The sequence below is a fragment of the Phyllobates terribilis genome, unplaced genomic scaffold, assembly GCF_046119375.1.
Source record: "Phyllobates terribilis strain yellow unplaced genomic scaffold, ASM4611937v1 Scaffold_2__4_contigs__length_985480577, whole genome shotgun sequence".
Taxonomy (NCBI): Eukaryota; Metazoa; Chordata; class Amphibia; order Anura; family Dendrobatidae; genus Phyllobates; species Phyllobates terribilis.
The window spans coordinates 210618308-210906665 of NW_027362762.1; positions in this window are offsets into that span (position 1 = coordinate 210618308).

Consider the following 288358-nt stretch of genomic DNA (forward strand, 5'->3'; position numbering starts at 1 on the left):
TCTCAGGAGACATCAGAGGCGTTCCGGGAGATTAAATCTTACTTTGCTAGAGCTCCCATTCTCCATCGCCCGGATGTGGACAAGCCATTCTTCCTGCAGGTCGATGCCTCCTCTGTCGGAGCAGGAGCAGTTCTCTCCCAAAAGAATGAACAGGGTCGGACAAGACCATGTTTTTTCTTCTCCAAGACCTTCTCTCCAGCAGAGAAGAATTATACGATTGGTGACAAAGAATTGCTTGCTATTAAGATGGCTTTTTCGGAATGGAGGTACCTCTTGGAGGGAGCTAAACATCCTTTCGTGGTATATTCCGATCATAAAAACCTTTCGTACCTACAGACGGCACAGCGTCTTAACCCGAGGCTGGTCAGGTGGTCTCTTTTCTTTTCCCGATTCAATTTTTCCATTCATTTTTTAAAAGGAGAAAAGAACCCTCGGGCGGATGCTTTGTCCCGGTCTATGGATACGGCTGAGGACGAGGACGAGCCAAGGCTTATTGTTCCGCCAGAGTGTATGCGGACACTGGCTCCAGTGTCCCTAAACCAGGTTCCTCCCGGGAGGACGTTCGTTCCTCCAAATTTACAGAATGAGGTACTGTCCTGGGCACATGCCTCTAAGATCGGAGGTCATTTTGGGGTTAAGCGTACCACAGAGCTTCTCCAACGGTTGTATTGGTGGCCTCAGTTATCCCAGGACGTTAAGGAGTATGTCCAAGGGTGTGTCTCCTGTGCGAGAAATAAATCGTCCCGTCAGAGGCCGGCTGGTCTTCTTCATCCGTTACCCGTGGCGGATAGACCTTGGGAGCTGGTTGGGATGGATTTTATTGTTGAGTTGCCTAAGTCCCAGGGAAACACGACTATATGGGTTGTGTCTGACCATTTCTGTAAGATGGTTCACCTGGTCCCTCTGCCCAGGGTCCCTTCCTCCCGGGTTCTGGCATCATTGTTCATTCGTCACGTTTTCCGTCTCCGCGGGATGCCTGATAGAATTGTCTGTGACCGGGGACCACAGTTTTCCTCCCGGTTTTGGAAAGAATTGTGTAATTTGCTCAGCATTGAACTGAATCTTTCCACTGCCTATCACCCAGAGACCAATGGTCTGGTGGAACGCACTAACCAGATGCTGGTGACATACTTGCGCCATTTCATTTCGGCCAACCAGAATGACTGGTCGACATTGCTTCCCTGGGCAGAGTTTGCCTTAAACAACGCAGTGGCGGATTCCACGGGTAAGACTCCGTTTCTCCTTAATAATGACCAACATCTGCGAGTTCCGGTTCCTATGCCGGTTTCCTCTGTGGAACCTGGGGTCAGAGATTGGGCTCTGGAGGCGCGGGAGGTTTTGGATCATACCCAGGAGACTATTTTGGCTTCCAAGAATCAGATGAGAGAGTCGGCTGACGCTCATCAACGTCCAGCTCCCGTATTCTCCCCGGGTGACAGAGTGTGGCTCGCGGCTCGCAACATCAGAGTACGCGGGGAATCCGCTAAGTTTGCTCCCTGTTTTATTGGTCCTTTCAGAATCCTGGCCCAAATAAACCCCGTAGTGTACCGGTTACAATTACCTCGACACATGAGGATTCACGACACCTTTCATGTGTCGCTTCTCAAGCCAGTTCGCCTGACAAAATTTTCGGAACCCCAATCTGCTCCAGGGGTGATGATTTCGAGGTACAGGCGATTGTGGGGTCTAAGATGGTTCGGGGAAATTTTTTTTACCTCATACACTGGAGAGGTCATGGATCTGAGGATCGCTCCTGGGAGCCAGTGTACCACATTCATGCCCCCCTGCTCATTGAGGAATATGAGCATCAAGTGGAGGGGGAGGTTGGAAGGGGGGATAATGCTAGGCACCAGGTGCTTGCTTGATCAGAAATGGGTTCTGAGTCATCAGTGGATTCTGTGATCTCCCATTCTGGTCCAGCCACAGCTGATGCTGCACAGCATCACCATCAGTCCCAACACCTAGCCAATGCACGTGATGTACAAGTGGTATCTCATGTATTTGTGCCTAGCAACGTGAAGCACAGGTTGCGGAGAGAGATTAGGCTACTGCAGCCTAAGTCCGAGAGGCGCCGCACTGAGCATACCCGTGACCTGGCGAACCGTGATTGGTGGTTTGGTACCCACCTGACCCGGTGACCTGGCACCGCCTGATTGGTTCACGGGTGGCGTCACCAATGGCATGCCGGTGGGCAGGGCTTAGTCTTTAAAGGGCCCGCCCACAGACATGGCGGCGCGCTCTGATCAGTTGAGCAAGTGATGCTGTTGTGTGGACGACAGTGTTCCACGTGCTCCCTAGCTTTTCACTCCGTGACCTGCCGATGCCAGAGTTCGCTCGGCTGATTAGCACAGGTCGCTTAGGCAGGCTTAGATGTGCTTAGGCAGGTAGCTTCGTCTTGCGGCCTGGCTCAGCCGAGGGGGTCGCCTGGCACCCCGAGCAGCCAGCAGACGTCCTGTCCACGGCTATCGCCTTTCAGCCACGTGGAGTAGTACCCTTCAGTCTGGTAGCACGCCGGCTGGAGGCACGTATACCCATCGGCGTAGTAACACACGCATCCTAGCGCCGCCAGAGTAGTCCTTGTGAAGTAACAGGGCTACAGATAGTTTTCCGGTCGCTCATCTCCCGTGCTGCTAACGGAGATAGTGCGAACCGCTATACCCATTCCCGTGTGCAGTAACATGGAAGGGCTTATCGTTTAAGTTGGTTGCGTACCTTTTCACCCGGAAAGTGTTCGGCAGCAGCCCACCTGGCTACATCACGGACCCCGGGGTCGGTTGCGTTACATTAAAATAAAGTTGTCTGCAACCGCCCCCCTAACACTTATGACCATGTGATATTTCAGTTTTTCTTTTTTTAATAAATTATCTACATTTCTGTTTTTTTCAGTCAAGACGGGGTGCAGAGTGTACATTAATGAGAAAAAAAATGAACTTTATAGAATTTACCAAATGGCTGCAATGAAACAAAGAGTGAGAAATTTAAAGGGGTCTGAATACTTTCCGTACCCACTGTATACAGTACAGACCAAAAGTTTGGACACACCTTCTCATTTAAAGATTTTTCTGTATTTTCATGACTATGAAAATTGTACATTCACACTGAAGGCATCAAAACTATGAATTAACACATGTGGAATCATACTTAACAAAAAAGTGTGAAACAACTGAAAATATGTCTTATATTCTAAGTTCTTCAAAGTAGCCACCTTTTGCTTTGATGACTGCTTTGTACATTCTTGGCATTCTCTTGATGAGCTTCAAGAGGTAGTCACTGGAAATGGTCTTCCAACAATCTTGAAGGAGTTCCCAGAGATGCTTAGCACTTGTTGGCCCTTTTGCCTCAACTCTGCGGTCCAGCTCACCCCAAACCATCTCGATTGGGTTCAGGTCTGGTGACTGTGGAGGCCAGGTCACCTGGTGTAGCACCCCATCACTCTCCTTCTTGGTCAAATAGCCCTTACATAGCCTGGAGGGGTGTTTGGTGTCATTGTCATTGTCCTGTTGAAAAATAGTTTAAGATCTCCCGGTAACATATAAAACCTCCTAACTATTCTCTCCTGAGTTTTTTCAACCCCTAGGTGTACCCCCAGAAAATGTGAGTGGGCCATGTCTAATACCCGGTATGGCCCTGGAACTAACAGCTGTTCCACTACCTCTTCACCTTTCAGTTTGGTTACCCGGTATAATAGCTCTCCCTGAACTGTAAAGTGTGGGTACCTGGTGTCCGCTCCCGGCTCTTGGGCAACACCATTACAAACCGTAACATTGTCCCACGCCCCTTTCAAGGTCAAGTCCTGAACTTGAGCTGCCCCAAAGTTCTCTCCAGGCACCTCTAATTCAGGGAGGTCAGCCTCCTCAGTCACAGTCTCGTCCTCGTCACCGATAAGGACACACAATGGAAACTCATCGAATTCCGATATCGACCGGGATATTTCTCTAGGGTCCTGGCTTTTGTCCCCATGACTGAGTCCGGATCCCTTCACCCACAAATCCCAGCATAAGGGAAAATCGCGCCCCAATATGTTGGGATGCATCAGATCCTTGACCACCCCAACCTCATGGGATTGGGCGCCACAGTCTGTTCCGACTGTCACTCTGGCCACCAGATAGTTCTTAGCGTCCCCATGTATGCAGCGAACACCCACAGATCTGGCGGGGATCAGCTGATGGGGAACGGTGGCACTTATCAAGGTCACCAAACTTCCTGAGTCCAACAGCCCCAGGGACATCACTTCATTAACGGGCACGGCATATGCCTGAGGCCGCTCGCCGGGTTGACAGTCCACACTGCAAGCTGGTTAAGCATAGTATGAACATCGTCTACCAAGGCTGCAGTCCATCGGCTCAGCAGATGTATGACACTGGGCAGCTACGTTTCCCGGATTGCGACATCACCAACAGCTCACATCCTTCACAACACTCCTTGCAGCCCCGACAGTGAAAGTGGAATGTCCCCAGTTGTGGCTCTCAACCCCTTCCGTGGTGAACCCACCCCCTTTGGGCACTCCAGTAAGGGGAGATGGCTATGTCAGGTTTCCCCAGGGATTTTTCGACCACTTGGTATCTCTCTACCAGACCTACACCGGCCTGGGTAGGGAATGGATGAACCTGTCCATCACCACATGCTCAACCATCTGGGCAGGAGAGGAAGACTCTGGTTGCAGCCATTTCTGTACAAGATGTAACAAGTCAAACATCTGTGAGAGTGGAGGTCTGTCGCCAGCATACGGCCAGTGGTGGACCCTTTGTGGTCTGACAGACATAGTCACTCCTGAGCGTGCCAATATTTCAGTTTTTAATTTGGCGTATTCCTTTGCATCCAGTAAAGTCAGATACTAATAAGCCTTTTGTGGCTCCCCAGTCAAATATGGCGCCATAACCTCCGCCCAATGCTCCAGCAGCAATTTCTCCCGTTCCACCACCCTCTCAAAAACAGTCAAGAACGCCTCAACATCACCCCCCGAGGTCATCTTCTGTAACGTTCTCCTTATCATCTTCCTAACGTATGCATCATCACCTGGACTTGTCGGAGCCATCGCCTTGCCACGGATCGCCTCTGCAAGTAACTCAATCTGCTGTTGCTGTTGGCGATGCTGATGTTGTTGCTGCTGTTTCTGAAGCTGAACCTGTTGTATCAGCAGCTTAGTGGTATCTTGTTGCTGCTGTAGCTGCTCACGGTGCTGCTGCTGCATGCTCTGCTGGTTCTGAAAGTGCTGCAGCTGCATGCTCTGCTGGCTCTGCACCAGGTGCTTAATTAGCTCTTCCATGCTGCCGGACGTCTCCTGATGGCTGGCAGCCTTCACCCAAGACATCCACCCATCTCTGTAGCAGGTACACGTGTTCCTGGAATCTTGCACGCATTCTCCACCAACTGTGGTAAGGCGACTCGCTCGGCCGCTTCCGGAAGTAGACTTAGGAACCCGGGTTTTTTCTACAGGCTTTATTAAACGGCATAAAGCCCTGCGCTTCAGCAAAATAAACACAGTCTTACTGGCAAAACGACAAAACAAAGAATAAACGATAGCAGTCCATATGCGTATCGTATTCGCCCACACAGGATGAGACGTCCTGAGCTGAAGCTCTCCCAGCCTGGAGACCTTGCCTCTTCAAACCACAACAGAGAAAAAAAAAACAGGACTGAACATTTAAACATTGCTCAGCCACACCCTGGGGTGGAGGTATGAGGAATGACTTCCCTCACATCTCTATGTCATTCCCATAAAACCACACCCTTTAAAAGAGTTAACCCCCAGCATATAACATGCTGGCAGAAAGTTTATTGGCTTCTGTTCACACAGGCTAGCAACCTGTGTGACACATACTTCCCCTCATATATCATATATATCATAGATATACAGTACAGACCAAAAGTTTGGACACACCTTCTCATTTAAAGATTTTTCTGTATTTTCATGACTATGAAAATTGTACATTCACACTGAAGGCATCAAAACTATGAATTAACATATGTGGAATTATATACTGAACAAAAAAGTGTGAAACAACTGAAAATATGTCTTATATTCTAGGTTCTTCAAAGTAGCCACCTTTTGCTTTGATGACTGCTTTGCACACTCTTGGCATTCTCTTGATGAACTTCACGAGGTAGTCACCGGAAATGGTCTTCCAACAATCTTGAAGGAGTTCCCAGAGATGCTTAGCACTTGTTGGCCCTTTTGCCTTCACTCTGCTGTCCAGCTCATCCCAAACCATCTCGATTGGGTTCAGGTCTGGTGACTGTGGAGGCCAGGTCATCTGGCGTAGCACCCCATCACTCTCCTTCTTGGTCAAATAGCCCTTACACAGCCTGGAGGTGTGTTTGGGGTCATTGTCCTGTTGAAAAATAAATGATGGTCCAACTAAACGCAAACCGGATGGAATAGCATGCCGCTGCAAGATGTTGTGGTAGCCATGCTGGTTCAGTATGCCTTCAATCTTGAATAAATCCCCAACAGTGTCACCAGCAAAGCACCCCCACACCATCACACCTCCTCCTCCATGCTTCACGGTGGGAACCAGGCATGTAGAGTCCATCCGTTCACCTTTTCTGCGTTGCACAAAGACACGGTGGTTGGAACCAAAGATCTCAAATTTGGACTCATCAGACCAAAGCACAGATTTCCACTGGTGTAATGTCCATTCCTTGTGTTCTTTAGCCCAAACAAGTCTCTTCTGCTTGTTGCCTGTGCTTAGCATTGGTTTCCTAGCAGCTATTTTACCATGAGTGCCTGCTGCACAAAGTCTCCTCTTAACAGTTGTTGTAGAGATGTGTCTGCTGCTAGAACTCTGTGTGGCATTGACCTGGTCTCTAATCTGAGCTGCTGTTAACCTGCGATTTCTGAGGCTGGTGACAAGGATAAACTTAACCTCAGAAGCAGAGGTGACTCTTGGTCTTCCTTTCCTGGGGCGGTCCTCCTGTGAGCCAGTTTCTTTGTAGCGCTTGATGGTTTTTGCAACTGCACTTGGGGACACTTTCTAAGTTTGCCCAATTTTTCGGACTGACTGACCTTCATTTCTTAAAGTAATGATGGCCACTCGTTTTTCTTTACTTAGAATTTGTATTATGGCAAGAAAAAAGCAGCTAACAGTCTATTCAGTAGGACTATCAGCTGTGTATCCACCTGACTTCTGCACACCACAACTGATGGTCCCAACCCCATTTATAAGGCAAAATTAAACCTGACAGGGCACACCTGTGAAGTGAAAACCATTTCCGGTGACTACCTCTTGAAGCTCATCAAGAGAATGCCAAGAGTGTGCAAAGCAGTCATCAAAGCAAAAGGTGGCTACTTTGAAGAACCTAGAATATAAGACATATTTTCTGTTGTTTCACACTTTTTTGTTAAGTATATAATTCCACATGTGTTAATTCATAGTTTTGATGCCTTCAGTGTGAATGTACAATTTTCATAGTCATGAAAATACAGAAAAATCTTTAAATGAGAAGGTGTGTCCAAACTTTTGGTCTGTACTGTATATATATATATATATATATATATATATATATTCCTGATATTCTTGCTCTCTTCTTGATTTTTAAACAGGGAATAAGTGTAGAGAAAATATTTTCCTTTTGCATGTCTAAGGATTACACTATTTGACAGTGAAGCCCTGGAGAAAGATACACATCACTTATTCAACCTCATCAGCTGCATTTTAGCAGAGATCAAAGAAAGGCCATCTTCATTAAACACATTAGCCCTTGACCCACCTTGCATACTGGAAAAAAAAGCTATCAATGAACACTTAATGAGCGGCATGTGAAGTGGAGCTTCAATGTGAGTTATCTGTTATAAATCGAATTGGTAACAGTAAAATACATTCCTTCATACGATACTGTATGCTATTTATCAAATCTTCATTTTTTGTGTTACATAAGCAGGTTTTCATTTACAAATTCATTTTTTTCCTCATAAGTAGGTAAAATACATGGCAGCCTATATACTGTCAAGGTACAGCACATACCATAGATACTGTTGTGATGCAAACTATTCAAAACAATAAAAGTGTATAATCGAATGAAAAGTCAAGGCAAACTATTATATGTCTGTACAGAATTTTAGATATGAAAAAGCCAAGATGAATAAGGAGTCAGATCTGAAGTTTAGCGCATGCTCAACAAGGCAAGGCATATAGCTCTAAAATGTCTGTGCAGGCATCAATTTAGATGCTGACTTGATGGCAACACAAAGGCCTGACTAATAAAGGAGAGAATATGATAGAGAGACATTCAATTAGGTGGGGAAACGTCAGAAGCAATTAATCAATACCTCTCAGTAATGAATAATTGTTTATGAGCTGCATTCATAGGGTTCTCAATTTTTTCTTTGCACATCATAATAATGTGTGGCAATGGGAAAAAATTACTATTAGTTGTATGTGTGAGGTTGGTTGCTAAACTTATAAGGACGTCTGTCCTCAAATTCTCTATCTATCATCGTTAAACTATTACATGCAGTAATAGAGAAGGATCTTAGTTTCCATTAATTGAGTGCATATATTTTAATACCAAATTTCTCTAGTTCAAAACTAGGAAATTAGCAATGCTTTGGTCCCTTGTTCAGATTTATTTCAATATTTGTGTTGTTCTGAAATTGTATGCAAATTACAGTCTGGTTTATCAAGTAAAGAGGTCAGACATTTATCTGCATTCATCACATCATTACAAGGAGGCTTGGAAGCACTGATGCGTTGTAAATGAAGGACTCAGTTTCCCTATGGATAAGCTTCACAAGACATTATCATACTGATATGTGACATGATAGGACTGGAATGAAATTACCAAATCCACTTGTACTGAAAGTACATTTTAGAAACAAATCAAGCATTAGTATGAAATCTGCTTTACCGAAAAGCACTTTTTTTTAACTGACTAATATTCAGCACTCATACAAACCAGAAACATCATCCAATTTCAACTTGCTTACAATGAACCTAACCCTAGAGGGAACATTGCCTGAGCAGTAGGAAGCAAGTGTTTTTCAAGGATAACCTTGTATGCGGCTTGATTCATACGTCCTTCGCAAAGATTAACCTGCCCAATTCCAGCCTTGCTGAAGCATCCCCAGATCATCACCGATCCTCTACTAAATTTCACAGTGGGTGCAAGACACTGTGGCTTGTATGCCTCTCCAGGTCTCCGTCTAAACCATTAGACAACCAGGTGTTGGGCAAAGCTGAAAATTAGGCTCATCAGAGAAGATTGCCTTACTCCAGTCCTCTATGGTCCAATCCTTATGGCAAACTTCAGCCTGGCTCTCCTTTGCTTCTCATTGATGAAAGGCTTTTTTCTAGCTTTACATGACTTGAGGCCTGCCTCTAGCAGCCTGTTATGAATAGTGTTGAGCCACCCCCGTAGTGTTCGGGTTCGGTTCGGTTCGTCGAACACCGGGATGTTCGAGGAACTGTTCGTCGAACACCTTAGAACACCGTCGAACACCGTTAAAACCAATGGCAGGCAAACAAAAACACATAGAAACACATAGAAAACACCTGCAAAGGTGTCCAAAAGCTGACAAACTGCTCAGAAGACACTCTCTTTAAAAAAGCCGGCCGGCAAATTCAGCAGCGGCATACACCGGTACCCGACAATTTAGACAAGAAGGAATAGAGCATCACACATAGATTAGATAGATAGAAACATGTCAGTCACACATATAAGAAGCACAGTGACAGTGTTGGTTACTGCACTTGTCATTTAGTGTAAAGGATTTATTAAAAAAAATATTAGTGTTTTCATGCACCGTCTCTTTAAAAAAGCCGGCCGGCAATTCAGCATCTGTACCCGACAATTTAGAACAGAAAGAATAGAGCTTCACACATAGATTAGATAGATAGAAACATGTCAGTCACATATATAATAAGTACAGTGATAGTGTTGCTTACTGTACTTGTCATTTAGTGTAAAGGATTTATTTAAAAAAATAATAGTGTTTTCATGCACTGTCTCTTTAAAAAAGCCGGCCGGCAATTCAGCAGCGGTACCCGACAATTTAGAACAGAAAGATAGAGCATCACACATAGATTAGATAGATAGAAACATGTCAGTCACATATATATGAAGTACAGTGATAGTGTTGGTTACTGTACTTGTCATTTAGTATTAAAATAAAGGATTTATTATTAAAAAAATTGGCGTGGGGTTCCCCTTAATTTTAGGCTCTAGCGGAGGTTAAGCAGACGGCTGGGGCAGATGTTTGAAGCCTGGGAAGGGGGTAATACCCACGGAGCTTCCCAGGCTACTAATATCAGCCCCCAGCTGAATACATAGCCTTTACTAGCTATTAAAATGGGGGACCCCCCAAAAAAAATGACGTGAGGTCCCCCCTAATTTAATAGCTAGCAAAGGCTAGGCAGACAGCTGGGGGCTGATATTAATAGCCCAGGAAGGGAGCCATGAATATTGGCCCCCTCCCAGGCTAGAAACACCAGCCGTCAGCCGCCCCAGAAATGGCGCATTCATAGGATGCGCCAATTCTGGCACTTAGCCTCGCTCTTCCACGCTGCCCTGGTGCGGTGGCAGGGGGTAATAGGGTTGGGGTTGATGTCAGCTTATAATGCCAGCTGACATCAAGCCCAGGTTAGTAATGGAGAGGCGTCTATAAGACACCCCCATTACTAACCCCATAGTCAAAGTTAAAAAAAACACAAACACCCAGAATAAAGTCCTTTAATTGAAATAAAGACACAATCCTTTATTGTTCTAAATTAAACCATACTTACCATCACGCCCATTCCAGCTGAAGCCAACGATCTCCTGCAATAAAAGAAAAATAATAAAGCAACCTCATCCTTACCTTTCCATGGTTCCCACGACAGCTTCAGCTCTGCTACATCGAGATGACAGGCTGGACCGCAGCAGAACGCTGCCATCCAGCCTGTCATCCCGCAGACACTGAGAAGCGCAGGCTTGCTTGCGCTGCTCAGCGTCTCTCTGTGACGACATCCAGATGAGCCGAGTTCATGTCCAATGAACTCGGCTCACCTCATGCACGTCACTGACAGCGTGGGAAAATTCTCACGCTGAAGCGCTGATTGCAGGAGAATTTTCCCACGCTGTCAGTGACGTGCAGGAGGTGAGCTGAGTTCATTGGACATGAGCTCACCTCATGCACATCACTGACAGCGTGGGAGAATTCTCCTGCACTCAGCACTTCAGCGTGAGAATTTTCCCACGCTGTCAGTGACGTGCATGAGGTGAGCCGAGTTCATTGGACATGACCTCGGCTCATCTGGATGCCGTCACAGCGAGACAGTGAGGAGCGCAAGCATGCCTGCGCTTCTCAGTGTCTGCGGGATGACAGACTGGATGGCAGCGTTCTGCTGCGGTCCAGCCAGTCATCTCGATGTAGCAGAGCTGAAGCTGTCGTGGGAACCATGGAAAGGTAAGGATGAGGTTGGTTTATTATTTTTCTTTTATTGCAGGAGATCGTTGGCTTCAGCTGGAATGGGTGTGATGGTAAGTATGGTTTAATTTAGAACAAAAAAGAATTGTGTCTTTATTTCAATTAAAGGACTTTATTCTGGGTGTTGTGTTTTTTTTAAATACTTTACTAGAAATTCATGGCGGTCATGTCTAATACTGGCGTGACCCCATGAATTTTGGGCTTGGGGCCAGCTGATAATACCAAGCTGGCCCTAACCCCTTTATTACCCAGTGAGCCACCGCATCAGGGCCCTGGATGAGTTGGGTACAGCGCCAGAAGATGGCGCTTCTATGAACGCGCCATTTTCCGGGGTGACTGCGGACTGCAATTTGTAGCGGGGGGGGGCCCAGAAAGCTTGGGCCTCCCTGCGCTGCAGATTCCAGCCCCCAGCTGCCTAGTTGTACCTGGCTGGACACAAAAATAGGGCGAAGCCCCACGTACTTTTTTTTAAATTATTTCATGAAATTCATGAAATAATTAAGAAAAAAAGGGCTTCCCTATATTGTTGTGTCCGGCCAGGTACAAATAGGCAGCTGGTGGTTGGGGGCAGCCCGTTCCTGCCTGCTGTACCTGGCTGGACACAAATATAGTGCGAAGCCCCACTTCAATTTTTTTTAATTATTTCATGAAATTCATGAAATAATTAAGAAAAAAAGGGCTTCCCTATATTGTTGTGTCCGGCCAGGTACAAATAGGCAGCTGGTGGATGGGGGCAGCCCGTTCCTGCCTGCTGTACCTGGCTGGACACAAATATAGTGCGAAGCCCCACTTCAATTTTTTTAAATTATTTCAGGAAATTCATGAAATAATTTAAAAAAAATTGTCGTGGGGCTTCGCACTATATTTGTGTCCAGCCAGGTACAGCAGGCAGGAACGGGCTGCCCCCAACCACCAGCTGCCTATTTGTACCTGGCCGGACACAACAATATAGGGAAGCCCTTTTTTTCTTAATTATTTCATGAAATAATTTAAAGAAAATTGACGTGGGGCTTCGCCCTGTTTTTGTGTCCAGCCAGGTACAACTAGGCAGCTGGGGGCTGGAATCCGCAGCGCAGGGAGGCCCAAGCTTTCTGGGCCACCCCCGCTGCAAATTGCAGTCCGCAGCCACCCCGGAAAATGGCGCGTTCATAGAAGCGCCATCTTCTGGCGCTGTACCCAACTCATCCAGGGCCCTGATGCGGTGGCTCACTGGGTAATAAAGGGGTTAGGGCCAGCTTGGCATTATCAGCTGGCCCTAAGCCCGAAATTCATGGGGTCACGCCAATATTAGACATGACCACCATGAATTTCTAGTAAAGTATTTAAAAAAAACACAACACCCAGAAAAAAGTCCTTTAATTGAAATAAACACACAATTCTTTATTGTTCTAAATTAAACCATACTTATCATCACGCCCATTCCAGCTGAAGCCAACGATCTCCTGAAATAAAAGAAAAATAATAAAGCAACATCATCCTTACCTTTCCATGGTTCCCATGACAGCTTCAGCTCTGCTACATCGAGATGACAGGCTGGACCGCAGCAGAACGCTGCCATCCAGCCTGTCATCCCGCAGACACTGAGAAGCGCAGGCTTGCTTGCGCTCCACAGTGTCTCTCTGTGAGGGCATCCAGATGAGCCGAGTTAATGTCCAATGAACTCGGCTCACCTCATGCACGTCACTGACAGCGTGGGAAAATTCTCCTGCACTCAGCGCTTCAGCGTGGGAGAATTCTCACACTGAAGCGCTGAGTGCAGGAGAATTCTCCCACGCTGTCAGTGACGTGCAGGAGGTGAGCTGAGTTCATTGGACATGAGCTCACCTTATGCACGTCACTGACAGCGTGGGAAAATTCTCCTGCACTCAGCGCTTCAGCGTGGGAGAATTCTCACGCTGAAGCGCTGAGTGCAGGAGAATTCTCCCACGCTGTCAGTGACGTGCAGGAGGTGAGCTGAGTTCATTGGACATGAGCTCACCTTATGCACGTCACTGACAGCGTGGGAGAATTCTCCTGCACTCACCGCTTCAGCGTGAGAATTTTCCCACGCTGTCAGTGACGTGCATGAGGTGAGCCGAGTTCATTGGACATGAACTCGGCTCATCTGGATGTCGTCACAGAGAGACGCTGAGCAGCGCAAGCAAGCCTGCGCTTCTCAGTGTCTGCGGGATGAGAGGCTGGATGGCAGCGTTCTGCTGCGGTCCAGCCTGTCATCTCGATGTAGCAGAGCTGAAGCTGTCGTGGGAACCATGGAAAGGTAAGGATGAGGTTGCTTTATTATTTTTCTTTTATTGCAGGAGATCGTTGGCTTCAGCTGGAATGGGCGTGACGGTAAGTATGGTTTAATTTAGAACAATAAAGGATTGTGTCTTTATTTCAATTAAAGGACTTTATTCTGGGTGTTTGTGTTTTTTTTAACTTTGACTATGGGGTTAGTAATGGGGGTGTCTTATAGACGCCTCTCCATTACTAACCTGGGCTTGATGTCAGCTGGCATTATAAGCTGACATCAACCCCAACCCTATTACCCCCTGCCACCGCACCAGGGCAGCGTGGAAGAGCGAGGCTAAGTGCCAGAATTGGCGCATCCTATGAATGCGCCATTTCTGGGGTGGCTGACGGCTGGTGTTTCTAGCCTGGGAGGGGGCCAATATTCATGGCTCCCTTCCTGGGCTATTAATATCAGCCCCCAGCTGTCTGCCTAGCCTTTGCTAGCTATTAAATTAGGGGGGACCCCACGTCATTTTTTGGGGGGGGTCCCCCATTTTAATAGCTAGTAAAGGCTATGTATTCAGCTGGGGGCTGATATTAGTAGCCTGGGAAGCTCCGTGGGTATTACCCCCTTCCCAGGCTTCAAACATCTGCCCCAGCCGTCTGCTTAACCTCCGCTAGAGCCTAAAATTAAGGGGAACCCCACGCCAATTTTTTTAATAATAAATCCTTTATTTTAATACTAAATGACAAGTACAGTAACCAACACTATCACTGTACTTCATATATATGTGACTGACATGTTTCTATCTATCTAATCTATGTGTGAAGCTCTATTCTGTCTGTTATAAATTGTCGGGTACCGCTGCTGAATTGCCGGCCGGCTTTTTTAAAGAGACAGTGCATGAAAACACTATTATTTTTTTTGATAAATCCTTTACGCTAAATGACAAGTACAGTAAGCAGCACTGTCACTGTACTTCATATATATGTGACTGACATGTTTCTATCTATCTAATCTATGTGTGATTCTCTATTCCTTCTATTCTAAATTGTCGGGTACAGATGCTGAATTGCCGGCCGGCTTTTTTAAAGAGACGGTGCATGAAAACACTATTATTTTTTTTGATAAATCCTTTACGCTAAATGACAAGTACAGTAAGCAGCACTTTCACTGTACTTCGTATATATGTGGCTGACATGTTTATATCTATCTAATCTATGTGTGAAGCTCTATTCTTTCGGTTCTAAATTGTCGGGTACAGGTGTATGCCGCTGCTGAATTGCCGGCTTTTCATGTTTCACTGTTGGCACTGTTCCCATCGATTTGGGCAATCACTGTAATGCCACAACCACCATGGCTGTGGCATTACAGTGAGTGGCAGACAATCCCTGCATGATTGGTGCTCTAAATAGCGCCAGACATGCAGGACACGCTTTTGGTGCACGAACAGTTATCGAACATAACCTCGAACAGCCGAATTTTTTGCAAATCGTTCGGGTTCGTCGAACAACTCGAACACCGCCCAAAACAGCTCGAATTTGAGATTGGCGAACAGTTCTAGTCAAACACCGCTCATCTCTAGTTATGAACTGTTCTTGCTGTGCACTTCACCCCAGATGCCATTTGCCATTCCTTTTGTAGGTCACTTGATGTCATCCTGCGGTTGCTAAGTGAAATTCGAATAAGATGACGGTCATCCTGTTCAGTGGAGAGTCGCTTTCGCCCTCTGCCGGTCTGTTGCTTTGCTGTCCCCAATGTCTGCTGCTTGACCTTGTTGTAATCGACTGCCGTCTTCGAAATTTTAAGGATGGAGGCAACATGACGCTCACTGTATCCCTCGGCTAGTCAAGTCAGAATTGATTCCTTCTTTTCTTCACTCAAGACTTTTCTTTTCAACTCCTTTGGCATGGTTAAAAGTTATTTTTTCATTCAAATTACTTTTGGGCTACTCCTAGCAATTGTTTTGCCATCCAGCTTGTCCTATTGCAAGAGGATTGTGAAGACCACAGCAGTGCTTTTTATACTTTCCCTCGTTATATAAGATTTGGTTAAGGTGATCACCTAATCAGAAGCACATTAAGTAGAATGAGGTATACTTTGGTTGGAATTCAACTCACACTGGAACGGAATGGCTGTCAGACATGTAGAGATGGAAAGGCTCAGCCACAGGTGCACTTGGCATAAGTACTGCTCAGCTAGGCGAGCCCTTGAGGGCCGGGAATACTCTTCAACCAGCTCTCCATAAATGAAAGGGGGACTTTGGCAGAGCCATTCCCAGGCCCACTGTCGCTGGACAGCTTGCGTCTGATGACGCAGCTGGTACCTAGTCAACAACCAGGTGAGTACCTCTGCAAGAACCCCAGGAAGTAAAACCAAAAGAGAAAATGAGAAAACCCCTGAAAAGATAGCAAGACTAATGCTAGCACCACTCACCACCAAGTACATGAGGAACTGCAATAAACAGCAAAGGACTGAGCAGGGAGTAGGATTATATAGCCCGCCTAATGATCAGGTGTTGATTACCTCTCAACCATCCCCAGACAGCCACTACCTGCTAGCTTTAACAACAGATTGGACAAAATTCCACCATTGATTAGTACCAGACAAAACAGCATCCTGTGTTACCTGGCAACCAGGGAAGACAGCATTCCATCTTCCTAGGGCACAAAAATCAGTGAGAGACACAGCGTCCCGCGTCCTCACACATTTCACAACACCAGAACACTTGGGTCAGTTTCTCTGCTTGTGTAGTAACTCTGCCTCCAAGGTCAGGAGTCAGGACAATGGCAGCACTTGCGACCGGAGTAGCGTAGCACCGGACCTGCTCCATTCCCAGGAGGGAGCACAGAACCACAATTTGTAACACAATGATATGGATAGCTGTTATATTATCCAAACAGCAACTTTTTATGATGCTTATGTCTGAGGTAACGACTTCAAAATCCAATGGTAGAAAATTACCGGCACTGTCTTGATTATACAAAATCTTTTTAGCATATTTACAACACATCACAATGTTGTACTTGTGGAACTTTTCTGCTTGGTCCAGACCCCTTTTCAAAACAGTGTGCTGTTTGAGAAAGGTTGGAGAAAAAGCAAAAACACAATACAACCACTATATTGTGATGTATTGTACATAAACTAAGATTTTGCATCATCAAGTGAGTGCCGGTCACTATCCTAATGATTGGTTTTCAATATCACAGTAGTAGACTACCCCTTTAAAATACCTTTATTTTTTCATTTACTAACATACTGCATGGCAGATTTAAGTTAAAGAGTAACTAATCCTATTTGCTATTTTTGATATTTCATTGCCCTTATAATTACAATTAGATCAGTGGTGCTCGGGTCTTGAGACCTCCACCGATCACTTAAAAGCCCCCCTGAGAGATGCACAGTTCAGGAGACAGGTGTGCACATCTAACTGCTAGAGAGCAGTAGAAAGCATAAGTTATGAACGTAGACTAGAAATCATAAGCTTTGAAGCCAATGTTATTAACTCCGTACCTCACTCTGTGTTCACGTTTAACCAAGAGCTGTGTGTTTGTCTCCTGATCTACGTGCCTCTCGGCAAGGAAGGGGGGGTTTGGAACCATTGGTGGAGGTCTGAGGACCCAAAACCCCACTGATCTGCTTGTATTTATAAGAGTAATAAAATATCCAAAACCTTGGAAAAATTTAGTTACCCTTTGGGGATAAAAAATGCCAAAACTAGCAAATAATACCACTTAGAAGCAGCACAAACATCTATAAAATGCATAAATGGACAGATGAATAGTAAATGGTCCCTTTATTCAGACATTTTATTATTAGCATTTTTTTCTAATAAAGAAGATGATAATGCAAATGGATTATCAAACAATTTAAAATTAGAGGGAACTGTTAATATTGTTTTAAACTTCATTGTCAATTACAACATTATTATATGGCTCCTTTGCTACAAAATAGTATCCCTAGGGCTATAATCAAGATGTTCTGCAAGATTTTACTATCCACTCACTCCTCATTCTCCATTTTTACAACCATCATTGGAGTTGCAGATTATAATGTGTGTGTATGTTGCATTACGATCGATAATAGTAAGGGTTTTTATACACTCTCCTAATTCAAGGAGTAATAAAGCTTCTATTATTCTTTTTACTGACAAGCTCAAGGCATTGATTTGTTCATTAGGATCATTAAGAAGCACTTAGTGTTGCAAAGAGCACATTCTAAATGTCTCCTCACTCCTGCCCCAGAAGCACCTACTTTGCAAAGGTGATTCTACACACACAAGATCATTTATAGGATAAGATGTCCAGGATGGGCTCCTGCACTGTACCACTTTCTTTCTTCCAACAATAAATTCAGAGAAACAAAATTTGCACGAGGGTGAACAGTTATGTGCAAAATAATAGCAATATGTTTAAAACAACTGAGAAAAAGCTCAATCCTCACAATAGCATTTATTTCCATAGACACAAAGAGCACTGCACATTCAATTCCAAATGAAAACATGAACAAAATTTACATTTTGAAACTGAAAATGAAGAAAAAGGAATAATAGGCTGTTAAAAAAAATAGCAGTGTCTGCATTTTCATTTACAAACTTGAATATTTACTTGAAATGTCTTTACAGACTTAGCTTTTCTGTTAATCATTGAACTAATATTTAATTGTCTAACTAGTGTTGAGCGATACCTTCCGATATCGGGAAATATCGGATCGGATTGGATCGGACCGATACCGAAAAAGTATCGGATATCGCTGATTCCGATACCGGAAACCAATGCAAGTCAATGGGACAGAAATATCGGAATGAAAATAAACCCTTTCTTTCCTTGTAGGTTAATTCTACATGAAGGAAAACAACTAACAATAATGTAGAATGTATTGGGGGAGGTGGGGGAGACAATAAAGGCATAGAGGTTTAGCCCAATCAAATGGAATAGCAGGAATTAATATTTTTTTTAAGACGTTCTGAGTTACGGAAATATTGACTATGTTAAGTATTTTTATATTTTGTCAGATATTTATGTTTCACTACTTCCATGCTCTTCACCTTCTTTTTTACTTCTCCCACACTTTCTCCTTCATCATCCTCAACATCTTTTTCATCCTCTTCTTCACCTTCTTCATCTTCTTCTTCTTCACCTTCTTCGTATTATTCTTTTTTTTTACATTCTTCATATTCTACTTCTTCATCTTCTTCATATTCTTCTTCTTCATCATATTCTTATTTGTGACAGGCATTCCTGTAGTTGTTATCTATAAAAGGTTGGACATTACACCTTTCGTTCTGCCCGTCACAAAAGATTTACAACAGGATTTGTCCGCGTTCAGTTTGGCCTGCAGCAGCAGGTCTTTTCCAGGGGCACCACGAGGAGGAACGGACTCACCCACATACACTGCTTAGTCATCTTCTGCTTATAATTTAGATATTATCTTTTGCTCTGATTTTTAGTCTTATGCTTTATGTTCTTCCGCTTTTTGTTCTGCAGCTTCTTGTATTTCTACTTCTTGGTTTTCTGTCTCTTGTTCTTCTGTATCTTGGTGCTTGTATTCTCTCCTTTGTCCTCTTGGTCAACTTCTTCAGGGTCATCTTCTTGGTCTTCTTCGGGGTGGTCTTCAGGGTCGTCGTCTTCGGGGGTCCTCGTCTTCGGGGTCCTCGTCTTCTTCGGGGTGGTCTTCTGGGTCCTCGTCTTCGGGGTCCTCGTCTTCTTCGGGGTGGTCTTCAGGGTCCTCGTCTTCTTCGGGGTGGTCTTCAGGGTCCTCGTCTTCTTCGGGGTGGTCTTCAGGGTCCTCGTCTTCTTCGGGGTGGTCTTCAGGGTCCTCGTCTTCAGGGTCGTTGTCTTCGGGGTCCTCGTCTTCTTAGGGTTGATCTTCAGGGTCCTCGTCTTCAGGGTCCTCGTCAGGGAGATCCAGAGTGATTACCAAGAACCATTTCAAAAAGCTTGAACTTGGAAATGTAGCAGAAGGTACAAGAAAGCTGAAGAACTACCGAGAACCAGCTGACGGTACTGGAACCCGGATGGGTAGCAGAAGGTACAAGAGCCAATGGAACTGCCGAAGACCAGCTGACGGTACTGGAACTCGGTTACTAAGCAGGAGGTACCTGTGCCAGAAAGCACTACCAAGGACCAGCAGACGTTGGTGGAACTTGGATACCGAGAAGGAGGCACCTAATCCAAAGGCACTGCTGAGAACCAGCTGACGGTACTGGAACCCGGATGGGTAGCAGAAGGTACCTATGTAAAAAAAAGTTCAAGGCCGCGAGCCGGCCGCAGTTACCAAAACCCACAGTCCTACAGGGGGTGCTTGTCCTATTGGCACTATGGAACCAGCCTTCATTGCCTGATCCCGCAGCCCACATAGGAGTCACCTAAACTGCAGGCACCATAGAGACGGCTAACCCGACCGCAACACGACAGGACAACGCATTGGAGGCAAAGTGACGTTGACACTACCCGGAAACAGCTGGCGTGCTGGAACCAGGCTGGGCAGGAGGGAGTACCCGTGCCAAAGACACTGCCGAGAACCAGCTGACGGTACTGGAACCCGGATGGGTAGTAGAAGGTACAAGAGCCAATGGAACTGCCGAAGACCAGCTGACGGTACTGGAACTCGGTTACTAAGCAGGAGGTACCTGTGCCAGAAAGCACTACCAAGGACCAGCAGACGTTGGTGGAACTTGTATACCGAGAAGGAGGCACCTAATCCAAAGGCACTGCCGAGAACCAGCTGACGGTACTGGAACCCGGATGGGTAGCAGAAGGTACCCATGTAAAAAAATGTTCAAGGCCGCGAGCCGGCCGCAGTTACCAAAACCCACAGTCCTACAGGGGGTGCTTGTCCTATTGGCACTATGGAACCAGCCTTCATTGCCAGATCCCGCAGCCCACATAGGAGTCACCTAAACTGCAGGCACCATAGAGACGGCTAACCCGACCGCAACACGACAGGACAACGCATTGGAGGCAAAGTGACGTTGACACTACCCGGAAACAGCTGGCGTGCTGGAACCAGGCTGGGCAGGAGGGAGTACCCGTGCCAAAGTCACTGCAGAGAACCAGCTGACGGTACTGGAACCCGGATGGGTAGTAGAAGGTACAAGAGCAAATGGAACTACTGAGGACCTGCTGACGGTACTGGAAACCGGATGGGTAGCAGAAGGTACAAGAGCCAATGGAACTGCCGAAGACCAGCTGACGGTACTGGAACTCGGTTACTAAGCAGGAGGTACCTGTGCCAGAAAGCACTACCAAGAACCAGCAGACGTTGGTGAAACTTGAATACCGAGAAGGAGGCACCTAATCCAAAGGCACTGCCGAGAACCAGCTGACGGTACTGGAACCCGGATGGGTAGTAGAAGGTACAAGAGCAAATGGAACTACCGAGAACCAGCTGGCGGTGCTGGAACCCAGGGTAAATACTAAAAACAGAGTGGAGCCAGAGGTGTAATTGGAGAAAGTTTTAAATCAGTAGTACAGTGGATGTGGACAAAGCAGGAGAATTTGCCGGACACACAGCAGGGGAACAGCTGACGTTACTGAACCCCAATAACACTGGAGCAAGCGTTGACTGTGCAGACGGCACTTCTGAGCAGCAACTAGCGGTATTGGAGCCAAGGGTAAATACTAAAAACAGAGGAGCCAGAGGTGTATTTGGAGGAGGTTTTAAATCAGTAGTACAGTGGATGTGGACAAAGCAGGAGAAATTGCCGTCCGCACAGCAGGGGAACAGCTGACGTTACCGAACCCCAATAACACGGCAGCAAGTGTTGACTGTGCAGACGGCACTTCCGAGCGCCAACTGGCGGTGTTGGAGCTCAGGGATAATACTGAAAACAGAGGAGCCAGAGGTGTATTTGGAGGAGGTTTTAAATCAGTAGTACAGTGGATGTGGACAGAGCAGGAGAAATTGCCGTCCGCACAGCAGGGGAACAGCTGACATTACTGAACCCCAATAACACGGCAGCGAGTGTTGACTGTGCAGACGGCACTTCCGAGCGCCAACTGGCGGTGTTGGAGCTCAGGGATAATACTGAAAACAGAGGAGCCAGAGGTGTAATTGGAGCAACTTTAAAATCTGTAGTAGTGAGAATGTGGACAGAGGTGGAGAAATTGCCGTCCGCACAGCAGGGGAACAGCTGACGTTACTTAACCCCAGTGACATGGCAGCAAGTGTTGACTGTGCAGACGGCACTTCCGAGCGCCAACTGGCGGTGTTGGAGCTCAGGGATAATACTGAAAACAGAGGAGCCAGAGGTGTAATTGGAGCAACTTTAAAATCTGTAGTAGTGAGAATGTGGACAGAGCAGGAGAAATTGCCGTCCGCACAGCCGGGGAACAGCTGACGTTACTGAACCCCAATGACACGGCAGCAAGTGTTAACTGTGCAGACGGCACTTCCGAGTGCCAACTGGCGGTGTTGGAGCTCAGGGATTACAGTTCAGGTGGTAGAAACATGAACAGAACAGGAGACCTGGATACTTTTGCCAACAATTATTTATTCTGGAAGAGGACTGGCAAATTCATGAGAGATCCAGGCCTTGTTCATTTTGAGAAAAGTAAGCCGGTCAACGTTATCGGAGGATAGTCGCATGCGACGGTCTGTTAGTACACCACCTGCGGCACTAAGGATGCGTTCCGAAAATACACTAGCAGCAGGGCAAGCTAGCACCTCCAATGCATACTGACTTAGCTCTGGTCATGTATCTAGCTTACAGACCCAAAACTTGAAGAGAGAAGAGCCGTCTGGGAGTACACTAAGAGGGCAAGACATGTAGTCTGTCACCATCTTACGGAAACGTTGCCTCCTGCTGACTGGAGCCGTCTGTGATGGTGTAGATATTTGTGTCGGCGGGGACACAAAACTTTGCCACATTTCGGCCATACTGGTCTTGCCTTGTGCTGAGGCGCTGCTTCTGCTCCCTCTTTGTGCAGAGCTTCCTCCACTGCCTCGACGCACTGAGCTGCTTTGTAAAGCACTAGCAGCACTGCTCTCGGTTGGAATGGAGAACATGATGGAATGCACCAGTGCGTCTTGGTACTCCCGCATTTTATGCTCCCGGTTCAACGGTGTTATGAGGCTTTGTAAGTTGTCCCGGTAGCGAGGATCTAGGAGGGTGGACACCCAATAATCAGCCGTGTTGAGAATGTGGGCGATGCGGCGGTCGTTTCTCAGGCACTGCAGCATGAAATCAACCATGTGCTGCAGACTGCCAACTGGCCAAGAAACGCTGTCCCCTGCTTGAGGCGTGATCTCTGCCTGCTCTGCATCACCCCACCCTCGCTCTAGATACTGACTACTAGAGCATTGTGTACCTCCCTCCTCTGGACAGATGTCTTCCTCATCCATTGACTCCTCCTCATCCTCCTCACAAAGTGTCCCCTGCCTAGGCCTTTGTGAGGAACCACGTTGCGCAGACTGTAGAGAAGCAGATGGCATTTGTGACTCCTCATCCTCCACCTCTTCCAAAACCTCGTCCCTTAGTGCTTGCAGTGTTTTTTCAAGCAGGCTGATAGGGGGGATAGTCATGCTGACTAGTGCATCATCTGCACTCGCCATCCGCGTGGAATAATCGAATGCACGCAAAACGTGGCAAATGTCCTTCATAGAGGCCCACTCAGTGGTGGTGAAGTGTGAACGGCGCGCACTGCGACTTCTTTGCGCCTGCTGCAGCTGGTACTCCATTACTGCTGCCTGCTGCTCACACAACCTCTCCAACATGTGTAACGTTGAATTCCACCTGGTGGGTAGGTCACATATGATGCGATGTTCCGGAAGACGTAATCGGCGCTGCAGAGCTGCAATGCGTTATCTTGCATTGCTGGAACGCCGCAAGTGAGCGCACTCTATGCGGACCTTGTGAAGCAGTGCATCAAGATCCGGATAGTCCCTCAAAAAACTCTGCACGACCAAATTGAGCACATGTGCCAGACATGGAATGTGAGTGAGGTTGCCTAGGCCCAGAGCTGCCACCAGATTTCGGCCATTGTCACACACTACCATGCTGTCACGGGTGTGTTGCCACGAAGATCGTCACGAGTACACAGCCTGACTTCTCGCAGCTGACTTGTTGGTGCTTTGTGTTTCTCGGCAGTGAGGGAGTTAATTCTCTCTCTCTCTCTGGGCTAGATGAGGTCCAGCCTCGCCCAGCTGCAATCAATACTTCTGTAGTGAGACTCCTTCATATACCTGCTGGTCTGTTTGGGAGGTGTCGGTGAAAGCATTTCATTCAGACTGACAGAGCGGATCGTGGTGTTTGGAGTTGCTGAGATAAGTGTATTTGGAAGTGTTTTTTCCCTTTCCTCGCTTTATCATTTACCTCCCCCTCCAGTGGTTGTCAATGGTAACTTGGAGTTCCAGGTATCGAGGGTCATTGATTCACGCTTTAATCGCCGGTCCCTTCAGTACCTGGTTCATTGGAAGGGGTATGGTCCTGAGGAGAGGATGTGGGTTCCTGCGTCGGATATTAACGCAGACCGATTAGTTCGGGCCTTCCACACGACTCACCCGGATAAACCTGGCCCTGAGGGTCCGGAGGCCCCTCGTAGAAGGGGGGGTACTGTCACGGGTGTGTTGCCACGAAGATCGTCACGAGTACACAGCCTGACTTCTCGCAGCTGACTTGTTGGTGCTTTGTGTTTCTCGGCAGTGAGGGAGTTAATTCTCTCTCTCTCTCTGGGCTAGATGAGGTCCAGCCTCGCCCAGCTGCAATCAATACTTCTGTAGTGAGACTCCTTCATATACCTGCTGGTCTGTTTGGGAGGTGTCGGTGAAAGCATTTCATTCAGACTGACAGAGCGGATCGTGGTGTTTGGAGTTGCTGAGATAAGTGTATTTGGAAGTGTTTTTTCCCTTTCCTCGCTTTATCATTTATCTCCTTTCCCGTTGGTTTTCCCTCTGTTGTAGTTGAGTAGTTGTTTGTATGCAAGGTGGTTTTGGTTTTTCCCTTGTACTGTCTCGTTCGTCTAAATACTGTGTTTGGGCATATTATATCTTGTTCCCTTTGGTTGTGATCGGGGTCCTTCTCAGGACTAGATTACTGAGGTGCAGGGAACTTCAGGAGGTAGGGTTTACGCTGGCGGCCTGGACCTCTGTACCTTTAACAGTACCTCCAGGTTGAGGGATTAGTCAGGGCCCCAGCTTAGGGTCAGCTTAGGCCCCCTACCTCCAGTATACAGAGACAGCGTGACACATGCCTGGCTGGAGATTCGCTGGCCCAAACCACACGTCGCTCTGCTGCTTGATGGCATTCCAGAGCTCCTGCGCTGTGTGGCTTCGATTCCCCAAAGAAAATAATTTTAATACGGCCTGTTGACGTTTGGCCACGGCTGTGCTCATATTGGTCACCATAACAGGTAACCGTTCACGGGTCGATGTGGAGGTAGACCGTGACGGCTCCTGCTGCGCTGATTCAGAGGAACTGGAGTATGAGGAGGAGTCAATGTGTACAGACTGGATTCCTGCAATCCTTGGAGTTGGCAGAACACGTACAGCGCCACTCTCCAGATCTGTACCCGGCTCCACAACATTTACCCAATGGGCAGTGAGGGAAAGGTATCGTCCCTGTCCATGCTTACTGGTCCACGCATCGGTGGTCAGGTGGACCTTGCTACTGACGACGTTTTGTAGAGCATGTTTAATTTTTCCCTCCACATGATGTTGCAGGGCAGGGACGGCTTGCCTGCTGAAATAAAATCGGCTGGGCACGTTGTATTGTGGGACTGCCAATGCCATAAAGTTACGGAATGTGTCAGTCTCCACCAGCCTGAATGATAGCATTTCAAGGGCCAGTAGTTTAGCAATGCCAGCATTCAGAGCCTGTGCTCGGGGGTGGTTTGCCGAGTATGGGCGCCTTTTCTCCCATGCCTGTGCTAACGATGGCTGTAGACTGGCCTGGGAGTGTGAGGATGACTGGGAAAGTGGTGCTGTGGGTGAAATTACACTGTGTCTCTGTACAACAGTGCCAGAGATTCTTCCATGTGTGAGCTGGAGGAAGAGGCTACAACACGAGCTGAAGAGGTGGTAGGTGGCGCTGTAGGTTGGCCTAGGTCTTCAGTGTGTTTTTGTAACTCCACCACGTGCTTGGTCCGCACATGTTTCCACATATTTGTGGTATTGAGGTTGCTGACACTTTTCCCTCTTTTCACCTTCTGATTACACAGCTTGCATTTGACAAAGCAAATGTCATCTGCAACTGTGTCAAAAAAGGACCAGGCACTGCAAGTCTTGGGAGCGCCCGCTTTGGATTTTGGAAGAGCCATGCTCCTAATGGGTGCCGAAGTGGAGGCTACAGGCAACCAAGTCTGCCCCCTCCCTCTCCCTCCTTTTTGGGCTGTTCGGGGAATCTCTTCCTCAGAGCTGCTCCCACCACCTTCCTGTCCCTCACGCCATGATGGGTCAAGGACCTTATCATCTACACCACCCTCTTCAAACAACTGCTTCTCCTGGGTAGTCTCGACAGCACAGTACGCACCAGAAAGTGGCACCTGAGTCTCATCATCAGATGCGTACTGAGGTGTGCTGCTGACCATAGGCACTGGCCCACCCGCCTCTTCAGATTCAGAGAGACAAAACGGTTGCGCATCACTGCATACTACCTCTTCTTCAAATTCTCGAATTCTGCTTGGCTGGCCCCCTCTTTCCAAGCCAAGAGATTCAGAGAACAGAAGTAGAGATGTCTCCTGTCCAGGGCTCTCTGACTGCCTGGGCAATTTGGCAGGTGGTGAAGAGACAGATGGGTGCTCTTCAGTGCTCAGGACCTGAGAGGATCTGGAACTAATTGAAGTCGATGCGTTAGCTGCCATCCATCCGACAACGGCTTCAATTTGGTCCTCCCGCAGCAGTGGGGTACGGCTAGCTCCTACAAAGCTGCGCATAAAGGACTGTTCCCTGGTAAAACTGGGGGATGCTGAGTCACTGGTGCCCGCAGCAGGCACAGAATCCCCACGTCCTCTCCCTGCAGGCACAGAATCCTCACGTCCTCTCCCTGCAGAAACTCCACGCCCACGCCCTCGACCACATGCCTTACTCCCTGCCTTCTTCATCTTGGTAGACTGATAAAGATAGGCAGAAAAGTACTAAGGGCTTAGTGTGCTTATTCCTGAACAGCTGCTAACAGGTATAAGAAACACTAATTTTATAAAGTGTGGACTAGACTTTAATATGAGCTAATGTGGCCTACACAACTGTAAAGTGGAGTGTTTGGTGAACTTTATTTAGTTTTTTTTTGTCACAAAAAGACACTGGATGTGCCTAAAGATGTAATAACGATAGTATCACAAACTTTTTGTAGCTATTACAATGTAGGGAGGTAACCTACAATGCAATAGATGAGGCTGCAAAAAATAGGCTAATACTAATCTGGCTGGGGCTGCAGGGCCCAATGCTGCAGAAAGGCTCCTCTAACTACTCCTATATAGTGTGTTTGGAACCAATTTAGCTGAATACGGATGGAACCACCACACTAATAGGAGAAATCAGGAAAAATTATGAATTGGCAAAAAAGGACAATGTATGAGTCAGTGACACACACTGAGTGCACTACAACCAGACGTGGTTGAAGCACACACTACAGGGTGAGCTGCACTCACACACCAGACCTTGCAGACAGCGGTGAACAGTACAGATGCAGAGCACTGTGCACTAGCGCTGCAAGACCAAAAAAATTTCTCTATCTACTCCTATATAGTGTGTTTGGAACTAATTTAGCTGAATACGGATGGAACCACCACACTAATAGGAGATATCAGGAAAAATTATGAATTGGCAAAAAAGGACAATGTATGAGGCAGTGACACACACTGAGTGCACTACATCCAGACGTGGTTGAAGCACACACTACAGCAGGGGTCTCAAACACGCGGCCCGCGGGCCGCATGCGGCCCCTGAGGCTGCTTTATGCGGCCCGCAGGCACAGACCCCTTGACGATCCCGACCTGGTCCAGGAGGAGCCGCCGACAGCAGCGCTGAATTGCCACACAGAGGCTGTTTCCCAGCACTGCATTTCCAATGCCAGCCGCTGGCCAATCAGAGGCCAGCAGCTGATATCTGCGTGTCGGCGCAGCGAGTATGACGTCATTGCCATATGCAGATGTCAGCTGCTGGCCTCTGATTGGCCGGCGGCTGACATTGAAAATGCTGTGCTGGGAGACAGTCTCTGTGCGGCAATGCAGCGCTGCTGTCGGCGGCTCCTCCTGGACCAGGTCGGGATCGTCAAGGGGTCGGACTCTGTGGTGCCTGCGGGCCACATCTGCAGGAAGGCCGCCAAGGGAACGGAGGACAGGTGAGAATCATCTTTTTTTTTTTCTATTTTATGTGTGTGAAGAACAGCACAGGGGGCACAGAGCCACAACATGGGGACCGGGATGGTGCACATAGCCACAAGATGGGGACCTGGATGGGGCACATAGCCACAAGATGGGGACCTGGATGGGACACATAGCCACAAGATGGGGACCTGGATGGGGCACATAGCCACAAGAGGGGACCTGGATGGTGCACAGAGCCACAAGCGGGGACCTGGATGGGGCACATAGCCACAGGATGGGGACCTGGATGGGGCACATAGCCACAGGATGGGGACCTGGATGGGGCACATAGCCACAAGAGGGGACCTGGATGGGGCACATAGCCACAAGATGTGGACCTGGATGGGGCACATAGCCTCAAGATGTGGACCTGGATGGGGCACATAGCCACAAGATGTGGACCTGGATGGGGCACATAGCCTCAAGATGTGGACCTGGATGGGGCACATAGCCACAAGATGGGGACCTGGATGGGGCACAGAGCCACAAGATGGGGCACATAGCCACAAGATGGGGACCTGGATGGGGCACATAGCCACAAGATGGGGACCTGGATGGGGCACATAGCCACAAGATGGGGACCTGGATGGGGCACATAGCCACAAGATGGGGACCTGGATGGGGAACATTGCCACAGGATGGGGACCTGGATGGGGCACATAGCCCCAAGATGGGGACCTGGATGAGGCACATTAGTACAAGATGGGCGCCAGGATGGGGAACGTTGCCACAGGATGGGGACCTGGATGGGGCACATAGCCACAGGATGGGGACCTGGATGGGGCACATTAGTACAAGATGGGGACTTGGATGGGGAACATTACTACAAGATGTTTTCCATTATTACTATATGATGCTAATTGTAAGACAATATTACTGTATGTGGCCAATTGGGGGAAATAAAATTGTAAAAAAATAAAAAATAAAATAAAGCATGAAAAAATATTGGGCACTAAAAATGCTGTTTTATATGTAAACTAAAGTAAACACAAAAAAGTGCACGTTTATTATCGCCACATCCATAACGACCCAAGCCATAAAAAAATAAACACGGCAAAAATGTTCAAAAGGTGTATACAAAAAAAATGGTATCACTAAAAATATCACATTGAACAAAGAATGCGGCCCCCCAAATTCAAATTTTTTCCATGTGCGGCCCATATACCCAGCCGAGTTTGAGACCCCTGCACTACAGGGTGAGCTGCACTCACACACCAGACCTTGCAGACAGCGATGAACAGTACAGATGCAGAGCACTGTGCACTAGCGCTGCAAGACCAAAAAAATTTCTCTATCTACTCCTATATAGTGTGTTTGGAACAAATTTAGCTGAATATGGATGGAACCACCACACTAATAGGAGATATCAGGAAAAATTATGAATTGGAAAAAAAGGACAATGTATGAGGCAGTGACACACACTGAGTGCACTATAACCAGACGTGGCTGATGCACACACTACAGGGTGAGCTGCACTCACACACAGAGACCTTGCAGAAAGCGGTGAACAGCACAGAGAACTGTGCACTAGCACTGCAAGGCACAGCGATTTATAAAGTAGCTTGGGTAAAGCAGAATAGACCAAATAGGTAGCTAAAACTGTCCCTCAGAACAACAGCATCCTATCCCTAACTGAATTCACAGCAGAGTGAGCTCAAAATGGCGGCGGCGGCTTTTATAGTGAATCATGACATCATTTCAGCAGCCAATCACAGCCATGCCATTAGTTAAGATGCCTACATGCCTAACAGGATGTGCCCACACTTCTTAGGATCCTCATTGGCTGAATAAAATGAAAATGGCTCATTGCATTATGGGAACTTCCGATTCTGGTATACGATATTGCAAAAGTATCGGAATTAAGTATCGGAATTCCGATACCGCGAATATCGGCCGATACCCGATATTTCAGTATCGGAATGCTCACCACTATGTCTAACCTTTATTTCTGATAACTGCTTTACATCTGTGTGGCATGGAATCAACTAACATCTGACAGCTGTGAACAGATATTTTAGCCCGAACTGACAGGACTACATTGCACAGATCTTTTGCATTCTTAGGCTATGTGCCCACGATGCAGAAATGAAGCAGAAAATTTCTGCAGCATTTCTGCATCTCCCTGGCAGAAAAAACGCATGCCCTACAGTCCTGCCCGTCAGCAAAGGGAAGGAGACCGGGGGCCGTTGGAAGGTGAATATAAACTTTATTTTTTATTTTATTCTTTTTTTTACAGGTACAATGGTACCCAGGTCTGGATGAGAGTCTCCTCTCCTCCAGAACTGGGTACCATCCGCACATTGAAACGCATATAATCCGTGAGTACAAATGTACTGCGCCTCAATGCAAGTCAATGGCGGCGATTACGCCGCGCTTCCGCAAAATTAATGGACATGCTGCGGATTTTTGAGCGCAGCATAAACGCTGCGGAAAAATCCGCAGCATGGGCATAGAACTTGCGGAATCCCCTTGGGGACCATGGGGGGCGGATTACCTAGCGTTTAACAAGTGTTTATGCTGCGGAAATTCCGCAGCATATATGCTTGAAAAACGCTACGGAAATTCCGCAGCATATACGCTTGAAAAACGCTACGTGGGCACTTAGCCTTAGGTTTTGTATCAAAATTAGCAATTTTTATGTCACTCCACAAATTCTCAAATCGGATTGATGTCTGGGGATTGGGCTGGTCACTACAGGGGCATTTCTTCTTCAGCATAAGGCAATATGACCTCTTCCAGTAGTTTGATATACTGTATTCAAACTGGTCCATTGTGCCTGGTATGCAATAAACAGGCCCAACTCCATAATATGAGAAACACCCACAACCCATCATGCTTGCGTCTCCGTATTTTACAGTCTTCACAGTGTTCTGTAGCTTAAATTCAGTGTTTATGGGATGTCTCACACACTGTCTGCGGCCTTTAGACCCATTAAGAACAATCTTGCTCTCATCTGTCCATAGAATGTTGTGGCACTTCTCTTTAGAACAGTGTTCTTTGGCAATCTGTAACCTTTTCTACATGTCTTTTTTTCAGCAATGGTACTTTACGAGGGTTTCTTGCAAATAGTTTGGCCTCACGTAGGCATCTTCTGAAGGTTGCAGGACTCCTGGGAAACTGGAGATCTTCTTTGATCTCCCTGGAGCTGATCATTGGATGATTCTTTGCCATTCTTGTGATTCTATGATCTAAGCGGATGGTAGTAATTATTTTCCTATTTTCGTGTTTTGGGTTTTGTTTGCCATTTTAAAGCTTTGGAAATCTTTTTAGTTGAGCAGCTAATTATTTTCTGCACTTTTTTATATGTATGCTCTCCAAAATTAACTTCTTGATCAAAGTTCTTTGTCCTTCGGTACAATTTCTAGAGCAACCCATTTTACTCACTGAACAAGGGCCAAAACCAGCAGTTACATTTGCTGCCCTCCTTCTTTAAATAAGAGCTATACTTGACACCTGTTTCTTCACAGAATGAAAAACTTCACTAATTGAACTCTGCACTGCTATTAATTAGAACACCCCACCTTTCATTAAAGGGAATCTGTCACCCCCTGGGAATTATCAGACCTCTAATATGGGAATACAGGTGATAGAAATGTAAATCTATACATACCTGTATGCCTCATCATAGAGGTCTGGTTACTTTGAAATATCTTTTTATTCAGTCCGTTTTCTCATTCTTGTGGGCTGGAGGACGGGAAGAAATCCCCGGCTACTTTGCTAATTACAATGCCCCCCCCTCCCCTGCCCTTTGAGATGTGCAGTCTCATCTTCCAGATCCCGCGCATGCACAAATCACCTCTAACGCAAGGCACACATTTTTTTATCCAGCAGTGATCTTGTGCGCAGGCGCCGGGGAGTCACTGTGACTCCCAAAAGAGTCTGCCTTGTCATGGTGGCAGGCTTAAAAAATCTTTTAGCCAAAGCAAAAGCTGCTGGCTATGTATGTGATATGGTGTTCAATGGGAACTGTTAATATGTGATTGGTGAGGACGTGGTGCAGAAGTGGAGTTTTTCCAAGAGTGGGTGGTGGGACTATGGAGACTTCGAGGGGTGGAGGTGGAGCTGGGGTAGAGCCTGGGTGGAGTCTCAAGGGGGCCCAAAAAATTTGCCAGTATGGGGCCCTAAAAATCCTGGTGGCAGTCCTGATCTCTACTAATGGAGCTCAGCAGCTCTCAGTGCTCATCACTTTATGAACTGAACCATATACATATGGAAGTTGCTGTGTTGAGTATTGCCGGGGATTAGCTGCAGCGCTAGAGAATGGCAAATTTATTTCAGTGGAATTGAATTCTACTTGAATTTTACAAAAACCCATTTTCTTTAAATACAGATTTTTTCTAATTCGTTTCACGCGAATTCAGCAAACTGAGGCTGCCATTTTGTTGAACTATAGAGGATTGTCAAAGGGTTAAAAAAGGAAAAAAATTCCTCACCACTCAGCACAGTTTGTATATACCAAAGAAGAGAAAGTTGCGGATGTGGTAATCTGAATGCTCTTAATATAACAACTAATATACTAAGTTGGTTACATGTAAACAGGGGCGTAACGATCGCGGTTGCAGAGGTTGTGACCAGGCCCATGCGAGAGAGGGCCCACTGACACCAGCACCTATTTCAGCTGGATGTATGTCTGAGGACGCACATTAAGCTAAACCATGTTGCGGCGCAGATACACGCCAGGTCCCAGCACCGCAATACACGCCACCGGCCAATCAGAAGCTTCCTGCTGACACCCATGAAGTCAGCTGTCGGCTCCTGCACTGGCTATAGAAGAGGTCATGCCACATCATGGGAATGGAGGAAGAATTTTTGTTGTTGTTGTTTTTTTAATATCTTAGATAACAGCGACAGAATCGGGAGCATTATCACAGGATGGGCCTAGGACCTGGGACATTATCCAGGAAGGCGTCCAGGATGGGGGACATACATTATTGGAAGGGGCCAGGATGAGGACATTACACCAGGTGGGGGACATTATTACTCAAATGGGTCCAGGATGGGGGGCATATCTTACATTATACCAGAAAGGGGCCAAGATAGGAACATTATGACAAGATGGGGGACATTATAGCTGGAAGGGGGCCAGGCTGGGGGACATTATACTAGGAAGAGAACATCCTCCATAGACTTTATGGCTTCTATCCTTTGCCTCTTCCAGTAAAAATGTCCCCCATTCTGGCGTAATAACCCCTTCCAGTAATATATGTCCCAATTGTTGCAGTTTTAATGTCCAACATTCTGTGCCCTTCTAGTAAGATTGTTCCCCATTCTGGATCCCTTCCAGTTATAGTGTCCAACATCATGGTTCCCTTCCTGGTATAATGTCCCCCATCCTGGCCCCCTTCCTACTATAATGTCCCCCATCTAGTTATAATGTCCCTATCTTGGTCCCTTTCTGGTATAATGTCCCCACTGTGTATTGCACAGTGACAAGAATCTACTGAGCATCCATTGGAATGCATGCTCAGTAGTGCAGGGACTAGCCCAGCCCCTGAAACAGGCATCACTGATGACGCTTCATTTCAGGGAGGAGGCAGAGTCTGTGGCAGTGACCGCATCCTCTTCCCCCTGATGATGTTTCCGTATAGCTGCGAGCACTGGGATTCTCAAACGACGAATCATCAAAACAGAAAGTAGTAAAAAAATAAATAAAGTAGTTCAATAGTGTAGTGAGGGAATGGTAGAGAATTATTAATTAAAGTACACTAGAGAATAGATTAGATTAGATTTCAGCATTACATAGATAGGCACTTAGGATGAAAATTTATTTGTGTTTCGGACCACCCCTTTATGTGACAGCACTTGTTTACTTAAAGTGTAGAACCAGAAAGACAAAGGTAGTGGCACAAATATGGCAGGAATCAACATTCAAATACAATACACCAGTAGAATTAAAAATGCTTAAAAACATATGGTGGCTCAGTGGTTAGCACTGCAGCCTTGCAGTTCAAATCCCACCAAGGACAACATCTGCAAGGAGTTTGTATGTTCTCCCCGTGTTTGGCTTTCCTTCGGTTTCCTCCAGTTTTCTCCCACACTCCAAACACATAACGATAGGGAATGTAGATTGTGAGCCCCAGTGGGGACAGTGCCCATAATGTCTGTAAAGCGCTGTGGAATTATTGGTGCTATATAAGTGAATAAAATTAATACATTAACAGGGGGTCAACTAGTTTTCCCCTAACTATGCAACTAACATAAAAGTCTCTAAGGAGATGACAATGCCTAGAGCGAGTGTTGCCTGAATTGAATCTGAGCCCTGTACTACACACTGCAAAAATACCTAAAAAAAAGCTCTACGTGAATATACCCTGAAATTGACCTAATAGGGCAGTGTCCAGTAGAACAATGTTTCTCAAACTGTGAGGTGCCACCTAGTTATTTGTAAGGCACAGCAAGTGAGGGGGCAAGCAGTTTTCACAGTAGTAATGTCTGTCTTTTCTTTGGGTTTCATTTGTACGGTGATAATTATGCAGTGAAAATGACCTGGCAACTTGATTCTCCAGGTTAGTACAAATATAGTAATAGCAAACATGCATAGGTTTTTAAAAACATTTTTTAGTTTTTTAAAAACATTTTTTACTTTCAGTTTTATTTTATTCCTCATAGGAGACTTGAACCTGTAATCGCTTGATCGCTTGTACTCTATACCATGGTAACCCATTGGCCATGGATTGAGGGGCTTGCTGGGTGCCTGGTACAGTCACCTGGGCAGAATCGCATGATTTCAATGCTGCGATTAATGATTGACAGTGATATTTAACAGGTTAACAGCAGCAACCGGACCTCACTCTGGTCGCTCCTGTTGGAGGCAGAGGCTGGCTGTGTAATACAGCCAGTTTTTGTCTTGTGTGAAGCAGCATCAATTCCTGAGCTCAATTCATATAATCGCATCCACTCTATTAAATCAAAGTATGACATTGGGTGGGAAGAGGTTAAACAGGCAGTTTTGATGACATCACAAAGCACATGAATGATGCGCCCCCTGGGCCGTGGGGTACTCGGCGTCGGGCCGGTCAGTGCTGGGGATGTCACAGTGGCAGTGACTCGGTCCGTGACCCAGGGCGGTCAATAAAAGGGGATTATAGTGAAAGGGGAATAAAGGTTTTTATAGTTTAATGTTTGTGATGCCACCTGTGGTATACGGCTATATGGAGCCGCCGCTGTGGTGCAGATCCCCTGGAGCTGATGGTGATGCAGCAGAGTTGGTTCAGCTCTCCACAGACAGAGCTTAGCTCCAGGGCAGTGTAGATGGTAATGTTATAGATGTTGCTGTGCAGTGTAGTGCAAGAGATGGCGCAGATAATAATTCCAGGACACAGTGGGGTGCAGTCTTCAAGGTTTACTCACAGTTGTTGAACTCCAGGTTACCAGTACCAGAGTAACCTCCCACGTCGTCCTGCGTTCACCAAGGAAGGGGTTCAGCAATATCTCAAGTAACTCAGGAGTACTTAAACGGGACCCCGTTCTATGTGCCTTCCTCGGTCGTCTTCCTGCGCTGGCTCTCACCCTCCTGCCCTGCTCCTCACAATCAATGTCCAAAGACGGTAGCCTCGGATCTTGTCGTGCGACCTGCAGTCCACTGGACCCTCTGTGGCCACCTTTTCGGTGATGTAATTGTGGCGGTTGGCAGCTACACCTTGCAAGTACAGCAACCTCCGGTTTCTAGCTGAGCCTTGTAGTTGTCCACTAGTTTAGGGGCCGGTCCCCTCTGCGGCCTGATCCCTCCACGTTCCTGCAGATTTGGGCGCACGGGTGGCATCCGCACTTCCCGTGCCCCTAGGATCCCCTCTGTTCCTCTTGGAGCCTTCCCTGCTCCCTTCGTTGTCCTGCCAGTCCTCCTGGGTCTCTCTCTCTAGGCCCGCTCCTGCTCCTCTCAGACTTCCTCCTTAGACTGATCTGACCACTCCCAAGATGGCTTTCCCTTTTTATATCCTCCTTCTCAAGTGCTCCCCTGAACTGCTTCCTCCACCCACACCCACTACATGGCTCCCCCTCTCTTGGTTCCCCCCACTCCAGCCAGGGACAGGGCTCAGCAGTGCAGCAGTGCATCTTGCCCCTCCTGCTGGTCTGGAGTAGTGTAGTGTTGGATGCAGGTGTTTGGGTCCCGGGCAGTACTCCCTCCATACCTGAGAGTGGGATACCACACCTCTGGGTGAGATGCAATACCTCTGTGGTGACTGAATCCACAGGGGCGCCACATAAACATCATAGACATCATGTGACATCACAATTGGTATAGAATGTACAAAGTGCATCATCTGAGCCATTGTTTCATTAGAGGATGACAGCTTGAAGGGAACAAGTCGAGGTAGGGAACTCTTCATTTACAACCTTACTCATACATTGTATAGATAGGGGGTTAGTAGTGGGATTCAGAACTGCATCATTCACCTGAAATTCTCAGCAAAAACTGTTGCATCATGTGTACCTTGCTGTGATTTTTATAATGATTCTGTAACATACCTGGCGGTGTCCTTGCAAAGTGGTCCATCTCCCACTGTGCTAGAGCGCGTACTTGATATCCAGTCCAGACTATCACTCTGGCTTTCCTCCATGCTGTCTGCTTGCCTCTGTTTCTTCTGCTTAAGGGCGGCGCCCGATCCCTTCCTGCTTCTTGTAGCTGCTGCGGGCACACCCCTTGTGCGTCCTCAGCCTATTGCTGTCTGTCACCTGGTATTTAACCCAGCTCTTTCCTGGAATCCTTGCCTGAGCATCTTGTTCTGTCAGTTGGCCTTTGGTCGCTGACGTGTCAGGTCCTTCCCTGTTCCCTGCCTTACGGTATCAGTTCCCGTGTCTGAACTGTGTCCTGTCTGTGCACTCTAGCCAGCTACCTGTCTGAACACGCTCTTAGCCTGTTCATCCTGCCTTCTAGGGGCTGCATACCTAGATCTGTTTCTGTGTTTGTTTGCCTGTCTGTCCGCCTTCCTGAGGCTGTATTTCTAGGCCAGTCTGAACACGCTCCTTGCCTGTTCGTCCCGCCTCTCTGGGGGCCGCATACCCAGACTCGCTCCTGTCTCTCGCTACAGTGTCGGTTTCTGTCCGAACACTCAGTTTCTGTCTGAACACTCTCCTATCTTTTACCTGTTTTGTTTATATGTCCGTCCCTTCCCTTTTTCTGCAGAGTCTGAACCTGCTCCTAACTCCTACTCGTAGTCGCTGTACTTTTGTTTGTGAGTTTAGTGTCCACTCGCTACTTCATTGCAAGTATCTAGTGTGTATCTGGTTCTGCCTTTCCCTTCCTGTCTGTTCCGTGTGAACAGAGCCCTGTCCCCTCTGCTCCGCCTTGCTCACCACTTCTGCGGTTTCCGCTCTGCTCCACCTTGCTCACCGCTCCTGCGGTTTCCCCTCTGCTCCGCCTTGCTCACCGCTCCTGCGGTTTCCGCTCTGCTCCGCCTTGCTCACCGCTCCTGCGGTTTCCCCTCTGCTCCGCCTTGCTCACCGCTCCTGCGGTTTCCGCTCTGCTCTGCCTTGCTCACCGCTCCTGCGGTTTCCGCTCTGCTCCGCCTTGCTCAACGCTCCTGCGGTTTCCGCTCTGCTCCGCCTTGCTCACCGCTCCTGCGGTTTCCGCTCTGCTCCGCCTTGCTCACCGCTCCTGCGGTTTCCGCTCTGCTCCGCCTTGCTCACCGCTCCTGCGGTTTCCGCTCTGCTCCGCCTTGCTCACCGCTCCTGCGGTTTCCGCTCTGCTCCGCCTTGCTCACCGCTCCTGCGGTTTCCGCTCTGCTCCGCCTTTCTCACCGCTCCTGCGGTTTCCGCTCTGCTCTGACCCTTTGCTCGCTGCTCCGGCAGTCTTGCTCTGCTCTTGCCCGCCACTCCGGGCGGTCTCACCCTGCTGTGTTTGTCCACCACATCTGCGGTTCTGTTCCGGAAGTCCCAGTCTGTACTGGGTCCTATCCACTCTGTGCTCCAGCCTGTCGTGCCTGCCAGTTCCTCCCTGCCTGCATACCAGTCGTGCTTACCAGCATCCACCTGCTTGCATTCCGGCCGTACCTGCCAGCACCTCTCTGCCTGCATACCAGTCGTGCTTACCAGCGTCCACCCGTCTGCATACCAGCCGTGTCTGCCGATACCCCCCAGTCTGTGTTCCAGCCTTACCTCCCAGTTCCTGTATTCCCCGGTGTGGGCCAACAGCCGTGTCCGGAGTCTCACCTGGAGTAGACCCTGGTCCCTCTGCTCGGTTCCTCCCTGGTGCACTGGCGTCGTATGCCGTCGTGCGACCTTGGTCGGATCGGGCAGATACTTAGTTACGCCCCTCCAGGCACTCTCCGGTTCATGGCCCAGAGGAACTACTAAACACGCACACGCCAGTCAGTCCGGGTGTGTGCATTACAGCATGCTCAGGCCATGGTTCCCGTTGAGCCCCACGGCCTTCGCTCTCTGAGACTTTTTCCAGCGAATACGTGCTTCTAGAAGAAATTTTTTTTTTTGCTACCAGCTGAGTTTCAGGCGAATTACGCACCCGTCCAGATGGATCTATCAGCACTCGTTCCTGCGGAAACGCCACGGTACTATGGGGATCCAAGACTGAGTCGTGCATTTGTGGAGCAATGCATGCTACACTTCAAGTTCTACCGTCTTTGTTTTCCCACCGATCGGGTTAAGGTGGGATTCATGATGTCTTACCTAATGGGTGATGCCTTGGAATGGATCAACCCCCTATGGGAAGCATAGGATCCTATCCTCCTGGACCTTCAGGTCTTCCTGGTGGCCTTTCTAATGGTCTTCGATGACCCTAACCCGGAGACCCCTGCTGAAGCTTCTCTTCGCAATGTCCCAGAGCAGCCCCGATGGGTGATGTGTGTGGGTAGCGCACTAGTCCTCCTGCCCGAAGAGACTACTGCCCACCCAGAATCCACACAGGATGACTACGCTCTCCGGAATACTTCTCCCAACCTCAAGAGGCAGTCCAGACGTGCTAGGCGTAGAGGCAAGCCGTCACGCCAGGGTCTGTCCTCCCAAAGACCTCCTGATCCCAACCTTGAAGTCCCTGCTGAAGCTTCATTTCCCTGTATCCCGGTGCAGCCCCGACGGGTAATGTGCGTGGGTAGCGCACCAGTTCTCCTGCCCGAAGAGACTACTGCCCACCCAGAATCCACACAGGAGGACTTCCTGCACCCGGTATCTGATACCTCACCTACTTTAACCAGTGAGCCTGTCCAAGGGTGCTCCGAAGCAGTGATTACCTCTGAGTCTGTGCATCTCTACTACCTGGCAGAGGACCCCCTGTTGCCTCCTGAATCCTCCGGGATACCACTTGATGACAAATGGAGAGAGACTTCCCTACACCCGGTACCCGATACTTCGTCCGCTCCGTCCTGTGAGCTTGACAATGGGTACCTCAAAGTGGTAGTTACCCCCGAGTCTCTACACCCCTCCGACCAGACGGAGGACCTCTAGTTGTCCCAGAACCCTTCGGGGTGCTACCTGGTAGCGAATGGACAGAGCCTTTTCTACACTCTGTACCTGATACCTCGGCTGCTTCATCCAGTGAGTCCGACCTAGTGTACTCCGAAGCAGAGGTTACCCCCGAGTCTCTACACCCCTCCGACCAGGAGGAGGACCTCCAGTCATCTCCAGAACCCTTCGGGGTGCCACCTGGTAGTGAATGGACAGAGATTTTCCTACACTCTGTACCTGATACCTCGGCTGCTTCATCCAGTGAGTCCGACCTAGTGTACTCCGAAGCAGAAGTTACCCCCGAGTCTCTACACCCCTCCGACCAGGTGGAGGACCTCCAGTTGTCTCCAGAACCCTTCGGGGTACTACCTGGTAGTGAATGGACAGAGACTTTCCTATGCTCGGTACTTGATACCTCGCCCGCTTCGTCCAGTGAGTCCGACCTAGTATGCTCCGAAGCAGAGGTTACCCTCGAGTCTCTGCACTCTTCCGACCCGGCGGAGGACCTCCAGTTGTTTCCTGAATCCTCCGGGGTACCACCAGATAACAAAGGGACAGTGACTTTTCTTCATCTTGTACCTGATACCCCGCCCATTTCTTCCTGTGAGCTTGACAAGATGTACCCCGAAGCAGAGGTTACCCCCGAGTCTTTGCCCCCCTCCAACCCGGCGGAGGACTTCCAGTTGTCTCCTGTACCCTCTGGGGTGCCACCTGAAAATATGTGGAGAGAGACTTCCTTGTGTGCTGTTCCTGGTACTCCACCCGTTTCGTCTGTTGCTGAGGATGGCTGGATAGGAGGTAGCATCCTAGCTACTCAGATGAGACCAGTTTTTCCTGTGGACAGTGGGAGTGATCTCCTTGAAGTGAAGGATTGGCCCTCGAATTCCCTGCGGAAGATTCTGGCAGGCCTGAAGAAGAGGGGGCGTAAGGGGGGGGGGTACTGTAACATACCTGGCGGCGTCCTTGCATAGTGGTCCATCTCCCACTGTGCAAGAGCACGCACTTGATTTCCAGTCCAGACTATCACTCTGGCTTTCCTCCATGCTGTCTGCTTGCCTCTGTTTCTTCTGCTTAAGGGCGGCGCCAGATCACTTCCTGCTTCTTGTAGCTGCTGCGGGCACACCCCTTGTGCGTCCTCAGCCTATTGCTGTCTGTCACCTGGCATTTAACCCAGCTCTTTCCTGGAATCCTTGCCTGAGCATCTTGTTCTGTCAGTTGGCCTTTGGTCGCTGACGTGCCAGGTCCTTCCCTGTTCCCTGCCTTACGGTATCAGTTCCCGTGTCTGAACTGTGTCCTGTCTGTGCACTCTAGCCAGCTACCTGTCTGAACACGCTCTTAGCCTGTTCATCCTGCCTTCTAGGGGCTGCATACCTAGATCTGTTTCTGTGTTTGTTTGCCTGTCTGTCCGCCTTCCTGAGGCTGTATTTCTAGGCCAGTCTGAACACGCTCCTTGCCTGTTCGTCCCGCCTCTCTGGGGGCCGCATACCCAGACTCGCTCCTGTCTCTCGCTGCAGTGTCGGTTTCTGTCCGAACACTCAGTTCCTGTCTGAACACTCTCCTACCTTTTACCTGTTTTGTTTATATGTCCGTCCCTTCCCTTTTTCTGCAGAGTCTGAACCTGCTCCTAACACTTACTTGTAGTCGCTGTACTTTCGTTTGTGAGTTTAGTGTCCGCTCGCTACTTCATTGCAAGTATCTAGTGTGTATCTGGTTCTGCCTTTCCCTTCCTGTCTGTTCCATGTGAACAGAGCCCTGTCCCCTCTGCTCCGCCTTGCTCACCGCTTCTGCGGTTTCCACTCTGCTCCGCCTTGCTCACCGCTTCTGCGGTTTCCTCTCTGCTCCGCCTTGCTCACCGCTCCTGCGGTTTCCGCTCTGCTCCGCCTTGCTCACCGCTCCTGCGGTTTCCGCTCTGCTCCACCTTGCTCACCGCTCCTGCGGTTTCCGCTCTGCTCCGCCTTGCTCCTGCGGTTTCCGCTCTGCTCCGCCTTTCTCACCGCTCCTGCGGTTTCCGCTCTGCTCTGACCCTTTGCTCACTGTTCCGGCAGCCTTGCTCTGCTCTGACCCTTTGCTTGCTGCTCTGGCAGTCTCGCTCTGCTCTGACCCTTTGCTCGCTGCTCTGGCAGCCTCGCTCTGCTCTGGCCCTTTGCTCGCTGCTCCGGCAGTCTCGCTCTGCTCTGACCCTTTGCTCGCTGCTCCGGCAGTCTCGCTCTGCTCTTGCCCGCCGCTCCGGGCGGTCTCACCCTGCTGTGTTTGTCCACCGCATCTGCGGTTCTATTCTGGAAGTCCCAGTCTGTACTGGGTCCTATCCACTCTGTGCTCCAGTCTGTCGTGCCTGTCAGTACCTCCCTGCCGCCACCATTTTGAGTTCACTCTGCTGTGAATTCAGTTAGGGATAGGATGCTGCTGTTCTGAGGGACAGTTTTAGCTACCTATTTGCTCTAGTCTGCTTTACCCAAGCTACTTTATAAACTGCTGTGCCTTGCAGCTCTAGTGCACAGTTCTCTGTGCTGTTCACCGCTGTCTGCAAGGTCTCTGTGTGTGAGTGCAGCTCACGCTGTAGTGTGTGCTTCAGCCACGTCTGGTTGTAGTGCGCTCAGCGTGCATCACTGCCTCATACATTGTCCTTTTTTGATAATTCATCATTTTTCCTGATTTCTCCTATTAGTCTGGTGGTTCCATCCGTATCCAGCTACATTGGTTCCAAACACACTATATAGAAGTAGATAGAGAAGTTTTATTTTATCTTGCAGCGCTAGTGCACAGTGCTCTGCATCTGCACTGTTCACGGCTGTCTGCAAAGTCTCTGTGTGTGAGTGCAGCTCACGCTGTAGTGTGTGCTTCATCCACGTCTGGTTGTAGTGCGCTCAGCGTGCGTCACTGCCTCATACATTGTCCTTTTTTTACTAATTGATCATTTTTCCTGATTTCTCCTATTAGTGTGGTGGTTTCATCCATATCCAGCTACATTGGTTCCAAACACAATATATAGAAGTAGATAGAGAAGTTTTATTTTGTCTTGCAGCGCTAGTGCACAGTGCTCTGCATCTGCACTGTTCACGGTTGTCTGCAAGGTCTCTGTGTGTGAGTGCAGCTCACGCTGTAGTGTGTGCTTCAGCCACGTCTGGTTGTAGTGCGCTCAGCGTGCGTCACTGCCTCATACATTGTCCTTTTTTGCTAATTGATCATTTTTCCTGATTTCTCCTATTAGTGTGGTGGTTCCATCCGTATCCAGCTACATTGGTTCCAAACACACAATATAGGAGTAGATAGAGGAGCCTTTCTGCAGCATTGGGCCCTGCAGCCCCAGCCAGATTAGTATTAGCCTATTTTTTGTAGCCTCATCTATTGCATTGTAGGTTACCTTCCTGCATTGTAATAGCTACAAAAAGTTTGTGATACTATCGATATTACATCTTTGGGCACATCCAGTGTCTTTTTGTGACAAAAAAAACCTAAATAAAGTTCACCAAACACTCCACTTTACAGTTGTGTAGGCCACATTAGCACATATTAAAGTCTAGTCCACACATTATAAAATTAGTGTTTCTTATACCTGTTAGCAGCTGTTCAGGAATAAGCACACTAAGCCCTTAGTACTTTTCTGCCTATCTTTATCAGTCTACCAAGATGAAGAAGGCAGGGAGTAAGGCATGTGGTCGTGGTCATGGGCGTGGAGTTTCTGCAAGGAGAGGACGTGAGGATTCTGTGCCTGCAGGGAGAGGACGTGGGGATTCTGTGCCTGCTGCGGGCACCAGTGACTCAGCATCACCCAGTTTTACCAGGGAACAGTCCTTTATGCGCAGCTTTGTAGGAGCTAGCTGTACCCCACTGCTGCGGGAGGACCAAATTGAAGCCGCTGTCGGATGGATGGCAGCTAATGCATCGACTTCAATTAGTTCCAGATCCTCTCAGGTCCTGAGCACTGAAGAGCACCCATCTGTCTCTTCACCACCTGCCAAATTGCCCAGGCAGTCAGAGAGCCCTGGACAGGAGCCATCTCTACTTCTGTTCTCTGAATCTCTTGGCTTGGAAAGAGGGGGCCAGCCAAGCAGAATTCAAGAATTTGAAGAAGAGGTAGTATGCAGTGATGTGCAACCATTTTGTCTCTCTGAATCTGAAGAGGCGGGTGGGCCAGTGCCTATGGTCAGCAGCACACCTCAGTACGCATCTGATTATGAGACTCAGGTGCCACTTTCTGGTGCGTACTGTGCTGTCGAGACCACCCAGGAGAAGCAGTTGTTTGAAGAGGGTGGTGTAGATGATGATGTCCTTGACACATCATGGCGTGAGGGACAGGAAGGTGGTGGGAGCAGCTCTGAGGAAGAGATTCCCCGAACGGCCCAAAAAGGAGGGAGAGGGAGGGGGCAGACTTGGTTGCCTGTAGCCTCCACTTCGGCACCCAATAGGAGCATGGCTCTTCCAAAACCCAAAGCGGGCGCTCCCAAGACTTGCAGTGCCTGGTCCTTTTTTGACACAGTTGCAGATGACATTTGCTTTGTCAAATGCAAGCTGTGTAATCAGAAGGTGAAAAGAGGGAAAAGTGTCAGCAACCTCAATACCACAAATATGTGGAAACATGTGTGGACCAAGCACGTGGTGGAGTTACAAAGACACACTGAAGACCTAGGCCAACCTACAGCGCCACCTACCACCTCTTCAGCTCATGTTGTAGCCTCTTCCTCCAGCTCACACACAGCTGGTTCGGCTTCCTCACCGGATCACCATGGAAGAACCTCTGGCACTGTTGTACAGAGACACAGTGTCATTCCACCCACAGCACCACGTTCCCTGTCATCCTCACACTCCCAGGCCAGTCTACAGCCATCATTAGCACAGGCATGGGAGAAAAGGCGCCCATACTCGGCAAACCACCCCTGAGCACAGGCTCTGAATGCTGGCATTGCAAAACTACTGGCCCTTGAAATGCTATTGACTCGCCCCCTGGGCCGTGGGGCACTCGGAACCGTGCTTCTGTGTGATGAAAGGGGGTAGTAGTGGCAACCCGATGCCGTGGCTCAGGGTGGTCAGACCAAATGCTGTGGCAGTGTATTTGTGGGGTTTTGAATGTCCGACTACGCCACCCGTGGATTGCGGTCAGGGATGACCGCCGCTGCAAGGCAGACCGCTGAGGCTGATGTTGGTAGGCAGCACTGGGATAGAATAACTCCCCACGGGAAGAGTGTAGCCTCAGGGAAGGTAATAGGATGCTGGGGGTGATGGTGCAGGCACAGCAGAAATCACACAGAGTCCAATAATGCAGTCCAGGGTCTTTTACTGTAGGTGGTACTTATGACCCAACCGGAGTACAGGGTAGGAATGGGCCTGGGTGTCTGAGAACATTCGGGCGAGCCCCACTGGTCAGGGTGAGTGGGTAGGCCGACCGTACTCTCTCTGCCCTTGCTGACTATCTCCCCCTTTAGTGGTGTGATAGCCCACGTCCCTGAGCTGGCCGTGCACTACGCCTGTATGGCTTGCGACTCGGGCCTTAGGTACCTGTTGCTTCTCTGTGCTGTACCGGTCCCTCTGTATGGCGGAGCCTCCAGGCTTCTCAGGCCAAGGGACCTAAAATCCCTCGCAGGTAGGTGATCTGCTGCCGGGCTTGCAACCCTGACAGCCTCGGACCCCAGTGTCCAGTTGTGCAGTTCTCTCTCAGCCAGGACCGGCTCTCGTCGCCTCTGTCCCTGGCTTGCTGTTCCTACTCAGCCTCCTGGACTCCTCAGCTGCCGCTGACCTGTCCCTCTCTTCTGGGAACCCTTCTGGATGCTTCAGAAGTGGGTCCTGGTCTCTCCTAACCCTGCCCTCAGTTCCAGTTTTTATAGGGGCAGCCTACTCCCCCTACTGGCCTGGGACAGGAGGTGCTGAATGCTAATTGTCCCTGACTAGGGAACCTCCCTCCTGCTCTCAGACACAGCCTTTAATACCTGTGGCATCCAGGCCTGGGGTGACACACTATCATTCAGGCTGGTGGAGACTGACACCTTCCGTAACTTGATGGCATTGGCAGTCCCACAATACAACGTGCCCAGCCGCTTTTATTTCAGCAGGCAAGCCGTCCCTGCCCTGCAACAGCATGTGGAGGGAAAAATTAAACATGCGCTACAAAACGCCGTCAGTAGCCAGGTCCACCTGACCACCGATGCATGGACCAGTAAGCATGGACAGGGATGATACCTTTCCCTCACTGCCCATTGGGTAAATGTTGTGGAGCCGGGTACAGATCTTGAGAGTGGCGCTGTACGTATTCTGCCAACTCCAAGGATTGCAGGAATCCAGTCTGTACACATTGACTCCTCCTCATATTCCAGTTTCTCTGAATCAGCGCTGCAGGAGCCGTCTCGGTCTACCTCCACATCGACTCATGAACAGTTACCTGTTACGACCGATATGAGCACAGCCGTGGCCAAACGTCAACAGGCCGTATTAAAAAAAATTTCTTTGGGGAATCGAAGCCACACAACGCAGGAGCTCTGGAATGCCATCAAGCAGCAGAGCAACGTGTGGTTTGTGCCAGCGAATCTCCAGCCAGGCATGGTAGTGTGTGACAATGGCCGAAATTTGGTGTCAGCTCTGGGCCTAGGCAACCTCACTCACATCCCATGTCTGGCACATGTGCTCAACTTGGTTGTGCAGAGTTTTTTGAGGGACTCTCCGGATCTTGATGCACTGCTGCACAAGGTCCGCATAGAGTGCGCTCACTTGCAGCGTTCCAGCAACGCAAGATCGCGCATTGCAGCTCTGCAGCGCCGATTACGTCTTCCGGAACATCGCATCATATGTGACCTACCCACCAGGTGGAATTCAACGTTACATATGTTGGAGAGGTTGTGTGAGCAGCAGGCAGCAGTAATGAAGTACCAGCTGCAGGAGGCGCAAACAAGACGCAGTGCGCGCCGTTCACACTTCACCACCACTGAGTGGGCCTCTATGAAGGACATTTGCCACGTTTTGCGTGCCTTCGATTACTCCACGCGGATGGCGAGTGCAGATGATGCACTAGTCAGCATGACTATCCCCCTTATCTGCTTGCTTGAAAAAACACTGCAAGCACTAAGGGAGGAGGTTTTCGAAGAGGTGGAGGATGAGGAGTCACAAATGCCATCTGCTTCTGTACAGTCTGCGCAACATGGTTCCTCACAAAGGCCTAGGCAGTGAACACTTGTGAGGAGGATGAGTAGGAGTCAATGGAGAAGGAAGACATCTGTCCAGAGGAGGGAGGTACACAATGCTCTAGTAGTCAGTATCTAGAGCGAGGGTGGGGTGATGCAGAGCAGGCAGAGATCACGCCTCAAGCAGGGGACAGCGTTTCTTGGCCAGTTGGCAGTCTGCAGCACACGGTTGATTTCATGCTGCAGTGCCTGAGAAACGACCGCCGCATCGCCCACATTCTTAACACGGCTGATTATTGAGTGTCCACCCTCCTAGATTCTCGCTACCGGGACAACTTACAAAGCCTCATAACACCGTTGAATCGGGAGCGTAAAATGCGGGAGTACCAAGACCCACTGGTGCATTCCATCATGTTCTCCATTCCAACCGAGAGCAGTGCTGCTAGTGCTTTACAAAGCAGCTCAGTGCGTCGAGGCAGTGGAGGAAGCTCTGCACAAAGAGGGAGCAGAAGCATGGCCTCAGCACAAGACAAGACCAGTATGGCCCAAATGTGGCAAAGTCTTGTGTCCCCGCCACAAATGTCTACACCTTCACAGACGGCTCCAGTCAGCAGGAGGCAACATTTCTGTCAGATGGTGACAGACTACATGTCTTGCCCTCTCAGTGTACTCCCAGGCAGCTCTTCCCCTTTCAAGTTTTGGGTCTCTAAGCTGGATACATGGCCAGAGCTTAGCAAGTATGCATTGGAGGTGCTGGCTTGCCCTGCTGCTAGTGTATTATCGGAAGTGCTGCAGGTAGTGTACTAACAGACCATCGCATCCGACTATCCTCCGATAACGTTGACCGGCTTACTTTTCAGAAAATGAATAAGGCCTGGATCTCGCATGAATTTTCTAGTCCTCTTCCAGATTAAATAATTGGCTGGCAACAGTATCCAGGTCTATAGTTGTCTTCATGTTTCTACCACCTGAACTGTAATCCCTGGGCTCCAACACCGCCAGTTGCTGCTCAGAAGTGCCGTCTGCACAGTCAACACTTGCTGCCGTGTTATTGGGGTTCAGTAACGTCAGCTGTTCCCCTGCTGTGCATCCGGCAATTTCTCCTGCTCTGTCCACATTCACACTACTACTGATTTTAAACGTGATCCAATTAGGCCTCTGGCTCCACTCTGTTTTCACTATTTACCCTGGGCTCCAACACGGCCAGTTACTGCTCAGAAGTGCCGTCTGCACACACACTTGCGGCCGTGTTATTGGGTTTCAGTAACGTTAGCTGTTCCCCTGCTGTGTGTCAGGCAATTTCTCCTGCTCTTTCCACATTCACACTACTATTGATTTTAAACCTGCTCCAATTAGGCCTCTGGCTCCTCTCTGTTTTCACTATTTACCCTGGGCTCCAACACCGCCAGTTGCTGCTCAGAAGTACGGTCTGCACAGTCAACACTTGCTGCCGTGTTATTGGGGTTCAGTAACGTCAGCTGTTCCCCTGCTGTGTGTCCGGCAATTTCTCCTGCTCTGTCCACATTCACACTACTACTGATTTTAAACGTGCTCCAATTAGGCCTCTGGCTCCTCTCTGTTTTCACTATTTACCCTGGGCTCCAACACCGCCAGTTGCTGCTCAGAAGTGCCGTCTGCACAGTCAACACTTGCTGCCGTGTTATTGGGGTTCAGTAACATCAGCTGTTCCCCTGCTGTGTGTTCGGCAATTTCTCCTGCTCTTTCCACATTCACATTGCTACTGATTTTAAACGTGCTCCAATTAGGCCTCTGGCTCCTCTCTGTTTTCACTATTTACCCTGGGCTGCAACACCGCCAGTTGATGCTCAGAAGTGCCGTCTGCACAGTCAACACTTGCTGCCATGTTATTGGGGTTCAGTATCGTTAGCTGATCCCCTGCTGTGTGTCCGGCAAATTCTCCTGCTCTGTCCACATCCACTGTACTACAGATTTAAAACTTGCCCCAATTACACCTCTGGCTTCTCTCTGTTTTCAGTATTATCCCTGAGCTCCAACACCGCCAGTTGCCGCTCAGAAGTGCCATCTGCACAGTCAACACTTGATCCAGTTTTATTGGGGTTCAGTAACATCAGCTGATCCCCTGCTGTGTGTCCGGCAAATTCTCCTGTTCTGTGCACATTCACACTGCTACTGATTTTAAACGTGCTCCAATTAGGCCTCTGGCTCCTCTCTGTTTTCAGTATTATCCCTTAGATCCAATAATGCCAGTTGCTGCTCAGAAGTGCTGTCTGCACAGTCAACACTTGGTCCAGTGTTATTGGGGTTCAGTAACGTCAGCTGATCCCCTGCTGTGTGTCCGGCAAATTCTCCTGCTCTGTCCACATCCACTGTACTACAGATTTAAAACTTGCTCCAATTGCACCTCTGGCTCCTCTCTGTTTTCAGTATTATCCCTGAGCTCCAACACCGCCAGTTGCCGCTCAGAAGTGCCGTCTGCACAGTCAACACTTGCTGCCGTGTTATTGGGGTTCAGTAACGTCAGCTGATCCCCTGCTGTGTGTCCGGCAAATTCTCCTGCTCTGTCCACATCCACTGTACTACAGATTTAAAGCTTGCTCCAATTAGGCCTCTGGCTCCTCTCTGTTTTCAGTATTATCCCTGAGCTCCAAGATCGCCAGTTGCCGCTCAGAAGTGCCGTCTGCACAGTAAACACTTGGTCCAGTGTTATTGGGGTTCAGTAACGTCAGCTGATCCCCAGCTGTGTGTCCGGCAAATTCTCCTGCTCTGTCCACATTCACACTACTACTGATTTTAAACGTGCTCCAATTAGGCCTCTGGCTCCTCTCTGTTTTCAGTATTATCCCTGAGCTCCAACACCGCCAGTTGCTGCTCAGAAGTGCTGTCTGCACAGTCAACACTTGCCGTGTTATTGGGGTTCAGTAACGTCAGCTGATCCCCTGCTGTGTGTCCGGCAAATTCTCCTGCTCTGTCCACATCCACTGTACTGCAGATTTAAAACTTGCTCCAATTACACCTCTGGCTCCTCTTTGTTTTCAGTATTATCCATGAGCTCCAACACCGCCAGTTGTCGCTCAGAAGTGCCGTCTGCACAGTCAACACTTGGTCCAGTGTTATTGGGGTTCAGTAACGTCAGCTGATCCCCAGCTGTGTGTCCGGCAAATTCTCCTGCTCTGTCCACATCCACTATACTACAGATTTAAAACTTGCTCAAATTACACCTCTGGCTCCTCTCTGTTTTCAGTATTATCCCTGAGCTCCAACACCGCCAGTTGCTGCTCAGAAGTGCTGTCTGCACAGTCAACACTTGGTCCAGTGTTATTGGGGTTCAGTAACGTCAGCTGATCCCCTGCTGTGTGTCCGGCAAATTCTCCTGTTCTGTCCATATCCACTGTACTACAGATTTAAAACTTGGTCCAATTACACCTCTGGCTCCACTGTTTTTTCAGTATTTACCCTGGGTTACAGCCCCGCCGGCTGTTTCCCGGCAGTGTCTTTGGCACGGGTACTCCCTCCTGCCCAGCCGACTCTATGGTGCCTGCAGTTTAGGTGACTCCTATGTGGGCTGCGGGATCTGGCAATGAAGGCTGGTTCCATAGTGCCAATAGGACAAGCACCTTCTGTAGGACTGTGGGTTTCGGTAACTCAGGCCGGCTCGCGGCCTTGCAACTGCAGATGGATTAGTTAGTCCTCAAAAGGACTGTTTGTTAATATGGATATGTGTAATGTACGTTTTTTCTCCCTACACTACCTAATACACAAGCAAATCTCTCCCTGACGCAGCAGCACCTCTCCCTACACTGTCTGATTCCGGAGTGACTGTGACGAACATGGCGGCGCCAGGTCTGATATAGACCTGATGACGCTGTGCGGCCAGCCAATCACTGTAATGCCACAACCAACATGGCTACGGCATTACAGTGAGTGGCAGGCAATCCCTGCATGTTGATTGGCACTCTAAAGAGTGCCAAACAGCAGGGAGGGGACCAGAGCTCCCGCCGAGCCACCCCGGAAATAATCGGCGAGCGCCGAGCATCTTGAGCAGTGAGATGCTCGGGTGAGCACCGAGCAGAAGCGAGCATGCTCGCTCATCACTATTGTGCAGACTACTTGGTCTACTGAGACTCAGACTTGTGAACAGCTCCATAGATTATAATATATAATATGTATCAGTTCTGTCTGTGAAAAACAGGGATGGAACTCGTATGTGAAAAACTGATGTCGGAATGAGGCCTAAGGCTTTTCTCAGCAATGGCTACTATTTACTATTATCAGATCATGGCCAACATTTACTAAAACTAAAATATCTTATTTCATGCATCTTATGCCAAGCTGGAGTGTTTTGTGCCAAATTTATTAAAAGGCGCATGCCTCTTATTAAACTTGGCCCAATCGGAAAGGTCCAATGGCCACTTGTTTACATTTGCCCAGCACCACTGTCAGTCTTTGTGACCACTACCGGAATTCTTTCCTGACTCTGCACAGCTATGTAGGTACAAACATGCAGGTGAACAACACCTTATGCAACTGGAGGGTAATTTGAGTCCAAGTTTATTTAGACAAGGGAAGAGGTGGGCTAGGGGGCACAGGGGCTTTTGTCCCCCTGTCCGATCCCCTGCTAACAGTTTGCTACCACTTGATGCTTTTGCCACCCAGCATCTTGTCTCCTAGCTGAATTCCACTGCGCATGTGTAGCGTCGGCGTCCCTGCCTCCTGCTAGGCAGGGACGCCGTTCCCCTCACCTCTCTGCTCCGTGCCCGGCGTCTTCCTCCCACTCTGCTGGCAGCGCGTGCTGCTTCCCGGCCACTGTGATTAGGGCGCGTGCGCTCCCCCTCTCTTAAAGGGGCCGTGCGCGCCGTCCTAAGGAGTCCCCGGCCAATGGCCGGAGGATCTCACCATATATAAGGCACCTCCTCCAAAGTGGAGGTGCCCGAGCAATGTTGTTGCAAAGCCTATCAACTCTGCTTCAGCCCTCAGGTCCTGTTACCAGATACCTGCCAGTTACCTGCCAGATTCCTGCTTGATACCTGCCTGATACCTGTCTGTCTGCTTGCATTCCTGCGGTCCGACAGTCTGCCTACCAGCACATGCCAGTCTGTCTATGGATCAGTTTGCCCGCTCACCTGGGAGCGCCCACCTGCTACCTGCCTGCTAGCCTACCTGGAGGCTCTGCCGTCACTTGCCGTGACCACCTGCCAGCCAGCCGTGAGACTCTTACCCGCTCACCTGGGAGCGCTCACCTGCTATCCGCCTGCTAGCCTACCTGGAGGCTTAGCCGTCACTTGCTGTGACCACCTGCCTGTCCAGAGACTCTTGCCCGCTCACCTTGGAGCGCTCACCTGCTACCCGCCTGCTAGCCTACCTGGAGGATTAGCCGTCACTTGCTGTGACCACCTGCCTGTCCAGAGACTCTTGCCCGCTCACCTGGGAGCGCTCACATGCTACCCGCCTGCTAGCCTACCTGGAGGCTTAGCCGTCACTTGTTGTGACCACCTGCCTGTCCAGAGACTCTTGCCCGCTCACCTGGGATCGCCCACCTGCTACCTGCCTGCTAGCCTACCTGGAGGCTTAGCCGTCACTTGCTGTGACCACCTGCCTGTCCACAGACTCTTGCCCGCTTACTTGGGAGCGCTCACCTGTTACCTGCCTGCTAGCCTACCTGGAGGCTCTGCTGTCACTTGCCGTGACCACCCGCCTGTCAAGAGACTGCTCCCGTTACTTGCCGTGTCCGTTCTGTCCTTCTACCCTGAGACTGTTCTTGTCACCTGCCGTGTCTACCTTCCCGCCTTCCCTGGGAGCCACCTGCCTCCTTACAAAGACTGCCCCTTTGTATAATAGCTCAGAGGTTCCACCTCCCAGGCCCGTTACAGTTTGCTCGGGCCATGGAACCCGGTGGCACCCAAGCTCCCTCACTCTCGGACCTATGTCATGAACTCTCCCGTCAGAGGTCCCAACAGGAGTCCATCCTGAGTCACCTGCGTAGTGTTAACTCCCACCTGGACACATTGACTACCTCATCTGGAGCTGCCTCCATTCACACACTTACTACCCTGGCACCGCCGCTGCCCATCAATACCATGGCATCTCTTCCCGGTCCCCGCCTCTCCGCCCTGACTCGTTTTGGCGGAGATCCCGGCCAGGCACGGGGCTTCACTAACCAGTGCACTCTGCACTTGGAACTGTTGGCACACCAGTTTTCCACCGACCGAGCCAAAGTAGCCTTCATCATGTCCCATCTCACGGGGGAGGCGCTGGCTTGGCTAAATCCTCTATGGGAGAGAGGAGACCCCCTGGTGTCCAACCTGCCAGCCTTTCTCACGGCTTTCCGGAAAGTCTTCGACGAACCAGGACGGAAGACCTCATCCGCCTCATCTCTGCTACGCCTCCACCAAGGAAGTCTCACCGTGGACCAATATGCCATACGGTTCCGTACCCTTGCTTCGGAGCTTGCCTGGGATAACGACGCCCTGGTGTCCATCTTCTGGGAGGGTCTGTCCGGCCGTATTAAAGATGAACTCGCCAGTCGGGACATTCCTACTGTTATGCACACGCCCGGACTGACTGGCGTGTGCGGGTGTTGTGGTTCCACTGGACCATGGACCGGAGAGTGCCTGGAGGGGCGTGACTAAGTATCTGGCCGATCCGACCAAGGTGGCACGACGGCATACGACGCCAGTGCACCAGGGAGAAACCGGGCAGAGGGACCAGGTGCTACTCCAGGTCAAACTCCGGACACGGGGGTTGACCCACACTGGGATTACTGGAACAGGCAGGTTAGGCTGGCACAGACTGGTGGATGTAAGCAAACACGGCAGGTATGCAGATGGGTGGATACAGGCGAGTATGCAGGCAGGGAGGTACTGGCCGAAAGGACGGGTGGGAGCACAGAAAGGTTAAGACCCAGTACAGACTGGGTCACAGAACCGCAGATGCGGTAGACAACCACAGCAGAGAGGGAACGCCCGAAGCGGTGGGCAAGAACAGAGCAGGACGGGGCTGCAGGAGCAGCGAGCACAAGCAGGGCAGGACAGGACTGCCGGAGCAGCGGGCAGAAGCAGGGCAGGACAGGACTGCCGGAGCAGCGGGCAGAAGCAGGGCAGGACAGGACTGCCGGAGCAGCGGGCAGAAGCAGGGCAGGACAGGACTGCCGGAGCAGCGGGCAGAAGCAGGGCAGGACAGGACTGCCGGAGCAGCGGGCAGAAGCAGGGCAGGACAGGACTGCCGGAGCAGAGAGCAAAAGGGTCAGAGCGGAGCAAGGCTGCGGAGCAGTGAGCAAGGAGTCAGAGCAGGCTAGAACCGCCGGAGCGGTAAGCAAAGGAGTCAGAGCAGACTAGAACCGCCGGAGCGGTGAGCAAAGGAGTCAGAGCAGGCTAGAACCGCCGGAGCGGTGAGCAAAGGAGTCAGAGCAGGCTATAACCGCCGGAGCGGTAAGCAAAGGAGTCAGAGCAGACTAGAACCGCCGGAGCGGTGAGCAAAGGAGTCAGAGCAGGCTAGAACCGCCGGAGCGGTGAGCAAAGGAGTCAGAGCAGGCTAGAACCGCCGGAGCAGTGAGCAAAGGAGTCAGAGCAGGCAAGGCTGAGTAGGGGGGACAGGGCTCTGTTCACACGGAACAGACAGGAAGGGAAAGGCAGAGCCAGACACCCACAGGGTACTTGCAGAGAAGTAGCGAGTGGACCACAAACTCACAAACGGGAGTACAGAGACAACAAGCAGGAGTTAGGTACGAGTTCAGACTCTGCAGAAAAAGGAAGGGAACGGACATAGAGGCAAAACAGGTAAAGGATAGGAGAGAGTTCAGACTGGAACTGAGTGTACGGAGGAGACCGACACTGCAGCGGAATACAGGAGCGGGTCTGGGAATACGGCCCCCAGAGAGGCAGGACGAACAGGCAAGGAGCGTGTTCAGACAGGACAGACAAGATACAGGAGCGGGTCTAGGTAATCGGCCCCTAGAAGGCGGGAGGAACAGGCTAGGAGCGTGTTCAGACAGGTCAGACAAGATACAGGAACGGGTCTAGGTAATCGGCCCCTAGAAGGCAGGAGGAACAGGCTAGGAGCGTGTTCAGACAGGCCTGGAAATACAGCCTCCAGGATAGGCAGACAAGAGAACACAGAACGGGACCTGGCACCTTCAGAGTGCAAGCACACACTGAATGAAACACTATGCTCAGGCAGGAATAGATGGGAGCAGCTGAGCTATATACCAGGTGACAGACAGCAATAGGCTGAGGACGCACAAGGGGTGTGACCCACAGCAGGTACAAAAAGCAGGAAGTGATCGGGCGCCGCCCTTAAGCAGCAGAAACAGACACAAACAGACAGCATGGAGGGAAGCCAGAGAGACATTCTGGACTGGAGATCAAGTGCGCGCTCTTGCACAGTGGGAGATGGACCACCATGCAAGGACGCCGCCAGGTATGTTACAGTACCCCCCCCCTTACGCCCCCTCTTCTTCAGGCCTGCCAGAATCTTCCGCAGGGAATTCGAGGACCAGTCGTTCACTTCAAGGAGATCACTTCCACTGTCCACAGGAAAAACTGATCTCATCTGGTTAGCTAGGATGCTACCTCCTATCCAGCCATCCTCAGCAACAGACGAAACGGTTGGAGTACCAGGAACAGCACACAAGGAAGTCTCTCTCCACATATTTTCAGGTGGCACCCCAGAGGGTACAGGAGACAACTGGAAGTCCTTCACCGGGTTGGAGGGGGACAGAGACTTGGGGGTAATCTCTGCTTCGAGGTACATCTTGTCAAGCTCACAGGAAGAAATAGACGGGTTATCAGGTACATAATGAGGAAAAGTCACTGTCTCTTTGTTATCTGGTGGTACCCCGGAGGATTCAGGAAACAACTGGAGGTCCTCCGCCGGGTCAGAAGAGTGCAGAGGCTCAGAGAAAACATCTGCTTCAGAGTACACTAGGTCGGACTCACTGGACGAAGCAGGCGAGGTATCGGGTACCGAGTATAGGAAAGTCTCTGTCCATTCACCACCAGGTGGCACCCCGAAGGGTTCTGGAGACAACTGGCGGTCCTCCGCCTGGTCAGAAGGGTGTAGAGACTCACGGGTAACCTCTGCTTCAGAGTACACTAGGTTGGACTCACTGGACGAAGCAAGCGAGGTATCAGGTACAGAGTAAAGGAGAGTCTCTGTCCTTTCGCTACCAGGTAGCACCCCGAAGGGTTCTGGAGACAACTGGAGGTCCTCCGCCTGGTCGGAGGGGTGTAGAGACTCGGGAGTAACCTCTGCTTCGGAGTACACTAGGTTGGACTCACTGGACGAAGCGAGCGAGGTATCAGGTACAGAGTATAGGAGAGTCTCTGTCCTTTCGCTACCAGGTAGCACCCCGAAGGGTTCTGGAGACAACTGGAGGTCCTCCGCCTGGTCGGAGGGGTGTAGAGACTCGGGGGTAACTACCACTTTGGGGTACCGATTGTCAGGCTCACAGGACGAAGCGGACAAAGTATCGAGTACCGAGTGTAGAGAAGTCTCTCTCCATTTGTCATCGAGTGGTATCCCGGAGGATTCAGGAGGCAACAGGGGGTCCTCCGCCAGGTAGTAGAGGTGCACAGACTCAGAGGTAACCACAGCTTTGGAGCATCCTTGGACATGCACACCGGTTAAAGTGGGTGAAGCATCTGATGGCGGGTGCAGGAAGTTCTCCTGTGTGGAGTCTGGATGGGCAGAAGTCTCTTCGGGCAGGAGAACCGGAGCACTACCCACGCACATTACCCGTTGGGGCTTCTCCGGGATACAGGGAGATGAAGCTTCAGTATGGACTTCAAGGTTGGGGTCAGGAGGTCTCAGGGAGGACAGACCCTGGCGTGACGGCTTGCCTCTACGTCTAGCACGTCTGGACTGCCTCTTGAGGTTGGGAGATGTATTCCGGAAAGCGTAGTCACCCTGTGAAGATTCTGGGTGGACAGTAGTCTCATTGGGCTGGAGGACTATTGCGCTACCCACACACATTATCCATCGGGGCTGCTCCGTGATATTGGGAGGTGAAGCTTCAGCAGGAGCCTCCGGGTTAGGATCATCGAAGACCATTAGAAAGGCCACCAGGAAGGCCATTAGGTCCAGGAGGATCGGATCCTGTGTTTCATATAGGGGGTTGATCCATTTCAAGGCATCACCCGCCAGGTAAGACATAATGAATGCCACCTTAACCCGATCGGTGGGAAAACATAGAGGGTAGAACTTGAAGTGTAGCATGCATTGCTCCACAAATGCACGACTTTGTCTTGGATCCCCATAGTAACGTGGCGGATCCGCAGGAACGAGAGCAGATAGATCCATCTGGACGGGTGCGTAATTCGCCTGGAACTCAGCTGAGAAAAAAAATAAATTTTATTTATTTATTTTTAATGCATGTATTCGCTGGAAAACTTCTCAGAGAGCGAAGGCCATGGGGCTCAACGGGAACCATGGCCTGAGCATGCTGTTATGCACACGCCCGGACTGACTGGCGTGTGCGGGTGTTGTGGTTCCACTGGACCATGGACCGGAGAGTGCCTGGAGGGGCGTGACTAAGTATCTGGCCGATCCGACCAAGGTGGCACGACGGCATACGACGCCAGTGCACCAGGGAGAAACAGGGCAGAGGGACCAGGTGCTACTCCAGGTCAAACTCCGGACACGGGGGTTGACCCACACTGGGATTACTGGAACAGGCAGGTTAGGCTGGCACAGACTGGTGGATGTAAGCAAACACGGCAGGTATGCAGATGGGTGGATACAGGCGAGTATGCAGGCAGGGAGGTACTGGCCGAAAGGACGGGCTGGAGCACAGAAAGGTTAAGACCCAGTACAGACTGGGTCACAGAACCGCAGATGCGGTAGACAACCACAGCAGAGAGGGAACGCCCGAAGCGGTGGGCAAGAATAGAGCAGGACGGGGCTGCAGGAGCAGCGAGCACAAGCAGGGCAGGACAGGACTGCCGGAGCAGCGGGCAGAAGCAGGGCAGGACAGGACTGCCGGAGCAGCGGGCAGAAGCAGGGCAGGACAGGACTGCCGGAGCAGCGGGCAGAAGCAGGGCAGGACAGGACTGCCGGAGCAGCGGGCAGAAGCAGGGCAGGACAGGACTGCCGGAGCAGCGGGCAGAAGCAGGGCAGGACAGGACTGCCGGAGCAGAGAGCAAAAGGGTCAGAGCGGAGCAAGGCTGCCGGAGCAGTGAGCAAAAGGGTCAGAGCGGAGCAAGGCTGCGGAGCAGTGAGCAAGGAGTCAGAGCAGGCTAGAACCGCCGGAGCGGTAAGCAAAGGAGTCAGAGCAGACTAGAACCGCCGGAGCGGTGAGCAAAGGAGTCAGAGCAGGCTAGAACCGCCGGAGCGGTGAGCAAAGGAGTCAGAGCAGGCTAGAACCGCCGGAGCGGTAAGCAAAGGAGTCAGAGCAGACTAGAACCGCCGGAGCAGTGAGCAAAGGAGTCAGAGCAGGCAAGGCTGAGTAGGGGGGACAGGGCTCTGTTCACACGGAACAGACAGGAAGGGAAAGGCAGAGCCAGACACCCACAGGGTACTTGCAGAGAAGTAGCGAGTGGACCACAAACTCACAAACGGGAGTACAGAGACAACAAGCAGGAGTTAGGTACGAGTTCAGACTCTGCAGAAAAAGGAAGGGAACGGACATAGAGGCAAAACAGGTAAAGGATAGGAGAGAGTTCAGACTGGAACTGAGTGTACGGAGGAGACCGACACTGCAGCGGAATACAGGAGCGGGTCTGGGAATACGGCCCCCAGAGAGGCAGGACGAACAGGCAAGGAGCGTGTTCAGACAGGACAGACAAGATACAGGAGCGGGTCTAGGTAATCGGCCCCTAGAAGGCGGGAGGAACAGGCTAGGAGCGTGTTCAGACAGGTCAGACAAGATACAGGAACGGGTCTAGGTAATCGGCCCCTAGAAGGCAGGAGGAACAGGCTAGGAGCGTGTTCAGACAGGCCTGGAAATACAGCCTCCAGGATAGGCAGACAAGAGAACACAGAACGGGACCTGGCACCTTCAGAGTGCAAGCACACACTGAATGAAACACTATGCTCAGGCAGGAATAGATGGGAGCAGCTGAGCTATATACCAGGTGACAGACAGCAATAGGCTGAGGACGCACAAGGGGTGTGACCCACAGCAGGTACAAAAAGCAGGAAGTGATCGGGCGCCGCCCTTAAGCAGCAGAAACAGACACAAACAGACAGCATGGAGGGAAGCCAGAGAGACATTCTGGACTGGAGATCAAGTGCGCGCTCTTGCACAGTGGGAGATGGACCACCATGCAAGGACGCCGCCAGGTATGTTACACCTACCACTCTCGACGACTTAATAACACTTGCCACCCGGTTCCAGGAGCGCACCAAAGAGGTCATCCGTGAGAGGAGGTTTCCACGCCTTGCCCCTACCTTCCAGAGACCCGTCACTTCCTCCGTTACTCCCCAGGCACACTCACCCGAGCCTATGCAGGTCGACCAGACTAAGATGGTCAAAACCCGTCAAGAATTACGCCGTGCCGAGGGGAGCTGCTTCTACTGTGGCAGTAAGGAGCACCGGATCCGTTCCTGCCCGGAGAGGTCGGGAAACGCCTGTGTCTAGGATCGCTCAGAGAGGCCGCCCTAGACAAAAGTAAACCCTCTCCATCTCTGATGCTGTCGGTCTCTATCATCTGCGGGGAGAACCGTTATTTTGAACTGGCTCAACGTGACTCTGGAGCTGCCGGAAATCTCATTTCTCAGTCCCTGGTAGAGAAATACCGCATTCCCACCAAACCTCTGGCTGTACCCTTATCTGTCGCCGCCGTAGATGGGGGTCTCTTACCACATCCCATCCAACTCATCACCGAATCCATAACTCTGCAGGTGGGAATGCTGCACTCTGAGAGCATCTTCTTCCATGTTCTGCCTGGACTCTCTTACTCCCTCTTGCTAGGCCTACCTTGGCTCCAGAGACATGCACCCCTGCTTGATTGGCAGACCGGAGAAGTCCTTCGCTTGGGACAGGACTGCCATAAGACTTGTTTAGTTCCCGTTCATCCTGCTCGTCCTTCTCCTACCCCAGCCAATCTACCTGGCCTACCGGTTCCCTATTGGTCTTATGCGGACGTCTTTAATAAAAGAGAAGCAGAGACATTACCCCCTCATAGACCATACGACTGCCCAATCGACCTGATGCCCGGCGCTACTCCTCCCCGTGGGCGTATTTACCCTTTGTCTGCTGCTGAGACCCGGTCCATGTCTGAATATATTGAGGAGAATCTGGCCTGGGGATTTATCCGGAAATCTACCTCCCCGGCTCACTCCGTCCCTGTATAGACTATAGAGGCCTTAACCAGATCACAGTGAAAAATAAATACCCCCTTCCGCTCATTCCTGAATTATTTGACCGTCTGAGGGGGGCTAGAATCTTCACCAAGCTGGACCTCCGTGGGGCGTATAACCTGGTCCGTATCCATCAGGGGGATGAATGGAAGACGGCATTCAACACCCGGGATGGCCACTATGAATACCTTGTAATGCCCTTCGGTCTCTGTAACGCTCCCGCCGCCTTTCAAGAGTTGGTCAATTACATCTTCCGTGACCTTCTCTACTCCTGCGTGGTGGTGTACCTGGACGACATCTTGGTCTTCTCTCCGGATCTTCTCACTCACCGGAGGGACGTTCGTCAGGTCCTGCTCAGACTCAGGCAGAACCACCTCTACGCTAAATATGAGAAGTGCCTCTTTGAGCAGACCTCACTTCCGTTTCTGGGCTACATAATCTCTCAGACCGGCCTACGAATGGATCCTGAGAAACTGTCTGCCATCCAGAAGTGGCCCCGACCAGAGGGGTTGAAGGCTATTCAGCGGTTCCTGGGCTTCGCCAACTACTACCGCCTCTTCATTCCGCACTTCTCTTCCTGGACTGCCCCTATCTCTGCGCTCACCCGTAAGGGCGCTAATCCCAGAGAATGGCCGCCCGAAGCAGAGGAGGCCTTCCTTTCCTTAAAACAAGCTTTCTCCTCCGCTTCTGTGCTGCATCGTCCGGACGGCAACAAACAATTCTTCCTAGAGGTTGACGCTTCCTCCTCCGGAGCCGGAGTGGTACTTACCCAAAAGTCGTCTTCCGGAAGAATGGTAACCTGCGGCTTCTTCTCCAAACTCTTCTCCTCTTCTGAGCGCAATTATTCTATAGGAGACCGAGAATTATTGGCCATTAAGCTGGCACTGGAGGAGTGGCATTACCTGCTCAAGGGGGCTCTTCACCCGGTAATAATTTACACGGACCACAAGAACTTGGCTTACCTCCAGAGCGCCCAGAGACTTAACCCGCGCCAAGCCCAGTGGTCCTTGTTCTTCGCCCGCTTTGATTTCATTCTTCATTTTCGCCCGGCAGACAAAAACATCAAAGCTGATGCCTTGTCCCGATCCTTTTTGGTCTCTGACCTTGAGGAGGAGCCTAAGCACATCATCGACCCCGCCAGAGTAATGCAGGTGGCCCCCATGAATCTAAATCGTCTTCCACCCGGAAAGACGTTCGTAACAGTACCTGATCGTGAGAAGGTCCTACACTGGGAACACTCGTCTAAGCTAGCTGGCCACGCTGGTCAGAAGAAGACCCTCCAGCTTATTGCCAGGCATTACTGGTGGCCTACCCTGCACAAGGACGCAATAGATTTTGTTTCAGCCTGTGTGTCCTGCGCCCGCAACAAGGTTCCGAGACACCTGCCAGCCGGCCGCCTCCTTGCTCTTCCTGTACCTGCTGCCCCGTGGCAGCATATAGCTATGGACTTTATAATGGACCTCCCTGTCTCTGCCGGTTGTACGGTCATTTGGGTGGTCGCTGACCGCTTTTCCAAGATGGCTCACTTCATTCCGCTGCCGGGTCTCCCGTCTGCATCTGAGTTAGCTAAAGACTTTATCCATCATGTTTTCCGTCTTCATGGTCTTCCTCTCCACATTGTATCCGACTGAGGGGTTCAGTTCACCTCTCGCTTTTAGCGAGCCATGTGTAAATTGCTGGGTGTCACCTTGGACTTTTCTTCTGCTAATCACCCACAGTCCAATGGCCAAGTAGAGCGGATCAACTAAATTTTAACCTGTTTCCTCCGGCACTTTGTTAATGCTCACCATTCCGATTGGGTGGATCTTTTACCGTGGGCCGAATTTTCCTACAATAATCACGAGAGCAAATCTTCCACCAAATCCCCGTTTTTTGTAGTCTTCGGTCAGCATCCTCGGATCCCGTTTCCCGTCTCCACCTCGGTGGACAATCCGGCTGCGGAATCTCTCGTTAGCGAATTTTCCTCCATTTGGGAGAGTACCCGATCCGCACTTCTTCGGTCATCCGAGCGGATGAAAAAACAGGCTGACAAAAGACGTTTGGATCCACCACAATTCCGTCCTGGAGATAAAGTCTGGCTCTCGTCCAAATATGTCCGGCTCAAGATTCCTTCCTACAAGTTAGGGCCTCGGTTCATCGGCCCACTGGAAGTTATCAAACAAATCAACCCGGTGGCCTATAAATTGAAACTCCCGGCCAAGAAAATGCCAAGAGTGTGCAAAGAAGTCATCAAAGCAAAAGGTGGCTACTTTTAATAACCTAGAATATAAGACATATTTTCAGTTGTTTCACACTTTTTTGTTAAGTATATAATTCCACATGTGTTAATTCATAGTTTTGATGCAATTTTCATAGTCATGAAAATACAGAAAAATCTTTAAATGAGAAGGTGTGTCCAAACTTTTGGTCTGTACTGTATATACATGCATATGTCCAATGTTCATATCTCCAAACAGGCAAGACGGCAGATTCCATAAATGTACACAAAACAGAATACAATAATCTGCAATCAGAAATTCAGATTATAAAAAGAATATCACAATCTGGTTACAATAGGTTAGAGTAGGGCCCTGCCAAAAGAATCTACCTTGGTGTGGTGGCAGGCTTAAAAAATCTTTTTGCCAAAACAAAAGCTGATGGCTATGTGTCACGCAAGGTGTGAGAAAGAGTGCAACAGGAAGGGATGAGGGGAAGGGAGCCCAGACACTTGGGAAAGAGGGAGTGGAGACCTCCTAGGCTGATCTGATATCACCCTGTCTCCCCTATCATCCCTATATTGGTTCCTCAAAAATCGCCGCACAGGAACATAAAACCCTGTATCTCCCTAGAGCTAGGCCCTGGCTAGGGAAGGGGGGGGTGATCACTAGTCAGTCCCCACTAACAACTAAAGACAGCAAGGGGAGACAAACAAGGGAGGAAATAACTTAGCTTGAGCCGACTTCAGAGAGATTATACCAAAGATCCTCCAAAAACCAGAGAGGATGTGAGCAGACTGCAATAGCTCCAAGCCTTCACAGGGAAACATATGCACCTCCTTATAGCAAATTGAAAGTATTTAAACACCCAGGCCAGGGTGTTAATTAGAGCAGGAGGGAGGTAGCTGCTGAGACAGATTCTAAGAAGGTGTCTGTAATGCCAAACAAAGAGATCTCCTGCAACCAACTGCAGGGCGACTGTCTGTTACATTTGACACAACCGTGACAGTACCCCCTCCTCTACGAGTGGCCTCCAGACATTCAGAACCAGGTTTCTCAGGATACGAGGTGTGAAATGAATGAACCAACCTGGGAATGTTCACCACTGATGCTGAAACCCACATCCTGTCTTCTGGACCATAACCCTTCCAGTGCACCAAGTATTGTAGGGAACAACAATGGAGACGAGAATCTACAATCTACGAAATCTGAAACTCCAGATTACCATCAACCATCATTGGGAGTGGAGGTAGGAGTGAGGGCTCAAGAGGTTCCACATATTTCTTGAGTAAGGACGTGTGGAAAACATTGTGGACCATAAGGGCCTGAGGAAGCTCAAGAGGAAATGCTGGGTTAATGACGGTGGTTATTTTATAGGGACCAATAAACCTAGGTCCCAGCTTCCAAGAAGGGACTTTCAACTTGATATTCCTGGTAAACAACCACACAAAGTCATTCACAATCAGGTCCGGACCTGGCAAGCGTTTTCTGTCAGCCATACGTTTATACCTGTCTCCCATGATCTTAAAATTACTCAGAAACCCCCGCCACGCCGAAGAGAGTGACGAAACAAAATGTTCCTCCTCAGGAACTCCCAAAGCTCCTCCCCCACTAAAGGTACCAAAACTGTGGATGGTAACCATATGCACCAAAGAACGGTGACCTGACAGGGGATTCTTGACAATGATTATAACTATAATGATTATTAATGGCAAATTCTGCCAGTGGTAAGTAGGATGGCCAATCCTTCTGATTTTCAGAGACGAAACACCTGAGGTAGGTCTCCAAATTCTGATTGACACGCTCGGTTTGTCCATTTGACTGAGGATGAAAGGCAGAGGAAAAGGAAAGCTGCACCCCCTGTCGAGAACAGAATGCTTTCCAGAACTTGGAAACAAACTGAGTCCCCCGATCTGACACCACATCAGAGGGAACCCTGCGAAGTTTCACAATCTCATTTATAAACACCTGAGCAAGTGTCTTGGCATTTGAAAGTGCTGGTAATGCGACAAAATGAACCATTTTACTGAACCTATCTACAACCACCAAAACTACCATTTTGCCTGCAGAAACCAGTAGGTCAGTAAAAAAATCCATGGACAAGTGTGTCCATGGCCTACTAGGGATAGGTAGCGGAAGAAGAGTACCAGATGGACGGGTATGCGAAACCTTAGAACGTGCACAAATACTACAAGCAGATATGTGTTCAATCACATTCTGATGCAACCCCGGCCACCAAAAACGATGACAGAGGAGGTCCACAGTTGCCTTACCACCTGGATGACCAGCATGCACAGAGTTATGATGTTCCTTAATTACTTTGCGGTGGAGATTAGATGGTACAAATAACCTTCCTGAATGGCAGGAGGCAGGTGCGTCCCCGTGAGCCTCCAACACCTCACCATCCAGTTCAGGCTATAATGCAGAAATGACTACCCCCTTCTGTAATATCAGGACAGGGTTCTCATGGTCACCACCACCAGGGACAAAGCATCAGCCTTGACATTTTTGACCCTTGGACGAAAAGTGACAACAAAATTGAACCTAGTAAAAACAGGGACCATCTGGCTTGACTAGGGTTGAGATATTTAGCTGACTGGAGATATGACAGGTTCTTATGGTCAGTAATAATAGTAATAGGATGGACAGCCCCCTCCAACCAATGTCGCCATTCTTCAAACGCCAATTTGATCGCCAAAAGTTCCCTATTACCCACATCATAATTTCTCAGTCGAAGCCAACACAGCCCCAACCCCCACATCCAACACATCAACTTCCACAATAAAGGGTTGTGAAACATCGAGTTGACTGAGTATAGATGCAGTGGCAAAATAGTTCTTTAAGGAAGAAAAAGCCTGAAGGGAGGCATCCGACCATTTGGAAAAATCAGACCCCTTCCTAGTCATGTCAGTAAGGGGTTTCAAGATTACTGAGTAATTTTGTATGAATTTCTGGTAAAAATTAGTGTAGCCCAGAAAACATTTTAGGGCCTTCAGGTTCTCGGCACGGTCCTAATCAGGACTGCACGGATCTTCTCCAGATCCATCCAAAAACCCGAAGATGACAACAAGTACACCAAAAACTGTACCTCCTGAACGGCGAAAACACATTTTTCTAGTTTGGCATATAGTTTGTTATCCCTTCATATCTGGAGCACCTGTTTAACATGCCCCGATGTGTCTCAAAATCAGTTGAGTAAACCAAAATATCATCCAGATAGACCACCACAAACCTCCCCACCAAATGATGGAAAATATCATTTATGAAATGCTGGAACACCGCAGGTGCATTGGTTAAACCGAAAGGCATAACCAGACTCTCAAAATGCCCTTCAGGGTTATTAATAATAAATTATAATCTTTATTTTTATATAGCGCTAACATATTCCGCAGCACTTTACATACATTATCGTCGCTGTCCCCATTGGGGCTCACAATCTAGATTCCCTATCAGTATGTCTTTGGAGCGTGGGAGGAAACCAGAGAACCTGGAGGAAACCCACGCAAACATGGGGAGAACATACAAACTCCTTGCAGATGTTGTCCTTGGTGGGATTTGAACCCAGGACCCCAGCACTGCAAGGCTGCAGTGCTAACCACTGCGCCACCATGCTTGAATGCTGTTTTCCAATTCGTCCCCTTCTCTGATTCTAACCAGATTGTAGGCTCCCCTTTGTTACGGTGCTGGGTGGTGGAACCATTGTGCCAAGGTACAAGGAGGGACCAGAGTGGCATAACTAGGAGCCTTACTCGGACCAACCTTGGCTATACGGCGGCTTAGTCGACTCCGTGAACTAAGGAGGGACCTGGAAGGTCGACCAGGTGCTACTCTGGGACCGACCTCGTGTGAGAGCAGGCGACTCCCACGGGACTGACAGCTGACGATGATTGGCATGGCAGATAGGCTGGTAGATGGGCACGGTTGATAAGCAGGCTCGGCCGGTGGGTATGGCTTGATAGACAGGCTGGCGGGCACGGCTGTTAGACAGGCTGGCGGTCACGGCTGATAGACAGGCTGGTGGGAAGGGCTGATAGACAGGCTGGCGGGCACAGCTAAGACCTGAGAACTGACAGGAAGGTTAAGAACCAAACGGACAACATTGCACAGGCACCTCCATGTTGAGGGAGGTGCCTTAAATAATACCTGTCCTCCGGCCATTGTCGGGGACATATTAGGACGTCGTGCACGGCCCCTTTAATAGACAGGGAGCACGCGCGTGTGCACACCCCAAGCACAGTGCCCGGGGATCTGCATGCAGTGCGCGGAACCTGAACACAGCCAGCGTGGGAGACAGCCGGCAGAGCGGGAGACACCGGCCGAGGGCTGCTGCGGTAAGGGGATCAGCATCTCTGCCAGGCTGAAGGTTGAGACGCAGACGCTACTGCACCCCCCTATCTTTACGCCTCCTCTTCTTCAACCCCACAAGAAATTTTTCCAGAAGAAGAGGAGCATGATTGTTCTCCCTGGGCTCTCATGACTTCTCCACAGGACCAAACCCCTTCCAATCCACAAGAAAGAAAGTCTTTCCTCTTACCCTCTTGGTAGCCAGAATGTCTCTACCTTAAAAGAATCCTCAGTTGAGACTGCAGCTGAAGTGGTACCTGGATCGTCAGAGAAAGAATTGAGGACAACAGGCTTGAGAAGAGACACGTGAAAGGAATTGGGGATCCATAATGAGGCAAGGAGTTTCAGCTTGTACGCCACAGAATTGATCTGTCTCAGAATCTCGAAAGGACCAATGAACAGCGGACCCAACTTGTATGAAGGTATTATGAGATGAACATACATGGAGGATAATAATAATAATCATTTTTATTTATATAGTGCCAACATATTCCGCAGCACTTTACAATTAAGCGGGGACATGTATAAACAATAAATTCAAAACAAGGTGAGACAGTTTAAACAGTTACATCAGGAGTGAGGTCCCTGCTCGCAAGCTTACATTCTACAAGGAAATGGGGGGACACAATAGGTGGAAAGTGCTTGTTATTTCAGGTCTGGCAATTATAATAAGTCGGGATTATCATATAAAGCTGTATGATCCGGTCATCAGCCTGTATGTTCAAGGGCAATACTCAATTACCGAGTGCCGTTATCGTGTGCATGGAGGGTGTAGAGACAGATGAACAGTAGGGAGCAGATTCTGAATAGTATTTAGGAGGGAACAGGGGAAAGTTAGTTTACTGGGTATTTGAGGTGGTAGGCTTGTTTAAAGAGATGGGTTTTTAAAGCGCACTTGAAGACATCAGAGCTAGGCATCAATCGGATCGTCTGGGGTAGAGCATTCCAGAGAACTGGCGCAGCACCAGAGAAGTCTTGGAGACGGAGGTGCGAGGTTCGGATTATTGGGGATGTTAGTCTTAGGTCATTTGTGGCACGTGAAGGGCGATAGACTGAGCTGAGAGAGGAGATATAAGGTGGTGCAGAAATGTGGAGAGCTTTGTGGGTGAGAGCAATGAGTTTATATTGGACCCTGTAGCGAATGGGTAACCAGTGTAATGACTGGCACAAGGTGGAGGCATCGGTGAAGCGGCTGGACAGAAATACGACCCTGGCTGTCGCATTCAGGACAGATTGGAGAGGGGAAATTTTGGTAAGAGGGAGACCGATCAGAAGAGAGTTGCAATAGTCCAGACGAGAGTGAATAAGAGCGACAGTAAGAGTTTTAGCAGTTTCAAAAGTGAGAAAAGATCGGATTCTGGAGATGTTTTTAAGATAACCAGGATAACCAGACCTTATCTCCTGGACGGAATAGAGGTGGATCCAGACATCTCTTGTCTGCATGTTTCTTCATCCGCTCAGAGGACTGCAGCAACATGGACTTAGTGTCCTTCCAGATCTCAGAAAAGTGTTTAAAGAGAGACTCCACAGCTGGATTGTCAACAGAAGTAGAAATAGGAACTGGAATATTGGGATGCTGACTGTACACCACAAAAAAACGGAGATTTGGCTGAGGATTCACTCACATGGTTGTAGGGAAATTCGGCCCAAGGCAGGAGTTCCACCCAGTTGCTATGGTGAGTGTCGACGAAGTGCCGGAGGAAGCTAGTAAGGATCTTATTGATACTCTCAGCCATTAGACTGTGGGTGATAAGCTGAAGAAAAATCCAATGCGACGTTCAGAAGCTTGCTCTCCAGAAGCGTGAAGTAAACTGGACCCCTCTATCCGAGACTATATGAAGAGGTAGGTCATGGAAACGGAAGATGTGAAGAATGAACTCTTTAGCCAGCACAGGCGCAGAGGGAAGACCCGGCAAGGGAATAAAGTGAGCCATCTTGGAGAAGCGGTCAGTGACCACCCAAATGACAGTACAACCGGCCGATACAGGAAGATCCGTAATGAAATCCATTGCAATATGTGGCCACGGAGCGGAAGGCACAGGTAGAGGAAGTAGTCGACCAGTCAGAAGTTGCCTAGGAGTCTTACAGGTACAGGAAATGCAGGCAGAAACGAAATCCGCAATGTCCTTGCGCAGGGTCGACCACCAATAATGCCGGGAAATGAGCAGAACTACTTTCTTCTGTCCGGCATGGCCTGCTAGTTTGGACAAATGACCCCAGAGTAGGACCCTCATCCTATCCAGAGTCGCCACAAAAGTCTTACCAGGAGGATGACGAGACAGATCAAACGGGGCAACGGCAATTATTCTGGAGGGCTCAATGATGCGTTGAGGCTCCTCCTCTTGGTCGGATGACAGAAATGCTCTGGAGAGCTCATCTGCCTTGATATTTTTATCTGCCAGCTGGAAGTGGAAAGTGAAATTGAAGTGGGCAAAGAACAGAGACCATCTGGCCTGACGAGGGTTAAGTCATTGAGCTTACTGCAAGTAGGTGAGATCCTTATGGTCCGTGTAGATGACTACCAGATGCAGGGACACCTCTAATAAGAACTGCCATTCCTCCATCGCCAGTTTGATGGCAAGCAGTTCCCGATATCCAATGGAATAATTGCACTCCGAGGAAGAGAAGAGCTTGGAAAAGAAGACGCAGGTTACCATTCGCCCGGATGAGGATTTCTGGATGAGGACTGCTCCAGCCCCTGAGGAAGAGGCATCAACCTCCAGAAAGAACTGCTTGTTACAGTCAGGACGATGTAGCACCGGAGCAGAAGAGAAGGCTTGTTTCAAGGACATGAAGGAACTCTCCGCCTCGGAAGTCCATTCCTTGGGATTAACCACTTTGTGGGTCAGGACAGAGATGGGAGCAGTCCGAGAGGAGAAATGAGGAATGAACAGGCTGTAATAATTAGCAAATCCTAGAAACCGCTGAATAGCTTTCAACCCCTCAGGTCAGGGCCACTTTAGGATGGCAGACACTTTCTCGGGGTCCATCTTAAGACTGGTCTCCGAGATTATGTATCCCAGGAAAGGAAGAGAAGTCTTCTCAAAAATGCATTTCTCGAATTTGGCATACAGATGATCCTTCCTGAGCCTCTGCAGTACCTGTCGAACGTTTCTCCGATGTGAGGGCAGATCAGAAGAGAACACCAAGATATCGTCCAGGTACACTACCACGTAAAAGCATAGAAGATCTCAGAAGATGTCATTCACCAGCTCTTGAAAGACTGCTGGTGCGTTGCAGAGTCCGAAGGGCATAACGCGGTACTCGTATTGGCCATCCCGAGTGTTGAATGCCGTCTTCCACTCATCACCCTGGCAAATCTGGATCAGATAGTATGCGCCACAGAGATCGAGCTTAGTGAAGATTTTTGCGCCTTTGAGGCGATCAAGCAACTCGGAGATGAGAGGCAAAGGATACTTGTTTTTATAGTTATTTAATTTAGACCTCTATAGTCGATACAAGGGCGAAAAGAGCCATTCTTCTTTTTGACAAAGAAGAATCCTGCTCCAGCCGGAGAGGTGGATTTCTGGAAAAATCCCCTAGCAAGATTCTCTTCAATGTATTCAGACATGGCACGGGTCTTGCCCAACGACAGGGGGTAGATTCTACCAAGGGGAGGTGAGGCACCAGGAATGATATCAATGGGACAATCATATGGCCAATGAGGAGGTAGTGTCTCAGCCTCTTTCTTATCAAAGACGTCAGTGTTTAACCAGTAGGGTGCCGGCAAGCCGGGTAGATTAGCTGGAGTGGACGCAGGTCGAGCAGGATGAATGGATACAAAGCAGGCTTTGTGACATTCCTGATCCCAGCCGAGCACCTCTCCCGAACTCCAATTCAAGACCGGCTCTTGCTTCTGTAGCCAAGGCAGTCCAAGCAGCAAGGGATGAGAGAGGCCGGACAGCACATAGAGGGAGATTTTCTCCTAGTGTAGCATTCCTATTTGGAGAACTACGGGCTCGGTGACGAACAAGATGGACTTGGAAAGGGGCCTCCCATCCACCAAGGAAACCGCTAACAGATCCTGAAGACGTTCAATAGGAATCTGATAGTGCTCCGCAATGGCTTGTTGGATGAGATTCCCAGCGGCACAGGAATCCAGATAAGCAGGCTCGTAAAAATATATCTTGCCACAGGATATTGATACAGACAGAATCAGGGATGTAGAGGAAGAATTCTTGCCTAGGACGACCTCTCCCCATCGATCCTAGGCACTGAAGTTTCCCAGTCTCTCTGGGCAGGAGTGGATTACATGCTCCGAATTGCCACAGTAAAAGCATCTTCCTTCAGCGCGGTGGGCCTCCTGGCGAGTCTTTACCATCTTCACCTGATCTACCTGCATAGATTCAGGGGTGAATGCCGAGGCAGAGGCTTGTTGTGAGACCAACCTTTGGAAGGTAGATGCTAGGTTAAGAGATCTTCTCTCACAGATTACCTCCTTAGAATGCTCCTAGAACCTGATGTCGATCCGTGTGGCCAAAGACACCAGGTCATGCAGAGAGGTTGGCATGTCACGACCGGCCAGTTCGTCCTTGATCCACCCAGAAAGGCCCTCCCAAAAGGTAGCCACCAGAGCCTCATTATTCCAGGCGAGTTCAGATGTGAGGGTGCGGAAATGCACAGTGTACTGGCCCACTGTAGGGTTCCCTTGTGTAGACGAAGAAGAGATTAGGCTGACAAGGATGTGCGGCCGGGCTAATCGAAAATCCTCCGGAAAGCCTGCAGGTTGGACACCATCCCATCCCCTCTTTCTCATAGGGGATTGAGCCACAGCAACGCCTCTTCAGTGAAATGAGACATAATGAATGCCACTTTAGTCTGATCAGAAGCGAACTGATGAGCCAGGAGCTCGAAGTGTAGCGTGCACAGATTGATTAAGCACCGACATAGAGCGGGATCACCGCCAAAGTGTAGAGGAGCAGACTGTCAGGGTCCAAAGCTGGGTTCCACACCGCTACTGGGTTGAGGTGCCGCCGGAGCCGACACCGCTTGGTTAGAGGCAGACTCAGCCGGGGTGGACAGTGCATCCAAGCGGGAGGAGTTTAAAGTCCACAGAAAGGACAGGATAGTATCCTGTTGAGGTCTCTGGCGGGAGACCTCTTGGTACAGGTCCAAGACCGAGGGAGCCTGGGAGTCACTGGATTCCATGGCCTGTGCAAACTGTTACGGTGCCGGGTGGTGGAACCACTGTGCCATGGTACAAGGAAGGACCAGAGGGGAGTAACTAGGAGCCTTAATCGGACCAACCTTGGCTATACAGCGGTTTAGTCGACTCCGTGAACCAAGGAGGGACCGGGAAGGTGGAACAAAGTGCTACTCTGGGACCAACCTCGTGTGAGAGCAGGCGACTCCCACAGGACTGACAGCTGACGCTGACTGACATGACAGATAGGCTGGTAAACGGGCACGGTTGGTAAGCAGGCTCAGCTGGCAGGCAGGCTGGCGGGTACGGCTTTGATAGACAGGCTGGTGGGTCTGGCTGGTAGACAGGTTGGTGGGCACGGCTGATAGACAGGCTGGCGGGCACAGCTGATAGAAAGGCTAGCAGTCATGGCTGAGACCTGAGGACTGACAGGAAGGTTAGGAACCAAACGGACAACGTTGCACAGGCACTGCCATGTTAAGGGTGGTGCTTTAAATAATACCTGTCCTCCAGCCATTGGCCAGAAACATTCTTAGGATGGCGCGCGTGGCCCCTTTATGAGTCAAGGAGCCAGCGTGGGAGACAGCCGGCGTAGCGGGAGACACCGGCCAAGGGACGAGGCGGTAAGGGGATTGGCGTCTCTGCCGGGCTGGAGGCAGAGATGCCAATGCTACACCCTTAAATCCAACTTGGAGAATACCTTAGCTCCTACAACCTGGCTGAACAAATCTGGAATCAGAGGAAGAGGGTATGAATCTTTGATGGTAATTTGATTTAATTCCCAGAAATCTAAACAGGGATGTAGACCGCCATCTTTTTTCTTCTTGAAGAAGAACCCTGCTGCCAAAGGCGAAGATGAGGGCCTAAAGTGTCCCTTCTCCAGACTTTCCGCAATGAAATCCTTCATGGCTTGTCTCTCGGGGCCAGAAATATTATACAGTCTGGACTTTGGTAGTTTAGCTCCGGGGTCAGATTAATAGGACAGTCATATGAACGATGAGGAGGCAAATCCTGACACCTCCTCTCAGATAAAACGTCCTCAATACCAGACAGAAAAACAGGTAATATTTCCGTAGAGACAGTAGCAAGGGAAATATCTATACAGTTCTCATGGCAGTAATCTCCCCATTCAATAATCTCCCCAGTTTGCCAATCCACCAATGGATTTTGTTTCACCAACCAGGGAAGACCCCAAACAATTTGGGTGTGAAGACCATCCAGGACATAGCAAGGGATTATTTCACAATGAACCCACCCCACCCTCAGTTTAATCTGAGTAAATGCTTTCTGTGCAAGTGGTGCTGAGTCGATGGCAAAGATGGGAATAGGCTTAGCTAAAGTACAGCATGCAAGACCAGTGGAGGCCATTCTCCTCCAGAGACAGACCGTACAGCCGCTCTACGAGCTCTGAAACTGAACCCATACCAAGGAGAAAAAAAACAAAACACACGCCCGAAAAAAAAACAACACACAAACCCAGGTGCCAGGTTTTTTTTTTTCTCTAAATGTGCACCGCCGGTGATAATATCATGCAAGGTGTGGGAAAGACTAAGTGCAACATGAAGGGATGAGGGGAAGGGAGCCCAGACCCTAGGGAAAGGGGGAGTGGAGACCTCCTAGGATGATCTGATATCACCCTGTCTTCCCTATCTTCCCTATATTGGTTCTGCACCAATCGCCGCACACCATTCTAAAACCCTGTATCTCCCTAGAACTAGGCCTTGGCTAGGGAAGGGGGGAATGAGCACTAGTCAGTCCCCACCAACAACTAACGACAACAAGGGGAGACAAACACAGAGGAAATAATAATAATAATCTTTATTTATATAGCGCCAACATATTTCACAGCACTTTACAATTCAGAGGTTCATATACAACAGTCATAAGTAGTGTTGAGCGATACCTTCCGATATCGGGAAATATCGGATCGGATTGGATCGGACCGATACCAAAAAAGTCATCTTCTGCTTATAATTTAGATATTATCTTTTGCTCTGATTTTTAGTCTTATGCTTAATGTTCTTCCGCTTTTTGTTCTGCAGCTTCTTGTATTTCTGCTTCTTGGTTTTCAGTCTCTTGTTCTTCTGTATCTTGGTGCTTGTCTTCTCTTCTTTGTCCTCTTGGTCAACTTCTTCAGGGTCATCTTCTTGGTCTTCTTCGGGGTGGTCTTCAGGGTCGTCGTCTTCGGGGGTCCTCGTCTTCGGGGTCCTCGTCTTCTTCGGGTTGGTCTTCTGGGTCCTCGTCTTCGGGGTCCTCGTCTTCTTCGGGGTGGTCTTCAGGGTCCTCGTCTTCTTCGGGGTGGTCTTCAGGGTCCTCGTCTTCTTCGGGGTGGTCTTCAGGGTCCTCGTCTTCAGGGTCGTCGTCTTCGGGGTCCTCGTCTTCTTAGGGTTGGTCTTCAGGGTCCTCGTCTTCAGGGCCCTCGTCAGGGAGATCCAGAGTGATTACCAAGAACCATTTCAAAAAGCTTGAACTTGGAAATGTAGCAGAAGGTACAAGAAAGCTGAGGAACTACCGAGGACCAGCTGACGGTACTGGAACCCGGATGGGTAGCAGAAGGTACAAGAGCCAATGGAACTGCCGAAGACCAGGTGACGGTACTGGAACTCGGTTACTAAGCAGGAGGTACCTGTGCCAGAAAGCACTACCAAGGACCAGCAGACGTTGGTGGAACTTGGATACCGAGAAGGAGGCACCTAATCCAAAGGCACTGCCGAGAACCAGCTGACGGTACTGGAACCCGGATGGGTAGCAGAAGGTACCCATGTAAAAAAAAGTTCAAGGCCGCGAGCCGGCCGCAGTTACCAAAACCCTCAGTCCTACAGGGGGTGCTTGTCCTATTGGCACAATGGAACCAGCCTTCATTGCCAGATCCCGCAGCCCACATAGGAGTCACCTAAACTTCAGGCACCATAGAGTCGGCTAACCCGACCGCAACACGACAGGACAACGCATTGGAGGCAAAGTGACGTTGACACTACCCGGAAACAGCTGGCGTGCTGGAACCAGGCTGGGCAGGAGGGAGTACCCGTGCCAAAGTCACTGTCGAGAACCAGCTGACGGTACTGGAACCCGGATGGGTAGTAGAAGGTACAAGAGCAAATGGAACTACCGAGGACCAGCTGACGGTACTGGAACCCGGATGGGTAGCAGAAGGTACAAGGGCCAATGGAACTGCCGAAGGCCAGCTGACGGTACTGGAACTCGGTTACTAAGCAGGAGGTACCTGTGCCAGAAAGCACTACCAAGAACCAGCAGACGTTGGTGGAACTTGGATACCGAGAAGGAGGCACCTAATCCAAAGGCACTGCCGAGAACCAGCTGACGGTACTGGAACCCGGATGGGTAGTAGAAGGTACAAGAGCAAATGGAACTACCGAGAACCAGCTGGCGGTGCTGGAACCCAGGGTAAATGCTAAAAACAGAGTGGAGCCAGAGGTGTAATTGGAGCAAGTTTTAAATCAGTAGTACAGTGGATGTGGACAAAGCAGGAGAATTTGCCGGACACACAGCAGGGGAACAGCTGACGTTACTGAACCCCAATAGCACGGCAGCAAGCGTTGACTGTGCAGACGGCACTTCTGAGCAGCAACTAGCGGTATTGGAGCCCAGGGTAAATACTAAAAACAGAGGAGCCAGAGGTGTATTTGGAGGAGGTTTTAAATCAGTAGTACAGTGGATGTGGACAAAGCAGGAGAAATTGCCATCCGCACAGCAGGGGAACAGCTGACGTTACCGAACCCCAATAACACGGCAGCAAGTGTTGACTGTGCAGACGGCACTTCCGAGCGCCAACTGGCGGTGTTGGAGCTCAGGGATAATACTGAAAACAGAGGAGCCAGAGGTGTATTTGGAGGAGGTTTTAAATCAGTAGTACAGTGGATGTGGACAGAGCAGGAGAAATTGCCGTCCGCACAGCAGGGGAACAGCTGACATTACCGAACCCCAATAACACGGCAGCAAGTGTTGACTGTGCAGACGGCACTTCCGAGCGCCAACTGGCGGTGTTGGAGCTCAGGGATAATACTGAAAACAGAGGATCCAGAGGTGTATTTGGAGAAGGTTTTAAATCAGTAGTACAGTGGATGTGGACAGAGCAGGAGAAATTGCCGTCCGCACAGCAGGGGAACAGCTGACATTACTGAACCCCAATAACACGGCAGCAAGTGTTGACTGTGCAGACGGCACTTCCGAGCGCCAACTGGCGGTGTTGGAGCTCAGGGATAATACTGAAAACAGAGGAGCCAGAGGTGTAATTGGAGCAACTTTAAAATCTGTAGTAGTGAGAATGTGGACAGAGCAGGAGAAATTGCCGTCCGCACAGCCGTGGAACAGCTGACGTTACTGAACCCCAATAACACGGCAGCAAGTGTTGACTGTGCAGATGGCTCTTTCGAGCGCCAATTGGCGGTGTTGGAGCTCAGGGATAATACTGAAAACAGAGGAGCCAGAGGTGTAATTGGAGTAACTTTAAAATCTGTAGTAGTGAGAATGTGGACAGAGCAGGAGAAATTGCCGTCCGCACAGCCGTGGAACAGCTGACGTTACTGAACCCCAATAACACGGCAGCAAGTGTTGACTGTGCAGACGGCACTTCCGAGCGCCAACTGGCGGTGTTGGAGCTCAGGGATTACAGTTCAGGTGGTAGAAACATGAACAGAACAGGAGACCTGGATACTGTTGCCAACCAATTATTTATTCTGGAAGAGGACTGGCAAATTCATGAGAGATCCAGGCCTTGTTCATTTTGAGAAAAGTTAGCCGGTCAACGTTATCGGAGGATAGTCGCATGCGACGGTCTGTTAGTACACCACCTGCGGCACTAAAGACGCGTTCCGATAATACACTAGCAGCAGGGCAAGCTAGCACCTCCAATACATACTGACTAAGCTCTGGCCATGTATCCAGCTTACAGACCCAAAACTTGAAGGGAGAAGAGCCGTCTGGGAGTACACTAAGAGGGCAAGACATGTAGTCTGTCACCATCTGACGGAAACGTTGCCTCCTGCTGACTGGAGCCGTCTGTGATGGTGTAGACATTTGAGGCAGCGGGGACACAAAACTTTGCCACATTTCGGCCATACTGGTCTTGCCTTGTCCTGAGGCGCTGCTTCTGCTCCCTCTTTGTGTAGAGCATCCTCCACTGCTCGACGCACTGAGCTGCTTTGTAAAGCACTAGCAGCACTGCTCTCGGTTGGAATGGAGAACATGATGGAATGCACCAGTGCGTCTTGGTACTCCCGCATTTTACGCTCCCGGTTCAACGGTGTTATGAGGCTTTGTAAGTTGTCCCGGTAGCGAGGATCTAGGAGGGTGGACACCCACTAATCAGCCGTGTTGAGAATGTGGGCGGTGCGGCGGTCGTTTCTCAGGCACTGCAGCATGAAATCAACCATGTGCTGCAGACTGCCAACTGGCCAAGAAACGCTGTCCCCTGCTTGAGGCGTGATCTCTGCCTGCTCTGCATCACCCCACCCTCGCTCTAGATACTGACTACTAGAGCATTGTGTACCTCCCTCCTCTGGACAGATGTCTTCCTCATCCATTGACTCCTCCTCATCCTCCTCACAAAGTGTCCCCTGCCTAGGCCTTTGTGAGGAACCACATTGCGCAGACTGTAGAGAAGCAGATGGCATTTGTGACTCCTCATCCTCCACCTCTTCCAAAACCTCGTCCCTTAGTGCTTGCAGTGTTTTTTCAAGCAGGCAGATAAGGGGGATAGTCATGCTGACTAGTGCATCATCTGCACTCGCCATCCGCGTGGAATAATCGAAGGCACGCAAAACGTGGCAAATGTCCTTCATAGAGGCCCACTCAGTGGTGGTGAAGTGTGAACGGCACGCACTGCGACTTGTTTGCGCCTGCTGCAGCTGGTACTCCATTACTGCTGCCTGCTGCTCACACAACCTCTCCAACATATGTAACGTTGAATTCCACCTGGTGGGTAGGTCACATATGATGCGATGTTCCGGAAGACGTAATCGGCGCTGCAGAGCTGCAATGCATGATCTTGCATTGCTGGAACGCCGCAAGTGAGCGCACTCTATGCGGACCTTGTGAAGCAGTGCATCAAGATCCGGATAGTCCCTCAAAAAACTCTGCACGACCAAGTTGAGCACATGTGCCAGACATGGGATGTGAGTGAGGTTGCCTAGGCCCAGAGCTGCCACCAGATTTCGGCCATTGTCACACACTACCATGCCTGGCTGGAGATTCGCTGGCACAAACCACACGTCGCTCTGCTGCTTGATGGCATTCCAGAGCTCCTGCGCTGTGTGGCTTCGATTCCCCAAAGAAATTAATTTTAATACGGCCTGTTGACGTTTGGCCACGGCTGTGCTCATATTGGTCACCATAACAGGTAACCGTTCACGGGTCGATGTGGAGGTAAGACCGTGACAGCTCCTGCAGCGCTGATTCAGAGGAACTGGAGTATGAGGAGGAGTCAATGTGTACAGACTGGATTCCTGCAATCCTTGGAGTTGGCAGAACACGTACAGCGCCACTCTCAAGATCTGTACCAGGCTCCACAACATTTACCCAATGGGCAGTGAGGGAAAGGTATCGTCCCTGTCCATGCTTACTGGTCCACGCATCGGTGGTCAGGTGGACCTTGCTACTGACGATGTTTTGTAGCGCATGTTTAATTTTTCCCTCCACATGATGTTGCAGGGCAGGGACGGCTTGCCTGCTGAAATAAAAGCGGCTGGGCACGTTGTATTGTAGGACTGCCAATGCCATGAAGTAACGGAATGTGTCAGTCTCCACCAGGCTGAATGATAGAATTTCAAGGGCCAGTAGTTTAGCAATGCCAGCATTCAGAGCCTGTGCTCGGGGGTGGTTTGCAGAGTATGGGCGCCTTTTCTCCCATGCCTGTGCTAAAGATGGCTGTAGACTGGCCTGGGAGTGTGAGGATGACTGGGAAAGTGGTGCTGTGGGTGGAATTACACTGTGTCTCTGTACAACAGTGCCAGAGATTCTTCCATGGCGATTCTGTGAGGAAGCCGAACCAGCTGTGTGTGAGCTGGAGGAAGAGGCTACAACACGAGCTGAAGAGGTGGCAGGTGGCGCTGTAGGTTGGCCTAGGTCTTCAGTGTGTTTTTGTAACTCCACCACGTGCTTGGTCCGCACATGTTTCCACATATTTGTGGTACTGAGGTTGCTGACACTTTTCCCTCTTTTCACCTTCTGATTACACAGCTTGCATTTGACAAAGCAAATGTCATCTGCAACTGTGTCAAAAAAGTACCAGGCACTGCAAGTCTTGGGAGCACCCGCTTTGGATTTAGGAAGAGCCATGCTCCTAATGGGTGCCGAAGTGGAGGCTACAGGCAACCAAGTCTGCCCCCTCCCTCTCCCTCCTTTTTGGGCTGTTCGGGGAATCTCTTCCTCAGAGCTGCTCCCACCACCTTCCTGTCCCTCACGCCATGATGGGTCAAGGACCTCATCATCTACACCACCCTCTTCAAACAACTGCTTCTCCTGGGTAGTCTCGACAGCACAGTACGCACCAGAAAGTGGCACCTGAGTCTCATCATCAGATGCGTACTGAGGTGTGCTGCTGACCATAGGCACTGGCCCACCCGCCTCTTCAGATTCAGAGAGACAAAACGGTTGCGCATCACTGCATACTACCTCTTCTTCAAATTCTCAAATTCTGCTTGGCTGGCCCCCTCTTTCCAAGCCAAGAGATTCAGAGAACAGAATTAGAGATGGCTCCTGTCCAGGGCTCTCTGACTGCCTGGGCAATTTGGCAGGTGGTGAAGAGACAGATGGGTGCTCTTCAGTGCTCAGGACCTGAGAGGATCTGGAACTAATTGAAGTAGATGCGTTAGCTGCCATCCATCCGACAACGGCTTCAATTTGGTCCTCCCGCAGCAGTGGGGTACGGCTAGCTCCTACAAAGCTGCGCATAAAGGACTGTTACCTGGTAAAACTGGGGGATGCTGAGTCACTGGTGCCCACAGCAGGCACAGAATCCCCACGTCCTCTCCCTGCAGGCACAGAATCCTCACGTCCTCTCCCTGCAGAAACTCCACGCCCACGCCCACGACCACATGCCTTACTCCCTGCCTTCTTCATCTTGGTAGACTGATAAAGATAGGCAGAAAAGTACTAAGGGCTTAGTGTGCTTATTCCTGAAAAGCTGCTAACAGGTATAAGAAACACTAATTTTATAAAGTGTGGACTAGACTTTAATGTGAGCTAATGTGGCCTACACAACTGTAAAGTGGAGTGTTTGGTGAACTTTATTTAGGTTTTTTTTGTCACAAAAAGACACTGGATGTGCCTAAAGATGTAATAACGATAGTATCACAAACTTTTTGTAGCTATTACAATGTAGGAAGGTAACCTACAATGCAATAGATGAGGCTGCACAAAATAGGCTAATACTAATCTGGCTGGGGCTGCAGGGCCCAATGCTGCAGAAAGGCTCCTCTAACTACTCCTATATAGTGTGTTTGGAACCAATTTAGCTGAATACGGATGGAACCACCACACTAATAGGAGATATCAGGAAAAATTATGAATTGGCAAAAAAGGACAATGTATGAGGCAGTGACACACACTGAGTGCACTACAACCAGACGTGGTTGAAGCACACACTACAGCGTGAGCTGCACTCACACACCAGACCTTGCAGACAGCGGTGAACAGTACAGATGCAGAGCACTGTGCACTAGCGCTGCAAGACCAAAAAAATTTCTCTATCTACTCCTATTTAGTGTGTTTGGAACCAATTTAGCTGAATACGGATGGAACCACCACACTAATAGGAGATATCAGGAAAAATTATGAATTGGCAAAAAAGGACAATGTATGAGGCAGTGACACACACTGAGTGCACTATAACCAGACGCGGCTGAAGCACACACTACAGGGTGAGCTGCACTCACACACAGAGACCTTGCAGAAAGCGGTGAACAGCACAGAGAACTGTGCACTAGCACTGCAAGGCACAGCGATTTATAAAGTAGCTTGGGTAAAGCAGAATAGACCAAATAGGTAGCTAAAACTGTCCCTCAGAACAACAGCGTCCTATCCCTAACTGAATTCACAGCAGAGTGAGCTCAAAATGGCGGCGGCGGCTTTTATAGTGCATCATGACATCATTTCAGCAGCCAATCACAGCCATGCCATTAGTTAAGATGCCTACATGCCTAACAGGATGTGCCCACACTTCTTAGGATCCTCATTGGCTGAATAAAATGAAAATGGCTCATTGCATTATGGGAACTTCCGATTCCGGTATACGATATTGCAAAAGTATCGGAATTAAGTATCAGAATTCCGATACCGCGAATATCGGCCAATACCCGATATTTCAGTATCGGAATGCTCAACACTAGTCATAAGTAACATAGCTAAAGATAATACAATAATTAAAGCAAAAATAATGACGACCCTGCTCATAAGAGCTTACAATCTACAATGAGGTGTGGGTGACACAAAGTACAGGGGCTTATTTATAATGAAGTTCCAGCCATCTTGAGGGGATGAGGGATAGATAAAGGCTGCATGAGCTCATCACCAGACAGTATTTGTAGTGCTTTTGGGTGCGGTGGAGTTTGGTGGAGACTTATGTTTGGAGAAATAATGAATGGGCTGCAAAAATATAAAAGGACTTTGATTAGGGAATGTGAAGGACCATCCTAAACAGGTGTGTTTTTAGGGAGCGCCAACAACTGTGTAAGTTGTGGTTCGCATAGCCAGAACAATAAACAGAATTTTTAATAAAATTCTAAAGTCAAATTAGAAAACAGCAAAAAGGCAATAGTACTCACCAACCAAGGGTTCAAGAAAAATGCACACCAGGACGCAGCCGGCCCCCTTTTGTAAGAAAGAGGTAACACAGGTGCAGAATGCTGATAATCACTCTCAACCTCTCACTGGAGGAGCGACTGCCTAGCATTAAAACTGCACAAGATGAAACTTGCAATAGGGTGAAATTCACACACTCGCGGCACCGTGCCTGGTCAGCATGCTATTAAACGCCCTTCCTATTCGATTAGGCGGGATGCCCGGCACCCTATCCGTGCATCGCAGAGGTGCAAAGCTCCCATTCACAAGGTCACCATTAAATGGGCCTGGCTGCGCCCTGGGAGATAAAAAAGTGCAAAAATATCATATGAGGTATTAGCTAATATTTTGGCCAAAATATGTAAGCTCGCAACACAAACGTCAAGGGTCCTCACGATTTTGCGAGTGCCTACTCTACCATTAAAAACAAACAGCATAGCCAGAACAATAAACAGATTTTTTTTTAAATTCTAAAGTCAAATTAGAAAACAGCAAAAAGGCAATGGTACTCACCAGTCAAGGGTTCAAGAAAAATGCACACCAGGACGCAGCCGGCCCCCTTTTGTAAGAAGAAGGTAACACAGGTGCAGAATGCTGATAATCACTCTCAACCTCTCACTGGAGGAGCGACTGCCTAGCTTTAAAACCGCACAAGATTAAACTTGCAATAGGGTGCAATTTACATTCTTGCGGCACCGTGCCTGGTCAGCATCCTATTACACGCCCCTCCTATTTGATTAGGCGGGATGCCCGGCACCCTATCCGTGCATCGCAGAGGTGCAAAGCCCCCATTCACAAGGTCACCATTAAATGGGCCTGGCGGCGCCCTGGCAGGTAAAAAAGTTCAAAAATATTATATGAGGTATTAGTTAATATTTTAGCCAAAATACATAAGCTCGCAACCCAAACGTCAAGGGCTGCATCCTGGTGTGCATTTTTCTTGAACCCTTGGCTGGTGAGTACCATTGCCCTTTTGCTGTTTTCTAAGTTGTGGTTCATCCTAATTTCTTGGGGTAGAGCATTACAAAGAATAGGTGCAGCTCGGGAGAAGTCTTGGAGCCGGGAGTGGGAGGTACGGATTAGTGCGGATGTTAGTCGAAAGTCGCTTGCGGAGCGTAGAGAACGGATAGGCCGATAAACAGAAATGAAGGAGGAGATGTAGGAGGGTGCCTCTCTGTGGAGAGCTTTGTGGGTCAACACAAGCAATTTAAATTGGATCCTATAATGTATGGGCAGCCAGTGCAATGACTGGCACAGAGCGGAGCGTCCGAGTAACGATTAGCCAGATATATGACCCTGGCTACTGCATTAAGGATGGACCTGAGAAGGGAAAGTCGAATAAGGGGGAGGCCAATTAATAGAGAGTTACAGTAATCAAGGAGGGAGAGGATCAGGGCAACCGTGAGGGTTTTTGTTGATTCCAAGGTGAGAAAGGGGAGGATTCTAGAGATGTTCTTCAGGTGCAAGCGACAAGAGCAGGCAAGAGATTGTATATGGAAGGTGAAGGAAAGATTGGTGTCAAACACAACGCCCAGACAGTGCGCCTGCTGGCTCGGCGTTATTGTGGTGCCACACATGGAGAGGGAGATGTCGGATTTAGGGAGGTGAGTAGACGGCGGGAGCAGAAGAAGTTCAGTTTTGGAAAGTTGAGTTTCAGATAGAGAGTGGACATGATGTTGAAAACTGCGTCCAGACAGTCACTGATGTTCTGTAGTACAGTGGGGTTAAGGTCAGGGGATGAAGTGTATAGTTGTGTGTCATCAGCATAAAGATGATACTGAAAGCCAAATTTGCTGATGGTCTGTCCAATTGGGGCCGTGTAGAGAGAGAAGAGAAGAGGGCTAAGGATTTAACACTGAGGAACCCCAATAGTGAGAGGAAGGGGGGAAGAAGTGGAGCCAGCGAATGATACACTGAAAGAGTGGTCAGATAGGTAGGAGGAGAACCAGGAGAGAGCAGTGTCCTTTATGCTGAATTAGTGGAGCCTAAAGAGTAGTAGGTGGTGGTCAATGGAGTCGAAAGCTGCAGAGAGGTCAAGAAGAATGAGCAGAGAGTGGTCACCATTACGTTTTGCTGTCAGAAGGTCATTGGTTACTTTGATGAGTGCAGTTTCTGTAGAATGTAGGGGGCGGAAGCCAGACAGTGATGGGTCTAGAAGAGAGTGAATGGAGAGGTAACGGGTAAGGCGGGAGTAGACCAGGTGCTCCAAGAGTTTAGAGATGAAGAGGAGATTGGAGACTGGTCTATAGTTGTTTGTGCAGAAAGGGTCAAGAGAGGGCTTTTTTAATAATGGAGTAATGATGGAGTGTTTGAAGGAGATGGGGAAGATACCAGAAAAGAGAGAGAGGTTGAAGATTTATGTTAGGTGAGTAGTGATGACTGAAAAGAGATACTGGAGTAGGTGTGAGGGAATGGGGTCAGTGGTGCATGTAGTCGGATGAGAAGTAGAGAGGAGCCTGGAGAATTCTTCTTCTGTGATTGGGTCAAATGTGGACATTGATCCAGAGGAGATGTGGGGAGGGATGGGAGTCACGGCACTTGGTGGCTGGGAGCTGATTTACTGACAGCTGTTCTCTATTTTCTCTGTGAAGTAGGAGACCAGGTCCCCAGCACAAATGTCCATGATTGGGGCCTGCTCTTTAGAACTGAGGAGGGACTGAAAGGTGCCGAAGAGTTTTTTTGGGTTGTTGGATAGTGAGGAGATCAGGGTGGTGAAAAGAGACTGTTTAGCGAGGTGAAGGACAGAGTTATAGGTTTTTAAAATAAATTTATAGTGGATAAAGTTTTCTGGTGTGCGAGTTTTCCTCCATAGGCGTTTGGCAATCCTAAAGCATCGCTGGAGAAATCGGGTTTGCGGTGTGAGCCAGGGCTGTTTTACTCTGTGCTTAGAGGTTCTGAGGGTGAGGGGCGCTACTTGGTCCAGGGTGCTTCTGAGAGTGTCATTGTAGTTATTTACAGCCAGATCAGGAGAGGAAATAACTTAGCTTGAGCCAACTTCAGAGAGATTACACCAAAGATCCTCCAAACACCAGAGAGGACATAAGCTGACTGCAATAGCTCCAAGCCTTCACAGGGAAACATGTGAATATCACTGGCGCCTCCCTATAGCAAACTGAAAGTATTTAAACACCCAGGCCAGGGTGTTAATTAGAACAGGAGGGAGGTAGCCGCTGGGTCCTAGAGTGAGACAGATTCTAAGAAGATGTCTGTAATGCCAAACGAAGAGATCTCCTGCAACCAACTGCAGGGTGACTGTCTGTCACATCTGACACACCCGTGACACTATGTATGTGATATAGTGTTTGATAGAAACTTTTATGGTATGTGCCCATGATCAGGAATAGCAGCGTTTTGGACACAGCCCATCTGCTGATTCTCTCTGTGAGGTAAAACATCTCCCTGCTTATTTTTAAACAATGTTTTACTTCAAAGAAAGAATCATCTGCTGTCCCATGCTGTAATGTCTGTATACTCTTTTTCTCCCTCCCGCCCAGGAGCTGTGGTATGATTAGACCATGTTCCTGCACGGTCAGACACAGCCATTACACAGTGCACAGCAGGGGCACATTTATAAGATTATATCAGCACAGGAACATTTTATTTAAATGCATCTAATTGTGGAAGTTATTATTATTCCAAGATGTATTGATTAAAATGAACTTTTGTTCTTAGGACAACTCCTTTAACCTTACTGACGTCACTGCTCGCAGCGTGAGAAATTTCTCATGGTGACATCAGTAAAATTAAAGCAGTTAACAGGCTGGCTCACACAGAGCTTACTGTGAGGACCGCTGCCTATTACCTGCAGTAACTTAATTATGTTACCGCAGTCACGTTCTCACTCTAAGCTCAGTGTGTTAAGGCTTGCGTGGTGAGTCCCATAACTGATGTCAATGCTCACCACACCATCCTGATGTAGCAGAGTTGGGGATTGTCATGAGACCTCATCATTATGGATTAACGGCGGACAGGGGAGGATTACTTTGATTTTTTAGTTTTAATTTTAGGTTAATAAATAGGTAAAAGAGGGTAATTGTTGGGAAGTGATTTGTAAAATTAAAGAACTTTTCTCTGTGTGTGTCTTTATTAATTTTGACTACGGGTTAGTCATGGGGGGTATCTGATAGACGCCTGTCCATTACTAATCCCTGGACTTGATGACAGCGGACATAAAACAGCTGACATCAACCCCAAAACTATTACCCCACTTGTCAAAATACCAGGGCAAGTGGGAAGAGACGAGGAACTGCTAAGCACCAGAATTTGCGCATCTAATGGATGAGCCATTTCTGGGACGGCTGAGGGCTGGTGTTCTTAGTCTGAGAGGGGGCCAATATCCATGGCCCCTTACCAACCTATTAATATCAGCCCACAGCTGTCTTTTTAGCCTTTGCTGGTTAGTAAAAATAGATGGGACCACATGTCATTTTTTGGGGGTCCCCCCTTTAATAACCAGTAAAGACTAAGCAAACAGCTGTGAGCTGTTACTGATAGGCCATTGGCCCCTTCCCAGAATATTAACACCAGCCCCCAGTTGTCTGCTTTCCCTCAACCGGTTAGGAAAAAATAAGGGGGATCCCATGATGTTCTTTTTTATTATTTATTTATTTATTTATTTATTTAATGCACTCTATACACAGACGGTGGGTGCTGACTCCAACTCTCATCAGCATTGCCTGGTCTTGCTGATTGCAGGGAGACCAGGCGAAAATGATGAGAGTTGGATTCAGCACTCGGCGTCTGGGAATAGCTCTAACTGTACTGCTTTTCCCTGACGCCAGTACGTGTTACACTGATAATGCACACTGATGTTACAAACGGACACGGACATATATCAGGACATCAGGCCTTATAGCGACGACCTGCCCTTAACAATCATGGGTGGAGCAGTGGTCCACCCACAAGTGTTAACTTGTTAAATGCCGTTGTCAATCTCTGACAACGGTATTTAACATGCGCCGAGGTGCACGCACGTCATTATCTCTGCCAATCGGCATGCCGTGACATGATTGCGGGTCGCTGATGGGTTGTTATGACAGCCGGGGGTCAGCTGATGACTAGAGATGAGTGGTGTTCGACTCGAACTGTTCGCGAATCTCTAATTCGAGCTGTTTTGGGCGGTGTTCGAGCCGTTCGGCGAACACGAACGATTTGAAAAAAATTCGGCTGTTCGAGGTTATGTTCGATAACTGTTCGTGCACCAAAATCATAACTGGATTTTTTCTCAGTAATGCTGAAAATTAATGTTAATACGCAGTTTGAGTGTACAGCGGGGCGGGGGGAGGGGCAGGGGATGGATCAATGCAGGAATAATGAAGATCTCCATATTTTTTTCTCTTTCCTGCATTTACAGTGGGGAGGTGCAATCTGTCAGCCTATCAGCAGCGCACACACGGAGCGAACTGCTTTTATTCACACAAGCAAGGGCATGTGTCATTGGCAGTGTATGTCACATGTCCTTGCCCTATAAGACCCAGCCATTTTCCCCGTCGCCACCATTTTCTCACTGCTGCAGCTGCGTGTTAGACGGCACCGCTGTTGCTGTGTGCGCTATACCTTGTTAATTTCAAGCCAATTTTCGCACAAATCTACAGATAGCTTGGGAGTAGGGAAGAGTTGTGATTGCAGTCCTTTTAAGGACTAGGTTACATCATTTCCTACGACTTTTATCAGGCAGGTCTGTGCTCTTAAATAGATAGGTTGGGAGTAAAGAATAATTGTAATTGCAGTCCTTTTCAGGACTAAGTTACATCAGTTCCTATCAGTTTTTGCCAGGCAGGTCTGTGCCAGTGCTGTGCAAGTTTTTTTCACAGCATTTGGCTAAATCTAGCAAAGCAAATCCTTTTTGGCCTATTGCAGAGTGTGTTAGTCAGTGGAGTAGCCTATCTGTGTTGCAAGCTACACCACCTGTGTATAGAATACCAATTTTTTTACTGCACCTAGTGAAGTAAGACCTTTTGGGCATAGCATCATTCTATTAGTCCATCTATACTAACCTCCACCAGGTTGCAAATTGAACATAATTTTTTTCTGCATCTAGCTCTGAAAAAATATTTGGGCTTCTAGCAGTGTGTGGGACTTGGTCTATTAGTCCATCTATACTGACCTCCATCAGGTTGCAAATTAAAAATAATTTTTATCTGCATCTAGCTCTGAAAAAATATTTGGGCTTCTAGCAGTGTGTGGGACTTGGTCTATTAGTCCATCTATACTGACATCCATCAGGTTGCAAATTCAATATAATTTTTTTCTGCATTTAGCTCTGAAAAAATATTTGGGCTTCTAGCAGTGTGTGGGACTTGGTCTATTAGTCCATCTATACTGACCTCGATCAGGTTGCAAATTAAAAATAATTTTTATCTGCATCTAGCTCTGAAAAAATATTTGGGATTCTAGCAGTGTGTGGGAACTGTTCTATTAGTCCATCTACACTGACGTCCATCAGGTTGCAAATTCAATATAATTTTTTTCTGCATCTAGCTCTGAAAAAATATTTGGGCTTCTAGCAGTGTGTGGGACTTGGTCTATTAGTCCATCTATACTGACCTCCATCAGGTTGCAAATTAAAAATAATTTTTATCTGCATCTAGCTCTGAAAAAATATTTGGGCTTCTAGCAGTGTGTGGGACTTGTTCTATTAGTCCATCTATACTGACATCCATCTGGTTGCAAATTCAATATAATTTTTTTCTGCATCTAGCTCTGAAAAAATATTTGGGCTTCTAGCAGTGTGTGGGACTTGGTCTATTAGTCCATCTATACTGACCTCGATCAGGTTGCAAATTAAAAATATTTTTTATCTGCATCTAGCTCTGAAAAAATATTTGGGCTTCTAGCAGTGTGTGGGACTTGTTCTATTAGTCCATCTATACTGACCTCCATCAGGTTGCAAATTCAATATAATTTTTTTCTGCATCTAGCTCTGAAAAAATATTTGGGCTTCTAGCAGTGTGTGGGACTTGGTCTATTAGTCCATCTATACTGACCTCCATCAGGATGCAAATTGAATATAATTTTTTTCTGCATCTAGCTCTGAAAAAATATTTGGGCTTCTAGCAGTGTGTGGGACTTGGTCTATTAGTCCATCTATACAGACCTCCATCAGGTTGCAAATTGAATATAATTTTTTTCTGCATCTAGCTCTGAAAAAAATATTTGGGCTTCTAGCAGTATGTGGGACTTGTTCTATTAGTCCATCTATACTGACCTCCATCAGGTTGCAAATTCAATATAATTTTTTTCTGCATCTAGCTCTGAAAAAATATTTGGGCTTCTAGAAGTGTGTGGGACTTGGTCTATTAGTCCATCCATACTGACCTCCATCAGGTTGCAAATTGAATATAATTATTTTCTGCATCTAGCTCTGAAAAAATATTTGGGCTTCTAGCAGTGTGTGGGACTTGGTCTATTAGTCCATCCATACTGACCTCCATCAGGTTGCAAATTAAAAATAATTTTTAATTTGCATCTAGCTCTGAAAAAATATTTGGGCTTCTAGCAGTGTGTAGGACTTGTTCTATTAGTCCATCTAAACTGACCTCCATCAGGTTGCAAATTCAATATAATTTTTTTCTGCATCTAGCTCTGAAAAAATATTTGGGCTTCTAGAAGTGTGTGGGACTTGGTATATTAGTCCATCTATACTGACCTCCATCAGGTTGCAAATTGAATATAATTTTTTTCTGCATCTAGCTCTGAAAAAATATTTGGGCTTCTAGCAGTGTGTGGGACTTGGTCTATTAGTCCATCTATACTGACCTCCATCAGGTTGCAAATTAAAAATAATTTTTAATTTGCATCTAGCTCTGAAAAAATATTTGGGCTTCTAGCAGTGTGTAGGACTTGTTCTATTAGTCCATCTAAACTGACCTCCATCAGGTTGCAAATTCAATATAATTTTTTTCTGCATCTAGCTCTGAAAAAATATTTGGGCTTCTAGCAGTGTGTGGGACTTGGTCTATTAGTCCATCTATACTGACCTCCATCAGGTTGCAAATTGAATATAATTTTTTTCTGCATCTAGCTCTGAAAAAATATTTGGGCTTCTAGCAGTGTGTGGGACATGGTCTATTAGTCCATCTATACTGACCTCCATCAGGTTGCAAACTGAATATAATTTTTTTCTGCATCTAGCTCTGAAAAAATATTTGGGCTTCTAGCAGTGTGTGGGACTTGGTCTATTAGTCCATCTATACTGACCTCCATCAGGTTGCAAATTGAATATAATTTTTTTCTGCATCTAGCTCTGAAAAAATATTTGGGCTTCTAGCAGTGTGTGGGACTTGGTCAATTAGTCCATCTATACTGACCTCCATCAGGTTGCAAATTGAATATAATTTTTTTCTGCATCTAGCTCTCAAAAAATATTTGGGCTTCTAGCAGTATGTGGGACTTGGTCTATTAGTCCATCTATACTGACCTCCATCAGGTTGCAAATTAAAAATAATTTTTATCTGCATCTAGCTCTGAAAAAATATTTGGGCTTCTAGCAGTGTGTGGGACTTGTTCTATTAGTCCATCTATACTGACCTCCATCAGGTTGCAAATTCAATATAATTTTTTCTGCATCTAGCTCTGAAAAAATATTTGGGCTTCTAGCAGTGTGTGGGACTTGGTCTATTAGTCCATCTATACTGACCTCCATCAGGTTGCAAATTGAATATAATTTTTTTCTGCATCTAGCTCTGAAAAAATATGTGGGCTTCTAGCAGTGTGTCGGACTTGGTCTATTAGTCCATCTATACAGACCTCCATCAGGTTGAAAATTGAATATAATTTTTTTCCTGCATCTAGCTCTGAAAAAATATTTGGCCTTCTAGCAGTGTGTGGGACTTGTTCTATTAGTCCATCTATACTGACCTCCATCAGGTTGCAAATTCAATATAATTTTTTTCTGCATCTAGCTCTGAAAAAGTATTTGGGCTTCTAGCAGTGTGTGCGACTTGGTCTATTAGTCCATCTATACTGACCTCCATCAGGTTGCAAATTGAATATAATTTTTTTCTGCATCAAGCTCTGAAAAAATATTTGGGCTTCTAGCAGTGTGTGGGACTTGGTCTATTAGTCCATCTATACTGACCTCCATCAGGCTGCAAATTGAATATAATTTTTTTCTGCATCTAGCTCTGAAAAAATATTTGGGCTTCTAGCAGCGTGCGGGACTGGGTCTATTAGTCCATCTATACTGACCTCCATCAGGTTGCAAATTGAATATAATTATTTTCTGCATCTAGCTCTGAAAAAATATTTGGGCTTCTAGCCGTGTGTGGGACTTGGTCTATTAGTCCATCTATACTGACCTCCATCAGGTTGCAAATTAAAAATAATTTTTAATTTGCATCTAGCTCTGAAAAAATATTTGGGCTTCTAGCAGTGTGTAGGACTTGTTCTATTAGTCCATCTATACTGACCTCCATCAGGTTGCAAATTCAATATAATTTTTTTCTGCATCTAGCTCTGAAAAAATATTTGGGCTTCTAGCAGTGTGCGGGACTTGGTCTATTAGTCCATCTATACTGACCTCCATCAGGTTGCAAATTGAATATAATTTTTTTCTGCATCTAGCTCTGAAAAAATATTTGGTATTCTAGCAGTGTGTGGGACTTGGTCTATTAGTCCATCTATACTGACCTCCATCAGGTTGCAAATTGAATATAATTTTTTTCTGCATCTAGCTCTGAAAAAATATGTGGGCTTCTAGCAGTGTGTCGGACTTGGTCTATTAGTCCATCTATACAGACCTCCATCAGGTTGAAAATTGAATATAATTTTTTTCCTGCATCTGGCTCTGAAAAAATATTTGGCCTTCTAGCAGTGTGTGGGACTTGTTCTATTAGTCCATCTATACTGACCTCCATCAGGTTGCAAATTCAATATAATTTTTTTCTGCATCTAGCTCTGAAAAAATATTTGGGCTTCTAGCAGTGTGTGCGACTTGGTCTATTAGTCCATCTATACTGACCTCCATCAGGTTGCAAATTGAATATAATTTTTTTCTGCATCAAGCTCTGAAAAAATATTTGGGCTTCTAGCAGTGTGTGGGACTTGGTCTATTATTCCATCTATACTGACCTCCATCAGGTTGCAAATTGAATATAATTTTTTTCTGCATCTAGCTCTGAAAAAATATTTGGGCTTCTAGCAGCGTGCGGGACTGGGTCTATTAGTCCATCTATACTGACCTCCATCAGGTTGCAAATTGAATATAATTTTTTTCTGCATCTAGCTCTGAAAAAATATTTGGGCTTCTAGCCGTGTGTGGGACTTGGTCTATTAGTCCATCTATACTGACCTCCATCAGGTTGCAAATTAAAAATAATTTTTAATTTGCATCTAGCTCTGAAAAAATATTTGGGCTTCTAGCAGTGTGTAGGACTTGTTCTATTAGTCCATCTATACTGACCTCCATCAGGTTGCAAATTCAATATAATTTTTTTCTGCATCTAGCTCTGAAAAAATATTTGGGCTTCTAGCAGTGTGTGGGACTTGGTCTATTAGTCCATCTATACTGACCTCCATCAGGTTGCAAATTGAATATAATTTTTTTCTGCATCTAGCTCTGAAAAAATATTTGGGATTCTAGCAGTGTGTGGGACTTGGTCTATTAGTCCATCTATACTGACCTCCATCAGGTTGCAAATTGAATATAATTTTTTTCTGCATCTAGCTCTGAAAAAATATGTGGGCTTCTAGCAGTGTGTGGGACTTGGTCTATTAGTCCATCTATACTGACCTCCATCAGGTTGCAAATGAAAATTAATTTTTATCTACGTCTAGCTCTGAAAAAATATTTGGGCTTCTAGCAGTGTGTGGGACTTGGTCTATTAGTCCATCTATACTGACCTCCATCAGGTTGCAAATTCAATATAATTTTTTTCTGCATCTAGCTCTGAAAAAATATTTGGGCTTCTAGCAGTGTGTGGGAATTGGTCTATTAGTCCATCTATACTGACCTCCATCAGGTTGCAAATTGAATATAATTTTTTTCTGCATCTAGCTCTGAAAAAATATGTGGGCTTCTAGCAGTGTGTGGGACTTGGTCTATTAGTCCATCTATACTGACCTCCATCAGGTTGCAAATTCAATATAATTTTTTTCTGCATCTAGCTCTGAAAAAATATTTGGGCTTCTAGAAGTGTGTGGGACTTGGTCTATTAGTCCATCTATACTGACCTCCATCAGGTTGCAAATTGAATATAATTTTTTTCTGCATCTAGCTCTGAAAAAATATTTGGGCTTCTAGCAGTGTGTGGGACTTGGTCTATTAGTCCATCTATACTGACCTCCATCAGGTTGCAAATTAAAAATAATTTTTAATTTGCATCTAGCTCTGAAAAAATATTTGGGCTTCTAGCAGTGTGTAGGACTTGTTCTATTAGTCCATCTAAACTGACCTCCATCAGGTTGCAAATTCAATATAATTTTTTTCTGCATCTAGCTCTGAAAAATATTTGGGCTTCTAGCAGTGTGTGGGACTTGGTCTATTAGTCCATCTATACTGACCTCCATCAGGTTGCAAATTGAATATAATTTTTTTCTGCATCTAGCTCTGAAAAAATATTTGGGCTTCTAGCAGTGTGTGGGACTTGGTCTATTAGTCCATCTATACTGACCTCCATCAGGTTGCAAATTGAATATAATTTTTTTCTGCATCTAGCTCTGAAAAAATATTTGGGCTTCTAGCAGTGTGTGGGACTTGGTCTATTAGTCCATCTATACTGACCTCCATCAGGTTGCAAATTAAAAATAATTTTTAATTTGCATCTAGCTCTGAAAAAATATTTGGGCTTCTAGCAGTGTGTAGGACTTGTTCTATTAGTCCATCTAAACTGACCTCCATCAGGTTGCAAATTCAATATAATTTTTTTCTGCATCTAGCTCTGAAAAATATTTGGGCTTCTAGCAGTGTGTGGGACTTGGTCTATTAGTCCATCTATACTGACCTCCATCAGGTTGCAAATTGAATATAATTTTTTTCTGCATCTAGCTCTGAAAAAATATTTGGGCTTCTAGCAGTGTGTGGGACTTGGTCTATTAGTCCATCTATACTGACCTCCATCAGGTTGCAAATTGAATATAATTTTTTTCTGCATCTAGCTCTGAAAAAATATTTGGGCTTCTAGCAGTGTGTGGGACTTGGTCTATTAGTCCATCTATACTGACCTCCATCAGGTTGCAAATTGAATATAATTTTTTTCTGCATCTAGCTCTGAAAAAATATTTGGGCTTCTAGCAGTGTGTGGGACTTGGTCAATTAGTCCATCTATACTGACCTCCATCAGGTTGCAAATTGAATATAATTTTTTTCTGCATCTAGCTCTCAAAAAATATTTGGGCTTCTAGCAGTGTGTGGGACTTGGTCTATTAGTCCATCTATACTGACCTCCATCAGGTTGCAAATTAAAAATAATTTTTATCTGCATCTAGCTCTGAAAAAATATTTGGGCTTCTAGCAGTGTGTGGGACTTGTTCGATTAGTCCATCTATACTGACCTCCATCAGGTTGCAAATTCAATATAATTATTTCTGCATCTAGCTCTGAAAAAATATTTGGGCTTCTAGCAGTGTGTGGGACTTGGTCTATTAGTCCATCTATACTGACCTCCATCAGGTTGCAAATTGAATATCATTTTTTTCTGCATCTAGCTCTGAAAAAATATGTGGGCTTCTAGCAGTGTGTAGGACTTGTTCTATTAGTCCAGCTATACTGACCTCCATCAGGTTGCAAATTCAATATAATTTTTTTCTGCATCTAGCTCTGAAAAAATATTTGGGCTTCTAGCAGTGTGTGGGACTTGGTCTATTAGTCCATCTATACTGACCTCCATCAGGTTGCAAATTGAATATAATTTTTTTCTGCATCTAGCTCTGAAAAAATATTTGGGCTTCTAGCAGTGTGTGGGACTTGGTCTATTAGTCCATCTATACAGACCTCCATCAGGTTGCAAATTGAATATAATTTTTTTCTGCATCTAGCTCTGAAAAAAATATTTGGGCTTCTAGCAGTGTGTGGGACTTGTTCTATTAGTCCATCTATACTGACCTCCATCAGGTTGCAAATTCAATATAATTTTTTTCTGCATCTAGCTCTGAAAAAATATTTGGGCTTCTAGAAGTGTGTGGGACTTGGTCTATTAGTCCATCTATACTGACCTCCATCAGGTTGCAAATTGAATATAATTTTTTTCTGCATCTAGCTCTGAAAAAATATTTGGGCTTCTAGCAGTGTGTGGGACTTGGTCTATTAGTCCATCTATACTGACCTCCATCAGGTTGCAAATTAAAAATAATTTTTAATTTGCATCTAGCTCTGAAAAAATATTTGGGCTTCTAGCAGTGTGTAGGACTTGTTCTATTAGTCCATATATACTGACCTCCATCAGGTTGCAAATTCAATATAATTTTTTTCTGCATCTAGCTCTGAAAAAATATTTGGGCTTCTAGCAGTGTGTGGGACTTGGTCTATTAGTCCATCTATACTGACCTCCATCAGGTTGCAAATTAAAAATAATTTTTAATTTGCATCTAGCTCTGAAAAAATATTTGGGCTTCTAGCAGTGTGTAGGACTTGTTCTATTAGTCCATCTAAACTGACCTCCATCAGGTTGCAAATTCGATATAATTTTTTTCTGCATCTAGCTCTGAAAAAATATTTGGGCTTCTAGCAGTGTGTGGGACTTGGTCTATTAGTCCATCTATACTGACCTCCATCAGGTTGCAAATTGAATATAATTTTTTTCTGCATCTAGCTCTGAAAAAATATTTGGGCTTCTAGCAGTGTGTGGGATTTGGTCTATTAGTCCATCTATACTGACCTCCATCAGGTTGCAAATTGAATATAATTTTTTTCTGCATCTAGCTCTGAAAAAATATTTGGGCTTCTAGCAGTGTGTGGGACTTGGTCTATTAGTCCATCTATACTGACCTCCATCAGGTTGCAAATTAAAAATAATTTTTAATTTGCATCTAGCTCTGAAAAAATATTTGGGCTTCTAGCAGTGTGTAGGACTTGTTCTATTAGTCCATCTAAACTGACCTCCATCAGGTTGCAAATTCAATATAATTTTTTTCTGCATCTAGCTCTGAAAAATATTTGGGCTTCTAGCAGTGTGTGGGACATGGTCTATTAGTCCATCTATACTGACCTCCATCAGGTTGCAAATTGAATATAATTTTTTTCTGCATCTAGCTCTGAAAAAATATTTGGGCTTCTAGCAGTGTGTGGGACTTGGTCTATTAGTCCATCTATACTGACCTCCATCAGGTTGCAAATTGAATATAATTTTTTTCTGCATCTAGCTCTGAAAAAATATTTGGCTTCTAGCAGTGTGTGGGACTTGGTCTATTAGTCCATCTATACTGACCTCCATCAGGTTGCAAATTGAATATAATTTTTTTCTGCATCTAGCTCTGAAAAAATATTTGGGATTCTAGCAGTGTGTGGGACTTGGTCTATTAGTCCATCTATACTGACCTCCATCAGGTTGCAAATTGAATATAATTTTTTTCTGCATCTAGCTCTGAAAAAATATTTGGGCTTCTAGCAGTGTGTGGGACTTGGTCTATTATTCCATCTATACTGACCTCCATCAGGTTGCAAATTGAATATAATTTTTTTCTGCATCTAGCTCTGAAAATATATGTGGGCTTCTAGCAGTGTGTGGGACTTGGTCTATTAGTCCATCTATACTGACCTCCATCAGGTTGCAAATGAAAATTAATTTTTATCTGCGTCTAGCTCTGAAAAAATATTTGGGCTTCTAGCAGTGTGTGGGACTTGGTCTATTAGTCCATCTATATTGACCTCCATCAGGTTGCAAATTCAATATAATTATTTCTGCATCTAGCTCTGAAAAAATATTTGGGCTTCTAGCAGTGTGTGGGACTTGGTCTATTAGTCCATCTATACTGACCTCCATCAGGTTGCAAATTGAATATCATTTTTTTCTGCATCTAGCTCTGAAAAAATATGTGGGCTTCTAGCAGTGTGTAGGACTTGTTCTATTAGTCCAGCTATACTGACCTCCATCAGGTTGCAAATTCAATATAATTTTTTTCTGCATCTAGCTCTGAAAAAATATTTGGGCTTCTAGCAGTGTGTGGGACTTGGTCTATTAGTCCATCTATACTGACCTCCATCAGGTTGCAAATTGAATATAATTTTTTTCTGCATCTAGCTCTGAAAAAATATTTGGGCTTCTAGCAGTGTGTGGGACTTGGTCTATTAGTCCATCTATACAGACCTCCATCAGGTTGCAAATTGAATATAATTTTTTTCTGCATCTAGCTCTGAAAAAAATATTTGGGCTTCTAGCAGTGTGTGGGACTTGTTCTATTAGTCCATCTATACTGAACTCCATCAGGTTGCAAATTCAATATAATTTTTTTCTGCATCTAGCTCTGAAAAAATATTTGGGCTTCTAGAAGTGTGTGGGACTTGGTCTATTAGTCCATCTATACTGACCTCCATCAGGTTGCAAATTGAATATAATTTTTTTCTGCATCTAGCTCTGAAAAAATATTTGGGCTTCTAGCAGTGTGTGGGACTTGGTCTATTAGTCCATCTATACTGACCTCCATCAGGTTGCAAATTAAAAATAATTTTTAATTTGCATCTAGCTCTGAAAAAATATTTGGGCTTCTAGCAGTGTGTAGGACTTGTTCTATTAGTCCATATATACTGACCTCCATCAGGTTGCAAATTCAATATAATTTTTTTCTGCATCTAGCTCTGAAAAAATATTTGGGCTTCTAGCAGTGTGTGGGACTTGGTCTATTAGTCCATCTATACTGACCTCCATCAGGTTGCAAATTAAAAATAATTTTTAATTTGCATCTAGCTCTGAAAAAATATTTGGGCTTCTAGCAGTGTGTAGGACTTGTTCTATTAGTCCATCTAAACTGACCTCCATCAGGTTGCAAATTCGATATAATTTTTTTCTGCATCTAGCTCTGAAAAAATATTTGGGCTTCTAGCAGTGTGTGGGACTTGGTCTATTAGTCCATCTATACTGACCTCCATCAGGTTGCAAATTGAATATAATTTTTTTCTGCATCTAGCTCTGAAAAAATATTTGGGCTTCTAGCAGTGTGTGGGATTTGGTCTATTAGTCCATCTATACTGACCTCCATCAGGTTGCAAATTGAATATAATTTTTTTCTGCATCTAGCTCTGAAAAAATATTTGGGCTTCTAGCAGTGTGTGGGACTTGGTCTATTAGTCCATCTATACTGACCTCCATCAGGTTGCAAATTAAAAATAATTTTTAATTTGCATCTAGCTCTGAAAAAATATTTGGGCTTCTAGCAGTGTGTAGGACTTGTTCTATTAGTCCATCTAAACTGACCTCCATCAGGTTGCAAATTCAATATAAGTTTTTTCTGCATCTAGCTCTGAAAAATATTTGGGCTTCTAGCAGTGTGTGGGACATGGTCTATTAGTCCATCTATACTGACCTCCATCAGGTTGCAAATTGAATATAATTTTTTTCTGCATCTAGCTCTGAAAAAATATTTGGGCTTCTAGCAGTGTGTGGGACTTGGTCTATTAGTCCATCTATACTGACCTCCATCAGGTTGCAAATTGAATATAATTTTTTTCTGCATCTAGCTCTGAAAAAATATTTGGCTTCTAGCAGTGTGTGGGACTTGGTCTATTAGTCCATCTATACTGACCTCCATCAGGTTGCAAATTGAATATAATTTTTTTCTGCATCTAGCTCTGAAAAAATATTTGGGATTCTAGCAGTGTGTGGGACTTGGTCTATTAGTCCATCTATACTGACCTCCATCAGGTTGCAAATTGAATATAATTTTTTTCTGCATCTAGCTCTGAAAAAATATTTGGGCTTCTAGCAGTGTGTGGGACTTGGTCTATTATTCCATCTATACTGACCTCCATCAGGTTGCAAATTGAATATAATTTTTTTCTGCATCTAGCTCTGAAAATATATGTGGGCTTCTAGCAGTGTGTGGGACTTGGTCTATTAGTCCATCTATACTGACCTCCATCAGGTTGCAAATGAAAATTAATTTTTATCTGCGTCTAGCTCTGAAAAAATATTTGGGCTTCTAGCAGTGTGTGGGACTTGGTCTATTAGTCCATCTATATTGACCTCCATCAGGTTGCAAATTCAATATAATTTTTTTCTGCATCTAGCTCTGAAAAAATATTTGGGCTTCTAGCAGTGTGTGGGAATTGGTCTATTAGTCCATCTATACTGACCTCCATCAGGTTGCAAATTGAATATAATTTTTTTCTGCATCTAGCTCTGAAAAAATATGTGGGCTTCTAGCAGTGTGTGGGACTTGGTCTATTAGTCCATCTATACTGACCTCCATCAGGTTGCAAATTCAATATAATTTTTTTCTGCATCTAGCTCTGAAAAAATATTTGGGCTTCTAGAAGTGTGTGGGACTTGGTCTCTTAGTCCATCTATACTGACCTCCATCAGGTTGCAAATTGAATATAATTTTTTTCTGCATCTAGCTCTGAAAAAATATTTGGGCTTCTAGCAGTGTGTGGGACTTGGTCTATTAGTCCATCTATACTGACCTCCATCAGGTTGCAAATTAAAAATAATTTTTAATTTGCATCTAGCTCTGAAAAAATATTTGGGCTTCTAGCAGTGTGTAGGACTTGTTCTATTAGTCCATCTAAACTGACCTCCATCAGGTTGCAAATTCAATATAATTTTTTTCTGCATCTAGCTCTGAAAAAATATTTGGGCTTCTAGCAGTGTGTGGGACTTGGTCTATTAATCCATCTATACTGACCTCCATCAGGTTGCAAATTGAATATAATTTTTTTCTGCATCTAGCTCTGAAAAAATATTTGGGCTTCTAGCAGTGTGTGGGACTTGGTCTATTAGTCCATCTATACTGACCTCCATCAGGTTGCAAATTGAATATAATTTTTTTCTGCATCTAGCTCTGAAAAAATATTTGGGCTTCTAGCAGTGTGTGGGACTTGGTCTATTAGTTCATCTATACTGACCTCCATCAGGTTGCAAATTAAAAATAAATTTTAATTTGCATCTAGCTCTGAAAAAATATTTGGGCTTCTAGCAGTGTGTAGGACTTGTTCTATTAGTCCATCTAAACTGACCTCCATCAGGTTGCAAATTCAATATAATTTTTTTCTGCATCTAGCTCTGAAAAATATTTGGGCTTCTAGCAGTGTGTGGGACTTGGTCTATTAGTCCATCTATACTGACCTCCATCAGGTTGCAAATTGAATATAATTTTTTTCTGCATCTAGCTCTGAAAAAATATTTGGGCTTCTAGCAGTGTGTGGGACTTGGTCTATTAGTCCATCTATACTGACCTCCATCAGGTTGCAAATTGAATATAATTTTTTTCTGCATCTAGCTCTGAAAAAATATTTGGGCTTCTAGCAGTGTGTGGGACTTGGTCTGTTAGTCCATCTATACTGACCTCCATCAGGTTGCAAATTGAATATAATTTTTTTCTGCATCTAGCTCTGAAAAAATATTTGGGCTTCTAGCAGTGTGTGGGACTTGGTCAATTAGTCCATCTATACTGACCTCCATCAGGTTGCAAATTGAATATAATTTTTTTCTGCATCTAGCTCTCAAAAAATATTTTGGCTTCTAGCAGTGTGTGGGACTTGGTCTATTAGTCCATCTATACTGACCTCCATAAGGTTGCAAATTAAAAATAATTTTTATCTGCATCTAGCTCTGAAAAAATATTTGGGCTTCTAGCAGTGTGTGGGACTTGTTCTATTAGTCCATCTATACTGACCTCCATCAGGTTGCAAATTCAATATAATTTTTTCTGCATCTAGCTCTGAAAAAATATTTGGGCTTCTAGCAGTGTGTGGGACTTGGTCTATTAGTCCATCTATACTGACCTCCATCAGGTTGCAAATTGAATATAATTTTTTTTCTGCATCTAGCTCTGAAAAAATATGTGGGCTTCTAGCAGTGTGTAGGACTTGTTCTATTAGTCCAGCTATACTGACCTCCATCAGGTTGCAAATTCATTATAATTTTTTTCTGCATCTAGCTCTGAAAAAATATTTGGGCTTCTAGCAGTGTGTGGGACTTGGTCTATTAGTCCATCTATACTGACCTCCATCAGGTTGCAAATTGAATATAATTTTTTTCTGCATCTAGCTCTGAAAAAATATTTGGGCTTCTAGCAGTGTGTGGGACTTGGTCTATTAGTCCATCTATACAGACCTCCATCAGGTTGCAAATTGAATATAATTTTTTTCTGCATCTAGCTCTGAAAAAAATATTTGGGCTTCTAGCAGTGTGTGGGACTTGTTCTATTAGTCCATCTATACTGACCTCCATCAGGTTGCAAATTCAATATAATTTTTTTCTGCATCTAGCTCTGAAAAAATATTTGGGGTTCTAGAAGTTTGTGGGACTTGGTCTATTAGTCCATCTATACTGACCTCCATCAGGTTGCAAATTGAATATAATTTTTTTCTGCATCTAGCTCTGAAAAAATATTTGGGCTTCTAGCAGTGTGTGGGACTTGGTCTATTAGTCCATCTATACTGACCTCCATCAGGTTGCAAATTAAAAATAATTTTTAATTTGCATCTAGCTCTGAAAAAATATTTGGGCTTCTAGCAGTGTGTAGGACTTGTTCTATTAGTCCATATATACTGACCTCCATCACGTTGCAAATTCAATATAATTTTTTTCTGCATCTAGCTCTGAAAAAATATTTGGGCTTCTAGCAGTGTGTGGGACTTGGTCAATTAGTCCATCTATACTGACCTCCATCAGGTTGCAAATTGAATATAATTTTTTTCTGCATCTAGCTCTCAAAAAATATTTGGGCTTCTAGCAGTGTGTGGGACTTGGTCTATTAGTCCATCTATACTGACCTCCATAAGGTTGCAAATTAAAAATAATTTTTATCTGCATCTAGCTCTGAAAAAATATTTGGGCTTCTAGCAGTGTGTGGGACTTGTTCTATTAGTCCATCTATACTGACCTCCATCAGGTTGCAAATTCAATATAATTTTTTCTGCATCTAGCTCTGAAAAAATATTTGGGCTTCTAGCAGTGTGTGGGACTTGGTCTATTAGTCCATCTATACTGACCTCCATCAGGTTGCAAATTGAATATAATTTTTTTCTGCATCTAGCTCTGAAAAAATATGTGGGCTTCTAGCAGTGTGTAGGACTTGTTCTATTAGTCCAGCTATACTGACCTCCATCAGGTTGCAAATTCATTATAATTTTTTTCTGCATCTAGCTCTGAAAAAATATTTGGGCTTCTAGCAGTGTGTGGGACTTGGTCTATTAGTCCATCTATACTGACCTCCATCAGGTTGCAAATTGAATATAATTTTTTTCTGCATCTAGCTCTGAAAAAATATTTGGGCTTCTAGCAGTGTGTGGGACTTGGTCTATTAGTCCATCTATACAGACCTCCATCAGGTTGCAAATTGAATATAATTTTTTTCTGCATCTAGCTCTGAAAAAAATATTTGGGCTTCTAGCAGTGTGTGGGACTTGTTCTATTAGTCCATCTATACTGACCTCCATCAGGTTGCAAATTCAATATAATTTTTTTCTGCATCTAGCTCTGAAAAAATATTTGGGCTTCTAGAAGTGTGTGGGACTTGGTCTATTAGTCCATCTATACTGACCTCCATCAGGTTGCAAATTAAAAATAATTTTTAATTTGCATCTAGCTCTGAAAAAATATTTGGGCTTCTAGCAGTGTGTAGGACTTGTTCTATTAGTCCATATATACTGACCTCCATCACGTTGCAAATTCAATATAATTTTTTTCTGCATCTAGCTCTGAAAAAATATTTGGGCTTCTAGCAGTGTGTGGGACTTGGTCTATTAGTCCATCTATACTGACCTCCATCAGGTTGCAAATTGAATATAATTTTTTTCTGCATCTAGCTCTGAAAAAATATTTGGGCTTCTAGCAGTGTGTGGGACTTGGTCTATTAGTCCATCTATACTGACCTCCATCAGGTTGCAAATTAAAAATAATTTTTAATTTGCATCTAGCTCTGAAAAAATATTTGGGCTTCTAGCAGTGTGTAGGACTTGTTCTATTAGTCCATCTAAACTGACCTCCATCAGGTTGCAAATTCAATATAATTTTTTCTGCATCTAGCTCTGAAAAATATTTGGGCTTCTAGCAGTGTGTGGGACTTGGTCTATTAGTCCATCTATACTGACCTCCATCAGGTTGCAAATTGAATATAATTTTTTTCTGCATCTAGCTCTGAAAAAATATTTGGGCTTCTAGCAGTGTGTGGGACTTGGTCTATTAGTCCATCTATACTGACCTCCATCAGGTTGCAAATTGAATATAATTTTTTTCTGCATCTAGCTCTGAAAAAATATTTGGGCTTCTAGCAGTGTGTGGGACTTGGTCTATTAGTCCATCTATACTGACCTCCATCAGGTTGCAAATTGAATATAATTTTTTTCTGCATCTAGCTCTGAAAAAATATTTGGGCTTCTAGCAGTGTGTGGGACTTAGTCAATTAGTCCATCTATACTGACCTCCATCAGGTTGCAAATTGAATATAATTTTTTTCTGCATCGAGCTCTAAAAAAATATTTGGGCTTCTAGCAGTGTGTGGGACTTGGTCTATTAGTCCATCTATACTGACCTCCATCAGGTTGCAAATTAAAAATAATTTTTATCTGCATCTAGCTCTGAAAAAATATTTGGGCTTCTAGCAGTGTGTAGGACTTGTTCTATTAGTCCATCTATACTGACCTCCATCAGATTGCAAATTCAATATAATTTTTTTCTGCATCTAGCTCTGAAAAAATATGTGGGCTTCTAGCAGTGTGTCGGACTTGGTCTATTAGTCCATCTATACAGACCTCCATCAGGTTGAAAATTGAATATAATTTTTTTCCTGCATCTAGCTCTGAAAAAATATTTGGCCTTCTAGCAGTGTGTGGGACTTGTTCTATTAGTCCATCTATACTGACCTCCATCAGGTTGCAAATTCAATATAATTTTTTTCTGCATCTAGCTCTGAAAAAATATTTGGGCTTCTAGCAGTGTGTGCGACTTGGTCTATTAGTCCATCTATACTGACCTCCATCAGGTTGCAAATTGAATATAATTTTTTTCTGCATCAAGCTCTGAAAAAATATTTGGGCTTCTAGCAGTGTGTGGGACTTGGTCTATTACTCCATCTATACTGACCTCCATCAGGTTGCAAATTGAATATAATTTTTTTCTGCATCTAGCTCTGAAAAAATATTTGGGCTTCTAGCAGCGTGCGGGACTGGGTCTATTGGTCCATCTATACTGACCTCCATCAGGTTGCAAATTGAATATAATTTTTTTCTGCATCTAGTTCTGAAAAAATATTTGGGCTTCTAGCCGTGTGTGGGACTTGGTCTATTAGTCCATCTATACTGACCTCCATCAGGTTGCAAATTAAAAATAATTTTTAATTTGCATCTAGCTCTGAAAAAATATTTGGGCTTCTAGCAGTGTGTAGGACTAGTTCTATTAGTCCATCTATACTGACCTCCATCAGGTTGCAAATTCAATATAATTTTTTTCTGCATCTAGCTCTGAAAAAATATTTGGGCTTCTAGCAGTGTGTGGGACTTGGTCTATTAGTCCATCTATACTGACCTCCATCAGGTTGCAAATTGAATATAATTTTTTTCTGCATCTAGCTCTGAAAAAATATTTGGGATTCTAGCAGTGTGTGGGACTTGGTCTATTAGTCCATCTATACTGACCTCCATCAGGTTGCAAATTGAATATAATTTTTTTCTGCATCTAGCTCTGAAAAAATATTTGGGCTTCTAGCAGTGTGTGGGACTTGGTCTATTAGTCCATCTATACTGACCTCCATCAGGTTGCAAATTGAATATAATTTTTTTCTGCATCTAGCTCTGAAAAAATATGTGGGCTTCTAGCAGTGTGTGGGACTTGGTCTATTAGTCCATCTATACTGACCTCTATCAGGTTGCAAATGAAAATTAATTTATATCTGCGTCTAGCTCTGAAAAAATATTTGGGCTTCTAGCAGTGTGTGGGACTTGGTCTATTAGTCCATCTATACTGACCTCCATCAGGTTGCAAATTCAATATAATTTTTTTCTGCATCTAGCTCTGAAAAAATATTTGGGCTTCTAGCAGTGTGTGGGAATTGGTCTATTAGTCCATCTATACTGACCTCCATCAGGTTGCAAATTGAATATAATTTTTTTCTGCATCTAGCTCTGAAAAAATATGTGGGCTTCTAGCAGTGTGTGGGACTTGGTCTATTAGTCCATCTATACTGACCTCCATCAGGTTGCAAATTCAATATAATTTTTTTCTGCATCTAGCTCTGAAAAAATATTTGGGCTTCTAGAAGTGTGTGGGACTTGGTCTATTAGTCCATCTATACTGACCTCCATCAGGTTGCAAATTGAATATAATTTTTTTCTGCATCTAGCTCTGAAAAAATATTTGGGCTTCTAGCAGTGTGTGGGACTTGGTCTATTAGTCCATCTATACTGACCTCCATCAGGTTGCAAATTAAAAATAATTTTTAATTTGCATCTAGCTCTGAAAAAATATTTGGGCTTCTAGCAGTGTGTAGGACTTGTTCTATTAGTCCATCTAAACTGACCTCCATCAGGTTGCAAATTCAATATAATTTTTTTCTGCATCTACCTCTGAAAAAATATTTGGGCTTCTAGCAGTGTGTGGGACTTGGTCTATTAGTCCATCTATACTGACCTCCATCAGGTTGCAAATTGAATATAATTTTTTTCTGCATCTAGCTCTGAAAAAATATTTGGGCTTCTAGCAGTGTGTGGGACTTGGTCTATTAGTCCATCTATACTGACCTCCATCAGGTTGCAAATTGAATATAATTTTTTTCTGCATCTAGCTCTGAAAAAATATTTGGGCTTCTAGCAGTGTGTGGGACTTGGTCTATTAGTCCATCTATACTGACCTCCATCAGGTTGCAAATTAAAAATAATTTTTAATTTGCATCTAGCTCTGAAAAAATATTTGGGCTTCTAGCAGTGTGTAGGACTTGTTCTATTAGTCCATCTAAACTGACCTCCATCAGGTTGCAAATTCAATATAATTTTTTTCTGCATCTAGCTCTGAAAAATATTTGGGCTTCTAGCAGTGTGTGGGACTTGGTCTATTAGTCCATCTATACTGACCTCCATCAGGTTGCAAATTGAATATAATTTTTTTCTGCATCTAGCTCTGAAAAAATATTTGGGCTTCTAGCAGTGTGTGGGACTTGGTCTATTAGTCCATCTATACTGACCTCCATCAGGTTGCAAATTGAATATAATTTTTTTCTGCATCTAGCTCTGAAAAAATATTTGGGCTTCTAGCAGTGTTTGGGACTTGGTCTATTAGTCCATCTATACTGACCTCCATCAGGTTGCAAATTGAATATAATTTTTTTCTGCATCTAGCTCTGAAAAAATATTTGGGCTTCTAGCAGTGTGTGGGACTTGGTCAATTAGTCCATCTATACTGACCTCCATCAGGTTGCAAATTGAATATAATTTTTTTCTGCATCTAGCTCTCAAAAAATATTTGGGCTTCTAGCAGTGTGTGGTACTTGGTCTATTAGTCCATCTATACTGACCTCCATCAGGTTGCAAATTAAAAATAATTTTTATCTGCATCTAGCTCTGAAAAAATATTTGGGCTTCTAGCAGTGTGTGGGACTTGTTCTATTAGTCCATCTATACTGACCTCCATCAGGTTGCAAATTCAATATAATTTTTTCTGTATCTAGCTCTGAAAAAATATTTGGGCTTCTAGCAGTGTGTGGGACTTGGTCTATTAGTCCATCTATACTGACCTCCATCAGGTTGCAAATTGAATATAATTTTTTTCTGCATCTAGCTCTGAAAAAATATGTGGGCTTCTAGCAGTGTGTAGGACTTGTTCTATTAGTCCAGCTATACTGACCTCCATCAGGTTGCAAATTCAATATAATTTTTTTCTGCATCTAGCTCTGAAAAAATATTTGGGCTTCTAGCAGTGTGTGGGACTTGGTCTATTAGTCCATCTATACTGACCTCCATCAGGTTGCAAATTGCATATAATTTTTTTCTGCATCTAGCTCTGAAAAAATATTTGGGCTTCTAGCAGTGTGTGGGACTTGGTCTATTAGTCCATCTATACAGACCTCCATCAGGTTGCAAATTGAATATAATTTTTTTCTGCATCTAGCTCTGAAAAAAATATTTGGGCTTCTAGCAGTGTGTGGGACTTGTTCTATTAGTCCATCTATACTGATCTCCATCAGGTTGCAAATTCAATATAATTTTTTTCTGCATCTAGCTCTGAAAAAATATTTGGGCTTCTAGAAGTGTGTGGGACTTGGTCTATTAGTCCATCTATACTGACCTCCATCAGGTTGCAAATTGAATATAATTTTTTTCTGCATCTAGCTCTGAAAAAATATTTGGGCTTCTAGCAGTGTGTGGGACTTGGTCTATTAGTCCATCTATACTGACCTCCATCAGGTTGCAAATTAAAAATAATTTTTAATTTGCATCTAGCTCTGAAAAAATATTTGGGCTTCTAGCAGTGTGTAGGACTTGTTCTATTAGTCCATATATACTGACCTCCATCAGGTTGCAAATTCAATATAATTTTTTTCTGCATCTAGCTCTGAAAAAATATTTGGGCTTCTAGCAGTGTGTGGGACTTGGTCTATTAGTCCATCTATACTGACCTCCATCAGGTTGCAAATTAAAAATAATTTTTAATTTGCATCTAGCTCTGAAAAAATATTTGGGCTTCTAGCAGTGTGTAGGACTTGTTCTATTAGTCCATCTAAACTGACCTCCATCAGGTTGCAAATTCAATATAATTTTTTTCTGCATCTAGCTCTGAAAAAATATTTGGGCTTCTAGCAGTGTGTGGGACTTGGTCTATTAGTCCATCTATACTGACCTCCATCAGGTTGCAAATTGAATATAATTTTTTTCTGCATCTAGCTCTGAAAAAATATTTGGGCTTCTAGCAGTGTGTGGGACTTGGTCTATTAGTCCATCTATACTGACCTCCATCAGGTTGCAAATTGAATATAATTTTTTTCTGCATCTAGCTCTGAAAAAATATTTGGGCTTCTAGCAGTGTGTGGGACTTGGTCTATTAGTCCATCTATACTGACCTCCATCAGGTTGCAAATTAAAAATAATTTTTAATTTGCATCTAGCTCTGAAAAAATATTTGGGCTTCTAGCAGTGTGTAGGACTTGTTCTATTAGTCCATCTAAAATGACCTCCATCAGGTTGCAAATTCAATATAATTTTTTTCTGCATCTAGCTCTGAAAAATATTTGGGCTTCTAGCAGTGTGTGGGACTTGGTCTATTAGTCCATCTATACTGACCTCCATCAGGTTGCAAATTGAATATAATTTTTTTCTGCATCTAGCTCTGAAAAAATATTTGGGCTTCTAGCAGTGTGTGGGACTTGGTCTATTAGTCCATCTATACTGACCTCCATCAGGTTGCAAATTGAATATAATTTTTTTCTGCATCTAGCTCTGAAAAAATATTTGGGCTTCTAGCAGTGTGTGGGACTTGGTCTATTAGTCCATCTATACTGACCTCCATCAGGTTGCAAATTAAAAATAATTTTTAATTTGCATCTAGCTCTGAAAAAATATTTGGGCTTCTAGCAGTGTGTAGGACTTGTTCTATTAGTCCATCTAAAATGACCTCCATCAGGTTGCAAATTCAATATAATTTTTTTCTGCATCTAGCTCTGAAAAATATTTGGGCTTCTAGCAGTGTGTGGGACTTGGTCTATTAGTCCATCTATACTGACCTCCATCAGGTTGCAAATTGAATATAATTTTTTTCTGCATCTAGCTCTGCAAAAATATTTGGGCTTCTAGCAGTGTGTGGGACTTGGTCTATTAGTCCATCTATACTGACCTCCATCAGGTTGCAAATTGAATATAATTTTTTTCTGCATCTAGCTCTGAAAAAATATTTGGCTTCTAGCAGTGTGTGGGACTTGGTCTATTAGTCCATCTATACTGACCTCCATCAGGTTGCAAATTGAATATAATTTTTTTCTGCATCTAGCTCTGAAAAAATATTTGGGCTTCTAGCAGTGTGTGGGACTTGGTAAATTAGTCCATCTATACTGACCTCCATCAGGTTGCAAATTGAATATAATTTTTTTCTGCATCTAGCTCTCAAAAAATATTTGGGCTTCTAGCAGTGTGTGGGACTTGGTCTATTAGTCCATCTATACTGACCTCCATCAGGTTGCAAATTAAAAATAATTTTTATCTGCATCTAGCTCTGAAAAAATATTTGGGCTTCTAGCAGTGTGTGGGACTTGTTCTATTAGACCATCTATACTGACCTCCATCAGATTGCAAATTCAATATAATTTTTTCTGCATCTAGCTCTGAAAAAATATTTGGGCTTCTAGCAGTGTGTGGGACTTGGTCTATTAGTCCATCTATACTGACCTCCATCAGGTTGCAAATTGAATATAATTTTTTTCTGCATCTAGCTCTGAAAAAAATATGTGGGCTTCTAGCAGTGTGTGGGACTTGTTCTATTAGTCCAGCTATACTGACCTCCATCAAGTTGCAAATTCAATATAATTTTTTTCTGCATCTAGCTCTGAAAAAATATTTGGGCTTCTAGCAGTGTGTGGGACTTGGTCTATTAGTCCATCTATACTGACCTCCATCAGGTTGCAAATTGAATATAATTTTTTTCTGCATCTAGCTCTGAAAAAATATTTGGGCTTCTAGCAGTGTGTGGGACTTGGTCTATTAGTCCATCTATACAGACCTCCATCAGGTTGCAAATTGAATATAATTTTTTTCTGCATCTAGCTCTGAAAAAAATATTTGGGCTTCTAGCAGTGTGTGGGACTTGTTCTATTAGTCCATCTATACTGACCTCCATCTGCTTGCAAATTAAAAATAATTTTTAATTTGCATCTAGCTCTGAAAAAATATTTGGGCTTCTAGCAGTGTGTAGGACTTGTTCTATTAGTCCATCTATACTGACCTCCATCAGGTTGCAAATTCAATATAATTTTTTTCTGCATCTAGCTCTGAAAAAATATTTGGGCTTCTAGCAGTGTGTGGGACTTGGTCTATTAGTCCATCTATACTGACCTCCATCAGGTTGCAAATTGAATATAATTTTTTTCTGCATCTAGCTCTGAAAAAATATTTGGGCTTCTAGCAGTGTGTGGGACTTGGTCTATTAGTCCAACTATACTGACCTCCATCAGGTTGCAAATTGAATATAATTTTTTTCTGCATCTAGCTCTGAAAAAATATTTGGGCTTCTAGCAGTGTGTGGGACTTGGTCAATTAGTCCATCTATACTGACCTCCATCAGGTTGCAAATTGAATATAATTTTTTTCTGCATCTAGCTCTCAAAAAATATTTGGGCTTCTAGCAGTGTGTGGGACTTGGTCTATTAGTCCATCTATACTGACCTCCATCAGGTTGCAAATTAAAAATAATTTTTATCTGCATCTAGCTCTGAAAAAATATTTGGGCTTCTAGCAGTGTGTGGGACTTGTTCTATTAGTCCATCTATACTGACCTCCATCAGGTTGCAAATTCAATATAATTTTTTCTGCATCTAGCTCTGAAAAAATATTTGGGCTTCTAGCAGTGTGTGGGACTTGGTCTATTAGTCCATCTATACTGACCTCCATCAGGTTGCAAATTGAATATAATTTTTTTCTGCATCTAGCTCTGAAAAAATATATGGGCTTCTAGCAGTGTGTCGGACTTGGTCTATTAGTCCATCTATACAGACCTCCATCAGGTTGCAAATTCAATATAATTTTTTTCCTGCATCTAGCTCTGAAAAAATATTTGGCCTTCTAGCAGTGTGTGGGACTTGTTCTATTAGTCCATCTATACTGACCTCCATCAGGTTGCAAATTCAATATAATTTTTTTCTGCATCTAGCTCTGAAAAAATATTTGGGCTTCTAGCAGTGTGTGGGACTTGGTCTATTAGTCCATCTATACTGACCTCCATCAGGTTGCAAATTGAATATAATTTTTTTCTGCATCAAGCTCTGAAAAAATATTTGGGCTTCTAGCAGTGTGTGGGACTTGGTCTATTAGTCCATCTATACTGACCTCCATCAGGTTGCAAATTGAATATAATTTTTTTCTGCATCTAGCTCTGAAAAAATATTTGGGCTTCTAGCAGTGTGTGGGACTTGGTCTATTAGTCCATCTATACTGACCTCCATCAGGTTGCAAATTAAAAATAATTTTTAATTTGCATCTAGCTCTGAAAAAATATTTGGGCTTCTAGCAGTGTGTAGGACTTGTTCTATTAGTCCATCTATACTGACCTCCATCAGGTTGCAAATTCAATATAATTTTTTTCTGCATCTAGCTCTGAAAAAATATTTGGGCTTCTAGCAGTGTGTGGGACTTGGTCTATTAGTCCATCTATACTGACCTCCATCAGGTTGCAAATTGAATATAATTTTTTTCTGCATCTAGCTCTGAAAAAATATTTGGGATTCTAGCAGTGTGTGGGACTTGGTCTATTAGTCCATCTATACTGACCTCCATCAGGTTGCAAATTGAATATAATTTTTTCTGCATCTAGCTCTGAAAAAATATTTGGGCTTCTAGCAGTGTGTGGGACTTGGTCTATTAGTCCATCTATACTGACCTCCATCAGGTTGCAAATTGAATATAATTTTTTTCTGCATCTAGCTCTGAAAAAATATTTGGGCTTCTAGCAGTGTGTGGGACTTGGTCTATTAGTCCATCTATACTGACCTCCATCAGGTTGCAAATTGAATATAATTTTTTTCTGCATCTAGCTCTGAAAAAATATTTGGGATTCTAGCAGTGTGTGGGACTTGGTCTATTAGTCCATCTATACTGACCTCCATCAGGTTGCAAATTGAATATAATTTTTTTCTGCATCTAGCTCTGAAAAAATATTTGGGCTTCTAGCAGTGTGTGGGACTTGGTCTATTAGTCCATCTATACTGACCTCCATCAGGTTGCAAATTGAATATAATTTTTTTCTGCATCTAGCTCTGAAAAAATATGTGGGCTTCTAGCAGTGTGTGGGACTTGGTCTATTAGTCCATCTATACTGACCTCCATCAGGTTGCAAATGAAAATTAATTTTTATCTGCCTCTAGGTCTGAAAAAATATTTGGGCTTCTAGCAGTGTGTGGGACTTGTTCTATTAGTCCATCTATACTGACCTCCATCAGGTTGCAAATTCAATATAATTTTTTTTCTGCATCTAGCTCTGAAAAAATATTTGGGCTTCTAGAAGTGTGTGGGACTTGGTCTATTAGTCCATCTATACTGACCTCCATCAGGTTGCAAATTGAATATAATTTTTTTCTGCATCTAGCTCTGAAAAAATATTTGGGCTTCTAGCAGTATGTGGGACTTGTTCTATTAGTCCATCTATACTGACCTCCATCAGGTTGCAAATTCAATATAATTTTTTTCTGCATCTAGCTCTGAAAAAATATTTGGGCTTCTAGAAGTGTGTGGGACTTGGTCTATTAGTCCATCTATACTGACCTCCATCAGGTTGCAAATTGAATATAATTTTTTTCTGCATCTAGCTCTGAAAAAATATTTGGGCTTCTAGCAGTGTGTGGGACTTGGTCTATTAGTCCATCTATACTGACCTCCATCAGGTTGCAAATTAAAAATAATTTTTAATTTGCATCTAGCTCTGAAAAAATATTTGGGCTTCTAGCAGTGTGTAGGACTTGTTCTATTAGTCCATCTAAACTGACCTCCATCAGGTTGCAAATTCAATATAATTTTTTTCTGCTTCTAGCTCTGAAAAAATATTTGGGCTTCTAGCAGTGTGTGGGATTTGGTCTATTAGCCCATCTATACTGACCTCCATCAGGTTGCAAATTGAATATAATTTTTTTCTGCATCTAGCTCTGAAAAAATATTTGGGCTTCTAGCAGTGTGTGGGACTTGGTATATTAGTCCATCTATACTGACCTCCATCAGGTTGCAAATTGAATATAATTTTTTTCTGCATCTAGCTCTGAAAAAATATTTGGGCTTCTAGCAGTGTGTGGGACTTGGTCTATTAGTCCATCTATACTGACCTCCATCAGGTTGCAAATTAAAAATAATTTTTAATTTGCATCTAGCTCTGAAAAAATATTTGGGCTTCTAGCAGTGTGTAGGACTTGTTCTATTAGTCCATCTAAACTGACCTCCATCAGGTTGCAAATTCAATATAATTTTTTTCTGCATCCAGCTCTGAAAAATATTTGGGCTTCTAGCAGTGTGTGGGACTTGGTCTATTAGTCCATCTATACTGACCTCCATCAGGTTGCAAATTGGATATAATTTTTTTCTGCATCTAGCTCTGAAAAAATATTTGGGCTTCTAGCAGTGTGTGGGACTTGGTCTATTAGTCCATCTATACTGACCTCCATCAGGTTGCAAATTGAATATAATTTTTTTCTGCATCTAGCTCTGAAAAAATATTTGGGCTTCTAGCAGTGTGTGGGACTTGGTCTATTAGTCCATCTATACTGACCTTCATCAGGTTGCAAATTGAATATAATTTTTTTCTGCATCTAGCTCTGAAAAAATATTTGGGCTTCTAGCAGTGTGTGGGACTTGGTCAATTAGTCCATCTATACTGACCTCCATCAGGTTGCAAATTGAATATAATTTTTTTCTGCATCTAGCTCTCAAAAAATATTTAGGCTTCTAGCAGTGTGTGGGACTTGGTCTATTAGTCCATCTATACTGACCTCCATCAGGTTGCAAATTAAAAATAATTTTTATCTGCATCTAGCTCTGAAAAAATATTTGGGCTTCTAGCAGTGTGTGGGACTTGTTCTATTAGTCCATCTATACTGACCTCCATCAGGTTGCAAATTGAATATAATTTTTTTCTGCATCAAGCTCTGAAAAAATATTTGGGCTTCTAGCAGTGTGTGGGACTTTGTCTATTAGTCCATTTATACTGACCTCCATCAGGTTGCAAATTCAATATAATTTTTTTCTGCATCTAGCTCTGAAAAAATATTTGGGCTTCTAGTAGTGTGTGGTACTTGGTCTATTAGTCCATCTATACTGACCTCCATCAGGTTGCAAATTGAATATAATTTTTTTCTGCATCTAGCTCTGAAAAAATATTTGGGATTCTAGCAGTGTGTGGGACTTGGTCTATTAGTCCATCTATACTGACCTCCATCAGGTTGCAAATTGAATATAATTTTTTTCTGCATCTAGCTCTGAAAAAATATTTGGGCTTCTAGCAGTGTGTGGGACTTGGTCTATTAGTCCATCTATACTGACCTCCATCAGGTTGCAAATTGAATATAATTTTTTTCTGCATCTAGCTCTGAAAAAATATTTGGGCTTCTAGCAGTGTGTGGGACTTGGTCTATTAGTCCATCTATACTGACCTCCATCAGGTTGCAAATGAAAATTAATTTTTATCTGCGTCTAGCTCTGAAAAAATATTTGGGCTTCTAGCAGTGTGTGGGACTTGTTCTATTAGTCCATCTATACTGACCTCCATCAGGTTGCAAATTGAATATAATTTTTTTCTGCATCTAGCTCTGAAAAAATATTTGGGCTTCTAGCAGTGTGTGGGACTTGGTCTATTAGTCCATCTATACTGACCTCCATCAGGTTGCAAATTGAATATAATTTTTTTCTGCATCTAGCTCTGAAAAATATTTGGGCTTCTAGCATTGTGTGGGACTTGGTCTATTAGTCCATCTATACAGACCTCCATCAGGTTGGAAATTAAATATAATTTTTTTCTGCATCTAGCTCTGAAAAAATATGTGGGCTTCTAGCAGTGTGTGGGACTTGGTCTATTAGTCCATCTATACTGACCTCCATCAGGTTGCAAATGAAAATTAATTTTTATCTGCGTCTAGCTCTGAAAAAATATTTGGGCTTCTAGCAGTGTGTGGGACTTGTTCTATTAGTCCATCTATACTGACCTCCATCAGGTTGCAAATTCAATATAATTTTTTTCTGCATCTAGCTCTGAAAAAATATTTGGGCTTCTAGAAGTGTGTGGGACTTGGTCTATTAGTCCATCTATACTGACCTCCATCAGGTTGCAAATTGAATATAATTTTTTTCTGCATCTAGCTCTGAAAAAATATTTGGGCTTCTAGCAGTGTGTGGGACTTGTTCTATTAGTCCATCTATACTGACCTCCATCAGGTTGCAAATTAAAAATAATTTTTAATTTGCATCTAGCTCTGAAAAAATATTTGGGCTTCTAGCAGTGTGTAGGACTTGTTCTATTAGTCCATCTAAACTGACCTCCATCAGGTTGCAAATTCAATATAATTTTTTTCTGTATCTAGCTCTGAAAAAATATTTGGGCTTCTAGCAGTGTGTGGGACTTGGTCTATTAGTCCATCTATACTGACCTCCATCAGGTTGCAAATTGAATATAATTTTTTTCTGCATCTAGCTCTGAAAAAATATTTGGGCTTCTAGCAGTGTGCGGGACTGGGTCTATTAGTCCATCTATACTGACCTCCATCAGGTTGCAAATTGAATATAATTTTTTTCTGCATCTAGCTCTGAAAAAATATTTGGGCTTCTAGCAGTGTGTGGGACTTGGTCTATTAGTCCATCTATACTGACCTCCATCAGGTTGCAAATTAAAAATAATTTTTAATTTGCATCTAGCTCTGAAAAAATATTTGGGCTTCTAGCAGTGTGTAGGACTTGTTCTATTAGTCCATCTAAACTGACCTCCATCAGGTTGCAAATTCAATATAATTTTTTTCTGCATCTAGGTCTGAAAAATATTTGGGCTTCTAGCAGTGTGTGGGACTTGGTCTATTAGTCCATCTATACTGACCTCCATCAGGTTGCAAATTGAATATAATTTTTTTCTGCATCTAGCTCTGAAAAAATATTTGGGCTTCTAGCAGTGTGTGGGACTTGGTCTATTTGTCCATCTATACTGACCTCCATCAGGTTGCAAATTGAATATAATTTTTTTCTGCATCTAGCTCTGAAAAAATATTTGGGCTTCTATCAGTGTGTTGGACTTGGTCTATTAGTCCATCTATACTGACCTCCATCAGGTTGCAAATTGAATATAATTTTTTTCTACATCTAGCTCTGAAAAAATATTTGGGCTTCTAGCAGTGTGTGGGACTTGGTCAATTAGTCCATCTATACTGACCTCCATCAGGTTGCAAATTGAATATAATTTTTTTCTGCATCTAGCTCTCAAAAAATATTTGGGCTTCTATCAGTGTGTTGGACTTGGTCTATTAGTCCATCTATACTGACCTCCATCAGGTTGCAAATTAAAAATAATTTTTATCTGCATCTAGCTCTGAAAAAATATTTGGGCTTCTAGCAGTGTGTGGGACTTGTTCTATTAGTCCATCTATACTGACCTCCATCAGGTTGCAAATTCAATATAATTTTTTTCTGCATCTAGCTCTGAAAAAATATTTGGGCTTCTAGCAGTGTGCGGGACTTGGTCTATTAGTCCATATATACTGACCTCCATCAGGTTGCAAATTGAATATAATTTTTTTCTGCATCTAGCTCTGAAAAATATTTGGGCTTCTAGCAGTGTGTGGGACTTGGTCTATTAGTCCATCTATACAGACCTCCATCAGGTTGCAAATTGAATATAATTTTTTTCTGCATCTAGCTCTGAAAAAATATGTGGGCTTCTAGCAGTGTGTGGGACTTGGTCTATTAGTCCATCTATACTGACCTCCATCAGGTTGCAAATGAAAATTAATTTTTATCTGCGTCTAGCTCTGAAAAAATATTTGGGCTTCTAGCAGTGTGTGGGACTTGTTCTATTAGTCCATCTATACTGACCTCCATCAGGTTGCAAATTCAATATAATTTTTTTCTGCATCTAGCTCTGAAAAAATATTTGGGCTTCTAGCAGTGTGTGGGACTTGGTCTATTAGTCCATCTATACTGACCTCCATCAGGTTGCAAATTGAATATAATTTTTTTCTGCATCTAGCTCTGAAAAATATTTGGGCTTCTAGCAGTGTGTGGGACTTGGTCTATTAGTCCATCTATACTGACCTCCATCAGGTTGCAAATTCAATATAATTTTTTTCTGCATCTAGCTCTGAAAAAATATTTGGGCTTCTAGAAGTGTGTGGGACTTGGTCTATTAGTCCATCTATACTGACCTCCATCAGGTTGCAAATTGAATATAATTTTTTCTGCATCTAGCTCTGAAAAAATATTTGGGCTTCTAGCAGTGTGTGGGACTTGGTCTATTAGTCCATCTATACTGACCTCCATCAGGTTGCAAATTAAAAATAATTTTTAATTTGCATCTAGCTCTGAAAAAATATTTGGGCTTCTAGCAGTGTGTAGGACTTGTTCTATTAGTCCATCTAAACTGACCTCCATCAGGTTGCAAATTCAATATAATTTTTTTCTGCATCTAGCTCTGAAAAAATATTTGGGCTTCTAGCAGTGTGTGGGACTTGGTCTATTAGTCCATCTATACTGACCTCCATCAGGTTGCAAATTAAAAATAATTTTTAATTTGCATCTAGCTCTGAAAAAATATTTGGGCTACTAGCAGTGTGTAGGACTTGTTCTATTAGCCCATCTAAACTGACCTCCATCAGGTTGCAAATTCAATATAATTTTTTCTGTATCTAGCTCTGAAAAAATATTTGGGCTTCTAGCAGTGTGTGGGACTTGGTCTATTAGTCCATCTATACTGACCTCCATCAGGTTGCAAATTGAATATAATTTTTTTCTGCATCTAGCTCTGAAAAAATATTTGGGCTTCTAGCAGTGTGCGGGACTGGGTCTATTAGTCCATCTATACTGACCTCCATCAGGTTGCAAATTGAATATAATTTTTTTCTGCATCTAGCTCTGAAAAAATATTTGGGCTTCTAGCAGTGTGTGGGACTTGGTCTATTAGTCCATCTATACTGACCTCCATCAGGTTGCAAATTAAAAATAATTTTTAATTTGCATCTAGCTCTGAAAAAATATTTGGGCTTCTAGCAGTGTGTAGGACTTGTTCTATTAGTCCATCTAAACTGACCTCCATCAGGTTGCAAATTCAATATAATTTTTTTCTGCATCTAGCTCTGAAAAATATTTGGGCTTCTAGCAGTGTGTGGGACTTGGTCTATTAGTCCATCTATACTGACCTCCATCAGGTTGCAAATTGAATATAATTTTTTTCTGCATCTAGCTCTGAAAAAATATTTGGGCTTCTAGCAGTGTGTGGGACTTGGTCTATTTGTCCATCTATACTGACCTCCATCAGGTTGCAAATTGAATATAATTTTTTTCTGCATCTAGCTCTGAAAAAATATTTGGGCTTCTATCAGTGTGTTGGACTTGGTCTATTAGTCCATCTATACTGACCTCCATCAGGTTGCAAATTGAATATAATTTTTTTCTGCATCTAGCTCTGAAAAAATATTTGGGCTTCTAGCAGTGTGTGGGACTTGGTCAATTAGTCCATCTATACTGACATCCATCAGGTTGCAAATTCAATATAATTTTTTTTTGCATCTAGCTCTCAAAAAATATTTGGGCTTCTAGCAGTGTGTGGGACTTGGTCTATTAGTCCATCTATACTGACCTCCATCAGGTTGCAAATTAAAAATAATTTTTAATTTGCATCTAGCTCTGAAAAAATATTTGGGCTTCTAGCAGTGTGTGGGACTTGGTCTATTAGTCCATCTATACTGACCTCCATCAGGTTGCAAATTAAAAATAATTTTTAATTTGCATCTAGCTCTGAAAAAATATTTGGGCTTCTAGCAGTGTGTATGACTTGTTCTATTAGTCCATCTAAACTGACCTCCATCAGGTTGCAAATTCAATATAATTTTTTTCTGTATCTAGCTCTGAAAAAATATTTGGGCTTCTAGCAGTGTGTGGGACTTGGTCTATTAGTCCATCTATACTGACCTCCATCAGGTTGCAAATTGAATATAATTTTTTTCTGCATCTAGCTCTGAAAAAATATTTGGGCTTCTAGCAGTGTGTGGGACTTGGTCTATTAGTCCATCTATACTGAACTCCATCAGGTTGCAAATTGAATATAATTTTTTTCTGCATCTAGCTCTGAAAAAATATTTGGGCTTCTAGCAGTGTGTGGGACTTGGTCTATTAGTCCATCTATACTGACCTCCATCAGGTTGCAAATTGAATATAATTTTTTTCTGCATCTAGCTCTGAAAAAATATTTGGGCTTCTAGCAGTATGTGGGACTTGGTCTATTAGTCCATCTATACTGACCTCCATCAGGTTGCAAATTGAATATAATTTTTTTCCTGCATCTAGCTCTGAAAAAATATTTGGCCTTTTAGCAGTGTGTGGGACTTGTTCTATTAGTCCATCTATACTGACCTCCATCAGGTTGCAAATTCAATATAATTTTTTTCTGCATCTAGCTCTGAAAAAATATTTGGGCTTCTAGCAGTGTGTGCGACTTGGTCTATTAGTCCATCTATACCGACCTCCATCAGGTTGCAAATTGAATATAATTTTTTTCTGCATCAAGCTCTGAAAAAATATTTGGGCTTCTAGCAGTGTGTGGGACTTGGTCTATTAGTCCATCTATATTGACCTCCATCAGGTTGCAAATTGAATATAATTTTTTTCTGCATCTAGCTCTGAAAAAATATTTGGGCTTCTAGCAGCGTGCGGGACTGGTCTATTAGTCCATCTATACTGACCTCCATCAGGTTGCAAATTAAAAATAATTTTTAACTTGCATCAACCTCTGAAAAAATATTTGGGCTTCTAGCAGTGTGTAGGACTTGTTCTATTAGTCCATCTATACTGACCTCCATCAGGTTGCAAATTCAATATAATTTTTTTCTGCATCTAGCTCTGAAAAAATATTTGGGCTTCTAGTAGTGTGTGGGACTTGGTCTATTAGTCCATCTATACTGACCTCCATCAGGTTGCAAATTGAATATAATTTTTTTCTGCATCTAGCTCTGAAAAAATATTTGGGATTCTAGCAGTGTGTGGGACTTGGTCTATTAGTCCATCTATACTGACCTCCATCAGGTTGCAAATTGAATATAATTTTTTTCTGCATCTAGCTCTGAAAAAATATTTGGGCTTCTAGCAGTGTGTGGGACTTGGTCTATTAGTCCATCTATACTGACCTCCATCAGGTTGCAAATTGAATATAATTTTTTTCTGCATCTAGCTCTGAAAAAATATGTGGGCTTCTAGCAGTGTGTGGGACTTGGTCTATTAGTCCATCTATACTGACCTCCATCAGGTTGCAAATGAAAATTAATTTTTATCTGCGTCTAGCTCTGAAAAAATATTTGGGCTTCTAGCAGTGTGTGGGACTTGTTCTATTAGTCCATCTATACTGACCTCCATCAGGTTGCAAATTCAATATAATTTTTTTCTGCATCTAGCTCTGAAAAAATATTTGGGCTTCTAGCAGTGTGTGGGTCTTGGTCTATTAGTCCATCTATACTGACCTCCATCAGGTTGCAAATTGAATATAATTTTTTTCTGCATCTAGCTCTGAAAAATATTTGGGCTTCTAGCAGTGTGTGGGACTTGGTCTATTAGTCCATCTATACTGACCTCCATCAGGTTGCAAATTGAATATAATTTTTTTCCTGCATCTAGCTCTGAAAAAATATTTGGCCTTTTAGCAGTGTGTGGGACTTGTTCTATTAGTCCATCTATACTGACCTCCATCAGGTTGCAAATTAAAAATAATTTTTAATTTGCATCTAGCTCTGAAAAAATATTTGGGCTTCTAGCAGTGTGTAGGACTTGTTCTATTAGTCCATCTAAACTGACCTCCATCAGGCTGCAAATTCAATATAATTTTTTTCTGCATCTAGCTCTGAAAAAATATTTGGGCTTCTAGCAGTGTGTGGGACTTGGTCTATTAGTCCATCTATACTGACCTCCATCAGGTTGCAAATTAAAAATAATTTTTAATTTGCATCTAGCTCTGAAAAAATATTTGGGCTTCTAGCAGTGTGTAGGACTTGTTCTATTATTCCATCTAAACTGACCTCCATCAGGTTGCAAATTCAATATAATTTTTTTCTGTATCTAGCTCTGAAAAAATATTTCGGCTTCTAGCAGTGTGTGGGACTTGGTCTATTAGTCCATCTATACTGACCTCCATCAGGTTGCAAATTGAATATAATTTTTTTCTGCATCTAGCTCTGAAAAAATATTTGGGCTTCTAGCAGTGTGTGGGACTTGGTCTATTAGTCCATCTATACTGACCTCCATCAGGTTGCAAATTGAATATAATTTTTTTCTGCATCTAGCTCTGAAAAAATATTTGGGCTTCTAGCAGTGTGTGGGACTTGGTCTATTAGCCCATCTATACTGACCTCCATCAGGTTGCAAATTGAATATAATTTTTTTCTGCATCTAGCTCTGAAAAAATATTTGGGCTTCTAGCAGTGTGTGGGACTTGGTCTATTAGTCCATCTATACTGACCTCCATCAGGTTGCAAATTGAATATAATTTTTTTCCTGCATCTAGCTCTGAAAAAATATTTGGCCTTTTAGCAGTGTGTGGGACTTGTTCTATTAGTCCATCTATCCTGACCTCCATCAGGTTGCAAATTCAATATAATTTTTTTCTGCATCTAGCTCTGAAAAAATATGTGGGCTTCTAGCAGTGTGTGGGACTTGGTCTATTAGTCCATCTATACTGACCTCCATCAGGTTGCAAATGAAAATTAATTTTTATCTGCGTCTAGCTCTGAAAAAATATTTGGGCTTCTAGCAGTGTGTGGGACTTGTTCTATTAGTCCATCTATACTGACCTCCATCAGGTTGCAAATTCAATATAATTTTTTTCTGCATCTAGCTCTGAAAAAATATTTGGGCTTCTAGCAGTGTGTGGGACTTGGTCTATTAGTCCATCTATACTGACCTCCATCAGGTTGCAAATTGAATATAATTTTTTTCTGCATCTAGCTCTGAAAAATATTTGGGCTTCTAGCAGTGTGTGGGACTTGGTCTATTAGTCCATCTATACTGACCTCCATCAGGTTGCAAATTGAATATAATTTTTTTCCTGCATCTAGCTCTGAAAAAATATTTGGCCTTTTAGCAGTGTGTGGGATTTGTTCTATTAGTCCATCTATACTGACCTCCATCAGGTTGCAAATTCAATATAATTTTTTTCTGCATCTAGCTCTGAAAAAATATTTGGGCTTCTAGCAGTGTGTGCGACTTGGTCTATTAGTCCATCTATACTGACCTCCATCAGGTTGCAAATTGAATATAATTTTTTTCTGCATCAAGCTCTGAAAAAATATTTGGGCTTCTAGCAGTGTGTGGGACTTGGTCTATTAGTCCATCTATACTGACCTCCATCAGGTTGCAAATTGAATATAATTTTTTTCTGCATCTAGCTCTGAAAAAATATTTGGGCTTCTAGCAGCGTGCGGGACTGGGTCTATTAGTCCATCTATACTGACCTCCATCAGGTTGCAAATTAAAAATAATTTTTAATTTGCATCTAGCTCTGAAAAAAAATTTGGGCTTCTAGCAGTGTGTAGGACTTGTTCTATTAGTCCATCTATACTGACCTCCATCAGGTTGCAAATTGAATATAATTTTTTTCTGCATCTAGCTCTGAAAAAATATTTGGGCTTCTAGCAGTGTGTGGGACTTGGTCTATTAGTCCATCTATACTGACCTCCATCAGGTTGCAAATTGAATATAATTTTTTTCTGCATCTAGCTCTGAAAAAATATGTGGGCTTCTAGCAGTGTGTGGGACTTGGTCTATTAGTCCATCTATACTGACCTCCATCAGGTTGCAAATGAAAATTAATTTTTATCTGCGTCTAGCTCTGAAAAAATATTTGGGCTTCTAGCAGTGTGTGGGACTTGTTCTATTAGTCCATCTATACTGACCTCCATCAGGTTGCAAATTCAATATAATTTTTTTCTGCATCTAGCTCTGAAAAAATATTTGGGCTTCTAGCAGTGTGTGGGTCTTGGTCTATTAGTCCATCTATACTGACCTCCATCAGGTTGCAAATTGAATATAATTTTTTTCTGCATCTAGCTCTGAAAAATATTTGGGCTTCTAGCAGTGTGTGGGACTTGGTCTATTAGTCCATCTATACTGACCTCCATCAGGTTGCAAATTGAATATAATTTTTTTCCTGCATCTAGCTCTGAAAAAATATTTGGCCTTTTAGCAGTGTGTGGGACTTGTTCTATTAGTCCATCTATACTGACCTCCATCAGGTTGCAAATTAAAAATAATTTTTAATTTGCATCTAGCTCTGAAAAAATATTTGGGCTTCTAGCAGTGTGTAGGACTTGTTCTATTAGTCCATCTAAACTGACCTCCATCAGGCTGCAAATTCAATATAATTTTTTTCTGCATCTAGCTCTGAAAAAATATTTGGGCTTCTAGCAGTGTATGGGACTTGGTCTATTAGTCCATCTATACTGACCTCCATCAGGTTGCAAATTAAAAATAATTTTTAATTTGCATCTAGCTCTGAAAAAATATTTGGGCTTCTAGCAGTGTGTAGGACTTGTTCTATTATTCCATCTAAACTGACCTCCATCAGGTTGCAAATTCAATATAATTTTTTTCTGTATCTAGCTCTGAAAAAATATTTCGGCTTCTAGCAGTGTGTGGGACTTGGTCTATTAGTCCATCTATACTGACCTCCATCAGGTTGCAAATTGAATATAATTTTTTTCTGCATCTAGCTCTGAAAAAATATTTGGGCTTCTAGCAGTGTGTGGGACTTGGTCTATTAGTCCATCTATACTGACCTCCATCAGGTTGCAAATTGAATATAATTTTTTTCTGCATCTAGCTCTGAAAAAATATTTGGGCTTCTAGCAGTGTGTGGGACTTGGTCTATTAGCCCATCTATACTGACCTCCATCAGGTTGCAAATTGAATATAATTTTTTTCTGCATCTAGCTCTGAAAAAATATTTGGGCTTCTAGCAGTGTGTGGGACTTGGTCTATTAGTCCATCTATACTGACCTCCATCAGGTTGCAAATTGAATATAATTTTTTTCCTGCATCTAGCTCTGAAAAAATATTTGGCCTTTTAGCAGTGTGTGGGACTTGTTCTATTAGTCCATCTATCCTGACCTCCATCAGGTTGCAAATTCAATATAATTTTTTTCTGCATCTAGCTCTGAAAAAATATGTGGGCTTCTAGCAGTGTGTGGGACTTGGTCTATTAGTCCATCTATACTGACCTCCATCAGGTTGCAAATGAAAATTAATTTTTATCTGCGTCTAGCTCTGAAAAAATATTTGGGCTTCTAGCAGTGTGTGGGACTTGTTCTATTAGTCCATCTATACTGACCTCCATCAGGTTGCAAATTCAATATAATTTTTTTCTGCATCTAGCTCTGAAAAAATATTTGGGCTTCTAGCAGTGTGTGGGACTTGGTCTATTAGTCCATCTATACTGACCTCCATCAGGTTGCAAATTGAATATAATTTTTTTCTGCATCTAGCTCTGAAAAATATTTGGGCTTCTAGCAGTGTGTGGGACTTGGTCTATTAGTCCATCTATACTGACCTCCATCAGGTTGCAAATTGAATATAATTTTTTTCCTGCATCTAGCTCTGAAAAAATATTTGGCCTTTTAGCAGTGTGTGGGATTTGTTCTATTAGTCCATCTATACTGACCTCCATCAGGTTGCAAATTCAATATAATTTTTTTCTGCATCTAGCTCTGAAAAAATATTTGGGCTTCTAGCAGTGTGTGCGACTTGGTCTATTAGTCCATCTATACTGACCTCCATCAGGTTGCAAATTGAATATAATTTTTTTCTGCATCAAGCTCTGAAAAAATATTTGGGCTTCTAGCAGTGTGTGGGACTTGGTATATTAGTCCATCTATACTGACCTCCATCAGGTTGCAAATTGAATATAATTTTTTTCTGCATCTAGCTCTGAAAAAATATTTGGGCTTCTAGCAGCGTGCGGGACTGGGTCTATTAGTCCATCTATACTGACCTCCATCAGGTTGCAAATTAAAAATAATTTTTAATTTGCATCTAGCTCTGAAAAAAAATTTGGGCTTCTAGCAGTGTGTAGGACTTGTTCTATTAGTCCATCTATACTGACCTCCATCAGGTTGCAAATTGAATATAATTTTTTTCTGCATCTAGCTCTGAAAAAATATTTGGGCTTCTAGCAGTGTGTGGGACTTGGTCTATTAGTCCATCTATACTGACCTCCATCAGGTTGCAAATTGAATATAATTTTTTTCTGCATCTAGCTCTGAAAAAATATTTGGGCTTCTAGCAGTGTGTGGGACTTGGTCTATTAGTCCATCTATACTGACCTCCATCAGGTTGCAAATTCAATATAATTTTTTTTCTGCATCTAGCTCTGAAAAAATATTTGGGCTTCTAGAAGTGTGTGCGACTTGTTCTATTAGTCCATCTATACTGACCTGCATCAGGTTGCAAATTCAATATAATTTTTTTCTGCATCTAGCTCTGAAAAAATATTTGGGCTTCTAGCAGTGTGTGGGACTTGGTCTATTAGTCCATCTATACTGACCTCCATCAGGTTGCAAATTGAATATAATTTTTTTCTGCATCTAGCTCTGAAAAAATATTTGGGCTTCTAGCAGTGTGTGGGACTTGGTCTATTAGTCCATCTATACTGACCTCCATCAGGTTGCAAATTCAATATAATTTTTTTTCTGCATCTAGCTCTGAAAAAATATTTGGGCTTCTAGAAGTGTGTGGGACTTGGTCTATTAGTCCATCTATACTGACCTCCATCAGGTTGCAAATTGAATATAATTTTTTTCTGCATCTAGCTCTGAAAAAATATTTGGGCTTCTAGCAGTATGTGGGACTTGTTCTATTAGTCCATCTATACTGACCTCCATCAGGTTGCAAATTCAATATAATTTTTTTCTGCATCTAGCTCTGAAAAAATATTTGGGCTTCTAGAAGTGTGTGGGACTTGGTCTATTAGTCCATCTATACTGACCTCCATCAGGTTGCAAATTGAATATAATTTTTTTCTGCATCTAGCTCTGAAAAAATATTTGGGCTTCTAGCAGTGTGTGGGACTTGTTCTATTAGTCCATCTATACTGACCTCCATCAGGTTGCAAATTAAAAATAATTTTTAATTTGCATCTAGCTCTGAAAAAATATTTGGGCTTCTAGCAGTGTGTAGGACTTGTTCTATTAGTCCATCTAAACTGACCTCCATCAGGTTGCAAATTCAATATAATTTTTTTCTGCATCTAGCTCTGAAAAAATATTTGGGCTTCTAGCAGTGTGTGGGACTTGGTCTATTAGCCCATCTATACTGACCTCCATCAGGTTGCAAATTGAATATAATTTTTTTCTGCATCTAGCTCTGAAAAAATATTTGGGCTTCTAGCAGTGTGTGGGACTTGGTATATTAGTCCATCTATACTGACCTCCATCAGGTTGCAAATTGAATATAATTTTTTTCTGCATCTAGCTCTGAAAAAATATTTGGGCTTCTAGCAGTGTGTGGGACTTGGTCTATTAGTCCATCTATACTGACCTCCATCAGGTTGCAAATTAAAAATAATTTTTAATTTGCATCTAGCTCTGAAAAAATATTTGGGCTTCTAGCAGTCTGTAGGACTTGTTCTATTAGTCCATCTAAACTGACCTCCATCAGGTTGCAAATTCAATATAATTTTTTTCTGCATCCAGCTCTGAAAAATATTTGGGCTTCTAGCAGTGTGTGGGACTTGGTCTATTAGTCCATCTATACTGACCTCCATCAGGTTGCAAATTGAATATAATTTTTTTCTGCATCTAGCTCTGAAAAAATATTTGGGCTTCTAGCAGTGTGTGGGACTTGGTATATTAGTCCATCTATACTGACCTCCATCAGGTTGCAAATTGAATATAATTTTTTTCTGCATCTAGCTCTGAAAAAATATTTGGGCTTCTAGCAGTGTGTGGGACTTGGTCTATTAGTCCATCTATACTGACCTCCATCAGGTTGCAAATTAAAAATAATTTTTAATTTGCATCTAGCTCTGAAAAAATATTTGGGCTTCTAGCAGTGTGTAGGACTTGTTCTATTAGTCCATCTAAACTGACCTCCATCAGGTTGCAAATTCAATATAATTTTTTTCTGCATCCAGCTCTGAAAAATATTTGGGCTTCTAGCAGTGTGTGGGACTTGGTCTATTAGTCCATCTATACTGACCTCCATCAGGTTGCAAATTGAATATAATTTTTTTCTGCATCTAGCTCTGAAAAAATATTTGGGCTTCTAGCAGTGTGTGGGACTTGGTCTATTAGTCCATCTATACTGACCTTCATCAGGTTGCAAATTGAATATAATTTTTTTCTGCATCTAGCTCTGAAAAAATATTTGGGCTTCTAGCAGTGTGTGGGACTTGGTCAATTAGTCCATCTATACTGACCTCCATCAGGTTGCAAATTGAATATAATTTTTTTCTGCATCTAGCTCTCAAAAAATATTTAGGCTTCTAGCAGTGTGTGGGACTTGGTCTATTAGTCCATCTATACTGACCTCCATCAGGTTGCAAATTAAAAATAATTTTTATCTGCATCTAGCTCTGAAAAAATATTTGGGCTTCTAGCAGTGTGTGGGACTTGTTCTATTAGTCCATCTATACTGACCTCCATCAGGTTGCAAATTGAATATAATTTTTTTCTGCATCAAGCTCTGAAAAAATATTTGGGCTTCTAGCAGTGTGTGGGACTTGGTCTATTAGTCCATCTATACTGACCTCCATCAGGTTGTAAATTGAATATAATTTTTTTCTGCATCTAGCTCTGAAAAAATATTTGGGCTTCTAGCAGCGTGCGGGACTGGGTCTATTAGTCCATCTATACTGACCTCCATCAGGTTGCAAATTAAAAATAATTTTTATCTGCATCTAGCTCTGAAAAAATATTTGGGCTTCTAGCAGTGTGTGGGACTTGTTCTATTAGTCCATCTATACTGACCTCCATCAGGTTGCAAATTGAATATAATTTTTTTCTGCATCAAGCTCTGAAAAAATATTTCGGCTTCTAGCAGTGTGTGGGACTTGTTCTATTAGTCCATCTATACTGACCTCCATCAGGTTGTAAATTGAATATAATTTTTTTCTGCATCTAGCTCTGAAAAAATATTTGGGCTTCTAGCAGCGTGCGGGACTGGGTCTATTAGTCCATCTATACTGACCTCCATCAGGTTGAAAATTGAATTTAATTTTTTTCTGCATCTAGCTCTGAAAAAATATTTGGGCTTCTAGCAGTGTGTGGGACTTGGTCTATTAGTCCATCTACACTGACCTCCATCAGGTTGCAAATTAAAAATAATTTTTAATTTGCATCTAGCTCTGAAAAAATATTTGGGCTTCTAGCAGTGTGTAGGACTTGTTCTATTAGTCCATCTATACTGACCTCCATCAGGTTGCAAATTCAATATAATTTTTTTCTGCATCTAGCTCTGAAAAAATATTTGGGCTTCTAGAAGTGTGTGGGACTTGGTCTATTAGTCCATCTATACTGACCTCCATCAGGTTGCAAATTGAAAATAATTTTTTTCTGCATCTAGCTCTGAAAAAATATTTGGGCTTCTAGCAGTGTGTGGGACTTGGTCTATTAGTCCATCTATACTGACCTCCATCAGGTTGCAAATTAAAAATAATTTTTAATTTGCATCTAGCTCTGAAAAAATATTTGGGCTTCTAGCAGTGTGTAGGACTTGTTCTATTAGTCCATCTAAACTGATCTCCATCAGGTTGCAAATTCAATATAATTTTTTTCTGCATCTAGCTCTGAAAAAATATTTGGGCTTCTAGCAGTGTGTGGGACTTGGTCTATTAGCCCATCTATACTGACCTCCATCAGGTTGCAAATTGAATATAATTTTTTTCTGCATCTAGCTCTGAAAAAATATTTGGGCTTCTAGCAGTGTGTGGGACTTGGTATATTAGTCCATCTATACTGACCTCCATCAGGTTGCAAATTGAATATAATTTTTTTCTGCATCGAGCTCTGAAAAAATATTTGGGCTTCTAGCAGTGTGTGGGACTTGGTCTATTAGTCCATCTATACTGACCTCCATCAGGTTGCAAATTAAAAATAATTTTTAATTTGCATCTAGCTCTGAAAAAATATTTGGGCTTCTAGCAGTGTGTAGGACTTGTTCTATTAGTCCATCTAAACTGACCTCCATCAGGTTGCAAATTCAATATAATTTTTTTCTGCATCCAGCTCTGAAAAATATTTGGGCTTCTAGCAGTGTGTGGGACTTGGTCTATTAGTCCATCTATACTGACCTCCATCAGGTTGCAAATTGAATATAATTTTTTTCTGCATCTAGCTCTGAAAAAATATTTGGGCTTCTAGCAGTGTGTGGGACTTGGTATATTAGTCCATCTATACTGACCTCCATCAGGTTGCAAATTGAATATAATTTTTTTCTGCATCTAGCTCTGAAAAAATATTTGGGCTTCTAGCAGTGTGTGGGACTTGGTCTATTAGTCCATCTATACTGACCTCCATCAGGTTGCAAATTAAAAATAATTTTTAATTTGCATCTAGCTCTGAAAAAATATTTGGGCTTCTAGCAGTGTGTAGGACTTGTTCTATTAGTCCATCTAAACTGACCTCCATCAGGTTGCAAATTCAATATAATTTTTTTCTGCATCCAGCTCTGAAAAATATTTGGGCTTCTAGCAGTGTGTGGGACTTGGTCTATTAGTCCATCTATACTGACCTCCATCAGGTTGCAAATTGAATATAATTTTTTTCTGCATCTAGCTCTGAAAAAATATTTGGGCTTCTAGCAGTGTGTGGGACTTGGTCTATTAGTCCATCTATACTGACCTTCATCAGGTTGCAAATTGAATATAATTTTTTTCTGCATCTAGCTCTGAAAAAATATTTGGGCTTCTAGCAGTGTGTGGGACTTGGTCAATTAGTCCATCTATACTGACCTCCATCAGGTTGCAAATTGAATATAATTTTTTTCTGCATCTAGCTCTCAAAAAATATTTAGGCTTCTAGCAGTGTGTGGGACTTGGTCTATTAGTCCATCTATACTGACCTCCATCAGGTTGCAAATTAAAAATAATTTTTATCTGCATCTAGCTCTGAAAAAATATTTGGGCTTCTAGCAGTGTGTGGGACTTGTTCTATTAGTCCATCTATACTGACCTCCATCAGGTTGCAAATTGAATATAATTTTTTTCTGCATCAAGCTCTGAAAAAATATTTGGGCTTCTAGCAGTGTGTGGGACTTGGTCTATTAGTCCATCTATACTGACCTCCATCAGGTTGCAAATTGAATATAATTTTTTTCTGCATCTAGCTCTGAAAAAATATTTGGGCTTCTAGCAGCGTGCGGGACTGGGTCTATTAGTCCATCTATACTGACCTCCATCAGGTTGCAAATTGAATATAATTTTTTTCTGCATCTAGCTCTGAAAAAATATTTGGGCTTCTAGCAGTGTGTGGGACTTGGTCTATTCGTCCATCTACACTGACCTCCATCAGGTTGCAAATTAAAAATAATTTTTAATTTGCATCTAGCTCTGAAAAAATATTTGGGCTTCTAGCAGTGTGTAGGACTTGTTCTATTAGTCCATCTATACTGACCTCCATCAGGTTGCAAATTCAATATAATTTTTTTCTGCATCTAGCTCTGAAAAAATATTTGGGCTTCTAGTAGTGTGTGGTACTTGGTCTATTAGTCCATCTATACTGACCTCCATCAGGTTGCAAATTGAATATAATTTTTTTCTGCATCTAGCTCTGAAAAAATATTTGGGATTCTAGCAGTGTGTGGGACTTGGTCTATTAGTCCATCTATACTGACCTCCATCAGGTTGCAAATTGAATATAATTTTTTTCTGCATCTAGCTCTGAAAAAATATTTGGGCTTCTAGCAGTGTGTGGGACTTGGTCTATTAGTCCATCTATACTGACCTCCATCAGGTTGCAAATTGAATATAATTTTTTTCTGCATCTAGCTCTGAAAAAATATGTGGGCTTCTAGCAGTGTTTGGGACTTGGTCTATTAGTCCATCTATACTGACCTCCATCAGGTTGCAAATGAAAATTAATTTTTATCTGCGTCTAGCTCTGAAAAAATATTTGGGCTTCTAGCAGTGTGTGGGACTTGTTCTATTAGTCCATCTATACTGACCTCCATCAGGTTGCAAATTGAATATAATTTTTTTCTGCATCTAGCTCTGAAAAAATATTTGGGCTTCTAGCAGTGTGTGGGACTTGGTCTATTAGTCCATCTATACTGACCTCCATCAGGTTGCAAATTGAATATAATTTTTTTCTGCATCTAGCTCTGAAAAATATTTGGGCTTCTAGCAGTGTGTGGGACTTGGTCTATTAGTCCATCTATACAGACCATCATCAGGTTGCAAATTGAATATAATTTTTTTCTGCATCTAGCTCTGAAAAAATATGTGGGCTTCTAGCAGTGTGTGGGACTTGGTCTATTAGTCCATCTATACTGACCTCCATCAGGTTGCAAATGAAAATTAATTTTTATCTGCGTCTAGCTCTGAAAAAATATTTGGGCTTCTAGCAGTGTGTGGGACTTGTTCTATTAGTCCATCTATACTGACCTCCATCAGGTTGCAAATTCAATATAATTTTTTTCTGCATCTAGCTCTGAAAAAATATTTGGGCTTCTAGCAGTGTGTGGGACTTGGTCTATTAGTCCATCTATACTGACCTCCATCAGGTTGCAAATTGAATATAATTTTTTTCTGCATCTAGCTCTGAAAAATATTTGGGCTTCTAGCAGTGTGTGGGACTTGGTCTATTAGTCCATCTATACAGACCTCCATCAGGTTGCAAATTGAATATAATTTTTTTCTGCATCTAGCTCTGAAAATAATATTTGGGCTTCTAGCAGTATGTGGGACTTGTTCTATTAGTCCTTCTATACTGACCTCCATCAGGTTGCAAATTCAATATAATTTTTTTCTGCATCTAGCTCTGAAAAAATATTTGGGCTTCTAGAAGTGTGTGGGACTTGGTCTATTAGTCCATCTATACTGACCTCCATCAGGTTGCAAATTGAATATAATTTTTTTCTGCATCTAGCTCTGAAAAAATATTTGGGCTTCTAGCAGTGTGTGGGACTTGGTCTATTAGTCCATCTATACTGACCTCCATCAGGTTGCAAATTAAAAATAAATTTTAATTTGCATCTAGCTCTGAAAAAATATTTGGGCTTCTAGCAGTGTGTAGGACTTGTTCTATTAGTCCATCTAAACTGACCTCCATCAGGTTGCAAATTCAATATAATTTTTTTCTGCATCTAGCTCTGAAAAAATATTTGGGCTTCTAGCAGTGTGTGGGACTTGGTCTATTAGTCCATCTATACTGACCTCCATCAGGTTGCAAATTAAAAATAATTTTTAATTTGCATCTAGCTCTGAAAAAATATTTGGGCTTCTAGCAGTGTGTAGGACTTGTTCTATTAGTCCATCTAAACTGACCTCCATCAGGTTGCAAATTCAATATAATTTTTTTCTGTATCTAGCTCTGAAAAAATATTTGGGCTTCTAGCAGTGTGTGGGACTTGGTCTATTAGTCCATCTATACTGACCTCCATCATGTTGCAAATTGAATATAATTTTTTTCTGCATCTAGCTCTGAAAAAATATTTGGGCTTCTAGCAGTGTGCGGGACTGGGTCTATTAGTCTATCTATACTGACCTCCATCAGGTTGCAAATTGAATATAATTTTTTTCTGCATCTAGCTCTGAAAAAATATTTGGGCTTCTAGCAGTGTGTGGGACTTGGTCTATTAGTCCATCTATACTGACCTCCATCAGGTTGCAAATTAAAAATAATTTTTAATTTGCATCTAGCTCTGAAAAAATATTTGGGCTTCTAGCAGTGTGTAGGACTTGTTCTATTAGTCCATCTAAACTGACCTCCATCAGGTTGCAAATTCAATATAATTTTTTTCTGCATCCAGCTCTGAAAAATATTTGGGCTTCTAGCAGTGTGTGGGACTTGGTCTATTAGTCCATCTATACTGACCTCCATCAGGTTGCAAATTGAATATAATTTTTTTCTGCATCTAGCTCTGAAAAAATATTTGGGCTTCTAGCAGTGTGTGGGACTTGGTCTATTTGTCCATCTATACTGACCTCCATCAGGTTGCAAATTGAATATAATTTTTTTCTGCATCTAGCTCTGAAAAAATATTTGGGCTTCTATCAGTGTGTTGGACTTGGTCTATTAGTCCATCTATACTGACCTCCATCAGGTTGCAAATTAAAAATAATTTTTATCTGCATCTAGCTCTGAAAAAATATTTGGGCTTCTAGCAGTGTGTGGGACTTGTTCTATTAGTCCATCTATACTGACCTCCATCAGGTTGCAAATTCAATATAATTTTTTTCTGCAGCTAGCCCTGAAAAAATATTTGGGCTTCTAGCAGTGTGTGGGACTTGGTCTATTAGTCCATCTATACTGACCTCCATCAGGTTGCAAATTGAATATAATTTTTTTCTGCATCTAGCTCTGAAAAATATTTGGGCTTCTAGCAGTGTGTGGGACTTGGTCTATTAGTCCATCTATACAGACCTCCATCAGGTTGCAAATTGAATATAATTTTTTTCTGCATCTAGCTCTGAAAAAATATGTGGGCTTCTAGCAGTGTGTGGGACTTGGTCTATTAGTCCATCTATACTGACCTCCATCAGGTTGCAAATTAAAATTAATTTTATCTGCGTCTAGCTCTGAAAAAATATTTGGGCTTCTAGCAGTGTGTGGGACTTGTTCTATTAGTCCATCTATACTGACCTCCATCAGGTTGCAAATTCAATATAATTTTTTTCTGCATCTAGCTCTGAAAAAATATTTGGGCTTCTAGCAGTGTGTGGGACTTGGTCTATTAGTCCATCTATACTGACCTCCATCAGGTTGCAAATTGAATATAATTTTTTTCTGCATCTAGCTCTGAAAAATATTTGGGCTTCTAGCAGTGTGTGGGACTTGGTCTATTAGTCCATCTATACTGACCTCCATCAGGTTGCAAATTCAACATAATTTTTTTCTGCATCTAGCTCTGAAAAAATATTTGGGCTTCTAGAAGTGTGTGGGACTTGGTCTATTAGTCCATCTATACTGACCTCCATCAGGTTGCAAATTGAATATAATTTTTTCTGCATCTAGCTCTGAAAAAATATTTGGGCTTCTAGCAGTGTGTGGGACTTGGTCTATTAGTCCATCTATACTGACCTCCATCAGGTTGCAAATTAAAAATAATTTTTAATTTGCATCTAGCTCTGAAAAAATATTTGGGCTTCTAGCAGTGTGTAGGACTTGTTCTATTAGTCCATCTAAACTGACCTCCATCAGGTTGCAAATTCAATATAATTTTTTTCTGCATCTAGCTCTGAAAAAATATTTGGGCTTCTAGCAGTGTGTGGGACTTGGTCTATTAGTCCATCTATACTGACCTCCATCAGGTTGCAAATTAAAAATAATTTTTAATTTGCATCTAGCTCTGAAAAAATATTTGGGCTTCTAGCAGTGTGTAGGACTTGTTCTATTAGTCCATCTAAACTGACCTCCATCAGGTTGCAAATTCAATATAATTTTTTCTGTATCTAGCTCTGAAAAAATATTTGGGCTTCTAGCAGTGTGTGGGACTTGGTCTATTAGTCCATCTATACTGACCTCCATCAGGTTGCAAATTGAATATAATTTTTTTCTGCATCTAGCTCTGAAAAAATATTTGGGCTTCTAGCAGTGTGCGGGACTGGGTCTATTAGTCCATCTATACTGACCTCCATCAGGTTGCAAATTGAATATAATTTTTTTCTGCATCTAGCTCTGAAAAAATATTTGGGTTTCTAGCAGTGTGTGGGACTTGGTCTATTAGTCCATCTATACTGACCTCCATCAGGTTGCAAATTCAATATAATTTTTTTCTGCATCTAGCTCTGAAAAAATATTTGGGCTTCTAGCAGTGTGTGGGACTTGGTCTATTTGTCCATCTATACTGACCTCCATCAGGTTGCAAATTGAATATAATTTTTTTCTGCATCTAGCTCTGAAAAAATATTTGGGCTTCTATCAGTGTGTTGGACTTGGTCTATTAGTCCATCTATACTGACCTCCATCAGGTTGCAAATTGAATATAATTTTTTTCTGCATCTAGCTCTGAAAAAATGTTTGGGCTTCTAGCAGTGTGTGGGACTTGGTCAATTAGTCCATCTATACTGACCTCCATCAGGTTGCAAATTGAATATAATTTTTTTCTGCATCTAGCTCTCAAAAAATATTTGGGCTTCTATCAGTGTGTTGGACTTGGTCTATTAGTCCATCTATACTGACCTCCATCAGGTTGCAAATTAAAAATAATTTTTATCTGCATCTAGCTCTGAAAAAATATTTGGGCTTCTAGCAGTGTGTGGGACTTGGTCTATTAGTCCATCTATACTGACCTCCATCAGGTTGCAAATTGAATATAATTTTTTTCTGCATCTAGCTCTGAAAAATATTTGGGCTTCTAGCAGTGTGTGGGACTTGTTCTATTAGTCCATCTATACAGACCTCCATCAGGTTGCAAATTGAATATAATTTTTTTCTGCATCTAGCTCTGAAAAAATATGTGGGCTTCTAGCAGTGTGTGGGACTTGGTCTATTAGTCCATCTATACTGACCTCCATCAGGTTGCAAATGAAAATTAATTTTTATCTGCGTCTAGCTCTGAAAAAATATTTGGGCTTCTAGCAGTGTGTCGGACTTGTTCTATTAGTCCATCTATACTGACCTCCATCAGGTTGCAAATTCAATATAATTTTTTTCTGCATCTAGCTCTGAAAAAATATTTGGGCTTCTAGCAGTGTGTGGGACTTGGTCTATTAGTCCATCTATACTGACCTCCATCAGGTTGCAAATTGAATATAATTTTTTTCTGCATCTAGCTCTGAAAAATATTTGGGCTTCTAGCAGTGTGTGGGACTTGGTCTATTAGTCCATCTATACTGACCTCCATCAGGTTGCAAATTCAACATAATTTTTTTCTGCATCTAGCTCTGAAAAAATATTTGGGCTTCTAGAAGTGTGTGGGACTTGGTCTATTAGTCCATCTATACTGACCTCCATCAGGTTGCAAATTGAATATAATTTTTTCTGCATCTAGCTCTGAAAAAATATTTGGGCTTCTAGCAGTGTGTGGGACTTGGTCTATTAGTCCATCTATACTGACCTCCATCAGGTTGCAAATTAAAAATAATTTTTAATTTGCATCTAGCTCTGAAAAAATATTTGGGCTTCTAGCAGTGTGTAGGACTTGTTCTATTAGTCCATCTAAACTGACCTCCATCAGGTTGCAAATTCAATATAATTTTTTTCTGCATCTAGCTCTGAAAAAATATTTGGGCTTCTAGCAGTGTGTGGGACTTGGTCTATTAGTCCATTTACACTGACCTCCATCAGGTTGCAAATTAAAAATAATTTTTAATTTGCATCTAGCTCTGAAAAAATATTTGGGCTTCTAGCAGTGTGTAGGACTTGTTCTATTAGTCCATCTAAACTGACCTCCATCAGGTTCCAAATTCAATATAATTTTTTCTGTATCTAGCTCTGAAAAAATATTTGGGCTTCTAGCAGTGTGTGGGACTTGGTCTATTAGTCCATCTATACTGACCTCCATCAGGTTGCAAATTGAATATAATTTTTTTCTGCATCTAGCTTTGAAAAAATATTTGGGCTTCTAGCAGTGTGCGGGACTGGGTCTATTAGTCCATCTATACTGACCTCCATCAGGTTGCAAATTGAATATAATTTTTTTCTGCATCTAGCTCTGAAAAAATATTTGGGCTTCTAGCAGTGTGTGGGACTTGGTCTATTAGTCCATCTATACTGACCTCCATCAGGTTGCAAATTAAAAATAATTTTTAATTTGCATCTAGCTCTGAAAAAATATTTGGGCTTCTAGCAGTGTGTAGGACTTGTTCTTTTAGTCCATCTAAACTGACCTCCATCAGGTTGCAAATTCAATATAATTTTTTTCTGCATCTAGCTCTGAAAAATATTTGGGCTTCTAGCAGTGTGTGGGACTTGGTCTATTAGTCCATCTATACTGACCTCCATCAGGTTGCAAATTGAATATAATTTTTTTCTGCATCTAGCTCTGAAAAAATATTTGGGCTTCTAGCAGTGTGTGGGACTTGGTCTATTTGTCCATCTATACTGACCTCCATCAGGTTGCAAATTGAATATAATTTTTTTCTGCATCTAGCTCTGAAAAAATATTTGGGCTTCTATCAGTGTGTTGGACTTGGTCTATTAGTCCATCTATACTGACCTCCATCAGGTTGCAAATTGAATATAATTTTTTTCTGCATCTAGCTCTGAAAAAATATTTGGGCTTCTAGCAGTGTGTGGGACTTGGTCAATTAGTCCATCTATACTGACCTCCATCAGGTTGCAAATTGAATATAATTTTTTTCTGCATCTAGCTCTCAAAAAATATTTGGGCTTCTATCAGTGTGTTGGACTTGGTCTATTAGTCCATCTATACTGACCTCCATCAGGTTGCAAATTAAAAATAATTTTTATCTGCATCTAGCTCTGAAAAAATATTTGGGCTTCTAGCAGTGTGTGGGACTTGTTCTATTAGTCCATCTATACTGACCTCCATCAGGTTGCAAATTCAATATAATTTTTTTCTGCATCTAGCTCTGAAAAAATATTTGGGCTTCTAGCAGTGTGTGGGACTTGGTCTATTAGTCCATCTATACTGACCTCCATCAGGTTGCAAATTGAATATAATTTTTTTCTGCATCTAGCTCTGAAAAATATTTGGGCTTCTAGCAGTGTGTGGGACTTGGTCTATTAGTCCATCTATACAGACCTCCATCAGGTTGCAAATTGAATATAATTTTTTTCTGCATCTAGCTCTGAAAAAATATGTGGTCTTCTAGCAGTGTGTGGGACTTGGTCTATTAGTCCATCTATACTGACCTCCATCAGGTTGCAAATGAAAATTAATTTTTATCTGCGTCTAGCTCTGAAAAAATATTTGGGCTTCTAGCAGTGTGTGGGACTTGTTCTATTAGTCCATCTATACTGACCTCCATCAGGTTGCAAATTCAATATAATTTTTTTCCGCATCTAGCTCTGAAAAAATATTTGGGCTTCTAGCAGTGTGTGGGACTTGGTCTATTAGTCCATCTATACTGACCTCCATCAGGTTGCAAATTGAATATAATTTTTTTCTGCATCTAGCTCTGAAAAATATTTGGGCTTCTAGCAGTGTGTGGGACTTGGTCTATTAGTCCATCTATACTGACCTCCATCAGGTTGCAAATTCAATATAATTTTTTTCTGCATCTAGCTCTGAAAAAATATTTGGGCTTCTAGCAGTGTGTGGGACTTGGTCTATTAGTCCATCTATACTGACCTCCATCAGGTTGCAAATTGAATATAATTTTTTCTGCATCTAGCTCTGAAAAAATATTTGGGCTTCTAGCAGTGTGTGGGACTTGGTCTATTAGTCCATCTATACTGACCTCCATCAGGTTGCAAATTAAAAATAATTTTTAATTTGCATCTAGCTCTGAAAAAATATTTGGGCTTCTAGCAGTGTGTAGGACTTGTTCTATTAGTCCATCTAAACTGACCTCCATCAGGTTGCAAATTCAATATAATTTTTTTCTGCATCTAGCTCTGAAAAAATATTTGGGCTTCTAGCAGTGTGTGGGACTTGGTCTATTAGTCCATCTATACTGACCTCCATCAGGTTGCAAATTAAAAATAATTTTTAATTTGCATCTAGCTCTGAAAAAATATTTGGGCTTCTAGCAGTGTGTAGGACTTGTTCTATTAGTCCATCTAAACTGACCTCCATCAGGTTGCAAATTCAATATAATTTTTTCTGTATCTAGCTCTGAAAAAATATTTGGGCTTCTAGCAGTGTGTGGGACTTGGTCTATTAGTCCATCTATACTGACCTCCATCAGGTTGCAAATTGAATATAATTTTTTTCTGCATCTAGCTCTGAAAAAATATTTGGGCTTCTAGCAGTGTGCGGGACTGGGTCTATTAGTCCATCTATACTGACCTCCATCAGGTTGCAAATTGAATATAATTTTTTTCTGCATCTAGCTCTGAAAAAATATTTGGGCTTCTAGCAGTGTGTGGGACTTGGTCTATTAGTCCATCTATACTGACCTCCATCAGGTTGCAAATTAAAAATAATTTTTAATTTGCATCTAGCTCTGAAAAAATATTTGGGCTTCTAGCAGTGTGTAGGACTTGTTCTATTAGTCCATCTAAACTGACCTCCATCAGGTTGCAAATTCAATATAATTTTTTTCTGCATCTAGCTCTGAAAAATATTTGGGCTTCTAGCAGTGTGTGGGACTTGGTCTATTAGTCCATCTATACTGACCTCCATCAGGTTGCAAATTGAATATAATTTTTTTCTGCATCTAGCTCTGAAAAAATATTTGGGCTTCTAGCAGTGTGTGGGACTTGGTCTATTTGTCCATCTATACTGACCTCCATCAGGTTGCAAATTGAATATAATTTTTTTCTGCATCTAGCTCTGAAAAAATATTTGGGCTTCTATCAGTGTGTTGGACTTGGTCTATTAGTCCATCTATACTGACCTCCATCAGGTTGCAAATTGAATATAATTTTTTTCTGCATCTAGCTCTGAAAAAATATTTGGGCTTCTAGCAGTGTGTGGGACTTGGTCAATTAGTCCATCTATACTGACATCCATCAGGTTGCAAATTCAATATAATTTTTTTCTGCATCTAGCTCTCAAAAAATATTTGGGCTTCTATCAGTGTGTTGGACTTGGTCTATTAGTCCATCTATACTGACCTCCATCAGGTTGCAAATTAAAAATAATTTTTATCTGCATCTAGCTCTGAAAAAATATTTGGGCTTCTAGCAGTGTGTGGGACTTGTTCTATTAGTCCATCTATACTGACCTCCATCAGGTTGCAAATTCAATATAATTTTTTCTGCATCTAGCTCTGAAAAAATATTTGGGCTTCTAGCAGTGTGTGGGACTTGGTCTATTAGTCCATCTATACTGACCTCCATCAGGTTGCAAATTGAATATAATTTTTTTCCTGCATCTAGCTCTGAAAAAATATTTGGCCTTTTAGCAGTGTGTGGGACTTGTTCTATTAGTCCATCTATACTGACCTCCATCAGGTTGCAAATTCAATATAATTTTTTTCTGCATCTAGCTCTGAAAAAATATTTGGGCTTCTAGCAGTGTGTGCGACTTGGTCTATTAGTCCATCTATACTGACCTCCATCAGGTTGCAAATTGAATATAATTTTTTTCTGCATCAAGCTCTGAAAAAATATTTGGGCTTCTAGCAGTGTTTGGGACTTGGTCTATTAGTCCATCTATACTGACCTCCATCAGGTTGCAAATTGAATATAATTTTTTTCTGCATCTAGCTCTGAAAAAATATTTGGGCTTCTAGCAGCGTGCGGGACTGGGTCTATTAGTCCATCTATACTGACCTCCATCAGGTTGCAAATTGAATATAATTTTTTTCTGCATCTAGATCTGAAAAAATATTTGGGCTTCTAGCAGTGTGTGGGACTTGGTCTATTAGTCCATCTATACTGACCTCCATCAGGTTGCAAATTAAAAATAATTTTTAATTTGCATCTAGCTCTGAAAAAATATTTGGGCTTCTAGCAGTGTGTAGGACTTGTTCTATTAGTCCATCTATACTGACCTCCATCAGGTTGCAAATTCAATATAATTTTTTTCTGCATCTAGCTCTGAAAAAATATTTGGGCTTCTAGTAGTGTGTGGGACTTGGTCTATTAGTCCATCTATACTGACCTCCATCAGGTTGCAAATTGAATATAATTTTTTTCTCCATCTAGCTCTGAAAAAATATTTGGGATTCTAGCAGTGTGTGGGACTTGGTCTATTAGTCCATCTATACTGACCTCCATCAGGTTGCAAATTGAATATAATTTTTCTCTGCATCTTGCTCTGAAAAAATATTTGGGCTTCTAGCAGTGTGTGGGACTTGGTCTATTAGTCCATCTATACTGACCTCCATCAGGTTGCAAATGAAAATTAATTTTTATCTGAGTCTAGCTCTGAAAAAATATTTGGGCTTCTAGCAGTGTGTGGGACTTGTTCTATTAGTCCATCTATACTGACCTCCATCAGGTTGCAAATTCAATATAATTTTTTTCTGCATGTAGCTCTGAAAAAATATTTGGGCTTCTAGAAGTGTGTGGGACTTGGTCTATTAGTCCATCTATACTGACCTCCATCAGGTTGCAAATTGAATATAATTTTTTTCTGCATCTAGCTCTGAAAAAATATTTGGGCTTCTAGCAGTGTGTGGGACTTGGTCTATTAGTCCATCTATACTGACCTCCATCAGGTTGCAAATTAAAAATAATTTTTAATTTGCATCTAGCTCTGAAAAAATATTTGGGCTTCTAGCAGTGTGTAGGACTTGTTCTATTAGTCCATCTAAACTGACCTCCATCAGGTTGCAAATTCAATATAATTTTTTTCTGCATCTAGCTCTGAAAAAATATTTGGGCTTCTAGCAGTGTGTGGGACTTGGTCTATTAGTCCATCTATACTGACCTCCATCAGGTTGCAAATTAAAAATAATTTTTAATTTGCATCTAGCTCTGAAAAAATATTTGGGCTTCTAGCAGTGTGTGGGACTTGGTCTATTAGTCCATCTATACTGACCTCCATCAGGTTGCAAATTAAAAATAATTTTTAATTTGCATCTAGCTCTGAAAAAATATTTGGGCTTCTAGCAGTGTGTAGGACTTGTTCTATTAGTCCATCTATACTGACCTCCATCAGGTTGCAAATTCAATATAATTTTTTTCTGCATCTAGCTCTGAAAAAATATTTGGGCTTCTAGTAGTGTGTGGGACTTGGTCTATTAGTCCATCTATACTGACCTCCATCAGGTTGCAAATTGAATATAATTTTTTTCTGCATCTAGCTCTGAAAAAATATTTGGGATTCTAGCAGTGTGTGGGACTTGGTCTATTAGTCCATCTATACTGACCTCCATCAGGTTGCAAATTGAATATAATTTTTTTCTGCATCTAGCTCTGAAAAAATATTTGGGCTTCTAGCAGTGTGTGGGACTTGGTCTATTAGTCCATCTATACTGACCTCCATCAGGTTGCAAATTGAATATAATTTTTTCTGCATCTAGCTCTGAAAAAATATGTGGGCTTCTAGCAGTGTGTGGGACTTGGTCTATTAGTCCATCTATACTGACCTCCATCAGGTTGCAAATGAAAATTAATTTTTATCTGCGTCTAGCTCTGAAAAAATATTTGGGCTTCTAGCAGTGTGTGGGACTTGTTCTATTAGTCCATCTATACTGACCTCCATCAGGTTGCAAATTCAATATAATTTTTTTCTGCATCTAGCTCTGAAAAAATATTTGGGCTTCTAGCAGTGTGTGGGTCTTGGTCTATTAGTCCATCTATACTGACCTCCATCAGGTTGCAAATTGAATATAATTTTTTTCTGCATCTAGCTCTGAAAAATATTTGGGCTTCTAGCAGTGTGTGGGACTTGTTCTATTAGTCCATCTATACTGACCTCCATCAGGTTGCAAATTCAATATAATTTTTTCTGCATCTAGCTCTGAAAAAATATTTGGGCTTCTAGCAGTGTGTGGGACTTGGTCTATTAGTCCATCTATACTGACCTCCATCAGGTTGCAAATTGAATATAATTTTTTTCCTGCATCTAGCTCTGAAAAAATATTTGGCCTTTTAGCAGTGTGTGGGACTTGTTCTATTAGTCCATCTATACTGACCTCCATCAGGTTGCAAATTCAATATAATTTTTTTCTGCATCTAGCTCTGAAAAAATATTTGGGCTTCTAGCAGTGTGTGCGACTTGGTCTATTAGTCCATCTATACTGACCTCCATCAGGTTGCAAATTGAATATAATTTTTTTCTGCATCAAGCTCTGAAAAAATATTTGGGCTTCTAGCAGTGTGTGGGACTTGGTCTATTAGTCCATCTATACTGACCTCCATCAGGTTGCAAATTGAATATAATTTTTTTCTGCATCTAGCTCTGAAAAAATATTTGGGCTTCTAGCAGCGTGCGGGACTGGGTCTATTAGTCCATCTATACTGACCTCCATCAGGTTGCAAATTGAATATAATTTTTTTCTGCATCTAGCTCTGAAAAAATATTTGGGCTTCTAGCAGTGTGTGGGACTTGGTCTATTAGTCCATCTATACTGACCTCCATCAGGTTGCAAATTAAAAATAATTTTTAATTTGCATCTAGCTCTGAAAAAATATTTGGGCTTCTAGCAGTGTGTAGGACTTGTTCTATTAGTCCATCTATACTGACCTCCATCAGGTTGCAAATTCAATATAATTTTTTTCTGCATCTAGCTCTGAAAAAATATTTGGGCTTCTAGTAGTGTGTGGGACTTGGTCTATTAGTCCATCTATACTGACCTCCATCAGGTTGCAAATTGAATATAATTTTTTTCTCCATCTAGCTCTGAAAAAATATTTGGGATTCTAGCAGTGTGTGGGACTTGGTCTATTAGTCCATCTATACTGACCTCCATCAGGTTGCAAATTGAATATAATTTTTCTCTGCATCTTGCTCTGAAAAAATATTTGGGCTTCTAGCAGTGTGTGGGACTTGGTCTATTAGTCCATCTATACTGACCTCCATCAGGTTGCAAATGAAAATTAATTTTTATCTGAGTCTAGCTCTGAAAAAATATTTGGGCTTCTAGCAGTGTGTGGGACTTGTTCTATTAGTCCATCTATACTGACCTCCATCAGGTTGCAAATTCAATATAATTTTTTTCTGCATGTAGCTCTGAAAAAATATTTGGGCTTCTAGAAGTGTGTGGGACTTGGTCTATTAGTCCATCTATACTGACCTCCATCAGGTTGCAAATTGAATATAATTTTTTTCTGCATCTAGCTCTGAAAAAATATTTGGGCTTCTAGCAGTGTGTGGGACTTGGTCTATTAGTCCATCTATACTGACCTCCATCAGGTTGCAAATTAAAAATAATTTTTAATTTGCATCTAGCTCTGAAAAAATATTTGGGCTTCTAGCAGTGTGTAGGACTTGTTCTATTAGTCCATCTAAACTGACCTCCATCAGGTTGCAAATTCAATATAATTTTTTTCTGCATCTAGCTCTGAAAAAATATTTGGGCTTCTAGCAGTGTGTGGGACTTGGTCTATTAGTCCATCTATACTGACCTCCATCAGGTTGCAAATTAAAAATAATTTTTAATTTGCATCTAGCTCTGAAAAAATATTTGGGCTTCTAGCAGTGTGTGGGACTTGGTCTATTAGTCCATCTATACTGACCTCCATCAGGTTGCAAATTAAAAATAATTTTTAATTTGCATCTAGCTCTGAAAAAATATTTGGGCTTCTAGCAGTGTGTAGGACTTGTTCTATTAGTCCATCTATACTGACCTCCATCAGGTTGCAAATTCAATATAATTTTTTTCTGCATCTAGCTCTGAAAAAATATTTGGGCTTCTAGTAGTGTGTGGGACTTGGTCTATTAGTCCATCTATACTGACCTCCATCAGGTTGCAAATTGAATATAATTTTTTTCTGCATCTAGCTCTGAAAAAATATTTGGGATTCTAGCAGTGTGTGGGACTTGGTCTATTAGTCCATCTATACTGACCTCCATCAGGTTGCAAATTGAATATAATTTTTTTCTGCATCTAGCTCTGAAAAAATATTTGGGCTTCTAGCAGTGTGTGGGACTTGGTCTATTAGTCCATCTATACTGACCTCCATCAGGTTGCAAATTGAATATAATTTTTTTCTGCATCTAGCTCTGAAAAAATATGTGGGCTTCTAGCAGTGTGTGGGACTTGGTCTATTAGTCCATCTATACTGACCTCCATCAGGTTGCAAATGAAAATTAATTTTTATCTGCGTCTAGCTCTGAAAAAATATTTGGGCTTCTAGCAGTGTGTGGGACTTGTTCTATTAGTCCATCTATACTGACCTCCATCAGGTTGCAAATTCAATATAATTTTTTTCTGCATCTAGCTCTGAAAAAATATTTGGGCTTCTAGCAGTGTGTGGGTCTTGGTCTATTAGTCCATCTATACTGACCTCCATCAGGTTGCAAATTGAATATAATTTTTTTCTGCATCTAGCTCTGAAAAATATTTGGGCTTCTAGCAGTGTGTGGGACTTGGTCTATTATTCCATCTATACTGACCTCCATCAGGTTGCAAATTGAATATAATTTTTTTCCTGCATCTAGCTCTGAAAAAATATTTGGCCTTTTAGCAGTGTGTGGGACTTGTTCTATTAGTCCATCTATACTGACCTCCATCAGGTTGCAAATTGAATATAATTTTTTTCTGCATCTAGCTCTGAAAAAATATTTGCGCTTCTAGCAGTGTGTGGGACTTGGTCTATTAGTCCATCTATACTGACCTCCATCAGGTTGCAAATTAAAAATAATTTTTAATTTGCATCTAGCTCTGAAAAAATATTTGGGCTTCTAGCAGTGTGTAGGACTTGTTCTATTAGTCCATCTAAACTGACCTCCATCAGGTTGCAAATTCAATATAATTTTTTTCTGCATCTAGCTCTGAAAAAATATTTGGGCTTCTAGCAGTGTGTGGGACTTGGTCTATTAGTCCATCTATACTGACCTCCATCAGGTTGCAAATTAAAAATAATTTTTAATTTGCATCTAGCTCTGAAAAAATATTTGGGCTTCTAGCAGTGTGTAGGACTTGTTCTATTAGTCCATCTAAACTGACCTCCATCAGGTTGCAAATTCAATACAATTTTTTTCTGTATCTAGCTCTGAAAAAATATTTCGGCTTCTAGCAGTGTGTGGGACTTGGTCTATTAGTCCATCTATACTGACCTCCATCAGGTTGCAAATTGAATATATTTTTTTTCTGCATCTAGCTCTGAAAAAATATTTGGGCTTCTAGCAGTGTGTGGGACTTGGTCTATTAGTCCATCTATACTGACCTCCATCAGGTTGCAAATTGAATATAATTTTTTTCTGCATCTAGCTCTGAAAAAATATTTGGGCTTCTAGCAGTGTGTGGGACTTGGTCTATTAGTCCATCTATACTGACCTCCATCAGGTTGCAAATTGAATATAATTTTTTTCTGCATCTAGCTCTGAAAAAATATTTGGGCTTCTAGCAGTGTGTGGGACTTGGTCTATTAGTCCATCTATACTGACCTCCATCAGGTTGCAAATTGAATATAATTTTTTTCCTGCATCTAGCTCTGAAAAAATATTTGGCCTTTTAGCAGTGTGAGGGACTTGTTCTATTAGTCCATCTATACTGACCTCCATCAGGTTGCAAATTCAATATAATTTTTTTCTGCATCTAGCTCTGAAAAAATATGTGGGCTTCTAGCAGTGTGTGGGACTTGGTCTATTAGTCCATCTATACTGACCTCCATCAGGTTGCAAATGAAAATTAATTTTTATCTGCGTCTAGCTCTGAAAAAATATTTGGGCTTCTAGCAGTGTGTGGGACTTGTTCTATTAGTCCATCTATACTGACCTCCATCAGGTTGCAAATTCAATATAATTTTTTTCTGCATCTAGCTCTGAAAAAATATTTGGGCTTCTAGCAGTGTGTGGGACTTGGTCTATTAGTCCATCTATACTGACCTCCATCAGGTTGCAAATTAAAAATAATTTTTAATTTGCATCTAGCTCTGAAAAAATATTTGGGCTTCTAGCAGTGTGTAGGACTTGTTCTATTATTCCATCTATACTGACCTCCATCAGGTTGCAAATTGAATATAATTTTTTTCTGCATCTAGCTCTGAAAAAATATTTGGGCTTCTAGCAGTGTGTGGGACTTGGTCTATTAGTCCATCTATACTGACCTCCATCAGGTTGCAAATTGAATATAATTTTTTTCTGCGTCTAGCTCTGAAAAAATATTTGGGCTTCTAGCAGTGTGTGGGACTTGGTCTATTAGTCCATCTATACTGACCTCCATCAGGTTGCAAATTGAATATAATTTTTTTCCTGCATCTAGCTCTGAAAAAATATTTGGCCTTTTAGCAGTGTGTGGGACTTGTTCTATTCGTCCATCTATACTGACCTCCATCAGGTTGCAAATTCAATATAATTTTTTTCTGCATCTAGCTCTGAAAAAATATTTGGGCTTCTAGCAGTGTGTGCGACTTGGTCTATTAGTCCATCTATACCGACCTCCATCAGGTTGCAAATTGAATATAATTTTTTTCTGCATCAAGCTCTGAAAAAATATTTGGGCTTCTAGCAGTGTGTGGGACTTGGTCTATTAGTCCATCTATACTGACCTCCATCAGGTTGCAAATTGAATATAATTTTTTTCTGCATCTAGCTCTGAAAAAATATTTGGGCTTCTAGCAGCGTGCGGGACTGGGTCTATTAGTCCATCTATACTGACCTCCATCAGGTTGCAAATTAAAAATAATTTTTAATTTGCATCTAGCTCTGAAAAAATATTTGGGCTTCTAGCAGTGTGTAGGACTTGTTCTATTAGTCCATCTATACTGACCTCCATCAGGTTGCAAATTCAATATAATTTTTTTCTGCATCTAGCTCTGAAAAAATATTTGGGCTTCTAGTAGTGTGTGGGACTTGGTCTATTAGTCCATCTATACTGACCTCCATCAGGTTGCAAATTGAATATAATTTTTTTCTGCATCTAGCTCTGAAAAAATATTTGGGATTCTAGCAGTGTGTGGGACTTGGTCTATTAGTCCATCTATACTGACCTCCATCAGGTTGCAAATTAAAAATAATTTTTAATTTGCATCTAGCTCTGAAAAAATATTTGGGCTTCTAGCAGTGTGTAGGACTTGTTCTATTAGTCCATCTATACTGACCTCCATCAGGTTGCAAATTCAATATAATTTTTTTCTGCATCTAGCTCTGAAAAAATATTTGGGCTTCTAGTAGTGTGTGGGACTTGGTCTATTAGTCCATCTATACTGACCTCCATCAGGTTGCAAATTGAATATAATTTTTTTCTGCATCTAGCTCTGAAAAAATATTTGGGCTTCTAGCAGTGTGTGGGACTTGGTCTATTAGTCCATCTATACTGACCTCCATCAGGTTGCAAATTGAATATAATTTTTTTCTGCATCTAGCTCTGAAAAAATATGTGGGCTTCTAGCAGTGTGTGGGACTTGGTCTATTAGTCCATCTATACTGACCTCCATCAGGTTGCAAATGAAAATTAATTTTTATCTGCGTCTAACTCTGAAAAAATATTTGGGCTTCTAGCAGTGTGTGGGACTTGTTCTATTAGTCCATCTATAGTGACCTCCATCAGGTTGCAAATTCAATATAATTTTTTTCTGCATCTAGCTCTGAAAAAATATTTGGGCTTCTAGCAGTGTGTGGGACTTGGTCTATTAGTCCATCTATACTGACCTCCATCAGGTTGCAAATTGAATATAATTTTTTTCTGCATCTAGCTCTGAAAAATATTTGGGCTTCTAGCAGTGTGTGGGACTTGGTCTATTAGTCCATCTATACTGACCTCCATCAGGTTGCAAATTGAATATAATTTTTTTCCTGCATCTAGCTCTGAAAAAATATTTGGCCTTTTAGCAGTGTGTGGGACTTGTTCTATTAGTCCATCTATACTGACCTCCATCAGGTTGCAAATTCAATATAATTTTTTTCTGCATCTAGCTCTGAAAAAATATTTGGGCTTCTAGCAGTGTGTGCGACTTGGTCTATTAGTCCATCTATACTGACCTCCATCAGGTTGCAAATTGAATATAATTTTTTTCTGCATCAAGCTCTGAAAAAATATTTGGGCTTCTAGCAGTGTGTGGGACTTGGTCTATTAGTCCATCTATACTGACCTCCATCAGGTTGCAAATTGAATATAATTTTTTTCTGCATCTAGCTCTGAAAAAATATTTGGGCTTCTAGCAGCGTGCGGGACTGGGTCTATTAGTCCATCTATACTGACCTCCATCAGGTTGCAAATTAAAAATAATTTTTAATTTGCATCTAGCTCTGAAAAAATATTTGGGCTTCTAGCACTGTGTAGGACTTGTTCTATTTATTAGTCCATCTATACTGACCTCCATCAGGTTGCAAATTCAATATAATTTTTTTCTGCATCTAGCTCTGAAAAAATATTTGGGCTTCTAGTAGTGTGTGGGACTTGGTCTATTAGTCCATCTATACTGACCTCCATCAGGTTGCAAATTGAATATAATTTTATTCTGCATCTAGCTCTGAAAAAATATTTGGGATTCTAGCAGTGTGTGGGACTTGGTCTATTAGTCCATCTATACTGACCTCCATCAGGTTGCAAATTGAATATAATTTTTTTCTGCATCTAGCTCTGAAAAAATATTTGGGCTTCTAGCAGTGTGTGGGACTTGGTCTATTAGTCCATCTATACTGACCTCCATCAGGTTGCAAATTGAATATAATTTTTTTCTGCATCTAGCTCTGAAAAAATATGTGGGCTTCTAGCAGTGTGTGGGACTTGGTCTATTAGTCCATCTATACTGACCTCCATCAGGTTGCAAATGAAAATTAATTTTTATCTGCGTCTAGCTCTGAAAAAATATTTGGGCTTCTAGCAGTGTGTGGGACTTGTTCTATTAGTCCATCTATACTGACCTCCATCAGGTTGCAAATTGAATATAATTTTTTTCTGCATCTAGCTCTGAAAAAAATATTTGGGCTTCTAGCAGTATGTGGGACTTGTTCTATTAGTCCATCTATACTGACCTCCATCAGGTTGCAAATTCAATATAATTTTTTTCTGCATCTAGCTCTGAAAAAATATTTGGGCTTCTAGAAGTGTGTGGGACTTGGTCTATTAGTCCATCTATACTGACCTCCATCAGGTTGCAAATTGAATATAATTTTTTTCTGCATCTAGCTCTGAAAAAATATTTGGGCTTCTAGCAGTGTGTGGGACTTGGTCTATTAGTCCATCTATACTGACCTCCATCAGGTTGCAAATTAAAAATAATTTTTAATTTGCATCTAGCTCTGAAAAAATATTTGGGCTTCTAGCAGTGTGTAGGACTTGTTCTATTAGTCCATCTAAACTGACCTCCATCAGGTTGCAAATTCAATATAATTTTTTTCTGCATCTAGCTCTGAAAAAATATTTGGGCTTCTAGCAGTGTCTGGGACTTGGTCTATTAGTCCATCTATACTGACCTCCATCAGGTTGCAAATTGAATATAATTTTTTTCTGCATCTAGCTCTGAAAAAATATTTGGGCTTCTAGCAGCGTGCGGGACTGGGTCTATTAGTCCATCTATACTGACCTCCATCAGGTTGCAAATTAAAAATAATTTTTAATTTGCATCTAGCTCTGAAAAAATATTTGGGCTTCTAGCAGTGTGTAGGACTTGTTCTATTAGTCCATCTATACTGACCTCCATCAGGTTGCAAATTCAATATAATTTTTTTCTGCATCTAGCTCTGAAAAAATATTTGGGCTTCTAGTAGTGTGTGGGACTTGGTCTATTAGTCCATCTATACTGACCTCCATCAGGTTGCAAATTGAATATAATTTTTTTCTGCATCTAGCTCTGAAAAAATATTTGGGATTCTAGCAGTGTGTGGGACTTGGTCTATTAGTCCATCTATACTGACCTCCATCAGGTTGCAAATTGAATATAATTTTTTCTGCATCTAGCTCTGAAAAAATATTTGGGCTTCTAGCAGTGTGTGGGACTTGGTCTATTAGTCCATCTATACTGACCTCCATCAGGTTGCAAATTGAATATAATTTTTTTCTGCATCTAGCTCTGAAAAAATATGTGGGCTTCTAGCAGTATGTGGGACTTGGTCTATTAGTCCATCTATACTGACCTCCATCAGGTTGCAAATGAAAATTAATTTTTATCTGCGTCTAGCTCTGAAAAAATATTTGGGCTTCTAGCAGTGTGTGGGACTTGTTCTATTAGTCCATCTATACTGACCTCCATCAGGTTGCAAATTCAATATAATTTTTTTCTGCATCTAGCTCTGAAAAAATATTTGGGCTTCTAGCAGTGTGTGGGACTTGGTCTATTAGTCCATCTATACTGACCTCCATCAGGTTGCAAATTGAATATAATTTTTTTCTGCATCTAGCTCTGAAAAATATTTGGGCTTCTAGCAGTGTGTGGGACTTGTTCTATTAGTCCATCTATACTGACCTCCATCAGGTTGCAAATTGAATATAATTTTTTTCTGCATCTAGCTCTGAAAAAATATGTGGGCTTCTAGCAGTATGTGGGACTTGGTCTATTAGTCCATCTATACTGACCTCCATCAGGTTGCAAATGAAAATTAATTTTTATCTGCGTCTAGCTCTGAAAAAATATTTGGGCTTCTAGCAGTGTGTGGGACTTGTTCTATTAGTCCATCTATACTGACCTCCATCAGGTTGCAAATTCAATATAATTTTTTTCTGCATCTAGCTCTGAAAAAATATTTGGGCTTCTAGCAGTGTGTGGGACTTGGTCTATTAGTCCATCTATACTGACCTCCATCAGGTTGCAAATTGAATATAATTTTTTTCTGCATCTAGCTCTGAAAAATATTTGGGCTTCTAGCAGTGTGTGGGACTTGGTCTATTAGTCCATCTATACAGACCTCCATCAGGTTGCAAATTGAATATAATTTTTTTCTGCATCTAGCTCTGAAAAAAATATTTGGGCTTCTAGCAGTATGTGGGACTGGTTCTATTAGTCCATCTATACTGACCTCCATCAGGTTGCAAATTCAATATAATTTTTTTCTGCATCTAGCTCTGAAAAAATATTTGAGCTTCTAGAAGTGTGTGGGACTTGGTCTATTAGTCCATCTTTACTGACCTCCATCAGGTTGCAAATTGAATATAATTTTTTTCTGCATCTAGCTCTGAAAAAATATTTGGGCTTCTAGCAGTGTGTGGGACTTGGTCTATTAGTCCATCTATACTGACCTCCATCAGGTTGCAAATTAAAAATAATTTTTAATTTGCATCTAGCTCTGAAAAAATATTTGGGCTTCTAGCAGTGTGTAGGACTTGTTCTATTAGTCCATCTAAACTGACCGCCATCAGGTTGCAAATTCAATATAATTTTTTTCTGCATCTAGCTCTGAAAAAATATTTGGGCTTCTAGCAGTGTGTGGGACTTGGTCTATTAGTCCATCTATACTGACCTCCATCAGGTTGCAAATTAAAAATAATTTTTAATTTGCATCTAGCTCTGAAAAAATATTTGGGCTTCTAGCAGTGTGTAGGACTTGTTCTATTAGTCCATCTAAACTGACCTCCATCAGGTTGCAAATTCAATATAATTTTTTTCTGTATCTAGCTCTGAAAAAATATTTGGGCTTCTAGCAGTGTGTGGGACTTGGTCTATTAGTCCATCTATACTGACCTCCATCAGGTTGCAAATTGAATATAATTTTTTTCTGCATCTAGCTCTGAAAAAATATTTGGGCTTCTAGCAGTGTGTGGGACTTGGTCTATTAGTCCATCTATACTGACCTCCATCAGGTTGCAAATTGAATATAATTTTTTTCTGCATCTAGCTCTGAAAAAATATTTGGGCTTCTAGCAGTGTGTGGGACTTGGTCTATTAGTCCATCTATACTGACCTCCATCAGGTTGCAAATTGAATATAATTTTTTTCTGCATCTAGCTCTGAAAAAATATTTGGGCTTCTAGCACTGTGTGGGACTTGGTCAATTAGTCCATCTATACTGACCTCCATCAGGTTGCAAATTGAATATAATTTTTTTCTGCATCTAGCTCTGAAAAAATATTTGGGCTTCTAGCAGTGTGTGCGACTTGGTCTATTAGTCCATCTATACTGACCTCCATCAGGTTGCAAATTGAATATAATTTTTTTCTGCATCAAGCTCTGAAAAAATATTTGGGCTTCTAGCAGTGTGTGGGACTTGGTTTATTAGTCCATCTATACTGACCTCCATCAGGTTGCAAATTGAATATAATTTTTTTCTGCATCTAGCTCTGAAAAAATATTTGGGCTTCTAGCAGTGTGCGGGACTGGGTCTATTAGTCCATCTATACTGACCTCCATCAGGTTGCAAATTGAATATAATTTTTTTCTGCATCTAGCTCTGAAAAAATATTTGGGCTTCTAGGAGTGTGTGGGACTTGGTCTATTAGTCCATCTATACTGACCTCCATCAGGTAGCAAATTAAAAATAATTTTTAATTTGCATCTAGCTCTGAAAAAATATTTGGGCTTCTAGCAGTGTGTAGGACTTGATCTATTAGTCCATCTATACTGACCTCCATCAGGTTGCAAATTCAATATAATTTTTTTCTGCATCTAGCTCTGAAAAAATATTTGAGCTTCTAGCAGTGTGTGGGACTTGGTCTATTAGTCCATCTATACTGACCTCCATCAGGTTGCAAATTGAATATAATTTTTTTCTGCATCTAGCTCTGAAAAAATATTTGGGCTTCTAGCAGTGTGTGGGACTTGGTCTATTAGTCCATCTATACTGACCTCCATCAGGTTGCAAATTGAATATAATTTTTTTCTGCATCTAGCTCTGAAAAAATATTTGGGCTTCTAGCAGTGTGTGGGACTTGTTCTATTAGTCCATCTATACTGACCTCCATCAGGTTGCAAATTCAATATAATTTTTTCTGCATCTAGCTCTGAAAAAATATTTGGGCTTCTAGCAGTGTGTGGGACTTGGTCTATTAGTCCATCTATACTGACCTCCATCAGGTTGCAAATTGAATATAATTTTTTTCTGCATCTAGCTCTGAAAAAATATTTGGCCTTCTAGCAGTGTGTGGGACTTGTTCTATTAGTCCATTTATACTGACCTCCATCAGGTTGCAAATTCAATATAATTTTTTTCTGCATCTAGCTCTGAAAAAATATTTGGGCCTCTAGCAGTGTGTGGGACTTGGTTTATTAGTCCATCTATACTGACCTCCATCAGGTTGCAAATTGAATATAATTTTTTTCTGCATCTAGCTCTGAAAAAATATTTGGGCTTCTAGCAGTGTGTGGGACTTGGTCTTTTAGTCCATCTATACTGACCTCCATCAGGTTGCAAATTAAAAATAATTTTTATCTGCATCTAGCTCTGAAAAAATATTTGGGCTTCTAGCAGTGTGTGGGACTTGTTCTATTAGTCCATCTATACTGACCTCCATCAGGTTGCAAATTCAATATAATTTTTATCTGCATCTAGCTCTGAAAAAATATTTCAGCTTGTAGCAGTGTGTGGGACTTGTTCTATTAGTCCATCTATACTAACCTCCACCAGGTTGCAAATTCAATCTAATTTTTTTCTGCATCTAGCTCTGAAAAAATATTTCAGCTTTTAGCTGTGTGTGGGACTTGTTCTATTAGTCCATCTATACTGACCTCCATCAGGTTGCAATTTCAATATCATTTTTATCTGCATCTAACCCATCCAATACTTTTGGCCTAATACCACAGTTTGGCCACTCAGCTCTGCTCGGTTCCCATCCATTGTTTTTTTGTGCAAACAACTCCAGAGTTGTGAATTAGTTAACCACCAAAATGAGTGGAAAAAGGCCTGCTGCTGGTGGAAAGGGGAATAGGCGTGTTGAGAAGGGGAAAAAAGGTTATGTCCGTGGGGTAGGTGTTAAAGCAACAGTAACATCTGCAGAAGAAAGACCATCTTCCAGCCAAACTAAAATGTCTACTTCTTTTAGCGGACAATGTGATAAGATCCCTTTCTTATGGCCACGCCAATCGCTACAAAGTCCAGATGAGGCACAAAAACAGCAGGTGCTTCAACGGATATCAAGTGCTCCTTCAAGTGGGCTCTCCTCCACCTCAACTTCAACATCACAAATACTCCAGTCCTCAGAGGTGTCACCCCAATCGCACTTGCTTCCTCACAGCTCCCAAATCTCCAGATCCCCGTCTGAGTATGGGGTAGAACAGATGGTTGAGTCTGCAGAGCTGTTTACTCATACTATAGCCTGGGAATCAGAGGTCGGCTCCAGAGCTTCTGTGAATCCAAACGAGGAAATGATCTGCACTGATGCCCAGAATGTTTATGAGTCGAATCCAGGACCAGACGCAGAAGGTTCTGACCATAATGTAGACCCTCATTCCCAAACTGTAACTTCTGTTGGTGGAGACAATGAGGAAGACGATGATGAGACTCAAATACCTGATTGGAGCGACAACTTTAGTTTTTTGTCAGGGCAGGAACAGGTTGGCTCTGAGGACGACGGGTATGATAACACACAGGGTGATGATGATGAGGTTGGAGATCCCACTTACTGTCAACCCACAGTCAGCCAAGAGATGAGGTCAGCAGAGGAGGTGGAGGAGGATGCTAGAGACGACAAGGTCAGGTTGCGCCTTCCTGGACAGAGACATAGTACTGGAAGCACGTCAACAGCTGCATCTTCAAACACAACTCTGCCTCTGACCACAAGTCGTGGTGGCTCTTCAGGTCGCATGGGTGCTAAGCCTTGCATAGCCTGGGCATTTTTTCAGATCGATAAAGATGACCCAACTCGTGTTATCTGTAACATTTGTCAGCAAAAGCTAAGTAGAGGCCAAAAAATACATAGTTTGAGTACTTCATGCATGAACCGGCACATGGACATGAAGCATAAGTTGCAGTGGGAAGCTCACTGTGCTACAATGCGGCCTAGCCGGCCGGGCCAACCACCGTCTGCCACATCTTGTGCATCCGCGGCCACTTCATCCTCTGTGACTGGGGGGACAGCAGTCACACCTGTTTTGGGACGCAGACCTGCCACCTCTTTACCCGCAACAGCCAGCGTGATTGGCAGGTCATCATTTTCTTTGGAGGTGGTAACACCAGCTGGTGTTGAGCGCTGTCCGACATCGATAGCACCACCTTTGGATCAAGGCAACCTAACATGTCCGCCTGCATCTTCCTCACAGACCGGCAGTTTGCCGGGGACACCTTTGTCAACCCCGTCTAAGCACAACAGCCAGCCCTCGGTCCCTCAGATGTGGACAAGTAAAAGACCATTTCCTCCTAGCCATGAGAAAGCTAAGAGATTGAATTTCACCATCTGCAAGCTCTTGGCTACAAAAATGCTGCCTTTCCGCCTGGTGGACACAGAGGATTTTCGAGACCTTATGTCCGTCGCAGTGCCCCAGTACTAGATGCCCAGTCGGCACTACTTCTCAAAGAAAGGTGTGCCTGCGCTCCACCAGCATGTCGCACACAACATCACCGCTTCTTTGAGAAACTCTGTGTGTGACAGGGTGCATTTCACCACAGACACTTGGACGAGTAGGCATGGACAGGGGCGTTAAATGTCGCTGACTGGGCACTGGGTAACTATGGTCACAGCAGGACAAGGGGCTGCTGTCCAAGTCTTGCCGTTCCCACGAGTTGTGCGTCAATCCTCTTTATCTCAAAGTTCCGCCACTGCTTCTGCCTCCTCAGCCTCCGATCGGTCCTCCACCTGCACCCAAAGCCTGTCTGGTCATGCCACAAGCTTTCTAACTGCGCAGAAGGGATCCTGCACACCTCCTTACTATGCTGGCAGTAGGGCTCAACGTCATCAGGCGGTTTTTACCTTGAAATGTCTGGGAAATGTGAGTCACACAGCTGAGGGGTTGTGGTCAGCTCTGGAGAACCAATTTCATGAATGGTTGTCTCCACTGGACCTGAAACAAGGGAAGGCCGTGTGCGACAATGCTGCAAACCTGGGTGCGGCCCTTCGCCGGGGCAATGTCACACACGTGCCTTGTATGGCTCACGTGTTGACCCTGGTTGTCCAGCAATTTTTAGCCCACTATCCCGGACTAGATGGCCTTCTGCAGAGGGCACGGTCGCTGTGTGCTAACTTCCGCCGTTCGCATCCCGCAGCTCAGCGACTTGCATCACTACAGAAGTCGTTAGGCCTGCCACTTCACCGGTTAAAATGCGATGTGCCTACCCGGTGGAATTCAACTCAGCACATGTTGCAGCGACTGTGGCAGCACCGACAATCCCTGGTGCAATACGTTCTGACGTATAGCCTGGGCCAATGAGATCCAGAGGTGGGGAAAATCACGCTGGAGGAGTGGTCTCAGATCAGGAACCTATGCACCCTTCTGCACAGTTTAGAAATGGCGACGAAGATGTTTAGTGCTGACAATGCGATTATCAGCATGACTATTCCAGTGATTTACATGCTGGAGCACATGTTAAACAGAATTCGGAGTCAGGTGGAGGCACAAGAGGAGGTGGAGGAAGTAGAGGAGGAGGAGTTGTATGCGGAAGGGCTAACATCTGCAAGGTCCAGACGGTCGGCAGCACCAAGGCGGCAGGCATGTGAAGGTGGGGGAGATGGTTTTACGAGGGAGCATGGTAGCAGCCAAACTAGTGAGGAAGGTGCAGGAGCCTAGGAAGAAGTGGAGATGAGGGAGACCTTGATCACATTTCTGTTGTGCGAGGTTGGGGGGAGAGGACAGATGAAGAAAGCATGATTGTTACCTCGCCACCAACACAACAGGGACTTGGTGCTCCTGGATGCGCAACACACATGAGTGCCTTCTTGCTGCACTACCTGCAACATGACCCTCGAATTGTGAGAATTAGAAATAATCCTGACTACTGGGTTGCCACACTGTTAGATCCCCGGTACAAAAGTAATTTTGCAGAAATTATTCCTGCCATAGAAAGGGATGCACGCATGCAGGAGTATCAGCAGAGACTGCTGCAGAATCTTACATGTGCTTTTCCACAAAACACCAGTGGTGCACATAGTGAATCTCACAGTTCCAACTTGCCAACCGTGGGACCGTCGAGTGTTCAGCACTCAAACCGTAACAGAAACACAGTATCTGCTGGTAACATCAATTTTGCGGAATCATTTCACCACTTTTTTAGCCCATCCTTTGCAAGGCCACAGGAGACAAGAAGTCTGACACATAGTCAACGCCTAGAGACGATGGTACAGGAGTATCTCCAAGTAAACATTGAAGCCATGACTGTGTCACTGGACCCTTGCTCTTTTTGGGCTTCTAATCTGGATAAATGGCCGTAGCTCGCAACTTACGCCTTGGAGATCTTGTCATGCCCCGCAGCCAGCGTTCTGTCTGAACGTGTGTTCAGCGCTGCTGGTGGTGTGCTGACAGATAAGCGCACGCGGCTCTCCACTGATAATGTAGACAGACTCACGTTCATAAAGATGAACAAATCATGGATCCGAAACGACTTTTCTACCCCTGTGTCATCCTGGGGAGAGTAAAAGCTTGATGATTGGTTAAAATCACCTCACCAACCGTTTTAAGCTTTTAAATTACTAATCATGTTTATCTGTATCTTGGCTGGAAAATAATTTGGGCTTTGTAGCAGTGTGCAGTACTTATTCTATTAGGCCATCTATACTAAGCACCACCAGATTTAAAATTACTAATCATGTTTATCTGTATCTTGGCTGGAAAATAATTTGGGCTTTGTAGCAGTGTGCAGTACTGATTCTATTAGGCTATCTATACTAAGCTCCACCAGATTTAAAATTACTAATCATGTTTATCTGTATCTTGGCTGGAAAATAATTTGGGCTTTGTAGCAGTGTGCAGTACTGATTCTATTAGGCCATCTATACTAAGCTCCACCAGATTTAAAATTAATAATAATTTTTAGCTGCATCTAGCCCGGAAAATAATTTTGGGACTCCTAGATGCGCAAGACACATGAGTGCCTTCTTGCTGCACTACCTGCAACATGACCCTCAGATTGTCAGAATTCGAAGTAATCATGACTACTGGGTTGCCACACTCTTAGATCCCCCACACTCTTCGATCAACCTTTTCATTTTAATAGAGAACAAAAAAATTATAAGCATTAGCAGGTTATTAGAAACTGAAATCAAATAGTTTTCAACTCAAAACTTTATTCTAGGTGATGTTACATTTGCACATAGGACCCCTTGTTCGAAAGGAGCTTCTGAACTCTCTTGTCCATTGAATTTGTCAGGCTTTGGATGGTTTCTGCTTCAATTGTTTTGCATGAGGACAGAATACCCTCCCAGAGTTGTTGCTTAGATGTGAACTGCCTCCCGCCATCATAGACACTCCTTTTGATGATGCTCCAGAGGTTCTGAATGGGGTAGAGGTCAGGGGAGCATGGGGGTCACACCATAAGTTTGTCCCCTTTTATGCCCATATCAGCCAGAGATGCAGATGTGTTATGTGCAGCATGAAACGGTGCATTATCATGCATGAAAATGATCTTGCTGTGGAATACACGGTTCTTCTTCTTGAACCATGGCAGGAAGTGCTGTTTGAGAAACTCCACATACATTATGGAGTTCATCTTTACCCCTTCAGGGATCCTAAAGGGGCCGACAATCTCTCTCCCCATGATTCCAGCCCAAAACATTACTCCACCTCCTCCTTGTTGGCGCTGTAGCCGTGTTTGCGTGGGGTGTCTATCAACCAGCCATCCTCCACTCCATCCATCTGGACCATCGAGCGTTGCACGGCACTCATCCGTGAACAAAACAGTTTTTAAGTCAGTCTTCATGTATTGTTTGGCCCATTGGAGCCGTTTCTGCTTGTGTGAAGTGGATAGAGGAGGTCGACAGGATGGCTTACGCACAGCTGCAAACCTCTGAAGGACCCTGCATCTTGTTTTTTGGGGGACGTTGGAGGCACCAGCAGCTTCAAAAACTTGTCTGCTGCTATGACAAGGCTTTTTTGCCGCTGCTCTTTTAACCTGACGTAATTGCCTGTAGGAAAGAGTCCTCAATTTGCCCTTATCAGCACGCACACGTGTGTACTGTGAATCAGCTACATACTTCTTGATTGCCAAGACACTTCATCCTGATCATCGCACAATGTTGATTGTAGTCATGCCTTGACCTAAACACTCCACAATTTGTTGCTTCTCAGCAGCCGACACATCCTTTTTCTTTCCCATTTTGGCAGAAAATGTAGGCTGCTTAATAATGTGGGACAGCCTTCTTAAATAGTCTTGCCTTTCATTGGACACACCTGCCAAACTAATTAGCACAGGTGTCTGCAATTGCTTACAGTGATATAAAGAGCCCTGACACACATCACCATCAATGAGTTTAACTGACAAACAAACAAATTCTTCCCTTGTCACTCCTAAACACTTTTTGCATAATAATTTGGAACACAGTGTACATGTGCTTTTCCACAAAACACCAGTGGTTCATGTAGTGAATCTTACAGTTCTAACTTGCCAACCGTGGTCTGTATGGAGTTGTTCAATAAAGGGCCCAAAATTAAGATAACATAGACGGGAGAGGTCTCTATGAATAGGAATTCCTAAGTATTTGATACCCTGTGAGGGCCAGGCAAAGGGAAAGTTGGACTGGATGGAATCCTGTACGGATTTGGGGAGGGAGACATCGAGGGCCTCAGACTTCACTGCATTGATTTTAAAATTTGACCATGTAACAAAGTGATCTATTTCAGCCATAACTGCACGGATGGATATATGTGATTGAGTGATATATACTAGGACATCATCAGCAAATAGAGAGCACTTGTACTCGGTGCCTCCCACCTCAATCCACCTAATATTGGGGTTATGGCGAATTGATGAGAGCAGGTGCTCCGTCACTAGGATGTATAAGAGAGGGGACAGAGGACATCCCTGCCTTGTCCCATTGGTGATTATGAAAGGTGATGAAAATGTTCTGACACGCCCCCTGGGCCTTGGGACACCCGGAGCCGGACCCTTTTTGGTGGATGCTGGTGGTTGTAGTCTCCGTGGCGGCGACCCGGTTCCGTGGCTCAGGGCGGTCAAACCGGTGGCGGAACTATTTATGTGGTTTTGATGTTTAAATGTCCGACTACGCCACCCGTGGATTACGGTCAGAGTGAACCGCCGCTGCAGGGCAGACCGCTGAGGCTGGTGTTGTGGGTGCAGCAGAGCGTAGTATAACTCCCCACGGGAGGAGTATAGCCTCAGGGCAGTGTATGCGGAGGATTGGGGTGGTGGTGCAGGGCAGCAGCAGTAACGACACGGAGTCAGTGATGCAGTCCAGGGCGTTTACTCACAATTCTTATTATCCAGACCACTTCTGCAGGTAACGGCTGCCCACGTCGTACTGTGCTCACCAGGTGAGGGGCTCAGACAACTCCCAGATAACTTTGGAGCGCTTCACAGGACCCCCTTTGTGTGTCCTTTGTCTGGCCTTTCTTACCAACGCTTCTGTCCGGCTGCCTCGGGCCTCCTCTTGGTAAACTTGGCGCCAGTTTCCCTGACCCTATGTGGTGCCTTCCTAGTGGATGTAGCAAGGGGCTGCGCCACATAAAATGTCACAGCCTCCGGTTTCTAGCTGAGGGTCGTTTCCCGCCTCCACTAGTTTCGGGGACCGGTCTCCCCCTTTGGCCTGGATTCGGGCATGCGGTGGCGACTTGCCCGTCCGCACCCCTGGGATCCCTTCGTTCCTCGTTCCTGGAGCCTTCTCCGCTCCTCTTCCTTCCTTCTCCCTCTTCCAGGCCTGGGCCTCTGTTACTAGGCCCGCCTCTGGAGCAGAGCTCATGCAGAGCCCCTGCTCCCTGTCACTTCTGCTCAAACTTCTCTGCACTGATCTAAGATGTTGCCCACCTTTTATACTTCCTTCTCAATGCACCCAGGAACTGCTTCCTCCCTGCTCCTGCACTACAGGGTTCCCCTTCCTCAGTGTTCCCTCCCCCCACTCCAGCCAGGGACAGGGACTGTCGTGCCCATCTCAGGGGCATATTGGTCGCCCTGCCCCACGGCAATGTGGTGTAATGCATGCAGCTGTCGGGGTCCTGATCCACACTCCATCCTTACCTGAGAGTGAGATATCACACCTCTGGGTGAGGTGCAATACCTCTGTAGCAACCGAGCCCTCGGGGTGCTACAGTTCCATTTATCTTCAGCCTAGGTGACGTATTGCGATACAGGGCCGTGATTTTGGCTATAAAAGGGTCCCCTAGACCCCTACCCCAAGATTTTTAAGAGAATAATATATGGCGTGCCAGGAGACTCTATGGAATGCTTTCTCAGCATCCAACGAGAGTATCTAATTACAAATTTTTAACTGCATCTAGCCCAGGAAATACTTTGTGCCTAGTAGCAGTGTTTGCTAGTCAGCGGATTATCCCAGCTGTTAAGCAAGCTACACCACCTGTAGTTTGGACACTTAATTTTTTCAAAGGAAATGCTTCGGGACCCCGGGATACTCAGTGAAGTGCATCAGGAGGCACCCCAAGGCATAGGGGCTGGGACTGGCGGTAGGACGCCTTGCGGTGGACCGCCGAGCTCGATCCTTATAAAAGCTTTTTAACTGCAGCAGCTTTAGTGGATGCTACTGGAGCTGGAATTACGCGGCTGCTGGCATGAGACTTGCCCTCCAATAGATCCTTGTAAAAGGATTTAAAGTGTATTCATTCAAATTAGAGAGACAATTTAAATTAAAAAGCTTAGACCTGCCTCCACCACAAGGGGGCTCGCTCGACCCACCAGCGGACACGCACCAGTATTGGGAGAGGGGGGCTGGCCGTCAGGGTCCACCACGGCTCTGGCACAAACCCGGCGACACGGAGGTGGCACGGGCAGGAACGGACTGGCCGTGTCAGCTTCTCACTTTTTGGATTTTAGAAGGGCATGACATTCCTATATCTGTGTCTCCCCCTCCTTTTACTCCTCCACCTCTTTTCTTTTCGCATGACTATATGTACTTGTTACTTTTCCATGCGTTAGTTATGTCTTCTGAGCAGTTTGTCAGCTTTTGGACACCTTTGAATGTGTTTTCTATGTGTTTCTATGTGTTTTTGTTTGCCTGTCATTGGTTTTAACGGTGTTCGAAGGTGTTCGACGAACAGTTCGATGAACAGCTCGGAGAACACAAGGGTGTTCGACGAACCGAACCGAACTCGAACACTACGGGGGTGGCTCAACACTACTGATGACCCCCATGCCTGTCATTATGGTGATTTTTGAAACCCTGCTTGTGGCCAGGCTTCATAAGAGACCGTGAATTCTGCTATATGCAGCGATGTGACAGCACAAGCACAAGTGGTTAGACAATCGTATCTTCAAGTCCCCTAAGGGGGCTAATAACAGTAAAAAATGTTAAAAAAATATAAAAAAAAACTAAAAGTTTAAATCACCCCCCTTTTCCCCCATTGAAAATAAAGATATGTATATAGACTACCTCTTGAAGCTCATCAAGAGAATGCCAAGAGTGTGCAAAGCAGTCATCAAAGCAAAAGGTCACTACTTTGAAGAACCTAGAATATAAGACATATTTTCAGTTGTTTCACACTTTTTTGTTAAGTATATAATTCCACATGTGTTAATTCATAGTTTTGATGCCTTCAGTGCGAATGTACAATTTTCATAGTCATGAAAATACCAAAAAATCTTTAAATGAGAAGGTGTGTCTAAACTTTTGTGGTATCACCGAGTTCAGAAAAGTCCGATCTATCAAAATCTAAAAACTAACCTGATCGGTAAACACTATAAAATTCAAGAACACCAAAATTAAAGTTTTTTTGCTAGCCGCAATTCCACAAAAAAATCTGTAATAAGTAGTGTTGAGTGATACCTTCCGATATCGGGAAATATCGGATCGGATTGTATCGGACCGATAGCCAAAAAATATCGGATATCGCTGATTCCGATACCGGAAACCAATGCAAGTCAATGGGACACAAATATCGGAATGAAAATAAACCCTTTCTTTCCTTGCAGGTTAATTCTACATGAAGGAAAACAACTAAGAATAATGTAGAATGTATTGGGGGAGGTGGGGGAGACAATAAAAGCATAGAGGTTTAGCCCAATCAAATGGAATAGCAGGAATTAATATTTTTTTGAAGACGTTCTGAGTTACGGAAATATTGACTATGTTAAGTTTTTTTATATTTTGTCAGATATTTATGTTTCACTACTTCCATGCTCTTCACCTTCTTTTTTACTTCTCCCACACTTTCTCCTTCATCATCCTCAGCATCAGCATCTTTTTCATCAACTTCTTCTTCACCTTCTTCACAACAGGATTTGTCCGCGTTCAGTTTGGCCTGCAGCAGCAGGTCTTTTCCAGGGGCACCACGAGGAGGAACGGACTCACCCCCATACACTGCTTAGTCTTCTTCTGCTTATAATTTAGATAATATCTTTTGCTCTGATTTTTAATATTATGTTTAATGTTCTTCCGCTTTTTGTTCTGCAGCTTCTTGTACTTCTGCTTCTTGGTTTTCTGTCTCTTGTTCTTCTGTATCTTGGTGGTTGTCTTCTTGTTCTTTGTCATCTTGGTCATCTTCTTCAGGGTCATCTTCTTGGTCTTCTTCGGGGTCGTCTTTAGGGTCGTCGACTTCAGGATCGTGGTCTTCGGGGTCCTCGTCTTCTTCGGGGTGGTCTTCAGGGTCCTCGTCTTCAGGGTCGTCGTCTTCGGGGTCCACGTCTTCTTCGGGGTGGTCTTCAGGGTCGTCGTCTTCAGGATCGATGTCTTCGGGGTCCTCGTTTTCTTCGGGGTGGTCTTCAGGGTCCTCGTCTTCAGGGTCATCGTCTTCGGGGTCCTCGTCTTCTTCGGGGTGGTCTTCAGGGTCATCATCTTCAGGGTCGTCGTCTTTGGGGTCCTCGTCTTCTTCGGGGTGGTCTTCAGGGTCCTCGTATTCAGGGTCGTCATCTTCGAGGTCCTCGTCTTCTTCGGGGTGGTCTTCAGGGTCCTCGTCTTCAGGGTCGTCGTCTTCGGGGTCCTTGTCTTCTTCGGGGTCATCTTCAGGGTCCTCGTCTTCAGGGTCATCATCTTTGGGGTCCTCGTCTTCTTCGGGGTGGTCTTCAGGGTCGTCGTCTTCAGGGTCGTCGTCTTCGGTGTCCTCGTCTTCTTCGGGGTGGTCTTCAGGGTGGTCGTCTTCGGGGTCCTCGTCTTCTTTGGGGTGGTCTTCAGGGTCCTCGTCTTCAGGGTCCTCGTCTTCGGGGTCCTTGTCTTCTTTGGGGTGGTCTTCAGGGTCCTCTTCTTCAGGGTCCTCGACTTTGGGGTCCTCGTCTTCGGGGTCCTCGTCTTCTTCGGGGTGTTCTTCAGGGTCCTCGTCAGGGAGATCCAGAGAGATTACCAAGAACCATTTCAAAAAGCTTGAACTTGGAAATGTAGCAGAAGGTACAAGAAGGCTGAGGAACTGCCGAGAACCAGCTGACGGTACTGGAACCCGGATGGGAAGCAGAAGGTACAAGAGCCAGTGGAACTACCAAGGACCAGCTGACGGTACTGGAACCCGGTTACTAAGCAGGAGGTACCTGTGTCAGAAAGCACTACCAAGGACCAGCAGACGTTGGTGGAACTTGGATACCGAGAAGGAGGCACCTAAGCCAAAGGCACTGCCAAGTAACAGCTGACGGTACTGGAACCCGGATGGGTAGCAGAAGGTACAAGAGCCAATGGAACTACCGAGAACCAGCTGACGGTACTGGAACTCGGTTACTAAGCAGGAGGTACCTGTGCCACAAAGCACTACCAAGGACCAGCAGACGTTGGTGGAACTTGGATACCGAGATGGAGGCACCTAAGCCAAAGGCACTGCCGAGGACCAGCTGACGGTACTGGAACCTGGATGGGTAGCAGAAGGTACAAGAGCCAAAGGAACTACCGAGGACCAGCTGACGGTACTGGAACCCGGTTACTAAGCATGAGGTATCTGTGCCAGAAAGCACTACCAAGGACCAGCAGACGTTGGTGGAACTTGGATACCGAGAAGGAGGCACCTAAGCCAAAGGCACTGCCGAGAACCAACTGGCGGTACTGGAACTCGGATGGGTAACAGAAGGTACCCATGAAAAAAAAAAGTTGCAAGGCCGCGAGCTGGTTGCAGTTACTGAAACCTACAGTCCTACAGGGGGTGCTTGTCCTATTGGCACTATGGAACCAGCATTCATTGCCAGATCCCGCAGTCCACATAGGAGTCACCTAAACTGCAGGCACCATAGAGTCGGCTAACCCGACCACAACACGACAGGACAACGCATTGGAGGCAAAGTGTTCTTGACACTACCCGGAAACAGCTGGCGTGCTGGAAGCAGGCTGGGCAGGAGGGAGTACCCGTGCCAAAGACACTGCCGAGAAACAGCTGACGGTACTGGAACTCGAATGGGTAGCAGAAGGTACAAGAGCCAATGGAACTACCGAGGACCTGTTGACGGTACTGTAACCCGGTTACTAAGCAGGAGGTTCCTGTGCCAGAAAGCACTACCAAGGACCAGCAGACGTTGGTGGAACTTGGATACCGAGAAGGAGGCACCTAAGCCAAAGGCACTGCCGAGAATCAGCTGAAGGTACTGGAACCTGGATGGGTAGCAGAAGGTACAAGAGCCAATGGAACTACCGAGGACCAGCTGACGGTACTGGAACCCGGTTACTAAGCAGGAGGTACCTGTGCCAGAAAGCACTACCAAGGACCAGCAGACGTTGGTGGAACTTGGATACCGAGAAGGAGGCACCTAAGCCAAAGGCACTGCCGAAAAGCAGCTGACGGTACTGGAACTCAGATGGGTAACAGAAGGTACCCATGAAAAAAAAAAGTTGCAATGCCGCGAGCCGGCCGCAGTTACCGAAACCCACAGTCCTACAGGGGGTGCTTGTCCTATTGGCACTATGGAACCAGCCTTCATTGCCAGATCCCGCAGCCCACATAGGAGTCACGTAAACTGCAGGCACCATAAAGTCGGCTAACCCGACCGCAACACGACAGGACAACGCATTGGAGGCAAAGTGTCGTTGACACTACCCGGAAACAGCTGGCGTGCTGGAACCAGGCTGGGCAGGAGGGAGTATCCGTGACAAAGACACTGCCGAGAACCAGCTGACGGTACTGGAACTCCGATGAGTAGCAGAAGGTACAAGAGCCAATGGAACTACCGAGGACCAGCTGACGGTACTGGAACTCGGATGGGTAACAGAAGGTACCCATGGAAAAAAAAGTTGCAAGGCCGCGAGCCGGCTGCAGTTACCGAAACCCACAGTCCTACAGGGGGTGCTTGTCCTATTGGCACTATGGAACCAGCCTTCATTGCCAGATCCCGCTGCCCACATAGGAGTCACCTAAACTGCAGGCACCATAGAGTCGGCTAACCCGACTGCAACACGACAGGACAAAGCATTGGAGGCAAAGTGTCGTTGACACTACCCGGAAACAGCTGGCCTGCTGGAACCAGGCTGGGCAGGACGGAGTATCCGTGCCAAAGACACTGCTGGGAAACAGCTGGCAGTGCTGGAACCCAGGGTAGATACTAAAAACAGAGTGGAGCCAGAGGCCTAATTGGAGCAACATTAAAATCAGTAGTAGACTAGTAGTGTGAATGTGGACAGAGCAGGAGAAATTGCCGTACGCACAGCAGGGGAACAGCTGACGTTACTGAACCCCAATAACACGGCAGCAAGTGTTGACTGTGCAGACGGCTCTTCTGAGCGCCAACTGGCGGTGTTGGAGCTCAGGGATAATACTGAAAACAGAGGAGCCAGAGGCGTAATTGGAGCAACTTTAAAATCTGTAGTAGCGTGAATGTGGACAGAGGAGGAGAAATTGCCGTACACACAGCAGGGGAACAGCTGACGTTACTGCACCCCAATAACACGGCAGCAAGTGTTGACTGTGCAGACAGCACTTCTGAGCGCCAACTGGCGGTGTTGGAGCTCCAGGATAATACTGAAAACAGAGGAGCCAGAGGTGTATTTGGAGCAAGTTTTAAATTAGTAGTAGAGTGGATGTGGACAGAGCAGGAGAATTTGCCGGACACACAGCAGGGGAACAGCTGATGTTACTGAACCCCAATAACATGGCAGCAAGTGTTGACTGTGCAGACGGCACTTCTGACTGCCAACTGGCGGTGTAGGAGCTCAAGGATAATACTGAAAACAGAGGAGCCAGAGGTGTAATTGGAGCAAGTTTTAAATTAGTAGTACAGTGGATGTGGACAGAGCAGGAGAATTTGCTGGACACACAGCTGGGGTTCAGCTGACGGTACTGAACCCCAATAACACTGGAGCAAGTGTTTACTGTGCAGACGGCACTCGTGAGCGCCAACTGGCGGTGTTGGAGCTCAGGGATAATACTGAAAACAGAGGAGCCAGAGGTGTAATTGGAGCACTTTAAAATTTGTAGCAGTGTGAATGTGGACAGAGCTGGAGAAATTGCCGTACGCACAGCAGGGGAACAGCTGACGTTACTGAACCCCAATAACACGGCAGCAAGTGTTGACTGTGCAGACGGCACTTCTGAGCGCCAACTGGCGGTGTAGGAGCTCAGGGATAATAGTGAAAACAGAGGAGCCAAAGGTGTAATTGGAGCAAGTTTTAAATTAGTAGTAGAGTGGATGTGGACAGAGCAGGAGAATTTGCCGGACACACAGCAGGGGAACAGCTGACGTTACTGAACCCCAATAACACAGCAGCAAGTGTTGACTGTGCAGATGGCACTTCTGAGCGCCAACTGGCGGAGTTGGAGCTCAGGGTAAATACTGAAAACAGAGAAGCCAGAGGTGTAATTGGAGCAACTTTAATATCTGTAGTAGTGTGAATGTGGACAGAGCAGGAGAAATTGCCGTACGCACAGCAGTGGAACAGCTGACGTTACTGAACCCCAATAACACGGTAGCAAGTGTTGACTGTGCAGACGGCACTTCTGAGCGCCATATGGTGGTGTTGGAGCTCAGGGATAATACTGAAAACAGAGGAGCCAGAGGTGCAATTGGAGCAAGTTTTAAATTAGTAGTACAGTGGATGAGGACAGAGCAGGAGAATTTGCTGGACACACAGCTGGGGTTCAGCTGACGGTACTGAACCCCAATAACACTGGAGCAAGTGTTGACTGTACAGACGGCACTTCTGAGCGCCAACTGGCGGTGTAGGAGCTCAGGGATAATAGTGAAAACAGAGGAGCCAGAGGTGTAATTGGAGCAAGTTTTAAATTAGTAGTAGAGTGGATGTGGACAGAGCAGGAGTATTTGCGTACGCACAGCAGGGGAACAGCTGACGTTACTGAACCCCAATAACATGGCAGCAAGTGTTGACAGTGCAGACGGCACTTCTGAGCGCCAACTGGCGGTGTTGGAGCCCAGGGTAAATACTAAAACAGAGGAGCCAGAGGTGTAATTGGAGCAAGTTTTAAATTAGTAGTACAGTGGATGTGGACAGAGCAGGAGAATTTGCCAGACACACAGCTGGGGATCAGCTGACGTTACTGAACCCCAATAACACTGGAGCAAGCGTTGTCTGTGCAGACGGCACTTCTGAGCAGCAACTAGCGGTGTTGGAGCCCAGGGTAAATACTAAAAACAGAGGAGCCATAGGTGTAATTGGAGCAAGTTTTAAATTAGTAGTACAGTGGATGTGGACAGAGCAAGAGAATTTGACGGACACACAGCTGGGGATCAGCTGATGTTACTGAACCCCAATAACACTGTAGCAAGCGTTGACTGTGCAGAAGGCACTTCTGAGCAGCAACTGGCGGTGTTGGAGCTCAGGGATTACAGTTCAGTTGGTAGAAACATGAACACAACAGGAGACCTGGATACTGTTGCCAACCAATTATTTATTCTGGAAGAGGACTGGCAAATTCATGCGAGATCCAGGCCTTGTTCATTTTCAGAAAAGTAAGCCGGTCAACGTTATCGGAGGATAGGCACATGCGACGGTCTGTTAGTACACCACCTGCGGCACTAAAGACGCATTCCGATAATACACTAGCAGCAGGGCAAGCCAGCACCTCCAATGCATACTGGCTAAGTTTTGGCCATGTGTAATGCACACGCCCGGGCTGAGCGGCGTGTGCGTGTGATTCCACTGGACCGTGCCGGAGAGTGAATGCCTGGAGGGGCGTAACTAGGTATTCACCCGATCCGACCAGGGTCGCACGACGGCATACGATGCCAGTGCACCAAGGAGGAACCGAGCAGAGGGACCAGGTGCTACTCCAGGACAGACCCCGGACACGGCTTTTGACCCACACAGGGGAATACAGGAACAGACTAGTTAGGCTGGCACACAGACTGGTGGGTATAGGCAGGCACGACTGGTATGCAGGCAGGGGGGTACAGGCAAGCATGGCTAGAGTGCAGACAGGTAGGCACTAGCAGGTAGGAACACAGGCGGGATAGGACCCAGTACACACTGGGACTCAGGAACAGAACCACAGATGTGGCGGACAAACACAGCAGAGTGAGGCCCCCCAGAGTGGTGAGCGAGAGCAGGGCAAGACGAGACCACCTAGAGCGGTGAGCAAGAGTAGAGCAGGACGAGGCCGCCTGGAGCGGTGAGCAAGAGTAGAGCAGGATGAGGCCACCTGGAGCGGTGAGCAAGAGTAGAGCAGGACGAGGCCACCTGGAGCGGTGAGCAAGAGTAGAGCAAGACGAGGCCGCCTGGAGCGGTGAGCAAGAGTAGAGCAGGACGAGGCCACCTGGAGCAGTGAGCAAAGGGTCAGAGCGGAGCGAGACTGCCGGAGCAGTGAGCAAAGAGTCAGAGCAGAGCGAGACTGCCGGAGCAGTGAGCAAAGGGTCAGAGTGGAGCGAGACTGCCAGAGCAGTGAGAAAAGGGTCAGAGCGGAGCGAGACTGCCGGAGCAGTGAGAAAAGAGTCAGAGCGGAGCAAGACTGCCGGAGCAGTGAGCAAAGGGTCAGAGCGGAGCGAGACTGCCGGAGCAGTGAGCAAAGGGTCAGAGCGGAGCGAGACTGCCGGAGCAGTGAGCAAAGGGTCAGAGCGGAGCGAGACTGCCGGAGCAGTGAGCAAAGGGTCAGAGCGGAGCGAGACTGCCGGAGCAGTGAGCAAAGGGTTAGAGCAGAGCCAGACTGCCGGAGCAGTGAGCAAAGGGTTAGAGCGGAGCAAGACTGCCGGAGCAGTGAGCAAAGGGTCAGAGCGGAGCAAGACTGCCGGAGCAGTGAGCAAAGGGTAAGAGCGGGCCAGAACCGCCGGAGCGGTGAGCAAAGGCAGAGCAGGCTAGAACTGCCGGAGCGGTGAGCAAGGCAGAGCAGGCTAGAACTAGAACCACTGGAGCGGTGAGCAAGGTAGAGCAGGCTAGAACCGCCGGAGCGGTGAGCAAGGCAGAACAGGCTACAACTGCCGGAGCGGTGAGCAAGGCAGAGCAGGGGGACAGGGCTCTGTTCACACAGAACAGACAGGAAGGGAAAGTCAGAACCAGATACCCACAGGGTACTTGCAGTGAAGTAGCGAGTGGACCACAAACTCACAAACGGAAGTACAGTGACAACGAGCAGGAGTAAGGAAAGGTACGGACATAGAGAAACACAGAAAACAGGCTAGAAGAGTATACAGGCAAGAACTGACACAGTAGCAAGATACAGGCACGGGTATAGGTATGCAGCCCCTAGAAGGCGGGAGGAACAGGCTAGGAGCGTGTTCAGACAGGACAGACAAGATACGGGAGCGGGTCTAGGTATGCGGCCCCTGGAAGGCGGAACGAACAGGCAAGGAGCGTGTTCAGACAGGACTGGAAATACAGCCTCCAGGAAGGGCAGGCAAGCAGACACAGAAAGGGACCTGGCACATTCAGAGTGAAAGAGCACACTGAATGAAACACAATGCTCAGGCAGGGATTCATTGGAGCAGCTGGGTTAAATACCAGGTGACAGACAGCAATAGGCTGAGGACGCACAAGGGGTGTGCCCGCAGCAGGTACAAAAAACAGGAAGTGATCGGGCGCCGCCCTTAAGCAGCAGACACAGAGGCAAGCAGACAGCATGGAGGGAAGCAAGGCTAGCAGACTGGACTGGAGATCAAGTGCACGCTCTTGCAGAGTGGGAGATGGACAACTATGCAAGGACGCCGCCAGGTATGTTACACCATGTATCCAGCTTAGAGACCCAAAATTGAAGGGGGAAGGGCCGTCTGGGAGTACACTGAGAGGGTAAGACATGTAGTCTGTCACCATCTGACGGAAACGTTGCCTCCTGCTGACTGGAGTCGTCTGTGATGGCGTAGACTTTTGTGGCGGCGGGGACACAAAACTTTGCCACATTTGGGCCATACTGGTCTTGCCTTGTGCTGAGGCACTGCTTCTGCTCCCTCTTTGTGCAGAGCTTCCTCCACTGCCTCGACGCACTGAGCTGCTTTGTAAAGCACTAGCAGCACTGCTCTCGGTTGGAATGGAGAACATGATGGAATGCACCAGTGCGTCTTGGTACTCCCGCATTTTACGCTCCTGGTTCAAGGGTGTTATGAGGCTTTGTAAGTTGTCCCGGTAGCGAGAATCTAGGAGGGTGGACACCCAATAATCAGCCATGTTGCGAATGTGGTCGATGCGGCGGTCGTTTCTCAGGCACTGCAGCATGAAATCAACCATGTGCTGCAGACTGCCAACTGGCCAAGGAACGCTGTCCACTGATTGAGGCGTAATCTCTGCCTGCTCTGCATCACCCCACCCTCGCTCTAGATACTGACTACTAGAGCATTGTGTACCTCCCTCCTCTGGACAGATGTCTTCCTCCTCCATTGACTCCTCCTCATCCTCCTCACAAAGTGTCCCCTGCCTAGGCCTTTGTGAGGAACCACGTTGCGCAGACTGTACAGAAGCAGATGGCATTTGTGACTCCTCATCCTCCACCTCTTCCAAAACCTCGTCCCTTAGTGCTTGCAGTGTTTTTTCAAGCAGGCAGATAAGGGGGATAGTCATGCTGACTAGTGCATCATCTGCACTCGCCATCCGCGTGGAATAATCGAAGGCACGCAAAACGTGGCAAATGTCCTTCATAGGGGCCCACTCAGTGGTGGTGAAGTGTGAACGGTGCGCACTGCGACTTGTTTGCGCCTGCTGCAGCTGGTACTCCATTACTGCTGCCTGCTGCTCACACAACCTCTCCAACATATGTAACGTTGAATTCCACCTGGTGGGTAGGTCACATATGATGAGATGTTCCGGAAGACGTAATCGGCGCTGCAGAGCTGCAATGCGCAATCTTGCGTTGCTGGAACGCCGCAAGTGAGCACACTTTATGAGGACCTTGTGAAGCAGTGCATCAAGATCCGGATAGTCCCTCAAAAAACTCTGCACGACCAAGTTGAGCACATGTGCCAGCAATGGGATGTGAGTGAGGTTGCCTAGGCCCAGAGCTGCCATCAGATTTCGGTCATTGTCACACACTACCATGCCTGGCTGGAGATTCGCTGGCACAAACCACACGTCGCTCTGCTGCTTGATGGCATTCCAGAGCTCCTGCGTTGTGTGGCTTCGATTCCCCAAAGAAATTAATTTTAATACGGCCTGTTGACTTTTGGCCACGGCTGTGCTCCTATCGGTCATCATAACAGGTAACCTGTTCACGGGTCGATGTGGAGGTAGACCATGACGGCTCCTGCAGCGCTGATTCAGAGGAACTGGAGCATGAGGAGGAGTCAATGTGTACAGACTGGATTCCTGAAATCCTTGGAGTTGGCACAACACGTACAGCGCCACTCTCAAGATCTGTACCCGGCTCCTCAATATTTACCCAATGGGCAGTGAGGGAAAGGTATCGTCCCTGTCCATGCTTACTGGTCCACGCATCGGTGGTCAGGTGGACCTTGCTACTGACGGCTTTTTGTAGCGCATGTTTAATTTTTCCCTCCACATGCTGTTGCAGGGCAGGGACGGCTTGCCTGCTGAAATAAAAGTGGCTGGGCACGTTGTATTGTGGGACTGCCAATGCCATAAAGTTACGGAATGTGTCAGTCTCCACCAGCCTGAATGATAGCATTTCAAGGGCCAGTAGTTTTGCAATGCCAGCATTCAGAGCCTGTGCTCGGGGGTGGTTTTCCGAGTATGGGTGCCTTTTCTCCCATGCCTGTGCTAACGATGGCTGTAGACTGACCTGGGAGTGTGAGGATGACAGGGAAAGTGGTGCTGTGGGTGGAATTACACTGTGTCTCTGTACAACAGTGCCAAAGTTCTTCCATGGCGATCCTGTGAGGAAGCCGAACCAGCTGTTTGTGAGCTGGAGGAAGAGGCTACAACACGAGCTGAAGAGGTGGTAGGTGGCGCTGTAGGTTGGCCTAGGTCTTCAGTGTGTTTTTGTAACTCCACCACGTGCTTGGTCTGCACATGTTTCCACATATTTGTGGTATTGAGGTTGCTGACACTTTTCCCTCTTTTCACCTTCTGATTACACAGCTTGCATTTGACAAAGCAAATGTCATCTGCAACTGTGTCAAAAAAGGACCAGGCACTTCAAGTCTTGGGAGCGCCCGCTTTGGATTTTGGAAGAGCCATGCTCCTAATGGGTGCCAAAGTGGAGGCTACAGGCAACCAAGTCTGCCCCCTCCCTCTCCCTCCTTTTTGGGCCGTTCGGGGAATCTCTTCCTCAGAGCTGCTCCCACCACCTTCCTGTCCCTCACGCCATGATGGGTCAAGGACCTCATCATCTACACCACCCTCTTCAAACAACTGCTTCTCCTGGGTAGTCTCGACAGTACAGTACGCAACAGAAAGTGGCACCTGAGTCTCATCATCAGATGCTTACTGAGGTGTGCTGCTGACCATAGGCACTGGCCCACCCACCTCTTTAGATTCAGAGAGACAAAACGGTTGCGCATCACTGCATACTACCTCTTCTTCAAATTCTTGAATTCTGCTTGGCTGGCCCCCTCTTTCCAAGCCAAGAGATTCAGAGAACAGAAGTAAAGATGGCTCCTATCCAGGGCTCTCTGACTGCCTGGGCAATTTGGCAGGTGGTGAAGAGACAGATAGGTGCTCTTCAGTGCTCAGGACCTGAGAAGATCTGGAACTAATTGAAGTCAATGCTTTAACTGCCATCCATCCGACAACGGCTTCAATTTGGTCCTCCCGCAGCAGTGGGGTATGGCTAGCTCCTACAAAGCTGCGCATAAAGGACTGTTCCCTGGTAAAACTGGGGGATGCTGAGTCACTGGTGCCCGCAGCAGGCACAGAATCCCCACGTCCTCTCCCTGCAGGCACAGAATCCTCACGTCCTCTCCCTGCAGAAACTCCACGCCCACGACCACGACCACATGCCTTACTCCCTGCCTTCTTCATCTTGGTAGACTGATAAAGATAGGCAGAAAAGTACTAAGGGCTTAGTGTGCTTATTAGTGAACAGCTGCTAACAGGTATAAGAAACACTAATTTTATAAAGTGTGGACTAGACTTTAATATGAGCTAATGTGGCCTACACAACTGTAAAGTGGAGTGTTTGGTGAACTTTATTTAGGTTTTTTTTGTCACACTGGATGTGCCCAAAGATGTAATACCGATAGTATTACAAACTTTTTGTAGCTATTACAATGCTATAGATGAGGCTACAAAAATAGGCTAATACTAATCTGGCTGGGGCTGCAGGGCACAGTGCTGCAGAAAGGCTCCTCTATCTACTCCTATATAGTGTGTTTGGAACCAAAGTAGCTGAATACGGATGGAACCACCACACTAATAGGAGAAATCAGGAAAAATGATCAATTAGCAAAAAAGGACAATGTATGAAGCAGTGACGCACGCTGAGCGCACTACAACCAGACGTGGCTGAAGCACACACTACAGCGTGAGCTGCACTCACACACACAGACCTTGCAGACAACCGTGAACAGTGCAGATGCAGAGCACTGTGCACTAGTGCTGCAAGACAAAAAAAAAATTCTCTATCTACTCCTATATAGTGTGTTTGAAACCAATTTAGCTGAATACGGATGGAACCACTACACTAATAGGAGAAATCAGGAAAAATGATCAATTAGCAAAAAAGGACAATGTATGAGGCAGTGATGCACGCTGAGCGCACTACAACCAGACGTGGCTGAAGCACACACTACAGCGTGAGCTGCACTCACACACAGAGACCTTGCAGACAGGCGTGAACAGTGCAGATGCAGAGCACTGTGCACTAGCGCTGCAAGACAAAAAAAAAATTCTCTATCTACTCCTATATAGTGTGTTTGGAACCAATTTAGCTGAATACGGATGGAACCACCACACTAATAGGAGAAATCAGGAAAAATGATCAATTATCAAAAAAGGACAATGTATGAGGCAGTGATGCACGCTGAGCGCACTACAACCAGACTTGGCTGAAGCACACACTACAGCGTGAGCTGAACTCACACACAGAGACCTTGCAGACAGCGGTGAACAGCACAGAGAACTGTGCACTAGCGCTGCAAGGCACAGCGATTTATAAAGTAGCTTGGGTAAAGCAGATCAGAGCAAATTGGTAGCTAAAGCTGTCCCTCAGAACAACAGCGTCCTATCCCTAACTGAATTCACAGCAGAGTGAACTCAAAATGGCGGCGTCGGCTTTTATAGTGCATCATGACATCATTTCAGCAGCCAATCACAGCCATGCCATTAGTTAACATGCCTACATGCCTAACAGGATGTGCCCACCCTTTTTAGGATCCTCATTGGCTGAATAAAATGAAACTGGCTCATTGCATTATGGGAACTTCCGATTCCGGTATACGATATTCTAAAAGTATCGGAATTAAGTATCGGAATTCCGATACCGCGAATATCGGCCGATACCCGATATTTCAGTATCGAATGCTCAACACTAGTAATAAGCGATCAAAAATTCAAATCTATACCAAAATGGTACTAATAAAAATGTCTCGTTGCAAAAAATAAGCCATTACACAGCTCCATCGGCCGAAAATTTAAAATGTTACGGGTCTCGGAAAATGGCGACACAACCCCAAAAATTATTTTTTGCAAACTTCTGATTTTTTTTTCACCACTAAAATAATAAAAAAACTGGACATGTTTGATATTGCCGTAATTGTATTGATGAGGAGAATCATATCGCATGTTTTTTTTTACCACAAAATGTACGCCGTAAAAACAAGTCCCAAAAAACAATGTCAGAATTTCTTCACAATTTCACCGCACTTGGATTTTTTTCCCCAATTTCCATTATACTATGTGGCAAAATGAATGATGTCATTCAAATATACAACTCATCCTGCAAAAAACAAGTCCTCACATTTCTATGTGGACAGAAAAAAAAGACTTAAGGCTTTGGGAAGAAGGGGAGGTAAAAACAAAACGCAAAAACGGAATTGGCTGCAGCGTGAAGCGGTTAAAATTGCACACAAAAAGTGTCTGTATAGGGTGCTGGTCACACACATGCAGGGTCGGACTGGGTTGTCTGGGGCCCACAGGGAGAACTGACTCTAGGGGCCCACCTACCGCCATATGCAAATATCTGATATCTGCTATCCCTGTTATAGTGGAGCATTGACTGGCGGCTCCTGCACATCTACTGTGCGACACTAACTGGGATGTACAATTACGGTAGTTTGCATTAAAGGGGTTCTTTGGTTAAAACAAGTTATCACCGATCCATGGGATCCACAGGATCGGTGATCACTTATTGATCGTTTGGATCCGAACATTGGAAAACGCGCCTATCAGAAGAATGGGGAAGTTTCATCCTTGACAGTTCACTATATCAACACCAATAATACCACATACAAAAGGGACAAATATCGCCACACCATGACTAGATCACATATTACCACCACATAGTGACCGAATAATACCACATACAAGGAACAAATACGGCCACACCATGACCAGACCACATATTACCACCCCAAAGTGACCAAATACTACAATACTGATCATGAATGCAAACCACAATACTAACAACACTGTTATTACCACCAGCGACATTATACACAGGAGCTCTGTATTTAGTGTCAGTGTACAGGTAATACAGGGATCACCAGTGACATTATACACAGGAGCTCTGTATATAGTGTACAGTGTACAGGTAATACAGTGACCACCAGTGACATTATACACTGGAGCTCAGTATATAGTGTCAGTGTACAGGTAATACAGTGATCACCAGTTACATTATACACTGGAGCTCTGTATTTAGTGTACAGGTATTACAGTGGTCACCAGTGACATTATACACAGGAGCTCTGTACATAGTGTATAGTGTACAGGTAATACAGTGATCACCAGTGACATTATACACAGGAGCTCTGTATATAGTGTATAGTGTACAGGTAATACAGTGATCACCAGTGACATTATACACAGGAGCTCTGTATATAGTGTACAAGTAATACAGTAGTCACCAGTGACATTATACACAGGAGCTCTGTATATAGTGTACAGGTAATACAGTGGTCACCAGTGACATTATACACAGGAGCTCTGTATATAGTGTACAGGTAATACAGTGGTCACCAGTGACATTATACACAGGAGCTCTGTATATAGTGTACAGGTAATACAGTGGTCATCAGTGACATTATACACAGGAGCTCTGTATATAGTGTACAGGTAATACAGTGGTCACCAGTGACATTATACACAGGAGCTCTGTACATAGTGTATAGTGTACAGGTAATACAGTTGTCACCGTTGACATTATACACAGGAGCTCTGTATATAGTGTACAGGTAATACAGTGGTCACCAGTGACATTATACACAGGAGCTCTGTATATAGTGTACAGGTAATACAGTGGTCACCAGTGACATTATACACAGGAGCTCTGTATATAGTGTATAGTGTACAGGTAATACAGGGATCACCAGTGACATTATACACAGGAGCTCTGTATATAGTGTCAGTGTACAGTCATGGCCAAAAGTTTTGAGAATGACACCAAAATTATATTTTCACATGATCTGCTGGCCTCTGGTTTTTATTAGCATTTGTCTGATGTTTATATCACATACAGAAATATAATTGCAATCATATTATGAGTACCAATAGGTTATATTGACAGTTAGAATGAGTTAATGCAGCAAGTCAATATTTGCAGTGTTGCCTCTTCTTCTTCATGACCTCTGTAATTCTCCCTGGCATGCTCTCAATCAACTTTTGGACCAAATCCTGACTGATAGCAGTCCATTCTTGCATAATCAATGCTTGCATTTTGCCAGAATTTGTTGGTTTTTGTTTGTCCACCCGTCTCTTGATGATTGACCACAAGTTCTCAATGGGATTAAGATCTGGGGAGTTTCCAGGCCATGGACCCAAAATCTCTATGTTTTGTTCCATGAGCCATTTAGTTATCACCTTTGCTTTATGGCAAGGTGCTCCATCATGCTGGAAAAGGCATTGTTGGGCGCCAAACTGCTCTTGGACGGTTGGGAGAAGTTGCTCTTGGAGGACATTCTGGTACCATTCTTTATTCATGGCTGTGTTTTTAGGCAAGACTGTGAGTGAGCCGATTCCCTTGGCTGAGAAGCAACCCCACACATGAATGGTTTCAGGATGCTTTACAGTTGGCATGAGACAAGACTGATGGTAGCGCTCACCTCTTCTTCTCCGAATAAGCTGTTTTCCAGATGTCCCAAACAATCGAAAAGGGGATTCATCAGAGAAAATGACTTTGCCCCAGTCCTCAGCAGTCCACTCCCTGTACCTTTTGCAGAATATCAGTCGGTCCCTGATGTTTTTTCTGGAGAGAAGTGGCTTCTTTGCTGCCCTCCTTGAAACCAGCCCTTGCTCAAAGAGTCTCCGCCTCACAGTGCGTGCAGAAGCACTCACACCAGCCTGCTACCATTCCTGGGCAAGCTCGGCACTGCTGGTAGTCCCATCCCGCAGCTGAAACAGTTTTAAGATACGGTCCTGGCGCTTGCTGGTCTTTCTTGGGCGCCCTGGAGCCTTTTTGACAACAATGGAAGCTCTCTCCTTGAAGTTCTTGATGATGCGATAGATTGTTGACTGAGGTGCAATCTTTGTAGCTGCGATACTCTTACCTGTTAGGCCATTTTTGTGCAGTGCAATGATGGCTGCACGTGTTTCTTTAGAGATAACCATGGTTAACTGAAGAGAAACAATGATACCAAGAACCAGCCTCCTTTCAAAGTGTCCAGTGATGTCATTCTTACTTAATCATGACTGATTGATCGCCAGCCCTGTCCTCATCAACACCCACACCTGTGTTAATGGATCAATCACTAAAACGATGCTAGCTGCTCCTTTTAAGGCAGGACTGCAATGATGTTGAAATGTGTTTTGGGGTTAAAGTTCATTTTCTGGGCAAATATTGACTTTGCAAGTACAGTAATTGCTGTTAAGCTGATCACTCTTTGACATTCAGGAGTATATGCAAATTGCCATTACAAAAAATGAAGCAGTAAACTTTTGAAAAATTACTATTTGTCTCTTTCTCAATACTTTTGGCCATGACTGTACAGGTAATACAGTGATCACCAGTGACATTATACACTGGAGCTCTGTATATAGTGTACAGGTAATACAGTGGTCACCAGTGACATTATACACAGAAGCTCTGTATATATTGTATACATAATACAGTGATCACCAGTGACATACACAGGAGTTCTGTATATACTATATACACACGTGGTCAGAATTGTTGGTACCCCTTGTTTAATGAAAGAAAAACCCACAATGGTCACAGAAATAACTTGAATCTGACAAAAGTAATAATAAATTAAAAATCTATGAAAATGAACAAATGAAAGTCAGACATTGCTTTTCTGCTTCCACTGAATTTAAAAAAAAATTAAACTCATGAAATAGGCCTGGACGGAAATGATGGTACCCCTGAAAATAATGTGACAAAAGGGACATGTTAAATCAAGTTGTGTCAACTAATTAGCATCACAGGTGTCTACAATCTTGTAATCAGTCAGTGGGCTTGTATATAGGGCTACAGATACTCACTGTGTTGTTTGGTGACATGGTGTGTACCACACTCAACATGGACCAGAGGAAACAAAGGAAAGAGTTGTTTCAGATTAGAAAGAAAATTATAGAAAAGCATGTTAAAAGGTAAAGGTTATAAGACCATCTCCAAGCAGCTTGATGTTCCTGTGACTACAGGTGCACATATTATTCAGAAATTTAAGATCCATGGGACTGTAGCCAACCTCCCTGGACGTGGCCGCAGGAGGAAAATTGATGACAAATCAAAGAGACGGATAATATGAATGGTAACAAAAGAGTCCAGGAAAACTTCTAAAGAGATTAAAGGTGAACTTCAAGCTCAAGGAACATCAGTGTCAGATCGTACTATCCACCGTTGTTTGATCCAAAGTGAACTTCATGTAAGACGACCAAGGAGAACACCATTGTTGAAAAAAAAAATAGTAAAAAAGCCAGACTGGAATTTGCCAAACTACATGTTGACAAGCCACAAAGCTTCTGGGAGAATGTACTATGGACAGATGAGACAAAAATGGAAGTTTTTGGCAAAGCAAATCAGCTCTATGTTCACAGACGGAAAAATGAAGCATATCAAGAAAAGAACACTGTCCCTACTGTGAAACATGGAGGAGGCGCTGTTATGTTCTGGGGCTGCTTTGCTGCATCTGGCACAGGGTGTCTTGAATCTGTGCAGGGTACAATGAAATCTCAAGACTATCAAGGGATTCTAGAGAGAAATGTGCTGCCCAGTGTCAGAAAGCTTGGTCTCAGTCGCAGGTCATGGGTCTTGCAACAGGATAATGACCCAAAACACACAGCTAAAAACACCCAAGAATGGCTAAGAGGAAAACATTAGACTATTCTGAAGTGGCCTTCTATGAGCCCTGACCTAAATCCTATGGAGCATCTTTGGAAAGAGCTGAAACATGCCGTCTGGAGAAGGCAACCTTCACACACAAGACAACTGGAGCAGTTTGCTCATGAGGAGTGGCCAAAATAGCTGTCGAGAGGTGTATAAGTCTCATTGACAGTTACAGGAATGGTTTGATTGCATTGATTGCCTCAAAAGGTTGGTCAACAAAATATTAAGTTAAGAAGAACCATCATTTCTGTCCAGGCCTATTTCATGAGTTTAATTTTTTTTTTAATTCTGTGGAAGCAGAAAAGCAATGTCTGGCCTTCATTTGTTCATTTTCAAAAATTTGTAATTTATCAGATTCAAGTTATTTCTGTGACCATTGTGGGTTTTTCTTTCATTAAACGAGGGGTACCAACAATTTTGACCACGTGTGTAGTGTAAGTGTACATGTAATACACTGACTCACCAGTGACGTCTCTAGGCGAAGTCCTTCATCTTCGCTTTTCTTCTTCATCTGGCACAGACAGCCATCACTTCTTCCAGCCAGGAATCATCTCTGCAGAAAATAACACACAGTTATCAATAACTGATCTCTTCTAGAGAATATTCCCACTTTTCCCCCCCGACTTCTACACTACACCAGTTGAAGAAAAAAAGCAACATAGTGCCGTCCTGCACAGTAACAGGACCCTTCTTTTGTCCCATCCCATGGAAAACAATTTCCTAAAAAGTAAATTATATTACAGAAGTAATAATGTAATAATAATAATTGGAATCTAAAGTAATAATGTTCCCCACTGGTCACCATAAACTAATAAAGTATGTTCCTCAATCTGGCTCCCAAACAGTAATTAAGTCCCTTGTGTAGCCAGGCACCCCCATATGTCCCTTCTGGCCACCATTTGTCTAGTGTGACCCCTCCATATATTTATCCTAGCACACGTGTATCGAGCCTGCCCCCTCCCATATACCCATCCTAGCCCCCCCATGTGGCCAGTCTGATCCCCCCACATATTCATCCTTGCCTCCATGTTTCCAGCCTGCGCCCCCATATATCCCCCCCATATATCCTCCATGTGTCCAGCCTGCCCTCTACATATCCATCCTGGCCTCCATGTGTCCAGCCTCCCCCCTCATATATCCATACTGCCCTTACCCCCTGCATATATCCATCCTGACACCCCCCATATATCCAGCGTGCCACTCCATATATTTATGCTAGCCCATGTGTATCGAGCCCGCCCCCCCCACATATTCATCCTAGCCCCCCATGTGTCCAGCCTGTCCCCCCCCATATATCCATCCTGGCCTCCATGTGTTCAGCCTGCCCCCCCATATATTCATCCTGGCCTCCATGAGTCCAGCTTGCCCCCCCCATATATCCATCCTGGCCTCCATGAGTCCAGCCTGCCCCCCATATATCCATCCTGCCCCCCATATATCCATCCTGGCCTCCATGTGTCCAGCCTGCCCCCCCATATACCCATCCTGCCCACCCCCCTTTGCCTGGGTCCAGCCAGGGTTCCCCCTTGTGTGTCTAGCCAGGGCCCCCCCTTGTGTGTCCAGCCAGGGCTCGCCCCCTTGTGTGTCCAACCAGGGCCCCCCCTTGTGTGTCCAGCCGGGCCCCCCCTTGCGTGTCCAGCCAGGGTTCCCCCTTGCGTGTCCAGCCAGGAACCCCCTTGCGTATCCAGCCAGGGCTCCCCCCTCGTGTGTCCAGCTTGGCCCCCCCTCATGTGTCCAGCCAGAGTTCCCCCTTGTGTGTCCATCCAGGGTTCCCCCCTTGTGTGTCCAACCAGGGTTCCCCCTTGTGTGTCCCACCAGGGTTCCCCCTTGTGTGTCCCGCCAGGGTTCCCCCCTTGTGTGTCCCACCAGGGTTCCCCCTTGTGTGTCCCGCCAGGGTTCCCCCCTTGTGTATCCAGTCAGCTACCCCCTTGTGTGTCCAGCCTGGCTACCCCCTTGTGTGTCCAGCCTGGCTACCCCCTTGTGTGTCTGTCCAGCTGGGCCCCCCCTTGTGTGTCCAGCTGGGCCCCCCCTTGTGTGTCCAGCTGGGCCCCCCTTGTGTGTCCAGCTGGGCCCCTCCTTGTGTGTCCATCTGGGCCCCCCCTTGTGTGTCCAGCTGGGCCCCCCCTTGTGTGTCCAGCTGGGCCCCCCCTTGTGTGTTCATCCAGTGTTCCCCCTTGTGTGTCCAGCTGGGCCCCCCCTTGTGTGTCCAGCTGGGCCCCCCCTTGTGTGTCCAGCTGGGCCCCTCCTTGTATGTCCATCTGGGCCCCCCCTTGTGTGTCCAGCTGGGCCCCCCCTTGTGTGTCCAGCTGGGCCCCCCCTTGTGTGTTCATCCAGTGTTCCCCCTTGTGTGTACAGCCAGGGCCCCTCCTTGTGTGTCCAGTCGGCTCCCACCTTGTGTGTCCAGCTGGGCCCCCCCTTGTGTGTCCAGCCAGGGTTGCCCCCTTGTGTGTCCATCCAGGACCACCGCTTTTGTGTCCAGTAGGCTCCCCCCTTGTGTGTCCAGCCAGCCTACCCCCTTGTGTGTCCAGCTGGGCACCCTTCTTGTGTGTCCAGCTGGGCCCCCTTCTTGTGTGTCCAACTGGGCCCCCCCCTTGTGTGTCCAGCTGGGCCCCCCCCTTGTGTGTCCATCTGGCCCCCGCCTTGTGTGTCCAGCCAGTGGGTCCAGACCAACACACACACACACACACACACAACTCTTACCTTCCTGCGCTCCCGTGCGGTGTCCTCCTTCTCCTGAGTTGCGCGCCTCCTTCACAGCAGGCGCATGACGATGACGTCATACGCCGGCCGGCGAAGGGAGACACGCAGCTTCAGCTGCTTCACTGGGACGTGCGCCGCTGTGGTTCAGGTAATGAACGCTGCTTGCGCGCGTCCCTGCATACACTGTGCCTGCGCTTTTAAAGGGCCCGTGCCCCTTAAAACCGCAGGATTTTTTTTTTGTTCTCTTCTCCCCCCTCTACTCTGCAGCAGGGGGCGGGGCCCACCGGGAAATTTCCCGGTATCCCGCCAGTCCAGACCGACCCTGCACACATGTAATGCAGTGTTTGGCTTACACCCTGTTAGTGACGCCCATACTATTGGATTAGGCAAGCTGCCCAGCACTATATAGGTGCACCCCATGATGATAGACACTCTAGTTTACAAAGACAATATTGATGGGCTTGTCTGCACCCTGAGCAAAAATACAATGTGCAAAAAATACATATAATTCATGGCCAAATAACGGCCTTAGAGTCTGATAGATATATTGACCTGTTCAGAATTAAGCAACTATTAGGTGGTAAAATAACATTTTTCATTCCTGTCATGCCACTTTCCATTAAACCTGAAAGGTTAATAAACCACCTGACAGCAGATTTGAATATGTAGAGGAGTGCTGTTTGTAAAATGGTATCACTTTGGGGTTGTTTCCAATATATAGGTACCCCAAATTAACTTAAAAACTGAATTAATCCCTAGAAAAATGAATTTTCTTGAAAAATGAAGAATTACTGCACAATTTTAAACCTTCTAACACCCTTAACATATGGCACTGAGGTAAAGCAGACATGAGGGAAATGTTATTTACTAACTTTTTTTGTGTGGTATGACTGTCTGGATTAAATGGATAGTCATTCAAAGTTTGAAAATTGCTTTTTTTTATGCACATTTTTGATATTTTTATAAATTAAACACAAAACATATTGACCTAAATTTACCATTATCAGAAAATAATAATGTGCCACGAAATAAAACAGTCTCAGAAACACTGGAATATGTTGAAGCATTCCAGAGTTATTTCCACATAAAGTGACACTGGCCAGATTTGAAAAATTTGGCTTTGTCACTAAGGGTATAAGGTGCTGTTACTGCAGGAAATCACAGTTCAATTAATTCATAGCTAGGCCACCGCCCCACTATCAGTATTTGGTCAGTATTCGGTCAGTATTTTTTCTCACGAGTGGGAGCCAAAACCAGGAGTGGGTGATAAATGCAGAATTGTTGACTTGTTTCTATTATACCTTTTCTTTGGTTGCTCCTCACCTGGTTTTGACTCCCACTCCTGAGAAAAAATACTGACCAAATACGGATAGTGGTGCCGTGGCCTTACACTGCGTGATTATACAGCTACAGCAGTTCCTGATATATCACTTGAATTTTTGGATTGGTATTCACAGACAGAGACTATTACTCCTATTTTCAATTTAGTACCTCAGCACTGACGTAGTACACCACAATCACATTAGGCCATTTCTATACCTGTGCTCTGTGCTCCTATCCCCACACAGTGCACGCATAAATATCTTTTATACTGACTGTGATTTCCCCCCTGATTGTCTAGTATAGCCTGTGTGACCTGATTGTGGTAGTGCATTTTCAGGAAGCCTGCTCAACGCTGTATCACGCTCACTGAGTTCCTATCCTCGCAAACCGAATTAGAGAGTGTTTGAAAACATGTGGAACCGCGAGTTTCAGAATATTCAACTTGAATTCAATCTTCTACATCTCGATCCTCTTTTCATTAGCTCAATGACAGAACATTTTTTTCTCCCATACAGGACACAAGTAGAGCATAGATCTCCCAATACTTCACAGCCAGAAAACAGGGCTTCAAGATATGACGATAAATACAGTTAAATATTCTGGTAAGGGAAAATATAAGCACTTTATTTAATAAAAATTTAATTAATTTCGCTACAATGTCACTTTTGAGTTTTGAGATCTCAATATACCGACATATGTTGAGATTTTGGTTTTAAATGCTGACCATGCAACGTTAACATGATATAAGACGATAGCATTGAAAGTTGACGTGCACATTACAAATGTCATTTGATCAAGCCAACTAACATCCCCTTAGGACTTCTTTCACTCATGCCTATAATCAAGACTGCCAGATGTTACATATCAAACTCAACTGGCCTTGAACCCAAAGTCCAGCATCAAATATGCACAAATGTGATGTGTTGGTTCACGTACGCAATCTGAATATCATTAGGAAAATAAAGAACCTTGCAAAACCATGCAGAAAGAAAAATTTTAGACAATGATTACTAAGACATTTAAATGCTGCCTTTAAAATAATCTATGTATGTAGTATAAATTATTTCAATGTTATTTTACTTTCATTTGCTAATATTTTACTTTATACAAAAAAGAAAACATTTAGTCAGACACAAAAACAATGATGGATTGATACAAAATATTCAAGGTCATTTCACTGATCACTGACTCTAACTTGACTGATAAATTCTGATTTCATTGAGGCAGAGATGAAGATGGAGTTTCAGTTTACACACATGGTCAAAATTGTTGGTACCCTTGTTTAATGAAAGAAAAACCCACAATGGTCAAATAAATAACTTGAATCTGAGAAAAGTAATAATAAATTAAAAATCTATGAAAATGAACAAATGAAAGTCAGACATTGCTTTTCAACCCTGCTTCCACAGAATTTTAAAAAAAATTAAACTCATGAAATAGGCCTGGACAGAAATGATGGTACTCTAAACTTAATATTTTGTTGAACAACCTTTCGAGGCAATCACTGCAATCAAACAATTCCTGTAACTGTCAATGAGACTTCTGCACCTCTCGACAGGTATTTTGGCCCACTCCTCATGAGCAAACTGCTCCAGTTGTCTTGAGTTTGAAGGTTGCCTTTTCCAGACAGCATGTTTCAGCTCTTTCCAAAGATCCTCAATAGGATTTAGGTCAGGGCTCATAGAAGGCCACTTCAGAATAGTCTAATGTTTTCCTCTTAGCCATTCTTGGGTGTTTTTAGCTGTGTGTTTTGGCTCATTATCCTGTTGCAAGACCCATGACCTGCGACTGAGACCAAGCTTTCTGACACTGGGCAGCCCATTTTTCTCTAGAATCCCTTGATAGTCTTGAGATTTCATTGTACCCTGCACAGATTCAAGACACCTGTTACGCTCGCGCCCGGACTGACTGGCGTGAGCTTGATTAGTGATCCCACTGTACCATGAACCGAGGAGTGCCTGGAGAGGCGTAACTAAGTATCAACTCGGTCGGACCAAGGTCACACGGCGGCTCAGTCTCTGTCCACTTATTAATATCGGGTAGCACCCCAAAGGATTCACGGAACAACTGGAGGTCCTCCATCAGGTTGGAGGGGTGCAGAGACTCGGGGTTAGCCACCGCTTTGACGTACACTTTGCCAAGCTTACTGGATGAAGAGGGCGAAGTATCAGGTACAGGGTGTAGACAAGTCTCTCTCCATTTGTTATCAGGTAGCACCCTGGAGGATTCAGGAGACAACTGGAAGTCCTCCGCCTGGTTGAAGGGGTGCAGAGACTCGGGAGTAACCACCGCCTTGACGTACACTTTGCCAAGCTTACTGGATGAAGTGGGCGAAGTATCAGGTACAGGGTGTAGAAAATTCTCTCTCCATTTGTTATCAGATAGCACCCCGGAGGATTCAAGAGGCAACTGGAGGTCCTCCGCCTGGTTGGAGGGGTGCAGAGACTTGCAGGTAGCCACCACCTTGATGGACTTATTGCCAGATTTGTTAAAGATGGAGGATCCTTGCTTAGGGACCAACTTCAGTCTGGTTTCTGAGATGACACGTCTGCGAGGCGGGGTGGTGCCTAAAGCCAGATCATTCGTACAATCGTCGAGACTGTGTGGGGACAATGCCTCCGCTTTCCTTCGGAGACTTCAGTGCACAGCGAGTCAGCGACTAGCAGATCTGGTGAAGAAGAAGAAGAAGAAACTGCTGACTGTCCTGAAGATATGGTGACTGGACACCTCTTGTGTCACAGAGTGCATCTTCTTACAGTCACCACTGTACTTACGAGAGCTTCAATCAGCAAGATATCTTGAGTAAACAGTATTTACTTCATGCTGGATAAACATGAGATACAATTCAGTGTCACACAGTCCGTGTGCTGCTGACATAACACATTCAGGAAAGAAAAAGAAAGAAACACAGGAAGTAAAAAACAACCAACAATTGAGAGCTTCCCTCCCCACATTACAGCAAGCATATAACTTTACACACTATCGCCATTTGCTGTCTGGTTAGTATAAAGTTCTCCTTTCACTTATAATAAGTCCTAATCTGTTGCATATGCCAACACCCTTTCTCAACAGTAAGGACTTATTCAATCAAACCCAACTTTTTTATTAGTCTCTGGTGTTTATCAGCATTCAACGCCTTTGTGAAGATGTCTGCTGTCATTTCTTCAGTAGGACAATACTCTAACTTCAAGACTCCTTGTTCCTGATGATCTCTCAAGAAATGATATTTCACATCAATATGCTTGGTTCTTGGATTGACTCTTTTCATCTGAGCAAGAACAAGACATCCTTGATTGTCCTCTTTCAGTTTTGTTGGTTCCAACTGTGGTTGTCCTAATTCTGTCAACAATTGTCTTAACCACAGTACTTCTTGACTCACATGTGCTGCGGCAACATATTCTGCTTCTGTTGAAGACAGTGTCACAATTGACTGTTTCTTACTTGTCCAACTTATTGGTCCACCTGAGAGAAAAAAATATGTCCACTGGTAGATCTTCTGTCAGTTGGATCTCCAGCCCAATCTGCATCAACATATCCTGTTAAAATGCAATTATCACTTGTGAGTAATTTCAGCTTAACATTGCTAGTTCCTTTCAAATAACGCATTACTCTCTTCACAGCATTCCAATCAGCTTTATTTGGTTTTGATACCTTTCTACTCAGGATTACTACTGCTGCTGCGATGTCTGGTCTTGTAACGGTCCCTAGATACAGTAGTTTTCCTATTGCTGTTCTGCATTCTTCATTATTTGGTAGCATATTTTTTTCACTGTTCATCTCTTTGAGATAATTAGTTTCCATTGGAGACTTTACTGTTTTTGCATCCTTTAATCCAAATTTTTCTGTTATGTCTTGAATCATGTGATTTTGATTCAGTAGGAAACTTTCGTCTTCGTCTCTTTCTACCTGTATTCCTAGGTACTGTTTCACATTTCCCAAGTCTTTGATTTAGAAATGTTGCTTCAGGATTTTTAGAATGTTTTCTTTATCCCTTTCTTGCTTAAAACAAATAAAAATGTCGCCTACATATATGAGTACATAAATCCATCTATTAATCAGCCTTTTTGTGTACAAGCATGGATCAGCTTTGCTTCGTTGAAATTTTTCATTTGTAAGTACTTCCATGATTTTGTCATTCCACGCTTTAGCTGCTTGCTTTAAACCATATATGCTTTTCTGTAGTTTGCAAACTTTGTTTGGATTTCTTTCATCTTTGAATCCTGGAGGTTGTTCCATGTAAATGTCTTCTGTTAAATCTCCATTCAAAAAAGCTGTCTTTACATCCAGATGTCTCAGTTCCATCTGTTTCATTGCTGCAACTTTAAGTAAAGTTCTTATTGTAGTGTGTTTGACAACTGGAGCAAATGTCTCATCATAGGCTTCTCCATATTTTTGAGAATACCCTTTAGCTACGAGTCTTGCTCAGTATCTTTCAGCTGTGTCATCTGTTTGGTATTTTACTTTAAAAATCCATTTACATCATATGGCTTTTCTTCTATGTATTTGAATCATGCATGGATTTAATTTCTGTTTCTGTTGCTTCTATCCATTTATTAGCTTCTTCTTCAGGAAGTTTAGATATGTCTTCCCAAGAGGTAGGCTCATAGATTTTTCTTATGCTTGTCTTGTATGAGAGACGTTTTGGTGGTTTTCCTTTGTTCTCTCTCATTGAACGTCTTGGTTCTGTGTCTGTTTGTAGTTGTGATTCTTCACTTTCAGTATTTTGTTCTTCATTAATTTCTACTTCTTTCTCATCAGATATTTCTTCAGTTATGCCACTATTGTTTTTCTCATTTTTTGTTTCAACTGAAATCATAATGTCTTCATTTAAATCTTCAATGAATGTCACACTGTTACTCACCGTAACTCTGTCTGTTTTAGGATCTAGGATTCTATATCCTTTGCAATTTTCACTATATCCAACGAATATTCCTTCCATGGATCTGTTTTGAAGTTTGGAACGTTTTTCTGTTGGAATGAATATAAAAACTTTACATCCAAAAACTTTTAAATGATTGACACTTGGTTTCATACCTTGCCACAGTTCATATGGAGTTTTTGTCAGTTTTCTGGAAAAAAGTCGGTTCTGGAGATATGTAGCTGTCATTGCTGCCTCACCCCAATATTTCTCTGGTAGTTTGGAATCCGTCAGCATGCATCTAATCATTTCTGTTAGAGTTCTGTTTTTCCTTTTTGCTACTCCATTTTGTTCAGGTGTGTATGGAACAGTTTTCTGGTGTTCTATTCCATTTTGTCTTAAGTAGTCTTCTATTCTGTGACCTGTAAATTCACCTCCATTATCACTTCTGATGACAATTGGCTTCCTTTGAAATTTGTTACTTGATCTTGTTACATAGTCTACAGGTTTATCAAAAACTTCACTTTTGTTCTTAATTAAGTATGTGACTGTGCATCTTGAGTAGTCGTCTATAAAGTCAACATGTATCTATTGCCTCCTGATGTAGTCAGTTTCATGGTTCCATATACGTCAGTATGCACCAAATCAAGTGTTTTTTCACTTTTCATCTCACTTTCTTTTGCAATAGATATCCTTGTGGCTTTGGATTTTATACAACATTCACATCTTACGGTAATTGAGCAATCTGATATCTTTAAATCTTTTGTCAATTCTTTTCTCTGTAGTTCCCTTATACTGTCAGGGTGTCTATGTCCTAGACGTCTATTCCACATGTGAATACAGTTTTTGTGATCATGTGTACATACCTTCATCTGTTCCTTTCGTGTGTCAAAATGATATAATTGTTCATCTGCCTTGACTTTGGTTATCACCTTATTTCCTGCAATAATTGCACACTCATTGTCTTTGAATTTTACTGTAAGTCCTTTTGCTGTTAAACGTTTCACAGATAATAATCTGCCTTCCAACTTTGGAACATACAACGCATCCTGTACAAGTATCTTTGAATCTTGTCCGAACTTGTTTGAACAATTTAGCATACCTTGTCCGATACCTTCTGCGGTTATTTTGCTTCCATCTGCAAGATAAATGGCTTCTTTCTTATCTAAATCAAGATCAGTAAAGAAATTCTTGGCACTTGTCACATGACTCGTTGCTCCTGAATCAATAAACCAACCAAGTGATGAGTTCTTGTCTGTTACTTTAAATGTGTCATTCCAATTATTCTCACATGAATCGGAAATTGTGTTTTATACTTTCTGTGTATGCTTTTTATGTTGTAATTTTTGTTGTTCTGCTTTCCATATGGTACAGTCTTTCTTTAAATGACCTTTTTTCTTACATCTGAAGCATTCTCTTGTCTCCTTATTATAGGGTTTTTTAAATTCTGTAGCTTTAAGAGCGTTTTCACTGTCCTTTTTCAGTAGAAGAATCATTTCTTTGTTCTTTTCTTCTCTGATATTCATCTATTAGTCTTATTTTCACAAAATCTAATGTAATGTTAGTTTCTGGTCTCGTCTCAAGGGCATTTATCAAGGCTGTATACGAATCTGGTAAACTGCACAATAATATAGCTGCTACATGACTTTCTTTAATGTCTTCACCAATAGATCTTAGCTGTGATATCACTTCCATCATTGAGAATATGTGCTTCTGCATGTCATCATTTGCACTCAATCTCATACTGTAAAGCTTTCTTAATAAAAAAAAATTGTGATTCAAGCTAGGTCTTTCATACAGTTTTCTTAATGCTTCCCACATTCCTTTCGCCGTTTCTTCATTTCTTATATGTATTAATTGAGCATCATCCACTAATAAGCTAATGGTGGCTCTCGCTTGTCTATTCTTCTTATCCCATGTGTCATTATCTTGATCTGGTCTTTCTGTAACAATTACTTCCCATAAATCATCCTTAGATAACAACATCTCTACTTTGAATTTCCATAACTGATAATTTTCACTATTCAGTTTAGCTACTGTGAATTTCAGTTCTGTGTTACTCATCATCTTTATATAGTCTTACTTGTTTAGAGAGTTGTACTGAAGATATTCTCCTGTTTTTTTTCTTGCTGATAGTTCCTGTATGTCCTGCCTGTGTTGAATTCTCTGTAATTATATCCAGCTCCTGGGATCATGAATTCCTTTGTCACTCTGTATCTGGATTTATTTCCTTCTGTTTACAGAGCTTATCTGTGTGCTCCGTTATCTGGGGTTATAAACCGGGATCCTGCTGCCTGGGCTTGTAGTGTGGGCCTTTAGTGTCTGGGCCCATAACTTGTCGGAGAGTGCATCTTCTTACAGTCACCACTGTACTTACGAGAGCTTCAATCTGCAAGATATCTTGAGTAAACAGTATTTACTTCATACTGGATAAACATGAGATACAATTCAGTGTCACACAGTCCCTGTGCTGCTGACATAATACATTCAGGAAAGAAAAGGAAAGAAACACAGGAAGTAAAAAACAACCAACAATTGAGAGCTTCCCTCCCCACATTACAGCAAGCATATAACTTTACACACTATCGCCATCTGCTGTCTGGTTAGTATAAAGTCCTTCTTTCACTTTTAATAAGTCCTAATCTGTTGCATATGCCAACACCTTGCACCTCAGCAGTCCCCCAGGAAACACCATGCAGGATCTCCAGACCTTAGCGGGCTCTAGATCTCTCGGCTCTGGGCGACCTCTGGGTAAACCAGACAGCACCTGAAATGTGAACTTCTTCTTGTGTAATGCTCCAATCTGGAGCTTAATTTGTACAGACATATTTTGCCTGTTTCTGAATTCGTCTCATCCTTCCGCTGACAATGCCCAAACCGGCTTCTGGAGTTGTCGGGCGGGAATCAGACACTGACTCTTCAAGGCTTTAAGCCAGAAACTTCTGGTTAATCCAAGGCCTTCACTTGCCACGGAGACAGTCATGGTCATCTGTGGAGAGGAAACTCTAACTCCAAGGGCAGCCTCTCCCACAGGCCTAATGTCTTGGGATTCTCCAACCTTCGCTGGACAAAGACCGTCCAGGGGTCCCAAACAACAACAGTGGGACCGCAATCCGACTTTGTGATTGAGTTCTGGCCTCTGCTTTGCCTGACGAACATAGTCATCCTTCATGGACTCTGTGCGGATAGCTGCCTCCACAGGCTGGGGAACAGGAGGTCTTTGGGAGGACAGAACCCGGCGTGTCGGTTTACCTCTACGCCTTGCACATCTGGACTGCCTCTTGAGGTTGGGAAGGGAAGTATTCTGTGGAACATTGTCATCCTGTGTTGATTCTGTGTGGGCAGCAGTCTCTTCAGGATGGAGAACTGGTAGGCTACCTACACACATCACCAATCGGGGCTGCTCCAGGATATTGGGAAGGGAAGCTTTAGCAGAAGCCTCAGGATTAGGGTCATCGAAGACCATTAGAAAGGCCACCAGGAAGGCCTTCAGGTCAGACACGATAGGATCCCATGCTTCCCATAGGGGGGTGGTCCATTTCAAGGTATCACCCTCTAGGTAGGACATCATGAATGCTACTTTAACCCGATCGGTAGGAAAATAGTGAGCATAGAATTTGAAATGCAGCATGCATTGCTCCACAAATGCACGGCTTCATTTTGGATCTCCATAGTACCGCGGTGGATCCGCAGGAATGAGTGCTGATAGCTCCATTTGGGCTAGTGCGTAAATCGCCTGAACCTCAGCTTGAGAAAAAAAAATTTTCTTAGTGCACGTATTCGCCAGACGATTTAAATGTCTCTGAGAGTGAAGGGCTGTGGGGCTCAATGGGAACCATGGCCTGAGCAAACTGTTAAACTGTTTCGCTCGCGCCCGGACAGACTGGTGTGAGCGTGATTAGTGATCCCACTGTACCATGAACCGAGGAGTGCCTGGAGGGGCGTAACTAAGTATCAACCCGGTCCGACCAAGGTCACACGGCGGCTCAGTCGACTCCGTGAACCAGGGAGGAACCGAGCAGAGGGACCAGGTGCTACTCCAGGTCAGACCCCGGTCCCAGTTGTTGACCCACACCGGGGAATGCAGGAACAGGCAGGTTAGGCTGGCATACAGACAGGTGGGTACTGGCTGGCATGGCTGGTATGCAGACAGGAGGGGACTGGAAGGCACGGCTGGCATGCAGACAGGTGGGTACTGGCAGGTAGGAACGCAGGCAGGATAGGGACCAGTACAGAGACACAGGAATGGAGCCGCAGGTGTGGGGGACAGCAGAACAGAGTGAAACCGCAGATGCGGTGAACACACAGAGTAGAGCAAAACCGCCGGTGTGGTGAACAAGCAGAGCAGAACCGCTGGAGCGGCAAACAAGCAGAGCGGAGCAAAACCGCAGGTGCGGTGAACAAGAAGAGCGGAGCCGCAGGTGCGGTGAACAAGCAGAGCGGAGCAAAACCGCAGGTGCGGTGAGCAAGCAGAGCGGAACCGCCGGAGCGGTGAACAAGCAGAGCAGAACAGAACCGCAGGTGCGGTAAACAAGCGGAGCACAGCGGAACCGCCGGATCGGTTAACAAGCAGAGCAAAACAGAGCAGAACAGACTGGAAAATACAGGATGATGGTTAGAACACAGGAGGTAGATGCGGAGGCAGGGAAAAGGGACAAGCAGAACCAGATACACACAAGGTACTTACAATGAAGTAGTGAGTGGACATAAAACTCACAAACAGAAGTACAAAGACAAGGAGTTGGAGTTAGGTGCAGGTTCAGACACTGCAGGAAAAGGGAAGGTTCGGACATAGAGACAAACAGGAAACGGGCTAGGACACTGTTCAGACAGGAACTGAACTGGGAACAAGATACAGGAACGAGCCTGGGAACTCAGCCCCCAGGGTGGTGGAAACAGACTAGAAGTCAGAGATACAGGTAGCGGCCCTGGGTACACAGCTCAGCCCCCAGGCTGGCGGAAACTGACTAGATGTCACAGGTACAGGTAGAGGCCCTGGGTACTCAGCCCCCAGGGTGGTGGACAGACTAGAGTCAGGACAGGACCTGGCAACTCACAGTTGCACAGAACAGACTGTACGAAAGTGTTGCTCAGGCCCCTCCTACTGTGTGGAGGAGGTTTAAGTATCCAGTGACTCACAGCAATAGGCTGGGGACGCATTAGGACTGTGCACACAGTAGCTATAAGAAACAAGCAGAAAGCCGCGCCGACGCCCCAAGCAATCAGACAGGAGACATGGACACAGCAGGTAATGGAGCAAAGAGTGCAGCATGGACTGACAGGTAATATTGCGGTCTTGCATGGTGGGAGGTGGTGCACCATGCAAGCACGCCACAAGGGATGTTACAACAACCTGTGCCAGATGCAGCAAAGCAGCCCCAGAACATAACAGAGCCTCCTCCATGTTTCACAGTAGGGACAGTGTTCTTTTCTTGATATGCTTCATTTTTCTGTCTGTTAACATAGAGCTGGTGCGCCTTGCCAAAAACTTCCATTTTTGACTCATCTGTCCATAGGAAATTCTCCCAGAAGCTTTGTGGCTTGTCAACATGTAGTTTCGCAAATTCCAGTCTGGCTTGTTTATGATTTTTTTTTTCAACAATGATGTTCTCCTTGGTCATCTCCCATGAAGTCCACTTTGGATCAAACAACGACGGATGGTGCGATCTGACACTGATGTTCCTTGAGCTTGAAGTTCACCTTCAATCTCTTTAGAAGTTATCCTGGCTCTTTTGTTACCATTCATATTATCCGTCTCTGTTTGTCATCAATTTTCCTCCTGCGGCCATGTCCAGGGAGGTTGGCTACAGTCCCATGGATCTTAAATTTCTGAATAATATGTGCAACTGTAGTCACAGGAACATCAAGCTGCTTGGAGATGGTCTTATAACCTTTACCTTTAACATGCTTGTCTATAATTTTCTTTCTAATCTACTGAGACAACTCTTTCCTTTGCTTCCTCTGGTCCATGTTGAGTGTGGTACACACCATGTCACCAACAGCAGAGTGAGTATCTGTAGCCCTATATACAGGCCCACTGACTGATTACAAGATTGTAGACACCTGTGATGCTAATTAGTGGACACAACTTTAGTTAACATGTCCTTTTTGTCACATTATTTTCAGGGGTACCATTATTTTTGTCCAGGCCTATTTCATGAGTTTAATTTTTTTTTTAATTCTGTGAAAGCAGGGTTGAAAAGCAATGACTGACTTTCATTTGTTAATTTTCATAGATTTTTAATTTATTATTACTTTTGTCAGATTCAAGTTATTTCTGTGACCATTGTGGATTTTTCTTTCATTAAACGAGGGGTACCAACAATTTTGACCACGTGTGTATATGACCACTGCTACCCATAGATTGTCTATGTAGAAGTCACTAACTTCACTGATAAAACTGTTTTCAATGATTGACCATTTTCCATTTGAAAATACGCATGTAGAGATCGTTATCAATCACTGATTAAAGCTGCCCACTGGACCTGAGAGTGTAAGGCTGCGTGCCCACTATGCGTTTTTCAAGCGTTTTTGCCGCGGAATTTCCGCAGCGAAAACGCTTAAAAAACACTTGGTAATACGTGCCCCATGGTCCCCAATGATAATCCGCAAGTGCTGTGCACATGCTGCGGAAATTTCCACTGCGGATTATCATTGCGGAAAAATACGCAGCATATCCATTAATTTTGCGGACACGCAGCGTAACCGCCGCCATTGACTTGCATTGGACCACGTGACATCCGCATCACTGCATCTGGATATTTTCTCCCCTCCGTCTGGTCTGCTGTATGGGTCGCGGTGTTGTGAAGGACCTGCCATGACGTCATTGAGTCATGTGACCTGTCACATGACTCAATGATGTCACCGCAGGTCCTTCACACCACCTCGAGCCACCCAAAACACCGGACGCAGCGGAGAAAACACCGGGAGGACATCAGAAGGTGAGTATATATATATATATTTTTTTACCATTCTTATTCTTTTTTTTTTAACTAACTTGGTCACACTACTATAAATCCATGCCGGTTGCATGGATTTATATAGTGTGAACAAGTTGTCAAGCACTTTTCCAATTAATGCTAAAATCACTTGGAAAAGCGCTTGATAACCCGCCTGCAGAAATGCATGCAAAAACGCTTGACAAATGCTTCTAACAGGCGGTAAAAACGCATGTAAAAAACGCATGCGTTTTTCCTGCCAGGGAGAAGCGGAAAATATATGCAGCATTTCTGCATCGTGGGCACTTAGCCTAAGAGTGGTGGACTGCACTATTGTGTTCCTGCCCCTGAAGTCACCAGTTGTGATGTAATATAGTGTGAATAAGGTTATGCGTTTTTTATATATATTGTAATGTGTATTAATTTTTAGTGTAAAGTATAGAGTAAGACATACAGTAAGTTAGGTTTAGGACATAAGATAGTGACTATAGGGTAGGATAGACTTTGTAAGCATTATAGGTGCAATCTGGTTAACATATGTAGATGTAATACATAGTGTTTGTGATGGGAATCTGCCCAGCTATATACTTTAGGGATAGACATAGTTAAAGTTTGGGACTAGCTCGTAGTGGGAAGGAAAAGTCCCAGTAAAAGGGGACTACTGTCATGGGTATGTCAGGTTTGACAGACAGTCATATGGGTCTCAGCTGTAGAAGGTCGCTGTGTTTGGCCTTGCAAACATCTTCCTGATCCTTTCATGATCCCTCTCTCTCTAGGATGCAGCGATGATCCTCACCTTGCTTGGGGATTATACCTTTAGGACCAAGCGGTGATCCTCACCTTCTGCTGCTAATTACCATACCCTTGCTGTATCCTTAAAATACACTCAGCTTCTCCAGACAATTGCTGGTAATTCAGTGTCTTATCTATTCAGGCTTGGAATTCTAGTAGAGGGCTAGAACTTTCTTGAAGTTTCTTTGTGGATTATTGCCTTGTTTTCCACAGTGTCATCTTTAAGCTAAGTGTATTCCCTTATTTGTTTTCCTTGTTCGTACTTTAGTTTTCAGTGGGGCTGACTAGTGCTCACCCCTCCCCCCTCTCTACCCAGGACCTAGCTTTAGGGTCAGCTAGGGCCAGGCTTCCTGCTCAGCGATAGGTGCAGAGCCAGGGTCCATAGGGGAGTCAGGGTTTGTCATTTGAGCTGTTTAGGGGTCTCCACTCCCCTTTTCCTCACTTGTAGGGCTCCATTCCCTTTTCCAGTCATTATATGCTGGGTTCTCTCCATACCGAGCATGAAAACTACTTCCTGATAGTTAGTCAGATAGGGAAGTACAGTAACCAAGGTCAAGTTCAAGTGCAGTTGGCTCTTAGTGCCAGCAAGAATCTATCATTCAAGGCAGTGTAAAGCCTTACTGGAATCCCTTGCAGACATTCCTGCAATGTCTGGAGCTCAAGGCTCAATACAGGTACTATGAAGAGTGCCTTATCTCTGGCGTATGGGGGACGATGAATGTGGAACCGGGTTAAAATAACAGATCCCAGGTGCACTGCGGGACTGGATGGGAAATCCCTGGGGCTGACAGGAACAGTAAATATACAGATAGTGCAGGAGGAATAGATAGTAATGCTGAATATGCACTGTATTAAGGAAATAGTGTTATGATCTGCAACAAAACTAAGGAAAGAATGGGAAAAGCTGTCCCTACAGTAAGACTAAGCTGAATCCCTACGATGTAGTGGGCATCCTGTTCCTTGTGAACTTCGTCCTCGGCTAGTCAGAACTAGTGTTGAGCCACCCCCGTAGTGTTCGAGTTCGGTTCGGTTCGTCGAACACCCGTGTGTTCGCCGAACTGTTCGTCGAACTGTTCGTCGAACACCTTCGAACACCGTTAAAACCAATGGCAGGCAAACAAAAACACATAGAAACACATAGAAAACACCTTCAAAGGTGTCCAAAAGCTGACAAACTGCTCAGAAGACACAACTAACACATGGAAAAGTGACAAGTACATATAGTCATGCGAAAAGAAAAGAGGTGGAGGAGTAAAAGGAGGGGGAGACACAGATATAGGCATGTCATGCCCTTCTAAAATCCAAAAAGTGAGAAGCCGAGACGGCCAGTCCGCTCCTGCCCGTGCCACCTCCGTGTCGCCGGGTTTGTGCCAGAGCCGCGGTGAACCCTGACGGCCAGCCCCCCTCTCCCAATACTGGTGCCTGTCCGCTGGTGGGTCGAGAGAGCCCCCCTGTGGTGGAGGCAGCTCTAAGCTTTTTAATTTAAATTGTCCCTCTAATTTGAATGAATACACTTTAAATCCATTTACAAGGATCTATTGGAGGGCAAGTCTCATGCCAGCAGCCGCGTAATTCCAGCTCCAGTAGCGTCCACTAAAGCTGCTGCAGTTAAAAAGCTTTTATAAGGATCGAGCTCGGCTGTCCACCGCAAGGCATCCTAGTGCCAGTCCCAGCCCCTATGCCTTGGGGTGCCTCCTGATGCTCTTCACTAAGTATCCCGTGGTCCCGAAGCATTTCCTTTGAAAAAATTAAGTGTCCAAACTACAGGTGGTGTAGCTTGCTTAACAGCCGGGATAATCCGCTGACTAGCAGACACTGCTACTAGGCACAAAGTATTTCCTGGGCTAGATGCAGTTAAAAATTTGTAAGTAGATACTCTCGTTGGATGCTGAGAAAGCATTCCATAGAGTCTCCTGGCACGCCATATATGATTCTCTTAAAAAGCTTGGGGTAGGGGTCTAGGGGACCCTTTTATAGCCAAAATCACGGCCCTGTATCACAATACGTCACCTAGGCTGAAGATAAATGGAACTGTAGCACCGAGGGCTCGGTTGCTACAGACGTATTGCACCTCACACAGAGGTGTGATATCTCACTCTCAGATAAGGATGGAGTGTGGATCAGGACCCGACACCTGCATGCATTACACCACATTGCCGTGGGGCAGGGCGACCAATATGCCCCTGAGATGGGCACGACAGTCCCTGTCCCTGGCTGGAGTGGGGGGAGGGAACACTGAGGAAGGGGAACCCTGCAGTGCAGGAGCAGGGAGGAAGCAGTTCCTGGGTGCATTGAGAAGGGAGTATAAAAGGTGGGCACCATCTTAGTTCAGTGCAGAGAAGTCTGAGCAGAAGTGGCAGGGAGCAGGGGCTCTGCATGAGCTCTGCTCCGGAGGCGGGCCTAGTAACAGAGGCCCAGGCCTGCAAGAGGGAGAAGGAAGGAAGAGGAGCGGAGAAGGCTCCAGGAACGAGGAATGAAGGGATCCCAGGGGTGCGGACGGGCGAGTCGCCACCGCACGCCCGAATCCACCTGCGTGGAGGGGTCAGGCCAAAGGGGGAGACCGGTCCCCGAACTAGTGGAGGCAGGAAACGACCCTCAGCTAGAAACCGGAGGCTCTGACATTTTATGTGGCGCAGCCCCTTGCTCCACCCGCTAGGAAGTCACCACATAGGGTCAGGGAAACTGGCGCCAAGTTTACCAAGAGGAGGCCCGAGGCAGCCGGACAGAAGTGTTGGTAAGAAAGGCCAGACAAAGGACACACAAAGGGGGTCCTGTGAAGCGCTCCAAAGTTATCTGGGAGTTGTCTGAGCCCCTCACCTGGTGAGCACAGTACGACGTGGGCAGCCGTTACCTGCAGACGTGGTCTGGATAATAAGAACTGTGAGTAAAGGCCCTGAACTGCATCACTGACTCCGTGTCGTTACTGCTGCTGCCCTGCACCATCACCCCCATCCTCCGCATACACTGCCCTGAGGCTATACTCCTCCCGTGGGGAGTTATGCTACGCTCTGCTGCACCCACAACACCAGCCTTAGCGGTCTGCCCTGTAGCGGCGGTTCACTCTGACCGCAATCCACGGGTGGCGTAGTCGGACATTTAAACATCAAAACCACATAAATAGTTCCGCCACTGGTTTGACCGCCCTGAGCCACGGAACCGGATCGCCGCCACGAAGACTACAACCACCAGCATCCACCAAAAAGGGTCCGGCTCCGGGTGTCCCAAGGCCCAGGGGGTGCGTCAGAACATTTTCATCACCTTTCACAATCACCAATGGGACAAGGCAGGGATGTCCTCTGTCCCCTCTCTTATACATCCTAGTGACGGAGCACCTGCTCTCATCAATTCGCCATAACCCCAATATTAGGTGGATTGAGGTGGGAGGCACCGAGTACAAGTGCTCTCTATTTGCTGATGATGTCCTAGTATATATCACTCAATCACATATATCCATCCCTGCTGTTATGGCTGAAATAGATCACTTTGTTACATGGTAAAATTTTAAAATCAATGCAGCGAAGTCTGAGGCCCTCGATGTCTCCCTCCCTAAATCCATATAGGATTCCATCCAGTCCAACTTTCCCTTTGCCTGGCCCTCACAGGGTATCAAATACTTAGGAATTCCTATTCATAGAGACCTCTCCCATCTATGTTATCTTAATTTTGGGCCCTTTATTGAACAATTCCATACAGACCACGGTTGGCAAGTTAGAACTGTAAGATTCACTACGTGAACCACTGGTGTTTTGTGGAAAAGCACATGTACACCGCGTTCCAAATTATTATGCAAAAAGTGTTTAGGAGTGATAAGGGAAGAATTTGTTTGTTTGTCAGTTAAACTCATTGATGGTGATGTGTGTCAGGGCTCTTTATATCACTGTAAGCAATTGCAGACACCTGTGCTAATTAGTTTGGCAGGTGTGTCCAATGAAAGGCAAGACTACTTAAGAAGGCTCTCTCACATTATTAAGCAGCCTACATTTTCTGCCAAAATGGGAAAGAAAAAGGATGTGTCGGCTGCTGAGAAGCAACAAATTGTGGAGTGTTTAGGTCAAGGCATGACTACAATCAACATTGTGCGATGATCAGGATGAAGTGTCTTGGCAATCAAGAAGTATGTAGCTGATTCACAGTACACACGTGTGCGTGCTGATAAGGGCAAATTGAGGACTCTTTCCTACAGGCAATTACGTCAGGTTGAAACAGCAGCGGCAAAAAAGCCTTGTCATAGCAGCAGACAAGTTTTTGAAGCTGCTTGTGCCTCCAACGTCCCCCGAACAACAAGATGCAGGGTCCTTCAGAGGTTTGCAGCTGTGCATATGCCATCCTGTCGACCTCCTCTATCCACTTCACACAAGCAGAAACGGCTCCAGTGGGCCAAACATTACATGAAGACTGATTTCAAAACTGTTTTGTTCACGGATGAGTGCCGTGCAGCGCTCGATGGTCCAGATGAATGGAGTGGAGGATGGCTGGTTGATGGACACCCCACGCAAACACGGCTACAGCGCCAACAAGGAGGAGGTGGAGTAATGTTTTGGGCTGGAATCATGGGGAGAAAGATTGTCGGCCCCTTTAGGATCCCTGAAGGCGCTAAAGATGAACTCCATAATGTATGTGGATTTTCTCAAACAGCACTTCCTGCCATGGTTCAAGAAGAAGAACCGTGTATTTCACAGCAAGATCATTTTTCTGCATGATAATGCACCATCTCATGCTGCACATAAAACATCTGCATCTCTGGCTGATATGGGCATAAAAGGGGACAAACTTATGGTGTGACCCCCATGCTCCCCTGACCTCTACCCCATTCAGAACCTTTGGAGCATCATTAAAAGGAGTGTCTATGATGGCGGGAGGCAGTTCACATCTAAGCAACAGCTCTGGGAGGGTATTCTGTCCTCATGCAAAACAATTGAAGCAGAAACCATCCAAAACCTGACAAATTCAATGGACGAGAGAGTTCAGAAGCTCCTTTCGAACAAGGGGTCCTATGTGAAAATGTAACATCACCTAGAATAAAGTTTTGAGTTGAAAACTGTTTGATTTCAGTTTCTAACAACCTGCTAATGCTTATAATTTCAAAAATGACCATTTTTTTGGTCTTTATTAAAATGAAAAGGTTGATCGAAAAGTTTGGGGGATCTAAGAGTGTGGCAACCCAGTAGTCATGATTACTTCGAATTCTGACAATATGAGGGTCATGCTGCAGGTAGTGCAGCAAGAAGGCACTTATGTGTCTTGCGCATCTCGGAGCCCCAAAATTATTTTCCGGGCTAGATGCAGCTAAAAATTATTTTTAATTTTAAATCTGGTGAAGCTTATTATGGATGGCCTAATAGGATCAGTGCTGCACACTGCTACAAAGCCCAAATTATTTTCCAGTCAAGATACAGATAAACATGATTAGTAATTTGAAAGCTTAAAACGGTTGGTAGGGTGATTTTAACCAATCATCAAGCTTTTACTCTCCCCAGGATGACACAGGGGTAGAAAAGTCGTTTCGGATCCATGATTTGTTCATCTTTATGAACGTGAGTCTGTCTACATTATCAGTGGAGAGCCGCGTGCGCTTATCTGTCAGCACACCACCAGCAGCGCTGAACACACGTTCAGACAGAACGCTGGCTGCGGGGCATGACAAGATCTCCAAGGCGTAAGTGGCTAGCTCCGGCCATTTATCCAGATTGGAAGCCCAAAAAGAGCAAGGGTCCAGTGACACAGTCGTGGCTTCAATGTTTACTTGGAGATACTCCTGTACCATCGTCTCTAGGCGTTGACTATGTGTCAGACTTCTTGTCTCCTGTGGCCTTGCAAAGGATGGGCTAAAAAAGTGGTGAAATGATTCCGCAAAATTGATGTTACCAGCAGATACTGTGGTTCTGTTACGGTTTGAGTGCTGAACACTTGACGGTCCCACGGTTGGCAAGTTGGAACTGTGAGATTCACTACGTGCACCACTGGTATTTTGTGGAAAAGCACATGTAAGATTCTGCAACAGTCTCTGCTGATACTCCTGCATGCGTGCATCCCTTTCTATGGCAGGAATAATTTCTGCAAATTTACTTTTGTACCGGGGATCTAACAGTGTGGCAACCCAGTAGTCAGGATTATTTCTAATTCTCACAATTCGAGGGTCATGTTGCAGGTAGTGCAGCAAGAAGGCACTTATGTGTGTTGCGCATCCAGGAGCACCAAGTCCCTGTTGTGTTGGTGGCGAGGTAGCAATCATGCTTCCTTCCTCTGTCCTCTCCCCCCAACCTCGCACAACAGAAATGTGATCAAGGTCTCCCTCATCTGATGAGTCTTCCATCAGTTCGTCCTCCACTTCTTCCTGGGCTCCTGCACCTTCCTCACTAGTTTGGCTGCTACCATGCGCCCTGGTAAAATCATCTCCCCCACCCTCACATGCCTGCCGCCTTGGTGCTGCCGACCGTCTGGACCTTGCAGATGTTAGCCCTTCCGCATACAACTCCTCCTCCTCTACTTCCTCCACCTCCTCTTGTGCCACCACCTGACTCCGAATTCTGTTTAACATGTGCTCCAGCATGTAAATCACCGGAATAGTCATGCTGATAATGGCATCGTCAGCACTAAACATCTTCGTCGCCATTTCAAAACTGTGCAGAAGGGTGCATAGGTCCCTGATCTGAGACCACTCCTCCAGCGTGATTTGCCCCACCTCTGAATCTCGTTGGCCCAGGCTATACGTCAGAACGTATTGCACCAGGGCTTGTCGGTGCTGCCACAGTCGCTGCAACATGCGCAGAGTTGAATTCCACCGGGTAGGCACATCGCATTTTAGCCGGTGAAGTGGCAGGCCCAACGACTTCTGTAGAGATGTAAGTCGCTGAGCTGCGGGATGCGAACGGCGGAAGTGAGCACACAGCGACCGTGCCCTCTGCAGAAGGCCATCTAGTCTGGGATAGTGGGCTAAAAATTGCTGGACAACCAGGTTCAACACGTGAGCCATACAAGGCACGTGTGTGACATTGCCCCGGCGAAGGGCCGCACCCAGGTTTGCAGCATTGTCGCACACGGCCTTCCCTGGTTTCAGGTCCAGTGGAGACAACCATTCATGAAATTGGTTCTCCAGAGCTGACCACAACTCCTCAGCTGTGTGACTCACATTTCCCAGACATTTCAATGTAAAAACCGCCTGATGACGTTGAGCCCTACTGCCAGCATAGTAAGGAGGTGTGCAGGATCCCTTCTGCGCAGTTAGAAAGCTTGTGGCATGACCAGACAGGCTTTGGGTGCAGGTGGAAGACCGAGAGGAGGTTGAGGAGGCAGAAGCAGTGGAGGAAAAATGACATAAAGAGGATTGACGCACAACTCGTGGGGACGGCAAGACTTGGACAGCAGCCCCTTGTCCTGCTGTCACCATAGTTACCCAGTGCCCAGTCAGCGACATGTAACGCCCCTGTCCATGCCTACTCGTCCAAGTGTCTGTGGTGAAATGCACCCTGTCACACACAGAGTTTCTCAAAGAAGCGGTGATGTTGTGTGCGACATGCTGGTGGAGCGCAGGCACACCTTTCTTTGAGAAGTAGTGCCGACTGGGCATCTGGTACTGGGGCACTGCGACGGACATAAGGTCTCGAAAATCCTCTGTGTCCACCAGGCGGAAAGGCAGCATTTCTGTAGCCAAGAGCTTGCAAATGGTGAAATTCAACCTCTTAGCTTTCTCATGGCTAGGAGGAAATGGTCTTTTACTTGTCCACATCTGAGGGACCGAGGGCTGGCTATTGTGCTTAGACGGGGTTGATAAGGGTGTCCCCGGCAAACTGCCGGTCTGTGAGGAAGATGCAGGCGGACATGTTAGGTTGCCTTGATCCAAAGGTGGTGCTATCGATGTCGGACAGCGCTCAAGACCAGCTGGTGTTACCACCTCCAAAGAAAATGATGACCTGCCAATCACGCTGGCTGTTGCGGGTAAAGAGGTGGCAGGTCTGCGCCCCAAAACAGGTGTGACTGCTGTCCCCCCAGTCACAGAGGATGAAGAGGCCGCGGATGCACAAGATATGGCAGACGGTGGTTGACCCGGCCGGCTAGACCGCATTGTAGCACACTGAGCTTCCCACTGCAACTTATGCTTCATGTCCATGTGCCAGTTCATGCATGAAGTACTCAAACTATGTCTTTTTTGGCCTCTACTTAGCTTTTGCTGACAAATGTTACAGATAACACGAGTTGGGTCATCTTTATCGATCTGAAAAAATGCCCAGGCTATGCAAGGCTTAGCACCCATGCGACCTGAAGAGCCACCACGACTTGTGGTGAGAGGCAGAGTTGTGTTTGAGGATGCAGTTGTTGACGTGCTTCCAGTACTACGTCTCTGTCCAGGAAGGCGCAACCTGACCTCGTCGTCACTAGCATCTTCCTCCACCTCCTCTGCTGACCTCATCTCTTGGCTGACTGTGGGTTGACAGTAAGTGGGATCTCCGACCTCATCATCATCACCCTGTGCGTTATCACACCCGTCGTCCTCAGAGCCAACCTGTTCCTGCCCTGACAAAAAACTAAAGTTGTCGCTCCAATCAGGTATTTGAGTCTTATCATCGTCTTCCTCATTGTCTCCACCAACAGGAGTTACAGTTTGGGAATGAGGGTCTACATTATGGTCAGAACCTTCTGCGTCTGGTCCTGGATCCGACTCATAAAGATTCTGGGCATCAGTGCAGATCATTTCCTCGTCTGGATTCACAGAAGCGCTGGAGTCGACCTCTGATTCCCAGGCTATAGTATGAGTAAACAGCTCTGCAGACTCAACCATCTGTTCTACCTCATACTCAGACGGGCAGCTGGAGATTTGGGAGCTGTGAGGAAGCAAGTGCGATTTGGGTGACACCTTTGAGGACTGGAGTATTTGTGATGTTGAAGTTGATGTGGAGGAGAGCCCACTTAAAGGAGCACTTGATATCCGTTGAAGCACCTGCTGTTTTTGTGCCTCATCTGGAATTTGTAGCGATTGGCGTGGCCGTAAGAAAGGGATCTTATCACATTGTCCGCTAAAAGAAGTAGACATTTTAGTTTGGCTGGAAGATGGTCTTTCTTCTGCACCTACCCCACGGACACAACCTTTTTTCCCCTTCCCAACACGCCTATTCCCCTTTCCACCAGCAGCAGGCCTTTTTCCACTCATTTTGGTGGTTAACTAATTCACAACTCTGGAGTTGTTTGCACAAAAAAACAATGGATGGTAACCGAGCATAGCTGAGTGGCCAAACTGTGGTATTAGGCCAAAACTATTGGCTGGGTTAGATGCAGAAAAAAATTATTTTTAATTTGCAACCTGATGGAGGTCAGTATAGATGGACTAATAGACCAAGTCCCACACACCGCTAGAAGCCCAAATATTTTTTCAGAGCTAGATGCAGAAAATTTTTTTATTCAATTTGCAACCTGATGGAGGTCAGTATAGATGGACTAATAGACCAAGTCCCACACACTGCTAGAAGCCCAAATATTTTTTCAGAGCTAGATGCAGAAAAAAATTATTTTTAATTTGCAACCTGATGGAGGTCAGTATAGATGGACTAATAGACCAAGTCCCACACACCGCTAGAAGCCCAAATATTTTTTCAGAGCTAGATGCAGAAAAAAATTATTTTTAATTTGCAACCTGATGGAGGTCAGTATAGATGGACTAATAGACCAAGTCCCACACACCGCTAGAAGCCCAAATATTTTTTCAGAGCTAGATGCAGAAAAAAATTATATTCAATTTGCAACCTGCTGGAGGTCAGTATAGAAGGACTAATAGAACAAGTCCCACACACTGCTAGAAGCCCAAATATTTTTTCAGAGCTAAATGAAGAAAAAAATTATTTTTAATTTGCAACCTGATGGAGGTCAGTATAGATGGACTAATAGACCAAGTCCCACACACTGCTAGAATCCCAAATATTTTTTCAGAGCTAGATGCAGAAAAAAATTATTTTTAATTTGCAACCTGATGGAGGTCAGTATAGATGGACTAATAGACCAAGTCCCACACACTGCTAGAAGCCCAAATATTTTTTCAGAGCTAGATGCAGAAAAAAATTATTTTTAATTTGCAACCTGATGGAGGTCAGTATAGATGGACTAATAGAACAAGTCCCACACGCTGCTAGAAGCCCAAATATTTTTTCAGAGATAAATGAAGAAAAAAATTATTTTTAATTTGCAACCTGATGGAGGTCAGTATAGATGGACTAATAGACCAAGTCCCACACACTGCTAGAAGCCCAAATATTTTTTCAGAGCTAGATGCAGAAAAAAATTATTTTTAATTTGCAACCTGATGGAGGTCAGTATAGATGGACTAATAGAACAAGTCCCACACGCTGCTAGAAGCCCAAATATTTTTTCAGAGATAAATGAAGAAAAAAATTATTTTTAATTTGCAACCTGATGGAGGTCAGTATAGATGGACTAATAGACCAAGTCCCACACACTGCTAGAAGCCCAAATATTTTTTCAGAGCTAGATGCAGAAAAAAATTATTTTTAATTTGCAACCTGATGGAGGTCAGTATAGATGGACTAATAGACCAAGTCCCACACACCGCTAGAAGCCCAAATATTTTTTCAGAGCTAGATGCAGAAAAAAATTATATTCAATTTGCAACCTGCTGGAGGTCAGTATAGAAGGACTAATAGAACAAGTCCCACACACTGCTAGAAGCCCAAATATTTTTTCAGAGCTAAATGAAGAAAAAAATTATTTTTAATTTGCAACCTGATGGAGGTCAGTATAGATGGACTAATAGACCAAGTCCCACACACTGCTAGAAGCCCAAATATTTTTTCAGAGCTAGATGCAGAAAAAAATTATATTCAGTTTGCAACCTGATGGAGGTCAGTATAGATGGACTAATAGAATGATGCTATGCCCAAAAGATTTTACTTCACTAGGTGCAGTAAAAAAATTGGTATTCTATACACAGGTGGTATATCTTGCAACACAGATAGGCTACTCCACTGACTAACACACTCTGCAATAGGCCAAAAAGGATTAGCTTTGCTAGATTCAGCCAAATGCTGTGAAAAAAACTTGCACAGCACTGGCACAGACCTGCCTGGCAAAAACTGATAGGAACTGATGTAACCTAGTCCTGAAAAGGACTCCAATTACAATTAGTCTTTACTCCCACAATCTATCTATTTAAGAGCACAGACCTGCCTGATAAAAGTCGTAGGAAATGCTGTAACCTAGTCCTTAAAAGGACTGCAATCACAACTATTCCCTACTCCCAAGCTATCTGTATATTTGTGCGAAAATTGGCTTGAAATTAACAAGGTATAGCGCACACAGCAACAGCGGTGCCGTCTAACACGCAGCTGCAGCAGTGAGAAAATGGTGGCGACGGGGAAAATGGCTTGGTCTTATAGGGCAAGGACATGTGACATACACTGCCAATCACACATGCCCTTGCTTGTGTGAAAAAAAGCACTTCGCTCCGTGTGTGCGCTGCTGATAGGCTGACAGATTGCACCTCCCCACTGCAAATGCGGGAAAGAGAAAAAAAAATGGAGATCTTCATTGTTCCTGCAGAGATCCATCCCCTGCCCCTCCCCCCGCCCCGCTGTACACTCAAACTGCGTATTAACATTAATTTTCATCATTACTGAGAAAAAATCCAGTTATGATTTTGGTGCACGAACAGTTATCGAACATAACCTCGAACAGCCGAATTTTTCTCAAATTGTTCGTGTTCGCCGCCCGGCTCGAACACCGCCCAAAACAGCTCGAATTTGAGATTGGCGAACAGTTCGAGTAGAACAACGCTCATCTCTAGTCAGAACGGAGACCTATAGAATAAAGGGAGGGGTCCCTAAAAGAACTAAGGACTGGGACAAAAATGGGACACCTCCTAATAGAAGTTGTTGCAGAGCAAAAAGACAAACTGACAAAAAGTACTAGAGGTCCCAGAGGACCAAGCAAACTAGACAGAGATAGGCACCGAAGCACCTGGCTAGAGAGACAGGCAAAAAACATTGAAGTCCAGCAAAGCCAGAAGGGCGGAGCTGGAATATATAGGCAGCTGGTCACGTGACCGCAAAACATAAGATAGCAAAAACTAACATTAGGGTTCTAACAAATAGGAACTAAGAAGTGTTGTGCCCAATATTACAATCTGATGAACTTGAACTGTCAAGTAAACTTTTGCTTGTTAAAATGAACTGTGTGTCCCCTGAGCTATGTGCAGCAGCTCCAGAAGATGGAAGCCTGAAGAAAGCGGAGGCCTGCGACCTACAAGTGAGTGTAATGCACCCCATACCTGGTAGCACATTGGGACTGGGACACGATTTTCCTGTAATGTGCCAGGGCATTATGGAGCAGAAGCTCGTCCACGGCTACCGCCCTCAGTCACTTTACAAGAGCAGGGATTTCATTGAATTAAAATACAAATTTTACTTGCCTGTCTCCCCTATTCCCGCTTTGACCGATGACCAATGCAGGGCAACCATTTGGTAGCCCCATTTTACTCCAGGGACTTGTGGCTCTGGCCAGTCCAGCTTTGGGGTTAAGTGCAAGGTAGTTTGTTTTTATAACTGGTGTCAATCCTGGGTCATGCTGACAGCTATTTAAACCCCTGAGAATCAGTTCCCAATGCCCTTCATTGCCTCACTAGTAGTGTTGAGCGAGCACTAAAATGCTCGGGTGCTCGAAGCTCGGGCCGAGCTCGCCGTGATACTCGGGTGTTCGGCCCGAGCAACGAGCCCAATGTTAGTCTATGGGAGACTCGAGCATTTTTGCGGTGGCACCCCCGGCAGTCTTTTAAAAGCCTAATAAGTGCCCAAAACGATAGTGACAGTGCTCAAATGACATGGGGACAGCATGGGGATCGCCCCAGGAAGCATTTCTGACCCCCAGGTCACTGCTGTCAACAACGTGGTCAGAGGTATTAAGCCACTTTTACAGGCTCACAATAAAACGTTCAAAAACGAAAGTGAAACTTTTTTCCTGTGAAATATGTTAAGGAACATCCTTTCCAGGGTAAAGACTTGTGTATAAGTTAAAATAAATGATCAAAAACAAAAATACTCCTCCACACCTTCGGCTATGTTCACAAGTAGCATTTTTTATGCGTTTTTTCACTTTTGTATTGCTTTCAACTATGACAAATGCATTCACCGTGAAATGTCATTTTAACATTTTACAACCTTATCTGGCCATGTGCTGTGTGACACATTCATAAATTGCTGAAAAGACAAGGGAACAGCATGGGGAAGACCCCTGGAAGCATCTCTGACTTCCAGGTCACTGTCTAAAAGTGTGCCCATCATAAGTGATCCTTACCGCATCTGAAGATGCAGACTTGCAACTATCCCCATTCAAGTTCTAGTCCAAGGGCAGTGTTCAATTGTACCTCCCCCATTCCTTGCAATACAAGCTCAAGTATGCAGCCTGCCACCCACCCACCCCCAGGCTGCAATACCATACTGCTTGCTTGCTTGAACTTGAAATTGGGCCTTTTAGGCATGTGGAGGCGGAATCTGGCCACCACGTCATGGCTGTGTTGGCGGCCTGGAATCTATACTCAGTCCCCAGCCGCCCGGCGGCCGGGTGTCCATACTCGGTCCCCAGCCGCCCCGGGGCCGGGTGTCCACACACGGTCCCCAGCCGCCTGGGGGCAGCCGGGTGTCCATAAACGGTCCCCAGCCGCCCCTATTTCTCCTTGGAACATCCCCCCACACACTTTTCTTAGCCCGGCCTGCTTTAGGCAGCATTGGACGAGCCCACCAGAGAACCAGACTCCTCCGGTGGGCCCTGACTTCTCCATCGGTGGAGTTGAGAGTGCCAAGGTGAGGAGCATGATGATGATGACAGAAGTTAGCATCTGCTATGTTTTCTTTTAATGCAAGTGTAAGTGTGCAGCCTGCCACCCACCCACCCCCAGACTGCAATTCCATACTGCTAGCTTGCACTTGAAATGGGGCCTTTTAGTTTGGAGGAGGCCGAAGCTGGCCACTACCTCATGGCTGCTTCGGCAGCGAGGTATCCATACTCAGTCCCCAGCCGCCCATATTTGTCCTGGTGTGCCTTATACAAAAGATTAAGCGCGTATACCAAACCATTGCCTGTGCCCTCCCCAGTGCATTTAGTGGGAAGGAGAGCCTATTACGCTGTAGTGTGTGCATGCCAAACCACTGTTCATGGTACATGCGAAGATGCCTCCCACCTTGCACCTGTCGTTGCAGACTTGCAACTATCCCCATTCAAGTCCTTGTCCCAGGACAGTGTTCAATTGTACCTCTCCCATTCCTTGCAATGCAAGCGCAAGTATGCAGCCTGCCACCCACCCACCCCCAAGCTGCAATACCATACTGCTTGCTTGCTTGCACTTTAAATTGGGCCTTTTAGGCATGTGGAGGCGGAATCTGGCCACCACGCCATGGCTGTGTCGGCGGCCTGGTATCCATACTCAGTCCCCAGCCGCCTGGTGGCCGGGTGTCCCCGCTTGCTCCCCAGCCTCCAGGGGGTGGCCGGGTGTCCATACTCGGTCCCCAGCCACCCCTATTTGTCCCGGTAACCTTTCCCACACTTTTCTTAGCCTGGCCTGCTTTAGGGCAGCATTGGCCGAGCCCACCGGACTATCAGACTCCTCCGGTGGGCCCTGGCTTCTACATCAGGGGAGTTGAGAGTGCCAAGGTGAGGAGCATGATGAGGATGATAGATGTTAGCATCTGCTTTGTTTTGTTGTAATGCAAGCGCATGTATGTAGTAGCGGCTAGGCCTGAGGTGGTCAGCGTTTTGGCGCATATCCTACCTCCTCCGAGGATTGCTGGAAGTTTTCCTGCTACTATCCAAGTTCTATGACTCCCGTTAAAACAAAGCTTCAGGTGATAAATGATGGATGAGGTAGTGGCAAAGGAGAAAGAGCAGGAGGAACAGGGACCATCCACATCAATATCAGGCCAGTCAACCAGATATGTCTTGTAGGATATGTTTCTGCAACAAAAGGAGCGGTTCGGCTACACAGTTATAGGGCATACAGTGAGTGCAATGCCTACCAAAAATTTCGAGCCACTCCAATGCCCCTTGGAAAAGACATGGAGGTCAGAGGGCGTTAACTAAACCTTTTTTCCCATTTATAGCAACTGGGTCTCCCGTGCACTGTTGGCCTAAGCAGTGAATGGAAGGCTTTCCAAAAATTATGAGGAACTGCAATGCCCCTTACAAGAGCCATGTGTGGCACCCCAGGGGTCTGGTCACCACAGTAATAGAGATATTACGCCGGAGAGCAAGTGGGAGGTTTCCTGGTCAGAATCCCTTAAACATGCAACATCCTCGTGCCCCAATCCTGGGAGGGGAGAATTCTGCCCTTATAAACTGGATCTGGGGCGGGGTTGAGTGAGTCAGAGAACAGTCAGAGTCAGAGTGAGAGCAAGGGAAAGCAACAGCAAGGAGCTCTGTAGGAGCTAGGAGCTAAAGACCAGGGGCTGGAAGCTGAGCAGAGCTCGCCCTGGCAGAAGACAATAGGAACCGGACACAGGAGTCCGAAGCTGTGAGGACTTATATATCCAGCAGCAGAAACCAGCCGGAAGGGGATTTCCGGTCCTCTGGCCATAGAAGCCCGGAGGCTCAGTCACAAGCAAGGGACCAGCACCGCCGTCGTGGAGCGGAGGCTAACAGAAGGCCCCAAGTCACCAGCCATACGGGTGAGCACTACACGGTACACTCAGGGACGTGGGCTACTTCTACCCGCTTACAGCAAGGTAGCCAGGAAGAGTGCAGACAGACGGGGAGGCCTACAACTCCACCTGGCCAGGGGAACTCCTGCTTGCTCACAGTCTGACCAGGCCTCTTATGCTAGCCAGTACTCCCGGGAGGGTCTACCTTATAATCATCAGTAAAGACCCTGAACTGCACTGCAAAGACTCTGAGTCATTCCTGCTGCGCTCGTGCACCATCACCCCCATCATCCACACTCACTGCCCTGAAGCTATACTCCTCCCGAGGGGAGTTATCCCATTCTATGCTGCGCAAACAACACCAGCCTCAGCGGTCAGCCTCGCAGCGGTGGTACTCCCTGACCGCAATCCACGGGTGGCGCAGTGGGACAATTAACCTCAAAACCTAAGAAAGACTGCCACTGGTTTGACCAGCCTGAGCCATGGGACCGGGTCACCGCCACGGAGACTACAGACCCCAGAGACCCGGCACCGTGTATCCCACACACGTGTACACACGGCCCAGGGGACGCGTCACATGCAGTACAGCATATTACAAACATAATGTCACGGGTGTGTCGCCACGAAGATCGTCACGATTACACAGCCTGACTTCTCGCAGCTGACTTTTTGGTGCTTTGTGTTTTTCAGCAGTGAGGGAGTTAATTCTCTCTCTCTCTGTGCTAGACGAGGTCCAGCCTCGCCCAGCTGCAATCAATGCTGCTGTAGTGAGACTCCTTCAAATGCCTGCTGGTCTGTTAGGGAAGTGTCGGTGAAAGCATTTCATGCAGACTAACAGAGCGGATCATGGTATTTGGAGAGTTTTTTCCCTTCCTCGCTTTATCATTTATCTCCTTTCCCGTTGGTGTTCCCTCTGTTGTAGTTGTGTAGTTTTTGTATGCAAGGTGGTTTTGGTTTTTCCCTTGTACTGTCTCGTTCGTCTAAGTACTGTGTGTGGGCATATTATTACTTGTCCCCTTTTGTTGTGATCGGGGTCCTTCTCAGGACTAGATTACTTTGGTGCAGGGATCCTCAGGAGGTAGGGGTTACGTTGGCGGCCTGGACCTCTGTACCTTTAACAGTACCTCCAGGTTGAGGGATTAGTCAGGGCCCCAGCTTAGGGTCAGCTTTGGCCCCCTACCTCCAGTATACAGAGACAGCGTGACATTTTCACCGACCACTTAGTTTTTCTCCAGCTACCATGGATCCAGTAGCCGGTCTAGCTCGGCAGTTGCAGAGTTTGTCCATGGAGCTGGCGGACGTTAGGTCCAAGGTTTTGTATCCTCAGGAGCAAGCCGGACCAGAACCTAAAGTAGCTCTCCCTGACAGGTTCACTGGGGGGCGGGACAAGTTTTTTGTTTTCCGGGAGGCATGCAAGTTGTACTTTCGGCTGCGGCCTCGGTCATCGGGGAGTGAAGAACAAAGGGTGGGAATTGTCATCTCGCTCCTACAAGGGGACCCACAATCTTGGGCGTTCTCTCTTCCCCCGGGCTCCCCGGCTCTCCAGTCAGTGGATAGGTTTTTCGCTGCTCTGGGACTCGTATATGATGACCCAGATCGGATCTCCCTTGCTGAGTCTAAGTTACGTAGGATCCAGCAGGGAGAGCGTCCGGCGGAGGAATTCTGTTCGGAGTTCCGTAGGTGGGCCACGGACACCCAGTGGAATGACCCGGCTCTTAGGAGCCAGTTTTGTCAAGGTTTATCCGACAAATTACAGGATGTGTTGGCACAGTATGACTCTCCCGCGTCACTGGAAGCCGCTATGGCCCTTGCTATTCGCGTTGACAGACGGCTTCGGGAGAGGTGCGGGATAACTCTACCCCCTGTGATGACTCCACCTCCTACAAGGTCCCCTCATATGGTGGTTCCCCTGGTCAGTCCAGAGGAGCCTATGCAATTAGGAGGGACATCATTTCGGGGGAGGGGACCGGTGGTGCGCCATAAGACAGGAAGGTGTTTCTTCTGCGGGAGAAAGGGACATTTTATTGGGGGGTGTCCGTCCCGTCCCTTGCAGAGTGAAGAGTCGTCGGAAAACTGTTGATCCCAGGTTGTGTGGTGGACGGCAATCTGGGAGTAGGTATTTCGTCCCTAGGTTCGTCTCAGTTTCTCGTACCGGCGGAGGTGGTGGTGGGTACGAGAACTGAGAGGATATCTGTTCTTCTGGATAGTGGGGCCGGGGCTAATCTGGTTGATGCTCGGTTTGCCCGGGTTCAAGGTATGCGATTGAGTGAGTTGGCTAAACCCATCCCCATATTCTCGATCGATGCCAGGCCTCTCGGTCAGGGAAGTTTTTTGCAAGCTGTGCATGACGTAAAACTTCAAGTGGGGGCGATACATAAAGAACTGTTGTCTTGCTACGTGTTGGAGGGTCTTCCCACTCCTATAGTGTTGGGCCTTCCTTGGTTAACTAAGCATAACCCGGTTATTAATTGGCAAACCAGAGAGATAAGCCAATGGAGTAAATTCTGTAATAAAAACTGCATGAACACGGTCATCGGTGCGGTTACTCCTTGGGTCTTACCTCCATTTCTGGCGGACTTTGAGGATGTATTCTCGGAGAAAGGGTGTCAGGAACTACCTCCTCATCGCGAGTATGACTGTTCTGTAAAACTGCTCCCTGAGGCCAAGTTACCTAAAGCTAGGTTGTATAACCTTTCTGGTCCTGAGAGGCAGGCCATGAAGGATTATATTTCAGAAAGTCTGGCTAAGGGGCATATTAGACCTTCATCTTCACCGGTGGCTGCGGGGTTCTTCTTTGTTAAGAAGAAAGATGGAGGCCTACGCCCTTGCCTGGATTTCCGTGAACTTAATCGGATTACGGTCCGAGATCCGTATCCGCTCCCACTTATTCCCGATCTCTTTAATCAGATCGTGGGCGCCAAATGGTTCTCTAAGTTGGATCTCAGGGGGGCGTACAATCTGATTAGGATGAAGGAGGGGGATGAGTGGAAGACGGCGTTTAACACTCCGGAGGGGCATTATGAGAACCTTGTCATGCCATTCGGTCTGACTAATGCCCCGGCGGTGTTCCAACACTTTGTTAATGACATTTTTCGCCGCCTGGTGGGACAGTTTGTTGTCATATATCTGGATGATATCTTAATTTACTCGCCGGATCTGGTGTCTCATCAGGAGCACGTTAGGCAGGTGTTACAGATCTTGCGGGATAATAAACTGTATGCCAAATGGGAAAAGTGTGTGTTCGCCGTACAGGAACTCCAGTTTTTAGGCTTCCTGGTTTCAGCGTCCGGTTTTCGTATGGACCCTGGGAAAGTGCGGGCAGTTCTTGAGTGGGATCGGCCAGAGAATCTTAAGGCACTACAACGTTTCCTAGGGTTTGCTAATTATTACCGGAAGTTCATTCGTAATTTCTCGTCCATGGTTAAGCCTCTCACAGACATGACTAAAAAGGGGACGGATTTTTCTAGGTGGTCTGACAAGGCTTGTCAAGCATTCTCCTCCTTGAAAAAATGTTTTGCCTCGGCACCCATACTCATTCAACCTGATGCGTCACAGCCATTCATTGTAGAGGTAGACGCTTCCGAGGTAGGGGTGGGAGCAGTATTGTCACAAGGTTCGTCCCCTGGTAAGTGGCATCCGTGCGCCTTCTTCTCTAAAAAATTGTCGTCCGCTGAGAGGAATTACGATGTCGGCAATAGGGAACTCTTGGCCATTAAGTTAGCTTTTGAGGAGTGGCGCCATTTTTTGGAGGGGGCAGTCCATCCGGTCACCGTCATCACCGATCACAAGAACCTGCTATATCTGGAGTCCGCGAAACGTCTGAATCCCAGACAAGCTAGGTGGTCATTGTTTTTTACCAGGTTTAATTTTGTCGTTACATATCGTCCTGGGTCAAAAAATGTAAAGGCGGATGCCTTATCTCGTAGTTTCCCTGGGGCCGGGAATACGGACGACCCGGTTCCTATCCTTCAGGAGGGGGTGGTGGTTTCGGCAGTATGCTCTGAGCTGGAGGAGGAGGTATTGGAGGCTCAGGGGGACGCCCCTGTTGGACCTCCGGGGAGACTGTTTGTTCCAGATCAGTTGCGACAAAAGGTGATCGAGGCACACCATAACTCAGTTTTTGCAGGACACCCTGGGAGTAGAGCAACTGTTGATCTCCTCTCGCGTCGGTTTTGGTGGCCTAACTTACATAAGGAGGTGGTAACTTTCGTCGCGTCCTGTGGGGTTTGTGCGCGCTCTAAGACCTCACATACCCGTCCGTCTGGGGCCCTCTTACCTTTGAAGATCCCGGAGCGTCCTTGGACTCATCTGTCTATGGATTTTATTACGGACCTCCCTCCGTCTTCGGGTAAAACGGTCATACTCGTTGTAGTGGACAGGTTCAGCAAGATGGCACATTTTATCGCTCTTCCGGCTCTCCCTAATGCTAAAACTCTTGCGCAGGTGTTCATTGGGGAGATTGTGAGGCTTCACGGGGTACCCTCCGAGGTGGTGTCTGATCGGGGGTCTCAGTTTGTGTCCAAGTTCTGGAAGGCGTTTTGTGCACGGCGAGGGATGCATTTGTCGTTCTCATCGGCTTTTCATCCTCAGACCAATGGTCAGACGGAACGTATGAACCAGAGCTTGGAGACATATCTCCGGTGTTTTGTGTCAGAGAACCAGGAGGACTGGGCTTCTTTCTTACCTCTGGCAGAGTTTGCTCTTAATAATAGGCGGAGCGAGTCCACTGGTAAGTCCCCGTTTTTTGGGGCATATGGTTTTCACCCCCAGTTTTGTTCTTTCAGTAGGGGGGGCTCTTCGGGGGTTCCTGAGGAGGAACGATTTTCCTCATCACTCGCTTCAGTATGGAGAGGGGTGCTGAAGAATCTGAATACTATGGGGAACCGATACAAACGTATGGCTGATAGGAGGAGAGTGTCTGGTCCGGACCTAAGTGTGAACGATCGGGTATGGTTGTCTACCAGGAATATAAAACTTAAGGTTCCCTCCTGGAAACTGGGTCCCAGGTTCATCGGGCCATACAGAATCAGTTCTATTATTAATCCGGTGGCATTCCGTCTTGACCTCCCCCCTACGTTTAAAATTCACAACGTGTTCCACAGATCGTTGCTTAAGAGGTATGTGGCGCCGGTGGTACCGTCACCTTTACCTCCCCCTCCAGTGGTGGTCAAGGGTAACTTGGAGTTCCAGGTATCGAGGGTCATCGATTCACGCTTTAATCGCCGGTCCCTTCAGTACCTGGTTCATTGGAAAGGGTATGGTCCTGAGGAGAGGATGTGGGTTCCTGCGTCGGATATTAACGCAGACCGATTAGTTCGGGCCTTCCACACGACTCACCCGGATAAACCTGGCCCTGAGGGTCCGGAGGCCCCTCGTAGAAGGGGGGGTACTGTCACGGGTGTGTCGCCACGAAGAACGTCACGATTACACAGCCTGACTTCTCGCAGCTGACTTTTTGGTGCTTTGTGTTTTTCAGCAGTGAGGGAGTTAATTCTCTCTCTCTCTGTGCTAGACGAGGTCCAGCCTCGCCCAGCTGCAATCAATGCTGCTGTAGTGAGACTCCTTCAAATGCCTGCTGGTCTGTTAGGGAAGTGTCGGTGAAAGCATTTCATGCAGACTAACAGAGCGGATCGTGGTATTTGGAGAGTTTTTTCCCTTCCTCGCTTTATCATTTATCTCCTTTCCCGTTGGTGTTCCCTCTGTTGTAGTTGTGTAGTTTTTGTATGCAAGGTGGTTTTGGTTTTTCCCTTGTACTGTCTCGTTCGTCTAAGTACTGTGTGTGGGCATATTATTACTTGTCCCCTTTTGTTGTGATCGGGGTCCTTCTCAGGACTAGATTACTTTGGTGCAGGGATCCTCAGGAGGTAGGGGTTACGCTGGCGGCCTGGACCTCTGTACCTTTAACAGTACCTCCAGGTTGAGGGATTAGTCAGGGCCCCAGCTTAGGGTCAGCTTTGGCCCCCTACCTCCAATATACAGAGACAGCGTGACACATAAGTCCCATTATTGGGGAGTGGGTGTCCCATAGTATTTGCTTATGCTTTCCCAGCAAAAGCTGCCAAAAATTAGGACGGAGCAACTTGCAATGCCCCTTACAAGAGCCATGCAGTACAGCATATTACAAACATAAGTCCCATTATTGGGGAGTGGGTGTCCCATAGTATTTGCTTATGCTTTCCAAGCAAAAGCTGCCAAAAATTAGGACGGAGCAACTTGCAATGCCCCTTACAAGAGCCATGCAGTACAGCATATTACAAACATAAGTCCCATTATTGGGGAGTGGGTGTCCCATAGTATTTGCTTATGCTTTCCCAGCAAAAGCTGCCAAAAATTAGGACGGAGCAACTTGCAATGCCCCTTACAAGAGCCATGCAGTACAGCATATTACAAACATAAGTCCCATTATAGGGGAGTGGGTGTCCCATAGTATTTGCTTATGCTTTCCCAGCAAAAGCTGCCAAAAATTAGGACGGAGCAACTTGCAATGCCCCTTACAAGAGCCATGCAGTACAGCATATTACAAACATAAGTCCCATTATTGGGGAGTGGGTGTCCCATAGTATTTGCTTATGCTTTCCCAGCAAAAGCTGCCAAAAATTAGGACGGAGCAACTTGCAATGCCCCTTACAAGAGCCATGCAGTACAGCATATTACAAACATAAGTCCCATTATTGGGAGTGGGTGTCCCATAGTATTTGCTTATGCTTTCCCAGCAAAAGCTGCCAAAAATTAGGACGGAGCAACTTGCAATGCCCCTTACAAGAGCCATGCAGTACAGCATATTACAAACATAAGTCCCATTATTGGGGAGTGGGTGTCCCATAGTATTTGCTTATGCTTTCCAAGCAAAAGCTGTCAAAAATTAGGATGGAGCAACTTGCAATGCCCCTTACAAGAGCCATGCAGTACAGCATATTACAAACATAAGTTCCATTATTGGGGAGTGGGTGTCCCATAGTATTTGCTTATGCTTTCCAAGCAAAAGCTGCCAAAAATTAGGACGGAGCAACTTGCAATGCCCCTTACAAGAGCCATGCAGTACAGCATATTACAAACATAAGTCCCATTATTGGGGAGTGGGTGTCCCATAGTATTTGCTTAAGCTTTCCCATTAAAAGCTGCCAAAAATTAGGACGGAGCAACTTGCAATGCCCCTTACAAGAGCCATGCGGTACTGCATATTACAAACATAAGTCCCATTATTGGGGAGTGGGTGTCCCATAGTATTTGCTTATGCTTTCCCAGAAAAAGCTGCTAAAAATTAGGATGGAGCAACTTGCAATGCCCCTTACAAGAGCCATGCAGTACAGCATATTACAAACATAAGTCCCATTATTGGGGAGTGGGTGTCCCATAGTATTTGCTTATGCTTTTCCAGCAAAAGCTGCCAAAAATTAGGACAGAGCAACTTGCAATGTCCCTTACAAGAGCCATGCAGTACAGCATATTACAAACATAAGTCCCATTATTGGGGAGTGGGTGTCCCATAGTATTTGCTTATACTTTCCCAGCAAAAGCTGCCAAAAATTAGGATGGAGCCACTTGCAATGCCCCTTACAAGAGCCATGCAGTACAGCATATTACAAACATAAGTCCCATTATTGGGGAGTGGGTGTCCCATAGTATTTGCTTATGCTTTCCCAGCAAAAGCTGCCAAAAATTAGGACGGAGCAACTTGCAATGCCCCTTACAAGAGCCATGCAGTACAGCATATTACAAACATAAGTCCCATTATTGGGGAGTGGGTGTCCCATAGTATTTGCTTATGCTTTCCAAGCAAAAGCTGCCAAAAATTAGGACGGAGCAACTTGCAATGCCCCTTACAAGAGCCATGCAGTACAGCATATTATAAACATAAGTCCCATTATTGGGGAGTGGGTGTCCCATAGTATTTGCTTATGCTTTCCCAGCAAAAGCTGCCAAAAATTTGGATGGAGCAACTTGCAATGCCCCTTACAAGAGCCATGCAGTACAGCATATTACAAACATAAGTCCCATTATTGGGGAGTGGGTGTCCCATTGTATTTGCTTATGCCTTGCAAGCAAAAGCTGCCAAAAATAAGGACAGAGGAACTTGCAATGCTGGCACCCTGGTGGTATATTGTGGGTGAGGCTGAGGATAAGTAGAAGAAGATTAAACAGCCGAAAAGAGGAAGCGTATACCCATGTGTGGGTGTGAAGCGGTGCATGTGAATACACCTCCCGAAATAACACAGTGGATTTGACTTTATGTTACTCTGCTGTCATTTGGTGGTGATGAGAAGTCTGGCCCAATCCAGCCCTTGTTCATTTTGATAAGGGTCAGCTTGTCAGCATTGTCAGTTGACAGGCGAGTGCGCTTATCAGTTATAATTTCCCCAGCGGCACTAAAAACACGCTCCGATAACACGCTAGCGGCAGGGCAGGCCAGGACCTCCAAGGCTTACAGAGCGAGTTCATTCCAAGTGTCCAGCTTGGATACCCAATAATTAAAAGGCACAAAGGAATCACGGAGGACGCTGGTACGATCGGCAAGGTACTCCCTCACCATCTTTTGAAACTTTCCACTCCTTGTGAGAGTACCCCGCGCCTCAGGGCCTGTAAGCTGGGCGGGTGTCAGAAAACTGTCCCAGAGCGTTGACAGTGTTCCCCTGCCTCTGCTGGATTGGAGTTGCATCTCTCTCGCCTGTACGCCTTGGTTGGGCAACGAACTGTGACCTCTGCCGCTAGCGTGTTCAGATGGGAATTTTTTTAAGAGTTCTGCAGCAAGGGCCTTCTGGTATTGCCCCATTTTTGTGAACCTCTCCACCTCAGGAATAAGAGAGTGAAAGTTCTCCTTGTAGCGGGGGTCTACAAGTGTCACCAACCAGTAATGACTGTCACCCAACATTTTGACAACGCGAGGGTCACGGTTAAGGCAGCGTAACATAAAGTCAGCCATGCGTGCCAGACTGGTAACGGGCAAGATTTCCGTGTCCTCACCAAGATGACGACTGACCATGCTCTCCTCCTCCTCCTCCTCTTCCTCCTCCCCCCTGTCCTCAGGCCACCCACGCTGAACCGACGGTATGACACTTGTACAGGTACTACCGTTTACAACGCATGATAGCAGCTCCTGTTCTTCCTCCTCCTCCTCCTCCTCCTCCTCTCCCTCATTGTCCCCCAATGCACGTTGGGATGAGATGAGGCTGGGCTGTGTGTAATCGCCCGCTATGGCTTCTTGATCCATCTCATCATACTCTGGCTGCAATGCCTCCTCTTTAATTCTCTGCAGAGAGCATTGCAAAAGACAGACAAGTGGGATGCTGACACTAATGATGGCATCATCGCCACTCACCATCTTGGTGGCCTCCTCAAAGTTTGTCAGGATGGTACATATGTCAGACATCCAGGTCCACTCCTGAGGTCTTACGTGTGGATTCTGACCTGAATATCGATGGCCTTGTTGCAGCTGGTACTCCACAACTGCTCTCTTCTGCTCACAAATCCTTTGCAACATGTGGAGGGTAGAGTTCCAACATGTGGGGACATCACACACCAGTCGGTGTGCCGGAAGCTGCAAACGCTGCTGCAACACAGCAAGGGCGGCGGAAGCTGTAGCCGACTTGCGAAAATGAGCTGACAGGCGGCGTACTTTCACGAGCAGATCTGGCAACTCGGGGTATGATTTAAGAAACCGCTGAACCACGAGGTTAAGCACATGAGCCAGGCATGGTACGTGTGTGATCTCACCTCGCCTCAGAGCCGCCACCAGGTTACGGCCATTGTCACACACGACCATGCCGGGATGTAGGTTCAGCGGTCTCAGCCACAGATCTGCCTGCTCTTTCACAGCTGTCCACAACTCACAAGCAGTGTGAGGTTTATCACCTAAGCTTATGAGTTTCAGCACAGCCTGTTGCCGCTTGGCGGAGGCAGTACTGCAATGCTTCCAGCTTGTAACTGATGTGGTGATATCTGAGATGGAGGCTGAACATGAAGAGGAGGAGGAGGAGGAGGATGTGCAGGAGCTGTACACTGTGGGGGCAACTCTGACTGACATAGGGCCCTCAATCCTCGGTGTGGGGAGGATGTGTTCCGTCCCAAGGTCCGACTGGGTCCCGGCTTCCACTATGTTTACCCAGTGTGCCGTCCGTTGTCAGGTGGACTCTCCCAGTAACTGCGTTGTTGAGGGCACGGCAGATGCTTTGGGACACGTGCTTGTGTAGTGCGGGGATGGCACACCGGGCAAAATAGTGTCGGCTTGGGACCGAGTACCGAGGGACGGCCACCGCCATAAGATTGCGGAAGGATTCCGTCTCCACCAGCCTAAAAGGCAGCATTTCCAATGCAAGCAGTCGTGAAATGTGCGAATTTAGGACTGTGGCCTGTGGGGCGTTAGCTGCGAATTTCCGCTTTCGTTCAAAGGTCTGGGATATGGACAATTGAACGCTGCGGTGGGACGTGGACGTGGACGTTGATGCTGTTTCTTGAGAAACTGCCATAACAAGTGAAGACAGAGAGGAGGGGGAATCTTTACATGCAGTATGGACAGGGGATTGCCTTGCACACACAACAGGGGGTTCTATTGCACGCACAACAGTGGAAGAAGCAGTGGTGACACCCGCTGACACTGGTCGTGGACCCTGGGTTTCGCCCCACAAAGTCGGGTGCTTTGCTGCCATGTGCCTGATCATGCTGGTGGTGGTCAGGCTGGTAGTTTTGTCACCCCTGCTGATGCTGGCATGGCAGGTGGAACATATGGCCTTTTTGGGGTTATCAGCAGAGTCTTTAAAAAAATTCCAGACTCTGGAAGACCTACCGCTTGTACTGGCAACGCCCCTCGTGTTGGTGTTACGGGGAACGGTTGTCTGCCTTCTGTCTGTGGCCACCACACTGCTTCTTCCTGCCTGTTGGGGTACTCTGCCTCCCTCCCCCTGTGTGCTGCTGGCCTCACTCTGCATGTCCTCCTTCCTCGTTGGATCAGTTACTAGATCATCCACCACCTCCTCCTCTTCCACTTGCGCACCACGATCCTCCTCCTCACTTCCTGGCAATTGTGTCTCGTCATCGTCCACCTCTTGTGACAGATTGCCAACGTCGAATTCCTGTGGCCGTGGCTGTTCAAATATTTGGGCATCGCAACATGGGATCTCCTCTTCCACCACTTCAAGCGTATCAGGCGAGGGGCCCAAATATGGAAATGGACCAGTGAACAGCTCTTCAGAGTGTCCAAGTGTGGGATCACTTGCTGTCTGACGACACTCGGCATGGTGGGAGGAAGGAGCATCAGGGTGAGGAGGAGTATGCGGTCGAGACTCACGGCTACTAAGAGTTGACCGTGTGGAAGACAGACCGGAGGTGGTGGTGCCCAGGTAACTGGAAGTATTATCTGCTATCCAATTAATAACCTGTTCACACTGATCAGTTCTCAATACTGGTGTTGTTCTGTGCTTCCCTAGTAATTCGGTCAAGAAGTGGGAGCGAGAAGATATGGCTGTTGGTTGTGGCACATTTTCACCTTGGCCATGGCCCCATCCTCTGCACGAACCATCACCAGAACGTCCACTTCCACGTCCCTTGCCACGCGCCTTGCCCATTGTAAATGAAGTAAAATAGCTTACACTTGCACTATCAATGGAAAAAGGGTAATAAAGAGTAGATTAGAACCGTGGAAGAGGAAAACCACAGTTATTGTTTACTGGGGTATACCACACTTTTTTAAATAGAGATATTTGCGGCTGAACAGTGAGCGGCACACTCAAACTGCTTTTTTTTTAGATACCAAAGGCCCAAAACTGGATAGTACAGCGATTTGACCCGTGGAACTGCGAAACCACACTGGGATGTCGGGCCTACACAAGACTATTTTCAACAGATATATTTTTGTGTCACAACAGTCAGGAGACACTACTGTTTTGCTTTACGGAAAAAAATACCAAAACCTGAATAATAGAGATTTTTTACCGTGGGATGGCAAAACCACAGTTATTGTTTACTGGGGTATACCACACTTTTTAAATAGAGATATTTGCGGCTGAACAGTGAGCGACACACTCAAACTGCTTTTTTTTTAGATACCAAAGGCCCAAAACTGGATAGTACAGCGATTTGACCCGTGGAACTGCAAAACCACACTGGGATGTCGGGCCTACACAAGACTATTTTCAACAGATATATTTTTGTGTCACAACAGTCAGGAGACACTACTGTTTTTCTTTACGGAAAAAACTACCAAAACCTGAATAATAGAGATTTTTTACCGTGGGATGGCAAAACCACAGTTATTGTTTACTGGGGTATGCCACACTTTTTTAAATAGAGATATTTGCGGCTGAACAGTGAGCGACACACTCAAACTGCTTTTTTTTTAGATACCAAAGGCCCAAAACTGGATAGTACAGCGATTTGACCCGTGAAACTGCAAAACCACACTGGGATGTCGGGCCTACACAAGACTATTTTCAACAGATATATTTTTGTGTCACAACAGTCAGGAGACACTACTGTTTTTCTTTACGGAAAAAACTACCAAAACCTGAATAATAGAGATTTTTTACCGTGGGATGGCAAAACCACAGTTATTGTTTACTGGGTTATACCACACTTTTTTAAATAGAGATATTTGCGGCTGAACAGTGAGCGACACACTCAAACTGCTTTTTTTTTAGATACCAAAGGCCCAAAACTGGATAGTACAGCGATTTGACCCTTGGAATTGCGAAACTACACTGGGATGTCGGGCCTACATAAGACTATTTTCAACAGATATATTTTTGTGTCACAACAGTCAGGAGACACTACTGTTTTGCTTTACGGAAAAAAATACCAAAACCTGAATAATAGAGATTTTTTTACCGTGGGATGGCAAAACCACAGTTATTGTTTACTGGGGTATACCACACTTTTTAAATAGAGATATTTGCGGCTGAACAGTGAGCGACACACTCAAACTGCTTTTTTTTTAGATACCAAAGGCCCAAAACTGGATAGTACAGCGATTTGACCCGTGGAACTGCAAAACCACACTGGGATGTCGGGCCTACACAAGACTATTTTCAACAGATATATTTTTGTGTCACAACAGTCAGGAGTCACTACAGTTTTTCTTTACGGAAAAAACTACCAAAACCTGAATAATAGAGATTTTTTACCGTGGGATGGCAAAACCACAGTTATTGTTTACTGGGGTATGCCACACTTTTTTAAATAGAGATATTTGCGGCTGAACAGTGAGCGACACACTCAAACTGCTTTTTTTTTAGATACCAAAGGCCCAAAACTGGATAGTACAGCGATTTGACCCGTGAAACTGCAAAACCACACTGGGATGTCGGGCCTACACAAGACTATTTTCAACAGATATATTTTTGTGTCACAACAGTCAGGAGACACTACTGTTTTTCTTTACGGAAAAAACTACCAAAACCTGAATAATAGAGATTTTTTACCGTGGGATGGCAAAACCACAGTTATTGTTTACTGGGTTATACCACACTTTTTTAAATAGAGATATTTGCGGCTGAACAGTGAGCGACACACTCAAACTGCTTTTTTTTTAGATACCAAAGGCCCAAAACTGGATAGTACAGCGATTTGACCCTTGGAATTGCGAAACTACACTGGGATGTCGGGCCTACATAAGACTATTTTCAACAGATATATTTTTGTGTCACAACAGTCAGGAGACACTACTGTTTTTCTTTACGGAAAAAACTACCAAAACCTAAATAATAGAGATTTTTTACCGTGGGATGGCAAAACCACAGTTATTGTTTACTGGGGTATACCACACTTTTTTAAATAGAGATATTTGCGGCTGAACAGTGAGCGACACACTCAAACTGCTTTTTTTTTAGATACCAAAGGCCCAAAACTGGATAGTACAGCGATTTGACCCGTGGAACTGCGAAACCACACTGGGATGTCGGGCCTACACAAGACTATTTTCAACAGATATATTTTTGTGTCACAACAGTCAGGAGACACTACTGTTTTTCTTTACGGAAAAAACTACCAAAACCTGAATAATAGAGATTTTTTACCGTGGGATGGCAAAACCACAGTTATTGTTTACTGGGGTATACCACACTTTTTTAAATAGAGATATTTGCGGCTGAACAGTGAGCGACACACTCAAACTGTTTTTTTTTTAGATGCAAATGGCCCAAAGTGGATAATACAGAGGTTTGAACCGTGGAAGTGCAAAACAACACTTCTGTTTCTCTAGCCTACACCAGACTATTTTCAACAGTTATATTTGTGTCTGAAAAATCAGAGACATGCTTTTTTTGGGGGGGGGGGGGGACACACCAAAAGGTTAATAAGACGGGTATTTGTACAGTGTGAAGGAGGAAAAAAAGGAGGATTTAGATGAAAAAAAAAGGATTTTTCCTGTCCCCCGACACCTGGTGCTAAGTCCAGCAATTTCAGCAACAGGAGCACACAGGACTGTAATGCAGCGTTTGCTGGTATAACCACTGTGTCTCCTATACAGCCTGCCTGCCTGGTTTCTGGGATGGATATTAGTCCTGAAAAGGACTGTTTGTTTGTTCTGGCAGCCTTTACAGACCCTACACTAACTATTTTGCAGTTTACATCTCTCCCTAAATCAGCAGCGCTGTCCCTACACCTGTCTAATCCGGAGCGACTGTGTCCAAGATGGTGGCGCCCCGTTTTAAATACTCGAGGTGACGCTGTGCGGCCAGCCAATCACTGTAATGCCCACAACCAACATGGCTGCAACATTCAGTGACTGGCTGGCAATCCCTGCATGTTCATTGGCTCTGTAAAGAGCGCCAAACATGCAGGGCGGAGACCCGAGCTCCCGCCTGAGTAACCCGGAAATGCTCGGTGCTCGCCGAACATCCCGAGTAGCGTGATGCTCGGGCGAGTACCGAGCAGTGTCGAGCATGTTCGCTCAACACTACTCACTAGCTCGGGTTCATCTGATGATTTTGTACCTACCCATACCTCCTTGTTCTGACCTGGCTACCTGACTTTTCTTCTTGCAAGCTTTCAGTGAACTCTGGGTCCCCAGCTAAGGGGCTCTGTGTAAGTCAATGACCTTGTAAAGGGGTTAAAGGGTGGAAGCCAAAACAACCCCTGGGATCTGGTGAACAGAGTGGCCAACATTACATTTGTTCGTAGTAGCCATTTTTAGAGCTGTCTGGTGATCACAAACAGTGTCCTCGTGATAAAAGTTTTGCATTTTTAATCTGACAAATGTATTTAATTAGTATTATTTTTGCTTAGCCTTTTGATTTGTAACCATTAAAGATGATATAGCTTCAAAAAACATTTCTCCAAATTTGTCCCTGTGTTTTGTCTATGTACTCTCAGAAAGAACGAATATAACAAATCTGAATCAAACCAACATTATTATATACAACATATGTTATTTTAGATTATCTTTAAAAGTTTTAAAATATTTTCACTCTTGGCCATAACAGTGACTGTTTTTGGACATGTGCCAAGCATGAGTTGTCAGGAACTTTCTGTGCAGTGTTCATTTTCTACTTGTAGAAGTGTCACTTTGTAGTGCTTTTCTAAACGGAACTAAGTATAAGTTTTTAGAATAAGTTTACTTTACTTTTAAATAGTTTCTTATACAGAGTTCAGTTTTATCTTTCATTTCTCTCCCTTTGACAGTCCCTGGAGTAGGCTTTTGGATTGGTTCTAAGAGTACAGCTAGTGTGTATGGCATCTGGCGTCTCTGCTGTCTCTCATTAAATATTCCATAAAATAATGTCTCCTGAAGAAGACACGTCATATGCAGTCACATACTGTACTTATATGAGTCACCCAATTAGTCAGATGCTCTCAATTATTTACTATAACACCTAAAATGTCACATTGCCGTGTTTATTAGAAGTATTATGTTAGTAGAGAGGATAAACACTTTAGAAACAATGTCCTACAAGTATTTTCCTTTTATACCATTGCTCAGTATGTATTAACAAGAACAAGAATTTAAATGGAGAGGCAAATTATAGGATAGTTTACACTGTAAATTTAGCGAAGCACAAAATTGTATAAAAGGAAATAAATACATATGAAAAATGCATGGCTTTTTTCAGTCTTGGTTTAAAATTGTTCTATCCTGCTGTTGATAGTATAAGCTCCAGGAGACATAATTAAGATACTTATATAGTTCATGTTAGCAAACTAAACATTTTAGGAGGAGCTTACGTATTTTCATAAATATAAGCCAGTTGAAACATACCAGGACTCTAAGTGAAACATGAGAATTAAAGGTGTTGACCACTGCTGGACAACCTCTTAAAATAGCCTCAAGGTGCTACCTAACAGTGATGAGCAAACGTGCTCGCCACGACTCGGTACTCACCCGAGCATCACGGTGCTCGACAAGCTCGGCGAGTATTTTCGGGTTGCTTGGGCGGAAACTCGGGTCTCCGCCCTGAATGTTTGGCGCTCTTTAGAGAGCCAATGAACATGCAAGGATTGCTTGCCACGCACTGTAATGCCGTAGCTATGTTGGTTGTGGGCATTACAGTGATTGGCTGGCAGCACGGCATCATCAGGTCTATATCAGACCTGGCGCCGCGATGCTCGTCAGTAGTGTTGAGCATTCCGATACTGAAATATCGGGTATCGACCGATATTCGCTGTATCGGAGTTCCAATACTGAGTTCCGATACTTTTACAATATCGAATACCGGAATCGGAAGTTCACATAATGCCTGCGCTCTGCAGTGTCTCTGAAGGATGACAAGCTGGATGGCAGCGCTCAGCTGCGATCCAGCCTGTCATCAGAATGCCATCCCAGCGTGAGAGAATTCTCCTGCTCAAGCGCTGACATTACATTATCTCCCTTACATTACAATTAAATGGAATAGCAGGAATTAATATTTTTTAAGACGTTAATGCCACAGCCATGGTGGATGTGGCATTACAGTGGTTGCCCAAATCAATGGGAACAGTGCTCACAGTGAAACATGAAAAGCCGGCAATTCAGCAGCGGCATATACCGGTACCCGACAATTTAGAACAGAAAGAATAGAGCTTCACACATAGATTAGATAGATAGAAACATGTCAGTCACATATATAAGAAGTACAGGGACAGTGTTGCTTACTGTACTTGTCATTTAGTGTAAAGGATTTATTTAAAAAAATAACAGTGTTTTCATGCACCGTCTCTTTAAAAAAGCCGGCCCGCAATTCAGCAGCGGTACCTGACAATTTAGAACAGAAAGATAGAGCATCACACATAGATTAGATAGATAGAAACATGTCAGTCACATATATATGAAGTACAGTGACAGTGTTGGTTACTGTACTTGTCATTTAGTGTTAAAATAAAGGATTTATTAAAAAAAAAAATTGGCGTGAGGTTCCCCGTAATTTTAGTCTCTAGCGGAGGTTAAGCAGACGGCTGGGGCAGATGTTTGAAGCCTGGGAAGGGGGTAATACCCACAGAGCTTCCCAGGCTACTAATATCAGCCCCCAGCTGAATACCTAGCCTTTACTATCTATTAAAATGGGGGACCCCCCAAAAAAATGACGTGGGGTCCCCCCTATTTTAATAGCTAGCAAAGGCTAGGCAGACAGCTGGGGGCTGATATTAATAGCCCAGGAAGAGTGCCATGAATATTGGCCCCCTCCCAGGCTAGAAACACCAGCCGTCAGCTGCCCCAGAAATGGCACTTAGCCTCGCTCTTCCCACTGCCCTGTAGCGGTGGCAGTGGGGTAATAGGGCTGGGGTTGATGTCAGCTTATAATGCCAGCTGACATCAAGCCCAGGTTAGTAATGGAGAGGCGTCTATAAGACACCCCCATTACTAACCCCATAGGCAAAGTTAAAAAAAAACACAAACACCCAGAATAAAATCCTTTAATTGAAATAAACACACAATTCTTTATTGTTCTAAATTAAACCATACTTACCATCACGCCCATTCCAGCTGAAGCCAACGATCTCCTGCAATAAAAGTAAAATAATAAACCAACATCATCCTTACCTCTCCATGGTTCCCACGACGGCTCCAGCTCTGCTGCATTCACATGACAGGCTGGACCGCAGCAGAAAGCTGCCATCCAGCCTGTCATCCTGCAGACACTGAGAAGCGCAAGCTTGCTTGCGCTCCTCAGTGTCTGGCTGTGACGGCATCCAGATGAGCCGACAATGAACTCAGCTCACCTCATGCACGTCACTGAGAGCGTGAGAGAATTCTCCTGCTGAAGCGCTGAGCGCAGGAGAATTTTCCCACGCTGTCAGTGACGTGCATGAGGTGAGCTGAGTTCATTGTCGGCTCATCTGGATGCCGTCACAGCCTGATACTGAGGAGCGCAAGCAAGCCTGCGCTTCTCAGTGTCTGCGGGATGACAGGCTGGATGGCAGCTTTCTGCTGCGGTCCAGCCTGTCATCTCGATGTAGCAGAGCTGGAGCTGTCCTGGGAACCATCGAAAGGTAAGGATGATGTTGCTTTATTATTTTTCTTTTATTGCAGGAGATCGTTGGCTTCAGCTGGAATGGGCGTGACGGTAAGTATGGTTTAATTTAGAACAATAAAGAATTGTGTGTTTATTTCAATTAAAGGACTTTATTCTGGGTGTTTGTGTTTTTTCTAACTTTGACTATGGGTTTAGTAATGGGGGTGTCTTATAGACGCCTCTCCATTACTAACCTGGGCTTGATGTCAGCTGGCATTATAAGCTGACATCAACCCCAGCCCTATTACCCCACTGCCACCGCTACAGGGCAGTGGGAAGAGCGAGGCTAAGTGCCAGAATTGGCGCATCCTATGGATGCGCCATTTCTGGGGCGGCTGACTGCTGGTGTTTCTAGCCTGGGAGGGGGCCAATATTCATGGCACCCTTCCTGGGCTATTAATATCAGCCCCCAGCTGTCTGCCTAGCCTTTGCTAGTTATTAAAGAAGGGGGGACCCCACGTCATTTTTTGGAGGGGGGTCCCCCATTTTAATAGCTAGTAAAGGCTAGTTATTCAGCTGGGGGCTGATATTAGTAGCCTGGGAAGCTCCATGGGTATTACCCCCTTCCCAGGCTTCAAACATCTGCCCCAGCCGTCTGCTTAACCTCCGCTAGAGACTAAAATTACGGGGAACCCCACGCCAATTTTTTTTTTAATAAATTCTTTATTTTAACACTAAATGACAAGTACAGTAACCAACACTGTCACTGTACTTCTTATACATGTGACTGACATATTTCTATCTATCTAATCTATGTGTGATGCTCTATCTTTCTGTTCTAAATTGTCGGGTACCGGTATATGCCGCTGCTGAATTGCCGGCTTTTCATGTTTCACTGTGAGCACTGTTCCCATTGATTTGGGCAACCACCTCCCACAATACATTCTACATTATTGTTAGTTGTTTTCCTTCATGTAGAATTAACCTACAAGGAAAGAAAGGGTTTATTTTCATTCCGATATTTGTGTCCCATTGACTTGCATTGGTTTCCGGTATCGGAATCGGCGATATCCGATACTTTTTGAGTATCGGCCCGATCCAATCCGATCCGATATTTCCTGATATCGGAAGGTATCGCTCAACACTACTCGTCAGTCTACTCCAGAATCAGACAATGTAGGGAGAGGTTCGGCTGAGTCAGAGAGAGATTTGCTTGTTTATAGTTAGTATAGGTATTCCACAACATATATCTATATATCCATCTGAACTAACAGTCCTTCTAAGGACTAATCCAGGTGCATATATTCAGTGGTGAAGTTGATAGCAGGAGTTAGGCAGGCAGGCAGTGTATGTGACAGACTGCAGTGCATATAGTGCAAGAGGGTCCATAGCACGTTCCTGCTGCTGCTGTTCTTACAGATATTTGTAGACATAGCCACAGGAATCAGGGGCCAGGGCAATTTTTTTTTTATCTTAATCCTGGTTATTTGCTTAAAATGCAATCCAGAGTAAACCATTTTTCTGCTCCATTTGCTTGTTAGCACTGCAGAATACAATAAACACCTATATTATAAAATCCTATAGGCCAATAACAGACAATGAACACCAAAAATCGAACGCATAAATTAACTATATGGCCAAAAGTTAAAATAGCAAATATTTTATTGACATGAACACAAAATGTATAAAAACATACTAAAAACAAAAGAAACACCACAGATGATGAATGCACGGTGAAGGCACCTGGACATAGAACATAAACATAATGACTAAACATATAGGGACAAAAATAAGATGGCTAGATAACACTGTAATGCAATAGTATTTAAAGAAAGTGTATGTGCATACAATAAATAGATAAATACTGTAACATATACAGTACGTAATTGTAAGTTTTAATCAATATCTCCAATATAAGTGCATAAATAAATCACTTCCTATAACTGTGCAACAAATACGCCTCACATATATATAGGTCAAGGTTACATAGTAGCTATAGCGCCACATCATATTCCACCAATAAGGTAAAAAAAAGGTATAGTAGTAGAAAGACAAGTGTACAATAGTTACCTTATGGAATGTTGAGTCCATGCACCCAACTCACCCGACGCACGTTTCGCACACCAGTGCTTCGTCCGGGGTCTATACCTTTTATTTACCTTATTGGTGGAATGTGATAGGGCGCTATAGCTATTATGTAACCTAGACCTATATATATGTGAGGCGTATTTGTTGCACAGTTATATGAAGTGATTTATTTATGCACTTATATTGGAGATATTGATTACAACTTACGATTACGTATATGTTACAGTATTTATCTATTTATTGTATGCAATGCACTTTCTTTAAATACTATTGTATTACAGTGTTACCTAGCCATCTTATTTTTTGTCCCTATATATTTGGTCATTATTAGTGATGAGCGAACGTGCTCGCCACTGCTCGGTACTCGCCCGAGCATCACTGTGCTCGACAAGCTCAACGAGTATTTCAGGTTTGCTCAAGCGGGAAATCGGGTCCCCTCCCTACATGTTTGGCGCTTTTTAGAGAGCCAATGAACATGCAGGGGTAGCCATGTTGGTGGTGGGCATTAAAGTGATTCGCTGGCCGCACAGCTTCATCAGGTGTATATAAGACCGGGCGCCACCATGCTCTTCACAATCTACACCGGAATCAGGCAGAGTAGGGAGAGGTGCTGCTGCGTCAGGGAGAGATTTGCTTGTTTATAGTTAAATAGTACACACAATTCATGGAAGAGGTAGTATGTTTTACCCCATAGGGGAATTATATATATCATAACCATTAGATATTTTCATATCAAAAACTACAAGAATATGGACTTATTATAGGCTAAATCGTGAGAGGGACATAAAACAATAGCAGAAGCAAGAAACGATCAATAAGCCGTAAATATAAGAATATATCAAAGTTTATTTAAGAGTAATAGCATAGGGGGGTAAAGTACAGGTACAATAGGAATGAACCTTAGACCAAGAGCTCCACGTGTGCATTTCTTCTATTACCGCCCCTGTGCCCTGACTGTTTTCCCATAGGCTTTTCCTGCGACTGATACACTGGTATGTATAGTGAGGACCTTTAGTGGCTCTATACTGCTGATACATGACTACTATCACTATATCTAACATTTAAGGGCATACTATGATATTATATATATAATTACAAATTGAAATTGATGTATTGGGCTGTCGGTGATAATTTACTTTGCAAATTTGCTATTATGTACTCCAAAATGCAGCACGTGGACCTGTTGGTCTAAGGTTCATTCCTTTTGTACCTGTACTTTACCCTCCTATGCTATTACTCTTAAATAAACTTTGATATATTCTTATATTTACGGCTTATTGATCGTTTTTTGCTTCTGCTATTGTTTTTGTTTATAGTTAATATAGGTATTCCACGACATATATCTATATCCTTCTGAACTAACAGTCCTTCTGAGGACTAATCCAGCTGCATACAATCTGTGCTAGGCAGGCAGGCAGTGTATGTGGCAGACTGCAGTGCATGATACAGCACAAGAGGGTCCATTGAACGTCCTGTCTGCTGCAGCTGTAATAATTACAGACATTTCCAGACATAGGCAATTTTTTTTATCTTAATCCTGGTTATTTGCTTAAAAAGCAATCCAGAGTACACCAATTTTCTGCTAACTGCAAAATCAAGCCAGATCTGTTCCATAATTCAGTGATAAAAATTCAGAAATTTGAACTGAACGTGGAAAATTTTGACCTCCTTTTCCATTCTGCTGCAGTTTGTCGGTGAAGCTATTCAACTAGGTCTCCGTGTAGAATAATATTAGTAAATTACAGGCCTACAATTTAAAGCCGTGGTTCTCTGTCAGACATATTACCTAAAAGACTGTTCAAAAATCATACATTTCTTCCATTTTCATTCCATTGCAGTGTGTCGGTGAAGTTATTCACACTACTTCTCTGTGTAGAATAATATTAGTAATTTACAGGCCTGCTATTTAAAATCATGGTTCTCTGTCAGATGTATCACATATACTGTAACTGCATGCCAAAATCAGCCATTTCTCGTGAAAGTGGAAAATATTGTCCTCCATTTAAAATGGGCAAGGCGCATGGCATGGGACGGGAAAGTAGACGTGATTGTGATGGTGCATGCAGAGGCCGAGGACGTGGCCGTGGGCAAGATGAAATTGTGCCACAACAATCACCCACATCTTGTCGCTCGACCTTCCTGTCCCAATTAATAGGGGCATGCAGAGCACCACTATTGAACACAGAGCAGTGTGAAAAGGTTATTGGTTGGATAGCAGATAATGCTTCCAGTCACTTGGCCACCACCACCTCCACCCTGTCTTCCACAGGGTCAAGACTCAGTAGCTGTGAGTCTGGACCGCATATTCCTCACCCTGATTCTCCTTCCTCCCACCATGCCGAGTGCCCAGAGACAACTGATCCCACACTTGAACACTCAGAAGAGCTGTTCACTTTTCCATTTGAAGATTTGGACCTCTCGTCCTTCTAGCTTCAAGCGAGTAAAGAGGAGAACGCGTGTAGCGATGCCCAAATATTGGAGCAGCCACGGTCACACAAAGGCGACAGTGGTAAAGTGCAATTACTGTCGCAAGAGGTGGATGATAATGATGATGAGACACAATTGCCAGAAAGTCAGAAGGAGGACCAGGGTGCGGAAGTGGAAGACGAGGTGGTGGATGATATAGTAACTGATACAACCTGGCAGGGGGACATGCAGAGCAAGGACAGCAGCACACAGGGGGAGGGAGGCGTAGCACCACAACAGGCAGGAAGAAGCAGTGTGGTGGCCGCAGACACAAGGCGGGAAAGCATTCCTCGTAACGCCAACACAACGGAAGTTTCCAGTACAACTGTTAGGTCTTCCCGAGTCAGGTTATTTTTTAAAGACTCTGCAGGTAACCCCAAAAAGGGCATTTGCACCACCTGCCAGGCTAGCATCAGCAGGGGTAGAAAAACTAGCAGCCTGACCACCACGAGCATGATCAGGCACATGGCAGCAAAGCACCCGACTAAGTGGGCTGAACCCCAGGGTCCAGCAACAGTGTCTGAGGGTGACACGATTGCTTGTTCCGCTGTTGTGCATGCATGCCAATCCCCTTTCCATGGCGCATGCAAAGATGCCTCCCGCCCACGTGTCATTGAACACTCTCAACTAGCACCATCAGCAAGCACGTCCACGTCCTTGTTCCAGCGCAGCATTCAGTTGACCCTACCCCAGTCCTTGGAACGCAAGCTCAAATACGCATCCAACGCCCCACAGGCCACACTACTAAATTCACACATTTCGCGAATGCTTGCACTTGAAATGTTGCCTTTAAGGCGGCGGCCATCCCTCGGTACTTGGTCCTCAGGCGCCACTATTTCTCCCGGTGTGCATTACACGAGCACATGTCCCACAATATTAGACGTGCCCACAACAATGCAGTTACTGGGAAAGTCCACCAAACCACAGACATGTGAACAAGTGGTTGTGGACAGAGACGGTACATCTCGTTGATGGCACACTGGGTTAATATAGTGGAAGCCGGAACCCAGTTGGACTTTGGGACGGAACACGTCCTCCCGACGCCGAGGATTGCAGGCATTGGGTCAATCAGGGTTGCCCCCACATTCTACAGCTCCTGCACCTCCTCCTCTTCAGCATCCATCTCCGAAATGACCACATAAGTCACAAGCTGGAAGCACTGCAGCACAGCCTCGGCCAAGCGGCAACAGGCTGTGCTGAAGCTAATATGCTTAGGTGACAAATCACACAACGCTGAAGAGTTGTTGACAGCTCTGAAACAGCAGGCAGATCTGACCCTACACCTAGGCACGGTCGTGTGTGACAATGGCCAGAATCTGGTGGCAGCTCTGAGGCGAGGTGAGCTCACACAAATACCATGCCTGGCCCATGTGCTTAACCTCGTGGTTCAGCAATTTCTCAAAACCTACACAGATCTGTCGAAACTGCTTATCAAAGTACGCCGCCTGTGTGCCCATTTTAGAAAGTCAGCTACAGCTTCTGCCGCCCTTGCCGTGCTTCAGCAGCGTTTGCAACTTCCAGCTCACCGACTGATCTGCGATGTCTCCACGCATTGGAACTCTACATTGCAGATGTTGGGAAGGATTTATGAGCAGAAGAGGGCAGTTGTTGACTACCAGCATCAACAAGGCCATCGGTATTCAGGTCAGACTCCACACAAAAAACCTCAGGAGTGGATTTAGATGTCAGACATCTGTACCATCCTCCAAAACTTTGAGGACTCCACCAAGATGGTGAGCGGCGATGACGCCATAATTAGCATCACCATCCCGCTTCTCTGTCTTCTGAAATGCTTTCTGCTCGTAATTAAAGAGGATGCATTGCAGGCGGAGCACGATGAGATGGAGCAAGGAACCATACAGGGTGATTACACACAGTCCAGACTCATCTCATCCCAACGTGGATTGGGTGACAATGAGGAAGAGGAGGATGAGGAAGAACGGGAGCTGGTTTCCTGCGCTATAGACGGTACTACCTGCACAACTGTCATACCGTCTGTTCAGCGTGAATGGCCTGAGGAGAAGTAGGAGGAGGAAGAGGAGGATGAGGAGTAGAGCATGGTCAGTCGTCCTCTTGGTGAGGACAGGGAAGTCTTGTCTCTTTGCAGTCTGGCACACATGGCTGATTTTATATTATGCTGCCTTTCCCATGACCCTCACGTTGTCCAAATTTTGGGTGACAGTCTGGTTGTGACACTTCTAGACCCACGCTACAAAGAAAACGTTCTGTCTCTTATTCCCATGCTGGACAGGCCTAATAAAATGGGGCAGTATGAGAAGGCCCTTGTTGTGGAATTATTAAAAAAATTTTCATCTGAAAAGGCTGGTGGCAGAGGTCACAGTTCGTTGGACAACCAAGGAGTACAGTCAAGAGAGCCACAAATGCAGTCCAGCAGAGGCAGGAAAACACTGTCAAAGTTCTGGGACAGTTTTCTCAGAACCTCCCATCGCACAGGCCCTGAGGCGCGGGGCACTCTCCCAAGAAGTGCAAAGTTTCAGAAGATGGTGAGGGAGTACCTTGCCGACCATACCAACATCCTCCGTGATTCCTCTGTGCCTTATAATTATTGCGTATCCAAGCTGGACACGTGGCATGAACTGGCTCTCTACACCTTGGAGGTCCTGGCCTGCCCTGCCGCTAACGTTTTGTCACAGCTGGTTTTTAGTGCCGCCGGAGGAATTATAGCCGGAGGAATTATAACGAAGGGAGGGCAGTAATGACCCTTCACGGTTGACCAAGTGAGTGTCAAATTATTATGTTACAAGGTTGATTGCGCAATCCAACAGAAAACCAGACGGATTCAAAGCTCTGTATGGGAGGATTCGAGAATCTCTCTGTTATCAACCGTGCACATGCATACGTCATTCCCAGGAAATCATTTAGTTGTTCGTGTCTACAAATTAGAACAGAAGCTGTTAGTTATATATTCATTAACTATTAACATAATCCATGTGCATGTACACATTTGCATACATACATGCTCATAGATTATTCCATCATCTCTATATTGATTCACACTGATTAGGTAATCTATTAAAAGAAACTAATTGATTTTCTATAATCTATATATTTTACCTTGACAGGCGCATTCGTCTGTCAACCGAAAATGCTGGCAGGCTGACTCTTATAAAAATGAACAAAGGCTGGATTGGGACAGACTTCTCAACACCACCGAATGATAGCAGCATAACATAAACTCAAATACAGCGGGTTTTTTGGGGAGGTCTAACTCTATTCCCATGCACCTCTGTGTTCACACCCATCCTCATCCTCCACCACCATTTCACCACCATATGTACCACATCAACATATCTACGTCTCTTGCAAAGGGCATTCGAGTTCCTCCAAATTTTTGGCAGCCGTTGCTTCACTTCATAGGCAAACAGTATGGGAGACACACTTCCTAATAATGGGAGCATTTTTGCAGGAGGCCCTCCGACCTCTACGTCTCTTGCAAGGGGCATTGGAGTTCCTACAATTTTTTGGCAGCGATTGCTTCACTGCATAGGCAAACAGTATGGGAGACACACTTCCTAATAATGGGAGCATTTTTTGCAGGAGGCCCTCCGACCTCTACGTCTCTTGCATGGGGCATTGGAGTTCCTCCAAATTTTTGGCAGCCATTGCTTCTGTGCATAGGCAAACAGTAAGGGAGACACACTTCCTAATAATGGGAGCATATTTTGCAGGAGGCCCTCCGACCTCTACGTCTCTTGCAAGTAACATTGGAGTTCCTCCAAATTTTTGGCAGCCATTGCTTCACTGCATAGGCAAATAGTATGGGAGACACACATCCTAATAATGGGAGCATTTTTTGCAGGAGGTCATCTGATCTCTACGTCTCTTGCAAGGGGCTTTGGAGTTCCTCCAAATTTTTGGCAGCCGCTGATTCACTGCATAGGCAAACAGTATGGGAGACACACTTCCTGATAATGGGAACATTGTTTTCAGGAAGCCATCCGACCACTACGTCTCTAGCAAGGGGCATTGGAGTTCCTTCAAATTTTTGGCAGCCGTTGCTTCACTGCATAGGCAAATAGTATAGGAGACACACTTCCTAATAATGGGAACATTGTTTTCAGGAGGCCCTCCGACCTCTACGTCTCTTTCAAGGGGCATTGGAGTTCCTACAAATTTTTGTCAGCCGTTGCTTCACTGCATAGGCAAACAGTATGAGAGACACACTTCCTAATAATGGGAATATTGTTTTCAGGAGGCCCTCCGACTTCTACGTCTCTTGCAAGGGACATTGGAGTTCCTCCAAATTTTTGGCAGCCGTTGCTTCACTGCATAGGCAAACAGTATAGGAGACCCACTTCCTAATAATGGGAACATTCTTTTCAGGAGGCCCTCCGACCTCTACGTCTCTTGCAAGGGGCATTGGAGTTCCTCCAAATTTTTGGCAGCCGTTTCTTCACTGCATAGGCAAACAGTATGGGAGACACATTTCCTAACAATGGGAGCAATTTTTGCAGGAGGCCCTCCAACCTCTACATCTCTTGCAAGGGGCATTGGTGTTCCCCCAGATTTTTGGCAGCTGTTGCTTCACTGCATAGGCAAACAGTATGGGAGACACACTTCCTAATAATGTGAAAATTGTTTTCAGGAGGCCCTCCGACTTCTACGTCGCTTGCAAGGGGCATTGGAGTTCCTCCAAATTTTTGGCAGCCATTGCTTCACTACATAAGCAAACAGTATGGGAGACACACTTCCAAATAATGGGAACATTGTTTTCAGGAGACCCTCCGATCTATACGTCTCTTGCAAGGGGCATTGGAGTTCCTCCAAATTTTTGGCAGCCGTTGCTTCACTGCATAGGCAAACAGTATGGGAGACACACTTCCTAATAATGGGAACATTGTTTTCAGGAGGCCCTCCGACCTCTACGTCTCTTGCAAGGGGCATTGGAGTTCCTACAAATTTTTGGCAGCCGTTGCTTCACTGCATAGGAAAACAGTATGGGAGACACACTTCCTTATAATGGGAGCATTTTTTTCAGGAGGCCCTCTGACCTCTACGTCTATTGCAAGGGGCATTGGAGTTCCTCCAAATTTTTGGCAACCATTGCATTTACTGCATACCCTTTAACTGTATAGCAGACTTTCTCCTTTCTAATGGGAACATGTAGTTACTGTGGCCCAGCTCTATGTGTCTTTAAATTGTTAGTGGGGTTTTTCCCAAATTTTGGCAGCCCTTGCAGTCACACCATGGGCATTACCACTATAGGAGACCCGCTCCTTTATAATGGGAACATTTTTTTTACTGAGACTCTCCTCTATGTCTCTTCAAAGGGATATTGGGTTGCGTCCAAATTTTTGGCAGCCCTTGCAGTCACTGCATACGCAATAACAGAATAGGAGACCCACTTGTTAATAATGGGAACAACAAAGCATAGCCAGCTGATGGCTCTCTAACAATAGCGAGCACCGACCGCTGGCCCTTTAAGAATAGTAAGGGCCGCCTGATGACCCTATAAAAATAGGCTTTGTGACTTTCAGAGTCCCTCCATCATAAATGAAACAGGATGTGTCTGATGATGTGTCACACACCACATGGCCAGATAAGGTTGTAAAATGTTAAAACGACATTTGTCTTAAAAAAATAACATAAAAAAAATAAAAACACAGTAGGATCTTTGTTTAGTATAAAAACCAGACTCGCCAATGTAACCTCAATGTAATCACATTGTTCAGCTCCTGCACCTCCTCCTCCAGTTCAGCCTCCATCTCCGAAATGACCACATCAGTCACAAGCTGAAAGCACTGCAGCACTGCCTTGGCCAAGAGGCAACAGGCTGTGCTGAACATAACATGCTTAATGCTTAGGTGACAAACCGCCCACCGCTGCAGAGTTGTTGAAAGCTGTAACACAGCAGCCTGATCTGTGGCTCTCACTGCTGAACATATAGCCAGGCTTGGTCGTGTGTGACAATGGGCAGAACCTGGTGGTGATGGAGAAATGACAGCCAGAGTAGATACGGTTTCCCTCTATGCCAGTCCTTTCACCTAGCTAAAGAATATGGCTGTGGTGAAATACAACTCCCACTGAGAAGCAGTTTCAATCTGAAAAACATTGAGCCCACCAGAGGATTTGATTCTGAGGGCTCAACTTTCTCCCCCGCTCAAGAGCCCCATAGCTGCTGCAAAGTTTGCGCCTATCATAAACTCTCCTGATGGAGAAGCCAGGGCCTACCCGAGTATTCTCTGGTGGGCCCGTCCAACCCTGCCAAGAACCAGCCCTGGCTAAGAAATGTGTTTGGGAAGGTTCCTGGACACTCTATGGCTGCATTTTTAATGTGGACTGGCTCCGTACCGTCCCTGGCCACATTCACCTCTCCACGTGTTTGTGGTTAGGTGGTATTTCCCACCCGAGTGCACTGGGAAGGGTACGGGTATTGTTGTGGGACCCGTGTTTGTGGAAGGTGGAGACGACACCGGGAGAAATAGTGGCGGCAGGGGACAGAGTATGGACACCCATCTGCCGCCATGAGATTGTGGACAGCTACCGCCTCCATGAGCCTAAAAGGCCACATTTCAAGTGCAAGCAGCTGCCCAGAAATCTGGCAGTTTACTCTTGTGGCCTGTGGGTGGGTGGCTGGCAGCACACGTGCGCTTGCATTCCAAGTAACAGAAAACTAAGCAGATGGTGGCATCTATCATCATCATGGCCTCACCTCGGCACTATGAACTCTCCCGATGGAGAAGCCAGAGCCCACCAAAGGAGTCTCCGGTTCTCTGGTGGGCCCGTCCAACTCTGCCAAGAAGCAGCCCTGGCTAAGAAAAGTGTGTGGGAAGGTTCCCGGACAATCTATGGCTGCTTTTTTAATGTGGATTGGATGTGCTTATGCATGTTATTTCTCAAACCACATTGCAAATCAGGCCATTGCCCAACTCCGTAGTCATGAAATTAAAGGCGCAAAGAAAGATGTTTGTGTGTCGAAGCACCACCAACAAGTGCGAGTTGACGTTGGATGGGCTGCCATTGCTTCTGCTACAAGCTGCATTAGAGAACTTCCTGGGAGAAATTACACCCAGAGTAGATAAGGTTTTCCTCTATGCCAGTCCTTTCACTGGGCTAAAGAATATGGCTGTGGTGAAATACAACTCCCACTGAGAAGCAGTGTCAGACTGAAAAACATTGGGCCCACCAGAGGATTTGATTCTGAGGGCCCACCTTTCTCCCCCGCTCAAGAGCCCCATAACAGCTGCAAAGTTTGAAACTATCATGAACTCTCCTGATGGAGAAACCAGGGCCCACCCGAGGACTCTCTGGCCCTGCTGAGAAGCAGCCCTGGCTAAGAAATGTGTTTGGGAAAGTTCCCGGACACTCTATAGCTGCATTTTTAATGTGGACTGGCTCTGTACCGTCCCTGGCCATATTCACCTGTCTACGTGTTTGTGGTTAGGGAGTACTTCCCACCTAAGTGCACTGGGGAAGGCACGGGTAATTTTGTGGGACCCGTGCTTGAGGAAGGGGGAGACGACACCGGGAGAAATAGTGGTGGCTGGGGACCGAGTATGGACACCCGGCCGCCGCCGGCATGAGGTTGTGGACAGCTTCTGCCTCCATGAGCCTAAAAGGCCACATTTCAAGTGCAAGCAGCTGTCAAAAATTTGGCAGTATAGTATTGCAGCCTGTGGGTCGATGGCTGGCTGGCTGCATACTTGCGCTTACATTTCAAAGAATGGGGTTGGGGAAAACTGAACGCTGCGCTGGGACAAGGATGTGGACGGTGATTGTTGCAAGTCTGCTACGACAGGTGCATGGCGAGAGGCATCTTCGCATGCGCCAAGGATCACTTATGATGGGCACACTTTTAGGCAGTGACCTGGGAGTCAGAGATGCTTCCAGGGGTCTTCCCCATGCTGTTCCCATGTCTTTTCAGCTCTGTATGCATGTGTCTGATGATGTGTCACACACCACATGGCCAGATAAGGTTGTAAAATGTTAAAATGACATTTCCCAGTGAATGCATTTGTCTTGGTTGAAAGCAATGCAAAAGTGCAAAAACGCATCAAAAACGATACGTGTGAACATAGCCCATGGTGTGGAGGAGCATTTTTGCTTTTGGTTATTTATTTTGCCTTATATACAAGTCATTACCCTGGAAAGGATGTTCTGTAACCCTACAATGCGTATCAGGGGCCTTTTAGGCCCCGGTGCTTACTTTTTTGCTTTTATCTGCAAAATTACTTTAGTTAGAATTTTGAAACTCTAGGTATTCTTCAAGTATGTCGTTGTTGGTAATATCCAGCTGTTCATATAATTTTTTTGATAGGCATTTTGGTGTAACAATGCTTTTTTGGGGAAAACCACATCTGTACGGAACGGGGGCCTTTTCAGCGATTGTGCCTCAAGTTACTTTATTTGTAGTCAGGGTTGCTGGTGGAGGGGCCAGGGGGTGGATCATGCCATGTGAGGATGTCATGTGATTTTGGGGGGGAGTGATAAGGAAGGAAGACGTATCGCTTCTGCAAAAAATAAGTCCTAGAAAAATATCTCAAAAGAGTAACTTTATGCATATATTGGACTTTTACTGCTGGCAGGGAGTCAAAAATCTTATGATGTTCCAATCAGAGAATTATTTCTGGACCCACTTTCTGATCCACACTATAAAGCGACAATGGCAGTGGACAGATATGAGGAAATTAGAAGAAACATTCGATTTGATGATAAGCGAACTCATGCAGCGAGGTTCCAAACAGACAAATTAGCCCCTATCAGTTATATCTGGAACATATTTATCAAAAATTGCACCAAACTTTACAATCCTAGTACTAATGTTACAGTAGATGAGCAACTTGTACCCTTCAGAGGACGTTGCAAGTTCATACAATACATGACCAGTAAACCAGCCAAGTATGGAATAAAAATCTTCTGGATGTGTGATTCTGCAAATTATTATGGCATAAATGGGCCTATCTACTGTGGCAAAGAAGTTTGAAATTTGCACCAGTACAGAAAGATCTAGGGTCTGAGATTGTGAAAACACTTGCTTTACCAATATACAATTCAGGTAGAAACATTACCATGGACAATTATTTTACCAATGTTGCACTGGGCAATTTTCTGCTTGAAAAAGCTGTTACTCTTGTTGGTACTATGAAGCCAAACCGACGAGAAATTCCTCAAGCAATGAAACACAATCCACAGTGAGCACTTTATGAGAGTGTCTTTGGTTTAAACAACAAAGCGACACTGGTATCTTACAAAGCGAAGAAGGAGAAATCCATTATATTACTCAGTACCATGTATTATGAATGCAGTTAGTGATGAGCGAGCATGCTCGCTACTGCTCAGTGCTAGCCCGAGCATCTCACTGCTCGAGATGCTCGGCGCTCGCCGAGTATTTCCGGTTTGCTCGGGCGGGAACTCGGGTCCCCTCCCTGCATGTTTGGCACTCTTTAGAGAGCCAATGAACATGCAGGGATTGCCTGCCATGCACTGTAATGCCGTAGCCATGTTGGTTGTGGGCATTACAGTGATTGGCTGGCAGCACAGCGTCATCAGGTCTATATCAGACCTGGCGCCGCCATGCTCGTCGCAGTGACTCCGGATCAGACAGTGTAGGGAGAGCTGCTGCTGTGTCAGGGAGAGATTTGATCGTGTATTAGGTAGTGAAGGGAGACAAACCATACATTACACATATCTTAACAAACAATCCTTCTGAGGACTAATCTATCTGCAGAGATATCAGGCAGGCAGGGTGTATAGGCAGGCAGTGTATAGAGCAGACTGGAGTGCATATAGCACAAGAGGCTCCATTCCAATTCTGCCTTCTGCTGCTGTTAGATATTTCTATACAAAGGCCCAGGTCTCAGGGGCCAGGAATACTTTTCTTTGGATCTTAATCCTCATTATTTGCTTAAAAAGCAATCCAGAGAACACCATTTTTTCTGCGCCATTTGCTTGTTGGCACTGCAGAATACAGCCAGGTCCTTTCCATATTAGAGCGCTAGAAATCCAGCTATTTAAAACTGTGTTTTCTCCATCAAACGGATCACATATACGTTGTCAGAAAATACTGCCATTTCAGGCCTCCATTAAAAAATTTCCTTTAGTGTGTCATTGAAGTAATTCACCGCAGTTTGCTGTTCAAACTACTTACCTATAGGCCAGGTATTTAAAACTCTGTTTTCTCTATCACATGGATCACATATAAGTTCGCTCCAAACTCAGTCATTTGTAGTGAGCGTGGAAGATACTGTCCTCCATTTAAAATGGGCAAGGCATGTGGCAAGGGACAGGGAACTGGACGTGATGGTAATGGTGCATGCAGAGGCCGAGGACAAGGCCACGGTCAAGCCAAAATTGTGCCACAACAAACACCCACATCTTCTCGACTGACCTTCCTGTCCCAATTTTTAGAGGACCACAGCACACCACACCACTATTGAATCCAGAGCAGTGTCAAAAGGTTGTTGGTTGGATAGCGGATAATGCTTCCAGTCACTTAGCCACCACCACCACCACCACCACCCTGTCTTCCACACAGTCAAGTCTCAGTAGCCGTGAGTCTGGACCGCATATTCCTCACTCTGATCCTCCTTTCTCCCACCATGCCGAGTACCCAGAGACAACTGATCCCACACTTGGACACCCTGAAGAGCTGTTCACTTTTCCATTTATAGATTCAGGCCTCTCGCCCAGTCCACTTGAAGCGGGGCAAGAGGAGATCGCGTGTAGCGATGCCCAAATATTTGAGAAGCCACGGTCACATGAAGGCGACGGTGGGAAAGTGTCACAAGAGGTAGACGATGATGAGACACAATTGCCAGAAAGTCAAGAGGAGGACCAGGGTGTGGAAGTGGAAGACGAGGTGGTGGATTATATAGTAACTGACCCAACCTGGCAGGGGGACATGCAGAGCGAGGACAGCAGCACACAGGGGGAGGGAGGCAGAGCACCCCAAAAGGGTAGGAAGAAGCAGTGTGGTGGCCGCAGACAGAAGGCATGCAACCGTTCCCCGTAACACCAACACGAAGGAAGTTGCCTGTACAACTGTTAGGTCTTCCCGAGTCTGGTTGTTTTTTAAAGACTCTGCCGATAACCCCAAAAAGGCCATTTGCACCACCTGCCAGGACTGCATCAGCAGGGGTGGCAAAACGACCAGCCTGACCACCACCAGCAGGCCACTCTATTAAATTCTCACATTTCACGACTGCTTGCGCTCGAAATGTTGCCTTTTAGGCTCGTGGAGATGGAAGCATTCCACAACCTGATGGTGGCGGCCGTCCCTCGGTACTCGGTCCCCGCATTACACAAGCACGTGTCCCAAAATATTAGCCGTGCTCTCAACAACGCAGTTACCGGTAAAGTCCACCTAACCACGGACACGTGGACAAGTGCTTGTGGGCAGGAACGGTACATCTTGCTGACGGCACACTGGATTAACAAAGTGGAAGCCGGAACCCAGTCGGACCTTGGGACGGAACACGTCCTCCCGAAGCCAAGGATTGCGGGTCCTAGGTCAATCAGGGTTGCCCCCATGGTCTACAGCTCCTGCACCTCATCCTCCTCAGTGTCCTCCTCCTCTTCAGCCTCCATCTCTGAAATGACCACATCAGCCATAAACTGGAAGCACTGCAGCACTGCCTCGGCCAAGCGGCAACAGGCTGTGCTGAAGCTAATATGCTGAAGTGAAAAACAGCACAATGCTGAAGAGTTGTGGACAGCAGGCAGATCTGTGGCTCACACTGCTGAACGTACAGCCAGGCATGGTCATGTGTGACAATGGCCGGAACCTGGTGGCGGCTCTGAGGCGAGGCGAGCTCACACATGTACCATGCCTGGCCCATGTGCTTAACCTCATGGTTCAGCGGTTTCTCAAATCCTGCACGGACCTGTTGGATCTGCTTGTTAAAGTACGCCGCCTGTGTGCCCATTTTAGAGAGTCAGCTACAGCTTCCGCCGCCCTTGCAGTGTTTCAGCAGCATTTGCAGCTTCCAGCTCACAGACTGGTGTGTGAAGTCCCCACGCTTTGGAACTCTACACTGCAGATGTTGGGAAGGATTTGTGAGCAGAAGAGGGCAGTTGTTGAGTACCAGCATCAACAAGGCCATCGGTATTCAGTTCAGACTCCACACATAAGACCTCAGGAGTGGACATGGATGTCAGACATATGTACCATCCTCCAAAACTTTGAGGAGTCCACCAAGACGGTGAACGGCGATGACGCCATAATTAGCATCACCATCCCGCTTCTCTGTCTTCTGAAACGCTCTCTGCTCACAATCAAAGAGGATGCATTGCAGGCGGAGCACGATGAGATGGAGCAAGGAACTATACAGGGTGATTACACACAACCAAGCCTCATCTCATCCCAACGTGGATTGGGTGACAATGAGGAAGAGGAGGAGGAGGAGGAAGGACAGGAGCTAGTTTCATGCACTATAGACGGTACTACCTGCACAGCTGTCATACTGTCTGTTCAGCGTGGATGGCCAGAGGACGGAGAGGAGGAGGAGGATGAGAGCATGGTCAGTCATCCTCTTGGTGAGGACACAGAAGTCTTGCCTGTTAGTAGTCTGGCACGCATGACTGAGTTTATGTTACGCTGTCTTTCCCATGACCCTTGCATTCTCAAAATTTTGGGTGACAGTCATTACTAGTTGGTGACACTTCTAGACCCACGCTACAGGGAGAACTTTCTATCTCTTATTCCTGAGGCGGACAGGTCTACAAAAATGGGGCAGTATCAGAAGGCCCTTGTTGCGGAACTATTAAAAAAATTCCCATCTGAAAACGCTGGTGGCAGAGGGCACACTTCGTTGGACAACCGAGGAGTACAGGTGAGAGAGACACAGCTTCAATCCAGCAGAGGCAGGGGAACACTGTCAAAGTTTCCTCAGACCCTCCCATCCCACAGGCCCTGAGGCATGGGGTACTCTCACAAGGAGTGCAAAGTTTGGGAACATGCTGAGGGAGTACCTTGCCGACCATACCAACATCCTCTGTGATTCCTCTGTGCCTTATAATTATTGGGTATCCAAGCTGGATACGTGGAATGAACTGGCTCTCTATGCCTTGGAGGTCCTGGCCTGCCCTGCTGCCAGCATTTATAAGTATATGAGGCCCGCTCTTTTCTAATGGGAACATTTTTTTATGAGGCCCTCCTCCACGTCTCTTCCAAGGGGCATTGAAGTGCCTCCAAATTTTTGGCAGCCCTTGCATTCACTGAATAGGCCAACACTATGGGAGACTCTCTACTTTCTAATGGGATTTGTCATTACTGTGGCCCTGCTCTATGTGTCTTTAAATTCTTAGTGGGGTTTTTCCTAAAATTGGTCTGCCGTTGGACTCACTGCATACCCTATAACTGTATAGCAGACCCTCTCCTTTCTAATAGGAATATGTCGTACTTGTTACTGTGGCCCTGCTCTGTGTTTCTTTAAATTCTTAGTGGGGTTTTTCCTAAAATTGGTCAGCCATTGGATTCACTGCATACCCTATAACAGTATAGCAGACCCTCTCCTTTCTAAAGGGAACATGTCGTACCTTGTTACTGTGGCCCTGCTCTATGTGTCTTTAAATTCTTAGTGGGGTTTTTCCTAAAATTGGTCAGCCGTTGGACTCACTGCATACGCTATAACTGTATAGCAGACCCTCTCCTTTCTAATAGGAATATGTCGTACTTGTTACTGTGGCCCTGCTCTGTGTTTCTTTAAATTCTTAGTGGGGTTTTTCCTAAAATTGGTCAGCCATTGGATTCACTGCATACCCTATAACAGTATAGCAGACCCTCTCCTTTCTAAAGGGAACATGTCGTACCTTGTTACTGTGGCCCTGCTCTATGTGTCTTTAAATTCTTAGTGGGGTTTTTCCTAAAATTGGTCAGCCATTGGACTCACTGCATACGCTATAACTGTATAGCAGACCCTCTCCTTTCTAATGGGAACATGTCGTACTTGTTACTGTGGCCCTGCTCTATGTGTCTTTAAATTTTTAGTGGGGTTTTTCCTAAAATTGGTCAGCCGTTGGACTCACTGCATACCCTATAACTGTATAGCAGACCCTCTCCTTTCTAATGGGAACATGTCGTATCTTGTTACTGTGGCCCTGCTCTATGTGTCTTTAAATTCTTAGTGGGGTGTTTCCTAAAATTGGTCAGCCGTTGGACTCACTGCATACGCTATAACTGTATAGCAGACCCTCTCCTTTCTAATGGGAACATGTCAAACCTTGTTACTGTGGCCCTGCTCTATGTGTCTTTAAATTCTTAGTGGCGTTTTTCCCAAATTTTGGCAGCCCTTGCAGTCACAGCATGGGCCACTATAGGAGACCCGCTCCTTTATAATGGGAACATTTTTTTTACTGAGACCCTCCTCTATGTCTCTTCAAAGGGGTATTGGGTTGCGTCCAAATTTTTGGCAGCCCTTGCAGTCACTGGATACGCAATAACAGTATAGGAGACCCACTTGTTAATAATGGGAACAACAAAGCATAGCCAGCTGATGGCTCTTTAACAATAGCTACGGCCGACTGCTGGCCTTTTAAGAATAGTAAGGGCGGTCTGATGTCCCTGTAAAAATAGGCTTTATGACTTTCAGAGTCCCTCCATCATAAATAAAAAGGATGTGTCTGATGATGTGTCACACACCACATTGCCAGATAAGGTTGTAAAATGTTAAAATTAAGTTTCCTGGTGAATGCATTTATCTTAAAAAATAACGTAAAAAAAACAAAACAATAGGATTTTTCTTTAGTATAAAAAACAGCATCACTAATTTAACCTCAATGTAATCACATTGTTCAGCTCCTGCACCTCCTCCTCCATCTCCGAAATGATCACATCAGTCACAAGCTGACAGTACTGCAGCACTGCCTTGGCCAAGCGGCAACAGGCTGTGCTGAAGATAACATGTTTAATGCTTAATTGACAAACCACCCAGAGCTGCAGAGTTGTTGAAAGCTGTTACACAGCAGCCTGGTCTGTGGCTCTCACCGCTGAACATACAGCCAGGCATGGTCGTGTGTGACAATGGGCGGAACCTGGTGACGGAGAAATGACAGCCGGGGCAGATACGGTTTCCCTCTATGCCAGTCCTGTCACCTAGCTAAAGAATATGGCTGTGGGGAAATACGACTCTCACTAAGAAGCTGTTTCAGATTGAAAAACATTGTGCCCACCAGAGGATTTGATTCTGAAGGCTAACCTTTCTCACCCGCTCAAGAGCCCCATAGCAGCTGCAAAGTTAGCGCTATCATGAACTCTCCTGAGGTAGAAGCCAAGGCACACCAGAGGATTCTTTGGTGGGACCGTCCATCCCTGCTGAGAAGCAGTCCTGGCTAAGAAGGGTGTGTGGGAAGGTTCCCAGACGCTCTATGGCTGCTTTTTTACTGAGGAGGAAACACACGCAAACACGGGGAGAACATACAAAGTCCTTGCAGATGTTGTCCTTGCTGGGATTTGAACCCAGGATCCCAGCGCTGCAAGGCTTCAGTGCTAAGCACTGATCCAATGTGCTGCCGTTCACCCTCTAATATCTAACAGGCTGGAGAAACTTGCACCTACTGCCACTCTTTCTTCAGCTCCTTTGTGAGAAAATGTATTTGGGCAGCCACTCAGTCTACCAAATAAAATTCCTGAGAAGGAAATTGGGGATGGCTTCGCCACTGGTACTGGAGGAAGTGCTAATACCATGGCGTCGTACCATAGTGGAAATATTCCAGGCTGGTAGGAGGCAAGCAAATTCCCACAGAAAAGTACCAGCAGTAATGTTCAGGCCACATTTCAAGTGCAAGCAGCTTTAGAGGACTTCCTGGGAGAAATGACACACAGGGTACATACGGTAGATCCCTCTATGCCAGTCCTTTCACCGAGCTAAATACAACTCTTAGCAAAAAAAGTTGTGACTGGCTCCGTACCGTCCCTGGCCACATTCACCTGTCCTCGTGTTTGTGGTTAGGCCGTCCTTCCCAGTAAGTGCACTGGGGAGGGCACTGTTAATGTTGTGGGACCCGTGCTTGTGGAAGGAGGAGGCGATACCAGGAAATATAGTGGCGGCTGGGGACAGAAACAGAAAACTTAGCACATGGTGGCCTCTATCATCATCATGGCCTCACCTCAACACTATGAACTCTCCTGAAGGAGAAGCCAGGGCCCGCCGGAGGAGTCTCCGGCTCTCTGGTGGGCCCGTTCAACCCGGCCGAAAAGCAGGCCTGGCTAAGAAAAGTGTGGGGGAAGGTTCCCGGACACTCTATGGCTGCTTTTTTAATGTGGATCGGCCATGCTTATGCATGTTATTTCTCAAAACGCATTACAGATCAGGCCATTGTCCAACTCTGTATTGAAGAAATTAAATGCGCAAAGAAAGATGTGTGTGTGTGTCAAAGCACCACCGACAAGTGCGAATTGATGTTGGACGAGCTGCCATTGCTTCTGCAACAAGCTCAATTACAGGACTTCCTGGGAGAAATGACACGCAGGGTACATACGGTTTCCCTCTATGCCAGTCCTTACACAGAGCTAAATACAACTCTTAGCAAAAAAGTTGTGGACTGGCTCCGTACCGTCCCTGGCCATATTCACCTGTCCACGTGTTTGTGGTAAGGAGGTCCTTCCCAGTAAGTGCACTGGGGAGGGCACGGGTAATGTTGTGGGACCCGTGCTTGTGGAAGGCGGAAGCGATATCGGGAAATATAGTGGCGGCAGGGGACTGAGTATGGACACCCGGCCGCCGCCGGCATGAGGTTGTGAAAAGCTTCCGCCTCCACGAGCTTAAAAGGCCATATTTCAAGTGCAAAGAGCTGCCCAGAAATCTGACAGTTTAGTGTTGCGGCCTGTGGGTGGGTGGCTGGCTGCATACTTGCACTTGCATTCCAAGTAACAGAAAACTAAGCAGATGGTGGCCTCTATCATCATCATGGCCTCACCGCGGCACTATGAACTCTCCTGAAGGAGAAGCCAGGGCCCGACAGAGGAGTCTCCGGTTCTCTGGTGGGCCCGTTCAACCCTGCCGAGAAGCAGCCCTGGCTAAGAAAAGTGTGGGGGAAGGTTCCCGGACACTCTATGGCTGATTTTGTAATGTGGATCGGCCATGCTTATGCATGTTATTTCTCAAAACACAATACAGATCAGGCCATTGTCCAACTCTGTATTGAAGAAATTAAATGCGCAAAGAAAGATGTGTGTGTGTGTGTGTCAAAGCACCACCGACAAGTGCGAGTTGATGTTGGACGGGCTGCCATTGCTTCTGCAACAAGCTCAATTACAGGACTTCCTGGCAGAAATGACATGCAGGGTACATACGGTTTCCCTCTATGCCAGTCCTTTCACCGAGCTAAATACAACTCTTAGCAAAAAAGTTGCGGACTGGCTCCGTACCGTCCCTGGCCACATTCACCTGTTTATGTGTTTGTGGTTAGGCGGTCCTTCCCAGTAAGTGCACTCGGGAGAGCACTGGTAATGTTGTGGGACCCGTGCTTGTGGAAGGCGGAGGTGATACTGGGAAATATAGTGGCGGCTGGGGAACAAGGATCACTTATGATGGGCACACTTTTAGGCAGTGACCTGGGAGTCAGAGATGCTTCCAGAGGTCTCCCCCATGCTGTTCCCATGTCTTTTCAGCACTGTATGTGTGTCACCCTACCTGGATGCCACAAGTGTAATAAAGCTGTGTCTGAGAGCAAGGGGGAGGATCTCTGGTCAGGGGAACATTAGCATGCAATGCCTCCTGTCTCAGGCCAGTAGGGGGAGCAGGCTGCCCCTATAAAAGCTGGTACTGGGGACAGGGTTAGGGAGAACTGGATTGCCTGTCTCAGCTTTGAGACGTGTCCCAGAGTGGAGCAGGGACAGAAAGTTGATTGCACCTAAGAGGAAGTGTGGCAGTAGTAGAGAGCCACCAGCCAGAGACAAGAGGCGAAGAGAGCCTGTCTTGGCAGATAAAGACTTACTTTACCAGACTTTGGTGTCTGAGGCTGGAAGGATTCCACATCCCCAAGCAGAGAACCAGTCCGCAAGGGACTATACATTCCTTGGCCTAAGAAGTCTGGAGGCCCTGCCACAACCGAAGGGACCAGTGAAGCCGTACAAGGCTGGGAGCAGAAAGGAACCCACGTCGCAGGCCATACAGGCGAGAAAGCACGGAAAGCTCGGAAACATGGGCTGTTACCCTATCAGGAGGAGATAGCCAGAAGGAGCGTAGAAAGCACGGTAGGCCTACACCCTCACCCTGACCAGGGCCAATTTCCCCGTTGCTCTCAGACATCCAGGTCCCCTCCTAGCTGGGACTGTTTGTGGGTCAGTTTACCTGTTCCAGTAAAGACCCTGGACTGCAACCTGTTGTCTGTGTGCTCCTTGCTCCTCCAGCAATATCATCACTGGGACTCTCACTACCATCACTCCCACCATCCACTATACTGCCCTGGGGCCGCACTCTTCCCGTAGGGAGTCACACTACCATAGCTGCACATCTCATCAGCCCCAGTGGTCTGCATGCAGCGGCGGTTCCTAATAACCGCAAATCCACGGGTGGCGTAGTCGGACATAATCATTAACACATAATGGACTACCACTGGCCTGACCACCCTGAGCCACGGAACCGGGTTGCCACTACTACTCCCATCGTTTCCCCCTATTGCCCGGATCTGAGTGCCCCACGGCCCAGGGGGCGAGTCAGCTTTGGCGTAGTCGGCAGGATTTCGTGCCCGCAACCACCGGGTACTGCGTGCCTGAAAAAGACTGTTGTAAACTTACCTGTGGAGAAGTTTCCCGCCATCAGACGCCATCTCGGACCGTTTCCCGCCGTCCGGAGTCGTTTCCCGCCATCCGGAGCCGATTCCCGCCATCAGACGCCATCTTGGACCGTTTCCCGCCGTCTTCTGCCGTCTTCCCGCCATCGGACGCCATCTTCAGGACGCCGTGCGGGAAGAAGAGGGGCGTGGACGTCAAAACCGCGCGAGATCCGAAGCTCCGCCCCACGCACCGACGCTGCGCAAGGTCCTGGAAGGGAGAGAGAGCGACGCTGACGTCATCGGAGTGCGACGCCAGGTCCTCGTCCAGAGCAGCAGCGGAGCCGCGGCCTACAGAAGAGGATCGTCGGAAGGTAGGCCACACTTCACTAGGGGGGGAGGAAGATGTCGGACACAGAGGTGCCCACTACCACCAACGCAGCTGCAGCAGCGGTTATGCCATTTTCCTTACCCTACATCCCGGGAGCGGCCTGGCTGCCCAAGTACTCAGGGGAGCCCCATGCCCTAACTGACTTCAAGGAAAGACTGTATAGTTTGTTCCAAGTTTACCCCCTGACAGAGGAACAGAAGGTCAGCATATTGACAGGGCAGTTAACAGGCGCAGCCCAGAGGGAGGTAAAATCATGGCCCATTGAGGAGAAAGGGACTGTGAAGGGTATTCTGGCCCGGCTGTGGGGTACCTTTGATACACGTACCTCCGCTGAGATTAAAATGAGGTTCTATGGATGTAAGCAGCGGGCACAGGACAGCATCAGAGACTATGCCCTAAATCTGCAGGAAGCCTTGAGGGCTATTCAACAAACTGACCCTGGCAGTGTGCAGGAAACCGATAAGCTGCTAACAGAGCAATTCATAGAGGGTCTGCTGTCCAGCGCCCACAGGGCCCAGCTGCGCCTCATGTTCTTTCAGAACCCCGACCTGACCTTTGCCCAATTTAAGGACAGGGCCATAAGGGTGCTCCGTGAATCTGCAACCAGTGGCGCTATAAACCCCCGGCGCCCTGCTATCACCTACCACCAGGAGGCGGCGCCCTCCTCTATGGACTCCGTGGAGGCTGATGCACAGGCCCTGAACCAAGCCCCGTCGAAAGGCCTGCACCACCAAGTCCAGGAGCTGACCAGGAGCGTCGCGGCGTTGACCAGGACCGTCCAGGCGTTGCAAGTGGACCCGTCAAGACCCATCGAGCTGGCTTCAAGTCCGGAGGATGTCCCGTGGCGTCGACAGAGGAGGATCCCGTCGTTCCGAGGGAGGCCCACAGACCGCTATGCAGAGGATGGACAGCCCATTTGCCGTCGATGCAACCAGCCCGGACACATTTCCAGGTACTGTAATTTAAACGCGTCCAACCTGGGGCAGAGGGCCGACCCCCAGGCATAAGATCACCAGGCCCTTATAATTGGCGTGATAAGTACGTTGGGGGGCGCCCGGTTTTACCCGTGGTGCTGGACGGTATCCCCATGAGCGCCTTGCTGGATACTGGGTCACAAGTAACCACTATCCCTTATGTACTTTTTAAGCAGTATTGGACTGATGCTGATATCACACGGTATCCAGACAGTAACTTGAGCATCATCGCCAGTAATGGCTTACCCGTGCCGCAGATGGGGTTCAAGGAGATGACCATTAAAATTGGTAAAGTTGAACTGCCGGCACAGGGAGTGATTATTGTGGACATTGACCGTCATGAAAGTCACCCTAAAATAACTGTGGGTACTAACATAATTGAAAATTGTCTTTTAGAGGTAATTGTAATTCTACAACAGGTGGCGGTGAATGCTAGTTCCAGCCAACAGAGAGTCCTCAACAAGGAGATAAAAGCCCTGATGAGACGGCAGCAGGTAGAACTGTCTGGTGGTGAGATTGGTAGCGTAAGACTGAGTGACCCATTCCCCATTTCCATGCCTCCCAAAAGTGAAATGATGATTTGGTGTCGGACTGCAATCGGGTTCAGAGGTAGAGACTACCAAGCCATGGTAGAACCCGTGTACTCAGACAGCAGGCCCACCATTTTGACAGCCCGGGGGGTGGTTGATGTCCGTCATGGGAGGGTGCCCGTCCGCATCCTCAACATTGGGGAGAGGGAAGTACACTTACCCAGGTACACTATACTCGCCAAACTGTTTGTCGCCGAACACAAAGCTATCAGGGCCGTGGAACCCTTGCCTCCATCTCCTCAGGCGGAGGGTAATGGCTCCCAGAAACAAAAGGAGGACTGGTGCCAGAAACTCCACGTGGGTGCTGACTCCACTCCCCTGCACCAAAAACAAGGAGTCTACCGGGTGGTACAGGAGTACGAGAGAGTCTTTAGTAAGCACCCGCTGGACTTCGGCAGAGTAAAGGGGATAGAACACCACATCCCCACCGGGAGCCACCCACCAATAAAAGAGAGGCACAGACCTGTACCCCCTGCACATTATCAGAACGCCAAGGGTATGCTAAGGGAGATGAAAGAAGCTGGGGTCATTAGAGACAGCTGTAGCCCCTGGGCAGCCCCCTTGGTTCTGGTCAAAAAGAAAGACGGCACCATGAGAATGTGCGTGGACTATAGACAAATCAACCGTATCACCCACAAAGACGCATATCCGCTGCCTAGAATAGAAGAGTCTTTAGCCGCACTAAAATCTGCTAACTTCTTTTCTACTTTGGACCTTACTAGCGGGTACTGGCAGGTTCCTGTGGCAGAGGCTGACAAGGAGAAGACCGCCTTCACCACCCCGATGGGACTGAGCGAATTCAACTGTATGCCTTTCGGGCTCTGCAACGCACCAGGGACCTTCCAGCGGCTGATGGAATGCTGTCTAGGGCACCGAAACTTCGAGACGGTCCTCCTTTACCTGGACGACGTGATCGTCTATTCGAAGACCTACGAGGACCATCTCAAGCACCTGGCTGAGGTGTTCGAAGCCCTGGCAGGCCATGGCCTGAAGGTGAAACCATCGAAGTGCCACCTGCTGAAACCAAAGGTCCAGTACCTAGGGCACGTGGTAAGCGCGGAAGGAGTGGCCCCCGACCCTGACAAGGTCCCGTCAATCAAGAGCTGGCCAAGCCCCTCGAACATCAAAGAGGTGAGACAGTTTCTCGGGTTGGTAGGCTACTACCGAAGGTTCATCCCCGGGTTCACTAAGATGGCAGCTCCTATGCAGGACCTCCTGATCGGACAGTCCAAGTCCAGAAGTCAAAAGCCACCCTTCAAGTGGGATAAACCGGAAGAGGAGTCCTTCCGCCAGCTAAAGTTGGCCCTCACTGGGGATGAGATCCTGGCCTACCCTGATTATGGCCAGCCTTTCATTCTCCACACAGATGCCAGTAATGTGGGACTGGGAGCTGTACTGTCCCAAAACCAACAGGGCAGAGAACGGGTGATCGCATACGCCAGCCGGAAGCTGAGGCCCACCGAAAGGAACCCGGAGAATTACAGCTCCTTCAAGCTAGAATTCTTGGCGGTGGTGTGGGCCGTGACGGAACGCTTCAAGCATTACCTGGCCTCCGCAAAGTTCACCATGTACACGGACAACAACCCGTTGACACACCTGGACAATGCAAGACTGGGTGCCCTGGAACAGCGGTGGATGGCCCGTCTCTCCAACTATGACTTCGTGATCAAGTACCGGGCAGGCAAAACCAACGCCAACGCGGACGCCCTATCAAGGATGCCTCACTTACCTGAAGGTGACGAAGACCCAGAAGAGCTGGAGGAGGTAGAACTCCCCGCGTTTCACCGGTATGGAGCCGCTCAACACTCTCACCGCGTGAAGGAGGAGGATCTAACAACTGTGATGATGCATCCCCTACCTCACCACAGCTGGGCCGAAACCCAAGATAGTGACCCTGCTGTCCGCCTGGTGAAAGATCTGCTGACCCGGGAAGACGCCCGCCTAGATCCAGATGCCCCAGAGGAAGCCAAGCAGCTATGGAAGGAGAAGAGCAAGCTGTTCCTCTACGAAGGCAAGTTGTGCAGAAGGATTGTCAACCACCGGACGCACAAGCTGACCTGGCAAGTCGTGGTCCCAAGGCGAGATGCAGCTATGGTCCTGGGAGCTTACCATGACAGAGCGGGACACTTCGGTTAGAAGAAACTGGAGTTCCTACTAAGAGGAAGGTTCTTTTGGGTCGGCATGAGAGGAGCAGTAGAAAAGTGGTGCAGAGACTGTGGCCCTTGTCACCTGAGGAGGAAGGACCGCACCAGCCAGAAGACACCCTTGAGGCCCATCGTCACCACGCAGCCTCTTGAGCTGGTAGCTCTAGACCACGTCAAATTGGCTCCAAGCCGGTCCGGATACATCTATGCCCTGACAATCGTGGACCACTATTCCCGTTTTCTAGTGGTGGTCCCGGTAAAGGACTTGACAGCCCAAACAGCGGCCAGAGCCTTTCAACAATACTTCTGCCATCCACACGGGTATCCGGAACAGGTCCTGACAGACCAGGGTCCAGCGTTCGAAGCTGAAATCTTCCAGGAGTTCTGCAACCTCTATGGCTGTAAGAAGATTAGGACAACGCCTTACCACCCCCAAACCAACGGGATGTGTGAGAAGATGAACAATATAGTCATTGATCTCCTGAAGACGTTGCCCCTGGAGGAACGCAGCCTGTGGCCAGAAAAATTGCCGGACCTGGTAGACATGTACAACAATATCCCGGTGAATGCTACAAACTGCACCCCGGCTTACCTGATGCGAGCCAGACCGGGTAAGCTGCCTGTAGACCTGGAGATGGGAGTCCTAATACCTGAGGACACCTCCCCGGATGCGGACTGGGATACGGAAAGGCAACTGCAGTACAAGAAGGTACAGGAGAGTGTGGAGAAGAGCCTGGCCCAGGTGAGAGAGAAGCAAGAAAGACTCTTCAATCAACACGCCCCTGCTGGTCCCCTAGAACCTGGTGAGCAAGTCCTAAAGCGAAAAAGAAGGCTACATAAGTTGGACGACCAATGGGAAAGGGAACCCTACACCGTACTGCAGTCTGACCACGACAACCCAAAGGTGTGCGTAATCACCAAGAACGGAGGAGAAACCACTAGTGTCGTCTCCAGAGACCACCTCAAAAGGTGCCCCGAGCAACTCCGTAGTGCAGAAGAGGATCAGAGTGACCTTGAACCCGAAGAGGACAAGGAAGAAATGATCAGCACCGTTCTCGGAGAGTTCCCTCAGTCCTGGACTCGCATAAATGATGCTATAGTGGTACCCGTCCTGCATTTCCTGCAACCGGCACAGCAACAACCAACACCAGAGCCGGAAGGTGAAGAGGAGCAAGTGGTTCCAGAGGCAGAAGAGCCTGTTCCAGCAGCCCAGGAGAGTCAACCCTCTGCTGACAGTGAGCCTGCCATGCCTGCGGTAAGCCAAAGAACCCGCAGACAGCTGCCTGCCCTACCTGTACACCCAGCTGGTAGCTGTACCCCTAACGCTAGTGGGGAAAGCCAGGTTGGTCCACCACCAGACAGTGGGTTAAGGAGGTCAACCAGGAGCACAAAGGGACAGATACCCGCTCGCTGGAGAATATAGGATGTACTAAAATTGTAAATAACCTTGTTGCCAAATGTTGAATTGTTTGCAAAGTTACATGCATGTTTGGTAATTCTGTGTTTCAGTCTCTTGCAGCAACCGTAAGGACTCTCAGGTTATGGACTTTTTATAACCGGGACCTTGTGTGGACTGCATTCTGAGCCTAACCCAGGAATGAACTAAGACTGTAAAGGACTTGGGGTAGGACAGACCCCCACCTGGTTAAGGCTCCCCATTGTTTTGGTGATATGGACACCCGGTCACAGACCACACTGTGACCTTAAGAACTCAATTTGTGCGTCGTCTGTCTATTAATGTTTTATTGTTATGCATATTGTCTTTGTTTATTTGTTTAGTCCCGGAGAATGTTCACTAGGGGGGAATGTGTCACCCTACCTGGATGCCACAAGTGTAATAAAGCTGTGTCTGAGAGCAAGGGGGAGGTTCTCTGGTCAGGGGAACATTAGCATGCAATGCCTCCTGTCTCAGGCCAGTAGGGGGAGCAGGCTGCCCCTATAAAAGCTGGTACTGGGGACAGGGTTAGGGAGAACTGGATTGCCTGTCTCAGCTTTGAGACGTGTCCCAGAGTGGAGCAGGGACAGAAAGTTGATTGCACCTAAGAGGAAGTGTGGCAGTAGGAGAGAGCCACCAGCCAGAGACAAGAGGCGAAGAGAGCCTGTCTTGGCAGATAAAGACTTACTTTACCAGACTTTGGTGTCTGAGGCTGGAAGGATTCCACATCCCCCAGCAGAGAACCAGTCCGCAAGGGACTATACATTCCTTGGCCTAAGAAGTCTGGAGGCCCTGCCACAACCGAAGGGACCAGTGAAGCCGTACAAGACTGGGAGCAGAAAGGAACCCACGTCGCAGGCCATACAGGCGAGAAAGCACGGAAAGCTCGGAAACGTGGGCTGTTACCCTATCAGGAGGAGATAGCCAGAAGGAGCGTAGAAAGCACGGTAGGCCTACACCCTCACCCTGACCAGGGCCAATTTCCCCGTTGCTCTCAGACATCCAGGTCCCCTCCTAGCTGGGACTGTTTGTGGGTCAGTTTACCTGTTCCAGTAAAGACCCTGGACTGCAACCTGTTGTCTGTGTGCTCCTTGCTCCTCCAGCAATATCATCACTGGGACTCTCACTACCATCACTCCCACCATCCACTATACTGCCCTGGGGCCGCACTCTTCCCGTGGGGAGTCACACTACCATAGCTGCACATCTCATCAGCCCCAGCGGTCTGCATGCAGCGGCGGTTCCTAATAACCGCAAATCCACGGGTGGCGTAGTCGGACATAATTATTAACACATAACGGACTACCACTGGCCTGACCACCCTGAGCCACGGAACCGGGTTGCCACTACTACTCCCATCGTTTCCCCCTATTGCCCGGATCCGAGTGCCCCACGGCCCAGGGGGCGAGTCATATGCATGTGTCTGATGATGTGTCACACACCACATGGCCAGATAAGGTTGTAAAATGTTAAAATGACATTTCCTGGTGAATGCCTTTGTCTTGGTTGAAAGCAATTCAAAAGTGCAAAAACGCATCAAAAACGCTACGTGTGAACATAGCCCAAGTTTTGGAGTAGTATTTTTGTTTTTGGTTATTTATTTTGCCTTATATACAAGTCATTACCCTGGAAAGGATGTTCCTTAACATATTTCCCAGGAAAATCCATTTTGGTTTCGTTTTTGTATGTTTTATTGTGAGTCTGCAAAAGTGGTGTAATACTCTGATCACGTTGCTGACAGCAGTGATCTGGGAGTCAGAGATGCTTCCAGGGGTCTTCCCCATGCTGCTCCCATGTCATTTGAGCACTGTTCCCATGTCATTTGAGCACTGTTCCCATCGATTTGGGCAATTTTTAGGCCCTCTGCAGACCGCCGGGCGGAGCCGCCTGAGAAATGCTCGAGTTTCCCATAGACTTACATTGGGCTCGTTGCTCGGGTCGAGCACCCGAGTATTCCAATTTGCTTGAGCCGAGCAACGAGTACCCGAGCATTTTAGTGCTCGCTCATCACTAATTGCAGTATTGACAGCAATGACAGGAAATTGAAATCAGAAATCATCCTGTATTACAATAAAACTAAAGGAGGTGTAGACAAAGTGGATGAAATGGTGGGAGAATATTCATGCAAGAGGCAAACAAGACTCTGGCCTGTAGTAATTTTTTCAAATATGCTTGATGTAGCAGCCCTGAATTCATTCATTATTTATACAGAAACTCATCCAGAATTCCATGCAAGGAGGAAGGACAGGAGACGTCTATTCCTGAAGGACCTTTGCCATGAACTTGTAATGCCTCACATGATGGAGCGAGGCAACAGGAAATGCTTGCCAAAGCAAACTAAAGAAGCAATGAAATGGTGTGGAGCACAGTTTCAGGATATTCCAGGGCCAGGAGAAAGAAAACGAAAGCGTTGTTTCATTTGTCCAAGAAACTTAGAGAGGAAAACTGAGCAATATTGTACCACTTGTGGGGAAAATGTCTGTAAAGAACAATCTTCAGAAAAGATAACATGTGAAAATTGTTTGGAAGACCAATAAAATTGAAAAGAAAAAGTTAGAAAAGAAATGTAGCTACAGCTAGTTTACTCTAGATTTATATACCTTTGTGTGTTTTTCATATCTTTGTTTGAAATTTGGAAAAAAAAATGTTTTTGGTGTTTTCTATAAAAAATGATAATTAAAATGTTGTGCATTATTCATATCTTATTTTAAAATTTTGAAATAAACTTGTAAAGGTTATTTATGTGAGTTTCTCCATATAATTTACAAAGGCCCCTGTTACGTAAAAGTGTAGATTTGTGACATCACGCATGCTAGGGTTAACATAGTTCCCAGGAAAATGTGGTTTCTGGCTGCTGGTCTTTTCCCCCTAGTGTTGGGTTTGTTTTGGTCAGGTGATTGTGTAGCACCCTGAGGATTCGGCTGCTACAGGGGTATTACACCTCAAGCCAGAGGTGTGGTATTCCACTCCCGGGTAAGGATGGAGTGTGGAACTGAGCTCAGTAGGCTGCATGCACTACATACATCCCATTTCCGGGGGACAGAACTACGGTACTCCCACCAAGTAAATGTGCAGGTACGACAGCGTCTGTCCCTGGCTGGAGTGGGAGGGGGGTGGAACATCCCAGTAGTGTAGGGGCAGATAGGGGGAGTACTCTGGGTAAAGCTAGGAGCTCATTGGGTGCTAGTCACCTGGGCTCACACATAGAGGGAGTATATATGGTGGGCACCATCTTAGGACAGGGTCTTTTTAGCAGAGGAGCTCAGCCAGGAGGGCTGACAGGGAGCTGTGGCTCCGGCTGGGCCCAGCTCCAGGGCCAAGCCTGCAGTGAAGAGAGAGAGGAGGAAGAAAGGCCCAGAGAAGCAGAGTCAGAAGGAACCCTAAGAACCCAGAATCAGACCAAAAAGGGTGAAGGGTTGGCGGACACGGGTACCGGAACCCGAACTGGTGGAGGCCACTTATCCTCAGCCAGGAACCGGAGGTCGTGGTCAAGATTTGCCACGACCCTCACCAAATCCACCAGAAAGGCACACCAAGCATAGGGTCAGGGAACCCAGAGGAGGTTTGATCACTAAGAGACCCGAGGGGGCCGGCCAAAGGTGGATCCCTGGTGGGAATGGCCAGAGACAGAGAGGGAGAAGGGAGCTCAGGACCACGCTCCAGAACTGCCTGGGGGTTAGCCGAGTCCAGGACCTGGTGGACGCAGCACGGCTAGGGTGGTCACTCAAGGCCAGAGTGACTGAGAGAACAACCGTGAGTAAAAACCCTGAAACTGCACCTCAAGTCTCTGACTCTCCTTTCTACAACATAACTACACCCATCATCCACACCTGCTGCCCTGAGGCCATACCCCTCCCGTTGGGGGTTATACCATCACTGCTGCACATATACCACCGGCCTCAGCGGACTGCTCTGCAGCGGCGGCTTCAAAGCCGCACTCAACGGGTGGCGTAGTCGATCAAATTAACATCTACTGCCATAGACTGCCACTTAGTTTGACACCCTGGGCACGGACCGGGTCACCGCCACAAGGACTACTACCCCTACCCAGATCCGGCTCCGGGTATCCCCTGAACATGGCCCAGGGGGCGCGTCAATTGTATCACCCTTTATTACTCAGCACCTGCCTCCTAGTCCTTGCCGGACAACAGTGTTTATCCGTTAGTGTTCTGGCCAGGAGGTTTGATAGTACAGTAGTGTTTCTGTGTTTAGTTTTGTGCAGTTCTGGGATCTTCTAGTTCTGCCTGCTGAGATTACTTCTAGTCCTTTTTCGCTACTGCAGCTTCCTCTTTTCCGGCTAGGAGGTCACCTGTTTGTTATCCCAGCCCTTAGATCTTTCAGGGTTTCCTTCCCTCTTCCTTTAGATTTTCTATTGAGTTAAGTCTAGGAAACGTCGGTGGGTCTATTCGCCAGGAATAGGTTGCCCACTCCATCGTAGGGCTACAGACTAGACCTAGTGCAGGGACAGCTTTCCCCCTCTTGTCCTAGTTCTTAGTTGCAGTATCGTAACAATTGCAGTGTGTCGGTCAAGCTATTCACACTAGGTCTCTGTGAAGAATAATATTAGTAAATTGCAGGCCTGCTATTTAAAACCGTGTTTCTCTGTCAGACATATCACATATAACAGTGTTCCAAAATCAGCCATTTCTGCCTTCCATTTCGTTGCAGTGTGTCGGTGAAGCTATTCACACTAGGTCTCTGTGAAGAATAATGTTAGTAAATTACAGACCTGCTATTTAAAACCGTGGTTCTCTGTCAGACGTATATAACTGTGTTCCAAAATCAGCCATCTCTAGTGAACGTGGAAAATGTTGTCCTCCACTTAAAATGGGCAAGGTGTGTGGCAAGGGACGGGTAAGTGGACATGATGGTGATGGTGCATGCAGTGGCCGAGGCCGTGGGCAAGCTGAAATTGTGCCACAACAAACATTCACATCTTGTCGTCCGACCTTCCTGTCCCAATTGTTAGGGGACCACAGCACACCACTATTGAACCCAGAGCAGTGTCAAAAGGTTGTTGGTTGGAAGCAGATAATGCTTCCCGTCAATTTTTCACTACCACTACCACCCTGTCTTCCACACGGTCAAGTCTCAGTAGCCGTGAGTCTGGACCGCATATTCCTCACCCTGATCCTCCTTCTTCCCAGCATGCCGAGTGCCCGGAGACAACTGATCTCACACTTGGACACAAGAAGGGCTGTTCACTTTTCCATTTGTAGATTCAGGCCTCTCACCCGGCCAGCTTCAAGCGAGTCAAAGCAGAACGCGTGTAGCGATGCCCAAATATTTGAGCAGCAACGGTGACACGAAGGCAATGGTGGGAAAGTGCAATTACTGTCACAAGAGGTGGATGATGATGATGATGAGACACAATTGCCAGAAAGTCAGGAGGAGGACCAGGGAGCGGAAGTGGAAGACAAGGTGGTGGATGATTGGATGATATAGTAACTGACCCAACTTGGAAGGGGGACATGCAGAGTGAGAACAGCAGCATACAGGGGGAGGGAGGCGTAGCACCACAACAGGCAGGAAGAAGCAGTGAGGTGGCCGCAGACACAAGGTGGGAAAGCGTTTCCCGTAACACCAACACGATGGAAGTTGCCAGTACAACTGTTAGGTCTTCCCGAGTCTGGTTGTTTTTTTTAAAAACTCTGCAGAAAACCCAAAAAAAGGCCATTTTCACCACCTGCCAGGTCAGAAAGAGCAGGGGTATCAAAACTAGCAGCCTGACCACCACCAGCATGATCAGGCACATGGCAGCAAAGCACCCGACTAAGTGGTCCAAACCCCAGGGCCCAGAAACAGTGTCTGTAGGTGACACCACTGCTTCTTCCGCTGTTGTGCGTGCACCCCAATCCCCTTTCCATAGCGCATGTGAAGATGCCTCCCGCCCTGCACGTGTCGGTGCACACTCTCAACTAGCACCATCAGCAAACACGTCCACTTCCTTGTCCCATTGCAGCGTTCAGTTGTCCCTACCCCAGTCCTTGGAATGCAAGTGCAAATACGCAGCCAACACCCCACAGGCCACAGTACTAAATTCACACATTTCGCGACTGCTTGAGCTCGAAATGTTGCCTTTTAGGCTCGTGGAGATGGAAACTTCCTGCAACCTGATGGCGGCGGCCATCCCTCGGTACTCGGTCCCCAGCCGCCACTATTGCTCCCAGTGTGCCATCCCTGCATTACACGAGCACGTGTCCCACAATATTAGCCGTAGCCTCAACAACGCAGTTACTGGGAAAGTTCACCTAACTACGGACACGTGAACAAGTTCTTGCGGGCAGGGACGGTACATCTCGCTGACGCACACAATCAGAGTCGCCCCCACATTCTACAGCTCCTGGACCTCCTCCTCCTCCATCCCCTTCTCTTCAGCCTCCACCTCTGAAATGAGCACAGCAGTCAGAAGCTGGAAGCACTGCAACACTGCCTTGGCCAAGCGACAACAGGTAATACTGAAGCTAATATGCTTAGGAGACAAACCGCACATCGCTGAAGAGTTGTGAACAGCTCTGAAAGAGCAGGCAGATCTGTGGCTGACAACGCTGAACCTACAGCCGGTCATGGTCTTGTGTGACAATGGCCGGAACCTGGTGGCGGCTCTGAAGTGAGGTGAACTCAAACATGTACCATGCCTGGCCCATGTGCTTAACCTCGTGGTTCAGTGGTTTCTCAAAACCTACCCAGATCTGCCTCATCTGCTTGTCAAACGAAGCTGCATGTGTGCCCATTTTAAAAAGACAGCTACAGTTTCTGCTGCCCTTGCCGTGCTTCAGCAGTGGTTGCAGTTTCCAGCTCACCGACTGATGTGCGATGTCCCCAATGCGTTGGAACTCTACATTGCAGATGTTGGGGAGGATTTGTGAGCAGAAGAGGGCAGTTGTTGACTACCAGAATCAACACGGCCATAGCTATTCAGGTCAGACTCCACACATAAGACCTCAGGAGTGGACATGGATATCAGACATCTGTACCATCCTCCAAACCTTTGAGGAGTCCACAAAGATGGTGAGCGGCGATGATACAATAATTAGCATCAACATCCCGCTTCTCTGTCTTCTGGAACTCTCTCTGCTCACAATCAAAGAGGATGCATTGCAGGTGGAGCATGATGAGATGAAGCAAGGAACCATACAGGATGATTCCACACAGCCCAGCCTTATTTCATTCCAATGTGGATTGGATGACAATGAGGAAGAGGAGGAGGAGGAAGAACAGGAGCTAGTTTCCTGCACTATACGAAGGTATTACCTGCACAACTGTCATACCGTCTGTTCAGCGTGGATGGCCTGAGGAGAGGTAGGAGGAGGAAGAGGAGGAAGAGAGCATGGTCAGTCGTCCTCTTGGTGAGGACACGGAAGTCTTGCCTCTTTGCAGTCTGGCAGGCATGGCTGAGTTTATATTACGCTGACTTACCCGTGACTCTTGCGTTGTTCAAATTTTGGGTGACAGTCATTACTGGTTGGTGACACTTCTAGACCCACGCTACAAGGAGAACTTTCTATATCTTATTCCCTTGCCGGGCAGGCCTAATAAAATGGGGCAGTACCAGAATGCCCTTGCTGCGGAATTATTAAAAAAATTCCTATCTGAAAAGGCTGGCGGCAGAGGTCACAGTTCGTAGGACAACCAATGAGTACAGGCGAGAGAGGCATAAATGCAATCCAGCAGAGGCAGGGAAACACTGTGAAAGTTCTGGGACAGTTTTCTCAGACCCTCCCATCACACAGGCCCTGAGGCGCAGGGTACTCTCACAAGGAGGGTAAAGTTTCAGAAAATTCTGAGGGAGTACCTTGCTGACCAAGGTACCAACGTCCTCCATGATTTCTCTATGCCTTATAATTATTGGTTATCCAAGCTGGACATATGGCATGAACTTGCTCTCTACGCCTTGGAGGTCCTGGCCTGCCCTGCTGCTAGAATTTTGTCAGAGCGGGTTCTTAGTGCCGCTGGTAGGCGCGTCCGCCTGTCAACTGAAAATGCTGACAGGCTGACTCTTATAAAAATGAACAAGGGCTGGATTGGGCCAGACTTCTCAACACTACCGAATGATAGCAGCGTAGCATAAACTCAAATACAGTGTCTTTTTTTTGGGGAGGTCTAACTCTATTCACATGTACCTCTGTCTTTACATCCAGACATGGGTATAAGCTTCCTGATTTTGTCTATTTGCTCTTGTCCTCCTACTTCTCCTCATCCTCATCCTCCACCACCATATCACCAAAATATCTACCATATCACCATATCTACTGTACGTCTCTTGCAATTTGCATTGGAGTTCCTCCAAATTTTTCTCAGCTGTTGCTTTCAATGCATAGGCAAACAGTATGGGAGACCCACTTCCTAAAAATTGTTTTCAGGTCTTCCCCATGCTGTTCCTACGTCACTTAAGCACTGTTTCCATTGATTTGGGCAATTTTTAGGCCCTCTGCAGACCGCCAGGGAGGGGCGCCAGAAAAATGCTTCAGTTTCCCATAGACTTACATTGGGCTCGCTACTCAGACCGGGCACTCGAGCATTCCAATTTGCTCGACCCGAGCAGCGAGTGCCCGAGCATTTTAGTGCTCGCTCATCACTGGGATCGGAGTAACAGCATTAGTCTGGAGGTTAAGTATAACGTTTTTATTATTTTAGGCAGTACCATGGACCTATTACTAAGGGGTTGTTTGGGAATAGACAACACCTTTTATCAATTTGACACCTGTCAAATGTAGAATATTTGAATTAAATCTGTATTTATGTAACATCCCTGGCGGCGTGCTGGCATGGCTTACCATCTCCCACCATGCAAGACCGCCAACTTACCTATCAGTCCAGGCTGCACACTTTGCTCCATTACTTGCTGTGTGCATGTCTCTTGTCTGATTGTTTAGGGCGGCGGCGCTGTTACTTCCTGATTCTTAAAGTTACATTGTGCGCAGTCCTAATGCGTCCCCAGCCTATTGCTGTGAGTCACCGGATACTTAAACCCCCTCCACCCAGTAGGAGGTGCCTGAGCAACGCTTTCTTTCAGTGTGTTCTTTGCAACTGAGTTGCCACGTCCTGTCCTGTATCTTGTCTGTTTCTGCCACCATGGGGGCTGTGTACCCAGGCCCGTTACCTGTATCTGTGACTTCTAGTCTGTTTCCACCACCCTGGGGGCTGAGTTCCCAGGCTCGTTCCTGTATCTTGTTCCAGGTTCAGTTCCTGTCTGAACTGTGTCCTAGCCCGTTACCTGTTTGTCTCTATGTCCGATCCTTCCCTTTTCCTGCAGTGTCTGAACCTGCACCTAACTCCAACTCATTGTCTTTATACTTCTGTTTGTGAGTTTTGTGCCCTCTCGCTACTTCATTGCAAGTACCTTGTGTGTATCTGGTTCTGCTTGTCCCGTTTCCCTGCCTCCGTATCTACCTCCTGTGTTCTAGCTATCTTCCTGTGTTTCCCAGTCTGTGCCATGTGAACAGAACCCTGTCCTGTCTGCCTGCACCTGCGGTTCCGCTCTGCTCTGCTTGTCCTCCTTGCCTGCGGTTCGCTTTGCTCTGCTCCACTCGTCCTTCGCGCCTTCGGTTCCGCTCTCCTCTGCTCCGCTTGTCCTCCGCACCTGCGGTTCCGCTCTGCTCTGCTCCGCTTGTCCTCCGCGCCTGTGGTTCCACTCTGCTCTGCTCCACTTGTCCCCCGCACCTGCGGTTCCGCTCTGCTCCACTTGTCCTCCACGCCTGCGGTTCCACTCTGCTCCGCTTGTCCTCCATGCCTGTGGTTCTGCTATGCTCTGCTTGTCCTCTGTGCCTGCAGTTCTGCTCTGCTCTGCTTATCCTCCGTGCCTGCGGTTCTGCTCTGCTCTGCTCCGCTTGTCCTCCGGGCCTGCGGTTCTGCTCTGCTTGTCTTCCGTGCCTGCGGCTCTACTCTTCTTGTCCACCGCACCCGCGGCTCTGTCCTTGTATCCCAGTCTGTACTGGCCCCTATCCAGCCTGCTTTCCTACCTGCCAGTATCGGCCTGTCTGCATACCTGCCGTGCCTTGCCAGTACCCGCCTGTCTGCATACCAGCCGTGCCTGCCAGTACCCGCCTGTCTGCATACCAGCCATGACTGCCAATACCCCCCTGTCTGCATACCAGTCGTGCCTGCCAGTACCCACCTGTCTTCATACCAGCCTAACCTGCCCATTCCTGCATTCCCTGGTGTGGGTCAACAGCTGTGACCGGAGTCTGACCTGGAGTGACACCTGGGCCACCTCCCACGTCCCTCCTCGGACCACGGAGTCGATTAAGCCGCCGTGTGTTCGTGGTCAGATCTGACGAGGCCCCTAGTCACGCCCCTCCAGTTACTCCTCGGTTCGTGGCCCAGTGGGACCACTAACCATGCTCACGCCAGTCAGTCCGGGCGTGAGCGTAAAAATTTACATTTTGGAGTAATATGCCTTGACCTTTAGACCCCTCCAATGAATTAACCCTCATTAAAAGTCACGCTTCATTTCTTGAATTTACAGTCACCAGTATGATAGCCCCACTCTGTGATTTTACCCAGAGATTCTTAGCTGCCTCCTCTCCTATTCTAGAATAAGGTAAAGTAAAAACCCATATTGCTCAAAGCACCACTTCAGCATTTTTTTATTGCAGTGCTGTACTGGTTCTACTATTATAAGGCCCCTGCACTTAGTCTTTTACTCACCATCCACCGTCTCCTGCTGTTATCGGCGCGACTCCAGTCTATTACCAGCAGTTGTGACCTGCCAAAGTTTGCTGGGAAATCCGGAAGTCATAACTCAATGGAAGTCTGTGAAAGCGTTGTTCTGGCTCTTATACTCTTAAACTGAGACCTTGTGACCTTTATCTATGACTTCTGGTCAGTCAGAAGTTGCGGTCACAAGATGGCGGTGTGGGAGGGTGTGGCGGGTGGTGAGTATAATATTAGGTGCAGGGATCTTACATTAGTAGCACCACTCCAACACTGAAATGAAAAAAAAAAAAACTGGAGTTGTGCTTTAATTAGACCATAACCAGTCATTCTATAGCTATTGATTTCTAGATTCCGACCAGAAGCAACCCAACATCTTCTTCAGATATGACTTCTTTAGATATTTTACAGTCTCCATGTACATAAGTAATTCTGGATTTTAATTCAACAACAACAACAAATGGAAAATGCAGAAATCTTTTTTTACAAGTTGTGACATGCAGAAGTAGTGCTGTTGCTTCAAAAGCATCCAGCAACTATTCGAAGTAACACACGCATGGGAGACAGGAGATGTTGTGCTCCAGAAGCATCCGGCAACTAGAGGGGTTAACAGTCACAGGAAATAGGGAGAGTTTTTGCAGAGCCCCAGGGGGATTGTGGGGAAGTTGTTTACTGTCTGGCTGGAGCCGAAGAGAAAGGTGGCTTATGATCTTTATTTCACAGAAGGCAAGGGAACAGAATTCAGGTCAGGAGGGAAGCTAAACAAAGGTCAGTTAGACTCCCTGAGCTAACAGTGTGGAGTTTTATCGGCCTGGAAGATAAGGACTAGAAGGAATCCTGTCCTAGGGTTCATCTCTCTCATCAAACCCTCCCCCCTCCATCTCCATGCAGGATAAAGTATGCAGTGTACAATTGAGTCCTTGTGAAGGAAAAGCCTGTGGTTGTGTATGCATTAAAACTGTGCTGTACTGTGCTACAGGATAATAGACTGTGTACTGCTGTGCTGCAAAGGAGATTGTACTGTTATTACTGGAGCCTGTTGCTCAAAGAGTCATTTACATTGCACTGGCCGTGCCTCGTTAAATGTTACTGTTCTACCGTTTATGAGGACTCTTGTCAAAAGTGTCTGGTCAGCAACTGAATCTGTCCTTTGCCTGAGAGAAGCTGCAGCCTATGGTCGCCCGGAATAATGGTTCCCCCAGGATTCCAATGAATTCCTGTAACCGGTCTCGCCCCTATCTGAACTTAGGCGGCGTGTGTGTAACAAAGTTGCTCCAATCACATTAACCCCATACTAGAACTTTCTATCTATTTTCATAGGAACAACAACTCTTTTGTTTACCTATTTTAAAACTAACTTAAAACTGGTATCTTGCACCACAAATGTTTTCAGAATGTTTTATAATGTTCAGATAGATGATGAAAATAATGCTTTAACTCTGCAACTCTGTTGCCTCTATGATGGGAATGTCCTATCATGCAACACGTGAAATCTAAAATCTTTGACTTCATCACATAAGTTGCATAAACTGCAAAACTCAAAATACCACAACTAGCTGTATGCTACGTTCATCTGACCCATAGATGGCCACAAGTAAGGACAGTAGTAAGCTACAGTTTCTTTACACCAACACTAACAAAAACTTGAAAGTAACCTTAATTTGTAATTAGTGGACATCCAGAGGACAGCAAAATATAATTATAAAAGTTAGTGGAAATCCAGAGGATTGCAACATAAAATTATGAAAGTCGGGAATTTGCTATTATTTATTTATTATGTTTGCTTACATAGTAGTATCATCATATTCCACATTGATTTACAGATATTATCATCACTGTCCCCATTGGGGCTCACAATATAAATTCCCTATCAGTATGTCTTTGAAGTGTGGGATGAAACCAGAGAACCCGGAGGAAACCCACGTAAACACGGGGAGAACATACTGTTATGGTTAATTTTTTAATATCTAGATATCATTATTAATTTAGAAAAAACAAATTATATTTTTGCTATGTCTGACGTCTGCTTGAGTGTTTTCTGATTTTACATTGTGGAATGTCTGACTAAGATACTTGTTTCCTGTGAAGTCCTACGCTGGGCCAAGGGAAATGTGTTTGTTACTTATAAGTCTATTTCGGTTTTCTGTTCAGTTGTATGTAACAATGAAGTTCTGTTCTGTCTAGCTAATAAATATGGTGAGTCTTTGTTGCCACACCAGAAGACTCTACCTGCTGACAATGAATGTCACATGTATTCTGTCTCTCTTCCTTCATCGATGAAGTATCTTAATTTAAATCTTACTGGAAATGTGAAGACCCTTTGCTGTCTATTCCAAAGTTCTCCTCAAAACAAAAAGGGTCTCCGTAACAGTACATGGTGCCGAAACCCGGGATTGTCATTACCAGACCTCCTCTGGAACCGTCAACAAGGATCTCTCTGGGAATTACTGATTAAAATCTGCAGTAAGTAATCCCTTGTATTACTACTAATTCAGTACTACCTAGAGGGCTCCAGGATGGGTAATTGGTGGTCCTAACAAGACAATCATTTTTGAACCCTTGCCAGTGATTGAATTTGTTGTCTTATATGTTTCAATGTGGTTTTTAGATGTATGATTGACGGTTGAATGATAATTGAATGAAGTGACGAGTAACCAACCTTGCCCAGCGTGTCAGGATTAGGCACCTCCGCAGTTCTTCTATATATTTCAGGAGTCGGAGGATTGTTTTATGTTGTTTGTTTTGTCTACGTCATAAATGTCTGGTATGATATTGTAAACTATGAGGATCCTTGAATATGGGGCTGAATGATTTTTGATTGACCAATAAGGGACTACGGTCTCTTGATAAGGGATCCCATTAGGTGGAGAGGAAAATCGGTCCGTAAGAGGATCAGGGAAATGTGATTGCCTATAACAGAGGAATCATTCACGGTAAGGTAGTACTCTGAGGGTATTGAATTCCCCTGTAAATTGATAAGGGCACCCTCAAGAAAGGGGTAACTGAATGCAGTTTTTAGCCCGAATACAGCAGGGGGATTAATATCAGCGATTCTGCAATGTGCATTGAATGATTGACGTATTGTTAAGTCATTTTTGATTAATCAGAATCGTTGTCCTCAGTGTCTGTGTTCTGTTTTGTGTAAGCTCAAGAGAGGGAAAATCATAGTAGCTGAAGTTCTTGCTTAGCCTGTATACCCAGACATGGAAACATATAGTATAAAAAGTAACACTTATTGCAGATATAATTGTCACGCAGTGCCTTTACAAGGTGGAGAAGGAAAACCTCTGAACTGGGAAATGTTATATGATCATGTAGAAATAATTGCAATAGTAGGTGGAGCAGTAGGCTTGGTATTGTTATTTGTTTGGTTGTGTGTAAGAATCTCCCTAGCTCACAGGGCTGAAAAATCTGTGTTAGTAGTTCCTTAAAGATCTGTCTTCCGAGGCTTAGAGGAGACTGGGACAGGATCAGATCCATCTTTCGAGGATCAGAGGAGACTGGGACGGGATCAAATTTAGAGTCTGAGAGGCTCTAGGTGTGCTGAAGAGAGTTCTGCGGTAACTCTGGCACAGTGGTTGCAGTCATGGGGATTGGCAACGGTAAGGAATTGACTAACCAAAAGGGCGTGGCCCCAGTTCCAGCATGTGAGATAGTGGAGAGACTGAAAGAGAAAGAAGCAGTAGAGGGATGTGAAATAATATTGAGGAAATTTGGTATGGGAAAGTGGGGAAATTTGGAGGAGAAGGAATGGGAGAAATATATCTGCAATTGGGAAGGATGGTTGAAAGATAAAAACAAACTAGAGCAGGCTAGGATGTGGTTAGAAGTAGCAAAACGTCTCTCAATGAGTGAACATAAATCAGAGGAAACCAGGCATGGAACTGTCTATGTAATCTATGATAGTTTGAAAAACTCTCAAACCTCTGTAGCCTCTGTACCTGATGTAAATTCTGCACCCCCTTCAGCACCTCCTCCTTATGCTGGGTTAATGGCATGGACTTGCAGACATCAGAATCCCCCTGGGGTTAATTGTTGCAGGTCCTGTGGGTCTTCACACCCAGGGACAACACCCAGGGTGCCTCTGTTCCCTATGAAGACCACTAGTCATGTACAGTTTCAACCTCCTAGGATGGTTGATAATGTTCAGGTACACGATCCCCCCCAAGTATGGCCAATAGAAACATATCGGCCTTGGTCCCCCAGTGAACTTATTGCCCTCTCTACACAGCTCCCAGATCCCCGAAAAACCCCCTTAACATTTAGAATGCGCCTCCAGGGTGTTAAGGAAGCATATCGGGCCACATGGGATGATCTAGTTTCTGTCATTCTGCAGAAAGGCAGTGACCCCTTACTTATGGAAATTACTCAGATGCTGCCAGGCCAGGAACCAGCCATTAAAAATACATCAGAGTCGGGTCGGGTATTTATACAAAGGATGCAAAACTGGGCACGGGCAGAGCAGGATAAAAAACAAGTTACAAACTGTAGTACTGGGTAAGGCTCAGTCAGTCTCAGAATATGCCTCTGTATTAGAACAAACATGGTTGGATTTTGGATATGAGCATAATGATGATAAGGATCACAGATTATTGTTGCAGTGTTTTAGGAATGGTCTTAAACCTACGGTTCAGACTGCAGTACGCACTAGTCGCCCGGAGTGGCGCAATATGCAATGGGTTGATTTAAAGGAAATAGCCCGAAGTGCTGAACTAGAAAGCATGTCAAAGAAAAGGGTTAACTTGGCTCCTGTGCAGCCCAAGAAGGGAAGATGGGGGGGGGGGAGGAAGTAACCACCAAGGAGGAAATGGAGATTACAGCAATGTAGAATGTTGGTCTTGCCGGCAAAAAGGACATCTATCCATCAAATGTCCCGCACAATCAACAGTCACTGCCCAGCCCCCTCCATAGGAAACTGGCAATCCAGATGTCTCCCTCTGCCCCGTTGTCACCCCCAGGAACCCACACTCACTGTCCCCGTGTCCCTGGGGGAGGGACAAACTATTTCATTCATGGTAGACACTGGAGCAGCCCTGTACAGTATTAATGCAAGAACATGTTCCAGAGGACATTTTGTCCCCCGACTATGTGGCTTGTGAAGGGGTAGAGGGACGACTTACTAAATTACAAATGACTCATCCTCTCCGGTTTAATTTGCATGACTCAATTTCAATTGTAACCCAGGTTTTAGTTTCCCCTGATGTGCCTTTTAATTTGTTGGGAACAGATGTGTTGCAGAAAATTGGGGCCGGCATAGAATTCACTCCAAATGGCCCCAAGATGACCACCCCCCTGGATGATGACACATTGTGTAGTCTTCTATCCCTAACAATTCCCACAGTTCTAGACAATACAGACTCTAAACCTCAATCCCATCCTGTTTGGCTTGAGGATAAACCCAATCAATTGTGGGCATGTAGCAAACTTGATGTTGGAAAACTACCCATCCCTCCCGTGACTGTAAAACTTAAACCAGATGCCCAACCCCCCTGTATAAAGGAGTATCCTTTAAGTGCTGCTCAGGATGCAGCAATACATGAGAATGTCCAGGAGCTTTTGTTAAGAGGTCTAGTTATTCCTATAACCTCCCCATTTAACACTCCCCTGTACCCAGTCAAAAAGAAAACCCCACCTGGACAGCCAGTAGCCTATCGTATGGTACATGATATTAGGGCAGTTAATGCAGTAACTATAGTGGATACTCCACTTGTACCCAACCCCCATACTCTCCTGAATCAGGTCCCCTCCACAGCCACCTGTTTCACAGTGATTGATCTGGCCAATGCTTTTTTTCTCTGTATTCTTGTCCACGGAGTGTACCTCTTATTTTGCCTTCACCCACAGAGGTGCCCAGTATGCATGGGCAGTCCTTCTTCAGGGAGCTGCTAACTCCCCTTCCTTATTTTCCACATCCCTAAAGACTGTACTCGATAACTGGTGCCCCTTTGATTCATCCACCATACTCTTACAATATGTGGATGAACTTCTCCTTTGCTGCACCACTGACCAGATATGCCACAATGAATCTCAATCTCTGCTGATATTCTTAGCAGAAAATGGGTGCAAAGCTTCAAAAGATAAACTCCAATTGTGCAAGTCCACAGTCACTTTCCTTGGGCATTGCCTGTCTCCAGGCATTAAGCATCTCCGCCCAGGGAGGATTGAGGCTATACTAAAAATACCCCTTCCAAGATCTACAAAGTCCCTTCGGGCATTCTTGGGCCTAGTCCAGTACTGCCGTCTCTGGATACGAAATGCCTCTAGTATTATGGCCCCATTGTTTCAATGCCTCAAAACTGAGTCTTTCACCATTAATTCTGAGGCTATTGATGCATTTCACACCCTCAAGATCACTCTTTCTACCTCACCAGCTCTAGGTATACCAAATTATGACAAGTTTTTTACTTTGTACTGCCACGAACAGGCTGAATTGCGTCTGGTGTCCTTACCCAAGAACATGGTGGTAGGCAGCACCCTCTAGGGTATTACTCTGTAACCCTTGATCCAGTCATTATGGGTTCTCCTACTTGTGTTAGAGCTGTGACAGCTGTTTCAGAACTTGTTGAAAAGATAGAGGACATAGTGTTAGGAAGCTCAGACCCGTCACCTCTCAGTATCAAGGTTGACAAAATATGAAGTCTCACTCCTTACACCTCCCCATATAACTATCAAACGCTGTAATGTTCTAAATCCAGCTACACTACTACCAGTGGATTTAGAAAAGGGAGGAAAGTATCAGGATGGGGAAGAGGGAGAGACCATGAGCCAAGATTTGCCCCTGTTTTTCAAATTAGCAGATGAGGAAGCTCAGTTTAATAGTGCACATGAGCATGATTGTCAGGCATTGATGGAAGCTGAAATAAAGGGCTTGGCAAATATTACTGATGTGCCGCTCACTAACCCCTCTGCTGAGTATTTTGTAGATGGTTCCAGAGCTTGGGACTAGTGTTGAGCCACCCCCGTAGTGTTCGAGTTCGGTTCGGTTCGTCAAACACCCATGTGTTCGCCGAACTGTTCGTCGAACTGTTCGTCGAACACCTTCGAACACCGTTAAAACCAATGGCAGGCAAACAAAAACACATAGAAACACATAGAAAACACCTTCAAAGGTGTCCAAAAGCTGACAAACTGCTCAGAAGACACAACTAACACATGGAAAAGTGACAAGTACATATAGTCATGCGAAAAGAAAAGAGGTGGAGGAGTAAAAGGAGGGGGAGACACAGATATAGGCATATCATGCCCTTCTAAAATCCAAAAAGTGAGAAGCCGACATGGCCAGTCCGCTCCTGCCCGTGCCACCTCCGTGTCGCCGGGTTTGTGCCAGAGCCGCGGTGAACCCTGACGGCCAGCCCCCCTCTCCCAATACTGGTGCCTGTCCGCTGGTGGGTCGAGCGAGCCCCCCTGTGGTGGAGGCAGCTCTAAGCTTTTTAATTTAAATTGTCTCTCTAATTTGAATGAATACACTTTAAATCCATTTACAAGGATCTATTGGAGGGCAAGTCTCATGCCAGCAGCCGCGTAATTCCAGCTCCAGTAGCGTCCACTAAAGCTGCTGCAGTTAAAAAACTTTTATAAGGATCGAGCTCGGCTGTCCACCGCAAGGCATCCTACTGCCAGTCCCAGCCCCTATGCCTTGGGGTGCCTCCTGATGCTCTTCACTGAGTATCCCGTGGTCCCGAAGCATTTCCTTTGAAAAAATTAAGTGTCCAAACTACAGGTGGTGTAGCTTGCTTAACAGCCGGGATAATCCGCTGACTAGCAGACACTGCTACTAGGCACAAAGTATTTCCTGGGCTAGATGCAGTTAAAAATTTGTAATTAGATACTCTCGTTGGATGCTGAGAAAGCATTCCATAGAGTCTCCTGGCACGCCATATATGATTCTCTTGAAAAGCTTGGGGTAGGGGTCTAGGGGACCTTTTATATCCAAAATCACGGCCCTGTATCGCAATACGTCACCTAGGCTGAAGATAAATGGAACTGTAGCACCCTGAGGGCTCGGTTGCTACAGAGGTATTGCACCTCACCCAGAGGTGTGATATCTCACTCTCAGGTAAGGATGGAGTATGGATCAGGACCCGACACCTGCATGCATTACACCACATTGCCGTGGGGCAGGGCGACCAACATGCCCCTGAGATGGGCACGACAGTCCCTGTCCCTGGCTGGAGTGGGGGGAGGGAACACTGAGGAAGGGGAACCCTGTAGTGCAGGAGCAGGGAGGAAGCAGTTCCTGGGTGCATTGAGAAGGGAGTATAAAAGGTGGGCACCATCTTAGTTCAGTGCAGAGAAGTCTGAGCAGAAGTGACAGGGAGCAGGGGCTCTGCATGAGCTCTGCTCCGGAGGCGGGCCTAGTAACTGAGGCCCAGGCCTGGAAGAGGGAGAAGGAAGGAAGAGGAGCGGAGAAGGCTCCAGGAACGAGGAACGAAGGGATCCCAGGGGTGCGGACGGGCGAGTCGCCACCGCACCCCCGAATCCACCTGCGTGGAGGGGTCAGGCCAAAGGGGGAGACCGGTCCCCGAAACTAGTGGAGGCAGGAAACGACCCTCAGCTAGAAACCGGAGGCTGTGACATTTTATGTGGCGCAGCCCCTCGCTACACCCGCTAGGAAGGCACCACATAGGGTCAGGGAAACTGGCGCCAAGTTTACCAAGAGGAGGCCCGAAGCAGCCGGACAGAAGGGTTGGTAAGAAAGGCCAGACAAAGGACACACAAAGGGGTCCTGTGAAGCACTCCAAAGTTATCTGGGAGTTGTCTGAGCCCCTCACCTGGTGAGCACAGTACGATGTGGGCAGCCGTTACCTGCAGACGTGGTCTGGATAATAAGAACTGTGAGTAAAGGCCCTGGACTGCATCACTGACTCCGTGTCATTACTGCTGCTGCCCTGCACCATCACCCCCATCCTCCGCATACACTGCCCTGAGGCTATACTCCTCCCGTGGGGAGTTATGCTACGCTCTGCTGCACCCACAACACCAGCCTCAGCGATCTGCCCTGCAGCGGCGGTTCACTCTGACCGCAATCCACGGGTGGCGTAGTCGGACATTTAAACATCAAAACCACATAAATAGTTCCGCCACTGGTTTGACCGCCCTGAGCCACGGAACCGGGTCGCCGCCACGGAGACTACAACCACCAGCATCCACCAAAAAGGGTCCGGCTCCGGGTGTCCCAAGGCCCAGGGGGTGCATCAGAACATTTTCATCACCTTTCACAATCACCAATGGGACAAGGCAGGGATGTCCTCTGTCCCCTCTCTTATACATCCTAGTGATGGAGCACCTGCTCTCATCAATTCGCCATAACCCCAATATTAGGTGGATTGAGGTGGGAGGCACCGAGTACAAGTGCTCTCTATTTGCTGATGATGTCCTAGTATATATCACTCAATCACATATATCCATCCATGCTGTTATGGCTGAAATAGATCACTTTGTTACATGGTCAAATTTTAAAATCAATGCAGCGAAGTCTGAGGCCCTCGATGTCTCCCTCCCCAAATCGATACAGGATTCCATCTAGTCCAACTTTCCCTTTGCCTGGCCCTCACAGGGTATCAAATACTTAGGAATTCCTATTCATAGAGACCTCTCCCATCTATGTTATCTTAATTTTGGGCCCTTTATTGAACAACTCCATACAGACCACGGTTGGCAAGTTAGAACTGTAAGATTCACTACGTGAACCACTGGTGTTTTGTGGAAAAGCACATGTACACTGTGTTCCAAATTATTATGCAAAAAGTGTTTAGGAGTGATAAGGGAAGAATTTGTTGGTTTGTCAGTTAAACTCATTGATGGTGATGTGTGTCGGGGCTCTTTATATCACTGTAAGCAATTGCAGACACCTGTGCTTATTAGTTTGGCAGGTGTGTCCAATGAAAGGCAAGACTACTTAAGAAGGCTGTCCCACATTATTAAGCAGCCTACATTTTCTGCCAAAATGGGAAAGAAAAAGGATGTGTCGGCTGCTGAGAAGCAACAAATTGTGGAGTGTTTAGGTCAAGGCATGACTACAATCAACATTGTGCGATGATCAGGATGAAGTGTCTTGGCAATCAAGAAGTATGTAGCTGATTCACAGTACACACGTGTGCGTGCTGATAAGGGCAAATTGAGGACTCTTTCCTACAGGCAATTACGTCAGGTTAAAAGAGCAGCGGCAAAAAAGCCTTGTCATAGCAGCAGACAAGTTTTTGAAGCTGCCGGTGCCTCCAACATCCCCCGAACAACAAGATGCAGGGTCCTTCAGAGGTTTGCAGCTGTGCATACACCATCCTGTCGACCTCCTCTATCCACTTCACACAAGCAGAAACGGCTCCAGTGGGCCAAACATTACATGAAGACTGATTTCAAAACTGTTTTGTTCACGGATGAGTGCCGTGCAACGCTCGATGGTCCAGATGGATGCAGTGGAGGATGGCTGGTTGATGGACACCCCACGCAAACACGGCTACAGAGCCAACAAGGAGGAGGTGGAGTAATGTTTTGGGCTGGAATCATGGGGAGAGAGATTGTCGGCCCCTTTAGGATCCCTGAAGGGGTAAAGATGAACTCCATAATGTATGTGGAGTTTCTCAAACAGCACTTCCTGCCATGGTTCAAGAAGAAGAACCGTGTATTCCACAGCAAGATAATTTTTATGCATGATAATGCACCATCTCATGCTGCACATAAAATATCTGCATCTCTGGCTGATATGGGCATAAAAGGGGACAAACTTATGGTGTGACCCCTATGCTCCCCTGACCTCTACCCCATTCAGAACCTCTGGAGCATCATCAAAAGGAGTGTCTATGATGGTGGGAGGCAGTTCACATCTAAGCAACCACTCTGGGAGGGTATTCTGATTTCATGCAAAACAATTGAAGCAGAAACCATCCAAAACCTGACAAATTCAATGGACGAGAGAGTTCAGAAGCTCCTTTCGAACAAGGGGTCCTATGTGAAAATGTAACATCACCTAGAATAAAGTTTTGAGTTGAAAACTGTTTGATTTCAGTTTCTAATAACCTGCTAATGCTTATAATTTCAAAAATGACCATTTTTTTGGTCTTTATTAAAATGAAAAGGTTGATCGAAAAGTTTGGGGGATCTAAGAGTGTGGCAACCTAGTAGTCAGGATTACTTCGAATTTTGACAATATGAGGGTCATGTTGCAGGTAGTGCAGCAAGAAGGCACTTATGTGTCTTGCGCATCTCGGAGCCCCAAAATTATTTTCCGGGCTAGATGCAGCTAAAAATTATTATTAATTTTAAATCTAGTGGAGCTTAGTATAGATGGCCTAATAGAATCAGTGCTGCACACTGCTACAAAGCCCAAATTATTTTCCAGCCAAGGTACAGATAAACATGATTAGTAATTTTAAATCTGGTGGAGCTTAGTATAGATGGCCTAATAGAATCAGTACTGCACACTGCTACAAAGCCCAAATTATTTTCCAGCCAAGATACAGATAAACATGATTAGTAATTTTAAATCTGGTGGAGCTTATTATAGATGGCCTAATAGACTCAGTGCTGCACACTGCTACAAAGCCCAAATTATTTTCCAGCCAAGATACAGATAAACATGATTAGTAATTTGAAAGCTTAAAACGGTTGGTGAGGTGATTTTAACCAATCATCAAGCTTTTACTCTCCCCACGATGACACAGGGGTAGAAAAGTCGTTTCGGATCCATGATTTGTTCATCTTTATGAACGTGAGTCTGTCTACATTATCAGTGGAGAGCCGCGTGCGCTTATCTGTCAGCACACCACCAGCAGCACTGAACACACGTTCAGACAGAACGCTGGCTGCGGGGCATGACAAGATCTCCAAGGCGTAAGTGGCTAGCTCCGGCCATTTATCCAGATTGGAAGCCCAAAAAGAGCAAGGGTCCAGTGACACAGTCATGGCTTCAATGTTTACTTGGAGATACTCCTGTACCATCGTCTCTAGGCGTTGACTATGTGTCAGACTTCTTGTCTCCTGTGGCCTTGCAAAGGATGGGCTAAAAAAGTGGTGAAATGATTCCGCAAAATTGATGTTACCAGCAGATACTGTGGTTCTGTTACGGTTTGAGTGCTGAACACTCGACGGTCCCACGGTTGGCAAGTTGGAACTGTGAGATTCACTACGTGCACCACAGGTGTTTTGTGCAAAAGCACATGTAAGATTCTGCAACAGTCTCTGCTGATACTCCTGCATGCGTGCATCCCTTTCTATGGCAGGAATAATTTCTGCAAATTTACTTTTGTACCGGGGATCTAACAGTGTGGCAACCCAGTAGTCAGGATTATTTCTAATTCTCACAATTCGAGGGTCATGTTGCAGGTAGTGCAGCAAGAAGGCACTCATGTGTGTTGCGCATCCAGGAGCACCAAGTCCCTGTTGTGTTGGTGGCGAGGTAACAATCATGCTTCCTTCCTCTGTCCTCTCCCCCCAACCTCGCACAACAGAAATGTGATCAAGGTCTCCCTCATCTGATGAGTCTTCCATCAGTTCGTCCTCCACTTCTTCCTGGGCTCCTGCACCTTCCTCACTAGTTTGGCTGCTACCATGCGCCCTGGTAAAACCATCTCCCCCACCCTCACATGCCTGCCGCCTTGGTGCTGCCGACCGTCTGGACCTTGCAGATGTTAGCCCTTCCGCATACAACTCCTCCTCCTCTACTTCCTCCACCTCCTCTTGTGCCACCACCTGACTCCAAATTCTGTTTAACATGTGCTCCAGCATGTAAATCACCGGAATAGTCATGCTGATAATGGCATCGTCAGCACTAAACATCTTCGTCGCCATTTCAAAACTGTGCAGAAGGGTGCATAGGTCCCTGATCTGAGACCACTCCTCCAGCGTGATTTGCCCCACCTCTGGATCTCGTTGGCCCAGGCTATACGTCAGAACGTATTGCACCAGGGCTTGTCGGTGCTGCCACAGTCGCTGCAACATGTGCAGAGTTGAATTCCACCGGGTAGGCACATCGCATTTTAGCCGGTGAAGTGGCAGGCCCAACGACTTCTGTAGAGATGTAAGTTGCTGAGCTGCGGGATGCGAACGGTGGAAGTGAGCACACAGCGACCGTGCCCTCTGCAGAAGGCTATCTAGTCCGGGATAGTGGGCTAAAAATTGCTGGACAACCAGGTTCAACACGTGAGCCATACAAGGCACGTGTGTGACATTGCCCCGGCGAAGGGCCGCACCCAGGTTTGCAGCATTGTCGCACACGGCCTTCCCTGGTTTCAGGTCCAGTAGAGACAACCATTCATGAAATTTGTTCTCCAGAGCTGACCACAACTCCTCAGCTGTGTGACTCACATTTCCCAGACATTTCAAAGTAAAAACCGCCTGATGACGTTGAGCCCTACTGCCAGCATAGTAAGGAGGTGTGCAGGATCCCTTCTGCGCAGTTAGAAAGCTTGTGGTATGACCAGACAGGCTTTGGGTGCAGGTGGAGGACCGAGAGGAGGTTGAGGAGGCAGAAGCAGTGGAGGAACTTTGAGATAAAGAGGATTGACGCACAACTCGTGGGGACGGCAAGACTTGGACAGCAGCCCCTTGTCCTGCTGTCACCATAGTTACCCAGTGCCCAGTCAGCGACATGTAACGCCCCTGTCCATGCCTACTCGTCCAAGTGTCTGTGGTGAAATGCACCCTGTCACACACAGAGTTTCTCAAAGAAGCGGTGATGTTGTGTGCGACATGCTGGTGGAGCGCAGGCACACCTTTCTTTGAGAAGTAGTGCCGACTGGGCATCTGGTACTGGGGCACTGTGACGGACATAAGGTCTCGAAAATAAATCCTCTGTGTCCACCAGGCGGAAAGGCAGCATTTCTGTAGCCAAGAGCTTGCAGATGGTGAATTTCAACCTCTTAGCTTTCTCATGGCTAGGAGGAAATGGTCTTTTACTTGTCCACATCTGAGGGACCGAGGGCTGGCTATTGTGCTTAGACGGGGTTGATAAGGGTGTCCCCGGCAAACTGCGGGTCTGTGAGGAAGATGCAGGCGGACATGTTAGGTTGCCTTGATCCAAAGGTGGTGCTATCGATGTCGGACAGCGCTCAACACCAGCTGGTGTTACCACCTCCAAAGAAAATGATGACCTGCCAATCACGCTGGCTGTTGCGGGTAAAGAGGTGGCAGGTCTGCGCCCCAAAACAGGTGTGACTGCTGTCCCCCCAGTCACAGAGGATGAAGAGGCCGCGGATGCACAAGATATGGCAGACGGTGGTTGGCCCGGCCGGCTAGGCCGCATTGTAGCACAGTGAGCTTCCCACTGCAACTTATGCTTCATGTCCATGTGCCGGTTCATGCATGAAGTACTCAAACTATGTATTTTTTGGCCTCTACTTAGCTTTTGCTGACAAATGTTACAGATAACACGAGTTGGGTCATCTTTATCGATCTGAAAAAATGCCCAGGCTATGCAAGGCTTAGCACCCATGCGACCTGAAGAGCCACCACGACTTGTGGTGAGAGGCAGAGTTGTGTTTGAGGATGCAGTTGTTGACGTGCTTCCAGTACTACGTCTCTGTCCAGGAAGGCGCAACCTGACCTCGTCGTCACTAGCATCCTCCTCCACCTCCTCTGCTGACCTCATCTCTTGGCTGACTGTGGGTTGACAGTAAGTGGGATCTCCAACCTCATCATCATCACCCTGTGCGTTATCACACCCGTCGTCCTCAGAGCCAACCTGTTCCTGCCCTGACAAAAAACTAAAGTTGTCGCTCCAATCAGGTATTTGAGTCTCATCATCGTCTTCCTCATTGTCTCCACCAACAGGAGTTACAGTTTGGGAATGAGGGTCTACATTATGGTCAGAACCTTCTGCGTCTGGTCCTGGATCCGACTCATAAAGATTCTGGGCATCAGTGCAGATCATTTCCTCGTCTGGATTCACAGAAGCGCTGGAGTCGACCTCTGATTCCCAGGCTATAGTAGGAGTAAACAGCTCTGCAGACTCAACCATCTGTTCTACCTCATACTCAGACGGGCAGCTGGAGATTTGGGAGCTGTGAGGAAGCAAGTGCGATTGGGGTGACACCTTTGAGGACTGGAGTATTTGTGATGTTGAAGTTGATGTGGAGGAGAGCCCACTTAAAGGAACACTTGATATCCGTTGAAGCACCTGCTGTTTTTGTGCCTCATCTGGAATTTGTAGCGATTGGCGTGGCCGTAAGAAAGGGATCTTATCACATTGTCCGCTAAAAGAAGTAGACATTTTAGTTTGGCAGGAAGATGGTCTTTCTTCTGCAGATGTTGCTGTTGCTTTAACACCTACCCCACGGACACAACCTTTTTTCCCCTTCCCAACACGCCTATTCCCCTTTCCACCAGCAGCAGGCCTTTTTCCACTCATTTTGGTGGTTAACTAATTCACAACTCTGGAGTTGTTTGCACAAAAAAACAATGGATGGGAACCGAGCAGAGCTGAGTGGCCCACAGTTTGGCCAAAACTATTGGCTGGGTTAGATGCAGAAAAAAATTATTTTGAATTTGCAACGTGATGGAGGTCAGTATAGATGGACTAATAGAACAAGTCCCACACACAGCTAGAAGCCCAAATATTTTTTCAGAGCTAGATGCAGAAAAAAATTATATTCAGTTTGCAACCTGATGGAGGTCAGTATAGATGGACTAATAGAACAAGTCCCACACACTGCTAGAAGCCCAAATATTTTTTCAGAGCTAGATGCAGAAAAAAATTATATTCAATTTGCAACCTGATGGAGGTCAGTATAGATGGACTAATAGAGAAAGTACCACACACTGCTAGAAGGCCAAATACTTTTTCAGAGCTAGATGCAGACAAAAAATTATTTTGAATTTGCAACCTGATGGAGGTCAGTATAGGTGGACTAATAGAACAAGTCCCACACACTGCTAGAAGGCCAAATATTTTTTCAGAGCTAGATGCAGAAAAAAATTATATTCAGTTTGCAACCTGATGGAGGTCAGTATAGATGGACTAATAGAACAAGTCCCACACAGCTAGAAGCCCAAATATTTTTTCAGAGGTAGATGCAGAAAAAAATTATATTCAGTTTGCAACCTGATGGAGGTCAGTATAGATGGACTAATAGAACAAGTCCCACACACAGCTAGAAGCCCAAATATTTTTTCAGAGCTAGATGCAGAAAAAAAATATATTCAGTTTGCAACCTGATGGAGGTCAGTATAGAAGGACTAATAGAACAAGTCCCACACACTGCTAGAAGGCCAAATATTTTTTCAGAGCTAGATGCAGACAAAAAATTATTTTTAATTTGCAACCTGATGGAGGTCAGTATAGATGGACTAATAGAGAAAGTCCCACACACTGCTAGAAGGCCAAATATTTTTTCAGAGCTAGATGCAGATAAAAATTATTTTTAATTTGCAACCTGATGGAGGTCAGTGTAGATGGACTAATAGAGAAAGTCCCAAACACTGCTAGAAGGCCAAATATTTTTTCAGAGCTAGATGCAGAAAAAAATTATATTCAGTTTGCAACCTGATGGAGGTCAGTATAGATGGACTAATAGAACAAGTCCCACACACAGCTAGAAGCCCAAATGTTTTTTCAGAGGTAGATGCAGACAAAAAATTATTTTGAATTTGCAGCGTGATGGAGGTCAGTATAGATGGACTAATAGAACAAGTCCCACACACTGCTAGAAGACCAAATATTTTTTCAGAGCTAGATGCAGATGAAAATTATTTTTAATTTGCAACCTGATAGAGGTCAGTATAGATGGACTAATAGAGAAAGTCCCACACACTGCTAGAAGCCCAAATATTTTTTCAGCGCTAGATGCAGAAAAAAATTATATTCAGTTTGCAACCTGATGGAGGTCAGTATAGATCGACTAATAGAACAAGTCCCACACACAGCTAGAAGCCCAAATATTTTTTCAGAGGTAGATGCAGATAAAAATTATTTTTAATTTGCAACCTGATGGAGGTCAGTATAGATGGACTAATAGAGAAAGTCCCACACACTGCTAGAAGGCCAAATATTTTTTCAGAGCTAGATGCAGACAAAAAATTATTTTGAATTTGCAACGTGATGGAGGTCAGTATGGATGGACTAATAGAACAAGTCCCACACACTGCTAGAAGGCCAAATATTTTTTCAGAGCTAGATGCAGAAAAAAATTATATTCAGTTTGCAACCTGATGGAGGTCAGTATAGATGGACTAATAGAACAAGTCCCACACACAGCTAGAAGCCCAAATATTTTTTCAGAGGTAGATGCAGAAAAAAAATATATTCAGTTTGCAACCTGATGGAGGTCAGTATAGATGGACTAATAGAACAAGTCCCACACACTGCTAGAAGGCCAAATATTTTTTCAGAGCTAGATGCAGACAAAAAATTATTTTTAATTTGCAACCTGATGGAGGTCAGTATAGATGGACTAATAGAGAAAGTCCCACACACTGCTAGAAGGCCAAATATTTTTTCAGAGCTAGATGCAGATAAAAATTATTTCTAATTTGCAACCTGATGGAGGTCAGTATAGATGGACTAATAGAGAAAGTCCCACACACTGCTAGAAGGCCAAATATTTTTTCAGATCTAGATGCAGATAAAAATTATTTTTAATTTGCAACCTGATGGAGGTCAGTGTAGATGGACTAATAGAGAAAGTCCCACACACTGCTAGAAGGCCAAATGTTTTTTCAGAGCTAGATGCAGAAAAAAATTATATTCAGTTTGCAACCTGATGGAGGTCAGTATAGATGGACTAATAGAACAAGTCCCACACACAGCTAGAAGTCCAAATATTTTTTCAGAGGTAGA